This window comes from Sorex araneus, chromosome X (assembly GCF_027595985.1).
Source record: "Sorex araneus isolate mSorAra2 chromosome X, mSorAra2.pri, whole genome shotgun sequence".
Taxonomy (NCBI): Eukaryota; Metazoa; Chordata; class Mammalia; order Eulipotyphla; family Soricidae; genus Sorex; species Sorex araneus.
The window spans coordinates 104,434,992-104,723,349 of NC_073313.1; the positions used below are offsets into that span (position 1 = coordinate 104,434,992).

Here is a 288,358-nt window from a genome sequence, read left to right on the forward strand (position 1 = left end):
TCAGCAGAAAGCAAAGGCGCAGCTTCTTCCAGGAAGATACAATCATACTCTTCAAAGGACGAACCTCAAGTTAGTTCTTTTTATCTTTTTCTAACTCCAGAGAATCATTCTACATTGTGGAAGGCATTAAAAAGGAGAGGCAAAGTTGCACAAAGTTTTGAAGTAGCCTATCACTGCAGTGCAATCCCCAGAAGGTAGAGAATCATAATTTTTTTTTTTTTTTTTTTTTTTTTTTTGCTCTGGGGCCTCTCCCACTGTGCTAAGAGTTACTCGTAACTCAGTGTTCTGGGGTCACTCCTGGAAGTGCTCCATGTATCATGTGGTTCTGGCCTCAAACCTGGGCCTCCTGCATGCACATCAAGCACTCTGCCCAATGATCTGTCTCTGGTCCAAGTCACAGTCCTTATGGAGACAGAAAAAGTGTTACAATGGGGTGGGGAAATGATACAGTGGCTAACGTGCTTGCCTATCACATGGCTGATCCTGGTTCTATCCTCTGCACCCCAGATGGTCCACGGAACCTGCCAGAAGTGGTCCTTAAGCACAGAACCAAGAATAAGCCCTGAATACCACTGGGTATGACCTAAATATACAAACAAAACAAAGTCTTAGAATGTAATAGGCATGGGTTCACAATCTCAATTAACCCCAACCAACTGTGTGAACTACAGGGAGCACTGCTTTTTACTGTATTATTATTATTATTATTATTATTATTATTATTATTATTATTATTGTCGAGCTTATGGCAATTTTTTGCAAAAAAAAGTGGTATTTAGGGGCTGAAAGAAAGCTCAAAGAGCTGAATGTATGCTTTGCATGTAGGAGCTTCAGGTTTGAGTCCTGACACTGCATGTGCGTCGAGCAAAGAGCCAGAGGTTGTCACTAAGCACAACTAAGAATGGTCAAACCACCCCCTCCCAAAATTAAAAACAAAAAGTGGGGCACATCTACTATGTCATGACAACAATTATGTGAAGCTTTATTAAAAATGCAACAGTGAACAGATTGATTGTACAGGGGATAAATCATTTGCTTTGCATGAAGGTGACCCTGTTTGATCACTGATACCACATATGGTGCTGAGAGCACTGCTAGGGGTCACTCCTGAACAGGGAGCCAGGAATAGTCCCTGAGCTCTGTTTGGTGAGGCCCAAAATACCAACAAAAGAGTAAATGATGACAGTTTTACTGAAAATCAGAGTGAAATGATTAGGTGATGAATTACGTCACTTAACTTCTCTGATCCTTGGTTACTTTTATAATCCAAATATCTGACTTAAAATTATGAGACCATGAGTTTGATCTCTAGTGCTGATACACATTTCAAACAAGTACAATTGTCTGAGATCTTTGACTCGACTGAAATTTCTAGTTGCTCCTTTACCAGGTGTGTGAGCACAGAACTAAAGGGTATGATCCCCTAGCAAACATTGCATTTGAAACAAGATGTGTGAGTGCAAGACTTAGTGAGAACTACAACCAGAATATGCCCAAGCACTGTGATCAAAGGATGCAATCCTTTGTTAGCTTGTGTGCAAGCACCAAAACTGAATAAATCCAACCCTGATAAGTACCATGAGCAACTGCATGAGCAACAAAACCAAGCATGTGTATGTGAGCCCTCGGCGTCATCCAAACCACATCAACATGAAGAAGGGAAGGAGAAAGATAATGCAAAAGGTAAGAATGACAAAACAGGAGCTATGGGAAATAATGGGAAATGCTCTGCATTCTAGAGTCCCTGGTATCATCCCTGGCACTACTTGGGCCGAGCTCGAAGCACCACCAGAAGCAACTAGTGAGCACTGAACCTGGAGCAGCCACTGAGAGGCAGAGGGTGTGGCCTCCAAAGCAAACAAAAACAACAGTAGATTGGGGGGAAAATAAAGAAAATGGCCATAGCACCTCCTCTTAAAGTGTTTAGTGTGAAGATTAGATGGGATGCTAGTGCGTGCTCTCTCTCTCTCATTCTCTCTCAAGCATTGGGCCCATAATGCATGCTCTGTAAATGTTAGCAATTATAACTATTATTGATATGAATTGTCACTACATGGTTGGAATCCAGGTTGTACAGCTTATGCTCTACTCATGCTATATGAGTGCTGCCTTCCTCCCCTATAAAATCAGGATAATGATGATTGCTAAGTAAAAGAGTTATAGTGATGAGGAAAGAAGTTCATACATGTAAAGCTCTCAGGACCAGCTGGAGGTCCTATCAGGGGAATGGAATTAATTGCATCCCCTGGGAAGAAGGACTGCCCTTCCTTTCCTGGGAGCTATTCACTGCCCAGCTTGCAATGAGTGATGGGTCGATAAATGGTAGTATTACTATTATTACTGGAGGCTGAGAGCATCTATGTCCACATACCCTTTGCATTCTCGGTTAATGGTGAGTTGGTTGGTTGTTAAGAGCTGATTACAGTCCAAGGTGTCAGTGTGGCTCGGCTGCCTTCCTTCACTCTCAGTGTTCAAGGGAAGGAAGAAGTGGTTTCTTAGCTTCCTCTCAATATATTGATTTCATTAGGAAATAGACTTCTGGCTGGAAGATCTTTACTTTTGTCATGCAATTGTCTTTAGATTTGAAGTAACTTAACTCTTTAGCCTGAGGAGATCCTCTTCACCAAGTTCCCCTGTGATTGGACCTGGTATGCCAGTTTTATAGGCAAGAGGTTATCTGTTTATTTTGCTGCATTGTGTTTGAGGTTAAAGATATTGGGGGTGGGCTGGAGCCATACCACAGAGGGTAGGGCGTTTGTCTTGCACGCGGCCGACCCAGGTTCAATTCCCAGCATCCCATATGGTCCCCCAAGCACCGCTGGGAGTGATTCCTAAGTGCAAAGCCAGGAGTAACCCCTGTGCATCGCCGGGTGTGACCCAAAAAGCCAAAAAAAAGAAAGATATTGGGGGTAAGGGGTGCTGTTTAGTAGTAAAGCACATGCCTTTCATGTATGACATCCTGAGTTTAAATTCTGGCACAAGAAAGGAGAAGGAGAGAAGTTGAGAAAAGGAGGGAGGGAGGGAGGGAGGGATGGAGGGAGGAAGGAAGGAAGGAAGGAAGGAAGGAAGGAAGGAAGGAAGGAAGGAAGGAAGGAAGGAAAAAGGGAAGGAAGGAGAACCTTCTGTCTATCCTGCCTCCTGTTCTTCCTCCCCCTTCTTTCCCATGGAGCTTAGAGGAGTGCTCACTAGCTTGACAAGCAGAAAAAAAATCTTACCTATGTGATTCTCTGAAGGGGAGGGTGCTCCCGTTGGAAATGAAATCAGCCAATGTGCATGCAGGCTTGAGAACTCACTCTGACAAGGAGCAAAAAGCAATGCAAATGCTCCACTGCTTCCGACTGGAATTAAGCAGACTCAGGACAAAGAGGGGAGCCTTTTAGTGGAGAGCCAGGAAGCAGATGGGTACTGAGAAAGAATGAGAACTACCATTTGCTGAGACCTTTTACATCCATTATCTCATGTACTTGTCTCTGAGGAAGGTTCTGCCATCATCTCCATGTCACACGGGTTAGTGACTTACCTATGGCGCACTTGGAATCCAGTCCATTTGGGAATGAAGTAGATGCTAAAAGCTGTGCACTTGGATCACTCAAACAGACAATGCTTTGCCGGTCACACAGGAGCTCTCACAAATGCGTTGGTCCAGTGACTCAGATTCTTCCAGTATCCCCATCACTGCATTCGCACCCCTCCGGCACCCAGACTTTTGTTTACTGCCCAGCATATTGATTAGATCCTCCTGGCCATATGCTTCCAGTAAACCCAGCAAGCAGAAGAGGGCTAATCTGAATCATAAAATGTGCATATTATTAACTGCACATATTGCCATAAGGACGAATGTGAGTCCGAGTGCTGGTATCTGTGTTATTAATAAGGATTAATAAGGAACTAACCTGGAAAGGATCAGGGGACTCTGGGGGGAATCTTCTCCCCTTGAAACACCACCACAAAGAAACCAGCCTAAGGCTATCTGGCCACAAACAGCATTATTCATGCTGGACAGCTGGTTTCCCAGTTTCTCTCCCATCTCTGGATATAGGAGGCCAATTATTCTCTGCCTCTCTTCACCTCTCTCTTTGGGAAGGATTAGAAAATCAAGTCTGAGTCACTTCTCAGGGTAGACTCTTTTCCTTTGGTGCTTTGTCCCCGTTTCATGTGTCTGCGGCCCCAGGTGTGACTTGGTGTGGGTTGCCTGCATGTTGCAACCCTCATGGCTTCTTGTGTTCAGGTCTGCCTGCGTGCTGGCCAGAAAGCCTGTGTGATTTTCTCCCGAGGCATCTCTACTTTCACCATGCATGCATTGTTAATAATTCCATCAGCTTGTTTTCCGGGCTTAAGCTTCACCCATCCAGATGCAAGGAATTTCCATCTTTTTTTAAAAAAAAAAAAAGTAGGATTGAAGAGCCGGGAAGGAAGCAAAAAGTGTTCTGTGTGGATGGATGGCCAAAGCTGCTGGCGAGCACTCCACTGCCGACCCCAGCTGCAGTGAGCCCTAGAGTCCCCCAACACCGGAGGATCTCTGAATCCTGGGCTTTCTCACCCAAGGATTGCCACCCCACCCCCCAGCAGTAACCCTCCGGCCCCTTCTGAGGTTTTAGTTCTTAAGTAGAAGTGGAGATAAGGAACAGATTCTAACAGGAACGGATTGTCTTTTCAGGACCGCGGTCCTCTTTCCACAGCCACCTCCCTTTCAGAGTTGGGTCACAGGGCGGGGAGGGGGGCTGAGGAGGGCTCACTTGGCACCTTCGAACTATGATGCACAAATGTACCTGGTAACTAGCTTGTTCTGGCTACCCTGACGCTGGGAAATTCACTGGGCATCAGCCAAGAGGCTCCAACTTCAGTTCCCTGGCCTCCTCTCTCCCCTCCCAGCTCCACTGTCCAGCTTCCCCGTCCCTTTGGGTTCCCAAGAAAGCTGGCCCTTGGCAGAGAGGGAGCTAGGCCTTCATTCTTGCTCCCTAAACTCCTCTAAAGCCATCTGGAGTCAGCTTGGGAGACCAAGAGCCTTTTTGCTTGAATATCGTCGGCTGCTACATGCTTAGTATTCACAGCGCATCTCTCAAAAATGTCCTGAGATCATTCATCAGGCACTGTGCTATGTGCCTAGCTACTCTCCTTCCGCGGGCTGTGTGTGCATGTGTGTGTGTGTGTGTGTGTGTGTGTGTCCAAAACCCTCCCTCCATCTGCTGGTGAGCACACACACAGGCGCGCGCACACGCACCTCAACTTCCCTCCTCACCAAACCAATCGCATACACTAAGCCCACCTCTGCCAGCTGGCAAATCGCTCCCTTGTTCAGGTGGGCTTCCAAGCTGGGCCTGGGCTCCTAAGAGCTCACACTCCGGGGCTGGGGAGAATCGCTTGAGGGCAGAAGCTGGAGCCTGAGCCGAAACTCAAGGTGCCTGTGGATGGTGGTGGTGGTGGTACCCAGGCGGGAAGCACGGAGGGAAGGCAAGAAAACAGGGGGGCAGAGGGGGGACTCCGGGAGGCAAGGTCAGGGGCCAGGAACGGAGTCCTCGACGCGAGGTGTGATGGTCCCCTACTCTCCGCAATCCACTCCCCCCCACCCCCCCACCCCCCGCGACCATTCCCTTCCATCCCTTTTCGTGTGCACTTTGCCAATTGCCGTGCCCTCTCGGAGCCGCGAGCAGTTCCCGGCAGGGCAGAGCGCCGGCAGCACGGCCGGGTTCAAGAAGTGAGGCAGCGAAGGGCTGGCTGGAAGGGGCGGGGGCTGGCTGGCTCGGCGGCGTCTTCGGAGCGTCTTTGCCCAATTGTCAATCCGGTGCTTATTTTTAGTTGTGACCCGAGAGGGGAGCGGCGCCTTTAAGCGGCGTTCCCACCCGGGGAAACCGACGCCGCCACTCGAGGGTCGGTCGGGAGGCGCCGAAGAGGCCCCTCGCTCCGCGCTCCCCTCCTTCCTCCTCCCCCCCCCACCCCGCGCCGCCCGTCCCCCGCCCCCTCCCCCTCCCCGCCTCGGCCGTCCGGCCGCCCGCCGCCATCCGTCACCTCGCCGCCTGCCGCACTCCCGGCGCGAGCGAGCGGCGAGCGAGCCTCGGCGATGCTGCCGCCCGCGGCGCAGCCATGGAGCCCGCCCGGGGAGCCCGCGCGCGCCGCTGCCCGCCCGCCCGCCGCCCGCCGCCCGCGCGCCACTTGCCCGCGTCCCGGGCCAGCCGCCGCCGCCCCGCCAGCGCCTGCCCGCCCCGCCGCCCGGCGCCACTGAGCCCCCCGGCCGCGCCGGGCTCGCGGCCACGGGCGCCCTAGTCCCGCGTCCGCGCCGCCACCCCGGGGGAGCGAGGAGGAGGAAGGTAAGAGGCGCGCCGCCTCCAGGGGGGCGCGCCCGCAGTCGCTGCCCGGCGGGGACGTGCCGCCTCGGGGGCCGCCGGCGGGTCGCGGAGCGGCGGGGCCGCCAGGAGTTTGGGGGGGCCCCCCGGGGGAGCGGCCGGCTCGGCGGGGTGCAGGCTGAGCAGCCCGGCGCCGGGGAGTTGCGGCGCGAGGGTTCTGGAGCCTTTGTGTAGGCGCCGGGGGCCCTGGGCACCGTGGGGGGGACGGCAGCCCCGGGAGGGAGCTACTTAGCGGGGTGCCGGGAGAAGCCGGAGCCGCGGGGCTGCCAGGAACAGCTGTCTGAAGCATGTGCGTGCTTCCCGGGCCCATGTTCACACACGGACGGGGACACGCACACAGGCTCACACAGCCCGCGCCACCTCCCCAGCCGCACAGCACACTGACCGTCTTGGAAACACGACACACGCAAGTACACTTGCCTCCTTCCCTCCAGGATACTCGCACAGCACATCGGTCCCCCCAACACGGAGCTACTGTGTCCCACTGCTGGAACGCTCCACACACACACAAACACACACACACACACACACACACACACACATGCACGCATGCACACACACGCACGCACACACAGTCCTTAACTCCCAGCCTGGTGCTTCGGAGCTTGGAGAACAGGTATGTGCGTGTCCATATGTCATTTCAGAGTGTCCCTCAGAAACTACATGACAACTGTACAGTACTGCAGATCCGGAGCCTGCTGCCCCCTTCCCTTCAGCGCCCCCACAGGCTTCTGTAGACACCTCCACCAGGGCCCTTAACAACTCCGGTGCTGGTCCAAAGCGTTCCCAACTCCTGTAGTGGTGCATGCCCACCCTAGAGCTTTTGCTCCCCTTCACCCACGACACACACACTGAGATCATCTCAGGGACAGACACTGGGTGTCTTCCCCTAGAAGCAGGTGGAATTCAACCTTTGCAGTTGCCACCCAACAGCCTTTGGTTACAGCGTCTGCCCAGTTCTCTCAGACCTGCCCCTCCCTTTGCCATCTCAGAGCTGCTGCACAGTGCTGGCTTCTGCTGGGGGCCTGGATGGGGCTTGGTTGGCCTCAGCATCCTGCATCTCCTTTGGAGGGCGGGGCAGTCTCTGGACTCCCGCCTCCTGGGGAAACTGCTATCAAAGCCAAGCTCCCTTGGGGGCGCCTTTCTGTGGGGGGTGGGGGGGTGGAGGGTAAGAACTGTGCTGACTCAGAGAGCAGCCCTTGAGTTAGTTCATCCCGTGGAGAGTCAGGGGCTCAAAGGTACACACTTTGGCCTGGGAGACCCCTGGCTGATGTGGCAGCTGCGCCCTGGAGCAGTCTGCCCAGAGCCCTGCCTCCCCCGCACCCCCACCCCCTCCTGGTTCCCTGCCTGTCAATCACATTGCCCCAGCCGCCTGGGGAAGCCGGTCCCTAGCTTCCTCCTTGGGAGCTGAGGTTTCCTGGGAAGCCTTTGCGATTTCCATGGGGTGAAAAGGCTCTCAGCTCTCCCTTGGGAGACCCCAGACGGAGACTTGGCCATGCCCCAGCTGACGGGCCAGCTTCCACCCAGTGTTGTGGTTTTGGTTTTTTTTTTCTTCACTGTGAGAAAAGCAGTTCTGCCTCAGCAGCTTCACTGGAGGCTCTCCTGGAAGTGAAATAAGATGTGATATGCGTATGTGTGTGTGTGTGTGTAGTTGTGGGGGGGGACAAAATGGGGGTGGGCAGGAAAGACTGGTGGCTTGGAGTGGCCAATTGGAGGTGCCCAGTCTGTAGTTCTCCATGGAAAAAATCGTGACCAGGTGGCTTGGGCCTAAGAGCCACTTCCCTGTACTTCCTCCCTGGTGACTGCTCCTGGAGCCTTGGTCCCCTCCCCCACCACCTTAGGCCATTTTCCAGGGCTCTGCCCCCTTTTGAGTCAAAGAATTCCTGCCTGGCCAGTGCATGCTTTGCTGATGAAGGGTTTCTGCCTTAGCATCTCAGGTAGCATTTGCATTTTCCAAGGAGCCCGAGGAGGAATCCCCCCCCCACCTCACATGGGGACTTTCAGGCACCTGTGGCAGGAGGACCCTGAAAGCACCTGCATGTTTCCTGTGTGTCTATGTCTGGTCTCATGATGTGGTGGGGAGTTGGGGTGTGGAAAGGTGAATGGATTTACAGAGGCCTTTGAGGCCTGCACGAAATTTACACTGTCTTGAGAGGCCAGGAGGACCCCCCTAAGCCCTCTCTCTGCTGTGAGATTTCCAGGCTAGAGGGCATGGGATTCAGTCTTCCCCTCTCCAGCCTCAAACAGGCCGCCACAGTTGCCTTGTAGGTGGGCACTAATGGCCACAGGGAAGAGGACATTGGCCAGGAAGGAGCATCAGTACCCCCCCCCACACACCACTGCAGGCTCCTGTCTCCTCCCAAGCTGCCCTAATCCAGCAAGGACTCAAAGATCTCACCAGTTCGAGCTCTGGTAGCTACTGGCTCCTTGGCTTCTGACTCCTTGGTTGAGGCCATCAGGGCCTCCTGGTAGGTGGCAGGCTCCATTGTGCATAAATCAGGGACCTCTTCCTAGGGAGTAAGGGACTTGGATATGAGAGGGCCAGGGGTGCTGCTGGCCCTGATTGATATCCCTGAGGAATAATGGTAGGTAAAAAAAAGTTTCGCAGAGGACCTGGAAGCAGGATAGTACAGCGGGCAGTCTGCTTGCCTTGCATTTGCCCAATTGGCCTTAACCCCCTGCCAGGAGTGCTCCCCAAGTGCAAAACCAGAAGGAAGTCCTAAGCCCCATCAGTTGTGGCTCAAAACCCACAAGAAAGGAAAAGAAAAAGTGCCATGGACAAGCCCTAAGAGCAGCTAAGAGCAACACGTGGGCCAGGGCCAGGGCCAGGGTGGGGAGAGAGCACTGCAGTTCCAGGGTGTGAGGGTTATTATAGGGGAGCACAGGGTGGATCAGGCATTGGAAAGACATTGAAGTACATCCACCCACTGCAGTCTGTCCGCATCAGCCCTTGTGGGAAGCATAGGGGATGAGGGAGGGGGGAGACGGGGGTGCTCTCTCCTTCCCAGCAGCTGCACTCTGCAGAAATGACTGGGGGTCAGTGGAGCAGGCACCACCAACCTCATTCTTTAGGAGCCTTGAAGCTAGTCAAAGCCATAAAAGACTGACACAGGACACAGGTGCCAGCGATGGCTCAACCTGGCAGAGTTGAGTCTTCAGACTTTGAATACCAGCAGCGCATAATCCACCTGAGCACCACCAGCAACTACTCTCCAGAGCACAAAACCTGAAGTAGCCCTGGAGCACCACCCGTTATGGTCCCCAAACCAACATAAGCCAGAAGTACCTTAGCAAATCACGTGTGTGCACATACCACATGAACCCACACATGTGAAGGGAAGCTCATGCAAGCAAGCCAGGTTTCTGGAGGGTTATTTTGTAACAAGAAGCCCTGGTGGGGGCTGCGGAAATAGTGCAATGGGGCAAAGCCCATTTGCCCATTGCCTTTCACCAGCACATCTGGCTCCATCCTTGGCACCCCATAGGATTCCCTGAGTCCTGTAGGAGTGATCCCTGAGCACAGAGTCAGGAACAAGAACTGAGCACTGCCAGATGTGGCCCCCAAACCAAAATAAATTAAAAAACCCAAGAGGCCCAAGCAATAACTTCTGGGGTTTCTGGGCTGGTCTTCAATCCATACAGGTTGAAGCCCCTGAGCTTGTACAGGTCCTTTGAGGAAGCTACCCTTATTTAGTTTCATCTGTGGGCCGGCCTGAAGACCATTAGTATTCGCAGCAGAAAACTCTGTTCTGGCTCTTCTCCCAAGGACTTCTGTTTTCCTTCTTACCATCAATTCCAAACGAAAAAAAATGTTTTCTTGCATTCTCAGCAACCAAACCTGAGGACTCTCAAAATGGGCTGGACTTTAAAGCCTTGCTGAGAAATCTGAAGGTGGGGGCAGGGGGAAAGAATGGGTGAGAGCCCTGCAGGGGAGCTCACCTTCTCCCCCACTTTAAAGTTCCCACTGGCTGGGATGTTGATGTCAGTGGATGTGGTATTGTTTGCCACCTTATGAGAGCCTCATCTTCTTCTCTGAGGCACAATCCAGTGGCAGGCTAGTGTCCACTCCTCTGTGCGGTCAGAAGATGAGCTTGGAAGGCAGAGTGTGTAGGAATTAAGAGGAGAGAGAGGGGGAAGAGAGAGGGGGGAAAAGAGGGAGAGGAAGGGAGAGAGGGAGAGGAAGAAAAAAAGGAGAAGCAAGGATGAAGAGAAAGAAGAGATAGAAAGGGAGAAAGGGAGAGGAAGATAGAGAGGGAGGAATGGGAGGGAGGGAGAGAGGGAGGGAGGAGAAGAAAGGAAGGAGGAAAAGAAGGAAAGGGTGGGAGTGGGAAGGAGGGAGAGAGAGGGGGAGGTGGAGATAGAGGAAGAGGGAGAGAAGAGAAAGAGGAGGAGAGAGGCATAAGGGAAGAGAGGGAGGGAGATGGAGAAGGAGGGGAAGAGGGGAAGAGAGGAAAAGGAGAATGAAAGGGGGAAGGAGAGAGGGAGTGGGTCAGATGGAGAGAGGGAGAGAGTCAGATGGAGGGAGAAGGAGAAAGATAGGCAGAGTGAGGAGGGAGAAAGGAAAAGAAGGAAGGAGGGAGGGAGAGGAGGAAGGGGGAGGGGGAGAAGGTGTGAGGGAGAAGAGGCAGAGAGGGGGGGGTGGGCTGTCTGGAGAAGCCAGTGTGTTTTACATTTGTGGACAGTTACCTGAGTTGAGGTCTCTGCCTGTGCTGGTCACCTTCCCGGAGCCTTAGTCTCATTCCAGCTCGAGCCATCTAATCATCCCTACGGCTTTGAGGGGTTCTCCTCTTGCTTGTAAGATCTGGATAGTCTCCCTTCCCAGTGAGTCTCACTTTTTCTCTCTTGTTCTCTTTTTCTTTTTATCACTGTATTACTGTCATCCCATTGCTCATCGATATGCTCGAGTGGGCACCAGTAACGTCTCCATTGTGAGACTTGTTACTGTTCTTGGCATAACAAATACGCCATGGGGGCCGGAGCGATAGCACAGCGGGTAGGGCGTTTGCCTTGCACGTGGCCAACCCGGGTTCGATCCCTGGCATCCCATATGGTCCCCCAAGCACTGCCAGGAGCAATTCCTGAGTGCAGAGCCAGGAGTAACCCCTGAGCATTGCTGGGTGTGACCCAAAAAGCAAAAAAAAAAAAAATACGCCACGGGTAGCTTACCAGGCTCTGCCACACAGGCGAGATACTCTCAGTAGCTTGCTGGGCTCTTCGAGAGGGGCGAAGGAATCGAACACGGGTCGGCCTCGTGCAAGGTGAACGCCCTACCAGCTGCACTATCGCTCCAGCTGATTAAACTGGTTTCCATTTATTTGTTTAATTAAATCACTGTGAGATAGCCCCCTGCAAAGCTGTTCATGATTAGGTTTCAGTCCATAGTGTTCCAACACCCATCTCTCCACCAGTGTACATTTCCCAGCACCAGTGTCCCCACCACACCCCCCCACCTGCCACCAGCCTGCCTCTACTCTGTGGTAGGTGCTTTTCTTCTCTCTCTCCCACCCTGTCTCTCCCTCCCTCCCTCCCTCCCTCCTGGTCTTGCATTCCCCCTTCCCCCTCCACACATTTGGGTTTTTGATTCACCTTGCTTTCTACCTACCTCTATTGGCAAGGCCATGTCCCACTGTCTTTGCCCTCTCACCTCTTTATTGGCCATTCCCACATTCCCATTGCTCTTGCCCAAACTGTACTTCTTTTCCGAGGCTTCTGCCCTGTCTTTTCAGCTGCTTTGCAGAACACCATCTCTTGCATAGGCTCCCATCGTGGCACGCTCAGCATGGACAAACGCATCACACTAGTTCTCAGTGGTGGCTTGCTCTTCTGTGTTCTCCATTACTACCTGCCTTTCCGTCTCCCAGACTAGAAGCTTCAGGACCATTTCCTGTTCTAACCCCGCTCACTGTGCCCTTGGCCACTGTCTCCTGTGTCCCCTGCACTAGTCTCTCTTTTCCAGTGTATCATTCAAAAGTCTGCCACATTAATATTCCAAATATTCTTCACTCATGACACTACTGATCAATATCTCTGAGGGATAAATTTTGGCTCCCTTATTCTGTCACTGAAGGGTTTTCTCGAGTTGGCCTGATCCTATTTTTAGGTCCTTCTCTGATTCCACGTCATGAACTCTCAGTTTGCTTGGGGGGATTGGGGCCACATCCAGTGGTGTTCAGGAATTGTTACTGGTTCTGTTCTCAGGGGGACCCTCTGTGGTGTACGGGATGGAACCCAAATCCCCATACTATCTGTCTGTCCTGTAATAGGACTCTACTTTGTTGTTGTTTCAGTTTGGAGGTCATGCCTTGTGGTGCTAAGGGGACCAAATGCAGTGCTGGGATTCATACTGGGATTACTTTTATGTAAGGCAAGCACCTAGTCTACTGTACTGTCTCTCTGGTCCAGATTCTCAGTTTTCAATATGTTCTAAAATCACTTGGGGGAGGATGGACTTCTTAAAATGATGATTCCTCGGGCCATACCTGAGCTTGTAATTCGGTTGGCCTAGGAGCAAGAGTCTAGAAATGCATGTTACCAAGCTCCCCCAAACGAAAGGGGAGGCACTGGGTCTATTTGAGAAGCAGTATCCCACATGGATACTCTAACTCTCTTTCCTTAGGCTCTCCTAAGTGTACCTTTTGTACATTTTATTTTTGCTTCTATGCTCTGGTCTGTTTTATTGCACTCACCAAAGATGCCCTCTCTCTGCCTCTTTTTCTATCTCATACCATAAGGCCCATCTTCTGACTCTACATTCATTTTGTTTTCTTTTTAAAATCGAAGTAACATGGGTTTATATCACTGTATATGTTTTTATCAGGGAGTAGCCACATCCAGAAGTGGGTGTTCAGGGTTTACTCCTGGCCCTGTGTCCACATATCACCCCAGGTTTTGCTGGTGGGTGGGAGTGGTGTCATATGTGGTACTGGATATCAAACTGAGGTAAGCAGCATGCAATCACCTTCCCTATTCTACTATCTCGCCAACCTTTTACATGTTTTTGGAGAACAGGTCACACCCCCACAAATACATGTTATTCCACCATATCTGCTAGCACAGTACCAATAATGCCACACCATACTCCACACACTTAATATTGATGTAATCTTTTCATCATTCTCAACGGCAGTGATCTCTCCATGCTTGAAATGGTCCCACAATTAACTGTCTCTAAAATACATTTTGTGTATATGGGAGTCCCAGGTTCTATTCACGGGGCACCACAGGGTCCCCAGCGCACTGCTGGGAGTGATCCCGCTGAGCACTTAAGTAGGAATCGCCCTCTGAGCATTCGTGGATGTGGTTCAGAAACCAAAACAAACCCACCAAAATGTTTAGCAAGTCCATTTCTATTGCTTGAGTCTTGAATTAATGTATTCTTTACATGCTTCATGTCACTTCTTTTATCTATATTTTATCTACACTGTTAAGTTCATGGATTGGAAAGAGCCTTTTGTATTTTACCTCTCTTTGTTTGTGAGTCGGGAGTCTACTCCCAGTGATGCTGCTGGTTTATTCCTGGATCTGAGCTTAGGGATCACTTCTTGTAGACTTGGGGAACTATACAGGGTGCGAGGGATCGAACCCAGGTTGGCTTATGCAAGGTGAGCTCCCTACCTGCTATATCATGTCTCCAGAGCCTTGCCTCCTCACCCCACTATTTTTAGTTTTTGACCCACAACCCGCTGTACTCAGGGCTTCCTCTTGGCTCTGTGTTTAGAGATCACTCCTGGTGGGGTCAGGGGATCATATGGGGTGCAGAGGATTTAATTTGAGTAAGCCACATTCAAGACCAGCACCCTACCAGCCGTGCTATCTTTCTGGCTCCTTCCTTAGTCATCTTTTATGCATTTACATGTGAGTTCTTCGTAGGTATGTATTGAATAAACTTAATGAATGTGAAATTCAGACAGGAATAATCTGAGTAAGGGCATAGGACATTGTGTTATAGAGAAATGGGATAGAGGAAGACAGGAAGTAGGCTGGGCAGAGTGAGTATTGTTTTGATTCCTTGTTATGAATGTTTCTCAAAAATAGGAAAGAGAGTATAATAAATCTAATTACCCGTTATCCACATCAAGTGATTGTTAGGTTTTTGCCATGTTTGTTTTATCTTTCCTGTTTTTTTTTTCTTGCTGAAGACTAAAATAAGTTTAAAACATCAATCCTGTCATTTCACCCTTACTACTTGTCTATGCACTTCTCTAAAAAATGTGGACATTTTCTTAGATAACTATAGTATCATTAACACATCTAATAGAATTAGCAATAGTTCTCTTATATTTTTATCTGGTTCATAATCAAATTTCTTTAATTATGTCAAAACTTATTTTATACTTGGTTTGTTAGAATTGCGATCCCCCAAAGCTCCACTTATTACATTTTGTCTCTGTCTCTTAAGGCTCTTACAAGTGCCTTAAACTGTTTATATAATCAGTCCCCCCCCTTTATCCCCTTTCAGAGGACTCAGGATGTTCTGTGCACTGTACCTCATTCTGTTTTTTCTGTTTCTCATTCTTATCATTTAGCTTTTTCCATTATCACCTGTATCTTCTGTAAGCAGAAGCGATGTATAGACTTGATTAAATTCCTGTTCATCTGCCTCATCCCCCCTCCCCCCCCCCCACATCTCAGCCCTTCCACCCATCGTCTTCGGCAGATTGATGGCAGGGGGCCATCTTGGAGGCATGAAGACCATTTAGGAGACTGTTATAATAACTAGTTGAGGATAAGAAGGAGATCAATGCATAGATTTCGGGAGTGGAAAAAACTCGATTTACCTACCAATTGAATGAGTGGGACGAGAAAACAAAGATGATTCTGAGATTTTTGAGCCTGCCTGATGAGGAAAGGGATGATGTCGCCACAGTGAATTATGGATTTGTAATGAGCACAGCAGGAATCATGGTTAGATTCATGAAGGAACTTTCTTATAGTTATAAACCAGCTATTGTTTTTTTTTCCAGAGAGCACTATCTTTCCCAGAAAATGTTTGATTAATAGTGTAGCTAGAAATGCATGCCCTCCAGATACAAAAAGGAAAAGCTACTCCTTTTTGTTGTTGTTGTTTTCATTGTCAAAGAATTGGATCCTTGAGAGGAGGAGTGCTATGTACAGGCAGGGAGAGGCAAATGCTGAAAGCACCCTTGCAGTACCATTTCATCGTGAATATCAGTCACCAGCATGGGCTGGAGGACTGAAGGACACCAGAGAGTGGGATTTCTCAATGACCCAGTCATCGAGCATAGCTTGAGCTCCAAGCCCTTCACTTTGGGGCCCAAGAAATTTCTATCCCCACACCCATTCCTCTGTCCTATACTGAGCCTCAAGGGACTCTTTGGCCCTCGTCAGACTTTAGCAATTGTGATTCTTCAGCTCAGAGAAAGTCTCATGATTATTTAGTGGCCTCGCTTTAGTTACTGAATCAGATCAGGTGAGAACTATTCTCGGTTTCATCTGATGGTGTTCTCATTCATAAAACCTTTCTCTCCCTCCCTCCCTCCCTCCCTCCCTCCCTCCCTCCCTCCCTCCCTCCCTCTCTGTCTCTCTCTCATTCCCTCTTCCCTCCCTCCCTTCCCCCAGCTCTTCGTTCTTTCAGCTCCCTTCAGTTCCGCCCTCCCTGCTGACTCTTTCAGCATACATTTATTCTCTCGAGTTAATCAAACACTGGCCCCTGCAGCCCATTGTATCTCAGATTGATCACTTAAGCTGCATTATTGATCGCAGGAAAGCCTTAGGAGGTGGGAGGGTACGGAAAGCTAGAGATTTAACAGCTGATTGGCTGGCAAGGCTTCTCTGGGCAGCCTCTGCTCCTCAGATGCCTGGAACATCTTTTGAGAAAGGGGAGGGTAGAGAAAAGGATTCTCAGAGTGTCTTCATTCATCTCATCCTTTCCGCATTTTGGACTTAAGGTGAGGGAAGCAGTCTGTTGAGTGCTCTTGGGAGAGAAAAGACCCCGCTCTTTAAAAATGTATAGTTTAGCCAAAAAAAATACTTATTCATATGATGCTGCTAAGAATAATACAAATTGGGAAACAATTACATACCACATTATGTGCTGTAAATAGGAAGCACCAAAGGGAATCAGGGCACATAGAGAGTGAGCAATGTGGCCAGGAACGGAGAAAAGTTTCCCAGGAAAAGGTTGAACCTGAGTTAAGGTAAGAATAGCAGATGAGATTAAGGTGTTGACCAGGGGCCAGAGCAATAGTACAGGGTTTAAGGCCCTTGCCTTGCACACAGTTGACCCTGGTTCTATCCCCAGCACCACATATGCTTCCCTGAAGAGCTAGGAGTGATCTCTGAGCCTGAACTAGGAGTAAGGCCTGAGCACTGCTGTGCGTGCCATGCAACAGGGAGGCTGGAGCTGTCCCTTTCACACCCACAGGTCACCTAAGAGGTGCTGAGTAGGAGGAGACATCTCCCGATGTCCTGGGTAGGATTAGTTTGGAAACAATTCTCAGCACTTGGGATTGTCTCAGTGAGGTCACACATGGCCCAGGGTATGGCTTTCACTCCCACAGCACTTTCGGGCCAACTGGAGCCCTGTTGTTACAGCTGGTAGGAGAGAAACAAGCAAAGAGGCCACAGGTGGGGTGGGGAGGGCATTGCCTGCTGTTCTCTGGCTGCTCCAACTCCTCTCCCTCCTACTACAAGGTTTCATCCCTGTGCATGTGTCCCACCAAGGCCAAATCCCTCATCCCTGGACTGGTGCTCAAATAGAGATAAAGGACTGTTTGTGAGGGTTGAGCCCTGTTGCATCCTCTTCCAGGTTCTTTCAGTGGGAGGGAATGATGCTTTCTAAAGATGAATGAGTGATGAGTAAGTCTGCCCAGGCAGGGGGCTCTGAACCACCCAGGCAGCTCAGCCCTAGGGGCAGGACCACCCAAACAGACCTCTCTTTGCTTATGATCCAAGCCCACTGGGAAAACAGAGAAACAGATGGCTAGACTGGTGGATGCCCGCACACACGCATGCACGCGCGCACACACACACGAATACACACACACACACACACACACACACACACACACTGCAGAGTCTGTCAGCCACCAGCAGTCTCTGGCGTTTCCCTGCTGCAGATTTCTGTGCTGACTTCTGTTCAGTGTTCTGGTTGCTGGTTGGAAGTAGGGGTGCTGTCGGGGAAGAAGGGGGCCAAGAAGTAGACAGCAATTCCCAGCATAAGATGCTGCTGCATGTGGGGGTCTGGGAAGAGGAACCCAAAGTTGTTCCTGATGAGTGAGGTTTCTCTATTGATTACACGTCAACAAGGGAGAAAAGAGGACACTGCAGGGAGTCTTGGGAGTCAACCAGTGTTGAGAGCTCCCGATTTTGAAATCTGCTGCCACGTTTTTTCCCTAAGTCTTGTCTTTCATCTATGCATTCTTTCCTCCCTTTAGCAGGGCTTGGCCCAGCAGTGCTGAGGGGAGCATGCAGTGCTGGGTGCAGAACTTGGGGTTCCCATATGCAGAGCATGTGCTCCTGCCCTTTGAGCCATCTTCTCGGCCCCCAAGCTTACCTCTTTTAACACAGACCCAACCAAGTTAATTACAGAAGCTTTTTCAATTGAAATCCAGAGAGGAACTGAATTTCACCGATACTTTTCTTTTTCTTTTATTGGTAGGTGAAGGTTGGAGGCTACATCCAGCAGTGCTTTGGGAACAGCTCCCTACTATGTACTTGAGGGAGCAATTGGTGCCAGAGATCAAACCTGGGCTGGTTGCATGTAAGGCCAATGCCTTAACCCCTGTACTATTTCTCTGTAGACTCCCCACGTTGATTTTTAGTGTCAGTTGCCTTCTATCTTGTATCAAGCTGGCCTGCCGTTTGGATCTTGCTTTTGTGGACTGTGACTGAACCCCAGCCCACTATAGAACCAGCAGGTGTATACTGTGTTGCACTGGCACCATTGCCACCACTATTGAAATCATAGCAAATGCAGATATTTTTAATAAAGTTAGCGTTCATCTTGTCTCCTATAGTTCAGCCATAATCTTCCTAATGGGGAGGGAAATCATTCCTCAACAGAGAAAAAGGAGGGACATTTTAATTTTATTTATTTGGGTTTTTTGGTTTGGGCGCCACACCTGGCTATGCTCAAGACTTACTTCTAGCTCTGCTCTCAGGGATCACTCCTGGCGATGCTCGGGGATTGAACCTGTGCCAGCCACATACAAGGCCCCTGCTGTACTATCACTTCAATCCCAAGGAGGGGAATTTTTAAGCAGACCCAACAGTCTGCTGTTGGCACACAGTTTGGAGTCTGTCACCTGTAAAGTCCAAATCAGAATTGGCTGTTATGTTTGTTTTTTTCCCCTTCTTCTGCCACCATCCCCGCACCCCTCCCCATCCCCCAAGAGATTTCCACTCTCAGTCTAAACACAGCTTGTCCTGCTTTAGAATGTTGGGTGATGCTGTAAATGATAAAGCCTGGCCTTTAACCTGAGCTCCAGTTCCATTTTATTCTTACCTTTAAGGACATTTTATATTTGGAGTTTACCATCACTTTAAATTCACCAGAGCTAAAATTAAACTTGGAGCTCCTCTATGGTCTGACCCTCCACACGGATCCCCAGCCCCTGACCCTTTCTTGAATTTATCAGCGACACCATTCCCCTTTCAGTAGCTCAGGGCTGAGACTTGGACTCACTCATCCCCACCACGGTGTCCCGACAGTTCCTCTCTAACAAGCTCCTCATGAATCCATGGCTTCTTTGTTTGGTAATGGGTGCTCTCAGCAGTGCTCTGGGGAACTGGTGGAGTCAGGGATCAAACCCAGGGCTCCCACATACCGAGCATGCACTCCAGTCCTCTGAGTCACTCCCAGCCCAATCCCAGGCCTTCCTGACCATTCCCAATATCTTCATGATGGCCCACAGTCTTGTTAGCTCAGGCCCAGATTTCTGCAGCAGCTTCCTGCTTCCCCCTCCCTGCCAAGTGATCCTTCAGTGCTGCTGCCAAAGGAATCTCCTTAAAACATCTTTCATCATGTCACTTCCCTGCTCAAGAGCCTATAATAGCTCCCTTTTGCTTATGATATCAAATAGAAACTCCTCTCCCTGGTATTCAAGGCCTGTCTTCCACAAAAACTGAGCTTCAGAATAGGTAGATAGATAGATAGATAGATAGATAGATAGATAGATAGATAGATAGATAATAGAATCCATCCAATCTATTTCTCTCTGACCCCCAAGTTCTAATAGTCTCCTTACTGTCTCTGCCCTCAGCACCCCCACTTAGATCTTATTTCTCTGTGAATTCATATTCCTGCTGTTCCCCAGCTTGCAGTGGCCTCCTCTTCTATAGCTCTGCAAATCTTATCTGTCTCATTCCAACCAATGTAGTGAAGCCTTTGCTGATCATACTAGATCTCATTGGTTCTTCCTCATTCCTCTTTCTCAATCTTATGGATTTCTTTGTTCTTCTTCTTTTAAATTTGCTTTGGTGGGAAAAGTTTTGCCAGTGTTCAGGGCTACTCCTAGATCTTTGCTCAGCAGTTAATCCTGATGGTACTTGGGGGACAATCTATGGTGCCAGGGATTCAAAGAGTTGACTGAATGCCAAGACCTGACTATCCCTCCAGCCCTAATTTTATATGTGTTTCTTATTACTACCATTATAATTTAGGTAATGTGGTTATAATAGTGTTAGTGTTGATGGTTAATTTGGGGAAGGAGGCCACACCAGGCTGTGCTCAGGGATCAGTCCTCAGTATATTCTCAGAAATCATACTCGGATCACATTTGGCAGTGCTCAGGAGATCATATGTGGTGACGAGGATCAAACCCAGCTTAACTGCTGCAAGGCAAACACCTTCCCCCTGTACTATCCCTCCAGCCCCAGTGTTGATAGTTTTAATGTACGAAGTTATTGTAATCCTACCACGACCAAAATGCCCAGATCCTCCTACCATGTTATTTCTAGTCCACCTCTTCCTTTTCCTTCTTTTTAATCATAAAATTTCCCTGATTATGAAGGTAATAGCTGCCATAGTTGAAAACATTGATAATAAGAAACCTTTAGGGACAAATTTCATCACTCAGCATTCACCCTCTTCCATTTTGGAATCCAGATTAAATTTCAACTGCAATTAGCACTGGATTGTACCATCTCATACTACTTCAGCTTTTTATGTGTTCACCATTTTTCCTCAGCCAAAGGCTGAGCGAGTCAGGGGGCTCTTTGATCTTTGTATAGCACAATGTCATGGCAGACACTGGCAGAACACACTAACACATCATAGGGGTTCAACAGATACTCATTTGTGGACCAAAGGAAAATAAATTGTACATCATCCAGAGGGGGCTCATGCCTGGGCAGCCATGGTTGTTACTTCCTCTTCTTGGAAGGAATGTACTCAAGATGGGGGGCTAAATACACAGAGATAAGAGTCCAGACTTTGTAGTACCCTAGAACCCCTCTGCTTCTAATAATAACACAACCCCCTTTTGGTGGTACTAGGTTATTATTTTGTTGTTTTGTCGAAGGTTTGGTTTTTTTGAGATTTAAAAAAATTTTACTAGTGAATCACCATGAGATACAGTTACAAACTTATGAACTTTCATGTTTGCATTTGGTTTACATCCTCCACCAGTGCCCATTCTCCTCCACCAATGTTCCCAGTGTCCCTCCTACCACTCCCACCCCAACCCCCACCACCCCACCCTGCCTCTGTGGCAGGGTATTCCCTTTTGTTCTCTCTCCTGTTGGATGTTGTAGTTTGCAATAGAGGTATTGAGTGGCCATCATGTTCGGTCTATAGTCTACTTTTGTTACACAGCTTTCAACCCGAGTGTTGTGTGGAAGGTTTTTTCTAATTGAATCACTGTAAGATACAGAGTTACAAAGCTGTTCACATTCGGATTTCAGCCATACAGTATTCCAATAACCAACCCCCCACCATTGTACATTTCCCACCACTAATGTCCCCAGTTTCCCTCTTGCCACCCTCCCCCAGCCTCTCTCTATGGCAGGCACTTTCCTTCTCTCTCTCCCTCCTCTCTCTCTCCTTTTTGAGTGTTATTTGCAGTATAGATACTGAGTGGTTATCATGTTTGTTCCTTTGCCTACTTCCAGCACGCCATTCTTATCCAGATTGATCATTTCCAGCTATCTTTGTTATAGTGTTCCCTTCTTTATCCCAACTGCCTTCTTCCCCAACACATGAGGTCGAAGGGTTTTAGAGCCAAATCCAGAGGTGATCAGGGGCTGTTCCTGTCTCTGTGCTCAGGAGTGGCCCCTGGCTATGCTCAGGACCATATATGATTCCAGGGATTGAGCCAGGGTCATGAATGAAGTGACCACATGCAAGGCAAGTGCCTTAACTCTGGCTCAGGTGAAACCAGGTTTCCCCCACCTCAGGAAGCATCTAGCTTTGCAGTGAGAGATTTAGTTCAGGTGGCCAAAATGAGTTTTTTCAAAGTGTTCATATTAATAGCAAGAATCCCCAATAGCCCCTGTTTGCCCATCATATCAAATTGAAAATTGCTCTGCCTAGCCTTCAAAGACCTGCCAATTCACTTCACTTTCCTCTCCCATTTGTCTAAGGTTTTTCATGGTTTTCCTAATAGTTTAGCTTGGCCCAGCCAGCCCTTCTGCTATATTTGAACTGACTTCCCTAATGGAAGGATGCCTGAGAAGTAAGCTATTTGCTCCCTACCTTCTATCCTTCCTTGTCAGCCCTAGGCTCAGCGCAGCCTGATGCCTCAGCCTTGAAACCTGCCTGTTTCTCTTCACCACAGAGATCTTGACCCTATCAGCAGGTGATGCTATTGGCTTCAGATTCTGTGTGCAAATTTCTCCATCCTCAGTATAATTGTTTTGCATGAAAATACTTACAGACATCTGCCATGGTATTTGGGGGTAGTATGCACTCTGGAACCGGCCTTATCACTTGCTGTATTGAATAGTTTTGCTCCTACTACCTTAACACTTCTGAAACTGAATTTTTTTTTACAGTCTATGATGCTTTGTGGCTTCATGGGATGCATCTTTCCATTCACAGAGAAACCTAGGCAAGGTTTCCTCCAACCTCTAGAGGGAAGTTAGTTCCTCACTTCATGCTGTTGCTAGGTTCTTGGAAGCTGTGACTTTTAGTGACAGATGTGTAAAGAAAGCAGGTCCTTGAATAACATTTTTCATTGTGGACCAGAATTTTTTTTTTAAATCACGTCGGTTTTATAACGGGAAATAGCATTGAACAAAAGGTTATTTAAGGACCTGTGGTACTGAGTTACTTAACCTCTGTGAGGCCCAGTCCCTTGATCTGTAGAATATTTACATCCCATGATGATGGCTGGGAGGAGCCAAGGATAATATTTATAAAGCACCTAGCACAGGACCTGATGCTGGTGGAGGCTCACTCAGTAAATGTCAGCATTGTAATCCCCCAGCTTTCTAAATGAGAAACCCCCCTCTCAAGGACAGGGACATGTTTTTTTTTCTCTTCCAGCAGATGGTATGATATAAAAGGTGGGAAAAGGTTCCCTTTCCCCAAAAATATCTTCTTTACTAGACTGCCAAATAGCTCGAATTTCACCATGAATCACTCCTTTGAGTCAAGGCATTATCCACTGAAGACCTCCATGAAAATGCAAATATGCCACTTGGGAAGATAACCCATTAATTCATTAGCATTCGCAATCCCATTAGTGCAGATTCACTTATCAGATGAACTGACTGATACCTTGCAAACCCTGAGAGCCCTCGTGAGGAGGCTGGCAAGATCCCGGGACTTCCGGTGAGTGCTGAAGACTGAGGGGATATGTGGCCAGGACCAGCTCAGGATGCCTCCCATCTGTTCTTGGGGTTGCTTTGAAGGGCAGATGGCGACTCTGGTCAGTTTGAAATGAGGAAGGATCTCTGTGATAGGACAGAAACACATGGGTGGGAAGAAATGTGAGGCAGTGTGTATGGGGGGGAGATCCTTTCAGAACTCCTTCAGTCTCCCCCCTCAATATTTAACTCGCATCAGTATGGCATTCAATAGCTTCTAAGGTAGCCCATCCCATTATTGCAAAAATCCCAATTAGAACATTTTTATATTGAGCTGAAAGCAGCCTTTCAGTAATTCCTTCCCTCCCTTCCTCTTGGCAGCCCCTTTCAAATATCTGAATATAGCTATCACACACTTTCCAGTCTGTCTGTTGACTTTCATTTTATTTATTTTGCCTAAATCTACCCAATGTGCTCAGTCCTTCCTTTTGTGATAGGATTCCACAGCTAAGCGTCTTAACCAGGAGACCCACACAGACTCCTAGAGTCACACATCAAAGGATGGCCAGGCCTCTGTGTGCCATTCAGCCACATTAGAAAATGAGGTTGAACAAAACAAGGTTAATTGAGGACCTGCTGTACTAAGTGAATTTACCTGAGGAGTGATCCATTTATATGCAAAACACATACAAGGTGGAGGGTTGTGTAGAAATACTATGTTGGCCACCTGACCCTTTGGTGGAGGCTTCCTGCACACCTTCCTCTGAGGCTCAAAGTTTTCACCAGCAGTCCAACACCTAGGAAAAAGCCTTTGACCTTGTGGCATTGCATCTGCTGTCTTAATTAACACTATAGGATTGGGGAGAATGCTCTGAGGGAGTCCAGTCCAGAAATCAGCAGAGACCCTGGGTGGGACACCCAGGAGCGAACAGAGCGAACAGTTATGCTTTTATAACTAACCGGACATTACCATGAGAACGCTCTGTTCAATGAATGAGCGCAGCTTTTTCTCATGTAGCTGACCCTGAGCAGGACCAAGTCACGGTTCAAAAGAGCAACGTTCCCCCACCACTCCAGCTTGTCACATTGAAGATGATCTCAGCTCTTTCCAAGACTGTTACTGGAGGTCCCTTTTGAGCACCTGTCTGGGCCTGCCACTTAGCAAGCAGCAGAAGTGCAGTGTGGGTGGCTACAGTGCCCCCATTCCCCCAATTCTGTGCCCTGCAATGGAATACTTGCTTCACACATATATAGTAGAGAGCTGGAAGAGAGGGCTGGCACCTTTCTCAGGCAGCAGACCTATGGGGCTTCTGGGAATTAAGTTTGGGGGCCCAGTAGTCACAAATGTCAAATACTTCAGGAAGAGGGTAGCCCGAGAGATACGAGAGCGGAGAAGATAAGTACCTTGCACACAGCTAACATGGGTTCAATTCCCAGCACACCATAGGACCCCTGGGGTCCTGCCAAGAGTAATCCCTGAGCATCGAATCAGGAGGAAGCCTTGAGCACAGCCAGATGTGGATCCCCAAAACTAAAAAAAAAAAATGTTTGATTAGCTAGTAAACATGAGTGTGCCACATGAGAACTTAACATGTCTCGGAAGACAGGCTCCCCTCTCTTCTTACCATACTGCTTGCTCAGATACTGTCCCCCCAAAGGCCACAGTATTAAAGGTTCTTGGGACTGGAGAGGAAAGTCCACTGGGTAAGTGACAGTCACCTACAATGTGTGACATAAGATAAGCCCTGGTCAAAATTATCTGCCCTTCAGGACTGGTACTTGATCCCTGTCTAACCTTCCTGCTTTTGCTTATGGTCAGGAGAACTGATCATCTTGCCAGCACAGTCTCTCTTTTAGGTGTGGCTATGAAAGGCTGGTGTGAAAAATACAGCTGTTGTCTGCAGAACCCAAGTCCTAGAAGTTGCTATACAGAAAGAAGAAAACCATGTCTATGGCCAAATAACTTTGAGGACAGTATCCTACATCAACCCTTACCTTCACAGAAGGTGCCTAGTAGCCTCTGAGAAATTCCACTGTAGTTGTACCTGTTTACTTTGTCCAAGACATCCATGACATATTTGAGGACCGATCACTATCTAGTCTTCTCTCCCCCTACCACCTTTGGATTTCCCAAGTGGAGCTTAGGAACCCCAGGGTCCCAATGGCTATTCTCACCAACCAGGCCACTGGGTTCAGTGCAAAGACTCAAGGATGCATTGTTGCTCGGGCTCTCCCGTGCAAGGGATTATCAGACCACCCTAACGGTGCTAGGAGTTGCAGGTCCTCTAGAGCTACATCTGGCGATGCTGGGCAGGGTGGTGGGAGGAGCTGTGGTACCAGGAATCATATTGGGGGAGGCCATCTGAAAGGCCCATACTTTATCCCATCCTAGCTCTCTAGCCCAATTCTTTTTCCCTCTACAAATGCATTCTCTTCCCACTTATACAGCCACTTTGGAGAACACAACATTCAGCCCCCAAACCACAGTTTCACCTCTGGATGCACAAATGAGTGCCTATGCCCCAGTCTCTGCAGAAATGGGACAGGAACAAGTGAATTTCTATTTTTTTCTTCTTTTTTGGTTAATGTTGGGCATGGAACCAAGGCCCTCCACATGCCAGGCATGTGTGCTCTGCCACTTCTTGGTCCCTGGGACAGGCACAAGTTATGGAGGGAAGGGTCTTTCAAGACACTTGGGGCAATGAAATAGCTCCTGGCAGTAGGTATCTTAAAATGGGAGAGAATTCAAGAGGGAATACCAGAGATCTACTCTCCCAGCTTGCAGTTTCACTCCCTTGCCTGTCTTGCTAGATGCCAGGCTTTCGGCCGTGTGCCAGCAGTGCATGGAGCAGAGATATTTTGGCCAGGCCAGGACCCTGCGGGGCCATTTGTGGTCATTGGGTTCTTAGCTGGGGCCATTCTCCTTCCATCCTCTGCCTGCTGCTTTCCATTCCCTTCCCTGAGACTCTGGCACAAGTTCCGATTTTTCTATTAGTCAGTCCAGTTCATTTGGGTCTTGTTCCGTCTTTCCTTCCAAGGGAATGAGGAGGAGGCGCTTTTGTTTTGTTTTGTTTGGGAGCCAGAGGACTTGGTGCTCAAGGATGGATCCTGGCGGTGCTCAGGGGACCATGTGTGTTGCTAGGAATTTTAACAAGGGTCAGCCACATGCCTTAACCCCTGTCCTATTCCTTTTTTCTTAAAATCGAGGCATTGTGATTTACAGAATTATTCATAGTTGAGATTCAGGTATACAGTTTTCCAACACCAAACCCAGTGTCAATTTTCCTTATTTCCCTCCCCTTCACCACCCCCCCCGTCTGCCTCTTTGGAAGCACCTTTTAGGGGGTTGGGGCCACATGTGGCAATACTCAGGGATTACTCCTGGCTCTGTATTCAGAAATTACCCTTTGCAGTGCTCAAGGGACCATATGGGATGCTGGGACTCGAACCCTGCTCAGCCCTATGCAAGGCGAGTGCCCTATCTGCTGTACTATTGCTCTGGTCCTTGACAGACACATTTTTTTTAAGTTTGGTGGCTGTAGTTTGGATCTCATGCTCTCAGATTTGCAGGTTCCGTGCCTCAGATGTATAGTTATATAATGCTTCTACACCTCAATGTGCCCAAGGCCAATGTGCCCACTGCCTTCCATATTCCTCTCCTATTGCTTTTAAGTTTTTTGCTGCCCAAAGAAGGAAGGAGATTTTGGAGTGAGACAGGAAGAGGCAAGAAGAAGGTGCTTTCTGCAGAGCCCAGGGCACATTGTCTATATATTTCTGCATGCATACACAGAGAGAAGGATTGGGCCTTCCTGTGTCCATCACTGGGCCTTGGGGAGGGAGCAAAGGTACCTCCAGAGGTAGAGAAAATTCTCCCCTTTTGTTAAGTGAATCTAGGAGTTGAGGTAGGGACAGGGGTGCGGGGTGCACTGGAGAAACATAGCACAACAGGCTGATCACATACTTTTGCCCTAATTTGATCCCCAGGGCATTGCATGGTCCCCTGAGTACTGCCAGGTGTGGGCAGGAAACCAAAATTCAAAACAGAACCAACAGAGCCTCCAAACCAGAAAGGCAGGGAGTTTCCTCTGGGAACTGGAAGAACGGAACAGCAGTTGAGTCCCATTGCTACCTGTGGAAAGTGTCTCAGTCAGGACAAAGGCAGGTGGGGGTGATGAAGGAAGACAAAGGGCAGAGATGACGTGAGAGAAGGCAACAGGCAAAGCTGCTACATATTTTCCCGCAGAGGGGGACAAGGCCTCACAAGGCTCTTTGCAGCATTCCCTCAAAATCACAGAAGCGACTGGTCAGTATGGAGAAGGGGCAGAATAACGTTACCACAGTGGCCCTTTAATCATCCGCACATGACAAATGACAGAGGACAGCATTATTTCCTTGCACGCAAGGTATGTGAGTGCTGCATAAGACTTGCTCTGAGGGGTGAGCCTGCAGAAGGCCTTTTAGTGGGGCCATTTGAATGCCCCCACCTCCCCCACTGCAATAGCCAAGAAGGGTTTGCTGATTCTAGTAACCCACTAGCATCGGTTCTGGCCTCCTTTGAATGCTTCTAGTGCCAGTGTCTCAACTCCGCACTAGGCAGTTTATTCTGCTGCTTAACTGCATTAAGGTTAGGAAATGGGCTATTTTCCTCTCACTAGATTCTATTTTTAGATCTGAAGACCCCAGGCGCTCGCCTGCTCCCTCACTCTCCCTTGCTCTCTCTTGCTCTCTCTCTAGCTGTCTCTTGCTCTCTCTTCCTCACTCTTTTGCTCACTCCAGCTCCCTCCCCTCACTCCCTCCCTCATCCCCCTCTCTTCTGTCCCTCTCTCATCTTAGTTGCTCTCTCCTCTCATTCCTCCCCTTCCCTCCATGTTCCCTCTCTTCTCTCTACCTCCTTTCTCCCTCCCATCCCTCCCTCTATTCTCTGTCCCTCCTCTTTCTCTCTCCACTCCCCCTCCTTTCCCTCCCTCTCATTTTTTCTTCTCTCCTCCCCTTCCCCACCTCTCTCTCCTGTCTCTCCCCCACCATCACTCCCTCTTCTCCCCTTTCTACTCTTTCTCTCTCTCCTTCCCTCACCTTCTCTCCTCTCCCTCTCCTTCTCTCCCACCCCTTTCCCAACTTCTCCCTCCCCCTCCCTGTACCCCTCTCCATTTTTCTCTCCTCTTCCCCCTCTTTCCTACCTCTGTTTCTCTCCAGACACCCTTGATAGTTCACTGAAGCCTCAGAATGTCCTGACCACCTTGTGGTTTGGATGTGAAATGTCATCTCCCATGCTAAGGCTCAGCTTTCCTTTTTCAACCCCACACAGTGGTTTTAGCTATTGCCTGTCAAATTAGTCCCATCCATCTTTCCTTTGGACTTTTCTGCAATGGATTCTTGCAAAGACATTCTCAACTCTCCACCCCCGACTGCCCCATACCCACCCAACTCCCTCCTCAGATCTCCCTAGGTCATCCCTTTGGAAAGCTAAAGACTAAAATCTCATTCATGAAAAACTACAAGTCACTTTGCCTTTCCCTGTTCTTGGAAGCCTGGAAAGAGTAGTGTGGGTAAGTGGATTACAAAAATAACTGTGAGACAGGGGAAAGATGACCCAATACTTTTACTTCACAGGTATGATTTCAGGATTGATTTCTGTCCAGTGATAGGCCAGATGCCTTGGAAAATTGCAGAATGTGACAGAAATCTCAGGACACTTATACTATAGCTCAAGAAAGGCATGTAAGAGAACTTCCAGGTGAAACACCTTTTTTATTGCACCAGCAAATTACCAGTGAGCACCACTCCCTTTAGTGGTGCTGGGGCCACAGTGGTGAACCGGATAGAGACAAATCTAAATCTCTGCCTTCCCTTGAGGGGTGCACTTTTCAGCAAGGACACGTGTTTCAAAAGCAGAGACATCATCACAACTTGTATTGACAAGTACTAGGCAGGCAACAAGGGACTGGAACTGGGAGGGTGACAGAGAGCTCTGTCAGGAAAGGCTTCTCTGCAGAGGCGACATTGGAGCTGAGAATTGAATGGCTCAAGGACAGTCTGTACTGTGTGCCTCAGCCAGAGAAATTGCATGGGCATAAGGAGCAGTGAGGGAAGGTTTCAGGAGAAACTAAGGTTTGAGTGGGTTCATGGCACAGAGCTGTGCCCTATCTTAAAGGGCCCTTCCTTTGTAGCATTGCTTTCACTTCAAACTGATGTGCTTTTCCTTTCTCTTGGGTATGTCTTGTCTTTTGGTAAACATACTGATCATTGGATGGAAGGTCTTCATATTTCTCCAGAAGATCTAACTTTATTTGTTTATTTATTTCCTTTTTGAGTTACCCCTGTGATGCTCAGGGGTTACCCCTGGCTCTGCACTTAGGGGTTACTCCTGATGGTGCTCTGCAGACCATACAGGATGCTGGGAATGAGCCCAGGTCTGCTGCGTGCAAAGCGAACTCCCTATCTGCTGTACTATTGCTCTGGCCCCAATTTTTGGTCACAGTTTAATCAACTGGACATTGTAAAGTGCTATGACTATTGCCTGACTTAGGACCCAGTGTTGTAATCTCTTTTACCCTAACAAACTTTTCCATTAGCCATCATCAGCATCTAAAATCTCTCACTGTTTTTGAGTACAGTCTAAGCATTTGGTATGTGTGTGGTAGGGGAAAGATTGGGTCATACCCAGCAGTGCTCAGTAGTCACTCTTAGTGGCGTCTAAGGGACCATAGAGAGTGTCAGGAATTGAACGAGAAAGGGCTTCATGGAAGGTATACAAGTGCTTTACCACCTGTACTACCATTCTGGCCCCTAATCCAAGTATTCTTAACTGAATGTCAGTATTATTTAAACTGACTATTTAAAAAAATAAACATTGGGTCATCGGCCATGGTCAGCTGGAATAAAGTAGACATCTTTGAGGGAATGGGACATGGACTGTTTATTAATTATGTATTGCTGGGTAAAAAATGACCCTAAAACCTAACCATTCAGAAGAGTAAGTAGTTCTCATCTTAAAGTTTCTGCAGGTGTGAAGCATAGCAGGGTGGTTGCAAAACACCACTCATGGACTGGGGTCAAGTACATCAGAGCTGCAGTTATGGAAGACTCAGTGGCAGCTAAAAGATCTGCCTCTAAACTCCTGCATGTGGTTGCTGGCCAGCTCCAAGAGTTTCAGTTCCGCATATGTGAGCCTGTCATTAGCCTGTGCACAACATGGTAGTTAGCCTCCAGTATGATTGATAAAATGAGAAGAGACACCAAGGACAGGCCACCCCCAAACAGAAGGCATAGTCTTTTTTTTAATCACCTTACTTCAGAAGTTATAGGCGCCACTTCTGCTGTACTTCATTCGTAAGAAGTGAGTCACAAGGTCTGCCCATATTCCAGGAGAGGAGATACCCAGGTGCTGTCTACTACAGGTGGTAAAATTAATGGTAGATGGGGGAGGAGATATGGTACAGGGTCTCAGGTGCTCATCTTGCACGTGTCTGGCCCCTATTTGATCCCCATCACTACACGTAGGTCCCCAAGCATGCCAAGAATGATGCCTGAGCATAGCCAGGTGTGGCTTCCTCCTATCAAACCCCCCCAAAAAACCAAAACAATAACCCCAAAGATTGATGGCAGAAGGTAAATGACTGCGTAGTGACTTGAAAACTTGGAATACCCTGGCTAACTGTGGGTTAGCATAACTAATTCCTGGACTTAGTGGTAGGCAAAGATGTTGAGCACCAAAAGGGCAAAGAGAGGAACAAAAGTCTAGGGGAGAAGATACCTGGGATATTTCTGAGCCCCATCTGAAGTTGCCAAATATTCCCAGGATCTAGGACCACACTTGTGCATTGGTTTCAGCCTCCTCTGCCCTTGCCCCTAAGGGCCAGCCCAGTGGGCGTGGCCAGCGGCTGTGGATGGAGCTGACATCAGGACCAGTCCTTCCTGCAGCCCTGGAAACTCAGGAGCAGTCGCAGCCAAAGAGGGGAATGCAGGTTCAGCAACTGCATTTGTTTGCAGTTGAGAAAGTTGTTAATTTTAGCTTCACACAAGGGGCTGAAGCAGGAGGGTTTGTCGTTTCTGCTGAGCTAGACCTTGGCTGCCTCCCACAGGCCACTGCCGCCTTGTCAGCTCCAAGCCGCTCTTTGCAGGGTGGGAAGCTTGGCTAGCAGTAAAGACTGCGTGCTCTTTGGGTTCCATTGGGCCCGGTAAGTCTGAGGCCTTGGGCAAAGCAGCCCAGCCAATCCAGGGCAAACCATGCTGCGGACCAGCAATGGCCTCTTGGCCTTCCTACTCTTTTTTCACCTGTGCTTTCCTGTCCTGGACCACTTGATGATTTTGTGACCTGGGCCAATATGTGCCTCGATCTTCTCTTCTGTAAAATGGGGATAAATGGTCCCTGGCTAACAGAGTTGATGGGAGAAATCCTAATCTCCCATAAGAAAAGCGCTTATAAATGGTAGCAGTTATTGCTCATATCCCCAGCTCTGACTCCAGGCACATAGTCCAAATGAGGTAGGGCTCCATGAAGCTCCAAGCCCTACTCCCTCCAAAAAACACTCTATGGATGTGCCTTCATCTGCTGGGGCTTTCCAGGAAGTTGCACTGGGTTGTCATTCTAAGTATCTCCATCTTATCTAAGAAGAAAATAAGGCTCAGAGAAGTAAAGTGATTCGCTCGGAAGTACACAGACAATATTAAATGTCCAAGTTGGGACCCAGATCTGTCAGAGACCCAAATATGCCCTTTTCTTTCCTTGCCTTGGTTCACTGACCCAGAACCTGAATTCAGGATGTCTTTTTGTAAAATTGAAATTTGGGATTGGAGTGATAGTACAGCCGGTAGAACATTTGCCTTGTAAGTGGCTGATCCTGGTTCAATTCCCAGCATCCCATATGGTCCCTGAGTACTGCCAGGAGTAATTCCTGAGTGCAGAGCCAGAACTAACCTTGAGCATTGCTCCAAAGCATCACTGGGTGTGACCCAAAACCAAAAAAAAATTTAAATTAAAAAATTAAAATAAAATTGAAACTGGAGTGCCCCAAAACAGATGACTGGTTAAAGAAACTTTGGTACATCTACACAATGGAATATTATGCATCTGTTAGAAAATATGAAGTCATGAAATTTGCCTATAAGTGGATCAACATGGAGAGTGTCATGTTGAGTGAAATGAGTCAGAAAGAAAGAGACAGACATAGAAAGATCACACTCATATGTGGAGTATAAAGTATCAGAATGAGACACTAACACCCAAGAGTAGATTAGAACCAGGAGGTCTGCCCCACAGCTTGGAGGCTGGCCTCACGTGCTGGGGGAAAAGGCAGCAGAGACAGACAGAGAAGGGAAAACCTAGTAGAGAATGTTTGGAGGACCCACTCGGGTTGAAAGACACGTACAAAAAGTGGACTATTGACCGAACAGGATGGCCACTCAATACCTCTATTCAAACTACAACATCCAACAGGAGAGAGAACAAAAGGGAATGCCCTGCCACAGAGGGCGGGTGTGGTGGTGGGGGTTGGGGTGGGGGTGGTGGGAGGGATACTGGGAACATTGGTGGAGGAGAATGGAAACTGGTCTAGGGATGTAAACCAAATACAAAGATGAAAGTTCATAAGTTTGTAACTGTACCCCATAGTGATTTACTAATAAAAATTAAAAAAAATAAAATAAAATTGAAATTCTGTGATTTAAAAGGTAGGATGTCTTGCTTGCAGAGAGCAGGGCCAGAAGCTGGTTCCACAGTAGAAGGCTGTGGGTTCAGATCCTCCAAATTTTAGAGCTCTACAAACTTGATCAAAGCAATGGTGCAATTTCTTTTTTTTTTAACTCTTGTTTTTGGGCCACACCTGGCTGTGCTCAGGGCTTACTCCTGGTGGATGTAGGGAACCATATAACATGCCAGGGAACCTGGGTCAGCCTCATTCAAGGTGTTTTCAAGGGCTATATGCAAGGTCTTACCCACTGTACTATTTCCTGTACCGTTTCCCTGGCCTCTTTGGTGCAGTTTCTACTTCCTCTCCAGAGGGCTGACTCAGGCTTAGAGGTTCTTATTTGTATAACAACACTCTCCCATCCTCACCTCCAACATACACACACTTGCCTACCAAACAATCTAATTTCCTTTTGAACACATTTCTGAAATCATGAAACAGGGAAGCAGGCGTATGTGTGAGTTTTTGAAGACCTGTTCAAAATTATTATGCTATGAAGCATTACGAGCTTTGCAGTTACAGCTTCCCTGATTAGCAACGAAAACCTCAGTAGATCCTCGAAGGAGCAGCTGGAGTAGAGTGGGGGTATGAGCTGGCCAGGACTTGCCCTGGACTCACATCCCACCAAATCTCCTTTGTCTACAGATTGCTGTAGATAAGAATAAGCTAGAATTGTATAACTGAGACTTAAACCTGAAAGCTTTGTAACTTTCCACATGGTGAACTAATAAAATAAAAAAAAAAGTAGAGAGAGAGTATGGGGAATATTGTCTGCCATGAAGGCAGGGGGAGGGAGGGAAGTGGGGGTATACTGGGGATATTGGTGGTGGAGAATGTGCACTGGTGGAGGGATGGGTATTTGATCATTGTATGATTGTAACCCAAACATGAAAATTTGTAACAATCTCACCGTGATTCAATAAAATTAAAAATAAAAAAAAGAAGAAGCTAGAAACATTTGGAGCTTGAGACAAGGAATTAGAAATACAAGAGGTTCCACAATTGAAGCTTGCAGAGGTCCAAAACATATTTGGCCTACTATCCCCCTTTTGGGGAAAAACACTCAGAGACATCCACCGCCCTATTGCATGGGAGGCTAGTATTCCCACCCCCTCCCATCTTTTCAGTGCCCTCCAGGAGAAGTATAGAGATGGGCCAGAGAGATAGTAGAGCAGGTAAGGTGCTTATCTTGCACACAGTTGGTCTGGGTTCTATCCCTGGCACCCCATATGGTCCCCCAGAGCCTATCAAGAGTGATTCATGAATGCAGATCCAGGACTAAGCCCAGAGCACAGCCTCTAAACAACAAAGAAATGGGAAGGCTAAGAGAAAGGGAATACTGATCACGGATAAGAAGAGACTGAGGGGTATGCAGAAATGGAGAATAGATCTGGGGAAATACAGAAACTGGCCACCAGAATTGTCCTACAAGGATATGGGGGTCCGAGGAAGGTAGAACACATGCCTAGTTTGATCCCTGGCACCACATGTCCCATTCCTTCCCCATCATTAATGGCCCATATATATGAAAGAAGTCTGTGTAGAGAATTACTCTTATTGGTAGAGGATTAAGGAGCCTTGTGTAAGCTATGTTGCACATATTTTTTACATAGATTGTTTTGAGGGGCGGAGTGGCTTGCAGGGAGCAGGTGCTTGTTAGATTAATGGGGATAGGTGGTCTCCCTCTACCAGCCATCGCACTGCCGCTACTCATGAGCATCACTTATAAAGCACATACTGTGTGCCAGAAGAGGTAAGATTAAAGGGCCAGAGAGATAGTAGAGGGGTTAAAGCACTTTCCTTGCATGCAGACAACCCTGTTTCAATCTCCAAAATTCATAGTTCCCTGATCATAGAGCCAGGAGTAGCCCCTGAGCACGGCTAGATGTGGCTCACATCCGCCCTCAAAAGAAAAAGAATGAAAGGCATCAAAGATGGGCAAAACATGGCTCCAGATTACAAAATCAAAATGCCAAAGAAGAATAGAACTGGAGGGGAACAGGAAGTTGAGGTCTAGAATTAGCATAAGGGGTCAGGGTTCATCTGTGATATAGAGGCTAGGCACCTGTATCTAAATCATTAGACCCAACATTCCTGAAAGCATGGGACCCAAACTACAGTAATTGAACTTTAAAAATGTATCTGAGCCAAAGCAGCAATCCTGGGTTCAATCCCCAGCACCAAATAAGGTCCCTTGAGTTCCACCAGGAGAGACCTCTGAGTGTAGAACAGGAAGTAAGCTCTGAAGCACCAACGGGTATGCCTCCCCCAACAAAAAATAAATAAAAAGTATCTGTCAAGGAGTCTGTCTGTGGGCTGTGAGGAAATCTGGGGTGATTGCTGGAGTCCTGGGATAAGTGACACTAGAGGTGGGAACATTGCATACCTGAAACCCTATTGTAAACTACTTTGCTAATCATGGTAGCATTGTAGCACTGTCATCCCATTGTTCATTCATTTGCTCAAGTGGGCACCAGTAACATCTCCATTGTGAGACTTGTTATTACTGTTTTTTGGTATATCAGATACGCCAAGGGTAGCTTGCCAGGATCTGCCATGCAGGCAAGATACACTCGGTAGCTTGTCAGGCTCTCTGAGAGGGATGGAGGAATCAAACCCGAGTCAGCCGCGTGTAAGACAAACGCCCTACCAGCTGTGCTATTGCTCCAGTCCTGTAAATCATGGTATCTAATAAAAGAAGCAAAATTAAAATAAATTTTATAAAAAGAAAACAATGTCTCTGACTGTTAGTGCAGTGGAAAGGGCATTTACCTTACACACAGCCAACCTGGGTTCGATTCCTAGCACCCTATATGGTTCCCTGAACACTGCAAGGAATGATACCTGAGCACAGAGCCAGAGTAAGAACTGAACAGCACATGGTGTGACTCAAACTCCCCCCTCCAAAAAAAAGGAAAGGAAAAGAGAAGCAGGAAAAGGAAAAGAAAAAGCTGCTATAAACTCAAGAACTCGTAGCAGTATAGCGTGGCAGGGTTAGGGCTGTATGCTTCGGCAGTCCCAGGACAACAAATGGACTAATTAAGGTCTTGATAGGATCCTTGTATATTCCAAAATCTTCTTTTAGAAAATTCTCCTGCACAACCCTCTCTCCACCCTTAGACTCACACACACACACACACACACACACACACACACATGCACACAGACACCCCCCTACACACAAACACCACCACCACCACCACCAGCCCAACAGCAGCAGGACCAATACTGAATTTAGAGGAAGGACACCCAGTCCTTCCAAATGGACATAGGTTTGTCTGTGTATGCATTCCCAGAGAGGGACGATTCTGGCCCATAGCATGGGTGTGCAAGAGGGATTGTGCTGCCTGGACGATTCTGGCCCATAGCATGGGTGTGCAAGAGGGATTGTGCTGCCTGCTCTCTGGGTGGCAGTGGCTGTCCCTTGGGCCCGGAAAAGCCACATTAAGGCCAACATTCCTTCCCTGAGATTCTTATGAGTGGCTGCTCTGTTAAAGAAAAGGGGCCGGGCTGACAATGTGTTTTTTTTTTCTACTGTTCGTTCTCCCTCTGCCCCAACCTTAGCTTGCCATTTCCTCAACAACATCCAAAGGGAGAAGCAATCATTGGTTTGAGAAGAATCTCTGAGCCAATGAAATGTCAGCTCAGTCATTGTTTCCAAATGCCTGTAAGAGAATTGGCCCTAATGGAGCATCACCTCGGTTGACCAGAATATCCGAGAATAGGCTGATAGTAATACAGTTTTCTGGGGAACGGAGAGTTTTTTCTTTTTGATTTATTGTTGAAATCCTCTTAAAAGATCTCCTTTTGCTGTAGTATAGGAGGCCCAGTGAAGCAGATTCTGTGTCTAATGACTCGTGGACTTTGCTTTCTAAATCAATAGCCTGTGTCTAGGGACATACGTAGGGTGGTGGTGGTGTGGGCTAGCAGTCAGAACACTGGATTCTAGAAGTTTGGATTATATGGATTCTACTTCCAATGTAGCCATATGCTAGCATTGTGACTTTGACAAAATGACTTTTCCTTTCTGGGCCTTCATGTTCTCATCTCTTAAATGGTTCTTTATAGAGGATGGAGAATGTATGTGGAAAATATGCACAGATCCAAGACCAGCCTCCAGAAATCACTTGAATTATTTTTTCATGCACTTATTTCTTTATTTTTCATCTTTTTCTCCAACCAGATGAGTGAAATACTAGTATATATATATGCTATATATATCGTATATATATACTATATACTATATACTATATATATGTATATTCAAGTGATAGATCAGAAGGTTGGATTTTCGTTGACTGAAACTTTGCCATGTGTCCCATTTCTTCACCAGATTGGTAATCCTCAGGAACATGCAGTCTCTGCCCCAAGCCCCTCAGCTCCCAATTTAGTGCTTAGTCATGTTTGACTATGGTGCCAGCATGAATGCCTTCTTCACTCTACCTCCATGCCAGGCTTCAAGTTGAGACAAGTCTCATTGGAGACCTCTGCACAATCATTGAGCTTAGCATTTAGTGTGTGCTTCTTACATGATAGTTGCTGGTCCTGATGCCATTTTTCATAGGGAACTCTTCAGATTCCAGGGAAGAGAGCTGAAGAGAACAGAAGGTGTCTGATGCCATTGCAATTACTGGAGTTGTGTGCAGCATTGTAACAAAGGCGATACCAGAACTGGAAGAGACCCGACAGATGATGAAACAAAGGTCAGAGGCCCTAAACACAGAAGGGGAGGGATACCTAATATCTGAGCTGATCAGGAAAAAGGCAAAAGCTGAGGAATTTTTCACTCAGGGCTCAATTCCCTCCCTTGGCCCCTTTCCTACATCTGCTTATTAGCTGGGATGATATCACATGGGTAGACTGAGGGTGTGAGGCAGAGGAGAAACTGGCTCCTGGGCAAGGAGTTCAGGTCTAGGTGACTTGGGAAAAATTGGGGTCTGGATTGTAGTGAGCATGGAAGAGTAGAGTACATACACTAGGGCAGCCAGTCAGTATCTAGCCAGAAACTAGGGCAGGAGTGTTTGTGGGGACGTTTGTTTCTAGCCTTAAGACCAACCAACCTAGGATTATGGATATGGCTCAGAGGTAAACTTCAGGTATTGTACATATGAGGTCCTGGGTTCAATCCCAGGTACTTCCAAAAACAACTACCAGGAACACCCAGCCTATTTACTCAGAGGTAGAGTTCAGGCCTTATACCAGCCCTTGTACATATGAGGCCCAGGTGCTGCCAAAAATAACAAAAGTCACAGCCTACTCCTCAATTTTCTTTCTCTGATTTGGGGCTTGGGGGCCATATCTAGTGATGTTCAGGACTTACTCCAAGATTTGTGCTCAGGGATCAATACTGGATGTGCTCAAGGGAACATATGGAGTGCTGGAGACCAAACGGAGTCAGTCACTTGCAAGGCAAATACCTTAACCTCTCTACAATCTCTTCCTCCTACACTCTGTAAACTGTCTGAGACAAGGGAGTCACAGGGTGCTGGTGTTGCCCCCAGGGACTCCCTTTGGAGTGCCAGTAAAGAAGAAGAGCCAATGGGGTGCCCCAGGCGCCTTGGCATCTTGGCGGATTGCTCAGCCAGAGCTGAATTAGTGGTGGTAGTGGGTGGGTGGGTGGGTGGGAGGCTGTACAACTACAGAGGACCATGGAAAGAAGGGCCAGGCAACTGGCTCTCCCAGGCTGGGACTGTCACGGAGAAATATTCCCATCTGGATAGTTCTAGAGAAGCAAGTCTGGGTAATGATAAACTATGAATTTTATGCATGAGCTGAACATTGAAAAACTTCAGCCCCAAGCTCCCGGCTAGCATCTGAGCCAAATCCCACTCGCACTGCATTTAATCAGCTTCCTGACAGATCCCAGTAAAAGGGAGATGAATTTACGAGATTGATTAGCTAATACCCAAGTGTTATGCTTACTCTATGATCCAGTAGCACCAGGCTTGGGTCTCTACACTTTCTCCTCAGACTCTGCAGCTGCTGTGGAGGCAGGTAGGCCTGGGGGGATGCACCTATGGGAGGGGACTGAGCTGAGCTGTTCTGCTCTCCAGATCCCTCCCCAGATTGGGGCAACTCCCAACCTAGGATGCCCCCAGCACCTTAGGAGTTATTCTTCCCCTATACCCTCCACCCCCTCTACTGCTCTTAGGCAGTTGATTTCTCATCTCCACCTCACATCAAGGATGCCCTCTCCTTGTGACTACTAATCCTAAGCATGCCACTTTTTCAATGCCCATCAGGACTCTCTGCTCTTCTAGGAAGCCTTTCTTTTTTTATATACTTTATTTATTTTTAATTAGTGAGTCACCGTGAGGGTACAGTTACAGATTTATACATTTTTGTGCTCATGTTTCCCCCATACAGATTTCGAGAGCCCATCCCTTCACCAGTGCCCATTCTCTACCACCAGTAAACCCAGCATCCCTCCCACCCTCCCCAGTCCCGTCTCCCCCCACCCCACACTGCCACTATGACAGGGTATTCCCTTTTGTTCTCTCTCTCTGATTAGGTGTTGTGGTTTGCAATAAAGGTGTTGAGTGGCCATTGTGTTCAGTCTCTAGCCTACGTTTGGCACGCATCACCCTTCCCCCACATGACCTCCGACCACATTTTACTTGGTGTTCCATTCCCTGAGTTGCCCAGAATGAGAGACCAACCTCCAAGCCATGGAGTCAACCTCCTGGTACTTATTTCTACATTTCTTGGGTGTTAGTTTCCTAGTCTATTATTCTATATTCCACAGATGAGTGCAATCTTTCTATGCCTGTCTCTCTCTTTCTGACTCATTTCACTTAGCATGATACTTTCCATGCTGATCCACTTATATGCAAACTTCATGACCTCATTTTTTTCCTAACAGCTGCATAGTATTCCATTGTATAGATGTACCAAAGTTTCTTCAACCAGTCATCTGTTCTAGGGCACTTGGGATTTTTCCAGATTCTGGCTATTGTAAACAGTGCTGCGATGAGCATATAAGTACAGATGTCATTTCGACTATACTTTTTTGCTTAGGAAGCCTTTCTTGATGAGAATAAGCCCCCAGTGAGCAGTGAACTTTCCCGTGTCTTGACTCCAGAGGCACGGCAGCATTGCCTGGACCACAGATAATCACAGACTGCAGTTAGAGCAAAACCAGAGTTTCATTCGTTCCATCCATCGCCACTTATAAAATGTTAGCTTTACTTAACAACAGAAAGGAATACATGCTCATTAGAGCAATTCAGAATATACAGAGAAGGGGCCAGAGATAGAGTACAGCAAGTAGTGTTCTTACCTCAGTTGGCTGACTTGAATCTGATCCACAGCCCCTGACAGGGTCCTCCAAGCACCGCCAGGTATGATCCCTGAGTGCAGAGTTAGGAGTAAACCCTGAGCACCACCAGATGGTGGCCCCAAACCATAAACAAAAGATGTAATAAAATAAAATAAATTAAACACAGTATTAGGGCTGGGCATGATGCGTAAGTGATAGAGCAAATACCTTGTTTGTGCAGGGCTCAAGGTTACATCCCTGCCACTGTATGACACATTTCTGGGCGTGACTCCCACAACAATGTGTGTGTTGCTGTATGTAGAGGACAGAGAGATAATTACAGGGCTTAAGATGTTTGTCTTGCTTGTGACTTACCCTGGTTTTGACCCCTGGTGGCACCACATATGGTTCCCTGAACACTGCCAGGAGTGACCCAATCCTTCCCAGTAATAAATAAAATAAAATATGCTATTTTAAAGTTTCAAACACTATGAATATTCACCCATAAATATTTCATCATTCATCTAAAAATTCAAACATTTCTGGGCCAAGGAGCTATCTCAAAGGGCTAGAGCACATGCCTGACGTGGGGAGGCCCCATATTCAATCCCTGACACTGCATAATTTTCCTGAGCACTGCCAGGTGTAGCCCTGGTGGCCCCTGAGCACTGCCAAGTCCAAGCACTGAACCATCTGGCTTGTGCAGTCAGGGCCCAGCATCAGTGGGAGTGGCTGTTGGGCCTGCTGGGCACTGCTGGGAGGTACCCCCCACCCCGAATTACAACATGTCTACAAAACCACAGTGCAGGTCTCACACCAAAGGCAATTAACAACAAGCTATTATCCAGTTGTCAGAATCTTCTTAAATAACAAAAGTAAAGTAAGGGAAATGAGTCACAGCTAATCAGTTCAGAAACTCTGAAGTGTGATATAAGTGTGAGGCATCAATAACCTTATTAGATGATCTTGAAAATGCGTTTTAGCTTTACAATTTAATTAGTGTTCCTGATTTTCTAAAGGGTTCCACCTCCAGATCCCCCAGTCTATCAGAGGCCACTCTCAACTCTAACCCCCAAGGGAGGGAGAGAGTCCTAGGGGTGGGAGTTTTCATCTCAGACTAGTTCTTTCTACCCTCACAGATGATCGGCAATAAGTGAGTGTATCAAATCAATCCACACAAACCCTATTATTGACTTTGCAAAGGAATGAAAGGCTGTAAATAGCCTCTCAAGACTCAAAACACAAAAGAAGTCTTAAGTACTTGGCAACAGCCAAGGGGGCTTCCGTCAGCCCAGGGCAATGTATACATGCCACCTCAGCACAGCCACGAGTCCAAGAGTGACAGGTGCTAAGAAAGTGGAGTGCCCAGGAGTCTTCCTCCTCACATCCAGCATAGTCCTGACTCCCCCCAGCCCCAACTTCAAATGAGGTTCTTGGTTCTGTTCACTTAGCTCTGAGCACCAAACCCTCAAGTATTTGGGCTCCATCCTTCCCCACTTGTGTCTGCCTCCAGATATCTGCCCACAGTCACCAATCACTTGAGCTTTCTGCTGCTTTTTTTTCCCCACCAGCCATCTTAACAATCAATTTTGGTATGATTGCATAGCTCGCCTTTGCAGTCTAGCACAACTAGGCACTGAGTCAAATGCTTTCTTTCTCTTTATTTATACTGTGTCTTGTCTCAGAAAGGATTTAAAACTAGGAGACAAACATTTAGTAAACACCCTGTACCAGATGCTCAAGACTGTGCTGATGTGGGAGACGCAAGGGAGAACACATGGGCTTTTTCTCTTCCCCTTGCTGGGGCTTCCAATTCACAGACGTACACAAGACACTTCGGGGGATAGGGGAAGTTTCCCACATAGTGGCCAGAAGCCCAGGGGCATCCTTCCAGACGATTCTAGGCCAACTAGACAAGGTTCAATGTGAGGCCCCTGCATGTGGTGCTGCATGTGAACCCAAGATGCTGCGGGTTATCCAGGACATGCTGGCAATGCTGCATGTGGGGTGGGGCTCCCGAGCTGCACTCTGCAGTGTTCAGGGAACTTCCAGATTGACACTTGGTGATGCTTGGGGGACTATGTATATCAGGAGTCAAACCAGTGCTGGTCACATGCAATATATGTTTCCCACCCCTAAGGAAAGGGCTATGTATATGCCTGTAGGAGCATGGAGACAGAGCAGACAGACTGATACTACTGGTTTGATCAGTGTAGAGTGGTGGAATCTGAGGGATTTGAGGCAGAAATTCAATTTATAAGGCTCCATGTTGTTGGCGTTGTTGTTTTGGGCCACACCTAGCAGAGCTGTAGTTTATTCCTGGCTCTGTGCTCAGGAATCATTTTTGACAGTGCTTGGGATGAGTGCTGGGGATGGAACATAGGTAGACCACGTGCAAAGCAAGTGCCTGATCCAATGTACTAGTTCTTGAGCCCACTGATACAGTATCTTTTGTTAATTAACTGTGATTTACAAAGTTATTGATAATTGAGTTTTAGGCATATACTAATTTTTTGGCTTTTGGGTTCACACCCAGCAATGCTCAGGGATTACTCCTGGCTGTGCACTTAGGAATCATACCTGGAGTTGCTCAGGGTACCATATGGGATGCCAGAGATTAAACCCGGGTCGGCCATGTGCAAGGCCCTACCCAGTGTACTATCTCTCTGGCCCTGAGGCATATACTATTTCAACACCACTCTCACCACTAGTGTCAACTTCCTCCACCAGTGTTCCCATATTCCCTGCCCTCCCCCAACTCCCGACCCATCTCCACTTGTCAACTTGACAGGCACATTACAAAGTTCCAGTGCTTGCAGCTTAGACCTCATGTTTTCATTTTTGTGAATCTGGGTTTGGAATATATGACTATGCCACTCACCCATTTGATACAGTGTCTTAAGAGCTACAAATAAGAGTTGGAAAGGATGTAAAATTGACATTCAAGGTGTCTAGCTAAAGCTTGTTTGGAATAGTAAAGGAAATTAAAATGGGTCATAATGACTGTTGCACACAAAGGTGAGTGTACCTAACACTACTGAATTAAATACCCAAAGTGGCTAAATGATAACTTTTATGTTATTTTGGATGTATGTATATATAATATGTATATACACATTTGTAAGTATACATAGATAAAGAAAATGGCAAGGGATAAGTGTTGAATCTAAGCAATGAATATTTGAGTGGGTGGGGATTGGGCCACATGCAGTACCGCTCAGTGTTTACTCCAGGCTCTGCTCATGGATCACTCCTGGTGGGCTCCGGGAACCATAGGGGATGCTGGGAATTGAAGCTGGGTCAGCCATGTACAAGGCAAGTGCCCTACCTGCTGCATTATCGCTCCAGTTCCTAGACAATTAATATAAAGGCAATTATTGTAGGTATGCTTAAGGTTAATTTAATGATAGTGTATTTGAAAATATCCTTAATAGAATATAGAAAGTAAAAGAAACTCCTACTGTAATGCCAGAGAGGAAGCTTAGCCAGCTGAAGTGCGAGCCTTGCATTCAGGAGGCCCGAGTTTAACCCCCGACACTGCAATTGCATGTCCCCAAGCACTGAGCTGAGAGTAGCCCTTGAGCACTACATGGTATGGCCCCCAAACCAAAGGTCAACAAAGAAAAGAAACACTTAAGGCAAGCAAGCTTATAGGAAAATGGACACATGGTACTTGAATCAGCCAAATGTATGAAAGATGAGTGATGGGCTCCAAATACATGTGAAGTTTGGGACCCATGAGGAAGAGGAGACAATGCATTGGTTGCTGTGTAGTTGTATGTTCTTGGACAGTTGGCAGGTAAGATGGCAGAACTGAGCCAACGGTCCATTCTTGATGTTTCCCGGAAGGAGGGGATTTGAAGTGTGTCACATGGTGGGTCCTTGAGGTTGTAACATGAGTTGGAACATGAGCTCATATTTAGGGGTATCTCACAGGCTCAGAGCCAGAGTGTCTGTTAAGTGTCTGCCTCACATACTTTTTTAGTATGGTAATACTCAATATCCTCCATGATAGAATTAAACAGGGAAATAGAAGTTGGCAGAAATTGCCATCCATGCATTTTAGTTGATTCTGTGCCCCTCCCTCCTGGCTCTGCTCTTGGAATCTCATGCTATGACATAATCTCGAAGCGGGGATCCAAAGTATTTGCTGTAGGGAATCGATAATGGCTTGGTATTCTGAGATTTGGTGAGAAGAGAAGTGAAAAGGAAAGAGTCATCCACCACTACCAACCTGTGTGAGTTCTCTTGGCCATTTGAACCTTTGTTAGTGAGAGGTAAGGGAGGGCCGGGCACTTCAGATTTTCTTGCCTGACTCTGAAGGTGACATTCATCTCATATCTGCAACATCCTGAGAGTCAGTTCCACACTCAACAAAGACAACCATTTGGACAGGGTCTGCCCCTGCCCTGACCACATGAGGAGCTGTGATTTGCGGAGATCACTTTCCCCCTGCTGTTGCTTTGCTAAACCTGCCCAGCATCAGCCTCATCAGGGCCCCATCCCTCCTCAGTAAACAGAAGGTTTGACCGACCCTCCCGTTACACAAGGGAAAGGGACAGGAACATAATTTACATTTTTCTTTGGCCAGCATTTGCCTGATGTCTACATTAATCACCATAAAGGATAAATGCCACCAAAAGAACTAGGGGAGAGAGAAAAAGAGAGAGAGAGAAAGAGAGGGAGTGAGTAGAGAAGCAGAGAGGAGAAACAAACAGGAGGGAGAGAGGGGAGGGCCAGAAGAGAGGAGAGACAGGGGAATTGGGGAGAGAGAGAATTTGAAGTGAGCAAGGAGTGGGGTCTAAAAGGAGGTGGGATGGGGAAACGCAAGCTGGTCTAGAAAAAAAACCAACCAGAATGAATCCTTGGTGAACTCTCACTTCACCTTATAAATTCCTGGGAATTCAGGCTCTTGAAAATGAGATCTCCTTCCACGTCATGTTTGATAGCCATGTTCCACAGTAATGGCATCTGGGCCTTCAAGAAATCAGGCTGTGAGTGAGACCCAGCACAATCCAGTCAGAACAAATGTGTGCAGGTGGGAGATTGGATAGACTAGAATGGGCTAGAATGTTAGAGGTTATTTGCTACTTCAGTTTTCGTCCTCATTTCACACAGATGAAAACCGAGCCTTGGCAAGAGGTAGGAGACATACCCAAGGCCACCCAGCTAAATCATTACCAATGGACACCCTGACTCCCACTTCAGTCCTTTTTAAATGAGCCAGATCACACATTGTGCTGGCAAGCAGCAAGCTCCATGAGCTGAGAATCCCTTTCCTCTCAAACCTCTTTGCAAGGTGCAATGGCAGAGATCCAGTGTTGGAAAGGGCTTGCTGTGCTCCTTACTCTCTGGTGCACCACACAAGGTGTCCATGCCCTGGGTCAAGCTCCAGCAGGCCCTCATGCTGTCTCCAGGCCCACTCCCCCTCCCTCTCCTTTTATCAGCAGAAACTTATGGGAGAAGCCACTCAGGAATGAAGATAACACCAGGGAAGGACTTGTTAGTAGGTAGCCATGGCTAACAACAGGCTGAGCCATTTTGCTGGGTTTCCCGTCGAGACTCTTGAGAACATGCTGCCCCTGACCCAACTCTCTGAGATCGGGGCTACCAGCTTCTGATCCAAGGCTCATATTTTCCCTCCGCTCTAGTCTTTATGGCCACCGATGTTCTGTTGGATTGCTGGAGGGAAGATAAGGAGCATATCTGGGGACAGACGGCAAGAGACTTCAGAGTTGCAGAACCTTAGAACAGGGAGGGACCTTCATCTGCTCCCCAGGGATGGGCCGGGCACACTGAGACTTGATGTGACAGAAACAGCCTTGTTGACACTGGAAAGCAGGGTGTGAGGGAATGGGCTTCCCAAAGGGCTTGCCTGTCAAGAAGTGCCCACACTATTGAAAAGGGCGATTAAGTGGAGGCTCTTGGAGATAGGTATAGAAGGGAGGGGTTGGGGAATGCCACAGGCATGTGCATTACATGCATGACTGAACACACAGTAAAAAGCAAAAGGCTATCATGTTCAAGATGGTAGAAGGATCTGGAGAAGAGCTCTCTCAAAAAGACTACATCCCGGGAAGCTGGAGAAGTATTACAGAGTTTAAGGCATTTGCTTTGTATGTATCAACTCCAGTTTTATCCCTGACACCATGTTTGATCCCCTGAGCACCACCAGGGGTCACTACTGAGCACAAATACAAACACCCCCTGTTGGCTAATTCCTCCCCTCCAGGGAAAGCCATCTTCATCTTGACCTCCCAGAGTAGCCTCCCACTGTACTGGTTTCCCATTGTCCCTTGCAGAGAGCACATCCTTGCCTTGCTTTGAAACAATTGGTTTGGGATGTGAGCAAAGTTTTCAGCATCTCAGACTCCTTGTGCCCCAACAGGACACCCACAGTAAGAACTTTCGTTGCGCAGCTTGTAAACTGCTTGGAGATGATGGGCCCAGGGGCTCAGTTAGGAGGAAGAAATCCAGCCCATGCTCTGCTTCCCAAACCACATGGCCTTCCTAAACCACAGGGCCAGAAAGATGGTAGAGTGGGTAGTGCACTTACCTTGCATGCGGCTGACACAGATTTGACCCCCAGCATCCCATATGGTCCTGTGAGCACTACTAGGAGTGATTCCTGAGTGCAGAGCTAGTAATAACCCCTGAACATCGCCAGGTGTGACAACCCCATACAAAAAAAAAAAGAAGAAAGAAAAAAAATAAACCAAACCACATGGCCTGGTGCAGAGTTCAAGTTCGCTGGCTGAAAGGCTATATTTTTTATCTCACAGCATTCTTGATTTGCATTCACCTAGTCCAGAGGTTCCCAAACTGATGTGGTCTACTGTTCCCTTTTCTGAGAGAAAAAAAATTACTCAGTACTCCCCTATAAATCTATCTTGTTTAAGTGAAAAAATAGTGAGCACCCCCCAGTTGCACCTGAGGCTATTACCACCCCCTTTCCAGATTGTTCCAGTGCCCCCAGTTCAGAAAACACTGACCAGCAGGGAGTCACTTTTTCTAGAATTTTTACACAGGGCACTGACTAGAGTCCTCAAAGCTCCGGCTGCCTTCAGCCCTAGGCTCTGGTGCTCTATGGAGACCTCTCCTTGGGCTCCTAAGACCTTTGCTGAGTTTCTCCTGCCCTCTGCACCCCAACCCCCATCCTAGATTTTTTTGTTTGGGGGCCATACCCGGTGGTTCTCAGGTGTTACTCCTAATTCTGTGCTCAGGGATCATTTCTGGTGGGGCACAGGAGAACTCTGCAGGGCTGGGGATCAAGCCCCAGTCAGCCATATGCAAGGCAAGCAACTTAGCATGCTGTACTGTCTCTGAGGTTCCCATCCCAAATGCCAGCCACCTTTCGAGCATGAGGGTCAGAAATCCAATGCAGCAGCTCTTTGGGGTATCTGGGGCCCATGTCATGAACACTCCCAGATTTCTGTGTTCTTTGAGTCCTGCTTTGGACTCCGATGTGCTCTCTTCACCTGCTTTGCTCACATAGCTCGTTCACATCTCCTTTTTGAAAGAACAAGACATCTTGCACGCCTGTTCCCTTCCCGGTAGCTTGGTGCCAACTCTTTGTTGGGAATCACGACTCTGACGGCTGTGCCCCCTGTTTTATATGCCCTGTTCTCCCTGCTGACCCTGTTCCTCGTCACATTGTCAGATGGCTCAGTCAGAACACCCACTACCCCGCTTCCTCACGCCAGTGACAGGTTTCAAACCCAGGGTTTCTAGGAGGGGTTCTCACGGGGCAACACCAGTTTCTGGATTCCCTGCCTACCCATCAGGATGGAGGCCTGTTGGCTCTTTGTGCTGCAGAGGAGCAAATCTGCTGGCTGGGCAGGGAAGGTGTCAGTGGTTCTGAGTCTCCATGTGGGAGTTCTGTGATGTTCACCCTCCAGCCTGTGCTAGGTCAAGTGCCCACCAACACCTTCTTCTTCCTCTCAGGGCTGCAGAGGAGGAGGCTCATATAATGCCAGGAACAGCACATAGAAACCTGCTAGGATGTGTATAAGTGGGGGACAGGTTAGTCCTAGGAATAGCTGAGCTCTTCAGGCTATGCTTACAGTGCCTTTCCCCTAAATCCTCAGGTACTGGCAAATTTGACCCGCATTGCTGGGGCAATGGGGGGCCTCAAGTCTAGACCAGTTGCTGGACACTCCACAGAGAGGAAGTGACTGGGGGGGCTGGGGAGGGACCTGTGATCTCTACTTCAACCTCTCCACTTTAAAAGACAGCCCAGCATCTCCTCAGCTGAAACCCTTCAAATGAGGACTAGGAGAAGCCCTTGAATCAAAAAGAATGTGAATGGGAACAGCTAAGCGTTTTCTCTCTCCGCCTCCACCCTCCTCTCCAAATCCCAGAGCTGAAGGAGCCAGACAGTGGAAGAAGGGGTGGGGAGGAAAAGCAGGCCTGCCATCCATCTCAGTGGCCCTGACAGTTTCATCATTGCTGGCTCCAGCTGGCTTCCCTGGGGCAAGGGGGTTGGGGGACTGGGTGTGGGTTTTGGCCTGCCTAGGAAGGGGTGGGGGAGCAGTCCTTAGTCGTAGGTCTTAAGAGATAGAATGACAGCCAGGAAAGAAGACTGGGAGGGGGCTGCGGAGAGCCTTAGAAAGCCTGGCTTCTTTAGAGAAGGAACAGACCATGGCAAGTTTAACTCCAAATTAGACTGGACAGAGAGCCCCACTGCAGACCCCTTGCTGCTTCTCCCTAGAATACAAGGAGCCAATCTAGTTTCTGGTTTCCCACGCGCCTTCCTCACCAGCACCCGCCACCCCTCACTTCTCACAATTCACCCAGGTTCCTGAGAACTGGGTGCAAATCCCCAAAGACACAGTTCACTGTGGGACAGACCAGAGCTCTCGGTGGTCCAAGATTGGGGCTTATAAAGAGGTGGTCAGCCCAGATTTCAGTTGGTTCTCAACAATGTCTGCTTCCCGGTTCTTTAAACTCTCTTAAAAAGAACTACAGCTCAAAGACTGTTCCAGATTAGTCAAAACTACTTGGCTAATCTAGTCAGATAATTTGGAGAGGAGGAAGGAAAGGGAGGCCCCAATGAAAAAGAAGCACTTCTCCGGCTGTGGAACTTGGGTTCCTCTACTGGTGAGACAGTTCTTCAGGAATCTGGTTTCAGTCTGGTGGGTCTTTGCAGGGATTTGGGACTTTATTTAGGGTGAGGGAATAGCTAAAGGAGCAGAGGGATGGGGAAAAGCAGAGGAGTGAGTTCCCACACAAGCCACTCCCCCTTCTTCTGCCCTCAGAGAATGACTTCTGGACCCAAATGCAATGTTTAGTTCTGTTCTGATGTGACTATTTAAATTTGGTTCAATAATGTTAGGAAATATGTAGGTGTCTTCCGGGGTTTAATTGGTTTGCAAGGTCTGAAAAAGCACCCTCACTCTGTGTTCAATAAGAAAGGATTGTTGAGTTCTGTGAAGAAAGGGTACAGCAAATTAACAGGTTCAATTCGGATTTCAAATTTGCAGTCTGCTCATTTCAAGCTCCCGCCCTAGATTAAGCTATCTTGGGAAACAGAAGCTGGTTAGGAGCTAGGAGCACTGCCCACTGGTCGCTTTTAGTGCCCTGAAGATTCAACTATGTCATCCCCTTCAATCAGGCTTTTGCCTCAGTCCTAACCAGTTCATCAACACCAGCACCTGGAGGAAAGGAGGGAGGGAAGCAGGGAAGGAAGGATGAAGAAGAGGGGACAGGGGAAAGACAAGCGCCCCTCATTGGATCCATTCTGCTAAATGGTTTTGCCACTGAGCACTCATGTGTCCCATTTAGCTTCAGAAGGTGTGCCCAGATGACTCACCCCTCAAACATGGTCCTTATAGAGTTAGATTTGGGGAGGAAGAGATGTCTCCCAAGCAATGCTCAGGAATCCAAGTCCTCCCCATGATTCTAGGCCTACTAGACCAACAGTTTACTGTGAGGGTCCTAGAAGGCAGTACTGCACAGATCTTGGAGTGCTAAGGATTACCCATGCCACTCTACCAGGTCTCCTGGCCTCCCGGGCAAAATCCAGCCTGCCCAGAGAACATGTGATGCTGTGGATCAAATAGGAGTTAGTGATACCAGGCATACACCTTAATCCTTGTACTCTCTTTCCAGCCTCCTAGAGATTTTTGGTTTTTGTCTCTTTTTTTGGCAGAGGGATTCTTGGGCCACAACAGACAATGCTCAGGAAATATTCCTGGCTCTACACTCAGTAAATTACTCCTGGTGGTGCTCAGGGGACAATATGGGGCATTTGGGAGTGAATCCAGGTTGGTCTCCTGCAAAGCAGTGCCCTACCTGTGATATTATCTCTCTGGCCCATCCCAGAGGTTTGGTTTTTATTTTTTAATAAAAACCAAGTGATGGATACCTGCAAGCTGTCATTCTCTACCTTTGCCTTCTTTGGCTGCCGCTAAAGTGCTGAGTCCTGACTTGTCCATTATTTTATTTTATTTTATCTTAATTTTATTTTTTGCATTTTTGGGTCACACTCAGCAATGCACAGGGGTTACTCCTGGCTTTGAACTCAGGAATTACGTCTGGCAGTGCTCAGGGGACCATATGGGATTCTGGGAATCAAACCCAGGTCTGCTGTGTGCAAGGTAATCTCCCTACCTGCTGTACTATTGCTCCAGCCCTGTCCATGAGTTTTTAGCAGGAAAGCTTGGCCTTGAAGCTTTTCTGTTTGGAATCTGCATAAGACATTGGCCAGGGAAAGAGGTAGATGGGTGGGTGAAAGAGTGAGGAAGAAGACCCAACAACCTGATGTAAGAAGAGCCTTTCTTGGGCACCATCTCCTGCAGGGTGCCACTCTGAAGAATGGGCGCATTCATACAAAGATTTCTCAAGACAGGGACCTTCCATAATCAGTTTCTGGCATAACCATCTACCCACAGGGCATGTTTTCTGTGTTTTGCCATCTCCCCTGAAAATTATAGCTGTGGGTCAAAGCATTGTCCCCTAAAGACCCTTGTTAAAATGTATGTTTGTTTCGCCTGAGAAAAGTTTTCATAAATCATGTTCTCTGGCTTTTGCCTGTCCACAGCAGATTCACAAATAAGTGGCAGATAGAAAGAAGAGAGGATATTTTTACAACAAGAAAAAGAAGTATAATGGGCAGGCTAAGTTGAAAGTCCTAATTGTTTGGGCAGGGAGGGAGGACAGGCAGGACAGGAGAAGTCAGGGATAAGTGACAATAATTACTATGCAATCCCTGTGTCCCTGGATCTCCTCCGGCCGAAAGATGGAAATAAGATTCCTTCAGCTTTCCTCCCCTCTTAGACCTCTGTGTGTCCAGGAAAGGTTTCATTTCTAATACCTCATCCCAGGCCGCCAGCTCTTGGTTCTCCTAAAAGAACTCCATCTCGACCAGTGGTTCTAAAGTTTGGCTGTGTCAGAATCACTCAGGGAGCTTTAAGAAGCTCTAGTGCCAGCCCCCCCCATCTCAGACTAATTACATTAGTATCTCTAGAGGGAAAGGTCCCGGGGCACCTCAGGGTTTTAAAAGCTACCCACAGTGATTCTAATATTATGTAACCAGCTTCAAGTAGTAGCTGCTTAGACTTGCTGTTTTTTGCCCCTCCCCCTAACCCCCTTGTCAACCAAAGAGTGATGAACCTTGGCTCTCTTCCTTAATCCCACCTCAATGACCATTCACCTCAGGAACTGGGGAGATCCAATGATTTTCTCCACAACAACATAAACAACTGAGTTCTACAGCTACAAAGCCTGTGATCGTTTCCCAGTGCTAGCCTCCCCTCATCTTCCCTAGTTTCCCTTTCTCCATCGACTCCTTTTCCCGTGATTTCCCCCACAACCGTACAGATCTGTTCTTTTTCACCACCCAGCACTCTCTATTCCATTGCCTTGGCTCCTGCCTTCCCAGGCTGCCAAGACAAGCAGCTTAGCAAAATCTTTTCCTAAGGACGGCAGCAGTTCTCTCCTTAAGAGGGATTCTGCTGCCAGTTGGTGAAATGATTGAAATTTCACCCCAGATCCACGTGGGTTTGACAAAGATCCTGAGCGACCACAATGTTATCTCTCCGCTGGCTCCAAGAACCAGCACAGACACAGGCTTCTGCTATTTCCATCCAAGGAAACAGAGCCCAGAAATCTTCCTGCGGAGGTCCGAAGTTGACAGAGCATTTGGAGTGCGACAGCCTGTGTTTGCACCTGAGGGAGTCTGTACCTTTGTGGCTAATACTCAAATTTGGCCCATTTGCAGACTAACATGACTTTATCAAGTGCAAAGAAAAAATGCTGATATATGCCATAAAAATATAGAGATGCTATTGCCCCCAAAGAGTTCTGAGATGAAAATATGTTTTATTGAATGGATATTTATTGGGTACTACTGTATGCCAGCCAGTGGACTATATATACTTTAAATTTGGTTGCTGAACAAACCTGTGTGCCTAGTACTCAGAGTCTAGTAGGTTTTAGTTATCCTTTTTTTTTTTTAAAAAAAAAAAAAGCACCTCCTCTTGATTGAAAAGCACTATTGTGGCAGTAGAAGGGGGTGGGGGGGAAGCCACACACTTTTAAGTTCTAAACATTCCTCTGCACTAGAAAGGAGATTTATCTATAGACCTGGACATCATATTTCCTTTTTGTGCGTGAACTGGTAATACTTGAGAAGGCAAATGATGAGGCTTTGTTTGTTTTTTTCTTTTCCTAGTGCTTGGGAGGTAGGGTTGGGTGGCTACTCCTGACTCTGTGCTCAGCAATGCTCCCTGCAGTGCTCGGGAGATCATATGGTACTGAGGATTGAACCCACGCCTCCTGCTTATAAAGTATGTGCTCAGTCTATTGATTAGTCTTTATGTTACATGTAGGTTTTTTTGGGGGAAGGGGGGTGGAGGGCTTCAAAGCACTGCTCAGAAGGGCCAAAGCCACAGTGCAATGAAGGTCCTGCAGAGCTGGAGTTCCCCAAGGCCACTCCCCAGCAGAGCTCAGAGAACTTTTTGGAGCTGATAAAACCAGCAATGAAACCGAGGACTGCTGTGTGCAAGTCATGCACCTTCACCTCTGTACTATCTCGCTTGCCTGTGGTGTTTTTTAAGCCTTTGTGGACCTGTCTGTAATTCTCTGACTAGACTGCGTGGGTTTGCTGACTCCTGACATGTTGCTTTCCAGAGCTCTCAAGTTCTCAAATACTGGATGACTAGCTAGCTGGCTAACAGCGGTTGAGGCTTTCAGTATGCCAGTAGGCAAAGGACTTGCTACTCCACATGCACTGTCTCGTTTCACTCTCATGGCAGTAGGGGAAGTAGACTTAATTTTTTAATGATATATTTTTATTGAATCACCATAAAATACACAGTTACAAAGTTGTTCATGATTGAGTTTCAGTCATGCAATGTTCCAACACCCATCCCTTCACCAGTTCACATTGGAAGTAGACTTACTGTCCTCATTTCACAACTGGGAAAACTGCTCACATATTGTTCAGTAGCTCAGTCCAGATCAGGACTTTCTGATCCCAGAGCCTTTCATAGCTCTCCACCTCCTGATGTCAACCACTGAAGCAGGGCTAAGGAAAGTGAACTCCCTCCTGGTCAATAACAACATTATCGCTGTCATCATTGCCACAGTCATGGTCACTGTCATTGTGTTGTCATTTCAGTGATCATGTGTCAAGAACTTCCTTTGTACCAAGCACCTGCATGAAAATTCCTTTAAGATAATAACAATAGGGGCCGGAGCGATAGTACAGTGGGTAGGGCGTTTGCTTTGCACGCGGCCGACCCGAGTTCAATCCCCGGCATCCCATATGGTCCCCCAAGCACCGCCAGGAATAATTCCTGAGTGCAAAGCCAGGAGTAACCCCTGAGCATCGCTGGGTGTGACCCAAAAAGCAAAAACAAAACAAAATAAAACAAAAGATAATAACAATAAAGAGCAATTTTCATAGTTTTTAACAGTTACTGAATTCCTATGTGTTCAAACACTGTCCTAACCATCCTCTGAGAATGACCCTAATCATTCCTTACCATGTTGCTATGAGATAGACCCTAGGCTTAACATTATTTTCTTCACCCACCCTTTAATATTATTTTAGAGAGGAGAAAACTGACTTATAGACAGGTTCGTTTACCTTCATGACCTCACTGCTATTAAGGCTAGCTAGTAGCTCTGCAGAGACAAAGACATGCCAAGACTGTGCATTGCTATTGGGTACTATGAGTAGCAGAGCTAGGGTACTGTCTTCTAGCTGTCTAGGACCTGAACCCCTAGGCTAAACAGCTTCTCACATCAGAGCTACCCATATCTCTTCTCCTTTCCCCCGTTTCCAGTATGGGAGTACTGCCTGCCACTGGCTTCTGGACTGTGGGCATGAGCAGATGCATTCCTACATGAACTGACAGCCCAAACTCTTTCCAGCTAAACAATAGGAAATGCTCAGAGAGGGCCTCCAGGCCAAACCATTTGTACAGCAGAACCTTTGGGAAATATGTAGCTGAGTCCTGGATAAGCAGAGACCAGTTAAATAAGATGACTCTTCCCTTTGCCATTTCTTCCTCCTCATTCTATAGGGTAGAAATTTATGGAGCAAATATTCTCTCTCCATGGCACCTCCGTGACACCCTGCCTACAATCTTCTCTTGCCAATGCCTTCAGCTGCCTCCCGGCCCCAGCTTACCCTGAGTCCCTTATCCCCTATCTACTATTAGTGTCATTTGCTCATCATCTCATTTTAGTTCTCTTGCCTGCTCCCCTCTGTCCCAAATCTCTTCACTTTGCCCTGCTTTCACTTCACATTAAGGTTGTAAAGCACTTTGGAAAGTAGTGAGAATGGCAGGATGGTAAATAGAGTTTTATGGCATTTTGCTATCATTGAGCTTTAGAGGAGTCTTTGCAAACCAGTGGCAATGCACAGTCTTGGCATGCCTTTGTCTCTGCAGAGCTACTAGCTAGCCTTATATACAGTATATGGCCGTGTCCAAAATGTATTCTTCACAGATGATGCGAAGTCACTCCGGGTAGAGCAGTATTCACTTGAATAGCAGTTCCCAAATTGGCTTCCACAGTATTCTGAGTAGGAGGGATTAATAGGAACCATGGGGAGAAAAAGATTTCTGGGCACAAATGAATTTGACAAATGCTGGGTTCAGTAAGCTAAACTTTACTTAAGGGTTTCACAGAGTCCTTAACATACTAATTAGAAGCATGAATCTCCAAGAAACTATTTAGAGCTTGGCCTTTCAAAGTATGGTCAGAAGATTGGCATTAAGAAACATCACTTAGCAGTTTACAGGGAATGCAGAACTTCAGGCCTCCACTCCAGATTTTCATGTAGAATCAGTAGCCACATCCTTTGGGAAGTATCCAAGCTAGAATACCCTTCGTGGGAATTTCTCCTTGTTCCAAGACTATATAGAAAGACTACAAGTCAACATTTATTTAGAAGTTGGCAGTGGATTCATCATACATTACCCAAATATTCACTGGGTAGGATGTCCAGACCTCTAAATCTTAAGTCACTCGAAAGTCTTCCCATATCCAAGCTCTCCAATTAGCTCATTTCCTGGGGGAATTTCTAAGAAGTGCTGCCTGTGTGCTGCTTGCTCTGTTCTTTGGCCCAGATCAACCTGTTCATTTCTTAATCCCAGCAGCTTCTCCAGAGTACCAGCTAAAGATCTATGCCTCTAAAGAATGTTGCCTGGTCCCCTGCTGTATAAAATTAGAAAGGCAATTTTCTCGAGGCTGGGCAACTTTTCAGTCCGGTGTGTTCTGTTCAGTTAAGCTGTTGTTGTTTTTCTTTTAGGCCTTTAATCTATTGTGCCAAACATCAAAATAACACTTGCTACTTGGTATTCAGATATTGAGGCTCATTTGGGGACATTGTTAATATTTGATAAGAAAATGCTCATTTTTTCCATTCACATTTGTGATTTTCAAGTGTGTTACTGCATTGCATTCATAAACATGATTTTTATTAAGTATCAAGGCCCCATTTTTTTTCTCCCTGGAGAAATACATCTCCAATTAGATATTTAAACGTTAAATGGAAAATAGGCTTTAATAGGTAAGAAACTTGCCCAGAATGCAATCATTTTGAATCAAAGGTGCTGCCAGGTCTTACCTCTGGTAAGGACATTGGCAGAGCTCTCAGCAAGGCTTCTTTGAGATTTGTTACAAGGCATCTTCACAGTGACCTCTTCCTTGTTTTGGTTTGATTTGAGGGCCACCATGTCTGTGTTAGGAATCACTCCCAGGAGTGCTCAGAGGTTCACATGATGTCAGGGATTGAATCCAGGCATCCTGCATGCAAGTATGTGTTCGGCTCTTTAAGGCATCTCGGTCGGCCCTTGGGGATCCCTTTCTGTGGTTGTCTGGTATTGCCTATTCAGATTGCTAAAAAGGACTGGTGATAGCAGTAGCAGGATGCTACTAAGAGAAATATGAAACTGAAAAAGACAGACCACCATTAGGCCTCTCAGGCTGAGAGGTTGCTCACTCTGGACTTGGGACCAGTTTCTGAGTTCTGTCACCGTCATATCAGAGCTGGAGTCACAGTAAAGAGGAAAGAGCCTATGGGAACATCTCTGCATGCTGAGCCTGAACATCCCAGGCTTCATTAGAAGCATGCTTCATGATGCTATTCTTTGGAGCACCATCAATTTAAAGCTAAAGGCAAACTAGCTTTAGAAAAAGTAACCATTGAACCAGTGAGATAGTACAAATGGGAAGGCACTAGCTTTGCGTGCTGCCAAACCAGGTTATATCCCTGGCACCTCAAGCACCTTCAGGAATGATACCTGAGCACAGAGCTAGGAGTAAGTCCTGAGCACAGTTCAGTGTGTCCCCCACAACAAAACAAAGAGGGGGGAAAAAGGTAACCATTGATAGCAATGGCTCCTAACCTTCTCAGCATCAATATGTATTTGTAATGTTAAAAAAAAATGATACTTCTTATGCAATACCAGGAGGTTGACTCCATAGCTTGGAACTTGGCCTCACATGCTGGGGGAAAGTCATACGAAATGGAGAAGGGAACACCAAGTAAATTGTGGGTGGAGATCCCATGTGGTAAGGGAAAGGCACGCTGAAGGTGGACTAGTGTCCGAACATGATGGCCACTCAATACCCCTATTGCAGACCACAACACCCAAAAGGAGAGAGAGAGAGAACGAATTGGAATGCCCTGCCACAGAGGCAGGGTGGAGGGGGGGCGATGGGATTGGGGGGGTGGGAGGGATACTGGGTTCATTGGTGGTGGGGAATAGACACTGGTGGAGGGATGGGCTCCCGAACACTGCATAAGGGAAAAACAAGCACAAAATGTTTGAATCTGTAACTGTACCCTCACTGTGACTCACTAATTAAAAAGACAATAATAATAAAATAAAATAAAAAATTGATACTTCTCTACTGGAATATATTTTTGATCTACTAATAACCCACCATTTAGCTTTTCAAGAATTTTTCTTGCAAGAGGGGCTGGAGCAATAGCACAGCGGGTAGGGTGTTTGCCTTGCATTCGGCCAACCCGTGTTCAATTCCCAGCATCCCATATGGCCCCCCTATACCGCCAGGAGTAATTCCTGAGTGCAAAAGCCAGGAGTAACCCCTGAGCATCACTGGGTGTGACCAAGAAAAGCAAAAAAAAAGAAAGAATTTTTCTTGCAAGAGATCCATTTTTCTTTCTGGGACCCCAAGGCACAGACATTTTCCCTATAGATTTTACTGCATGGGAATGCATAGTGGCAGCTACCATTTCTTGACCATTTACTAGACACAAATCACTGGATTCAGCAATTCCCATGTATTATTTCATTTATTCCTCCCAGTACCTTGTTATCTTCATCTTAAAGGTTAAAGAAATTGGAACTCAAAGACATAGGTGATTTACCTAAAGAAAGGCACACAGCATGCAATTAAGACACAGAACCAGGAGGCAAGTACAGAACCATGAGGCTCCCAGGCTGAGGGACTGGCTTTCATCCACGAGCACAATAGTAAGACCCTGAATTCTGTGGAGACAAAAGGAAGGATGAGCGGTTAAGAAGTGGCAGGCATGTATGTCTGTCTCATCACTTTGCTTAGCACTAATCATAATTCAGAGGTAAGGTGCCTAAGGCCAGAATGTAGCTGAGTGAGTTTGGTTCCCTACACCACCCAAAACATGTTTAAGCATCATAATATTTGGGGGGGGGGTAGGGAATAGTTACAGTGACCTTCAGAATCCACTTAAAGATTCAGTGCTAGAATCTCCATCTGAGCCGACCTCTCTATACACAACCTTTTGTGTACATTCTAATGGTCATGCTGTTCCAACCATGTCACCCCCTTCAAAGTCCTTGGCCACTCCAGGCCCACCCACTCCGAGGCCTTTTCCCATGCTATTCCTTATACCTGACAGGCCCTTCACCCAAACATTTAGAGTTATAGGGATCCCTCTTTCCCACCAGGTCTTTGCTCATTTGTCGCCTTCCCAATGAGACCTTTCCTGACCACAGCCTGTTTATAATTACAAACCATTGATCCTCAAACCTGCATCTTTTTCGTGGCTTTATTTTCCCTCAAGAATATTTACAGTTCTTGCAAACATCCTACCATATTGTACCTGTTTAGAGGATGCAAACCTCTAAACCTCTGGATCATTAGAGGATGCATACTCCATGAAGGTATGGTTTTTTGTTTGCTTGTTGCAGTGCTGGGAATCAAACCCAGGGGACCGAAAAAGCAATACATGTACTCTACACATTTCCAGTCCTGAGGACAAAGGAGGTTTTGGTTTGTTCACTAAGGAATCACCAGAGTTTAGAATGATGTCTGGCAACATAGTAGGAGCTCAGTAACTATTTAATGAATATGCAGATTTCTTTATATGCACTGTGTATTCCTGTCATATTTATAGATACACAGTTCCTTCAAGATGAATGAGTATATTTATAGATGATAGGACATGAAACAGGAGTGATCCATATATAAAATTCCCCCATTTGTCAATCTGGCTAATATCAAGGACCTGTATTTGGGACTCTTGTTGACAGAATTTTCACATTTTGGTATGCATTACTTGAGAATCACAATGACCATAAGCTAATATGAATAAATGAATTTTGTTCATCATTCTTACGGCAGCTGCCTAACATTTGGAAAATAGTGCTACATACATGTGTGAGATCTTTTAGGACTGCTTAAATGCTATCTCTGGCATCTGTCAGTCATGGTTTGACTTGTGACATTGCCAAGTACTGTCTGTGTGATGTTGAGTAAGTTGTTTAAACCTTTGCCTCAATGTCCTCATCCTTTTTTATTGGGATGGGGGGCATACCCTGTGGTCCACAGGTGCTGTGCCTTGCTTTGTGCTCAGGAGTGATCCCTGGCCATGCTCAGAGGACCATGATACCATAGGTATAAGGGATTGAACAAGGGTTAGCAGCATATAAGGCAGGTGCCTTACCTCTTTTATTATCTCTCAGGACACAGTATTGGTAGTGTTATCCTGATGGTCTCAAGCTCACAATTTTGTTTAAAAGATTCTGTGAGAAATCTCAGATCAAGAATTTGGAAAGCATATGCCATGTAGTTTTTAAAACTCCCTAAATAGGAGCCACTATCATCACCACCATTGTCATCATTATTATGATAGTGGGTTAATGATTGACATCAATAGGTAACATATTGGATGGTATGGATGTGCATCCCTTTTGCAATCTGCTGAAGTCCCCAGGGTTATGAGGTCCTCGGCCAGTGAGGTAAGTACTGTGTATTTGGGACAGTCAGAGAAGAGAGGTTAGTGGCTGGATGAAGATGAATGGACATAGTGAGAAAGAGAAGCTAGACAAGAGCAAGTGGCCTTTTGCTTGACAAGCATCATTTTGAGATAGTAGTTCTAGGTACGCATTGAGAGAGGAAGCAAGAAGCTACAAGGAGGCCTTCCAGTGCTTCTGAAATTCTGACTTCCCTGAAGGTTGCTCGGGAAGACAGATGAAGATAGTTTTTACCGATTGGCCCTGGTTTAAGTGTTTTATCACCTCTGCATGTTAGTTCTTGGAGTATGATGAGGTGGCTGTGATCCTTCTGTCAAGCCTGGCATTTCAGAGAATTCTGAGCTTCAGGTGGTTAGTCCCCTAGTGCCAGTTTAGGTCTGAGTGACCCAGACAGATTCTCTATGGTGTTTCCCTGCTCACCCACACCCACACCCCATCTGTGGATGCCAAAATCTGTGGGTCTGTAGCACAAAAACAGCTAAAGTCCTGGAGAAAGATGAGCTGGGAGCAATAGAGCATAGCCAATAGGCAAGAACACCCTTCTCTGTAGCATGTCATGGCTATGTCCTATAGACCAGGAAGTCACAGAACGGATTGACTGGGGTGGTGGGAGGTGTTCAGTGAGCCTGGCTGGTTCAAGAGATCAAGCAACAAGGTAAATGATGGAGTGGCATGTGGGGGGTGGGGAGGAATAGCCAACCCCTGGAGTTAAACATTATTAGACAGGAACCTGTCCACCCGTAGAGAGAGCGCATGCAAGCTGTGCCCATAGTCTGATTGATTTGATGAGGGAGTTGAGTATATTTTGTGATTTTTTTTTCAAAATAGGCAATAGAGCCAATTAAACTTCACCTTCCCAGAGAAGAAATAGGGTAACCCGCCTTTTGGTTTTATTTTAGGAACTGATCTTTCTGGAAAGATTTTGAAAAAATGAAAAAACAACAACTCAGTGACACTTGGCAACATGCCACAAGGAGGCTTCTTTCTGACCTTCAGTCAGAAAGCACAAAGTCTTGTGCAAGTCAGAAATTTGTGTATTCAAACCAAGAATCTTAAAAACGATAGCTCTGTCAGTCCTGTGCAAATTGGCTTGGGCTCCCTCCTCCATTGCTCCTGGAAGCCTTGACTCCATCCTTAACACCATGCAAGTGGACCATTTGTAACTGTCCAGTCCCTTTCTGTTTCTGATGAGGAGTTCTGCTTTTGAACCTCATTTGCATCAACAAATGCAGACTGGCATCTGTCAGTGCAGCACCTTGAGCCAAAGTGCAGGAGCTGCGATGGGCAACTTGATAGGCAAATACCCTGGATATTGGATTCAAAAATGACAGTGTCAAATTGGGTCTAATTTGCATAGGCTTATCAGGTTAATTACTACAATGTCTCCAGGAACTTGAAAATCCTTGAATTCTTATGCAACCAGAATGCTCAAAGTCTGTTGCTATGAAACTTGGAGTGTAAATTACCATGAATACCATTAATCTGTTCACTAGGAGGTTAATTTGCAATTTGTTGGCAAATCACATGTGGGTCTTATAGCAAGAGTGTGGGTGGTATTTTTGTGCCAACGTGTGGCCCTGCCTGCATGTCTGGATATGTGTGCATGTATTTCTGTGTGCACACGCACACGTGGATGCACACACTTGCACTTCTAGCATGAGGTTGGCACTCTGTTGGAGCTCACATCCTGGTTTTACGCCTGCTCTTCCAATCTCACCTGGCTCTTCTGGCACATCCTGTGTCCTAGGGCATGTGTTTTCAGTGTTGGAGGGTTGCTGTTCTGAGTAGTTTGCAGCTCAGTGCCAGCTTAGGAGATATTAGTTCCTCCTGAGACAGGATCACAAAGGTGTCCATTAGTGTTTTAGAATCGTCTTGTTTTTCGAAAAGATGCTCTTTCCTATTAATGGTTCTCAAGTTGTTTTTGATTTTGTTTTTAATTGGGGGCCACACCTGCTGGTGCTCAGGGTTTGCTTCTGTTTCTGTGCTTAGGGATTACTCCTGACAGGATGCAGAAGACCATAGGTGGTGCCAGGGATCAAAGCCAAGTTGACAGCATGCAAAGAGAGCACCTTACCTGATGCACTAGCTCTCTGGCCCTCAAATTTGTTTTTCTGTAGACAGGTTTCTCCTTGGCACCTGGAACTCAAATTCATCTAGAGGAAACAGGACCTGGCAGCTGCACCAGGGTAGAGGATGATGAGAATACCACCCTAGGTGTGAGGGGATGGAGGAAGACTATAATGTGGGTGGAGAAGGGGTGAGGGGAGCAGGGTGCTTCCAAAACTGCCCTGTGTTATGGCTCATAGAGAGCAGCAGGAACTATAGAAATCTCAGCGCCACTCTATTACTCTGTCCTTCCCCCAATAAAAGACTGGTGCAATAAAGTAAGAAAAATCCCTTCCTGAGTCAAGGGATAGACTCTGGGGTGTAACTGAAGGGGTGGTGTGATCCCACTCAAATAGCTCCTCAGGAGCCTTTTGAGGCTGAGAATCTTTTTAACAGTGGCATTGGAAATTCAAATATATTGCCTGGGAAGGAAGACCTAGTTGATAGCAGGGCCAGAAAGATATGGGGACATGAAATCTCTCCGCTTTGATGTTGAGGGTAGATTTCCCCCACCCCATGTTCAGTATTTTTTGGCGGGGCACCCTGGGCAGTCTGGAAGATGGAAGCACAGGGGATGTATTCCAGCGGAACAGGGACTGTTCAATGCCATCACGGCATGGTGAAAGTTCAGAAAGGTTCTCCAAACAGTTGCAGTCACATACTCTATAAGCAAGCCTTAGAATAGGCCTGGGAGGAGCACACAAACATTATGATGCTTGTTTGAAGAACTGTTGTGGGAGGGGAAATCATACACAGAAGCTGGTTGAACAAGTCTCCTGGGATCCAGAAAGCCCAAGAAAACATAGCTTGGAAGATGTCTTTTTTTAACCTTCCCTTTACATCCCTCACTTCAGGTTCACTCAACCAGCATTTACTCAGTACCTGTTCTTCTGCATGGCATGAGTATATAGTTGACAAGACAAAATGCCCTTTCTTAACCTTAGTGAGCTCACAGTTGATTGGGGAGTTAGAAGGGGTGCACAAACTTTTCAGAAAGCCCTACCTGGGAAGGCAAGAAAGCAGATGAAGGTCAGAGAGGATATCCCTAAGAAGACAATATGAGTTGAGTCCAGAAGTATGTGGGAGGGTTTGCATGGCAGACAGCATTCTGATAATGAAAGTGTTTGATCCATATGAACAAGGAAAGGCTGCCTTCTCTGTAGAGGAGGAAATGACAACTTACCTATGTGGCACTCACGAGGTCCATTATTGGCCCTAAAAGGAAACCATTTCTGTGGAAAGAAGCATGTATGAGTCACTCTTTCCTGTAATATTGACCCATGCCAGGGGTTCTGTAATGCTCAACAATTTTGTTTAGGTCAGGCTGATATTTTCAGATAAAGCCATATGTTAAAAGCTAAGAGATAACAAAAGGAAACTAATGTCAAAGATAATAATAACTAGCATTTGTTGAGTATTTCCTCTGACTCAGGTGCTATTTTACATATATACTCATTCAGTGCTCATAATAAGCCCATGAATTGAGCACCATAGTATTATCATCATCATGCCCATTTGACAGTCGATGACCAGGAAACTAGACTAGATGGTGGCCCTTAGAAGGTAGTACTCAGTAATCTTTACCTTTGGGGGCCCACTAGGACACCATTCCTCCTTTCCCACTCCTAACCGCCTACAGAAAGAAAGACCAAGCCAGGCCATGGTGTCCAGCTGTTCTACCACCCCTGAATAGGGACTCTGCTCCCTGGATCCTGCTGGATTTATAGGGTGGGACACAAAAGCTCAGGGTTTCTATATATGATTTTTGAGAGAAAATAGGAATTAAGGGTCTAGAGTAAATTAATAAATTTTCAGTGTTAGCAATGAATTAAAACTGGAGGAATCTCCCGAGTAGAACTGGGCTGGGACCATTCCAGATAAGAATCACCCACAGTATGGGCCTTACGGCTCAGCATTAGTGCCTGGTGATGCAGTGCTCAGGGGCAACCATAGCTACAATTGGCAGGTCTGGGGAGCAGGCAGTATCAGGGATTAACATGTTGCCCCAAGTTCAATCACTACATGCACAAGCCCTTTGGGCTATCTTCCTTACCCCAAATTAAAATTTTTGTGAGGGAGCCAGAGATAGAGTTTGGAAGTAGAACACTTTGGGACCCAAGAGATAGTTCAGTGGGTAAGACATTTGCCTTGCACATAGTCGACTAAGGTTTGATCCCTGACATGCCACATGGTCCTTTGAGCCCCTCCAAAAGTGATCTTTGTGGGAGGCTGGAGCAATCTCACAGTTTGCCTCACATACGGCCAACCCAGGTTCGATTCCCAGCATCCCATATGGTCCCCCAAGCACTGCCAGGAGTAATTCCTGAGTGTATGAGCCAGAAGTAACCCCTGTGCATCGCCGGCTGTGACCCAAAAAGCAAAACAAAACAAAAGTGAGCTCTGAGAAGAAGCCAGGAGTAAGTCCTGAAGACTGCAAGATGTGTCCCCAAAACCAAACCAAATCAAACAAACAGAAATAGAGCACTTACCTTGCACATGTGAAGTCCTGGGTTCGATCCCCAGCACTGCAAAGAAAAGATTTTTTAAAATGTTGAGGCTGGGGAGATAAGTTCAAATGGTAGAACACATACCTAACATATACAAAGTCCTGAGTGTGATTCCCAACACCACATGACCCCCAGCACTTATATAGGGGATCTCCCTGGTAGCCCTCAAGCACAAACAGGTCCACTCAAGGACTAGCCCTGGACCCCCCTGCCCAGCACCCATATGACTATGAGTGTGGCCCATATGACTACATGCATATATTTTTGCATAACAATTTTAAGAATAAGATTTTTTTTGAAAGCACAGCACACTTACTAGATGGACAACCTTTGCATAATTTAACCTTTTATGTGTCAATTTCCTTAGATGTAAAATGGAGAGAATGCTGTCTTAGAGGGTGCATGTAAGGATGGAAAATGAGGGAAATGCCTGTAACCAAGGAAGTGATTCTTACACAATAGGAATTAGAGTAACGGTTATTCCTCGGAGGAGTTCCAGACTCTTAACCCAAGGAGCAACTGTTTCTAAGATAATTGACAGGAAACTCTCTACCCTTCACTTTCAGACTCCATGCCTTACCCAGAGGAATTCAGCACCACCTTTGCCACTGCAGATACTGCAGCCACCACTTAAGTTACACCTACCATTTATATGGCAATAGGCCAGCATGTACGCGAAGAGGTGGGGCATATCTTCCTGCAGACCCCTTCACTCAGCAAACTCACTACCAGCTGACTTACGAAGCTATTCAGGTCTTGTGAGGAGCTGAGAGTACTTAGGGAAGGAATTATTTCAGGTAAGAGAAACTATAGCAGGGCAGCCAGGCCATAGTTCACCTCCCATTCTACCTTCAGTTATTCCTGGAATCCCTCAGGTTTGGGTTTTGGGTCCGCACCCAGCAGCTTTTGGGAGCTGGGTCTGTCCTTGCGCTCACTCCCATTGGTGCTCAGGAATCTTATAGTACCAGGGATCAAGCCCAGGCCTTTCTCAGTGCATGAGCTCAGCCCATTGAACTATCACTATCTCTCCAGTCCAAGGGGAGCCCCAACGTATTTTGTGTGCTGTGCTCAGAGCTTACTCTTGGCTCTGCACAGGGTTAACTCCTGACAGTGCTCGAGGGACCATGTGTGGTGTCTGGGATCAAACTGGGGTCAGGTTTGTGCAAGGCCAGCACTTACCCTTTGTACTGTCCTTCTGGGCCTAACCCCCAAGGTTTTGTAGCAGGCTCTTGGCACTAAAAAGTTCACACATGGGTTTGCATCTTTGTTTTAAGTTGTGGTTCTTGCCTCTGGCTGAACATTAGAATCACGTGGACAGTTTTTTTTTTAACTCTGCACTCAAGGTCTGACCTTCAGAGGCCTGTGACCCCTTGTCACCACTGTAAACGAGGTTACTTCTGGATATTGTTATTTGCACATTTCTGGGTACGAGTTTGGGGACTCAGACATCCATGCCCTAAGTGAATGACATAAGCTTGTGGAATATGATGGGAAGGACTGTGGTCCTAGGCCCGCTGGGCTGTCACAGTGTCTGACCATGCAGGACAGGCCTTCTCACCTCATGGAGCCAAAGTCTCCTCAGCAGTCCCACAGGGACCTGTAATCGCACCCTCTTTGTTTCCTGTGGGGTTGTGAGGATGCGCAGGCCGATTAAACCTACTGAGAAAGGGTGTGGGAAAAGCCCAACCCCCCTCTCCACAGGGAAGGGCCAATTATTACACAGTTAGGGAGGGGGTGGGAGGGGAGGTAACAGGCAGTGGGAGCAATGCTGCACATCCAGAAAAGGCCAGGCATTGTTAACAAAGCAGCTCGCAAATGAGAGCAAATTAATACAGGACCCGGTGAGAACAGAACATTCGCACCGCAGGGGCAAAGCACCCATTGGAGGAGCCAGGCCCTGACAGGGAGAAAGAAGCACACAGGGAGAGGGAGGGAAGATAAGGGCCAAGCGAGGGGGGTTTCGAGGCTAGGGATGCTTGCAGTGGCTAAGAGCAGAAGGGAAGGAAAGGGGTGACCCTGAAAGGGGGAGAGGAGGTAAGCAGATAGTCTGAAAACCTCTATTTCAGAGGGGTGCCCCACTGAGGAGTACAGAATCAGCACAGAATTCCGATAATAGCTCCCGGTGTCCCTCTGACCGCAATCCAGTTGGCCTCATCTTCTGGTCACTGCATCGAGAGCATAGCAAGCAGGTTGGTCACCAGAGCAGCAACTAGGAAGCAAGCATAGAGCCAGCCTCTCCTGCTCTGCCCCCTGCTGCTTTCCTTTTCTTCTTGAAACACCCCGCAAGCACCCCACTCAGACTGAGGGAGGAAGAGAGACCTCAATTCAGGATGCCCTGGAAGGCTGGGGAGGTAGTGCAAAGACTGAACACGTGATGTTGATCCGACACCGCATCCCTTACCCACACCGAGCACAGCCAGGAGTGACCCCCTAGCTCCTAGCACTCAGCTAGAAGTAGGCCCTGAGTATCAATGGGTGTGGTCCCCAAACAGGCAAACAATTCAGAAAGCCCTTGACAAATCCCCCAAACAGGGCCAAGCAGAGGGCATTCGACAAGATTGAAATTCTAGGCTGACAAAACTAAATATATTGTGTGACCTTTGTGGCTCAGGCTGGGCACTGAGTAGGTACTGAGTGAACAGTTACCCCAGAGTACAGCAATAATCCGGGCCCTGAGTGGGTCCAGGATTAACCCTTTAGTTGCTGCATTGGATACAGAACTGCAAATATAACACGTGGCATGTTGGGATAGCAGCTGTGTCCTTATCTAAGTGTCAGGAATGGAAGGTCTGAATGCCTGTGACAGTGGCATAGGTATTCACTAATGGAAGGTTTGGCCTGACCTTGGAGGTGCTGGAATCAACCCCTAAAAGGCATAGAAATTCACAGAACCTTCAGGAACAGTAAGGGTCCTTCCTGCAAGGCAGGTTTGGGAGCAGTGGACAAAATAACCCTTTCCTCCCTAACAAAATGGGATCAGACACTGGGTGCACTGTTGGCTAGCAGTGCCAGTCCCATGCCTATATATGGTCCCAATTCTTTTTTTTTTTTTGCTTTTTGGGTGACACCCAGCGATGCTCAGGGGTTACTCCTGGCTCATGCACTCAGGAATTACTCCTGGCGGTGCTTGGGGGACCATATGGGATGCTGGGAATCAAACCCGGGTCAGCCACATGCAAGGCAAATGCCCTACCCGCTGTGCTATTGCTCCAGCACCTGGTCCCAATTCTTATCCATTGTGACTCCCAGGTATATTCAGTGCCATGCTCAGTGTTCCCAAATTGAAGACCACTCTGAACGGAACATTTATTTTAGTGCCAGATAGCTTTGAATCTGAGCTTGTTAGAAGAGGAAGGGGCCCTGGAAGCCAGCTTCATCCCACAGTCTCTTTTGATATGGGGGAAATTGAGGCCAAGACAAAGAAAGCAGAGGATCAAACTATGAATGCCTCATTAAAGCCAGAGCTAAGATAAGCAGCACAGTGTCCCTGTTCCTAACGTGGTAGATATTCTGTGCCTTTGCTTTTATTCCAAGTCTTCATTATAGTTGAGGGGAAATGCCAGAATATCCTCCAGGCCAACCTTACACATAGGTAAACATGATGTGATCAAATATGTTTCCTCAATTGCCTGTCATTGTGCCTGAAATTTCACCATCGGTGATTCATTCCTTTGGATCCTGAAGCATTCTGTTCCTTTATGGGGGACGGGAAAAGAAGGGGGATTTATTGACAATCACCAAGAGAAAAGCTTTGCAAATTGGAGTCAGACTCTACTGGTGGGAGTGTGGGGAATGGTGGGGGGTTGTGGGAAGCAGTAGCAGCAGCTGGTTCAAGAAAGAAAATGCAGGCTGAGGGAGGACTGGGGACTCGGAGTCCCGAATCTGAATCCAGAGCTTGGCCCTGAGAGGAAAGGAGAAAGTATAGGGTACCTCCACACCCGAAATTTCCATGGCTTGCTGACTTGGGCACTCAGGAAGCGTTTGCCCAGGAAACTGTGCTGTGATTTGGGAGGCTTGAGTCACTGCCTTGTAGCCCCCCGCCGAGAAGAAGGGCGGGAGAGTGAAGGATAACATCACACTGTCTGGAGTGGCCGCGGGGGCACTTTATTAAGAGAAGCAGCCTGGTGAGATGAATGTGACAAGAGAATCTATGAAGACGCTGAGAGGAGCCTCAACCACAAGAGGGATGGGCGCTGAGCCTGTCAAGGAAGCTGGGTACAGAGTCTGTTGGTTTTTCACCACCTCGGGGGAACCTGCTGGCTGATGCTGCCTCAGCCCAGGCTGGGCTCCCTTTGGTTACTGCCTCTGACTCCAGTTCTCTTTCCACCGCAGAGCTGTGCTATACCAGCTCTGGCATGGCTGGCTGCTCTGCCCAACCTTCTCAGCGCTTCTCATTCCACATGGGTCCAAGCACCTTTATATGGAAGGGAATTCCGAGCAACAGTCCTCGTGGGCAGAGACAGAAGGAGGAAGGGGGCTAGCCAATTGATCTGGGAAAAAAGCCTAGAAAGACAGCCCTCTCCCATTTCATTAGAGTTCTGTGCTTGAGGCGTTGGGTTTGGGTTTGGGGGAACACACCCAGCTGTGCTAGGGGAGCAGGCAGTGTTGGAGATGGAACTCAGGCCTCATGTGCACGTGCTCAGCCCGCTGAACTAGCTCTCCATCCCCAGAGTGTGTGGTTTGCACAGGAGAGCAGGGGTCAGGGAGAGTGCTTCTGGAAAGGCGAGGCTTCGCCTTGAAACTGCATGTGTGGAGCGAGTGAAGTGCCTCATTTAGGTTGGAGGTATATTGGAGGTGGTGTGCAGGGCTGAGCTGAGCAACCTGAAGACCCTTCCAGAACCTCCACTAGTCACTAGTTCTGCTGTAGATCAGCTGTGAAAAAGAAAAAAAAACACTAAAGGGGCCAGAGAGAGAGAATACTGCAGGTAAGGCACTTGCCTTGCCTGCTACCTGCCTGGGTTCAATCTCCAGAACCACATAGGATCTCTTGAGCACTGTGAGGAGCAATTCTTGAGCACAGAGTTCAGAGTAAGTCCCAAACACTTCCACTTTTTATTCAAAAAATAAAACAAAAATCTAAAACAAATCCCCCAGAAAACAATAGAAAAAGCCACCATAAATCCACCTTCTGCTCCCTGACACAACCCAGGCACAGGAAGTACCTGAGGGCTTCAAGTATTTTCCAACCAGAAACATTTAGCATGGATGTTATTGCTCCAGAAATTAGAGCATCAAAGCCAAGAGTAGCTGCTGGTCCACTCAAGCCCCCTGCACAATCTCCCGGTTTAAGGCCAGGCCATCACTAACCGAGGTGTCACAGGCACTGATGAGAGGAAGATATTTCACCAACCAGAGGCCCTTGTCCAGGTGTGGGATCAGTGATTCAGGGAAGATGGAATTCAGTGCAATCAATTTGGGAGAGTCAGCCAGGATTTCTCTGAAGCTTTACTTCCTGGCAGCCCCCTCCCACTTCGGAGACAGACTAATCCCTGACATTTGTCTAGTAGACTTTATACTTTTCAAAGCTCCTTCCCATCCATTACCTTCCATTGAGCTTTGCAAACACCCTCGTCAGGTAGGATGACACGCTGTCCTGATCCCTGTTTGACCAACAAGAAAACCCACGTCCTAAAAGGACAGATGACTCAGCCAGGGTCACACAGCTGTTGAGTCAGGGAATGAGGACGCACAGTGTGTTTCTGAGCTTCCAGCCCTGTGTTCTTTCCACCTCCCAGGTGAGCTCCCCCAGAGAAGCACGCACAGTGCCAAGCACAGAGGAGAGACAATTAAATCTTTGTACAATCAATGACTGAGGGGCTGAGTGAGACAGATGAATGGGTTGAGCACAGATTTTGCACGCAGGAGGCCTGGGAGTGATCCCCAGCATTGCATGACTCCCACAGCATCACTGGGAGCAACTTCTCAACACAGCCCTCAGAGTACCCAAAGCACCTCGGAGTGTAAACCCCTCTCAAAACTGACTGCCCTCTGCAAGTTACTCTCCCCCTATGTGCCAGCCAGTGGCTCTCCAGCTTTTGCCATGGAAATGCTCTCTGAAAATACTGTTCTTGTAGAGTGTCTCCATCCTGTATATTGGAACTTTCTAGAATAACCTCACAGACTCATTGCTGGCCTCTGGGATTGTGCCTGGAGACAGACAGACACCTATTGCTGCTTCTGTTTACTGTGACAGATTTTCTGGGCTCTTCAAGGGGAGAGTGTTTCTAATCTCCCCCTGAAAACGGTGACTGCCCAGAACATGGCACTGCACTGCACTCCCAACTAACTGACCTGGAGTTACCACTGCTCCCCTATTCCAATCAGCAAAAAGGGGACCAGAGGTGGGTCCCCTGCAGGAGCACCAAGTCACTCAGAAGGCAGGCAGCTCTGAATAGAAGAACGCTGGGTTTGGAAGCTTGGCTCCACCACTTATTACTAGCTTAGCCATCCGGAGCTCTTTGCTCTGGTCCTCTGAGCCCCAGTTTTATTTTCTGTGCAATGGGGAGGAAGCTGGAATGAGCAAATAGATGTAAAGCCCAGTGCCTGGCAGGAGGACGCACTCGCCAGGGGTAGCTGGATTAGCCGAAGGTCTCTGTACTTCGAGCCTGCCCTCTGGCTCCCCCACAGGGATCCGTCCAAGGTAGAGGGCTGCAGGGAGGGGGGCCTCCGCCGTGGATTGCAGGCGGGCTGGCGGGCGGACGGGCGGGCGGGTGCCTGCGAGGCAGCGGGCGCTGTGTTTACCAGCTGCCTCGCTAGTCCGCCACCTCGGCCGGCCGCGGCTCTGGGGCTGAGCCAGTCGCCTCCTTCTTTAAGATTCTAATCACAGCCGGCTTTCCACGGCAGGCGTGATCTTTTTCTTCCTCTGGAGCCCGCAGCCGCTGTTGCCGCTGCCGTCGGGTGCTGAGCACCGCCAGGGGCAGCGCAAGCAGGAGGTGAGGGGGTGCCTGGGAGTGTTGTGGTCAGCAGGCGCCCAGTCCTGACCCTGACCGGAGACCACCACCCCACCCTTCGGGACAGTAAGTACTGAGCTCGGAGCAGCTAGCCGCCGGGTGGGAGGCTCGCCTAGGCAAGGGACAGAAAGGCGGACGCCTGGGTCTGTGGGGGGTGGGGGGGGTGGGCTTCGGCAGCCCAGCGCTAAGACACTCGCAGCCCCCTCCCTTATTAGTGACTTCAGGTGGCTCTGGCAGAGGCGCTGTCTCTGTGTCTCTCTGTGCTCCCTGTCGTGCGCTGAGCGCCTGCAGATGGATGGAGTTGGCGCGGTGTTAGGATCTGACATCCTACTCCCCACCCCCCACCCCAAGCCCCCAAAGGGCCGTTCGGGTTATTGGGCATCTCACGGGTCCCTTCGCAGAGACGCCAGGGAGAACATTGGAAGGCAAGACACATGGGGTTTGGGATTCAGGGCACCCGTGGAAAAGTGGCAGCGGGAACCGTGAGCGGGAAGTTTCCCGCTGGAGGTTGTGGGGGAGGAAGAGCAGGAGCATGAGCGAGGAGAGGGAGAATGGGGGGTGCACAGGGTGGGGGGGAGTAGCAGCAGGCGGGAATTTTCTAGGGTGTCTGACCCACTCTCCAATCCCCAATTCTGTCCCAAGTGCAATCCACAGCAGAGCCTCTAGATGCCAAGCTCTTCAGCCCCCCACCTTCCACCTAGAATACCCCAAGAGCTGGGACACGCTGGATGTTCTGTCCTCACTTAGCTCCCGTGGAAGCTTGGGGGGAGGGGTGCCTGGGCAACAAGCCTACCCTAGGAGATCACTTGTAGAAATCTTGACTAGCAGCAATGCGCAAGCACACATCTGTCACTTTCTAAGGCTGTATAAGATTCAGGAGGGGTCTGAGATCACACCTTGGAGTTTAGTTATATAACCAGAGACACTTAGTCCCCTTCCTAGACTTCCCTTCTGCTCCTCTGGCCCTAGTCACTCATCTCTACTGAGCCACCTGGTGATCACAGGAGTTCCCATGATTGTGTGCCTGGGTTTGTGCTCAGTTCTTTAGTAGTAACAATAATTGTTGTCCAGTTGGAACAGTGCCTTTGCGGGAGGAGGAAGGGACCAGGCATGGTTTTTAACTGCCTTTATATCTACTACCTTATTTAATTTTCAAAACAACCCTGTGAGGTGAATGCTAATATCCCCATTTACCAAATTGAGAACTAGTGAGATAGATAAGCCTTAAATCTCACAACGAATCTCACAGAGGACAAGGCTGGGATTTCCACCCAGTCTAACTTCAGCATCTCACACTGTTCATTCACCTCTAGTAACATGGTAAGTTTGCTGTAAGGAAACAGTAAAATAGAGTTTGTTTCCCTGATAGTAGAACTTGGTTGTTCCTTGTTCCATAAATCTGAAGTCTGGATCCAAGGTCCCATAAAATTTAAATCAATTTTCAAATTATGCCCAGCATGTTCTATGAAGAAAGACAAAACATGTAGGCTATGACAGAATCACAGCATCTATTATTAGGTGCCGCAAAATAGCAATCATAGTAATAACAATAATGATAATAATTTCTAGTAGCTATTTTTAAAATTCCCCCCTTAATTCTAAGGGCTACTCCCCAAATGCTCAGAAAAGCTATACAGTATTGGAGAGTGAACTAAGGGCCTGAGAAAACGTGGGACATCTGCTTTACCATTTAAGCAACATCCCTGGCCTCACTTAATAGGTATTGTTTATTTATCTTTTGGTTTGGGGGTCATGCCTTGCAGTGCTTCGAGGCTACTCCCAGCTTGGTTCCAGAGGGACCATGTTGCAACAAGGATCAAACCCAGGACTCCAACATGCAAAGCATGAACTCCAGCCCTTTGCATCATCTCCCCAACCTTCTAGATATTATTGCTTGAGCATGCACTTCATGCCAGCACTTTATGTATATTTCATCTTCATGTAGGAATTATAGGAAATTGCTAATAACATGTTGGACTACCATGAGCCCCATCTCTAGATGAGGAAGCTGAGGCTAAAAAGGTCAAATAACTTACTAGCAGATTGTGATTCCAGATTCACTGGATCCAGGGCCCAGGTTGAAGGATCTGGAGATAGCTCAACAGCCTGAGTGCATGCTTTTCATACAGGAGGCTCCAATTCGATCCGTGCCGCTGCATAGTCCCATGAGCACTGTTCAGTTAGCCCAGACCATCCACATCCCCCAAATAAAAGACAATAACAAACCCAAACACCCTAAAAGCACAGGTTAGAACTAACTTTTAGTGGCTTTGTGCAAATGCAGAGCTCCCCCACATGGCTTTCCCCAGTCCATAGCTCCTTGATCTATTCCCTCCGCATCCCAGTCATTTGCCTAGAGATCTGTCCTGTCCTTCCTGATCCCGGCGCTCCTATCTGCATAAAAGAAGGGATTGTACCAGTTGGCAGTGATATGACTTCCTAGAGAATATGGAGTGTTCTGCATGGATTTGGGTTTTGTTGTTGTGCTAAGTGACGTGCCCGTAACATCAATAAGTTGTTCTGCTTTATAAGTTTTATTAATTAGACAAGCGTCTGGACTGCTGGCTTGCAGTTGTTAATCCGACATTATGGCTCTATCCGAGTATACCTCTGTGAGGAATTATTTTCGAAGAAAGTTTGTAGAGCTTCACTTGCAGTGCTGAACAAAATTATCTTTCCAGCTCCTGGGGAGTGGGGGGGGAGTTCTCTTTCTTGGTCCAAGACTTCAGTAACAGGAACTGCAGACCCTCCCGGATGGTTGGGTAGTAGTATCCCAGTGCCAAATGATTTCCTCCCTCCAACCACAAACAGGCCCTTCACCACAAACAGGCCCTGTGAGCTGAATGGGAGTGTAGACAGGTCCAGACTGGATCAACTCGGACCCTGCAGTGGGAGGAGGGGTGGTTTTTAACTTCTCACCCTTCCAGCCCTGGCTCATTGATAGAGCTCACTTCACAGAGACCCTGGTTTGTCTCTATAGCATCTTCTGAGTACAGAGATCTGATGGATCCTCCCTTATTCCTACAACCAGCAATGGAAGATTCCCCTCCATAGTGCCTGAATTTGCTCAATGATTTCTTCATTTAGTTGCAGTCGCTTAAGTATCTAGAGGTTCCCCCTCTTGACTGAATCATCCTTATTATCCTTTTGCTCTCATGCTTGACATTCCCTTCCTGTGTCTATCTACTGGACTCCTATTTGACTTCACCATCTAGCCAGGAGGTCCAGAGGGAACTGTGGGGAGGAGCGCTCCTCTGCACACCCATTGTATTCTTTGCTGCCCCTCGTGATACCAGGTAAACAAGATTTTATATTTGTTTATATACCTGACCCCAGCTCCCAGCTCAACCTCCCTGAGGGGAGAAACTCAGCCTAATTGATCTCTAGGACCCAGCACGGTGCCAGTAAATGTCGGTTTCCTTACATGAATGAATGCATGAACGAACACTATCTAAATGCTGGTGGAGGGAGCCTCTGAATCCCAGTAAGGGACTCTCCTATTGTTCCCTTATTAAAAGGGAGGCAGGACAGAACTTGTGTTATTTAGCAATGAAATCTAAACTCTGTGGATTTTAATCACTGGTTTAAAACAATAACACAGTAGTGCCCAAAACTGAATGCTTGGGGAAGGACTTATCTGATTAATAGAACACTCTGGGTATGGAGTTAAACAAAAAAAAATAATAATATCTTTACCGTTTATGGTTCTTTCTCCAATGCCAAATTCTGTTTTTTTCACCTTAGTCATGAATGGGGTGTCCAGTGTCAAACCAGTGTTATCCCATTACCTGTGGGTTCCCAAGATTTCCTCAATTCTGGCTCCCTCAAGCCTGTTTACCAAGTAAGGGGCAGTCTGCTTGTCACCCACACCAAAAGACAAGCCCACAGGCCCTTTGAGGTTTTCTGTTTTATTGCCCTTCACCTCCAGAAAATGGAGATTCCAGCTGGCATTCTGGAGGAGACACAGTGTTTGGTGCTAAGTTCTAGCCTGTGAAATAGTAACTGCCTGCTCTTGCCCTGGGCTTTCATCATTATGTGAAAGGTTCGCTAATCTTGCTCCCCCCTTTTCTGGTCTCAGGGGATCTTTGCTTTAGGAAAGACCTTTTCATTCCTTCCTCCTCCCAGCAGGAAGAGACAATTAGACAGAATAAAAGGTGTCTCATTGTCCCGAGGCTCTACTTGGCATCTCTGGACACCTTCCGATGGGGTGATGTGAGTTTACCAGGCCTTGCTCACGTAACCTCTTTTGTGAGTCGCTTCTTGGCCTGATTTCAGCCCTGCCTCCACCTTGCACTCGTGGATGGATAGCTTGGAGATGCTGTACAGGGAGAAGCCGGGCAGTGCTCCGGTTTGCTCTTTCCCTGGAGGTCAGCCTGGTGCCTACTGGGCATGGAGCCTGAGTTCCAAATAACCACCTGCGTCACGTCAGGCAGGCAGGGGCCAGATGAACATCTAGGCAAAGCAGGGGCATAGCTGTGTCTTTCTCTGTCCAGCAAGATGACTAGATGAATCTGCCCAGCTCATCCCAAGCTCCCCAGGGGGCTACTAGGAAGAGAACCTTGGGGCCCAATGGAGCCAGACGTGAGGGAGGGAGGCTTTGTCAGCAGAGAGGGAGGAGGCTTTGTCATGGTACCTGCCTGGGCTCCGGCTGCTGGCTTCTCTCGGCTGTGATCGCCCTTCCTTCTGCCCAGACCCCATGCTGCCTGCTGCCACTGGGCCTCATCTCTGTACAGTCTATGTTCGTCATCCGGCCCCTACAATCATACAGAGTATTGTCTTCTTTTGAAAGCCTTCCTCATGGCCTTAAGAAATCAGAAGAGGAAAAGCCAGGGCAAAGGGCCCTGACAGCATTTAGCTCTCAGGATTTTTGACTAGCGTCAGGCTGGGTGGGTTCCGGGCATTTACGAAAGGGTGCCGTCACTGCCCAACCACCCCACATAGAGGAAGGAGCCTGCAGCCAGGGCAGTTCAGCTTTTCTTTTGTCTTCAGGAAGTCTGACCTGCCCCAGGGCCCTGTGCTGCCTTGGAGGTGGCCAGGGCAGGCACTGTTTAAGCCCCCAGTTTGTTAGGTGCTGTTGGCAGCTTCTCATTGGCACATTCTCCATAGCTTCTGCCCACACCTGCTCCCCCTCTCTGACCCCAAGCTCTGTTTACAGTTGAGAAATTGTTAGAATTGGGAGTTCAGATCCCAGTGCTGAGACCTCTGGGTGACCAGGGACCCTCTTCTAGCTTAGTATTCCAGGCCAGAGTGTGAGCCCGGCAGGGCCTTGAGAGATGTATGTGGCCTACTGGTCCCTTCACTAACAATTCCACTTTCCCCATCATACCCACGCCTTGTGGAATTCTTCCCTCTTTCTGTTTTCTTCCTCTTTGATCTCGTTCTCCTTTACAAGAAAAATACAGCCTCTCGTGGCTGGGGAATTGGCCCAAGGCCGGCCAGTATTCCGGGGCTTGTGTCCATAACCCTCCTTCAGATTGGTGCCCTTGCTTGTCACATTGCATCTGGAAAATGGGGAGGGCGTCCAAATGCTGTCAGTATGGGTGCTAATAGCAGGGCCCCCACCGGAAGAATTGCATTCTCCCCACTAAGTCTGAGACCAGAAGGCTCTCATTAGCATGTGGCCCTTTCACAGCAGCGGGAGCCCTGAAGACAGAGCTGGGGGCAGCTCAAGGACATTTCAAGTGTGGGCAGCCCTGGAGAGGGGCCTTGGAGGAGGACAGCTAACAGTTTGTGTGCTGTTCTCTGGAGGGCCTGCCAGCCTTCTCCAGGCCTGTCCTTTCTCCATCACTGTCTCTGCGGCCCTCCTCATCTCATTTCTTTTCTGTCAGATTTTCTCTGCCTCTCCTCACCCCTCCCTCCTGGCTCGGCCTGGTCCCTTTCCTGCTTCTCTGTCTTCCCATCCGTTGCTCATCTGTCAATCTCTGTGTGTGCTTTTCTTAGAAAGACTTGGGGTAGGACATGGGGGGTGGAGACTGGGGTGTCCAGGGCTTTATTGGAGTGACAGAACAACGCCTTCAAGTTCCCGTGAATATTTCACCCCTCTCTTTTGTCCTCCATGCCTCTGCCAGTGACAGGTGAGTGGAGGGAGGAACGAAACAAGGATCACCCCCACTAATTCTGCCACAACTCCGTGGCAGCAGCTTCAGACCTGGTGACCCACCGTGCCAGATGGCATCAGACTTACATCTGGCACAGCCCTCACATCTGTCACCAGGCTGGCAGCCCCAGCGGAGAGTGTTAGGGAGCGTGTCTGGGCCTATTAGACAACATGTCTGAGTCTATTGGATGTACATCTTTAGGAGGGAGGGGAAGAAATTGGAGCACTGGCACAGGAGGTCCTCTGCGGTGTCTGCTCACAGGCTTTATGGAGTAGGTCATTTCTGAGGCAACTCTCAGCTATTTGGGGAAAATCAAATGGGCTTGGTCTCTTTCATTCTGCTCCCTCATGACCTACTAGAACAGGGAACAGGTGGCTCCCCTACAGCCCACTGTGGGGAAAGCAGCTCTTCAGTGCACCAGAGAAAGAACCCAGGAACCAGCAGATTTTTCCAGAAGCTGCCCAGCTGGGCTTAGCTGAAGAGGAAATGAGAGAGTTGTGAAGATCTGGAGGAAAAGGAGGCAACCCTTGGAATAAGACCAGAGTGTCTTTCTGCCCACAGGCTCTGAGGAGTGGGAAGGACCAGCCAGAATCATCCTGTCCACCTTGCACCCTGACCATCTGAAAGAAGAGTTGTTGGCCTTTTACTGAAATCTTGAGTCCTGAAAAAGGAAGAGTAGTCATTAGACTTCCTGCCCCAGTGCCCCCAAAGGATTAGAGTCATGGTGGCTCCTCCTTTTAGATTATCTAGCCTTCCTTGTACTCTTCCTTTCTCTCCATTCTCTTCCAACCTTTGTCTTTCTCCAGAGCGGTTGAGGGCTTTCTTCTAAATGGGCCTGATTTGCCATCCAGAAACCTATCTTTCATGAGCTAAGATAGAGCCACTAGGCATTTGATAATGAGTTCTGTAGAATGGCCCAAGGATGTGAATTTGTATGCCTCGGACTCATTCCTTTCTAAGTATTCAATTCACCTAGAAATATATTTTTTCTTTTCTTTCTTACTTTTTTGTTTGGGGTCCATACATAAAAGTGCTCAGGGCTTGGGGCTGGATCAATAGCACAGCGGGTAGGGTTTTTGCCTTGCACGTGGCCGACCCGGGTTCGATTCCCAGCATCCCATATGGTCCCCTGAGCACCACCAGGGGTGATTTCTGAGTGCAGAGCCAGGAATAACCCCTGTGCATCGCCAGGTGTGACCCAAAGAAAAAAACTCTTCAAAAGTGCTCAGGGCTTACTCCTGGCTCTGTGCTCAGGTATCACAATCCTGGCAGCCCTGCCAACTGTGCTATCTCTGCAGCCACAGAAGGTAATTATTTTATTTTTTTATTTTTATTTTTTGTTTTATTGGAGGTAAGATGGATTGGACCATGCATGGTGGTGCTTAGGGGTCATTCCTGGGATATTGAGAGGACCCTATGTGGTGTTGGGGATCGAATCTGCATCGGCTTGGTACTAGCTCTACAGTCCAAAAACTATTTACTAAATACCTAATATATGCCAAGTGATGAAGATAGCCTTTGGTTAAAAGAGTCAGACTCCCGAGATTTACGGACAGATAAGCCATAAATAGATATCTAATGACAGGCCACAGTGAATCTTGTGAAGGAACCAAACAGGTGACTGACACCATGTGTTCTGCTTATTCCTGAAGCAAGGGCCTTGTGAAAGCAGTCTTGTAGGAGGATGGGGAGTAGTAGAGAGTAATATATCAACAGACATTGAGAGGGTAGCATAATACCTGAAGATGACTCAAAATCTAGGTGTGGCAGTGGTGTGAGTGGCTGAGGGAATTGGAGGTAGCAGTGGTGGGAGGCCTCCTCTGCCTACTTCGCAAATGTTGCATTCACCAGCCTGAGTTGGAGTGAGCACACTCATTGTGATTGTTATTAGCAAAATAATAGAAAATATTTTCAAACAAAAACAATCTCAAGCTTTACAAGGAAGTGGAAAAATCCAAATCCTGAACAGTGTGATTAAGAATGCGAAATGGGAGGGGCCCTGAGAGGTAGTACAGCTGGGTAGGGTGCTAGCCTTGTGCAGACCGGGTTTGATCCTCAGGACCCTGTCTGGTTTGCTAAGCCTGCCAGGAGTGATCCCTAAGCACAGAACTAGGAGTAAGCCCTGAGTACAGCCAAGCATGACCCATACAACAAAACAGCAACAACAAAAAGAATGTGAAATGGGGGCTGAAGCAATAGTACAGTAGGCAAGGCATTTGCCCTGCCTGTGGCCGACCTGGGTTCGATCCCTAGCACCGCATACAAGTCCCTGAGCCCTGCCAGGTGTGATTCCTGAGCACAGAGCAAGAAGTAAGCCCTGAACACTGCCAGGTGTGCCCCCCTACCCCACCACCAAAAGAATACGAAATGGGAACCAGGAGATAGTACAGTGATTAGGGTGCATGCTTGACCCTGTTCTCCATACCATAAGGTCCTCCAAGCACCTGGGCCAAGTGCTGTGCCCCAGGTATCCCCAGGACTGAAGATAAAACAGTATCACATACTTAGACCTTTGTTCTGAAGTGGCAGCAGAGAATCACTGACTGAAGAGGCCCCCAGACCTAAGAACAGCTTGGGTTCCACATCTCCCAAAACAGAATGTAAAATAATGAAAGCACTATGAAAAATCATAGTATGGTCCCTCATCCACTTAAACTTTAGAATTGTTAGGGAATCCAGCAGTGTACTTCTGGGTATCTACCCCGAGGCAGAGAAAGCAGGGACTCAGACAGATATTTGACATGCATGCTCATAAGATTTGTTACTACAGCCCCAAAGTAGTAACTCCAAAGTGTTCATAGACAGCTGAAGAAAATTTGGTATACAGACAATGAAATGCTATTCAGATTTTAAAATAAAGGAAATTCTGATGCATGCTATAATATGGATGGACCTTGATGACATTTGGCTCAGTGAAGTAAGCCAGCCAGGAAAGGGCAAATATATGATTTTATTTATGAGGTTCCTAGAATAAAAATACATCACCACAGAAAGTAGAATGGTGGTTGCTAGGAACTAGGGGAGGGAGGGGAGGGAGAGGAGGAGTTCATGTTTAATGGGTCCAGAGCTTCAGTGTGGGGAGATTGAAAGGTTACGGAGAGGTACTCTGGGGATGGCTGCAGAACTGTGAGAATACTCTTAATGCCACTTAATTATACACTTCAAAATGGTGGAGATGGTAGCTTTTCTTTTCTGTATCTTTTTGGGGGATGGAGGAGTGGGGAAATACTCGGTAATATTCGGGACTGATTCCTAACTTTGTGCTCAAGATCGAACCCTGGTTGTGCCCAGGGGATCATGAACCAGAAGCTCAGCAGATGCAACGACATGCAAGGCAAGTGCCTTCCCTCCTGGAATAGCTCTCCAGCACTGGCACATGCCTTTCATCATAAGCAGAGCAAGATTGGGAGTGGAGGGGAAGAGAACTAGGACCTAAAGTCCTCATTGACTGGAACATCTCCAAGGGAAGCAACAGCTAGCAGTGAGGAAAGAGAAAGAAGGAAATAGGTGGGCAGAATCAGGTTTCTGGCCATACTCAGTGGCCTCTTCTGACTCTGCTCAGGAGTGGCTCCTAGAAGCACTGGGGGTAGGGGTGACCGTCCAGTGCTTGGGCTGGAACCTGGATCTCCTGCACTAAACCCTTTGAAGCATCTCCTCAGCCCCAAGAAGCAGGATCTCTTGCAGCGGGAAGGAGGAGAAAAGACTGGAGGTGGCATTGGCAAACAAGAACAAAACTTACCTGCAGGTCCTAAAGATAGTAAGGTTTGAAAGTAAAGGGCCAAAACCAGCTTTCAACTGAAAGGGGCTAATGGTCAAGGTCTGTGCTCCAGGAATAATGCAGAACTTTCTTCCCTGGAAAAGAAGGATGAAGAGTGTGTTCAGGGAATACATTGGGAAGGTAGCTCTTGACTGGGACTTCCAGAGGGCACAAGTGGAAGTTGGAAGGGAGGAAAGGGCAGGAGTAGGGTCCAAACAGAGCTCTGTGAGATAAGTCAAAGGGCTCTGTGAGACTAGATGCCAGCGCACTTCCTCCTGGTAGGTACTAAAGTGAACAGGCATGTGGAACCTTGTGGGCTGTGTCACTGATATGGAAGGGTAGGCCTTGAGGGACAAAGAATGCCAGTTTAAGGGCTGGGTTGCCTGCCTTTGTTTTTTCTGGTATGGTGGCTTCTAGAGACACTGCCCTGACAAACAAAACTGGAGCAACTGTCTCCTTCCTCATGGGGAGTCCTTGTACTGACTATTCCCTGAAGGCTGACCTTGCCACCTCCTGGGTAGCAGCTGAGCCCACAGCAACTTGGCAGAAACTGGGTGGTAAAATTGGTTCTGGGTTCTGACAGAGCTGGCTAACCCTTGCCCAGTGTAGACAGGTGTATATCCTATAAGCAAGTGGCTTAATCTCTCCTCCCAATCCTGTTTACTGATCTGTAAAATGGAGATTATGCTGCCTAGCTGAGAATAGCTGTGGGCCCAAGGTTGTGAGAACCTGTGAAAGCTTCTGGAAGTGACTTTTTTGCGTTATTCTCAGAGGTGAAGCGTCCTGGGGTTGGGGCCGTAAAACAGCAGGTAAGGTGCTTGACTTCCACGTGGCCAACCTGGGTTCGATCCCTGGCAACCAGTGTGGTCTCTCAAGCCCCATCAGAAATGATCTCTGAGTGCAAAGTCAGGAGTAATCCCTGAGCACCACCAAGTACGGCACAAACAACAACAACCAAAAGGTCCTTGGGATGTTTTTTGGCTGATGAAGCTCTTTAGTTAGGCTAACCAGTTCCCCTTCTATCCAGACCTTTTTCTCTCTTTCTCCTAACCTTACTGTCTTGTTTCACAGACATTCTGAGCCCTTCTAATCTCTATTGGAGTAAATCTAATTCCTTTGTTTGCAAGAATCTATGTGTCCTTTCTCCAAGAGAGCATTTGTATTTTAGCCGGGTCCTTCAATGCAATAATGCAGCTAAATAAAAGCACCCTACTCCTCCCACCTGCCCTCACTCTCCTATTGTCTGAGAATAGCGTTCTTTTAGACCCTGGCTTTTCAGAATGTGTTCTGTGAGACAGCAGCACGGTACTGCCTCAGGATTGTATTAGAAACTCAGACCTACTCCAGACCCACTGCGTCAGAATGATTTTTTGCAGCCCCCCTGAGTGATGTATGCACATTCAAGTTGACAGCTCACTCAAATGAGGGCACTTTTTCTAGGAAGAAGGATTTATTTCAAAGCCCAGAGGACTGAATAGATAGTACAGGGGACAAGGTACTTGCCTTGCACACAGCTGGCCCAGGTCCTATTTCCAGTACCAAAGAGTGTTCCGCATAAGCACCGCCAGAGTGATCTCTGACCAGAGCTAGAAGTAAGGCCTGAGAGCAATGCCAAGAGAGGACCTCCCGCCCCAAAAGGGGGGGTCGGACATTTGGCAAAACTGCTCCCAAGTCCTGGGGGTGGGACTCCCATTTCTACCACCAGAGGAAGTGGCATTTTTGGGGTCCCCAGCCACCATGCTACATCTCTGGAACTTCCTGGAAAGTCAGGCTCCTGTTATTATTCCATTCAGAGGGTTAATTAGCCCCTCAAGGCTCCAGATTGTGCCAATTGTGAGGGTAGTGACAAGATTCCCCCAAGGAGCCAACCAAATGCAAAGAAAAAGGAGCCATGGGCATGGAAGGATGGAGAAGTAAAAATGAATGCCAGAAGTGAAGCTGTCACCTTTCTGTCTTCCTGCCCCAACGTGCAAGGGCCATAGCAGCAGCTCTGAAGTCATCCATCTCCTGCTCAACTCCTTTTTCCAGGAGGTTGCCTGGAAAGTCAGGGGACAGAGCAAATTCTGGGGTCTGCCTCTCTAAGGGAAGGAGTTGGTGGGGAAGGGCCTGAGTGGGATGAAGTGAATGGAGTTAAGCTCTGATCCTCTGGCCACCTCAAATAATGCTATCCATTATATTGCCACCACTGCACCTGCCTGACACACATCACCTCCTAAAATGTTCCTGAGGCCTTGCTCTTCTTTCGCTCACCTAACAATGCAACAGTGTGGAAGCTCCTAATAAGGCAGGATCAGAGACAGGCTTTTTAGGAAGGGGGTGGGACATCCTGGCTCGGGATCAGGGTCTGGAGTGTTGCTGGCCCAGGGCCCTGAGATGCAAATGGAAAGGCCAAGAGGATCCAGGATCCCAAAGGAGAGAGAGGTGGAAGTGCTGAGATGGGGGTCCAGCCTGAGATGTAGCTCCAGTGGGACCCCTCATGTGCTTAGCTTCTCTGGGGTTCCACTTCTCTCTCGCCACTCTCAGAGGCTGGGATGGAGGAGGAACAATGGCCTTGCTGCTTCGGCAGGACAGGTAGAAGCTGTGAGAAAAGAGTAGATGTGACTCATTTGTGGAGTATAGAATAACATCACATGAGGCTGACATCCAAGGACAGTATATACAAGGGACAGGAGGATTGCCCCATAACTGGAAGACTGCTTCATGAGCGGAGGGGGGAAGGCAGCTGGAATAGAGAAGGGGTCACTAAGAAAATGATGGCTGGAGGAATCAGTCGGGATGGGAGATGTGTGCCGAAAGTAGATAATGGACCAAACATGATGACCTCTCAGTGTCTGTGTTGCAAGCCATAATGCCCACAAGTAGAGAGAGAGTATGGGGAATATTGTCTGCCATGGAGGCAGGGGGAGGGTGGGAAAGGGGGGGGAATACTGGGAATATTGGTGGTGGGGAATGTGCACTGGTGGAGGGATGGGTGTTTGATCATTGTGTGATTGCAACCCAAACATGAAAGCTTGTATCTATCTCACGATGATTCAATAAAAACATTTTTAAAGAGTAGATGTGGGGGGTGGGGGGGCGGGATGGGAGGTGTACTGTGTGGGTTTTTTTTTTTTTGGTGATGGTATATGGGCACTGGTGAAGGGATGGTTGTTTCAGCATTGTATAACTGAGACCTAAGCCCGAAAGCATTGTAATCTTCCACACGGTGATTTAATAAAATAAAATAAAATAAAATAAAATAAAAAAATAAAATGTCGAAATAAAAAAAAAATAAAAAGAGTAGATGTGAAAGCACCTTTGTCTAGGTGAGTAACCAGATACAAAACTGACAAGAAACATGTGGTTCCAAGTGTTGTTCTAATTAGGCGGAGGAGAGACCTTTGCCTGGAGCCCTAACTAGATTAAGGTGCCAGGGTGAGGAGTTCCCTGTGGGAGTCTTGGGTAGGCAGGGGGCAGAATTAAGGTATGATATGTTGTGGGGAGAACAACAGAACACAATCAGCAGGTTCCAGAAGCGCAACTGTGGGAAAGCGGCAAAAGGCACGTAAGCTCTGGCTGCCTCATAAGTTTGTTCATTGTTGCCTTGGTGGAAGGGACCAGAAACCAAACATCTCTCAAAGTCAAATTGCCTATTTCCCCCAGGAGGGCAGTCACGTGGCCCATGGACAGCTGAGCTCCTGCCATCCATCACCACTTGCCTTCAGTGGCAGTTCCAAATCTCTAGACACTTAGCAAATTGCAGAGGGACTGGCTATAGTCACAGAAGAGGCAAACCCCAGGAGGGAAGGGACCACCTCCATTTGCATTGTCAACTGACTTTCTGCTCTGGGAAATGTTAGGAAGGGCATCCTTTGCTCATAGAGGCCTGGAAAGGCCTAGGCGGTGGGAGGGAAGGGCTGCTTACAGAACTCGGAGAGGATCTAGTGAGGGACCATTAATCTGACTCACTTTGGGGACAGCACGGGGAACATTGTGTTCCAGACATACTTGGATATGTGACTTCAGTCAGGAGAGAAAGAAACGGGTCCCCCCTTAAGAAAAGTGGAAAGGAAAGGTCTCTAACATGGATAGGAGTAAAGTGGTTTCTTTTTTTTTCTGATGGCCTCCTTTATATGTTTTAACTTTTTTGGTTGATTGAAATGCTGTGATTCACAATACTGTTAATAATGGTTTCCCATGCACATAATTTGAACATCACCAGCTTACCCACCTCCCTCCTCAAGAACCCCAGTGCTACTCCCTTTCAAACCCTGCTACTACCAACTCACTTTGTGTCTCAGTTCTCCCATTGTGTTGCCTTTGTCCCTTTGTTGCTACCTTGCTGTGTTTCTTTAAGTTCTACATATGAGTGATATCCTGCGTCTATCCTTTTCTTTCTGACTAATTTCACTCAGCACAATATCCTCCAGTTCCAGCAGTCACAACAAATTACCTGATTTTGTTCTTTTCGAGCTGTATAATATTCCATTAGTATTTTTACCATTACAGCAGAGCTTGGCAAGCTACCTGTGGCATATTTGTTATGCCAGAAACAGTAACAACAAGTCTCACAATGGAGATGTTACTGGTGCCCACTTGATCAAAACTGATGAACAATGGGATGACAGTGCTATATACCACTACATTTTGATCCATTTATCCATAGTTGGGCATTTCAGTTGTTTCCGTGTCTTGATTATTGTATAAGTAAATAGGGTCAAAGACGATGGGAAAAATTACAATACATTTCAGAAATACCAGTAAAAACCATAAGAGGTTACTATGAACAACTTTATGCCACCAAGCTCGAGAACCTAAACGAAATGGAAGAATTCTTAGAATCAAACAAACTCCCAAGATTGAACCAAGAGGAAACAGAAAACCTGAATAGACCAATCTCAAGTAAAGAAATTGAAACCATAATTAAAAATCACTCTAAAACAAAAAGCCAGAACTCGGCTTCTTGTCTCACTTCCCATCACCTCCCTGTCTGGGCCAGTCAGTCAGGCACCCACTTCTTCCAGGACCCTCTCCAGCTCCTTCGTGTCTTTCTCTGTTGCCCTGCCCCCTTTAATTTGACCCTTTCACATGGACTTCCTGTACTAGTCTAATTCTCTTGTTTAGTGTCCACCTAGCTTTCCTTCTCCTACTAGACTGGAAAGAGGCAGAATCTGTCACGGCTCTTGGATGCCCCAAATCTAACTGTGTGAGTAGGCAGTCAATAAATACTTGTGGATGGCTTCACATGCATCCAAGCAGGAAAGCAAACCTCTCGTGTCTTGAAAGGCTCTTAGCTCGTTGATATCTCTGGCTCCAGGAGTGTCTCTTTTCATCAGGATTGGTGGTGCCTGAAAGCCCAGTGGAGACTGAAGCATCCCCCAGCTTCGGAAACAGAAAAAGACGAAGAAGCCGAGGCTGCCATGGCCAGGAGGCGCTGAGCGCAGGACAGTGCACGCCTGGACCTGCCTTGCCCATGCCCACAGGCCGCGCAGCCTGCCTGACTCTCCTCCAGCCTGCTCTGGCTGGTACCCATGTCGTAAATCAACCGATGTCATCCCAAGAAGAGGCCCTTTTGGGTGCTGAGCAGGAGGCTGAGGGCTCATTTTGGAAGCAACCCCAGGGGGGAGGTGAGACGGCAGCTGCGGAATCTTCTCTGGTACCCTCCAAAGCTGAGTGCCCGCCTGCCCCCAGCTGCAGAAATGAGAAAGAAAACAAACGAAAATCAAAAAAGGTAAATGAGAGAGGCACCTGCCTGTGGCCAGCCTCACTGCACCCCTGATCTGAGAGGGGCCGTGTTCGGGACATCAGCTTCCAGCTTCTGAGTGACTTTCTCTTGACCAGTTATGTTAGAGGAGGGGAGGGGAGAAATCAGCTTCTGAGTTAGGGGGGGATTTACCTTCAGGAGACTTGAGCTCATCCTGGCAGCCCCTTCCCAAGGGGCCAGCTGGATGCAGCCAGAGCTGACGTGACTTCATTCCTGTTAGCTATGGTCTGTCTGCCTTCCTGAGCTCCATGACAAACAAGCCCAGGACTCTGAATTCTTTCATATAATTACTCTAAATCTCTCCCCACCACACACATAAATAGTCCTACAGCGCCTCTCTAATTACTGAATTTGTGTCCTGATAAACAACCTAATTGCTTGAAACCATTTGCTACTGAGGAATTTGGTATTCGTAGCTAGTCAACAACATTTTCATCGTGTCAGAGCCTCCAACTTCTTGTACAAAGCAAGGACTAGTTCAACAAATTAGCTCCTGGCCCTCTGGCCCTCGTTCAGAAGGACCCTGCCTGGAACGAGGGTTTCTGAGAACATACGTGCTGAGTTTATAGAATAAGCCCCATCTATTAGGCCCTGAATCCCAGGGGTCAAGGCGTGCCAAGGAAGGGCACTGTCACTCCGGTTCTTTTGACTGTGGTTCCCCTCCTCATGCTCTCTCTTACCCACTGGCCACCCATTTCACTATTTACCTCCTACCCTGCCCCTGGAACCTGGTGACCTCACAAGGCTGAGGGTCCCCACGACCTTGCCCTTCAGGGCTCTTAATTCAAATGCTGAGCTCAGGTGTATCCTTGCTGGCAGTCAACCTCTTGCCTGCCTCTCACTGTGACACTTTTATAAAGTCTTTGTGTCATTCCAGAATTTGAGTAACTCAGATTGTGAGCACCAGGAGAACCTGTATCTGCTCTTTCTCTCTCCCAGGTGTTGCTGCAGTGTCTTCTCTCAGCTCATCTGAGGTTCAGGTCTACTGGCAGCCATAGGACCCAACTCCCCTTCTTGCCCACAGGAGCCATTTCCCAGTTGTGCCATTAACCCAGAGGATATGGCAGGCATTGCATACAATTGTATAAGGTAATGGCCCTCAGCATTAGCGCATTTGTTTATATATACCATCTAAATAGTTTGTTTTTATATCTAACCTAAGGGATATTAAAGTCTAAAATTGCACAAACACTTCATGAAGATGCTCCATATTCTGAAACGACTTCACATTCCTTCCCCATTTACTCTCCTGTTTTGTGGTCGGTTTCTTCAATGTTTGGGTTTCCCTTAGGGAGTTAATAGTCAATTCAACGGGCGATGCTAATTAACCATCAGAATAACCCATTTGCATTATTCCTTCTAGAGTTCCCAATATCTTGGAGGAAAGGACTGACTCTATCTAATGTCAGGCTTCCTCTGTAGATGAGTGGCTTCTTTCTAGAACCTTCTTTTTCCAATGTGAAATGCAAGGTGATCTTTGCCTCTGTCTCTTCCAGAGACTATAGGAAGTTAAGCATAGGAGCTCCTGGGTGCCATGGCCAGTGCCCTATTCGGTGTCCCTCCCAACTCATTCTGAGGCTTAGTTGCCTTTGCGTCTTGTTTTGCTCCCATCTTCCCCTCCCCTCAGTCATGTGATGCCAGAAGAAAGTGCAAATGCTATGGATTGTGAACAGCTGCCAGCAAAGACACTTCGACAAGTGACCATTCAACGAGATCCTATATATGGCTTTGGCTTCGTGGCCGGCAGTGAGAGGCCTGTGGTGGTGCGATCTGTGAGGCCAGGTAGGTGCCCCTCAGAGTGTCCCCCCAGCCCTGGCACCTACCCCCTCAAGACCCACACATCTTCCCCGAGAACAGAGCTCCCAAGCACACTGTGCAGCCCAGGAATTTATGAATCTGTGAAGAGTGGGTGAAGACTTGTCAACTGTATGAGGGAATTCGTCCTTAACATGGACCAACAGAAACCACTGCAGCTACTTGGGGCCAAGACACGGGCCGCATTGGATGGTTTAGTATGGTCTGGGGCTTCCCTTTGCATAGAACCTTCATAGATGAGCCCTACGGCCTCGAATGAAAAAAAGTGCCTATCCAGTTCAATTCAACAAGTATTTATAGATTGCCTACTCTGAGCCCAGTAAGGTGATAGAGAAGCGTGAGACACAATTTCTTCCTATCCCCAAGAATCAAACCATCAGGGAGTGGAGACTGCGCATGATCATGAAAAAGGTCAGCCACAGAAGACTGGATTCAGGATACAGACTGGGGGTGGGAGAGAACGGGAGAGGAGAATGAACTCTCTGAAGGCCACAGGGGCAACAACAGTACCATTGATTAAGTACCTACTGTGCACTTTCTATCATCTTGTTTAATCTCTTTTCCCACCCCACCCTTTGCCAACCAACATGCAAGGTGAGTGACAGCGTTCCCATGTGACACATGAGGAAACTGAGGAATTAGAGGGAGGGAAATGACTTGTCCAGGGTCATTCAGGTAGGAATCAGCAGTCAGGATTGGCACCAGTGCTTGTCAGATGCCACACCAGGAAAAACAGCTTGAACAGGACTTTAGCCCAGGCTCAAGCTAGCCCCTGGTCCAGGAAGTACCATCATGAATGAAGCGGGGAAAGGTTTAAGCACTGTTTTGTTCCCTATCTGCTAGGCATTGACAGTAAAAACACAGACAGCAAGGAGCTTTATTCCTCACTTGCTGGGCCTGAGGCTTTAGATGTTTACAACAGTTTCTCGCTCAGTCAAGAGAAGCAGCCGGAGTACAAACTGGTCTTGCAGAAATTTGATGAATTTTGCAATCCTCCAAGGAGAATAAAAAGAGCTTTTGTGAGCTCTCTCTTCAACTAGAGGGCATAGAGAAAACAACAATTCAGTACAGGCATTCGTGGCTGACCTAAGGCTCTGAGTCAGTCATGCAGTTTGGCAAAAGGCTTTTTGAGTCTCTGATCAGAAATCAAATTTGTTTCAGAAAGGAGGGACCAGCTAAAACTTAGTAACATTAAGTTTGTAATTTCAAAGGAAACTGAATTCACAGGGCAAAAGGAAGCCCTCAGTCCTTGTCAAACTGGTCAGCTGCAAGAGGTGTGAGGACGGAGGGGAAGAGGTGGAGAAGAGGAAAGCCAGGAGACCAGCAGGTACATCTCTGCAGAGACAGGCCATATCATAGGACTGCTTCCAGCCCAGGTGACTCCCCAAGGCAGAGGGCCTATTAGATTAGAGAAATAGAGATTAGGGTCTCTATTTAAGACCATAGGAAAAGACAAGAAAAAATCCTATTATAGAGACCAGAGAGATAGTGTAAAAAGTGAGGATACTTTTCCATTAAATGACATGGTGGAAGGAAGGAATTGGTAAAAGACTGACATTTGTGGGGCTATATAGAGAAATCAGGGGCAAAGGTACGTGCCTTGTTATACGGCGGAGCCAGGTTCCATCTCTGGTGCCACATGGTCCTCCTAGCGTTGCTGCGAGCAGTCCCAGTGGCCCTGAACAGCACCGCATCCTGGGCTCTAGCACTGAATTGCCTGCCAGGTTGGCCAAGAAGGGCTGAGCGCTACCTGGGAGTACGGCCATCCCAACTAACATTTTGGGCAGAATGAGATAGAAGGAATTAAATAAAGTGAAGGAACTTGTCCCATTTATCCATTTCCTGCCCACATGAATCAGCTGTTTTAAGAGCGGCCCATGTGCTAACTCTTTTATCCTCCCAACATTTTATGATGGAGAGGTGCCATTATTTCCCCATTTTACAGAGGAGGCAGCAGAGATACTTAGAGAGATGAAATTTCTTGTCCAAAGTCACAGTAGCCAAGCGAATTTGCAGTTTGGATCAGAGTGAATCCAGAACTGTCTGGTGGTGAAGAGTGGCCGCTGAAGTCACTTGGCTCCTGAAGTCACTGAAACTTAAATGTATAGGTTCAGGGCCATTGTTGCACTTACAGTGTCTAATCCTGCTGATTGAGCATAGTCATCCCAGAGCACAGGGCCCTCACTCCAGAGTCAACGAGTTGCATTTGGGCAACACAGTTGCTTTAAGGGTTCATGGTTTGGGGAATTGGGCAGCATGCTTCTTTGAAGAGAGAGTGGGTAGTTGGGATCTGGCCCTTTAAATGAACACAATCAAGATCCAGGGCTGGTCTGAGATGGGGAGCCTTTATGAAACATTTCTTTCTGGTTTGATTTAGGCTGAGTCTGAACTCTTATTCTCCCTGAATCTCTGAGAAGCTTTTCTCAAGAAAATCTTTGCCAAATCCTAAAGGCAGCCCAGCTCCGTAGCACTCTGCTACCCCACCCTAGACCCTAGTCAGGAAAGTAGGGACCTCAGACATGTCTGGTTGCTTAATCTCAACTATAGCTATGGTAAGGAGAGAAAGTGAGTTTCTGACTGCCCATGATTTATTTAGGGTCTGTGCTTGTTCTTCACATGTATTAGAGAGTGGCCTCTCTCGGTGTTGAAAGAAAATGAAACTCTGGATCTTTTAGTCTATCCCCGTCTCCAGGCAGGTGAATGCCTATATCATTCCAGGACAGCGTGTATGAGTAATGTTCAGGTAAGAAGAATCGCTCCTCCCCTTTCATCCCCTGTAACACCTCCTGAAGTCTGGAAGTCATTCCTTGTACCTAAGCTGATCCTACCAAAAAGTCCATATTCCTCTTTAAAATCAAACCAATAAAGTACTTATGAACCTCACTAAGGACAGGCTTGGGCCCTTTTGCTAGCACACCACTTCCAGCCAAAAGGAGTTTTCTCTGTTTGCTTTAAGTTCTTAAGTTCTTAGTCTTCTATTAGCCACAGGTGGCAGCAGCAAAATGTTCCAATATGCTCCTGTCCTGGTACCACTCTGCCTGCGCCATGTCTTATAGGCTCCAGTGCTTCCGCTCCCTCGGGCACTGGTGAATTCTTGCCCAGACCTGGCCTTTGCCAGCAGTGGCCCCGAGCCCTCACACCTCTCTTTCTCCTCTACAGGAGGCCCCTCTGAGAACAAGCTCCTGGCTGGTGACCAGATTGTGGCTATTAATGAGGAAGACGTGAGTGAAGCCCCCAGGGAGAGGTTCATAGAGCTTATCAGGTAATGGGGACCTCTTGAGCCTTAGCAAGAACTGATGAGTGCCCCCTCTTCTGTTCCATCAGTGGCATAATAGGGCCATCACTGTCCTCCCTAGACCGGAGAGAGTAGCCTTCTCGAGCAGAACAGCCCAAGAAAGAACTCCTAGCTACCCAGAACTTTAGGTTCGAGCTCTACAGCATCCCTAGGGACTCTCAACCTCAGTGTTCATGAACATTTTTTATAATGACCTTTTATAATGTCCTTCTGACCTTATTTCCTTCTGGTGGCCTCCAATTACGAAATTTTCACTGATAGTCCATTGGAATATATTGGAGACTCACACAGGGACCTGTGACCTCCAGATGAGAAATGCTGCTCTAGGTGAGCCTTTTACAACATTGTGAGAAATTTACAAAGAACAACCTTCTGTGTGGGCTGGAGTAGGGCGTTTGCCTTGCACACCTTCAACGGGTTCGATTCCTCCGCCCCTCTCGGAGAGCCCAACAAGCTACCAAGAGTATCTCGTCCACACGGCAGATCCTGGCAAGCTACCCGTGGTGTATTCGATATGCCAAAAACAGTAACGACAAGTCTCACAATGGAGACGTTACTGGTGCCTGCTTGAGCAAATCAATGAGCAATGGGATGACAGTGACAGTGTCAGTGAACCTTCTGTGATAGCATCACTTTGCCTCCTTCTCCTCAACTACTCCCCTCACCCTAGCCCATCCTCTTTCTTGATTTGTTTTGCTGGAGGGGGGGTGCGGAGACACACCTGGCAGTGCTCAGAGCTTACTCCTGGCTCTGAGCTCAGAAATAACTCCTGGTGGGTCTAGGGTACCATATGGGTTGCTGTTGATAGAACTGGGACTGGCCACATGCAAGGCAAGAACCCTACCATCTGTACTATCTCTCCAGCTCCACCAAGCTCCTTTTCTTTTGAATTACCATGCAGTGGGACAGACCAAGTGAGCAGTGAGAACCACACAAACCATAAGATGAACACACAGAGGAGCCGGAGATGCAGTATTACAGTGGGCATGGGGCTTGCCTTACATGAGACCAATCCGAGTTTGTTCCACCACCAGTAGTGATCCATGGTCACAGAGCCAGGAGGAAGCCCTGAGCACTCCTGGATGTGGCTCTAAACCAAAGAAAATCAGAACATGTGGAGTTTGGCACTTTGTAAGCAGGTCATATTTCCTGTTTCTCTTCTCCTGCCAACCTCCAAAACCTGAGAAGAAATTCTAAATTCCCTAGCCAGAAGGGTAAAGAAAGGAACCTGCCATTCTATTTTTTATATAATTTATTGATTTTTAATTAGTGAGTCACAGTGAGGGTACAGTTACACATTCACACATTTTTGTGCTTGTTTTACCCTCATGCAATCTTCGAGAGCCCATCCCTCCACCAGTGTCCATTCTCCACCACTTATGAATCCAGTATCCCTCCCAGCCCCCTATCCCATCCCCCCACCCCACTCCGCCTCTGTGGCAGAGCATTCCAATTTGTTCTCTCTCTCTCCTTTTGGGTGTCGTGGTTTGCAATAGGGGTATTGAGTGGCCATCATGTACAGTCTCTAGTCTACTTTCAGTGTGCATCTCCCTCCCCACTCGAGATTTCCAATCACATTTTACTTGGTGGAACCCGCCATTCTTGATTTTGTGCATGTTACATATGAACTCTCAGTGTCCTCCCAGATGGGTACTGCTGAAAAAAGAATATCAGGGAGAACACCATCATCTGTACATGTAAATAATCATATTGACTGCCCCCTCCTTCCCCTACACTCCCCACACTATCGACACCTGTGTGGGACATACACACCATGTATAATACATATGACATGCACAACCCATGGAAACCATTCAACTCCAGGCATACTATATACTAAGCACACACACCATGCATACCACTGACCATTCACAGTACATATTACGCCACACACTCAGCATCACACCATACACTCACATCCCCCGCATGCCTACCCTCACATGTGCAACATACACACATGCTCCTACTCACACTCCTATCACATGCACACACATACACCCCTCCTCACTATCTTACCATATGTCCTTGCACACGTGTGTGCGTGCACACACACACAAACACACTGTCTAATGACACATATCCTTGAGTTGATTTGTTGAAAAGGAATAAGAAAGAAGGTGAAGGCTACTAAGCTTCATAGGTTAACCTCCATTTTGACAGCCTTGATAATTTCACTCTCTTTCTGTCTCCATCTGTCTGACTCCAACTCCACTTTGTTTGTAGTCTTTGCATCCCATTCATCTGTCTTCTTTGCCCCAAAGTCCACCTGCTTCCAGAGCCCCCTATGTGCCTTCCAAGGTAGATTCGACACTTACATGGAATAGTATCTTCTGTTAGCTCAGGTGGGTTTTAGAAATGCTCCCTCCTGAAATCCAGAGAAGGTCTTTCTTCATGTCCTCCCTCCAGCATAGTATCAGGAAAAGTGTCTGATTTATGGTGGCCTTCAGTTTATCTCTTCTCTAAGCTTAATTGTTGACTACATTTCCCCACTCTTCACCTTTTATCTTTCAGCACCACACCAATATGGGGTGAATTTTTAATTCCTCAGAAGACATTTTTTTCAGCCCAATTGCTCAGAAACCTTTTCTGTGTTTTTAGTGGATGTCTTTGTGCCCTGTAATAAGGTCACTGCATCATGTGAGGGAATCCCCATCTCCTTTAGAGTCAAGACAGAAAGAGAGTCTTTTGTTAACTCAGAGGCCAGTGGATCATTCACTTATTTTTCAATTGATTATTATCATAGAGTTTCTCCTACATAGCAGGCACATTTCTAGGCACTGAATATATAGCAGTGACTAAGTCATACAAGAAGCCCTGTCATTGGCATTTATGTCCTAGTAGAAGACACATTATAAGCAATAAATGTGGTGAAATGTGGTGTGGTATATTAGAAGTTGATGACTGTATTCAAATATAGAAAATGAAGTGAAGGACTGGGGAGATAGTACGGTGAGTAGGGCACTTGCCTTGCATGCAACTTACCCACTGACCCATGTTCAATCCCAGACATCCTATATGGTCCGTTGAACTCCTCCATGAGTAATTCCTGAGTAAAGAGACAGGAGTCACCACTGAGCATTGCCAGGTGTGCCCCACCCTAAATAAAACAAACAAAAAAGAAAGTGAAGTAAAGTAAAGAAGCTTAAGAGTACCAAGCAGAGTGGATACAGAGTACAACACTAGTATGCCTAGTGTGGGCTTAACTGACATGGTGACAAAGAACGACTTGAGGGAGGCAAAGATACTGGAAAAAAAGATAAGAGCCAGTGCAAAGGTCCTAAGCGAGTGTGTGGAACAGAGTAGAAAAAGGAGGAGAATTGTAATTATTGTAAGAACCTTGAATTATAAGTCATGTAACTAATTTACTCTCAATTCCTGCCCTATCCAGAAGTCAGGTTTTCCCCTAGTGTTTTCCCTAGAACACAGCTCTTTCTTCTCCAGGGAATTTCTTAGTCCCTGAAGCTGATTCAGCCCTGGACTTTGCTTCACTGAGTGTGGGAAATGTTCCAAGTCCTTGAGCAGGGGGCCTTGCCTTTCTCAAATACTCAGAATCAAGGGCATTTTGACACTTCTTGAGTACCTTTGTTCCCAGAAACATTTGAAAAAGACCTGCAGAAAGGGAAGCTCCTTCAAGGCAAACTCTTTCCAATTCTTTTAATTCTTGTAAAGGATTATGTATTCCTGAGAGAGAAATTTTATACCTCACAGCCTATTTGATCATTGGCAGAATTCTTGTCAGAAGAGTTTCAAATTCTTCATCCTTTTGAATATTTGCTATCTGAAGAGTCTTGGTTTCCATCTGTTGGTCCCCGGCTCTCATTTTTTTGGTCCTTCAATTACAACAAATCTGCTGAGTATGAGTCATGATGACCAAATGACCTCCTTTGGGTTTTTCCTTTGAATTTCTCTTCTTGCTTAAATACCAAATTGCCAATAATCATGGTACATGGTTCCCAAGACTTTGACGGTATGCCCTTTGAGTTCCATAATTCAAGCTGTTGGTTTTCCTTGAGAATTTTCTAGTCTACAGATAAAATTGCTCCTAAGGTTTAGGGATTTCTATGAAGAGAATGTGAGGAAGAGCATTTAATTTTTTTAAAAAGAGCTGAAAAATCATAACCCCAGAGATAATGGTAATTCCATCTTCAACTGCCTGCGTAAACCTTTCTCAATGTTTTATGTCAGCTACCACAAATGATGGGAGGCAAGGCTACCATGCAGATATTCAGAATGCCCTCTGTCCTAATTCATATACCCAAATACCACCCAGGGGAAAATTCTGGTTTTGCTTCTTGTGCTGGATGAATACCTTGTACATGATACACTGCTGTTCTGTTCCCTCTTCTCTCTCTAGGAGTGCTAAGGAATTCGTTGTTCTTACAGTTCTGCACATTCATCCGGTGAGTGAACCTTTTTGCCACCTGCCCTCCCTTCTGACTAAGATGAGCGGATACCATGTTGGACAGTGACAGAGATGGGGGGGGGAAACTAGCACCAACATGTCAAGGAGCCAGGACTGAATTGGAATAACCTCAGGGACTGGAGAAATAGTACATTATGCAAGGCACTTGTTTTGTATTCAGTCAACCTTTGTCCAATTTCCCATACCCCACCTGGTCCCCCAAGTTCCACCAGGAGTAACCTGTGAGCACAGAGTAACCCCTGAGCACAGAGCCCTGGGTATGTCCCCAAAACTAAAATAAATGAACTCAAGCTTTTTGAAAAAGAGTAACTTCTGAATACCTTGCATACTCTCAAGTTCAAGGCTAGAGGATTTTGAGGGTCTGTAGAGTACTATGTTTGGACCTGTACCCTATGCTTTACCCATTCATGTTTCCCATTGTGCCAGTTCCAGAAATACATTCTAACTCTCTCTATCTAACTCTTACCCATCAAAAGTTATCTTCAGTATGCACCTACCATAAAGTTCTTGCAGATTGTGGGTTCTGATCCCATTTATCCCCTCATATAGTTATTTAGTAAATGACATACAGTGGTTCAGAAGCAGTACTATATGTGTGGGATTTAATATAAAGTTGGCAGACAGACAAACAGGTTTATCTTTGTCCTGATGTAGTCATAAACTGGCTGTGTTTCTGTGGGTGAGTCAGTTCCCCTTCTTGAACCTGTTTTCTCGCCTAACCAGTAAATTGGGGGGCTTAAACTAGAACTGTGTTTCCTAAACCTGCTGCTGTAAGAGTCACTTATTAAAACCCTCTCCTCAAGAGTCGGGTTCAAGAGCTCCAGTTGATTGAAATCTCCCCTGGTGGTTACTTAACAGTACTCAACTCATATACAAACCCCAGTGCAAAAATTTCATGTGCAATATCTGGAGCTTTCATTCTGTTTCCAACCTGGCTGCCCCTTCCCAAGATTTCCAACACTGTCCTGCATGCCAGTATAATGTCCTACTCCCATCCTATTGCCACAGGATGTGTCAAATCTTGTTGGAGATCACAAAGATGTAATCAGAGGAGCTTCATTAAGAGGTCTGCACTTGAGTGTACCTTGAGGGAGAGAGCAGGCTTTCTAAGGCTGAGATGGAGAGAAAGATTTTCCAAAGATGCACAGTATTTCTCTACAGAGGCAGGGAGATTCTACAGTGGTTACAATACATGCCTAGCATGCATCCATCCAACCTGAATTTGATTGCCAACACAACATGGTTTCCCCAAGAAGCCCTGGAGGACCCCAGCACTGCCAGGTGTGTCTCTGAAGGCTCCTGAACCGGGGTGGCCCAGGTAATCACTGGTGCTGCAGGAACAGAGCAGCCCCCCAATATCAACCCTTGCACCAAACCACCAGACCAGTTGGCCAAGAGTCACTGGTGAGGTCTCTAGGTATCCTGAGCACCATTTTGGAGGCCCCCCAAATAGAAAAATATATATATAGGTGGTGTATAGGTGTGGAACATAGATCCCCCCATTAGAGAGAGGGGCTTCCAATCAAGCTGTATCCTTAACTGCCTCTTCCCACATCCCAAAGCCAACTTCTGTGTCAGATCTCATGCTCAGAGATACAGATTCTCTTTCACACACACACACACATATACACTACACACACATACATACCGACATCTGTACCATAGTTGCAATTCTCAATAGCTAATGTCTATCTCTGAGCAGGAAAATTCTGCTCCCTTATTGAGTGTTATCAACTTGTTTCTCTCAGCACCTTTACTGCCCCATCCATTAGGCAGTGGGTAGTTAGCCCTGACTCCCTAATAGCTTCTCATGAAAACGGCTTCCAGTTCTCTTGTCAAAACATACTTGTGTGGTTTGAATTCCCCACTCTGCTCAGAGACCCACTATGGTTATTTTTTATCAGTCAGTTCTCTTTGAATCTCACTTTCTTTTGGAGTCTTTCCACTATTACCTGAGAGAGCACTGACATGTCATTATTGCCAGCTACTGCTTCATTATTTCATCAGAGCTTAAATAGGCTTTTATCCTTCTATTTTCAAATAATTGTGCATTCTCTGGAAGTTATAAAGCTGGTACAGACACCACAGGTAATTTTTGGCCCTATTTCTTCCAATGGTTACCTCTTATATCACAAAAAATATCTTACCATATCAAACCGAGACATTGACATAAATTCAAGGTTTCTGTAAGATTCATTTCCAGTCTACCCCACATGTGGGTTCACATATCTACTAACACAGTCAAGACACCAGACAGTTGTATCACTAAAGCATCACATATTGCCCTCTTAACATCATGCATACCGCCCTCTAACCCCAATTTCTGTCAACTGCAATCCATTCTCCATTTTAGTAGATTTGTCATTTCAATATTAGACTAGAAACAAAATACAGAGATTAAACCTCTTGCCTTTCACACAGCTCGCCTCAATATAATCCCCAGCACCACATATTGTCCCTCCAAGAACCACCAGGAGTGATCCCTGAACACAGAGTCAAGAATTAGTCCTGAGGGGCTAGAGCAATAGCACAGCAGGTAGGGTGTTTGCCTTTCATGGCACGCCGACCCGGGTTCAATTCCCAGCATCCCATATGGTTCCCTGGGCACTTCCAGGAGTAATTCCTGAGTGCAGAGCCAGGAATAACCCCTGTGCATCACCGGATGTGACCCAAAAAGCAAAAAAAAAGAAAGAATTTTATTAACATATGGTTTGAATTTTAGGAACAAGTGCAATTGCTGGCTCACCTGTTATTAATTGTGGATTTAGTTGAACTACTATTGTCCAGAGTGACTATACAATCTTACATTCCCATGAAATATTATATTGAGATGGAAATTTTGGTTTGTTTTGGGAACACACCCAGTGATGCTCAGGAGTTATTCCTTGCTCTGCACTCAGTCCTGGTGGTGCTCAAGGACCATATGGGATGCCAGGGATTGAACTTGGGTTGGCTCTGTACAAGACAAATGAAAACAGTACTATCACTCCAGTCTCACTACATACTGAGGATTTTTAATTCTCCATATCTCTGATAGTAATGCAGCACCATGAGTGTAGGGGACTGCTTTTTTCTCATTGCTATATTCCCTACATTTGGGACCTAGTTGGCACTTGATAAATATTTGTTAATGAAATGAGGGGAACCCAACTTCTAGCTGTCAGAGCATCCTAAACTAAACTCAAGTATCCATACTTAGAATGAAGAGCCTAACACTTCCTCCTTCTCTGTCTCAATCCTTCTATCCTAGTGCCACGAACATTCACTTGCCCCATCCCCATTCTGATGGCTCCATATGTCTCATCCATGACCTCTCTGCCACAGCCAAGCTGGTATCCTTTTCCCCATTGTAAACTTTTTAGTTTTTACCACCCTGTGTTCCTGTACTAATCTACATTTCTTCTAGTACATGTCTGTTTCCTTAAGTCCTGACTTGAGACTCATGTCTTCCTAACACCTCAGGCTGACTTACCTCAATAGAGTCTACTTCAGTCATCCACTCATCAACATTTATTGAAAGCCTACTCTTATAGGTGGTCTTATAGGATGAGAAGATAACAGTGTGTGGGGAAGACAGGGTTCCTACCCTCACGGTTTGCATTCTGCTTATTGGCCTTATACTCTCTAAACTCTTGAAGCAGAGAAGCAGGTGAGCACATACACTCAGATGTGATCATGAAAAGAATGAACATCCTATATAGTAGGATCCATCCATTCAAATAGTGAGCCGATCATAGGCACAGGAGCAGAGTCTTAGAAAACACCTTCATGTGCCCAGTGTTAATACTCCAGATGATCATTTATAAAGAGGTTCCAGAGGAACAATCAGGTCATTGGAACCCAGGAATCTTAAGGCAGTGACTCCTCACAGTCACTATGAAGGTATCCCTCATCATTTTTATAACAGGTGTGGCTACAGTTTATCCGAACTGAGTATCAGCCTATTTCCATGTACAGTTGACCTTCATTATTTGCAGATTCCATGTTTGCAAATTTGCCTACTGCCTGAAATTTATTTGTAACACAAAAATCAATACACAGAGCACTTCCCCGCTCATTTGAAGACATGCATTGAGAGTTAAAAATTTGAGTTACTTAGTGCACACATGCCCAACTCAGATGAAATGAGGCCAAACCATCTCTCTGCCTTCTCGTTTAAGCTATCATACAGAGGGGGCAAAGCACCAGGACAGCAGGGGGCAGTACAGCTTTATGCAAGAGGCTCTGAAGCTGGGCCCAGTTGACTGGGTTTTGAATCCCCACTCTGGCCCCGGTTATTGTAATGACCTCAGGCAAGTCACTTAATACTGCAGAACCTCATTTTCTCTCAGTGGAATAAAGAAAATAGAATCCACCCAGATGCATTGTTTTAGAATTTAAGTGATTTATAATATCTATGTGAGAAACACAAGGATTACTCCTGGGGACAACAGTTCAGGATTCATGAGTTTAAAATAACTTTGTAGAATCTGCCTACTCTGAATAACAAGGATCAACTAAAGAACCGTTCTTTCTCAAGCTGAGTGAAAGCTGTTTGGGGAGTCCTTGCATATGTTTAGTGTTATGGTTCCTGAACCACAGAGCAGAGTCCTGTGGCCAGTGTGGGCACCGGGATTGGGTGTATGGAGACTGCTCCCTCCTCTCCAATCTCAGCATGTTAAAGTTTCATTAACCCTTCTACCAGAAGACAATCTCCTATAGGTGCAAACTACAGCCCAGGAATCTGTATTATTAATAAGAGCTACAATTTACTGTGAGAGGATGTACAGATAAAAATGGGAAATGGGAAACCAGATCATCTTGAAGGATCCTTCCAGCTCTTAAATCCTGTAGCAGATATAATATAGAGTGGCTGTATCACGTGATATAATATAGAGTGGTTATATCGTGTGATATAATACAGAGTGGTTATAATACATAATACAGAGTGCTTCTCAACCCTGCTTATATATTAGAACCACTTGAGAAGAGCTCTTCAACGTTAAGGAGCAAAAAGCATTGTAGTTCACTGATAAAGAACATACTTTACATGTTTGAGGCCCTAGGTTCAGTTTCTGGCACAGAAAAAATGTTAGCAGCTCTTGAGGATGGTACCTGTGAATTTGTCTTTTATTTGTTTGGAGACCATATATTGTATGTATATAGGTGGTAACAGTAATCAAACTGGGGTCTGGGTCGCCACCATGTAAAGCATGTACTTCCGCTTGTCCAGCTATCTCTCCAGCCCACGGATTGGTCTTTTAAAAAGGTTCCTTTGATGATTCTATGTCACCAACATAAGTACGAATACATAATCTCTTTCACAGAGCACTTTCCTTCCTGTGGTATGGGCTCAGTGAGCCTGATGGTTCACATCTAGTGGTGCTTTGAAACACTGGGTGATCGAACTCAAGTCTTTGCACACGTTAAGCTTGCACTGCACCACTTGTGCTATACCCTGGCCACAGGTATTCCTGTAGCTTATATATTATCTTTGAGTGACCAACAATTCCCTATGACTAAATGAATACCCTGGAACTTTGGCACACAGTATGTGCTCAATGAATATTTTGAAACAGATGAAGGACCATGTTGTTACATAAATGATGCCGCTAAAGCGAGCAATAATTTCAAGCAAGCAAGTGACTTTAGATGAAACCCTAGATTCTGAAATTCTAGTCTATACCCAAAAAGACCTGAATTTCTTCTGCTCATAGCCATCTACTATATATAATAGTGACTACAGCAGAAGAACAGTTTTCCAATGAGCTTCTTAGGTATAGTGCTTGATAATTGGTAAGTACTCAAACCATATTTGCCAAGTTGGTGAGCCAGTGCATTACTACAGAGTACCATCTCTCCTGGTCTAGCCTGATTAGAGGAATGAGGGACGGCACTGTGGATTAAGAATGAGGCCTGTGGGAACTTACAGGGGTGGAGGGGAGATGGAGAGGATTCAGGACCGAGGTTGATTTTGAGATTTGGCCTTCAGAGATGCCATTTCACTGAGCCAGTGTGTTTCTTGGGTTCCAAAAAGAGGGCTACATGGTGATGACACACCATGAGGTGGGCACAGAAGTGGAGAGGAGACCAGTGTGTCTAAGGAGCTGCTAGCTGGTAGATAAGGAATGAAGGTTGTGTGTGGCTTGGAGTCCAAGGCAGGTGCATAAAGGGGGACTTGGAAATTAGGGAAAGCACATCTTTGCCTCTGGGAAGTCCTGAGTGCAAGAAAGAATATCCTCTAGGGATATTTGTGTTCTCATGATATTACGGCCCTGCAGTGTGTCAGGCTCCCACAGTGGGTTGCTATGGGAATTGCTTATAAGCAGGCGAGGTGTCAAAGACAGCAGGCCAACAGAAAGTAGAACAGGTGGGGAGCTGGAGCGATAGCACAGCGGGTAGGGCGTTTGCCTTGCACGCGGCCAACCCGGGTTCAATTCCCAGCATCCCATGTGGTCCCCTGAGCACCTCTAGGAGTAATCCCTGAGTGCATGAGCCAGGAGTAACCCTTGTGCATCGCTGGGTATGACCCAAAAAGAAAAAAAAAATGAAAGTAGGACAGGTATCCAAGTATCATCTTAATATCCACGTGGGGTTCTACTGTGAACTCAGTATTTGGCCATCTATATGATTCTAGCCTAGCTATGAGTGAACATAGCACTGGAATCTACACTAATAGAGCTATCGAATTAAAAAATGATCTAAGAATCCCCAGCTCTGAATTCAGTCATGAAGGCGAGCCAGGCTCTCTATTGCTTATTCTACCCCACTGTTGGTTCCATATTTGCCTAAAGGGGTTTGAAGGGACCCCAGAGGCACTTAGCAATTCTAGTCCCATGTTTCAAGCCAAAATTCATTTTAGCCAGAAAGAGTGACTTTTGTATAATGAGACTCCCAGCTGCTTGGAGGAAAAATGGGGTCAATGTAGATCTTAGATGTTCCAGCTTTGAGGTACCCAATCTCTGCTTAATGTGTTAGGACATTTTCAATAATATCAGTTCCTAGACCCTACCCTCATAGTATGCTGTGGACCTGAAGATTTTTTGTTTTAACAAGTATTCCCAGGTGGTTCTTACCAGTCAAGTGTTAGAAGAACTCAGTGTAAGTTTATGCTAAAAGGTTAGTGCAGGAGTCAGTCAGCAAACTGTTCTCCTTGAAGGAGTAAGTTCTTTGGGCTTTGTAGGAATATGGGTGATAGCAGAAAAATAACCAGGGGAAGTCCTAAGACAGATAATTGTTGTGTTCCAAAGCCATATTAACAAAAAGAGGAGGTTGATAATATTTGGTCTATGTAGGTCCATGGTTTGCTAGCCCCTGGGTGTGTGTTGGTTATTTTTCCACATTCACATGTTAACCACAGCCTGCCAGTTTTCAGTATCTTTATTCAGTTGGGTCAGCATACTATTTAGAACTTCAGGCATACAACTGTTTCAGGCTTTTTGGGAAATATAGACATTCCTAAACTAGAAATTGAGTTTCCATATGACCCAGAAATACCGCTCTCAGCAATACCCAACTAGGGGCCCAAAAACACAATGCAGAAAAGTCATCTGTACTCCATTGTTCATTGTGGCACTACTCACAATAGCCAGAATATAGAAACAACCAAGTGCTGGAGAACAAATAACAGGATAAAGAAACTGTGGTACATCTACACAATGGAGTATTATGCAGCCATTCATAAAAATGAAGTTATGAATTTTGCTTATACATGGGTATACATGGAGAGTATCATGCCAAGTGAAATGAGTTGGAGGGAGAGAGACAGACATAGAATGATTACGCTCATTTGCGGGATATAAAATAACATATTATGGAAATAAAACCCAAAGACAGTAGAAATGAGGACCAGGAGGACTAGTCCATGGTAGGAAGCTTGAATTTGAGGAAGTGCAGTTAGTACAGAGAATGGACTACTGGGGCTGGAGCGATAGCACAGCAGGTAGGGCATTTGCCTTGCACGTGGCCAACCCGGGTTCGATTTCCAGCATCCCATATGGTCCCCTGAGCACCTCCAGGGGTGGTTCCTGAGTGCAGAGCCAGGAGTGACCCCTGTGCATTGCTGGGTGTGATCCAAAAAGCAAAAACAAAAACAACAACAGAGAATGGACTACTGTGACAGTGATAATTGGAAATGATCATTCTGGACAAGAACTGAGTTCTGAAAGAAGATAAATGGATATACATGATAACCTCTCAGTAACGGTATTACAAACCACAGTGCCTAGAAAAGAGAGAGAGAGAGAGAGAGAGAGAGAGAGAGAGAGAGAAAAGTGTCTGCCATGGAAGCAGAGAGACGGGTGGGCAGGAAGAAAACTGAGAACATTGGTGGCAGAAAGTATACACTGATGAATGGATGGCTGTTAGAACATTGTATGACTGAAATTAAACCATGAATAACTTTGTAACTGTATCTCACAATGATTTGATTAAAAAAGAACTTCATGCATAGCTGAGGATTGAAGATACTTTGGGGCAGGAAGATCTTTGAGAATCCTTGGATCACATTGCCAATCTGGAGTCACCTGTGTCTAAAGCATAAGGCTAGCCCTGACTCGGTGACATGTAGCAGAGACCAGCTGTTAATGAATGAGTCACCATCAGCAATAAAGGCTGAAGACTGAAAACCTGATGGCGTCTTAGAGACCAGCAGGACAAGGGTCAATGAGGAATGAAGTGCAGACAAGCTGAAAATAGCTCTAAATCAGACACCGGAAATTATTTTAATCCCTGGAAATATTGGCAATTCTGGTTTCTCCTTTATGACTTTGCTTCTATAAATATCTGAATCTTTTGTTTACTGTGGTATCTCTAGGACAAGATCAAATTGGGACTTTGAGTAGTGAGAACAAGGCACTATCGCCCTCTGTAGGTAAATGCAGGAAAGGATACCTGTTGGGGGTCCTTCCTGTGTTCAAATCCATTCAATGAAGCTAAGTTAGAACCAGAACCAGTGGATGAATGGCTGGGAATGGATTTCCGATTTTAGCCTGCTGTGTGCTGTGATGGTTAATCTAGGTCACAGAAGATCTGGGTTCTGATTTCAGCTCCAGTACCCAATGTATTGAGGCTTGGAATAAACCCTCTCCTCTTCCTCTGTGTCATGTGTATAAATGAAGCACATACTAAATGGCACTTTCAGGTCTCTAGAGTTGCTTTGTTACACACTGAACATGGGAGCATCATCCCCTGGCAGATAATTACAGAGAAAGGAGGGTCACCTTTAGTAGAAGAAAGATTTCAACCTGCCTCATATTTGTGGCATTTGGTATGGACTGCTATGAAGATGGAGTCAGGTGGGACTGACTGACTATAGCTGCAAATCTTTCTATCTCATTCCTTTCCTCTGCTTCTGCCACAGCCTTCTGTCCCCCACCCCCAGGATTTGAGCACTGGGCTGTGCAATACACGAAGGTATTTCTTGACTTCCATGAACAATCAATACTGTAATCACTCTCTGCAACAATCTCCAGCCCGAATTTCACTGTGCTCTAACACCTGCTGCCAACAAATTGTCCCTGTGGCTCAGGATAAGAAATCTACGATTCCTTTAACTCAACTCTTCCCAACCATGACAGCGATTTCAAATCAAACTGATTGCCAAAACAAAACAAAATCAGCCTTTGGGGGCCAGAGAGATAGCACAGTGGCTAGGGCACTTGCTTTGCACATGGGCGGTCTGGGTTTGATCTCCAGCACCCCATATTGTCTCTTGAGCACAACAAGGTGTGATCTCTGAGCACTTTTGGTTGTGATAATCAGTCTTTGGAGGCTCAAGAGAAGGCTCAACAGGCCGGAACATAGGCTAGAATGCATAGGGGAGATCAAGATCCCATCCCATATACCTCATGGTTCCCTCATCAGTGAGCTGGGAGTAGCCCTTGATTCCACAGGTGTGCCCCCCAAAACAAGCAGACAAAAAATCATGTATTTTTAAAAACTCTGTAACCAAGTCCCACTCCCAGGAATTCAGAAGTAATTGGTCTGGGATGAATCCAGAGTTTCTGGACTTTTACTTAATTTATGCATTTGGTATTTTTTGTCTTTTTCCAAGGAGGGTTGGGGGCCTTACCTAGTGGTGCTAGGGGTCTACTCCTGATTTGATGTTTTCATGGGTCACTGCTACTGGGGCACATGCCCAGTGAGCTATGTCTTGTATTAGCAGACCTTCCCTGCCCAAGGTTATGTATCTATTTACTTTTTTGTTTGTCATCTTTATTTTTTTTTCTTTTTGGGTCACACCCAGCGATGCACAGGGGTCACTGCTGGGTCATGCACTCAGGAATTACTCCTGGCAGTGCTCAGGGGACCACAAGGGATGCTGGGAATCGAACCCGGGTCGGCTGCATGCAAGGCAAACGCCCTACCCGCTGTGCTATCACTCCAGCCCCAGTCATCTTTATTTTTAATATTTTTTAGTTTAAGCATCATGACTTAAAATATCATTAATATCTCAGGAAAGCAACGTCTTGGCTAGCATGAAAAGTGATACAATGAATATAGGCATGTCAATATCTCTTCCAGTCAATGTTTTAGGACTCTTAGGTTAGATAGCAAGAAGTGGAATTGACTGGGTCTTATGAAAGCTCAATTCTTCTTCCTTTGTCCCCCTTATTTTGTGGCCACACTTAGCTATGCTCAGGGCTTACTTCTGTCTCTGCACTCAGGGATCCATCCTAGTGACACCCAAGGGCCCTATGGGGTACTTAGGATCAAACCCGGGTCAGCAATGTGCAAGGCAAGTGCCCTACTTGCTGTACTATTTCTCCAGCCCACAATTCTTTATTTTTGAGAAGCCTCCACATTGTTCTTTGTAAGGGCTGGACCAGACATTTTCACCAACAGTAAATGAAGGCTGTTTTTGTATTTTGTTTTGTTTTAAAGGGTTCTCCAGGGATCGGGGATATAGCTCACAGAATTGGAGTGAATTCCTGGCATGCAACAGGCCTGAGTTCAATTCTTGGCACTGCATGCCCTCTTTGCATCAGCCCTGTCACCCCCAACACCTCCTGTCCTGAGTATCACAGCCCATACCCCTGGGCACAGTGTGATTGGGAGCAACTCCCAGACCTCTGAGCACCACTAGAAAGGCCTCCAAAAGTAGAAGAAAGTTTCTGCCAGGTAATCAGGACCAAGACCTACTGCCTGAAATCCTGTTGCACCACAGTGGAACAGGTGGCCATTGCAGTCTGCCCTCTTCGGGGAAGGCACTAGCTAGCCTAACTGGGCCTATGGGCCAAGGCCTGATGAGGATATTTGTTTCTGGTGTGTCTTTATCTTAGAGCCCTACTCTCCTGTGGCTGATCTGGTAAATGAATCTGACCGCAGTGTTAATGGCAGAAAATAGCTTAATGTATTGCCTTCCCAGCAGGAAGGGACCTTCGGGAGCTTACCACAAAGGCCTTTTTATTGTAGGCCGCACAGACTCTGCCAAAGCTGGTAGGGGACAGTTTGAACAGGTCCCAGAGTCCTGATTCCATTTCCCCCCCCCCCCCGCCTCCTCTAATTCTTTCTTATCTCAGGCACCCCAACTTCTCTTTTTCTCATGCCCCACATTTTAAACAATCCACATAGTCTCTTGGTTCTATCTTCAGAGCTCTTCTGAATTCTGTCACTCAGCATCTATAGCCCAAGCTCTTAATATCATGCTAATGCTGTATATTTCTCACTTGTCTCCCTCCTTTGGGATGGAGCAATAGCACAGCAGCAGGGCATTTGCCTTGCATGTGGCCGACCCGGGTTCGATTCCTCAGCCCCTCTCGGACAGCACGGCAAGCTAGCAAGAGTATCCTGCCCTCATGGCAGAGCCAGGCAAGCTACCCGTAGCGTATTCGATATGCCAAAAAAAGTAACAGCAAGTCTCACAATAGACACGTTACTGGTGCCCGCTCGAGCAAATCGATGAGCAAGGGGATGACAGTGACAGTGATTCCCTCCTTTAGCCTTTACCCTCCTCTAGTCTTTTTCTTGAATCATGAATATCTTTATTTCAACTGACCTTGTTTCAGACTAGTCTTAATATCTGACTGTTTTTATAAGAAAAAATTCACACGTTTACTATCAAATTAACAGTCTGCACAGATTATCCTTTCATTTATAAGATTTAGTCCTCTTGCAGAGGAACAAAATTTTCTAAAAATAATTTTACATTTAAAAAAATTGACTTAGTTTTGGGTCAAGTTTTTGAGCCACTCATGCCTCTGTGCTCAGGATCACTCCTGGTGGTCCTCAGTCATTGGACCATATGTGGTGACTGGGATGGAACTGAGATCAGCCACATGTAAAGCAAGTGTCTTAACTCCTGCACTATCTAGCCCCTAACATAGGACATAAAGCTCTATAAAGGATTCACAGGTTGGAGCGATAGCACAGCGGGTAGGGCATTTGCCTTGCACGTGGCTGACCCGGGTTCGATTCCTCCGTCCCTCTCGGAGAGCCCAGCAAGTATCCAGCCCACACGACAGAGTCTGGCAAACTACCCATGACGTATTCGATATGCCAAAAACAGTAACAACAAGTCTCACAATGGAGATGTTACTGGTGCCCGCTCGAGCAAATCAACGAAGAACGGGACAACAGTGCTACAGTGCAAAGGATTCACAGTGCTTTTGTGAAGTCCATCAACTCAACGGTAATACACAACTATTATATAATATGCAAATATTCTGCAGGATACCTTCCTGTACTTTTTGCCACATGTCAGACCTGGTCTGTTCCAAACTCTCCAGTGGAGTAAAATGCAAAGCTCTTGCAATGGCTTGCAAGGTTTCGTGTGATGCAGCTCCCAGTGATGCAGCTCCCAGCTGCCTCTTCTGAGCTCAAGCTCCCCCTTTGATTGTTCTGCTCCTTTCGCTTTGGATTTCCTGCCTCTTTCTCCCAGGGCCCAGTCCTCCTCCCATTGTTTCTTCCAGAAAGGCTCTTTCTTCCTTCTTTCATGTCTCTGCTTATTTTTTACTTTATTTTATTCATGTTTTGGCTTGGGGTCCACACACAGTGCTGCTCAGTGTCTACTGCTATCTCAGTGCTTAGGGGACCAAGGAGTGCCGGGGATGGAACCCAAGGCTCCTACATGCAAAGCCTGCACTCAGCCTTTAGAGCCATTTCCCTACCCCAAGGTTTCTGCTTAAATGTTGCCAATTGGAGCTGTCTTCCCTGTATATCCTGTCTCTAAAAGAAGCTTCCCCTCACTCCCACCCTCTTTCAAACTTACTCTCCGGGGCATTCTCTTCATCATCATCATCCCGTTGATCATCGAATTTCTCAAGCGGTCTCAGCAACCTCTCCATTCGTCCTATCCTGAGATTTTAGAAGCCTCTCTCTACTCGGCCTTCCCAACGATGCCGCATTGGAGGCTCTTTCAGGGTCAGCGGAATGAGACCCAGCTTGTTACTGGCTTTAGCATATGAATACACTATGGGAAGCTTTCAAGGCTGTCCCATGTGGGCAGGAAACTCAGCAGCTTGCCAGTTTCTCCCAGAGGGAGAAGTAGGTTATAAGATATCGTGACCGTGCGCTTCTGGGAGCTTGCATTTAAGTCTCTGGATGTTGGCCGTTGATGGAATTACACACACCTGGGTTCCTCTGCGGCACCTTCATGCGTGAAGCTCGTCCAAACGTGTGGAGAGGGGCCTTGAGCATGGCTGTGGCTAGGTTCTGGAGGTCTTCGGCCGCCAGGAGCTCTGTTCTGGGTGGGGAGGGAAGCTGGAGCCCATCCCCTCCGAGGGGCCCCTGGGAAGACAGCCAGGTGCACAGGCAAGAGACTCTCTGCCGGGCGTTCTCTTACCTTATTCAAATTGTCCTAATAGTTATAATTTTTTTTTGCTAAAAATAGTTGTTTGCTGTCAATATGCCCCTGTAAAATCAAGCACTACACAGGCCAGTTGTTTGTTTGTTTATTCAGACCTGGGATACTCAAGTCTTATATTCTTTGCTCTGGGCTCAGGGATTACTCATGGCAAGCAAGATTCAGGGACCATGGCCAACGTGCCAGGGATCGAACCCAAGTTGGCTGAGTAAAAGGCAAGTGCTTTAAAACCTGTACTATCTCTCTGACCCCAAGGCTGGGGAATTTTGTCTGACTTGGCTGTATCTCGCATCACCTGGAATGGTACCTGCCTCATAGGTTACCTCTATATATTTCTCAGCCGGGTGAATGAACACCCCTGAAGGCATGAGGGCTCCCCTCCCCGGGACGCCTGCATTTCCTGGCTGCTGAACTTCAATCCAAGGAGTCCCTAAACTGAAGCTTGTTTGCAGTATTTTGCTAACCAGGGGTCCTGTTGAATTTTTGATGGGGGGGGTGTAATAACTAAAGAGCCTAGCTGATTCTTGGAGCATTTCCTGTAGAACTGAAAAAACAAAATGATAGAGAGCCTATAATTAGAAAGTCAAGGCACCTGGATCAAATCCCCAAAGCCAGGGGCCGGGAGATAATTCAATAGTTAGTGCGTATGCCTAGCCAGCAAGTGACCCATCTTTGATTCCTGGTACTACATGGTCCTCTGAGCACTGCCAGGTGTGGCCCTGCAGGCCCCTAGCTCTGTCGATGTGGCCCAGAGAATCCCCAGCACCACAGAGCCCAAGCAGCATCACATCCTCTTGCCTTTCCATTGAACCACTGGCCCAACTGGCTGAGAATCACGAGTCAGATCCCCGAACCTCCTAAGCTCCACTTGGGAGCCTCCCAAATCACTGTAGCACTGTCGTCCTGTTGTTCATCGATTTTCTCGAGAGGGCACCAGTAACATCTCCATTGTGAGACTTGTTGTTACTGTTTTTGGCATATCGAATACGCCACAGGTATTGCCAGGCTCTGCCGTGCAGGCAGGATACTCTCGGTAGCTTGCCGGGCTCTCCGAGAGGGAGGGAGGAATCGAACCCCAGTTGGCCGAATGTAAGACAAATGCCCTACCTCCTATGCTCCCAAATCAAATCAAATCAAATCCCCAATGTCTCTATTCCCCAGCAGTGTAGAAATTGTGACTGAATTTTTTGCAGTGCTAAGTTTCTTTTCTCCCACATCTAAAATACCATTTTATGAGCTTCTCTCCTAGGGGCAGGGCCTATCTCTGACATGAATAAGATCATACCCATAAATCCTTTGAGATACTTATATTTGAATGTAATAAAAACCTCCATTTAGGTTTATCTCACATTTTTTACAAAGCCAAACATATAAAATTTCACTGGATGTTATTACTAAAGAAGTTTTGCCAACTCCCCTAGGCCTAAAGCATTAATAATGGGATTCCGTTTATCCAAATTTGATTCATGCCTGGCTTTTTTCAGAGCTTATCAATCAGCTAAGGATGCACTTAGCATAGCCTTACACCTGCAAGGGCACCAGCACTGATTTAGCAACTCATGGATCAGCCGGGAGCATGTCCCTGTTCTGAGAACTCAGAACTCCGAAGTGGCAATGGCCAGGTTATTCCCAAAACTTGATAATTCACCAGCCTTCTGTTCTTTTTCTAGTCCCCCAAGTCTGCGTTCATCAGTGCTGCAAAGAAGGCCAAGCTGAGATCTCATCCGGCAAAGGTCCGATTTTCTGAGCAGGTAGCAGTTGGAGAAACTGATGCGGTAGGTATACTTTCAGCTCTCTCTCCTTTACCGTTGGCCAGATGGGTCTGGCCATGGAGGCCTCTCTGCGGGCCCATCATTCATCTGCTGCTTCTCATAGTGGACAGCAGTATGAGACCGGGTGGGGAAAGAGAACCTTGAGGCTCTGAGTGAGTAGTGAGAAAGGGGGTGATGGTGCCCAGAGACACCCTGGGCATAGTGTGGAGTAGGAATACAGATCTGTTCCCTCACTACCCTGTGCTATTTTGTGAAATGCAGATCCCTTGTACAGTAGCCTACACTTAGCAGAAATACTCCATAATCATCTGTTGACTTCTTAATAGACACAGAATGGAAGTAGTGGTTTTTCTGACGAGCTGGAGGAAAAGCAGGAGTGGCTGGTGAAATTGAGTTCTGTTCACATTGAAGAAGCCCTGAAACTGGAGACTAGCAAAGGGTGAAGCGTCTGTAGAGGCATCCTTTCTTATTATTCCTGAGCTCTGAGCCATGAGTAAAACTGAGCACTGCTGGGTGTGGCCCAAAATGCCTTGAAAGGGAAAAAAAAGAACATTTAGTTAGCACCTGTTGTGTTCCTCAGACCATAAAGAAGCAAATAAATTCCTGCCCCCTGCCACTGGATGTTTGGGGGAATGTTATCTCAGAGAGAGATAACACAAAACACACAGCTGGGGGGCATAGTTGTGAGAAGTCCTTGCCACTGTAGCACCCTGTAGGCGGAGGGGGGGGGGACAGGGAGTTCAAGTCCCACAGGCTTTCTCACTGCTTTGTGGGGAGTATGTGAGCTAAACTATCTACTCCAGAGGAGCAAATGACAAGAGGTGGGTGGAAAGTCAAAAACTATGTGTTTTACTGTCATGGATTATGGTCAGAGTCCCCCCAAAATCTTGGGAAGTTGGTGCTATCCCTAAAGGAAGGATTGGTGGGGGAGGAGAAGAGGAGGTGGAGCTAACAGGCATCTGTGAGCTTTTTGTGGGCTGTCACTGGAGGCCTGTGGCTTTCGTGTACTGAGGCACAGCTGCAGTCGACAGAAACTAGCAGTCCTCCTCCCTCAGCAGAGGCGCCAGTGGGGTGCTGGGCCCTTTTATATTTCTTTGATGCAGAACCATTCAGAAGAGCTGGAGGACACAGGTGTTCTCTATTTCCTGCCTCTCCATATTAGCCCATGCTCTCTTCCAGCCGGTTCCTTCTAAAAGGCTGCAAAGTCCAGAGGTTGTCTGGGTCCCACTGGTGAAGTGATCTGCATCATTGAGGGTTGCTGTCCTTGTCAGTCCTCCAGAAAATGTTGAAGAGAAGCAGGGAGTTGGGAGGCAATAGAGGAAAGGGAGCACTATGGTGTCCCTGCATAGCAGGTGAAGCAGACCCTGAGGGTCAAGTCACGAAGCATACATTTGTGTCCCCAACTCTTATTTTATTTATTTTTAAAAAATATTTTTGACTCACAGTGAGATACAAAATTACAAAGCTGATCATGCCTGGGTTTCAGTCATCCAGTGTTTCAACACCAGTGTACATTTCCCACCATCAGTGTTCCCAGTTTCCCTCCCACCACCCTCCTCCCAGCCTGTTTCGATGGCAGCATTTTCCTTCTTTCTCTGTCTCTGTGTCTGTGTCCGTCCGTCTGTCCGTCTGTCTGTCTGCTTGTCTGTCTGTCTGTCTCTCTCTCTCTCTCTCTCCCTCCCTCTCTCCCTCTCTGTCTCTCCCTCTCACTCCCCTTTTGGGCATTATGGTTTGCAATACAACTACAAGACCTTATCATTTTTGCTCCTTTACCCATTTTCAACCAAAATCTTATTTTTTTGTCTTTTTTTTGGGGGGGGTGGCTTACCTGGTGGTACTTAGGTCTTACTCCTGCCTCTGAGCTGAGGAATCGCTCCTGTTGGTGCTTAGCAGATCATATGGGGTGCCAGGATCAGCCACATACAAAGCAAGTGCCCTGCCCTCCGTAGTCTCTCTCCAAACCCTGAGTCCAAAACTCTTAAAAAGTCCAAAAGAGGCATTTAAGGAGAGATAGTAAATGGGTATAGTGTTTTCCTTGAGCATGGCTGACCCTAGTTCAATCCTTGCATTGCATACGGACCCCAAATGCTGCCAGGAGTGATTCTTGAGCACAGAATCAGAAATAAGTCCTAAGTACAGCCAGGTGTGACCCAGTCCCCTTCCCAAAATATCGAGACAATGTAACTTAAATTTGGAGAGCCCAGATAAATGAATTCTATGGCAATTCAGCATTAGAGAATCTTCTCACAAGTTCCACCTCTCCCCCAAGGACCCCCTCCTTCCTGTCTTGCCTTTACCTTCCCCTCTCCCTTCCCTACTCTCCCCTTCCTCCTGTATGACTCTCCATGCCTCACAGCTAGCCTTGGGCAGAATCCAGCCTCACAGACCAAACTGACTGATAATGCCAGAGTAGGAGTAGCTAGGACTCCCCCAGGGTTCCTTCTCTGCTCCCAGACAGGCCAGTAGCCACAGAATGAAGCTCTTGGAAAGTGACAACTTCAATCCTCCCACTCTAGTTGTGTTCTGAAAATTGCCGGATGTTGCAGCAGCATCCACCCCCATCCCTCACCACTGTCACCACCACTACCACAGCCACCTTTGTGGACTAGGACAGCCTTCCCCAGGCTTGGAGGCACCTGGGGGAATCCAGGCCCAGGTGACCCTAGGCTATCCTCTCATTCCTTTCTCTTTCTTTGCCAGAGCTTTATTAAGCAGCCAGCACAAAAATAAATCCTGTGGGCGTTCCTTGCCAACTCTATTTTTAAGCAAAATCAATTAAGTAATTATCTGCGTCCAACCCAGTGTGCTAAATAAAACCTGCCACTGCTGAGCGTCATCAGCCCGGGGATCCAGGGCCTCTGGGCTTGGCACAAGTAAGATATCTCAGAATCAGAGAGAGAAACCAAGAAGTCGCACTGTTTCAACTTCATAGCCTATCCATTTCCACAGGAGCTTGACTGCTGGCTCCCCATTACTGCCAACCACACTCCAGCCTAGGAAGACTTGATTATTCGTTTTCATATTTTGTCACAGTCTCAAAATTTTCTCTTCGGGCCTCTCTAACAGTCTGTTCCATCGTTTTTCAACCTTACTATGTTCCTGTGCCCCCCGACCCTGCCCTGCAGGTTGGCCCCTAGTCTTTTGCTGTGGCCCACTATTTACACCTTTTTTACCTAGAGACACAATTTGGAATAATCTGGAGGACCACAGAGAGCCATATGGCCCCAGTTGAGAGACACTGGTCTATGCCCATCATCTCCTTCAAAATCAAAAGCAAATTTGCCTTGTCTAGGACCTAACTTCTTGAACTGTGGCTTGCAGACCCATGTAGAGTCATATAACTGAATGTGAGGAACATTTCAAAAGAAAAGGTTGTATGAATTATTGCAAGTGTTACATTCATGTATCTATTTTTTATGCTTATATAGCCAAGGTCACATTTCTCAAGCCAAAGGGATTTGCAAGAGGGAAAAGTTTATGAAGCCCTAATCTTTAAAACCTTAGGTACCTTGTGTATGCTTTTTTAAAAATGAATCAGCATTGCATTATAACAATATGTAACTTTCAATGCCCAGAGAAATAGTACAGCAGGTAAAGTGCTTCCCTTGCATGCACTGACAGAGGTTCAACACCTGAGCACCACCAAAAGTGGTACCTAAACACATAGTCAGATGTCCTGAGCACAGCCAAGTATGGCTCAAAACACATACATATGAGTGTATGTGTGTGTATGTATGTATGTATATATATGCATTTATATATTTTAGGTGTACATTACTAAAAATCAACATATAGGGCCATAGAGATAGCTCAATGGACTAAGCACATACTTTGCATGCAGGAGGCCTGGATCGATCCCCAACATTATATGGTCACCAAGCACTGCCAGAAGTAATTCTCTCTCCCTCCACAGCACCTATGGATGTCATGCAAAATAAAAAATAAATAAGGGGGCTGGAGCAATAGCACAGCAGATAGGGCATTTGCCTTGCACGCGGCCGACCCGGGTTCGATTCCCAGCATCCCATATGGTCCCCTGAGCACCGCCAGGAGTGATTCCTGAGTGCAGAGCCAGGAGTAACCCCTGTGCATTGCCAGGTGTGACCCAGAAAGCAAAATAAATAAATAAATAAATAATAACAATATATATGTATACATATGCACACATATTCACTAGCAGTTCCATTCTGTCCTTTACCTCCTTTACCTGGAACCTTTACTATCTTATAACTCTTGGCTTATTTTGATTTTTTTGTTCTCTAGTGAATGTGTTTGTGGGTATGCATGAGTCACTGTGACAATAGTATGAGACAATACCCAGCTCTTCCATTTTTGCCTCACCCTCCTGGGGCTTACTTAACACTGGACAAACAGGAAACATATAGTGAATGGCCTTGAATGAATGAAGGAATCTGGCCATTTCTTGCAGCTGCTCAGTTCCTATGGACCCAATCAGAGATATAGTTGGGTTTTCTAATCTTTCAAGTAAGTATGCATTAAACGCCATTTAGCGAGTGACTATTTATTGAGTTACAACTGTGTGCCCAGATTTCCACTCAGTGTCAGGACTATAAAGATTGATTCATACCTGACCTTTGTGCTGAGTTGTCTAAGACATTCTTCAAAATGTGATAGGAGAGTCCAAAATGAGAGTACAGTGGGTGGTGCTCTTGTCTTGGATGTAGCCAACCCAGGTTCAACCCCTGGCACCCCGTATGGATTGCTGAGTGAACAAGAAGTGATACCTGAGCACAGAGCAAGGAATAAGCACTGAGAACTGCTGGGTGTGGCACCCAAACAAAATCAAAATATGATACACACCACTGAGACATATGAGTAAGTGAATAGTCACTGTAGAAACACATGGAACCTGAGGTCCAATTATCTGTCCTTACTAACTTAATGGCTTCATAGAATTCATATTTAAGCTGAATTTTGAAAGATGAGTAGGAGTTTTCCAAGGAGTCAAAGGGATCATTTAATGAATAGTTAATGAATATTATTGAGTACTTAACATGCACCATTCTATAAATAAATAATATTATTGAGTACTTAACATGCACCATTCTATAAATAAAGAAGTGCCAAGTCCAGAAGAACTCTTGCTAAGAAATCATCAGTTATTCAGAAATGGGTTTGAGTGGTTTCTTAATTGGAGTCATTGCCACTCACCCTCAAAGAGCTTTTGGACATATTTGAGAGTATTTAGGGTTAGCCTGCTGATTTACCTGTTACTGGTACTTAGTGACTCAGGATCAGAGATACTAAGTGTCCTGTAAGGAGTTAAAAAGACCCTGAATGATGAATTGTCAAATGTATGGAGGTGGAAGAGAGTGGTAGGGATACCAGAAATGACTAGGCATGACTCTGTAGACATAGGCAGGGGATCAGTTCAGCAAAACTCTGACTCCATGAAGAGAGACTAGTAGAGTAAAGGCACAGCTGTGGAAGGGATCTGGGTCTATAAAGTGCCTGGTGGAAAGGCAGGTGCCTGGAGAGAAGAGCAGGTGAGTGAAGTCTCCTCAGGAGGCCTTCCTTCCATCAGGAAGTCTGGGTGGAAGTCTCTGTGAGTCTAAACCATTCTAAACTAATGCTTTGAACTGCAGCTGGGTATGATTGTGCTATGACATAGAATGAAGGTTGTGCTATGACACGTCCAATGTCCTCTTGAAGAATCTGGTTCTGGTCTCCTTGTAATGTTATCACTGATCTGCCTTTTCCTGTTTCTCTTTGTCCTTCCATCCCTTTGGTTCCCTGCATCTTTCACTTTCTCTTTTCCTTCCTCCACATCCCTTCTTCTGACTTCTCTCTTCTTTATAAATGTGCCCCTCTCCTGTTCTTTTCCTGCCTGTTCACAGAAAATGATGAAGAAGGAAGCTCTTCTCCTTATCCCCAATGTCCTGAAGGTTTTCTTAGAAAATGGGCAGATCAAGTCATTCACATTTGATGGCCGGACCACTGTTAAGGTACATAGTCTCGTCTCCTCTGGTCAGCATTGCCCTCTCTGGATCCATACCCAGCTGCTCGTCCCCAGCCTCCTCTGAGTCTGCACAGAGCTACTTGCTACCCAAATAAGGTGGTCTTTGAAGTGCTGACAGCAAAAGAAACACATGCTCTAAGATGAGGGGGGTAGGGGAACTTTGCATGTGCATGTGTGCATGGCTACATATGTATGTGTGCTGGTGCATGCACATGCATAACATGCCATCTACTTAGGAACTTTGTTGTATCCATGTTAGCCTGGATCCTCCAAAACCCTGCACAGCTAAGGAGTGTTAAAGTCAGTAAAACCATTTATAAAGCCCAAAGTGATTTCTGTTGAAACAATTACACCTACACAAGTTTACACACAGAAATCAAGGGACACAATCTCTGGGGAGATTAGCTTAGCTATGCCTGGCTTTTTTAATCACTATTACATCTTAAGCACTGAACCAAGATTTGAAAAGTCCAACAACAGCCCCTTTGGCTATTCCTTTTACAAGAAAGGTAATTAATGGGCTGAAGATTTTAACAGTTCAACCAGGCACCTACAAGTAACTTGTGGTGAATCCCTTGGTCCTGAGGAGGAGAGAGGCAATTATAAGATTCATCCCGCCCCCAGTTTATTCTGCTCTGGGGCAGAAATCTTCAGTCTCGCTTCTTCTGGACTCTCTCCAGAAACCAAGAAAGAACGTTGTGATGCGATCAATGTTTTGCATAGCTAAAGGCCCTTCTGAGAAAACCTACCTCAGCCCACAGCTGTCTAGAGGTACAGAACTGGGACAAAAGAGCCCTAGTAAAAAATGAGAGCTAGAGAAATGGTACAGTGGGTAAGAAACTTGTTTTTCAAACAGCTGACTCTGGTTCAATCCCTAGCATTACATAGGGCCCCCAAACCCCTCCAGAAGTGATCCCTAAGTGCAAGACCAGGAGAAAGATCTGAGCACAGGTGGCTGTGGGCCCCCCTCCTGCCCTGCATGAAAAGGGAAAATAGAAACCCCTGTGCCAAGAAGTTCCCTAAGAGGAGATATGGAGTGGTCAGAATTGGCTTTGCTCGTGGTTCTCAGCAGGGCCAGAAACTGCCACCTCACAGATGGCTTTTGGGGGTTGTCTGCCTGTATTGTGTGGTCATTCCGGTTATTTAGTTTGTTCTGGCATTTAGTGTCTCTGGGTCAGAAATGACAACTGTCCTAGTGTCCTTCAGGAAGGGGAACAGTTCCTGCATGAAGATTTGCAATGCCCAATGTGCCAATAGTGTCCATAACTCATGTTGACTGAACAGAGAATTTCAGCAGGAGAGTGGGGGTTAGGGTGAGAGGGATTTTTACAACTTGGTGAAGACCTGGAAGCAAAATACACTTTCAGGCACCCAAGCATAGTCTCTGGCTAGTGAAGGTGTCAGTCTGTGGAAGGGCCAATGATACAGAAATCAGCCACCAAGCAGCCCTGACTCCCGATGGGACTATCTGTGTCAGAATCCTCTTTGGCATCTGACCATTAGTAGGCCTGTCTGTTGCAGATCTGTCCCCACATGGGAGTTTTCACTTTCCTACTTTTCCCCTGGAAAACTTCTCTAGCCATCCTCCCACTCACAGCATCACCCCCATTGTCACTTCTAAGTAACCCCACCTTCCAAGATAGCAGAGTCCCCCGGCTTATGATCTCACCCTGACTTCAGGGAGGGGAAAGTAGATATTCATTGGAACATGGACAGGCTGCCAAGCCACTTGTCCCAGAGAGGTACCTGGGTGAATTGACAGTCTGGCACAGAGGCCGTTACACTTGTAACACCAGTTGGCAATTGCTGGCTTGGCTGTCTACAATCCCAGTGCAGCCTAACTGCAAAGAAAACCTCATTTATCCCTGCCAGAGCTTCTACAACACTGGTGTCTCTGTAACTACTTGGGTAATACAAAGAGTCTCAAGTACCCACCAATTTCCAGCCGGCCATTTAAATGGCTAAGTGTCTTTGCATGTTCACTGAGGGGCATGGTTGGCAACCCTGGCTATAAGGGAACTTTTGAGTTCCCAAGCCACCTTCTTTCTAGACTTTTGGGGCCTAACTAATGCAAGCACCATGAATACACCTGCTGGAGCTGATATATGCTGATGTTGCAGCAAATAGATGGCAGGACTCTCCAAAGTGACACCTGGGAAGCCCCCACAGATAGAGTTCCAGACACCCTAATATGAGAGAAGTAGGGCAGCAGAGCAGACGGAGCCCAGAAGTAGTCAGATTTATGACTGTACACAAGACACGTGACAGAGTTCCTCTGCGTGGACACATTTTTCATGTTGCTAAATTGATCGTCTGTGAAAGCTAGCTACAATCAAAAAGGAACATTTTGCCAGTAATTCAAGTCATTCGACTTGGATTCTGAATCCAGAAATAGTCTGCTTTTGAATCATATTGTGGTAGCTTTGGCTTTTGTCAACTCCTAAGAGTTGATGGGTGAACCAGAGTGAACATTAACTTCTGGGAGGAGGAAAGAGCCAGTGCAGAGCCTGGCACTTAAGAAGCACTCGGAAAGTAATTTGTTGAATGGAAAGAGGGAGGGAAGGCAAGAGAGCCGGGCCTTTTTCCCATATAGCCAAATTCAGAAACACTTTCTTCCACTGCTTGCACTGTTGGTATTCCCCAAACCTCTGAGTAACTTTTATGGGTCACTCTCCTCATTCTGGAGGCCAGAGTCTGGGCTACTATAAAAATTAATATCTCTGTCTGGTCCATTTTCTCAACCTCTGCCTTCTATTCAGGATTTTCTTCATGCTCAGTCCCCCTTCTCCCATGTTTGGTACTTAGACTAGCATAGAGCTGAAATGGCTTTCTCTCAAATCTCTTTTCTCTTCCACAGGATGTGATCGTGACATTACAGGACCGTCTTTCTCTAAGATACATTGAGCATTTTGCTCTTGTCCTTGAGTATGCTGGGCCAGAACAAAACCACAAGTTTCTGCTTCTCCAGGACAAGCAGCCTCTAGCTTATGTAAGTAGCTCTTTTGTCTTAGCTTGATAGCTTTCCACATGGCCTCTCCCTGCTAAAGAAGAGTACCCAAGGCTCTCTCTTCTGGAAAATTCATAATAATATGTTTAGCCAGCTCCCAGAACTAACAGTTCTCAACTGATGTCTGTAAACCCCACCTCCAGAGGGCTTTTGGCAATATCCTGGTGAACTAAGGAGAGCATAATGACAATTAGCCTGGCCCTCTAGTAGGAAAGTGTGGGGGAACAGGTTATTGCCTAGCAGCCCGGATGTTGAGTTGACAAGCAGTAGCCGCACTCCTGGCTGCTGAAAGCTCTGCTTGTCAGAGCTTTCTGTCTCTGAAAAGGAATCTGACCTTTGGCAGAAGGCTTCCCTATGAAAAAGTGTCAGCCAATGGAGTCTAATGAGAGCAGTGAGACTCTGAGTCGTGTAGTCAGGGAAGGGGCTGAGTGGGGCCAAGACTGGGTGGCCAGTCGGGATGGGCGATGTGTGCCAAGAGTAGATAATGGACCAAACTGTGTCTCAGTGTCTGTTGGAAGCCATAATGCCCAAAAGTAGAGAGAGAGTATAGGGACTATTGTCTGCCATGGAGGCAGGGGGAGGGTGAAAAAGGCATGGGGGGGTATACCCGGGATATTGGTGGTGGGGTAGAGGGTAGATTGGTGCACTGGTAGGGGGATGGGTGTTTGATCATTGTATAATTGTAACCCAAACATGAAAGCTTATATCTATGTTGCAGTGAGTCAATAAAATTTTTAAATATATTTTTTAAAAAAAAGACTGGGCGGCCTTTGTCATATGGGAAAAAGTCCAACCCTTGAAGTGCAGAGTATTTCCTCACCAGTAAAACAAGAGAAGCCATGGGTGGCAGAGGGCATTACTATTCCCCAAAAGGGAAGGAAGGAGTTAGAGAGGAATGTCTGGGAAAAATGCCGAGGTAGACGCGAAACACCATTAAAATCAATACCCAACAAGTAAATAAATAAGAAGGTATTTTTAAGAAAAGGAACTTCATGTTTAACTCTTGACCCCATGTGCTACACAAACGTATAGGTTCCCACCTATTAAGGGAAGTTTGTGAAGGCTTGGGGGAAAGTGAGCCTTAGTGCCCGCCACCCTGCCCCTTCAGTATTCTTCTGAATCCAATTGGTTGCCTGTTTAAAGGGGCATTTTTAACTTGTTTTATTATGGAAAATCTCAAATATCAGCAAGAGACAAATAAATGAATAGTTGTAAAATGAAACCTCATTACCCATCCCAGCTTCAGTCTTACTGATATCTTGCCAACTTGTTTGAACTGTCTCCCAGTGGGATTTGAACTCTTCGAGCTGGCTTCTAAGCAGCAGCTTCCTCTGCTTGAGGCTGCATCCCTCTGCAAGGTAAAAAGCATATTTGCCATCACCAGAGATGGGTCAGAGAAATCCCAGGATCCCTCTCTTCTACCTCCTGTCTTGAATCTTTTGTTCAATTGTCCTGTAAAGACCAGGTCCTGTACAGGTGATTTGAAAACTCTAGTCTCCTTGGGCCCAAAGAGGAAGAAACAACTGGCTCCTACTCACTTACCTCTAAGAACGATAGGAAGCAAGCCCAGCTGGAGAGTAGGAAAGAACCCCCTAGCATTGCCCCAAGTACTACTTTGAAGAGCCACCAAACTGGCTCCCATCCTCCAGCCATTGATTCCACATCCGTTTTCCTCCCTGTCCCTGGGATTCAGGTGGTACAGCGCACACACTACCATGGAATGAAATGCCTCTTCAGAATAAGCTTCTTTCCCAAAGACCCCGTGGAGTTGCTGCGTCGGGATCCTGCTGCTTTCGAGTACCTTTACATTCAGGTAGAGTCTGGCTTGGGGTTACACAAACAGAACAATGGACAAACACATAAGCAGGCTGTTCTACCATCTCAGTGCAGTTTCTTGTTAGTTTTCTAGCTCTCGGTAGCTCTGAAGGCCCTTTTATTTTCTGCTACTGTTGTCAGCTCTGGCCAGGTATATTAACCTGGTGATCTGTGTTGACCATGCTTCAAAGTTCTGTCTGTCTGTCCAGGCGATTTCATTCATTTTCAGATGCCAGCCACCCCAGTAATTGGCACCTTCAGAGGAGCCCCAGGTCTAATAAGTACATTTGGGTAGCAGGAAGGGGACCAAACCACAATGCCTAGCTCTAGTAGGAAGCTAATTCCCAATTCATTTCATCCCAAAACATTCGCTGGTGTGATTGAGTGATAATACAGAGGGTAGGCTGTTTGCCTTGCACACAGCCAACCCAGGTTTGATCCCTGGCATCCCATATGGTCCTCCAAGCACTGCCAGGAATAATTCCTGAGTGCTTCTGATTGTGGACAAAAAACTAACAAATAAACAAACAAACCAAAACATTTACTGATTTCTCTCCTTTGAACCAGACACTGTGCTCAGGTGCGGGCAACTGGGAGGTGAACAAAAGCTGTGCTGGGTCACTATAGCCCATATCTATTTGCACAAGTAAATAGGACTCACTGAGTATGTGGTATTGTTCCCCATGTTAGAGAATACAAACAAGTAATGGGATGGGTTTTGGGAAATGATATTTGCGTGGGTTATCTTGAGTTTTAGGTCTGCCCATAGGATAGACAGAGCTCTCAGTAAGCAGGGGGAATCCCCTTAAAATCTAACTGTCTCAGCTGGTGACACCTGCAGATATATTGTGAACCATTGTGGTTGTCCTTTCTTTTCTGACAACCCACAAAGATAAAAACATTCCTCAGACACCCACCAGTTCCGTTACCAGTCCTCTACGGGTCAGTAACTTGTTGTTCTCCTATGAATTATATAAGCCTTCTTTTCATTTGGTTTACTCTAAACTTCTTTTAAGCTTCTGAGACTCATATTGTTTAAAATATTTTTAATTTGGTGACAAAACCATATCCACCCTCTCTCTCCCATATGACAATGTGGATTTCAGCTACATTTCTTTTCTTTAATGTTGAAATGCTTTATTGAGGGCAGTTGGACACATAAAAAAACTTTACAATTTCGTAAGTTTTGACATACCTTTATACCCATGAAAACAGGAACATAATTAAGAACTTAAACCTGTACAACACCCCCAAAAGTTTCCTTGGGCCAAAACAAACAACAAGAAAAAGAACAAACATTTCCTTGGGCCCCTTTATAAATCTTCCCCCATGCCTAAGCAACCACTAACCTGTTATTATAGATTATTTTTATATTCTAGTTTAGTCTTTAATATAAGCAAAATGAAACAGGAAGTACACTTAGTTTGGTTTGGCTTGTCTCACTCAGCATATGGGTTTTAAGATCCATCCATGTTGTAGCAATAGTTCTTGCCCTTTTTTTGTAAATTTAATTATAATCAACATAAGACATTATTTTAGTTTTTAGTTGTACAGCATAATTGTTGACATTTGTATACATTTTGTATTGACCTTCACAATAAATATGCTAACCATCTTTTCTTAGGAACTTCCAAATTTTCAGTATCCTATTAGTATCACCACAAAAATGCATTCCTTTTATTGTTTACTAGCATTCCATGGTACAGGTATACCAAAATTGTTTAGCATTTTAGTTCTTTGGGATATCCAAGCCATTTCAAGATGTTGGCTACTACAACATTAAATTCTTCAATTTATTGGAGAAACCCCAATACTTTTTTTTCCAAATTACTGTACTACTACCAGCTATATATGAGAGCTTCAGCTTCTCCACAAACTTATCAGTATTTGGTCTTGTCTGTGTATTTTTATGTATTCACTCTAATAGTGTGCAATGGTATCTCATTGCAGTTTCACTTGCATTTCCTGGTGATTGAGCATCTTTTCAAATACTTACTTGTCAACATACATCTTTCTGTTTTGTTTTTGGGCCTCACTTTGCGATGCTAAGGGATTATTCCTGGCCCAGAAATCACTCCTGGCTGGCTCAAGGGACCATATGGGATGTTGGGGATTGAATCCGGGTTAGCCGCATGGAAGGCAAGACACCCTACCTACTGTATTATCATTCCAGCACCAACATACATCTTTTTTGATGAAGTATACATTCAAATATATATATATTTTTGCTTTTTGGATCACACATGGCGTTGCACAGGGGTTACTCCTGGCTCATGCACTAAGGAATCACTCCTGGTGGCACTCAGGGGACCATATAGGGTGCTGGGAATCAAACATGGGTCGCCTGCCTGCAAGGCAAACGCCCTACTGGCTATGCTATCACTCTAGTCCCTATTTTGCCCACTTTTTAATTAGAATTGTCTGCTAATGAGTTTGGAAAAGTGTCTTTCACAAAGAAAAAGCTTGACTTTTCATGAAGTCCAGTTTGTCAGTTGTTTTGGGTTTCGAATGTTTGGTTTTTGGTTTTCTGGCTACATCTCAAAGTGCTCAGGGCTTACTCCTGGATCTGCCCTCCAGGATTTAGGGGACAGTGTGTGGTTCTAAGGATTGAACCCCAGTCAAGAACATGGAAGTTAAGTGCCCTACCTGCTATGCTGTCTCTCTGATGCATCAGTTAGTTATTTTATAAGCCATGATTTTGCTTCATCTAAGAAACATTTGCCTAACCTGAAGTCTCAAAGAGTTTTTTCCTAAAAATTTTATCCCTAGGTTTTATGTTTAGATCTCGGATCTATTTTTAGTTAACTTTTGTTAATGGTATAAGTTATGGGCAGGTAGGCTGTTCTGGCTATTTAGGGTTTTGTTTGTTTTTGCATATGGCTAGCCAGTTGCTCTGCCACTGTCACTGTATCACTGCCATCCCGTTGCGCACCAATTTGCTCTAACGTCTCCATTATGATACTTGTTACTATTTTTGGCATATCGAATACGCCACGGGTAGCTTGCCAGGCTCTGCCATTGGGGGCGAGATGCTCTTTATAGCTTGCCAGGCTCTCCGAGAGGGGCGAAGGAATCGAACCTGGGTCGGCCACGTGCAAGGCGAACACCCTACCCACTGCTCTATCACTCCAGCCCATCTTTTTAAGTTATTTTTATTATTTTTTGTATTATGTTAAAGGGGTGGGCTGGAGCGATAGCACAGTAGTTGGACTTTAGCCTTTCACTTGGCCGACCCATGTTCAGAATTCCTCCAGCCCTCTCGGAGAGCCCGAAAAGCTACTGACAGTATGGAGCCCGCACGGCAGAGCCTGGCAAGCTACCCGTGCGTATTGGATATGCTAAAAACAGTAACAATAAGTCTCTCAATGAGAGACGTTACTGGTGCCCGCTCGAACAAATTGATGAGCAACGGGATGACAGTGACAGTGACAGTGATGTTAAAGGGGTCATATCCAGCAGTGTTCAAGGACCATATGTTGCCTAGATCAAACTCAGGTCCTCATGTGTGAAAGGCATGTACCCTATTACTTGAGTCACATAACCAGTCTCAACACCATTTTTGAAAAGACTGTCCTTTCTATACCAAACTTCTTTTGCACCTTTGTCAAAAATCAATTGTCTGAAAGGACCAAAAATGTGGACTCAGAGAAGAGCTTATGTCTAACATGTGTGAGGCCCTAGGTTCAATACCCAGTACCTACAAAAACAGTTGTTTACATATGTGTGGGTCCATTTCTTCTCTTTCTCTTTTCTAGTCCATGGAACAACTTATCTTGTTTTTGTACCAACATCATAGTCTTTTGATTATGGCAGCTTTGTAATAAATCTTAAAATCAAGAAGTGTTTGTCTTCAACTTTCTCTTCTTTTTCAGAGCTGTGTCGGTGACTCTGGGTCATTTGCATTGCCTTGTGAATTTTGAATTAGTTTGACAATTTCTCCCACAAATATGCTATCATTATAATTGGAATTGTGTTAAATCTAGACAATTATTTTGGTAGTGTTGACATCTTATAATATTGAGTCTCCCAACCCCCGCACACAGTGTGTGTCTACATTTATTTAGGTCTCTAATTTTTCTCAGCAGCACTTTTTTCAATTTTCAGTAGATTGGTCATTTACAGATTTGAACCAATTTACACAAAGGATTTCAAAACACTTTAGAATGAACTGTTTGGGTTTTGATTTCTGATTATGTCGAGCATGTAGAAATAAAATTGATTTTTGTTTCTTGATTGTATATCCTGCAATCTTGCTAACTCATTAGTTCTAGTAGTTTTGATTTTTTAGACTACACGGATTTTTTTCCTATGTAGATTATCACTGATGAAGTATTCCCTTTCACTATGTCCTATGCTATGGTGATGTGATCAGGCACACTAATCTCTTAGCTCATCCTAATACTACCTCAATAAAATGGACAACTGGTAAAACCGGGGCTTAATCATTGATAACTGAGATGTTTGGAGACAATCATACCTTTAGCCAATAATTCCTTGTTAGGCTACCTATAGGAAGATATCTAAGATTGCATAGGGGAAGACTTCCTCACCACCATTTTTGACCTTCAGACCCCAAGAAACTGTATGTCTGCCTCATCTTTAACCTTGGGCTTCCAAGTCAGTGTCCTATGAAGAGCCCCTCCTTATATCTCTGTTCCTATGTTTTCATCTGAACTAGTAAAGGAGTTCTGTGTAGATAGGATTGAGCATACACCCGTGATAAAAGATGAGAAGGAAAAACAGAACAGGGAACTACATACTATGTCTCACTTTTGTTCACTGTGTCTTGCTATTGTGTGAACCTTTCACTAAGGAACCAGTATTTGCTAAAAGAAGCAGTTGATTTTTTGAGACTCAATATTGCCTTTGATGTCTCTCTTGTCTCTTCTTCTGAGACAGAACCTTTCTCTTCCCTTTGATCTAGGAAGACTTCCAGACATAGAGAGGGTAGAGAGGATGCTTGGAGAGTGGAAAGGAAACATCTCCTTTAACTGATGCATTTGGGCTGACCTCTCTTACAGAGTCGGAATGATGTTATCCGAGAACGCTTTGGAATGGACCCCAAGCCGGAGATGCTTCTGGGCCTTGCTGCCCTCCACATCTATATCACTGTCTCTGCTACTCGACCTAGTCAGAGGATCTCACTCAAGAATGTGGAGTGAGTTGTGACTGGGCCCTTCAGGGTGGGGGAGTAAGTGGGATTGCAAAGAGCTCAATAGGGAAAAGTTTCAATATTTGTTGTATGGGCATCGTTTCAAGATTCTAGGCCTGGGATTGCTGTAAGAACTTCAGTTCCTCACAGAGGTAGTTAGACCACGATGCCGTGCAGTTCTGGCTTCTTCTAGGGAACCTGGCCAATGTTCCTTTCCTGCCTCCCTCCCTCTTGATCCATGTCCCAGGCTTTAATTCACCATCTTTGCCTACCAGATTCAATTTCTGTTTAATCATCTTCTTTTCTCTGTCCCACATTGTCTTGTTTACTAATATTTTTGTTGTTAATTTTTATTAAAGAGCCATGATTTACAAAGTTACTGATAGTTGTGCTTTTGACATACAATAATTTAACACCAATTCCTCTACCAGTGTCAACTTCCCTCCACTACTGTTGACAGATTCCCTCCCTACTCCAATCCCCATTCCACTCCCACCTGTCAACTTGACAGTCACATTACAGAGTTTCATGTTGCTGCTTAGATGTCATGTTTTCAGTTCTGTTGAGTCTGTGTTTCAGGAATATGGCTATACCTCTCACTCATATAATTGGTATAACTGAATCGCTGGTGCCTGTTAACCCATTACTTCTTGTTCTCTTCTTCCACACTTGATTTTACCTTCTCTATCTCTTCTCTAAATGCTGGGGTCGCAGAAAATCTAAGCATCCCCATTTTACTACAATATGTTTTATCATCCAGTAATCCGTATTCCACAGATAAGTGAGATTATCCTATTTGTCTTTCTTTTTCTGGCTTACTCCACTCAACATGGTATCATACAGTTTCAACCAAGTTGCAGCAAATTGCGTGATTTTATATTTCTTTGCAGCTGCATAGTATTCCATTGTGTGTGAATAAATTTACCATATCCTCATAATCCATTCATCTATCATTGGCCACCTATGTTGATTGCATATCTTAGCTATTATTCTAGGTGCTGCAATGAATAATGGTATTCATGTGTCCTTTTGAGAGAGTGTTTTTATGTCCCAGGGGTAGCCAAAAGTGGAATGGCTGGGTAGTATGGAAGTTCAATTCTAAGTTTACTGTGAACTCTCCATACTGTTTTCCACAAGGGTTGTAGCAGACAACACTCCCACCAGCAGTGGATAAGAGTTCCTTTTTCACCACATCCCTGCCAACAGAGATCGTTCCTATTATTTTTGATATGTGCCATTCTCACTGGTGTGAGATAGTATCTCATTTTTGTCTTGATTTGTATTTCTCTGATGATAAGTGATGCTGAGCATTTTTCCATGAGCCTACTGGCCACCCACCTGTCTTTCTCTGAGAAAGAAGTGTCTGTTCCTCTCCCCACTTGTTGATAGGGTTTTAAAATTTTTTTCTTGATCTTTGTAAATATTTTATATATCCTGGTTATCAAACCTTTATCTGATGAACACATGACTGGAAATATTATTTTCCCATTCAGTTAGCTGTTTTTTAGTTTTAGCCCATGCTGGTTTTTTGTTTGTTTTGTTTTGTTTCACCATGCAGAAACTCTTTAATGTGTTTGTAGTCCCATTTGTTAATTTTTAATTTTGTTACCTTTGCCAGTGGTATCAGATCCTTGAAGACACCTTTGAGTTCCAAATCCTGAGAGTTGTGACTACATTTTCCTCAATGTAGTTTAGAGTTTTCTGGTCAGATCTCAAGATCCACTTTGAATTAATTTCTGACTTCTTTTTTTGCTTTTAGGAAGGAGTGGGGCCTAGAACCCTTTCTTCCTCCCTCACTCCTGCAGGGCATCAAAGAAAAGAGCTTCCGGAAATCTCTCTCTCAACAACTGAAAGCCCACCAAACACATCCCTCCAGCGGCACCAAGGTACCCAGAGCAGTTTACTGGGCATTCTGTTCATGACTAGTGGTCATGTGGAGATGGCTCTTGGGTGGTTTCCCAGAATCATCTTCTGGCAATGCCCAATGTTTATTGATCCAAGTATACATTCAGAAAATATATGAGAGGTTATTAGAGGGAAGTGTTTTACCCCTAAGCCTGAGCCTTCCTAAGTCACTGAGTGGTCAGTTATTGAATGAGCCCAGGGTCCTTAAGCAGAAGGGCCAAAATGCAGAAAAAGAAAATTTTCCCTCTATATCACTTTAGCTGATTTAATTAGATAATCTGCTATACAGAAAGCACGAGACCCCAGAGAGGCCAAGGTTTACTGTGGAAATAACTGCTCTGTCAAATTAATCTTGGGTGTTATCAATCCAAGATGGAGAGTACTGGGAGGTAAAAGCCCAACCACTGGGACAAAGTCCGACCTGGAGTATGGATCTCTGGGTAGCATTGCACTGACTCGGGCCCCTGATGTGCTCCTCTGAACCTTCAGGACTCAGTATGCCTTTGCCCTCTGAAGGAGCCCTGCTCCCTGCCCCTTCCCCAACCTTGCACACCCCTCTTTGACTGGAGTGGCTCAGCCTGCTTTTGCTTCCTGTCAGGGAGGCAGGAGGGCGGTGAGAGACACTAGAATGTGCCAGCAGCTGTAGATACAAGACATAGTCGCCCCCATATATTCCACCCCTACCAGATTTCTGGCATCACCAACTTGCTTCTGTTTGAAGTTGCAAATTTCCCCAGAGACTTCAGCCCTTTCTACCTTGCTTGTGCATACATAATCAGATTGTTTTCATCCCAGTGGAGAACATCCCAGATCCCTATCATCTCTTCAGCCAACATGTTTTGAGGCTCCTGCAGGGCTCAGGCTGGGCGATGCAAAGACAAAGGAGGCATGGTTTTCTGCCCTTAGACCCAGCCCCAGACAAGCGGGGAAGCCATAGTCAGTTTCAACACTATGTAAAAAATGTGGACACTGTGGCAGCACCAAGGAGGGATGGCCCACATATCCCCAAGGATGGTGCAAAAGGCCCGAAGTCCACGTAGTGGATTCCAGAGCTGAGTCCTGAAGGAGAGACGGGAGTTTGTTTAGAGAATTGGGACGTAGGAAGACTGCCCGTCCAGGAGAATCATCTGGGCAAAGGCCCAGAATTCTGAGACAACATGCCATGTGGGAAGAAACAAGAGTGACAGAGAATGCAAGGCACATGCCTGAGAAGTGGTGGGGGCAAAAGATGAGGCCAACTCATGGAGAATCTGAGATTTTTTGTCGTGCTGCTTCAAGGCATGGTAATTTATGCTTCATCTTCTGGCAATCAGGCACCACTGAAGGGTTAAAACAGGCAGTGGAAGTGATTCAACTGACATTTTAGGAAACTCCCTCTAATAGCAGTGTGGAGGGGGTGAGGCAAAGTAGTGCCACGGTCAAAGGTCACCTGATTGTCACCTCGGCACAAGTGAGAACATTGAGGCAATGCCATGGGGCTGAAGAGGCAAGGTGGGTAGGTGGGGAAGTGAGTTAGGAAGCAGAATCAAGATGGTTTCCCTGAGGGCAGAGGATGGAGGGAGGAGTCCAGGGTGACTCACAGGGTTCCAACACAAATGCCCCGAGAATGGCGGTATCCCTCACAGAGCCCCATCCACGAGGGGAATCCAGAGGAAGAGCAGACTTGGGAATGTAGGAGCTTGAGATTTAATGTAGGAACCCCTGCTGGGATGACCTGTGTCTTTGTGGCTAACAGAGAGAAGTATGGCTGACCTCGAGTGTCAGAAATGGGGAAAGGTGTTAGGATTCTCCCAAGAACAAAAGAAATAAGTTGGAGACTTAATAAAATCAGAAAGTCAGAGGAAGGTTTACAAGGCCAGAGGGAATACTCCAGGGAAGTGCTGTTCAAGTTAGAACCTTCTTGCAGTTCTTTGCCCCAGCCTGACCAGAACTTCCTCACACCCCTACAGTGTGGTTTGCTGACTGTTCTAAGTAATGTCTGTCTCCCGTGCTGAAATTCCTTCCTGAGCACACAGGTTTGCTTTCCCATGTACCTCCAGTATCTCATTGTTCCGGGTACATTGTTTCCACAGGGCTCCTCGACTCAGGCAAAGCTCCAGTATCTTCGAATTCTGAATGAACTTCCAACCTTCACAGGCGTTTTGTTCAACACTGTGGGCCTGGTCAGTGAGGGCAGTGTGTATGTGTGTTGGGGGGGGGTGTTGCTGGGAAGGGATGCTTTGTGAGCAGTTATCCTTGATAAGGGGTGAGGTCGGGAGGGACCACTTTAGGTTATCATTCTTTTTATAAAAAAAAATTATTAGTGAATCACCATGAGGTACAGTTACAGACTTACAAATTTTCGTGCTTGCATTTCAGTCATACAATGGTCGAGTGCCCATCCCTTCACCAATGCCCATTCTCCACCACCAATGGTCCCAGCATCCTTCCCACCACCATACCACCCTGTCCTCCCCCCACCCTACCCCACCTCTGTGGCAAAGCATTCCCTTTTGCTCTCTCTCTCTCCCCCCTTTTGGGTGTTGTGGTTTACAGTAGAGGTAGGTTATCATTCTTGGCCAACAATCATTCCTACAGTCCTCCCCTCCACTTCCTCCTTTTCTCCCTCTCACCTTCTGTGGTGTTATGGGTCTGCCTCTGGTAGGATTTGCCTTCAAAGTCCCTCCCCTACCATTTGTAACACCCCCCTTTCCACTATTTCAAAGCTATGCAAACTTTTTTCCATCAAGGGCCAGATAATAAATTTTATAAGCCTGGCAGGTGAGCCACATGGGTCTCTGCAGCAACCCTGAAGCACACCTAATGTAGCATAAAAGCTACAAGAAAACAGTGTTTCAACCAACAAGCTTGACTGCATTCTAATATCTTTTTATTCATGAACACTGAAATGTGAAGCTCAGGTTTTCATGTGTCACAGAATATGATTCTTTGGATTTCCTCACACCATTTTAAAAATGGTGACACCCTAGTTAACAAGGCATATAAAGTCATTGGGAGTGGATAGGAATTTGGTCTCTGCTTCCTGTTCTTCCCTGTGCCCTCAGAGCCCCTGCTTTGCACACCCCCTCTCCCTTCCCCCTTCAGCAATACCCCTGGAGAAGGGCCCAACTGGTCCCAAGACCCTGACACAGGCGGTTTACCCGAGTGAGGCCAAAAGGAAATTCAAATCTCCTTGCTGCCTGGATGGCAGTGCTTGTCGTGCTGGTGGAGGGCATGCTGCTATGGTCATGGACTTCACTGATAGACAGCCACTTATCAAAGTGTTTGTCACAGATGGAAGAGGTTCCTCTGGTGATGCTAATGCTTGGGAATGGGCAGCAGGGGGCTCAAGACACAATGTCACTGTGCAGCCTGTCAGGACCACTTAATGGAAACCAGTTAGTCAGACTCATAGGTAAACATGTATATACTAGGATGTGAGGATCCCTGAAAGTTCCCTGACACCTCTCTCAGCACCAGCACACCTCTTGCCTGTCCTGAAATTATTTTTTAAACATTTTTAAGCCTCCTAAGTAGTGCTCAGGAGGCCAGAGGACCTCTCGTGTTGATTCTCAAACAACTGGACTGGCTTTTCAATACAAGGACCCAAGAATGTGGTGTTCCTTGGGTTTTTTAGTTCCCAGTGGTGCTAGGGGGCTCTAGAGCTGCACACGGAGATATTCAGGGGACCATGTCATACAAGAAGTCAAGTCCATTTGATTCGATTATGCCTAGCATGTGCTTCTACTTCTGTACTATCCTTCCATCCACCTCTCTCTTTTTTTGAGGATGTTTTGGTTTAGGGTTGCGAGCCACACCCAGTGATACTCAGTGACTACATCCAGCTCTGTGCTTGGGGGTCACTCCTGGTGGTGCTTGGGTGACCATGCAGTACCAGGGATCCAACCTTTACCTACTACTTGCAAAGCGTGCACTACAGCCCTCACTGCTGAAATTCTTAGAAGCCATTCTTTTGGTACGACTGCTGTAGTGCCTGTTTTGTGGAGGAGGGTTGTTGTTTATTTGGGTGAACATACTCAGTAGTGCTTAGGGATTACTCCTGGCTCTGTGCTCAGGGCACCCTATGAGGTACTATGGATCCAACCCAGGTCAATAATGTGCAAGACAAGCATTTTAACCCCTCTACTGTCTTTCCAGACCTGTTTTTTTAAATAGAGATCCTCTTTGGAGCCAGGGCCATAGGGGTCAGAGCAATACTACAGTGAGTAGCCATGCAAACAGCTGACCCAGTTTCAATTCTCAGAACCCCATATGGTACCCCAAGCCCCACCATGAGTGATCCCTGATCAAAGAGCCAGGAGTAAACCTTCAGCACAGCTAGGTGTGGTCCCAAACAATAAATTAAAATATAGATATCCTCTAATGGTTCTCAGGGCCACTGTGGTTACATCCAGCAGTGCTGGGGCCAGTGACCATGTGGGCCTAGGGATCAAATTTGAGGTCTCAAGCATATGCTGCACTCCTTTGAACTATCTCTCTGACTCTGTAGTACCTATTAAAGCACCAGAATCTTTTTTTTGTTTGTTTTTACTTTTTGGGTCACACCCGGCGATGCACAGGGGTTACTCCTGGCTCGTGCAATCAGGAATCACTCCTGGCAGTACTCGGGAGACCATATGGGGTGCTAGGAATCGAAGCCGGGTTGGCCGCGTGCAAGGCAAACGCCCTACCCGCTGTGCTATTGCTCCAGCCCCAAAAGCACCAGAATCTTCTTAAGGAAGAAGATCTTCCCAATTAAAGACCAAATCAACCCCTTAGCAACTTTAGGTAAGGTGACTTTGCCTATGTAGGTTTTGACACTGGGTGAGAAATGAATGCTTGAGTCACTGCCAGGGTTTGTTGGTCAGAATCACATTCTGGATGCCACCGGTTCAGGCCTACCCCCAGACAAAGGCCTTGAAAGGCCTGTGGCAGCAAACCAAGAGTTCCTGAGGTTTAGTGGGAAGATGGCACTTCACAGGTATTGAAACCAACCTTGTCTGCTTCACGGTCATGTTGGGGCCACATCTTCTGCTTCCCACTTCACACGCACCCCTCCCCACAGCTGTGAAGGCTCAGGTGTTCATGTGTTCATCTATGCTGATGATCCAGGGCCCTCCACCAGGTCTGGTGCTCTTAAAACATTCCCCCCTCATGGTTGTGTTCCTACCCCTGGCACTGAACCTCAGATGTTCCCAGACATCTCAGCCGAACCACACCCATTGCCTGTTTCCTAATGTCCCTTTTCTCTTCCTGCCACTGCTTCCACTTCCTCCACCCTTCTGCCTCTGGATGCGGCCATGTGTGGGCACCAGGATGAGAAAGAGTCGGCCACCACTCTCCTAGTGGGACCCCGTCACGGCATCAGCCATGTTATTGACCTCAAAACGAACCTCACCACTGTGCTGTCTGAGTTCAGCAAGATCAGCAAGATCCAGCTGTTCCGGGAGAACCAGGGTGTGGCCCGGGTAGAAACTAGCATCATGGATGCCAAGGTAAGCCCAGCTTTGAGAGGCTATGTCTCTCCAGGAACAGGTCTGGGAAACAAAGGAAGACATAAACTTGAGAGGGTTTGAACATCTTCTGTGGGTTTCAGTGGTTCTGAAGTAGTTCACATCCTGGGCCCCTTTGCACTAATTTTTTTCTTTCCTTTCTCAACTGTCTAGGACTGCTATGCTGACCACACATTAAGCCCCACCCCTAGCACCCCCTCCCATGCTAAGGAAATCTAGAAAGTATCTGATTAACCCATAAGAACCCTTCAGCAGAGGACAAGGGAACTGGAAATAATAGGGCTACCCAGGCCTTCTTGAGTTACAACACGGAAGAGGAAATTGTATTCTTGGTAGAATACCGAGGGTGGTGGACCAGTCCTAAAGATTCTGGCCACTCTAAGTCCTGCCTAACTTCCACAGAAACTAAAGGAATATATACACATCAACTGGAGCAGGAAGTGTATAGACATGTGGGAACCAAACAGAGCAGTCACACGAAGGGAGAGAAGGCAGAGCCTAGAATTCATTTCACCTCCCAGAACTAAGCTCTTCCAGAACCTTAGTATCTTTGCCACAAATCAACCTCTTCAAACTGGCAAGCATCTTTTGCCTGTGCAGTCTGCACCCATGGTCAGCTACTTCCTCTATGACCCTCCTGTTCGAATATTCAGTGACCAGCGTGGGTAGGCAGGCCTGCCCACCAGCTGGCAGAAGCTGTTAGAGGAGGTACAACTTTCCTTTCTTAAAGGATTTCCCACAGGGAGACATTGTTAGCAGATTAAGAGGTGGAGTGTTTGCTATTTCTAAAAGAGCTAATTATTTACTTTATTTTTGTCTCTGTGAAAGCTGTAAAGCTTTAATATGTTAATCTGTCCACCTGTGAGTTACTGGAATCCCATTGGCTGAGGAACCTGCCTGGAGCTGATGTATAATAGGCTGGTGGACACTTCTTCAACCAATGGCCACTGCCTTCCTCAGATATTGTTGGGTAATAAGCCAAACTGATAGGGAACAGGGAGGAAAGACATGTGGTAGAAATGTGGTTTCCTGAATATGAAAAGTACTGAAAACAAAAACAACTCTCCACCTAAGTCTCTGCCAGTGTTCTACAAAGGATGCACAACACTGACTGCACAATCTAATTTCCTTGAGAGCTTTGAAAAGATACAGATGCTTGGGTCCTTTTTTCAGAGACTGTCACCTTATTATTTGGGAACAGGGGAGTATGAGCTCAGGACTGATTTGTTTTTTATTTCCCCCAAGTGATTTTGTTGTAAACCAGGTTTGACTTACAGCTCTGGGATCAGAGGTTCAAAAGGGGCACAGAGGAAATTGCCTGGGTGAGGACTATTGTGTATAGGAGTCATCAGACCATGGTTGTGAGTATGACTGCTGCTTTAAAGGGTCTAAACATACTGGGGAGACTAGACTCATAGATTCACATTCACATTTAATAACATGACATAAATGGGATCAGGTATATGGCTTAGTGGTCAGGCGCTTGACTTGTATGTAGGAGGCCCTGGATTCAATCTCCTGACCTGCAAAAATATCTGATGAACACAGCATCAGAACCTGTATGGAGCTCTGGAATCAGACCAGGTTCAGATCACAGATCTACCACTGCACTCTCAGGTTTTTGACTTGCAAAAGTGACTTATCCTCTCTGAACCCTGATTTCCTTAACTGCCAAATGGAGTGTATCTCAAAAGGTTGTGTTGCGAGATTAAATAAGGAAATATATGTAAATGTCTTTGCACAGTGCCTGACATAGTATGTACTCAAAAATTAAGCTCTCTTATTTTTTTTAAAAACAAAGCAGCAATGAAGGAGAATTAATAAGAAGTTTTTAAAAATGCAGATAAATACAGTGTGGAACATAGGGAAAATAACAGGAAGGGGTTAACCAAAATTGGCTTCGTACAAACGGACGTGTTATGCTGAATCTTGAAGTGATAGGCATGGATTAGCAGAGAGATGTGGGATGTGTTCACAGGCAGAGAGCATGCACGGAAATAAGCAAGCCATATGTGCAGGTCGATAAGCATAGTTGCTTGACTGGAGAAGAAAATAAGGAGAAAAGAGATTAGAAAGATCGGGGGTGGGCTAAATAAGCAAGCAAAAAGCTTCAGAGACCACTGCGAGGAATTTAGATTCAATATGATAGAATAGTGAGAATCCACTGAAGATTTTTGAGCAGAGGAATAATAGAATGAAAACTGTCTTGGAACAGTGTGTGAGGGGGATGGGAACAAGGCTAGTGTAATGCCAGGGAGGCAAGGAGGGGAGACATGCAGAGGGGAAGTGATAAGGTCAGGGTCTGAGCAGGAAGGACAGTGGTGCTAGTGAAAGAGGAATGAATCTGAGGGTCACAGAGCCTGGACAGGGGTTAAAGGCACTTGCTTTGCATTGGTTCAGTCCCTTGTAGCTGACTCTGGTTTGATTCCAAGCGCTCTATGTGATACCCTGAGTACCATCAAGGGTAATCCTTTAGTTCAGGGTTAGGTTAGTACTACTGGATGTGTCCCCTCCAATAAAGAAGAGTGAATATAAAGAACAGAAAGATAGTACAGGGGTTAAGGTTCATGCCTTGCATGTTTTTGGCCTTGGCACCATATATAGTCCCCGGGAGCACTGCCAGGAGTGACTTTTGAGCACAGAGCCAAGAATAACCCCTGAGCACCCCTAGGGATGGCGCAACCCTGCTAAAAGGTATGAGAAAGAGTGAATCTGAAATTTAAAGTTTCATTGAGTATAAGTACTTATCCCATAAACAACATGTTCCTCTCATGCAAATGCCCAGGTCTTATTATCTCTGACCCTTCTGGCCTACTGCCTTTATCGTGCATGCACAAAAGAATGGTGTTAGGTGCACAGCATGTAGAGAGTACAAATCATGGGTAGAAAGGTGAAAAATGACTTTAGGGGAGCTCATATTGGTGACTAGAGAGGGCTGGAGAAGGCCGCACTTCACTTAGAGGGAACTAGGACCTGCTGATACCACCATAAAGGGTTTAGCAGTTCCAATTATGTAAGGTAGTTCCAGTTGTATGAGATAATTGATAAAATGCGTATGGATTAGGGCCAGATAGTACAGTGGGTAAGGCTCTTGACTTGCATGCAGTTGACTGTTGTTCAATGCCCAGGACCCCATGTGGTACTCTGAGCTTTCCAGGAGTGACCCCTGAGCATAGAATCGGGAGTAATCCCTGAGCACTGCTGGGCGTGGCACCAAAAGTAAAGTAAAAAGAAACCAACTAGGAGGACACTCCATTCTGGAGTTACCTGCATCCCATTTAGGTTGCAGCGTTTGCCTTCCAGTATGGGACTCCTCTCTCCTCTTTCACATTTACTTAATAAAACTACTTAATAGGGCCAGAGAGATAGTACAGTAGATGAGATATGTGCCTGCAATTGACCCGAGTTTGATACCTGGCAGTCTATATGGTACCCAGAGTCTGCCAGGAGTGATCCTGGAGTGTAGAACCAGAAGTAAGCACTAAGCAAAGCCAGGTGTGACCCCCAGAAAAGGACATAAAAATCAGCATTGTTCACTTTATATTAGAGTGTTTTCTACTTTGTAAAAAGATTTCTCAGGGATAGAGAGATAGTACAATGGGTAAATTGGTTCCCTTGCATGCAGCCGACGTTGGTTCTATACCCAGCAATCCATATTGTCCCCTAAGCCCGTCTAGAGTGATTCCTGAGTACAGAGCCAGGAGTAAACCCTGAATACCGCCGGGTGTGGCACAAAAGCGAAAACAAAAAAAATCCTCTTATGGGGTAGGCAGAATAATGACCTCCCAAAGATATCCATGCTATGGATATGCTCTTTTATATGCAGGAAGTTAAGTTTACAATAGAGCTAAGTTTAAAATAGGCCATGTGCCAGAGCAACAGTACAATGAGTAGGGTGCTTGCCTTGCACATGGCTAACCCAGGTTTGATTCCTGGCATCCCATATGGTGCCCTGAGCATGCTATGAGTAACCCCTGAGCACCACCAGCTGAGGCCCAATATCCAAAATAATAATATTAATGATGATAATAATAATAAAATAGTGGAGAAAGGTTAGTATGAGAGAGATAGTACAGGAGGTGAAGTACCATTGCATGTGGCTGTTTTTAGTTCAAATTCCTGGCACCACAAGTGGCCCCCTGAGCAGCACCAAGAATGATACCTAGACATAGAGTCAAGAATAGTCCCAGAGCACTGCCAGGTGTGGCCCAGGAAACTGAAAACTAAAACAATGAAATAAATTAGAGTGACATAGCTTGTATTTTCCAGGTAGGCCTGGGCAAATCACAAGTTCTAAATGAAAACAGAAGTAAAGGTCTTTGAAGATATATAATGAAGGACTCAACTGACCTTGCTGACCATTGAAGGTGAAGGAAGGGGCCATGAGCCAAGATGTAGAAAGGCTCAAGAACTTGGGAAAGGCCATGTAACCCACTCCCCTCTTAAGCTTCCAGAAGAGACAGCCCTGCTGACCTTTTATTGTAGCCCAGTGAAACTTGTGTCAGATTTCTGAGCTCCAGAACTCAGGTGAAAATAGGCATGTATTATTTATGCCATTTAGTTGGTGTTCATTATAGGTGCAACAGGAAGATAAGCCTCTATGAGGCTCCTTCAACAAGGAAACTCTCATTCACATGCATTAAAGACATGATTTAATTGATAAGTCTGTTCCTACCCAATTTGCGTGAAGCGAGAAGCATCTGGAATCAGAGATGCCTGCTCTGTGCATCACTCATTATAATACAGTGCCCTATGAAATAAATTGGGTGGTATTCTTTTATTTCTCTGATAAATCAACCATAACAGTGATACAGTGGTGGGAGGGAAAGAGGAAGGTTGAAGCCAAAAAGAGAGAACCACGTTTCTGGGTTTCGTCTTTGGTTTTGTTTGATTTTGGTTTAGAGACCACCCCAACTGTGCTCAGGGTTTACTCCTGGCTCTGCACTCAGAGATTAGTCCTGGCAGTGTTCCGGGAGCATATGTGGTGCCCAGGATTGAAACTAGGTTGGCTACATGCAAGGTAAGTATGCTATCCACTGTATTGTTCTTCCAGCCCAAAACCACATTTCTGTTTGACAGTCCTTGAGTACAATGTTCCCACTGCCAAGAAGCATGCTAAACCCAGTGGGAAATAAAGAGATCGAAAAAGAAACAGAAATAAGCATGGCTCTTTGCCCTCAAGAGTCATGCTGATTAGAGAAAGAGTACAGAGGATGAGGCACATGTCTTGCACATGGCCAACCTGGGTTCCATGCACAGCACCATATATGGTTCCCTGAGCATCTCCAGGACTGATTGCTGAGCACAGAGCTAGGAGTAAGTCTTCAGCATAGTCAGGTGACCCCATCCCCCCAAAAAAGCATACTGATTTGTAGGAAAGAAAGAAATGAGCTAACAGGAAGCATGCAAAAAGAGGTACCATGGGAACGGTAGATAGCAAGCACATTCGAGAGTACCAGAAAGAATGAGATTAATTCTTGCTAGGGATTCAGGAAGTTCCCTGGAGGCACTTATTGTCAGCACCAGTAATGGCTATGGTTACTAAGCAGTGTCTCTACAAACATGCAGACAGTGGGATCAATTTGGGAGGAGAAGGTCTGAAAAAGTCCTCATTGAGCCCAGGGAAAACAGTCCTACTACTAGTATTACTGGTTTCCCTGGGCTCAGTAGTTTAATGTCTGTTATGCCGGAGGCAGTTGCACAGGCACATAAGTGCCCTTCTCCCAACTGTACTGTCAGCAGTAGACATCACATGGCTGACTGGAGAGCACCTGTTGGGGGGTTCCAGGGAAAGCAGCCAACACCACAGATCAGGATTTCATAAAACGGGTTAATGGGTACAATGAAAAAATACTGCATTTCCTTAAAATGGAACCTGGAAATTAGAAGCCATACTCAGTCCATCCCATTTCTTCAAAGGTTTGGTGAGACTGTTTTTTTAAGTGACGTTTGTACTCAAGCTTTGTTTGCTTTGTTTTAGGGCTGTATCCAGCAGTGTTCAGAGCTTACTTCTGGCTCTTCACATAGGGATCACTTCTGGTGGTGTTCAAGGAACTATATGGGATGCCAGAAATCAAACCTAGGTTAACTGTGCATAAGGGAAGCACCCTACCCACTGTACTATCACCCCAACCCCTGGATAAGCCATTTCTGGCAATGAATAAGAAGGGGACTTCTAGTAGTGTGTGGGACCACCAGGCTACACCCAGCAATGAGAGGAGATGCAGAGGACAGATGGAACCAGGTATCAAACCCAGGGCCTCACACATGCAAGGTATGTGCTCTACCACTTAAGGCACATCTCTAGCTCCAAAATGAAGTTTATTCAGAGCAGTAGCTCTCAGCAGTTACTACACATGAGAATCAGAGTGGGGGATAGAGAGGAGAGAATCACATGTGGAGATTCAAAAACAACTGCCAGAGAGGACTGGAGCAATAGCACAGCAGGTAGGGCATTTGCCTCGCATGCGGCCAACCCGGGTTTGATTCCCAGCATCCGATATGGTCCCCCAAGCATCGCCAGGGGTAATTCCTGAATGCATGAGCCAGGAGTAACACTTGTGCATCACTGGGTGTGACCCCAAAATAAAAAAAACCCTGCCAGACCACTTAAATTATTTTATGTTGGAGTTTATCGCTGGAGTGATAGCACAGTGGGTAGGGTGTTTGCCTTGCATGCGGCCGACCTGGGTTCGATTCCTCCGTCCCTCTCAGAGAGCCCAGCAAGCTACTGAGAGTATCCCGCTTGCACAGCAATGCCTGGAATGCTCACCATGGCGTATTCTATATGCCAAAACAGTAACAAGTCTCACAATGGAAACATTACTGGTGCCCACTCAAGCAAATCGATGAAAAATGGTAGGACAGTGCTACAGGACAGTGCTATGTTGGGTTATACCTAGTAATGTTCAGAGTCTACTGAGTGTCTCACCCTTCAATGCTCAGAGGTCTAAGTGGCAATGATTGAACCTGGGTCTGCAGTTGAGCAATCTCTGCCCCTTTTGCAAACTGATTAAACTGGAGTGTAGTGAGGAAACTTCAGGGAGAGTTGAGTCTATATAGGTGTATTTTGGGGAGGGGTAGTTTGGTTTTTGGCCCACAATCAGACTGTGCTCAGGGCTAAGTCCTGATTCTGCTCAGGGATCACTCCTGGCTGAGCTTGGGGGAACTATGCAATGCCGGCGATGGATTCTGTGTGGGCTGCATGCAAAGAAAGTGCTTTCCCCACCGTGCTAGTTCTCTGGTACCAATATATAGGATTTTAAAGCATCCCAGATGATTCTAATGTGCACTGGACATGAAAGCCAATGTCTTATAGTAGTAATCTGCCTAGTGGATTACAGAATTCTCTAAATATGCCGTTAGCTTTTTCTGGTGATATGAAAGCAAAAACCTAACTGTACTCCTTGCCTAGGACCCCAGAACTATCATCCTGTACTCTTGCTTCTGCATACCAGTAGATTCACATTCATTCCCTGTTGTCTGGGATGCTGGAGTGAACTGTGGCTCCCTAGGTTTGTCCCCTCCCCCACTGGCATCCCAAAGTACTGGATTCCTTTGTCCTTTCAGAGCACCCGAAGAGAAGACAGAGCTGTAGGGTGTCAAATGAATCCCTGTTGAGCCTTCTCCCAATAGGACAGCTGCTTCTGCCTCCAGCTCCATTCTCCTTCTCTCCTTTGCCATAGAGAGAGATCTTAGGTGTATTTATTTATACTTTTCACACAGCTCACTTGCTTTTAGTGAAACCATGTGATAGTTTTCAAGAATCTTTTTTTGGTGGGGGGAATAGATGGGAATTCATACACATGGTGCTCAGGGCTACACTGCTCAAGGGTCCCTTCTGGTAGTGCCAGGCATCAAAGTGGGGTTGTCCACATGCAAAGCAAGTACCTTAAGCCCAGTTCCATCTCTCCAGCCCATATTCATATATCCTTTCTCCAAGAGGCAATAGCTTGAGAATGCCTCAGTGTCATACTATTGCCCTATTGCCCCATACCTTATTGCCCCAGAGGCACATTGGGGGTGGGGGTGGGGGCAGAAGCCATTAAAGGAACACCTCAAAGAATCTCTTGTGATCCAGTGTGCTACCCCTCTTCTCAAAGACTAACTTTATGGTTCTAGAGCTTTATGTTGGAACAAGCATTAGATTAGATGTCAAAGGCATGAAAAGCTTATTTAAAATAAAATGTTGTTATTGTAGGTTTCTTTTTTGAAAAAAAAATCCAAACTCTTTGCTTGCCTGCCACCGATTTAATTTTTCCCCTGCTGGCAAAAAAACACATCTGTGTTCCTTTTCCAACCTGAATTTGCCTCATGCTGGGGCCCAGCTGGCTGGGTGGAAGTGCAGAGGAGAGGCCTCTTCCTGGGGTCTTGTGCTGAGCCAGCTGGGTTGCACTTGTCCCTCTCTGCCCACAATTTTGCCTTTGTGCCAATTTGATAGCATTAGGCTATATTTGTTCTTTTTTTAAAGTAATAGCTAATTACTGACACTAAATTATACTTGAGATGATGAAGTTATAAGACTAGGCATCACCGATCTCCTTTTTAAAAGTCCCTGGTGGATTAGAGAGATGTAGAACAGGTAAGACACTTGCCTTGCCACCATGCAATCTGGGCTCAGTCCACCACATATGGTTCCCTGAGGCCCACTAGGAATCATCCCAGAATGCAGAGTCAGAAGTAGGCCCTGAGCACTGCTCGATGTGTGCCCCCCACCCAATCCTATTGGTTAATATATATATATATATATATATATATATATATATATATATATATGTATGTAGCAATTTCCATCATGTTATCTTTGGGGTTGGACTGGAGCGATAGCATAGCAGATAGGGTGTTTGACTTGCACACGGCCTACACGGGTTCAATTCCTCCATCCCTCTCGGAGAGCCCGGCAAGCTACCAAGAATATCCCGCCTGAACAACAGAGCCTGGCAAGCTCCCCGTGGCGTATTTGATATGCCAAAAACAGTAACAACAAGTCTCACAATGGAGACATTACTGGTGCCCACTCGAGCAAATCGATGAACAACGGGACAACAGTGCTACAGTGCTATCTTTGGGGTTATAAATAAGAGGGGGATACTGAAGTGAAGTCAGACAGTTAAGTCCATCATCTCATTATTCACTCAGATTCCAAGCCACCAGACAGGCAGGCAAGGCAGTTTACCAACCAGTCAGATTGTCAGGCTGTTCCTATTCTGCAGCCAACTTGTCCATCAGTCTATCAGTCAGGCAACCATCAGCCTGTACTTTATTCAAATAATTCTGTATTCCACCTATCAGCCAATGCCACTTCCTTGGAGCTGCTCTCACCGGCTTTGAGATCGAATTAGGCATACAAGCACACATCCCACCCACCCACTCATCCCGGACATGCCAGAGACCTACATTTGTTTTTTTAATTTTATTTTTGTATTAAAACACCATGATTTGCAAAGTTGTTTGTAATTGAGTTTTAGACATACTGTGTTCTAGCACTTGTCCACCACTAGTGTCAGTGTCCTTCCATCAGTGTCCCCAGATTCCCTCTCATCTCCTAGCCTGCCTCCTTCACAGGCACGTTTATAAGTTTCCTTGTGTTTTGGATCTCCGGCCTTCAGTGTTGTTGACTCTGTGGTTTGGATATACAGCTATACCATTTCTCTATGCCACCAGTGTGCCTGCATTTCTTAACCCCTGCCCCCTATTTCTTCCTGTCTGTTCTTCTTGCTTCCCCCCTCAATTTCATGCCCTCTCTGTCCTTTCCCTTCCCGATATTCTGGTGTCAAGGGTGATCATGTTAATCCCCTCTTCATATTTCCCCTTTTAATACCTTGCATTCTCACATTTAGTTATCCTGTATACTATAAATAAGTGAGGTCATCCTATTTTTGTCCTTCTTCTGGCTTACTCCATTTCCATGATATCCTCCATTTCCATCCATGTTGCAGTGAATTGCGTGATTGTATCATTTCTAGGAGCTGCATGGTATTCCACTGTGTATATATTTGCTCAAGCCAGGCACCAGTAATGTCTCCATTGTGATACTTGTTACTTTTTTTTGCGTATCGAATACACCACAGGTTGCTTACCAGGCTCTGCCGTGCGGGCAAAATACTCTTGGTAGCTTGCCAGGCTCTCAGAGATGGGCATGCACTATCTCTCCAGCCCTTGTATATAATAATCTTCATAATCTACTCATTTGTTCTTAGATCCCTAATCTGACTTTATATCTCAGCTGTTGTACTTTGTGCTGCAGTGAATAATGGTGTGCATATGTCCTTTCCAGAGATACATATCTTTCTGCACTGTCCTCTCCTCATGCTTCTCACACCTGTGTCAGGCTTCATCTGTGGGATTATTTCATTTGCATTGCATGTTGGTGGAAGAGATAGTCCAAGGGCTAAAAAGCTTGCCTTGCATGTGACTGACTGCCTTTAAATCCCTGGTATTGCATCTGGTCCATGAGCCCCATCAAGAGTTATCCTTGTACACAGAGCCAGGAGTAAGTCCTGAGCATGGTTGAGTGTGGCCCAACTTTACTCCCTGCAAAAATATAAATTTTCATCATATGCTGGATGATGAGCTCCATGTAGGCATGAATTGTGTTGGCCCTGTTCTGGGATGAATGGATGCATCTCAGTGGGTCACTTTTTTTGTGTTGTTTTTGAATGATTTCTTACACAAGAGCCTAACTGATATGTTAGAGATTTTTATACAACAATCTGGACTCGGCCTACAACTTTAGATGATTTCAGTTACTGGATATCTAGCCTCCAGATAATTAAGCCTCAAGCTTTGTACAGTTTTTGTCATTTTAAGGACTTCACTCTCAAAACCTCCCTGGTGGTCTAGTGGTTAGGATTCGGCGCTCTCAGTGGGTCACTTTTTGCATGAGCATCTAGCCAGTGTGTGTGGTAGCTGGCTAGGTGTCCAGAATGTGGTGCAAACCATTTGAGTCAAATGAAACAGTATAGCCTAAGGCTGGAATGGATAACAGAACATAACAGCTCTGGAAAATTGTAAATAAGGTGTAACTGCTGGAAAAATATGAGAGGCAGTGATGGGAGGGGGTTAACAAGCAGAGTCAGTGGCAAATATGGTTGGAGTTGTAGACTGAGTCCAGGTCCTAAAAGATTATATGGCAGGGATGAGAGATTGTATGGACATGTGATAGGCATGTGCCTGACACACATTTGATTCCTGTCACATGATCCCTCAAGCATCACTGGATGCAGCCCTGGAGGCCTGCCAGATCTGGCCCTGGAGAACCCCGGCACCTCTGAGGTGGCCCCCAGCACGGCAGATCCCAAGCAGCATTGCATCCATGGGTCCTTGCATTGAGCCAGTAGCCTGGTTAACTAAGAATCTCCAGTAGGTACCCCCAGACTTCCTGAGTACCACTTGTGAGGACCCCCACCCCAAGAAAAACCTGTTACATTCAGGATAAGGCAGTTGAATTTTAGGTGGTGAGTTATTGAAAATGTTTTTTGATAAAGTAAGTCACATTTTAGAAAAGGAGAAATTTCCATAATTCATACACACCACTGCACCAATAAAAAAGGGCCAGAGATGACAGGACCCAGAGACTGAGGGGGTTCAGTATGTCAGGACACTTGTCACCCCTTCACATGTACCTCAAGAATTGCTGATCTTGAAGTTGGTGAGGTTCTGAAATAGAGCAATGTCAACAGGTCTGGTGGTGAAGTCTGTAAATGCACCCAAGGCAAGCCTAGCAAATCTTATGCCCTCGTAGGAATACTGATGGCTCTCTACACCTGAAGCTATGTGCAGTCTCCTCCTGACTTTGGTAGCAGGAAGTGACATATAAAGGGGTAGCTCACACTCCCCCATCCATTTCATTTCCATTTTGCCTGTGCTTTGTTGTGCAAAAAGTGCACCATTCTGTTGTGACTGAGAAGTGTCATTAACTAGAGATACAAACCTTCCCCTCCTCTATTCATTAATATGTAGACACCATTACATATCACTGGTGTCTCACACTTGACTGTGCCTTAACTTAAACAAATTGCAACACCAAGATTAATGTGTTAATGACCGCAAAGAGATATCCCTCTACTCCCTGTCTCACCAGTGAATGCTTTTGTTGTTCAGGTGTAGATAGTTCATTTTCTTCCCAATGATGTTGAGCTAACATCATTGGAGTAACATCAATAACCCATTGCCTATGGGGCAGCATTTACATGTCATGTGATGACATGAAGTATAAATGGAACTACAATAACTGTGAGACAATTTAATGATAGGATTTGCCCCAGCACAAGATTGTGTGATATGGACAGAACACTGTGTAAGATCCCACTAGCATTAGTTCCAAAGGTAATTTGAGTGGAGATGGTAAATTTGGAATGCCCAGAGCATAAGAGTAAGTTGAGTACCTAGTGGAAAAGAACTGAAGGCTGAAGAATGAGTCTGAGGCATAGATCAAGGTGGAAGGTTTTACAAGAAAAACTGACTAAAGAGAGAGATGGTCAGAGGTTATATAATAAGAACACAGTGTCACCTCACAGAAACAGAAGCCAAAAGAAATTTCCCAGAAGAGGGGTTTACTGTTGGCCAATGAAAAAAGCTAAGAAGTGTGAAAATGGACAAGAATAGCTATATTTAATTGGAAAGAAACTTTACTTTTGGATAAGATGACAAACTGATCCATAAACTTTCCATAAACCAAACCTGATATACTATGTGTTTCTTTAAATTAAGTATTATTAGGACACTGTCATACCTATTTGTTTAGATCATGGCTTATCTATGGCTGTTTTTATTCTGCAATGGCATAGTTATTACAGTAGAGCCTGTATGACCCACAAGGCCTACAATATTTACCATCTAACCCTTTACAGAAAATATTTGCCAGGACAGGAGAGACAGTACAAAGATTAAGGTGCTTTCCTTGGATGTTATTGACACCAGTTCTATCTTTGACATCACAAAGATATCTTTGACATGACATCTGCAAGCACCACCATAGGTCACTCATGAGCAAGAATAGCCAAGAATATCCCTGGAACCATCTAGGGTGTGGCCCAACCTTTTCCTTCACCTACTCACCTATCCCCCCTAAAGACAACTACCATTAATCTATGAAAGTAGATTTCTTAGTTAAGTAAGTCAGAAATGTTGAAATCCTAAAGATGGAAGTCCTGCCCTATATATCAATGGATTAAAATATCTGATAATTCTATTCTGCTATTCTGTTTTTCTTTTTGTTGAGGGAAAGCACAGTCAGTGGTACTCTGGGGCTGTTCAGGATGCAGTGCTTGGGAGGTGTTGCTCCCCATGGTGCTCAGGGGGTCGTACAGTGCTGGAATTGAAGGTAGAAGGCAGGCCTCCCACATGAAAAACATGTACTCTAGCCCTTTGAGCCATCTCCCTAATCCTGTGAGAATTAATTTTGTGGGGAAAGGACCTCCCTTACTGTGGTCAGAAAGCCCAGGAGCCTCACTGATAATTCTCAGTCAACCAGAACAGCAAGTCAAATTCAAAGGCCCTGTGGTGCCAGGCCCCATTGCATAGGGGCCTCCAGAGCTTCACCCAGTGAGGCTTAGAAGACCCTGTGGTGCTGGGAATAGACCCCAGGTTGAATGCCTGTGAGTCACATACCCTAAGGTGATATTACAAAATCTCCTTGCCTAAAACAGTCTTTTAAGTCCAACTCATGTGGAGCTATGTTGAAGCCAATGTTTCACACACCTATCTCTCCAGTGGATGCTTTTAAGGAATATCGACCGATATCTTGAGGATGCTTGAGTAAGTAGAGGAAAGAGGATCATTCAGGTTTAAAAAAGGCTACAGAGTAGAAAGACTTTAACCCAGATGGCACAGTGAGGACTTGATTTCATGGAGTGTCTATATCCTGGGAGCAGGTCTACATTTCTGTGGTGGGAGATGCAGGTGATAGAGAAGAGCAAGATATGGTTGATGTACTCAGGACACTTTCCATCTAAGATGGTCCCCAGTTTAACTTGGCTCTTTCTACCCTTGAAGTACAAATACAGCCACACAGCAGTCGGGTGTTGGTATATAATTTTCCTCTTTTTCAGGAAAGGTGGTTCATTAAGTGTATAATTAAAAGTTGATTTCGTTTTGATACCTCAGTAAGAGTTTACTATAAATAAATCCTCAAATCAGAAGAAACTGTCAGACCATGTGCCTCAATTTGGAGTTCAGAAAGTATGGTTTCCATTACTATGCAAGACATCTTTTTCTTACTCTCATTCTCCTTGAAATGCACCTGCTTCTCTGTTCCCAGTGTCCTCATATTGCTTTTCATGTCCTCCAGCCCCTGGTCCTATTGATGGAGTGGCCCGAAGCCACCAACTTCGCCTGCCTGATTGCGGGGTACTGCCGTCTCCTGCTGGATTCCAGGAAGATGGTCTTCTCCAGGCCGTCCAGCCAGCCTCTTCCACCTCCAATGATCAAGGCAGGTAGGGCTCAGCCTCGGTTTTTGGTGTGCTGGAGACCCTTAGACCCCAGAGATATATCGGGAAGAACTTTGCTGTTTTAATGTTTGCCACATTCTTCAATGGCTGATTTCTCAGTTTACCCAGTTGATGATGGTGGACCACTGTGCCCTGCCTGGGACACACTGGGACAGACAGCTGTCCTTCAGATGGGCTTGCCCCACCAGGGATGCCTATGACAATACATTATGATTAAATCAGTGAACAAATAGAAGAGAAAAATAGCAAGCAAGTCACAAACAGCCTATGAAAGAATAGCATTAGTTCTCACATAATTATAGCTTTAGAGGGATGCAACCTAGGAGAGCTGCATGGGTTGGTGACTTAGCTGAAGTGCACGGGGGGAGGAGTTGAAAATGAAAATGAAATCCGTTCTTTTGTTCATCAGAAAGGGCACTGACTGAGCTGCCTTAGCTGAAGTGCGGGGTTGAAAATGAAGATGAAATCCATTCTTTTGTTCATCAGAAAAGGCGCTGACTGAGCTGCCTGATTTAGAGACCAGGAGAGACAGGGCTATGAAAGGCTGAAAACCCAGAGTAGAGTTCAGAAAGTCTTGAAGTTAAGAGGTGGTGATAATGAAGAACCAACTTCCCCGTTAGGCAACTCAGCACCACCTCCCCTCAGAGTTGTTCCGTGGGTCCACAAAGAAGTGGATTGGGGGAAATTCTCCCAGTCCAGAAACTTCTGCTCTGAATTAGAGTGGGAGTAGAAGGAGACCAACTCAAAAGAACACTACGTATCAGACTCCGGCACCCAAACATCAAGGATTTTCACAGGGAATTATCATACAGTATTCACCCTCCTGAATGGGTGGTGATGCTGAAGATGCTGAAGACTCTATCTGCACTTCTCTTGCCACTTACCACTTGGCTTTTCTTTTTTAATTTTTTAATTTTATTTTCATAAAGTTTTTCACAATAATTGATTACATTCAATATTTCAACACCAGTCCCACCACCATTACACCTTCCCACCACCATTATTTTGAATTTTCCCACCACCACTCAAACCTGCCCCACAGGCAGATGCTAGATAATTTATTTTGTATTCCTTGTTACAAATAGTATGAGATATCTGTAATGGTCTGTCTCACAGTGATTCAACAAAAAAGTAAAAAATAAAAGGATGAGGTGTTGTGTGGCTGATTTTGTGGCCACGTGCTCCTGGAATTGTAAAATTTTAAATAATTGGGGTCTGGAGACATCTCTGCAGTGAGCTGCTTCATTCTGAGATTCATTTGTGAGTCTCTGGATCATGGACTACTTGGCTTTTCTTGAAGGCTGTCATGATTTGCTGCAAGGTCATACAGGATTTAGAGCCATGTTTTGTAATACTACACCAGAACCATCAGGAGGCCATCAGCAGCCACAGGTGTAGTTGGTTGGGGTGGGGGTACTTTCTCTTCACTTCAGAAAAGTAGATTTATGGACTGGAGAGTTAATACAGTAGGTGACACTTGCTTTGCTTGCAACTGACCTGAGTTTAATACCCAGCACCCCATATCACCCCCCCAGAGCCCTGCCAGGAGTGATTCCTGAGTGCAGAACCAGGAGTAATCCCTGAGCACTGCCAGTTGCCGCCCAAAAACAAACTCAAAAGACAAAGTAAGGGTAGATTTCTGAGTCTGCTGGGGTGGTCTTGGGTAACTTTTTTTCTAAACAGGGGGCAGAGAGATGCCATAAGAGATTAAAACACTTACTTGAATATAGCCAATTCTGGTTCAGTGACTGGAACTCTATAGTCTCCCAAGCATCTTTGGGAAATGACCCCTGAGCACAGAGCCAGGAGTAAACCCTGATCACCACCAGGGATACCCCCTGCCAAAACAAAAAAAAGTGGTGGGGGCAGTAAGCCAAACAGGATTGGCAACCTCTGATCGAGATGGAGGTATTTGATAATGAAAATGGGCTCCTGATAGATAACCTGTCCTCTAGGAGGTTGTGTACTCCCAACACTCTATCTCCTCATTGTCTTTTCTTCATATTCTCACATTACACAACATCATGCATGGAAATGAGAAGGTTGTCCACCAAGCACAAATTTGGGGAAGGATAGATGACCACAAAACATAGGAAGAGTGCCCCATATGGAGAAGCAAAGGAATTTTTTTTTATGTTAGGGTTTTTAAAAAAAATTATTGAATCACCATGAGATGGTTACAAGCTTTCATGTTTGGGTTACAATCTCACAATGATCAAACACCCATCCCTCCACCAGTGCACATTCCCCACCACCAGTATCCCGGGTATACCCCCCCTTTCCCACCCTCCACCTGCCTCTAAGGCAGACAATATTCCCCATACTCTCTCTACTTTTGGGCATTATAACTGAAGCAAAGGAATTGACCCGAGTCGAGCTTCCAAGCGGGCAAACCACTGGATGGCAAAGCAAGTGGCATTAGCATTCCCCTTGACACCTGTACTCCTTCTCACTGTCATCACATCCTGATAAATGCTTTCTCTGACTAAGCAAGCTAGGGAAGGAGAAAAGGACACGGGAAGAAGAGATATGAAGACTGTAGCCCAGTTAAGGACTAGATATGGAAGTAAAGATCATCAGGGGCAGTGATCATTGGGGACAGTAAAGATAACTTACAGAAGGCTGAAGGGAAAGCTCTAGAGTCCCGCCTTACCCGCCTGCTAAAGAGTTTCTATAATCCCATTGGCATCCTAGGCAGGGCTGTCCATAAAGTGTCCCTGCTTTGAGGCTAGTGCACCCACTGAGGAACACAGACTTCCTGTATCATTCTTGTCTCACTGTGTAAATGGCATGTTGCAGTCCTCTTGAATCTGCAAAGGCAAATCCCTTCAAAGACACACCTTTTAGTCAGTCCAAGGCAGCCTAGAAAGAAGCCTTCTAGCACTGCTTCACCTGGATTTAGAGCCCTTTCCTGATTCCTGAGAGGCCCTTCGGACCACAATAGTCATAAGGTCTCAGGATGCCTCTGCACAGGCCTCTCTGTCCACATAGGAAACAGAAGGACAACCCCAGTGTCCCCACAGCTTTACCTCTACGAGTGTGGGAACTCTGGGTCATTCTGGTGCTTTTTGGACTGTTGGTTGTTGAGTTCATGCATACATCATCCCAATACATCATACACCACTAGACTGTCTGCCTCCCTCTACCAATATCCTAAGGATCCCTTTCATACACCATGTTCTCAACCCTGTAAGCTCAGTTCTATAAACCAACTCTCCTGTTTTGACCAACCAATGGTCAAAGCAACCTTTGACCATTGGTTGCTGCTTTGGCCTTTCCTTCCTTCCTTCCTTCCTTCCTTCCTTCCTTCCTTCCTTCTTTCCTTCCTTCCTTCCTTCCTTCCTTCCTTCCTTCCTTCCTTCCTTCCTTCCTTCCTTCCTTCCTTCCTTCCTTCCTTCCTCCTCCCTCCCTTCCTTCCTTCCTTTCCTCCTTCCTTCCTTACTTCCTCCCTCCCTTCCTTCCTCCCTTCCTTCCTCCCTCCCTCCCTTCCTTCCTTCCTTTCTTCCTTCCTTCCTTTCTTCCTTCCTTCCTTCCTTTCCTCCTTCCTTCCTTCCTTCCTCCCTTCCTTTCCTCCTTCCTTCCTCCCTCCCTCCCTCCCTCCCTTCCTTCCTTCCTTCCTTCCTTCCTTTCTTTCTTTCTTTCTTTCTTTCTTTCTTTCTTTCTTTCTTTCTTTCTTTCTTTCTTTCTCTCCTTCCTTCCTTTTTTCTTGATAAAAAAAGGATAAAACTAGGGGCTGACATAATAGTACTTGGATGTGGCCAATTAGGTTCAATTCCCAGCAATGCATATGTCCCCCCAAACCCTGCCAGAGGGATCCCTGAGTGCAGAGCCAGGAATAAGCCCTGAACATGGCCCAAAAGCCCAGGCATGGCCCAAAATCAAAAAAATTAATTAAAAATTAAAAGGACATAAACAACAAGATCATGGACATATTTTTGACTGAGAAAAACTTCTTTAATTTATTGTTATTAAATTTTCAAGTATTTGAATTTTCTCCGTTTCTTAATGTTATTAATTTTCATTTTCAGAACATCATAGTCTGAGAGGATAGTTGATATGATTTCTCTTTTTGATTTTATGGATATATGGTTTGTAACCCATCATGTGGTGTATCTTAGAAAATGTTTCATGTGCGCTAGAGAAGAATAGGCACTCAACTTTTAGAACATGGAATGGCCCTATATATGTGTGCTAGGTCCATCCCTTCATTTCTTCCTTCAAGGCCTGTGTTTCATTGTTCAGTTTTTGCCTAGTTCATCTATCCAACAGTGATAGGAGTATTGAACTTTCCTACTACTACTGTGTTACTATCAATATCTTTATTTGTGTCTATTAGAAGCCATTTTAAGGTTTTTGATGGCCCATCATTGGGTACATATATGTTTGAGTATGAGTTTTTTATGTATTGATCTCTTAATCACTATTAAATGACCGTCTCTGTCTCTTAGAGTAATTTTAATTAGAAATGTATGTTGTCTGATATAAATATGACCACTTCAGTCTTGTTAAGGGGATTATTTGCCTGTAATATTATTTCCCAGTCTTTAACTTAGAGCCTCTGTTTATTCTGACAGTTCAGATGTGTCTCTTATAGGCAACAAAAACTTGAGTTCACTTTTCCAATTCATCCTGCCACTCTGTGGCTCTTGATTGGCGCACACAGGCTACTGATTTTAAGTGATATTATTGAGATGAAGCAGTTTACTTTCATTATCTTTTTAAAGTTATAAGAATTTAGTGAAGTTAGACCTGTCTTTTTAGGAAGCTCTTTAATGCCTCTTGGAAAGTTAGTTTCAAGGCTATGAATTTCCCAAGCTATTGTTTATCCATGAAACTTGGTATTGTTCCTTTAAAGTAGAATGCTAACCTAGCTGGATAGAGTATTCTTTGTGAGGTGTTCATTTTATCGATTTTTTTAAAAAACTCTTTCCCACTATTCTCTTCTGGCCTATAGAGGCTTTCTCTTCTTGCCCCACAGCAGTTGTTGGCTGCAAGCTGGCTGAACTCAGTGCTCATCTGACTAGGCTTTAAAGGATTTTGTTAAGTCAACAGCTGAAAAAGACAAGCAGCTGCTAAAAACCTCTCCTTGGAGACCCAGGAAAAAAAGAGAAAATGGAGACACAGAACAGAAAGGATTACCTATTGGGATTTTCTTTAGTTTCTCCAAAGTTAGTATCAGAACCATCATATCAAACTGTTACCCTACCTTATTCAATTATTCTCTCAATAACTATATCTTTTTTTAAAATAGTGTCACTCCAGGCAGTGTTTTATGCTATATCTGTCAATGCTTTATATCAGTGCTTCACTGAAAGCCATTCTGTGCCAGATTGAGTGTGGGGTTTCACACATACTAGGCATGTGCTCTATCACTTGAGCTACATCTCCAGCCCATGAATTTATAGACTTATTTTTTTCTGGATATTTTACCTGGCAGTATTTGGTGGTCACCGGGCCCACACCAGTGCTGGAAGGGTAAAGGATGTGATACCAGGGATTGAACTCAGAGTCTGAACATGCTAAGAATGCTACTACATAAGCATCCCATGCCCCTTCCTTCAGTATGATTTAAGTACTCATTATGGACTAGGAGGACTGGAGGAAGAGCTGTGAATAACATAAATTTTGCCTTCACCAAGCTTACAATCTCATGGAGGAGTGGGGAGTCAGGTAATTAAATTCAGACGACTGCTTTCAGTACAGTAAATACCGCCTGCCTTATTGGAGGAAATTCAGTGGCCACAACAGAACTAAAACCATACTTGAAGACACCACTTAGAGCAAGACTCAGACAGATGTCAATTTGCTACCTATACTAAGCTAGTAGGAGATGCCAAAATATAAGCCTTGGGGACCCTAATTGGGGCCACAGTTGGAGAAAATCACTTCCCACTTAGCGTCATAGTTTGGTACTAAGATCACTGTTAGAAAATGAGTTTAATCTGATGAGTTGAATATTCTGCTCACTGGCTAATAAATTTATCTCATGCTTGGCTTACCAATTTTTGTGTAGTTAAAAGTTAGCTACATTCACAGAGTGCTAAAGCTAGACTGAACATACTAGTATCTATTTGTTGATGATTCAAAAAGAACAGGATGTTTTCACCATAACTCCAGGTCTCCATTATTATGGCCAGTAATGATCATTGGACTGTAGAATACAAGACCAAGTAATAGGAAGCTGGCTGAGTCTGTGCCATGCTGACTTTGTTTATATATAAATGGTGTGTATTTTGGAACATAGCTCAGTTGGATCACCATGCTGATCTTTGTAAGCCTTTTTTTTCCAATCCGTTTTCTGAGTGACTTAATACCAAGGGACAGACTAGAGCAGCCCCTTGAGGAAAGCTGATGAATAGTTCAAGGCAAATTCACCATCTGCGACATGTGTCACAGTGCCCCAGCCTGCAGCCATCAGCACCTGGATCTACTGGCATTTCTAACCTCCCGACTGGAGACACATTTGGGGCCTCTCTGGGCACATTTTTTTCTTGCATCCTGTCCTGTGCTGTTCCTTTGACCTGGAAATCACAGTACCAATGGTAGGCTGTCCATCACCCAGCCTTGACAATCTGGAGATGCTTTTTGTCAGACACAGAGGGATCCCCAGTAGAGCACTGGTCCAGCACTGACAAAACTTGCCACCTGCTTACTTACTGGACATGCTCCAGGATCTTACGGGAACAGGTGGTGCTGGTTGCATATCTCTTATAGTTATTTGGCACCTGGAACCTGTGGACAATGCCCCGTGAGTGCAGGTATCTTCAACTGGTAGGTTGTGCCCTTGGCTTAGTGCTCACCTAATGCACTTCTTCCCCAAATCTCCAAAGGTTATATACATAATACCCAAGCTGAGCCAGATTTCTCACATCCAGCCAATAAGGCCTGAATCAATTCCACTCATTATGGTTACACTGAGTTTATGTACATTTGCTTGTTTAGTGGAGGGGCACAGTGGCAGTGCTAGGGGCCACTCCTGGCTTTGGAGTCACTCCCTGCTATGTTTGGGGCAGTGGTGCCAGGGATTGAACCTGGGCCTCCCACATCTCCCACATGCAAAGCATGTGCTCTAGCCCTTTGAGCTATCAGATTTCACCAAATGATTGTTGCCACTGCCTAATCCTCCCACCCTAATTTTCAATAATACCAGCAAGGGACCAGAGAGATAGTACAGTGGTTAAGGTGCTGGCCTTGCACATGGCCAACCCAGGTTTGATCCCTAGCATTCATATAGTTCCCCAAGGCTGAAAGAAATGATCCCTGAGTGAGTCCTGATCACCACCAGGTGTGATCCCAAAAGCAAATTAAATAATACCGACAACTTTTGCAGCTTCCCATAGTGGTTACACCCCATTTTGGGACCCCCCAAAGTTTGGCACCAAAATCTGTAACAATTAAGCAGTAAAATGTAGCGTCTTCCTGAGCCCATACTAACTTTGGAGAACCACTCAAATCTCTGGGAAACAGAAAGGGCTGAAGTCAGAGTGACTTGAATTCCACTCCCAGCTCCTGTCTGAGCTGTGTAATGATAAGCAAGCTCCATAAACTGAATTTGTTTCCTCATCTGTAAACTACAGACAATAAGATCTCATGAGGGATTTGACAGGATTATGTAGGATGAACCCACAAAGTCTTTTCACAGTGCAGAGCACATTTCTGCTCCTTTTATAAATATTGAGAGTCCATGATGTGCCCAATGCTGTTTTTTTTCCTTTTTTAATACATTGCTGTGGAATAGTTTGTCCTTTCAATTCAAACAGCTTTGGTTTCATGTGTTTTGGGGCCCTGTTGTTCTGATCTAGCACCGTGCTTTCGGGATGGTTATATAAGCTCCAGTAAAATGCACCATTGACACCTTAACTCTGCTAAAATTGAAATTTGAAAGACATTCTGTGGTTTTGCTTTACATGGCTTAGGGGCCGGGAAGAAAATAAAATGGGTAGGAGGCTGCCTTGCACGCGGCCAACCTGGGTCAGATCCCAGCACCCTATATGGTTCCCCAAGCCTCGCCAGGAATAGTTCCTGAGTGCAGAGCTAGATGTTAAATCTGAGCACTGCCAGATGCAGCCCCAAATCAATAAATAAAAATAAATTTTCAAAAGCATATCTACCATGTCATGTATGACCTAGAGGACCTTGGTGAAGTTCCATAAGCAACTAAATATGTTTCTTTTGTGAATTTGGAATAATAACCCCTCCCACACTGAGCTGTGAGGATTAAATAGGGTCAAGTGTGATGACCTTCACCATAGTCAGCAGGTTTCTGCTGAGAAGATAGTAAATTCACTATGCAGTTTGTTCTCACAAATAACTTGGAGACTCAAAACAGATACACAAACTTCCACTCAGAAGTATATATCTGTTGGCCCGGGTTAGAGTTAAAGCACTTACCTTGCATGCAGCTGATTCTGGCTCCATCCTCAGCATCTCCTGGTTCCCAGAGCACTGCCAGGTGTGGCCAACCCTCCCCCAATTACACAAATACAGAAATAATGTATTTTCTGTGGAGAACACATAGATGCACACACCACTTCTTACCAGAAGCTGTCGATTTATTAGGCTTGCTCTTCAAGCCCACCTGCGTTCCCTCTTGAACATGTATCTTGCTTGCTTATCTTGATGGCACTTTGCTTGCACCCTTTTCTACTCTGGAGAAACCTTTGTATTCTCTCTTAAACACGTTATTTCCTCTCTTTCATTCCCTTTGCATCTTTCTAAGTAAGTTTTGCTCTTTTGCTCAATAAAAACTATTGTGCCTTTTGTTGTTTTTTTTTTAAACTGCCAATTAAGGCATTTTGCCACCTGTCCCATAAAGCAGAAAGGCTGGCCTGGCAGGAACACAGAGAAGTAATATGATTCCAGGGGTTCTATGACTGCTCCCCGTACCCTCCTCCCACATATGCATCTCCCAGTGTGTCTATTCCTCATACATCTGAAACATTCCAAAGCCAGGCATCCTCTTAGAAGCTTTATTCCATAGGGTCCCTCCACTGATCATCCTCTTTCAAGATACACTGTTTATATACCTAGCTCTGGAGTTTCCATCCAATCCCATTGGTAGGAGAGCAACTGTACTCATTCAAAAGCAAAGTCTTGGGTAGTGTGTATAGCCTGTTTCACACCTTCCCACTGAAGCGTGATTAACTTGTCAGATTCATTTTCTTCTGCTAGGTTATGTGAGTCAGAAGGGCTCTGAAAAGAATGAGGGTGGGAACAAGAACCATGTTAAGGTGGGGTGTGAGCAAATCTCACTTCCATAAGTGTGCATACAGCAAACGAGATCTCAAACCAGACATGACAGAGTAAGCATCCAACTGTTCTCAGATACTGAAGATGCTCCCCACCCCACCATGAGCACAGAACCAAGAGAAACCCTGACCATTACCAGGTGTGGCCCAAAAAGAAATAAATTTAAAAGGCAGTTACAGCAATTAGCAGGTCTCGTCATCCGTTTTTCCTTTCTCACCCTTCAGTGTCCGCTGTGATGTTGGGCCAGTTGAGTCCACTTCCTCTAATGTCCAGCCACCAGGTGGCGCTCCTGGTCCCTGCTACCTGGGCCAGAGGTGCCAAGGGGACTCAGCCTGACTCTGAGCACCGGAACTCACCTGTTGCTTCTCTTTCTGGATTTAGATTACATGCACAGTGCCCACCGCCCTGTCACTGGGGGCCACCTGGGGAAAAAGGAGAGTAGTTATGTGGGCAGCATGGGAACCAGCCCCCGGAAGCCGAGCCGTAGCACGTCCCCGCCTGCCGACTCTGAGCTTGTCAGCTTTTGCTACCTCCACATGCGGGAACAAAGGAAGGAGCAGGAAAGCAGAACGGATGTCAACGAGAACTTAATCTTCTTCGAGGAGACCAGGCCCCGGACCAAGTCTGACCCCACATCCAAAAGCTCGGGCCAAGGTTATGATGTGGTCCCCGATGACTTTGATGCCACCAGTCTAGACCACGAGCCTTGTGCCAGCAGGGCCCGATCCTACACCTTGGACAATTCCCTTGGGGCTGAGGCCCTGAATTTCTACTGTGACTCTTGCAAAGCCAAATACCAGGAGCCTCCGGGCCCCAGCAAAGGGGGGCGTGCCGGCTCCTCACGTGACAATATGGTAGACTTGATGTCCCTCCCGCCACCGGGGAGCGAGGAGGAGGAGGAGGAAGAAGACGAGAGTACTGCTCTGTTGCCTGCCATCGCAGCTCCACCCCCTGGTTTCCGAGACAACAGCTCCGATGAAGATGACTCAAAGCGCCGTGCAGTCCAGAGCCAGGAGCAAGGTCGCCACCTGCGGGGCCTCCTATACGACGAGATCCCAGTGACACTGATTGACAGTGTACAGACCCGGACTGTCCGCGATCACGCCCAGGAGCTAGATGATGCCCTGGTGTCCACTCTGCAGGCTCTAGAAGCCCTGGCAGCCTCTGAGGATGGGCCGCATCCACCACCCCCACAGACTGCAGGTAACAGCTGGGTCCCTTTCTGTCGGGTTTTTTTTTTTTTTTGCTTCTTAGGTCACACCCAGTGATGCTCAGGGGATACTCCTGGCTCTACACACAGGAATTACTCCTGACGGTGCTTAGGGGACCATATGAGATGCTGGGGATCGAGCCAGGGTCTGCCTCATGCAGGGCAAACAACTTACCCACAGTACTATGGCTCTGGCCCCTCTGTGTTTTTATTTTTAATGTGTTTTTGTAGTAAAAACAAAAGCATGAGAATGAGATTCCTGTTTCCTTTCTAAATGTTATGGACCTTTATAAGTGTTATGGATTATTAGTATTTTCTGTTTGGGGGCCACCCCTGGCAGTGCTCAGAGCTTATTCCTGATTCTGCACTTAGGGCATCACTCCTAGTGGGGCTTGAGGGACCCTCTGCAGTGCCATGGATCAAACTTGGGTCATCCATGTGCAAGAAAGAAACTACCCCACTGTACTGTATCTCCAGGCCCTACTTTTTCATTCTAGGCACTTTCATTGATAATGCCGTCAGGAATAGGGTTTCATGCACACAATGTTCCAATAGCATATCTCCTACCAGAGTGTCATCTCCCTCAACCTTTTCCCAGTCCCTGTGCCTCACCATGCTTCACTCAGTACTATACATTTCCCCCTCCCTCTTGCCTCTTCTTCCCTCCTCCTGGCCTGACAAGGCCTGCATGCAACAGTGCTTCTTCCCATGCTAAGTGCCAAGACGCCAAGACACAGTGTGCTAGACCTGTGGGTAGTCAGAGGTCATTCAAAGCCAGCCAAGAAGCCATGAGAGTGGGATTGGCTGCCCAGCTTCAGTTGGTGCCCCACCTCTGGCCACTCCATCATTTGGAAATGGCCTGCTGTGGGATCCTAGGAATTGGGGCTCCACGCAGCTATGGGTGCAGGATCAGAGCAGAGTGCTCAAGATACAGAAGACAAAGAGCCTCTGACAGGCACACAGGTGGAGGAAAACAAAATGACCGACGAACCATTTGGTGAACTGGGATGCTGGGAGGAGAAGGCCATCTCTGCTGAGGACTAACATCTTTAATCTGCCTAAAAGCAGGGAGTTGTGAGTCAGGCAGAACCCGATCCTGTTTTTCTCACTCAACTTCAGCTGCCACGTACTCTCATTGAACCTCCCTTTTGTCATCATCCATGGTTTTGATAATAGAAGTCACATCACACAGGCTTATTGTGAGGATTAAATTCATGTGGAGTGCTTAAGCAGTGCCGAGCACTTACTGAGGACTCAGTGAGCAGTAGCTGTTATTATTCATTATGATTTCCTCGGACAACCAGATGATCCAGACGATGCAACAGCTACTCCCTGTTTCCAACCCAGACACACATCTCGTAGCGAATCTTTCTTGGCAGACATGCACAAGTAGTCGCATCTACACCCCTCCCTTCAGATGTATGTTTCAAGAAGAGGTCAGAGGTTGGAGAGAGCTCAACATCTTGGAAACCATGTTTTGCTTATAGGAGGCAAAGCACCACATTGATCCCTGGCACCGCATGGTCCCCCAAGTACTGCCAGGTATACCTCCCCTGCCTCTAAAAAGAAAAGCTTAACAGAAAACAGGAAGAGGATGGGAAGGAATAAGAAATATGAAAAAGCATGTTTGACAGGAGTAAGTGTACACAGAGAGAGTGATGAGGTCGGGGTCAGAGAGAACCTGGCTGTCCAGGGAAAGTACCAATCTCTGACCTTCCTATCTTTGAGGGCAGATTTGGTGGAGGGCCACGTCCATATGTCTGACCCCTGGGGCTGACAATTTCTCTTTGCCCAGGGGCTCCAACACTAGCTGCCTCCAGGCTCAGGGTCCGTAGAGCACTCTGAGAAAGGACAAACTCAGCTAAACGGCCTCAGCTGCGAGAGTCCTAGACAGGCCTGGCCAGACAGAAGGACCACTCTTTGCCAGCCATCTTCAGGACAATTAACAAAAATGTCCTAGCCATTGAAGCTAAAAATAGTGATGATTAGCATGTCGTTTTGCATGTGATTTGCATGTTAATTTGCCATCAAACTATTCCCCCTTTTTTTCTCTTTGCCTCTTTTGTGGTTCTTTGGGAATCAGCCTTTTATCAACCCTGTTCCAGCTGGCCTTACATTGTTCCCTCCACCTGTCTCACCCTCCACCTGCCTTCCACACCAGGCCTCCCTGGGTCTGGTCTCCCCAGCTTGAAATCCTGTGGTTCCACTTTGACACCCCAGATACTTGCTCTGTCTGGCTGCACTTGGATTTGGTGTAAGTAAGCACAGCAAGCCCTGTCCCTGTTTCTGCAGGTCTGATTGTGCTGGCCACAATCACCCCTGAATCATCGCTGGACTCGGGCCATGAGACCAACTCTTCAGAGCTCACTGACATGTCGGAGATGATGTCTGCCATGAAACAGCACCAGAACACCACCTACTTCCTGGCCCAGCATCTCAACAAGGACAGCCTCCTGGCCCGCAAGGACCTACCCTTCCGGATCCAGAGCTGCGCCGCGCAGGCTGTCCTCACGGCCCCCTACTCTCTTGGCCGCCCAGATTCCAACTCCTCCCTCCAGCCCGCTGTCACAGGCCAGAGTCCTGGCCCCCCTGGCGCTCGGAGGAAGGTGCCACCATCAGAGATGCAGTCACAGCGAGAGAGAACATATGCCCTGGCCATGCACCCAGCACTGTCCCCACAGCTGAGCGAGCGAAAGACTCTGAGTCTGCTGCCCCCTGTTCCCGAAGACAAAGGGCCTAGCCACTCTAGGACAGGCCTCGAGATGTCGCTGAGGGCAGCTACTCCGACCCTCAGTGAAGAGCCGGTCTCTGAGCAGAGGGAGAACCTGCCCAAGGAGGTCCGGGCGAGCCCCAAGCTGACCCTGGACTCAAAGGGCAGTGTGACCCCAGCTGTCATTTCAGCCACCCTCCAGCAGGTCGTTCAGACTCAGAGTCTAGCCACCCCTGGCAGTGCTTTGGGGAGCAGTAGCCCCAGCAGTGGGGAGAGGCGGCTGGAAGCCAGTGGGGGAAGGCCAGAAGTGAGCCTGCTGGGCGCCAGTGCCGGTAAGAATTTCAAGTTCAAAATGAGCCCTGGGGCAACAGAGACTTCTCGGAATGCACAGCAACAGCTGGGCACTGAAGCCTCCCCTGGCGCCAGGGCCACCACAGACAGCCGGGCTGACGGCCTGCAGCTGTCCTCCCCAGAGGACAGACTGCCTGCTCCAAATTTCCCACCCAAAAGTTACCTTTCCCGAGTGAGTCGCGAGGCCACCGGCAAGCAAGCTGTCGGGGAGGTGGCGGGCAAGGGCGGGCCGGAGGGTGCGAAGCCTGCCCTGTATAAGCAAGGCACCGTCCCAGGCCAAGGGGAGAAGGGGCAGCTGGAGAGCACACTTCAAAGCAGCAAGCTTGAGGAGACCGGCCTGGTCCCCTGCACCAGCTACCCCTTGGCTCTGCAGAGCCCCAGCTGCCAGCCCCGGGGCCACAGCCCCAGCAGCCAGCCTCGGGGGCCCAGCCCCAGCTGCCAGTCCAGAGGCCCCAGCCCCAGCTGCCAGCCCCGGGGCCCCAGCCCCAGCAGCCAGTCCCGAGGCCCCAGCCCCAGCTGCCAGCCTCGAGGCCCCAGCCCCAGCTGCCAGCGTCGAGGCCCCAGCCCACTACGGCCCTCGGCCCCCAGCCGGCAGGTGAGCACCATGCCCTCCAGGAAACTCGAAACCACCCTGGATGGAGCTCCCTCGGCCTCCAAAGGCTCCACCAAGTCCAAGTCCACACGAGGACCGTTCCGCCTGCGCAATTTATTCTCTGCCACCTTCCCGACCCGTCAGAAGAAGGAGACGGATGAGCGGCAGGTCCAGCTGCAGAAGGTCAAGCAGTACGAGCTGGAGTTCCTCGAGGAACTTCTAAAGCCACCCAGCCAGGGGGACCTAACGGCCCCCGAGTACCTGCAGCCCCCGGCTCCCGGCCGCTGCAGCTGCCAGCTCCGCAGCAGCCCCGTGCAGCAAGGGCCCGGCATGTTGCGCGAGCAGAGACGCAGCTGCGACTGCAAGCGCATCTGCCGAGGGGGTCGACCTCAGGCCCCCCAGACGCCAGTGCCCAGCCTCCGGGGACGGGAGCAGGAGAGACTCCCCCCGACCCAGCGGCAGCCAGAGGCCGGTCCAGGCTTGAGCCTCAGCAGCCCCATCACTGGCCGGCATATCCGCTCCAGCAGCCTGGAGTCGCGAGAGTGCCGATCGGACCCCGAGAGTGGGGTTTCGTGCCTGACCACATGTGCCTCGGGGGGCGAGTGTCTGGGGGCTCCCAACTACCGGAAACTGATGCGCCGCTATAGTATTGGGGAGCTAGACCCGGGAGACAGGGCCTCACTGACCTCGGACATCTACCCACACCCACCCCTGGGCATGCTGCCCCGGGAGGCCAAGGAGGTAGAGGCAGGCCTCCCTCTAGGCGTGGGTCCGAAAAGCAAGTGTTTGGAGTCCCCAACCCTGGGAGACCCCTCCTATGTCCAGGTGAGCCCTGAGACCAAAAGCCCCCGGCCAATGGCTGTGTTCTCACTGCCGAAAGAGGTGTACCGGCGGCCTGCCGAGCTGGACGAGGAGAGCGAGAGCAGCAAGTGCTGCTCCATCCGCTACTGCTTCTACTACCGCAAGTGCGACATGGCCGACGATGCCAGCGACGGCAAGGATGAGCTCTCCTATTCCATCCCCGTGAAGATTCTGCCGGGCATGAAGCTGGATGAGCAGGTGATGCCCGTGATGAGCAGGACCCTGCAGGTGCTGGACGCTACCACTTGCAGCAGCAGCAGCCGAAGCCGGAGCCCCGAGGCGGCCCCGACCCAAGAGATTGACCTGCGGGCATCCACGTTCGAGGGGAGCCTGGCCAAGATCAATGCCCTGCGGGCCCATGCCTACGGCCTGCCCGACGGCTTCCTGGCAGCCCGGCTGGACACCAACGAACTCCTGACCGTCCTGCGGCAGTGCGTGGCCAGTCCCGAGGCCCGCGCCCCCAAGCCCTACGTGTCGCAGCTCTCCGAGTACAAGCTGGAATTGGCTCTGAAGTTCAAGGAGCTCCGCGCCTCCTGCCGCCGAGTGGCGAACGTGGACAAGAGCCCCACGCACATGCTGGCAGCTATCACGGGCAGCTTCCAGGTGCTGAGCAGCCTCATCGAGACCTTCGTGCGACTCGTGTTCATCGTGCGCTCTGAGGCCCAGCGCCAAGAGCTGCTGGCCAAGGTGGAAGAGGTGGTGAGGAACTACACCTTCCTGCTGCGTGCAGCTGAGGAGTCCACTGCCCGCAACCTTAATCAGCAGCAGCAGCAGCAGCAACAGCAGCAGCAGCAGCAGCAGCAGGCGGCGGCAGCAGCTATCGGTGTGACCCCTGGGCACCCTCCAGGCTCCCCAACGTCGGCGACTGTTATGAGCACATTCACCCGCTCCTTAAAAACCTTTATTAAGTAGGGCATCCCCGCCTAACCCCCTTCCCCAACGAGGCCCCGGGTGTGAGCTTCGTGGTCCTTGCATCTTGTGGTGAGTGTGTGTACGTGTGTCTGCTGGACCAGTCTGTGTCCAAGAGCCTTCAGAGTCCAGGGGGGTGGTGACCTCCCTGGGTTGAGGCTGGCCCTGAGGCCCCTGGGCCTCGCCACCCTGGGTGTCTTCACCCATTCCCTGGCCTCTGCGCCTCACTGTGAGGGCAAAAGCCCCTCCCCACTCTGCCTGCTACAGAGTTCCGTGTTCTCTCTCCTCTGGAGCCAGGAAGTGCCGTGGGGATCACTTCCTGCTCCACGGGGGCACAGATGGCAGGGAAGCCGGTGCCTGAGGCAGGCATGCCTGGGGGCCTTGAACTCCTGGCATCTGCTCCCCTCCAGGGACCAGTGACCGAAGCAGCAGGCCACGGCGCCGAGCAGTGGAGAGAGGGCACTCGGCCTCAAGGGGCCCAGCCACCGTAGGCTCCTACTCCCATGGCAGGAGCCAACGCAGAGGGGCGTGACCCCCCTCCAGTGGCAGTGGTAGGTCTGCGAAAAAACAGCCCCACAGGGCCGTGGATCGCCAGTGCAACCAGCTGGCGGCCTCGGGAGCCTCGCCCCCAGGCCCAGTAGCTCCACACCAGCCATCCCCAAAGCGCCCTGCCCCTCGAGGGTGGGCAGGGAGGCTCAGTCCACTAGGGAGCAAGCATCTCGGATCGGCCCCCCCTAGTTTCTGGGTAAGGTACCTGATGAAAACGTCTGTCCTGGGGAGACTCACTGCAGGCCTTGGAGCCTGCCCGGCCGCACAGCCTGGCTTAGTGCCGGGGCTGGCATGCGGTCCTTCTCAACATCTCTCTACCAGACAGACTGTCCTTAGGAGTTCGACTTAGCTACGGCTGGGGGGTGGGGGGAGGGGGGTGGGGGGAGGGGCGGGGGGTGTCGATGACTATATCTTAAACTTCTGGAAGCTAGCGTGATATGTTATTCCTGAGTATATGCTTTTGGCTGTGTTTTGACCCTGTGGATTTGTCTCTCTAAGAAAAGAAGCTGAGCGCCTTATCGGGTGCAATCTTGCACCCTTCTCTCTCTCTCTCTCTCTCTCTCTCTCTCTCTCTCTCTCTCTCTTTCCCTCTCTCCCTCTCTGCCTCTCTCTCCTCTTTCTCTCTCCAATCTCTCTCTTCTCATTCTTTCTCCTCTCCTCTCCCATCTCTTTTTCTCTTTCTTCTCTCCTATCTCTGCCACCTCTCTCCTCTTTCCCCCTCTCCTCTCCTCTCTCCTCTCTCCTCTCTCTTCTCCCTTCTCTTTCTCTCCGCTATCATCACTCTCCTCCCTCTCTCTCCATCTCTCTCCTCTTTCTCCTCTCCTCTTTCTCCTCTCTCTCCTCTCTCTCTCATCACTCTCCTCTTTCTCCTCACTTTCTCCTCTCCTCTTTCCTCTCCTCTCTCCTCTCTTCCATCTATCTTTTATCACTCTCTCTCCTCCCTCTCTCCGGAGATATCTGGAAGGGAATTCACAGTTTTGCACCCTCCTTGACACACATCTACTGCTGCCTCCACCACCCGCCTCCAACCTGCCTGGGAGTGAAGACACGGAGTCCCTAGCGATTTTCCCATCGTAGGGAACAAAGAAAGCCAATGTTTCTTCTCTGTCAATTGCTTCTCATCCGCCGCTCCATACGTCAAGTGTCCTGATGCTCACGCCTTGTGTTTGCCTCTCGTCATGGCTTGAGAGGTCCGTGTGAAGCCTCCCTTTCTCCCGTGAGTTTTATAAGATGTACACTGTGCTTCACCCCTGCCAGCCCTTGGTACCCCTTAGTGTGATACAACGCCTACAGCCCCTCTCCCACACCCACTGGTGACTTCTTCTGGCCAGGATTCAGGAAGCTCCTTCTGCAGAAGCTGCCTCCCCCCATCCCTTGCCTCTTCTCCCACCGGATGGAATTGTCTAATGGGCCAGACAGGCAGCCAGTGGGGGGGAACTGTTTCTTCCGCCAGCAGCTGCAAGCCTTGAGTGATGACGTGGTTTCCTCTTCTCCCCACTTCTTGATCCCACGCCTTGGCCACTCAGGCCCTGCCTATGTCATTCCACCTCATCTTTCACCCCCATCCTTCACCTCTCCTCCCACTTCATGGAGAGGACTCATTTTCTAATGTCTGTACATAGTATATATACAACATAAAATATATAAATTCTATAAATATATATGCTCATTTATGTCTTTTTTTTCAAACAAGAGTGAGTACATCTGTTGCTCTTACTATCTCCCTATCTCCCTCCCCCAAAATGTCTTGGTGGTGCCTCTTTATGGCTTTCCTTGTATCCTGGAATTGGGGGTGGGCTGGTGACTGCAACTAAGTTCTTCCCCCTCCATTCCCTTCTCCCGCCTACACAAGTGAGGGGAGCTGAGGATTGTGCTCCTCCTCACTTCCCTCTCTTTATTTTCTGTTTTTTGGTCCTACCCTGTGGTGATCAGGGCTTACTCTAGCTCTGTGTTCAGAGATCACTCCCAGAGGGGCTCAGAACAACCTATTCAATGCCAAGAATCAAACCCAGGTCAAGTCGCATGCAAGGCAAGAGCCTTAATTCAGTCCGGAGTCTCCAGCAACAGCTCACTTCCTCTGCCCCTAGTTGAAGCCTCCTGCACAGCTGACAGTAATAGCCAGGGGGACAGGATAGAGGGACACCAGTTGCCCTGGGAGCTAGGAGGTGGGGTTTTAGAAGAAATGTCCAGTTGCTAAGGTACTTGCTTTCAGTGGAGCCTGATGAACTGCCTGTTGGTGAGGCCAGCAACTCCCTGGCAATAGCTTCCAATAATTTATTGGGCTGAAGGGGTATTGGGATAGTATAGAAGAAACGGGTCCCATGCAGAGTTATCCTCTCTGACTTTTCAGAATTACCTAGTGGGCGCCTGAGCAATAGTACAGTGGGTAGGGCATTTGCCTTGCATACGGCCAACCAGGGTTCCATTCCTGGCATCCCATATGGTCCTCCAGCACCACTAGGAGTAATTCCTGAGTGCAGAGCCAGAAGTAACCCCTGAGCATCGCCGGGTGTGACTCAAAAAATAAAAACAGAAAAACAGAATTACCTAGAGACTAGTGTGTGTGTGTGTGTGTGTGTGTGTGTGAGAGAGAGAGAGAGAGAGAGAGAGAGAGAGAGAGAGAGAGAGAGAGAGAGAACAGAGGTGGGGTGAAGGCTCTCGCCTGGCACATGGCTGACTTCACATTCATTCCAGCACCACATAGGGTCCCCTAAACACCACCAGGGGTCACTTTTGAGCCCAGAGCTAGGAGTAACCCCTGAGCACCACCAAAACAAACCCTCAAAACAACACATATAATTTATCTAATGGTGAGAAGTAAATTTGTTTCTCCTGTTCTCTTACTTCCTCTGGTAACCACAGCAAAAAAACATGTGATTTGGGGGCTTTGGGAACCATGTCTGGTGGTGGTTACAGTTACTCCTGGTTCTACACTCAAGAATTGCTCCTTTCAGTGTTCAGGGAACAATACGGGGTACCTGGGATCAAATATGGATGGTTTGCGTACAAGGTAAGCACCCTACCCACAGTACTTTCTCTTTATCCCCCCTTTTAAATTTTTTTAAACAACATTTTTTTAAACAACATTTTACATGGTTTTAGACATACATTGCTCCTACAACCCTGTGACCCCATCTTTCTCTCAATGACCCAAGGTTTCTTCCTACCTTTAAATCTAACTTTTTGACAGACATTTTAAAGTTTAATGATTGTGGTTTGTGTCCCATGCTTTCAGGAATGTTGGGTCTAGTGGTGTAGATAGACACAGGTGCCTTCCTTTTCCCTATGTTACTTCCAGAGCTCTTCTGGATAACCCCTCCATTTATCTCCTATTCTGGCAATAGAGGCCAAGTTTTGCCTACCTTTGCTAGTGACCATTCCGTAGACGTTATTCTGTTTGAGGGGTTGGGCACACCTGACGATGTTTAGGGCTTACACCTGGCTCTGCACTCAGGAATCCCTCCTGGAGGTGCTCAGGGGGCAATATGGTATGCTGAGGAATGACCCAGGTTGGCCGCATCCAAGGCAAACACCGTACTCCTTTAGACACGTTATTCTATATAACAGAGTTTAATGAGAACAATGATAGCCCACTATGCAAAGTAGAAAAAGCCTTTCCCTGCTCCCCTGCACCCACAATGAGTTTGAAAAAATAAGCACCCCTTGCATGGTGCCACCACTTGTCTAGCTCGCTAAGTGCCCTTACTACACTCATGCCCAGTGACCATGATTAATCACTTCCTCCCGGACATTGGCCACAGACTCTTGCTCATGTCTGCAAAGACTGTGGCTAATGTGGTTTGGAAGCCAAGCGGGTAGGAGGAGTCAGAATTGCAACCAGCCTGGGTTCTGTTTGTGAGAGAGCTCCACGCAGCAGAATAGGTCTGGCAGTAGAGGTGGAGCTTTTTGACAAGATCCCAGACTGGGACTCAGTGGAAGTCACTGTAACCTGAGGCTGTTCTCAATATGACCTTACTAGACAGTCCATAAACATGGATTTCTCTTGTCCTGCACTACACCAGTAGGTCCGTAGAGTCAAAAAGTACTCTTCCTTTCTCTTCTGTCTGTTAGTAATTGTTGCTAGCAACTGAAAATATCTGTTAATAAATTATATATTTAGGGGACTGGAGAGATAGTAAGACAGTAAGGTGCTTGCTTGACATGTACACAACTGTCTCAGATTCAATCTCTGGCAGTACATATTGTCCCCCAAGCTCGACAAGAAGTTATTCCTGGCTTAACAGCCAGGAATACGCCCAGAGCACTGCCAGGTGTGACACCCCCTCCATACAGAGAGAGAGAGAGAGAGAGAGAGAGAGAGAGAGAGAGAGAGAGAGAGAGAGAGAGAGAGAGAAAATTATGAACAAAAGAAAACATTCTTTTCTCTACGGCCAGAATGAAACCCCTGCACTCAGTACCTAATACACAGTAGGTCTTCAAGAAAAGTAGGTTGCGAAGGGTGCTAGAGAGGTAGTACAGGGGTTATGACACTTGCCTTGCACATGACTAACCCCACTTTTATATGTTGCCCTGAGTACTGCCAGGCGTAACCCCCAGAGCACAAAGCCAGGAATAACCTCAAAGCACACCCAGATATGACCCACCTTGCCCAAAAAAGTTTCAGAACCAGATAGAACAGAGGTTAAAGCACTTGCCTTGCACATGGCCAAGCCAGGTTTGATTGCTAGCACTACACAGATTCCCCAGGTGCCACAAGTGATCTCTGAATGCAGAACCAGGAATATGTCCTGAACATAGCCAGAGGTGGCCAAAAACCAAACAGAAGGATGTATTAAATGAGATAACTGTTGCCAGAGAGGGCTCTCAGTCCTCTGGGACTTGGCAAGCCGGGGAAATGCATTCGGATGAAAGACTGAACAATCTGGTACCCTACCAGCCAAGGAGGAGTTGGGTCCATCGTGTAGCCTTCCACACACTCAAGTGAATGTCCTCAACTCCTTTCCAAAATTTCAACCCTAGCCTGCTGCAGTGAACGGCCCTGGGGCTACAGGAGCCTGGGAGGAGGCCAGAGTCCCGCCAGCATCTCCCATGCCATGAAGCTGGATATTGAAGTGGATGCTTGCCAGCCACCAGGAACAAGTGCTTACCTGGGGCCTGCCTGCTCCCACCTCTCTGACTTCATCCAATTAACAGAAAATGGGTTCATGCTGTTGGCCTGGGCCCAGGCTACCCAGGGAGCTTGTGGCACAGTCACATTTTGCTGGAGTCTCGTTTTCCCCCCAAGCTGTTGTCAGAGCATTGTGGATAATAGGCAATTTCATCAGCAATGAATTGAAAGGACCTGCCTCAGCCAGAATTTTTCCTTTCCGAGGCAGGGGAGTAGCAGCAGCCGACACAGGGACCAGGCATCTATTTACTTACACTTGAATTCCTCCAAGAAGCCATTAAGATGGAAGTAATAACTCATCCCCGTCCCCATTGTCCCGGCAGGAAGCCAGACTGTGGGTGTGTGGCAGTTGAAAAAAGGTCCTCCAGTGGGGTGGAAGGAAATGACCTCTGAGATTTCAGCCCTGGATTCTGGCACATTGTCCTGGAGCCAGGAGGCAGGGCAGTCTCTGGGTTTCAATTGCTGACCAGGAGGCAAAATGATAGCGCTTCAGTTCGTGCACTTGCCTTGCATGTGGCCAATGCAGGTTCAATTCCTAGCACCCCATATGGTCTTCTGAGCCCTGCCAGGAGTGATCCCTGAGCACAGAGCCAGGAGTAAGCTCTCAACACTGCCATGCATAGCCCCCCACACACCCAAACAAAATTACCTTAACAGCTTGATGCCGCCCTTAAACGGAGATTAGAGATTCCCTGGTACAGAATTCTCATGCTTCTAATGGTTCCACCCCACCCAAGTCTCCACACCAGCACACAGTTCCTGGCTGCTGCCCACGCATCCAACATGACCAAGATGTTTTCAGCTGCAGGGTCTAAAGTTATCGCATAGGAATGAGTTTTAGCTTCCCTGTATTTACTGTAATGTCTTCCCTTCACCAAGGGAAAGGGAGAGGAGGTGGTTCCTGATTCTAGTTTCCCAGCTTTGGCAAAAATTTCATACTGTGGGATTTTTCTAGGGCCCAGGAACGTTGATTCCCTCCCCTTAATGCAAAACTTTCCACTGTATATGACCACTTGTCATATGCCCAGAAGTGTGCAAGGTATCTGATACATGTGATTTTATTTCATTTTCCCAGCAATCCTTTCCTAGAGACTCCATGGTTGTGTCTGTTTCTCACAGAGTGACACTAAAGCCTAGAGAGATTAAGTTACTAGCCTGAGTCACAGAGCTGATCAGTGGGAAACCTGTGATTTTTCAAACCTAGCCCATGCCTTCAACGGCTACCCTCTAGTTATCACTCTACTAGTAGTTCATACTGAGACTAGTGACACATTAAAAGTCCCCTAGAAATGGGGGTGGATATGGCCATACACATCAGAAGAGAGCCCACAAGTTTTGCTTTGAGCTCACGCTGCTTGGGAATAACAGGGATGAGGTGTGTGATACTTAAAAGCCCACCTTTCTTTTTCAGGGAGGGCTCCTTGGGGGTTCTTTGTTTTTTTGGGGGGTGGCTGTTTGATTTGCTTTTGGTTTTGTGTCACACCAGCAATGCTCAAGGGACCATGCACTGTTCTGGGGATGCAACCAGGGTTGGCTGCAAGCAAAGCAAATGCCTTAACCTCTGTACTGTCTCTCTGGCCATGGGCTGCCCTAATATCCCACTTAACTCCCAGAACCAGGGAGAGGAGTGATATATGTGTATGGAAAGTTGTCAGTAGAATGGTTATGTCTTTTAAAATTCTCCATTAGGGACCCTTAGAGAGGTAGCTCAAAAGCAGGAGCACAGGCTTTGGATGCAGGAGGCCCACATCTGATTCCCAACACCATATGGTCCACTAAACACCACTAGAAGCATCTCTTGAACATTGTGCCAGGGGTGACCCACAAGCTCCACCAGGTATTTCCCAGAAAACAGATGAAAGGCTCACTGTCTGGGAAATCTGGAGAATAGTTAAGTGACTTAGAATACCTGCCTTGCAGGCATAAGGTCATGAGTTCAATCCCTTTTGTCCCACACTAGTGCAGTTCAATGCTAGGAGCTCTGATGTTTGAAACTAGTAGTACTGCTCTTATCCTCTGTGCCACAAGCATTTCCTAGTAGCACTGCAGTAAGATGTATATGGTCCCCACAACTAAAGAGGTGTAAACCCCGTGAGCATTACTAAAAGATGTGCAAGACCACAAATAGTGGTCCACATCAATGGATGGGGGACTATAGTTCAGCAGTAGAACAATTGTTTTGCTTGTGTGAGGCCCTGGGTTTGATCCCCAGCAACACCATGAGAGTGCTTAATTCTTAGATCCCCTGTGCATTTGAAACTTGAATTTGAAAGCTGAAGATAGTATTGTTATAGGATTGTTATAGGATAGGTGCTTGCCTTGCATGCAGCCAACTCAGATTCAATCCTGGGCACCATGTATGATCTCCTGAAAACCACCAAAAGTGATCCTTGAGCACAAATCTGGGAGTCAGTTCTGAGTTCTGCTGAGGCTTACACACACACACACACACACACACACAAATAACCTATGGTCTGAGACTTGAAAACAGTGCCTTCCAGAAATTGTAGCCATTCAACTGGCCAGTACTCCTGATTGCACTTGCGCTATTCTCAAAGATTTGGAAGGGAAATATCATGCAAATACTACATGAAGTAGTTTTTAGGAAAGATTGGAATGTAAAAGGCACATACCAGGTAAGGAATATGTTCTCTTTCAAAGACACTTGAGGCTCGTGTCTGATACTTCTGTCTATATTCTCATGCCCACCAAACCGCTATTCAAGTTCACTCTCCTCTTCCACTAAACATGTTTTGGTGGAAATGTTTAACACACTCAGCATCTATACAATTAGCTAACTAATGGATGGCATGAGCTCCAAGGGGGAAGCCATCTACGACTGACATGTTTCTATGGATCTGGGCACAGGTAAGGGCCAGGTACTTCTTCAGAGATAAGAGACTGGCAAAATGGGATTCCAGGAAAGACCTTCAGGAAGAGATTTCACAGCGCTCTCAAAGCCTCCTTCCCTTCCCTACTTTGACCAGTAGCTCCTGTGACACCATCACTTAGGTGAGGGTCAGCCCCGGACACAGACTAAAGGGAGCCAGATTCCCTGCAAGCTGGAGATTTCTGCATCTGCAATGAGCAAGCAAAGTAGGGAGGCCATGTGGGCTAAGATGAGCAGTTCCCCCGGAATCAGGGCTCAGTTCTATTTTCAGCCTAGACGCTGACTTGCCATATGATGGGGTACAAGTCATTTCACCTCTTCGGGCCTCTTCGGTAAAATGAAGATGACGGAGCTTTCAGCCTCCCTGTGTGACTCAGGATTAATGAGGTGGTGATGAAAATGCAGCTGTAAAAATCCTGAGTCCTGGCTGTACAAGCTTAACAAGTGCAAATGGAACTACCCCATCTGCAGCTGGTCCACAGAAACTAATTAAGCTGCCACCAAGAGGCTGGAGCAAGAAATAGTGGTGGAGAGAGGGTTTCCTTTGATTATTCATTTTATTCATTGTTCTCTGTCAAAATAAGATCATTTTCCCAGTCAGCTCTGGCCCTCTCCTTTGGAATGGGGAAGGCTACCAACTACCTCAATGGAAAACCCCCAGACTGGGGTGGATCCAATATGGGGGACCTAGTGCTCTTCTTAGACTCTGGCCCAAACCCTAGCTCATTTCTCTGACATCCTCCTAGTTCTTCATTTTCTAATTGAAGGTCGCTCACACTTCTCATTTGTCTTCACCATTGATCTTAGCTAATATATATGGCTTTCAACTCAGAACTCTTAATACCACTTACAGGGACAACTTCAATTTCTATCTCCCGTGTCCAGTGTTTTGTTCCTGTTCCACCCTCACAGTTCGGTAAACTGCAAGTGTGTCAAGGGCAGCGGGAGAAAAGATTTTCCAAGAACCCTGTGGGATAGGGCGAGGAATGAATAATATAGGCCTACTATCCTCATTAAATGAAATAAATCCCATTAAGTGAATTATCATCAGGTACTTCATTTGTCTCACATGCAGTCAATCCTGGTTCCTTCCCCTGCACCATATCAACCCTGGAGCATGAGCCAGAAGTAGCCTAGAAGCTCCACCAGGTGGCCCGAACACAGAACAGTCTTACAGTGGAAGAGGTAGTTAGGTAGTTTGGTTCTCAGGATCTTGGCAAAATGGCCTACACCCTCAGTCTTCTTTCTTCCCCCTTTATTGCCAGAACAGTCTGGTCCTCGTGCTTTTCCCTACTTCGCCAAGTCCTCCAGAGTGACAACCCTGTAGGCCTGCCCTCCTTTCCAAATAACCTCACCTCTCCCTCTTCCTTTCCCCAAGAAAGGACTGGTATTTGGGACATATATTTGATTTTGAGCCATCTGTCTAACAAATAAAGCAATATGTGCTGCGCCTTAAGAGTTTCCTCTAAAGTAAGATCCAGTCAGCTCCAATATAGGAGGCAGTGAGTATCTTGTATGCATGTCATGTGACCTGGGGAATTCACTTGCTGGAAATGTCCCTCAAGTATGGTATTAGAACAGTGGAGAGCGTTGTAGCCGGAGAAGTGACATGTTCTCTACCTTCTGTAGGACCCTCATTATTCAGGTCCTCAGCCCAATCACTTGAAAACTACAGAGCACAATTCCCCCCAGCTCTGACACACAAATTAATTTAGGACAAATCTGAAGTATGGGCAAACTGTTTGCAGTTTCTTGGAAGTAACTATAATTTCTGCTTCCCAGCATAGATTATGGGCCAAACATGGCTCTATGAGAGCAGCAGGAGTAAACTCCTGAGCTCAGAGCTTTGGCAAACAAGGTCGAAGGGAGCTGGTAGGACAGTGAGAGCAAAGGCAAACATTCCTGTGCTTTTCCTCAGCTGGCACAAAGGAACTGCACCATGATTTAAGGGTCCTGAAAAAATCCGAAGAATCAAGTAGAAATTGGACATATTTCCTTCCCACCCAACAATGGAAGAGACCTGGATTTGACCTACAATTTCCGCAGCTTGAATAGACACATTAGCTAGCTCGCAACTATGTAACAGAACTGCAAGGGCTCTCAGCCAGCAGCCACAGACTTTGATTTTCAAAGAAGATTTTCAAAGAACTGGCTGTGTGGGCCTTGGGCATTTAGTTTCCCTCTCTGAGAATCAATTTCCTGCTCTATAAAATGAAGGTTGGGTGTGTGGAGGGAGTACAGAGGTTAAGGCATATGCTTAGTATGTGGCCAGCCCCATTCGAATACCTGACACCTCATGGTCTGGAGAGAGGTTGTACAGCCTTAGAGACCCCTGAGTACCACTAGGTGTAGCCCTGGAGGCCACCGAGCAGGCCAGAGTGACCCAGGTAATTCCCAGCACTGCAAGACCTGGACAGCACCACCTCCTTAGGCCTTCACATTGAACCCCTGACCTGGTTAGCAGAGAATCACCAGAGGGGCCCCCAAACCTCCTGAGCACCTCCTGTATGGCCCAAATTTTTTTTAAAAGTGGTAAAAAACACAAAAGGGGGGGAAACCCCAAAATTTTAATGAGTGGGTTGAACTAATGGATCTATATGCTCTTTTGAAACAAAGCATATTTTTGAGGCTGGAATTAGGAGGGTTAAGGTGTTATGTTAAACGGGTTGGCATTTTCCTGGTAGGCAGATAACCTCAACTCAATCCCTAATACCACATGATCCCCTGAGTACCACAGGGGTAAACTCCTGAGCACAGAGCCAAGAGTAGCCTCAAGCAACAGCAGGTATGACTCCAAGCCCTCTTACACACAAATGCATATTTTATATGTATTCTTTTAAAAATGTTTTTATTGAATCACCGTGAGCTATAGTTACAAAGTTTCCATGTTTGAGTTCCAGTCATTTATCTGTATTACATTTATGATTTTCCGCAAATACTCCCGAGCTCTGTACTTAAAAAGAGAGTGTTCCCCAGTTCACAAAACTTAAATGCCACCCTGGGGATGTAACTTTGCAGTAGAGCATGTGCCTTGTGTGTGTGAGGCCCAGGGTTTGATCCCTGCTGTAGGATCCCTGCTTGATCTGTGCTATAACCACCAGACCAGCAAGAAGTCAAACACTGGGACAAACCAAAAGCACAGTTAGTCTTGCTATTTCCATCTCATCCCCTTAATCCAGTGGGGGTAAAATTTCCCATATCTTCAATCCAAATATGATTCTAACTCCTTGAGATGCTGACTTTGTACAATAAAGCCTAAAATTCACAGAAAACCAATTTTTGGGAAATGGAGGTGAATGAAAGGCAATGAAAGGGTCCAACCAAACCAAATCCTAAAGTGATTTGTTATTTTGTTTGGATTTTTTTTTGCTGAGGGGTTACTGCTGGTTCTGCAGACTCACGGGACCATATAGGACACCAGGGATTGAACCCAGGTCGTTTGTGTACAAGGCAATCACCCCACCCACAGTGCTATCTCTCCAGCTTCGGGTGATTTGATTTTTGAGGAAAATCTACAACAGAATTTAACTTTTTTTTTGCTTTTCCACACCCTGCAGTGCTCAGGAGTTACTCCTGGATCTACACTCAGGTATTTCTCCTGGTGGTCATATGGGGTTTGACCCCAGCAGGGAGTCAAACCTGGGTTGATGTGCACAAGGCAAACGCCCTACCTGCTGTTGAACTCTCCGGCCCCTGTAAGACTTATGACTTTCATTGTGTCAAAATGGTTCAATGGGCTGAATGAATGCCATGCATGAGGGAGCTCAGGTTCGATTCCCTTTACTGCATGTACACCCAAGTACAAAACCAGGAGCTGCACTCTTGAGCACCACTGGGTGTGGCCCCCTAAAACTAAGGCAGACCTTTGCAGAAGGAAGGCCTAGTCACAGTTATTAGACAAGAAAGGGAAGTTAAAGGGATTCGGATATATAAAGACTTCAGGGGTCTGGGGCTGGAGCGATAGTACAGCAGGTAGGATGTTTGCCTAGCACACAGCCGACCCGGGTTCAACCCCCGGCATCCCATATGGTCCCCCAAGCACCGTCAGGAATAATTCCTGAGTGCAGAGCCAGGAGTGACCCCTGAGCATTGCTGGATGTGACCAAAAGAAGCAAAAAAAAAAAAAGAATTCAGGGGCCAGAGAGATAATACTGCAGTGGGGCACTAGCTTTGCACACAAGTGATTCGGGTTCGATCTCTGGCATCACATTTGGTCCTTCAAGCACCACCAGGAGTAATTCCCAAGTGCAGAGCCAGGAGTAACTCCTGAGCACCTCCAGGTTGACCCCAAAACCAAACTAAACAAACAAAAATAATTCGAGGTAATACTCCTAGCAAATGACATATTATTACACATAGAGAACCTTAAAGACGAGAATTTTTTAATTCTATTTACTATTTTGTCTCCAGAAAATCAAATATCTATAACTCAACCTAACAAAGAATTTGACATTTATTTAGTGAGAACTATAAATCACAACTAAAATAAAAATATGCAAGGGGATGAAAACACACTCATTGTTCAAGGATTGGGGTGATAAATACTGTTAAAATGACCATCCTTCCCAAAGCACCATACAAACAATAATCATCAAAATTACCATCACATTCTTTTCAAGGACCTAAAATGAATACTTCTAAAATTGATATCAATCAAAAAATTCCCAAGACAGTCACAGCAGTTCTAAGAGAAAAAGAAAGGAGGCATTGCATTCTCTGCCTTTAAACTATACTATAATGTAATAGCAATCAGAACTGTGTGTTATTAGCATAAAGACAGACTCTCAGACCAATAGAATAGAATTGAGAGCCCAGAGGTTATCATCAGGAATGTATAGTTAATTTGTGACAAAAAAATGGGTCAATTAAGTGGAGCAGGGAAAGCTTCTTCAAAAAACGGTGCAGTGAAAACTGGTTGACCACGTTTGAATAAAAGTGAAACTGGACCCCTTTCTTACATCATACACAAAGTTTAACTCAAAATGGAGTAAAGACTTCTTCAGCATTAGATTCAAACACATAAAATACTTCAAGGAATATATAAACAGAATTCCTCATAATATGAACATAAGAAGAGTATTCAGTGATTTGAAGCCCTTGGAAAAACATTAAAAGCAAAACCATGAGAACAGACTACATCAAACTAGAAAGATTTTGCACTGTGAAATGATTACTAAAATAAAAATATACTTCACTGTCACTGTCACTGTCATTCCGTTGCTCATCAATTTGCTCGAGCGGGCACAAGTAACGTCTCCATTGTGAGACTTGTTACTGTTTTTGGCATATCGAATACGTCATGGGTAGTTTACCAGGCTCTGCCGTGCAGGCGAGATACTCTCGGTAGCTTGCCGGGCTCTCCGAGAGGGACAGAGGAATCGAACCTGGGTCAGCCGCATGCTAGAGAAAATATGTGTGTATCATACATCTGGCCTAGAGTTAATATAGAAACCATATAAAGTACTCACAGTGTTCAACAACTAAACAACAACTGTCTCAAAACAAAGTATATGAACAGACACTCCTCAAAGAAGACATACACACATCTCACAGACACCATTTCCCTTGCAGGTGGCCAACCTGGGTTCAATCTCTAGCATCTTATTTGGTCCCCCAAGCACCAAAAGGAGTGATCCCTGGGTACAGAGCAAGAAGTAAACCCTGAGCATCACCAGGCATGGCCCAAAACCAAACAAACAAAAAATTGTTTCAAAAATTTTATTTTACTGAAGTATTTTTGTATAATTTCATTAGTCATTTAGTTGTAACAAGCAATATAAAATAAATTACTTTGTGCCTGTTAAGGGGGCAGGCGTGGGGGTAGGGTTGGAAACTGGCAACAAAAGTGGACAGAAGATCACACTGGTGAGGTTGTTGGTTTTAGAATATTGCATACCCATAACAACTGTATTATGAACAACTTTGTAAACCACAATGTTTAAATAAAGTAAAAAAGAAAAACAAAAGAAGATATACAGATCACTGAAAGGCTTACGAAAAAATGCTCATCATTACTTATTAGGGAACTGCAAATCCCAGTGACAATGAGATAGCATTTCACACCCGTGAGAAATGGCATATATCCAAAAGTCTGGAAGCAGTCAGTATTGAATATGTGGTGACAAAGGAACCCTCATTGACTGTGGGAATGTCATCTGATTTAGTCTTTATTCAAAACAATATGGAGACTGCTCCAAAAATTTTAAAGTATAACACTCACTTATGACCAGGAACTCTTGACATCTATCCCAAGAACACAAAAAAACAGTAACTTGTCAAAAAGAAAAATAATAAAAAGAAAAGAAATAACATAAGTAATAATAATTTGCAAAGCTTTGTGTGCACTTATGTTCTAAGCTGTACTATTTAAAATAGACGGGATTCTGAGAAATCCAAGTGCCCAAGAACAGATGAGTTTATAAAGAACTTGTGGTAGGAGCCAGAGAGATAGTACAGCAGGTCGAACAGACACTTGCATTGCACATGCCTACCAGGTTCAATCTCCAGCACCCCATATGGGCCCCAAACATCCTCCAGGAGTAATTTTTCAATGAAGAGCCAGGAACATTGCCTCTGGGCATTGCAAGGTATGACCAAAAACAAACATACAAAGAGCTGTGGTATAAGGGAGGTGGCTACCAGGGAAATAGCTCAAAGTGCTTCACTGCATGTTTTGCCTGTGGGAGACCCTAGTTCAATCCCTGGCACTGCAAGGTTATCCTAGTACTGTTAGGTTCCTGAACACAAATGAGTGGGACCCAAAAAGAAACCAAAAAATGTTTAAGGAGTTGTGATCTGTATACACAATGGAATAATACTCAGCTATGAAAAAAGATGAAACCTTGCATTTTGCTACAACATAAATGGAACTGGAGGGTGTTGTGCTAAGCAGAGTCAGGAGAAAGACAAACACCAGATGATTCCATTCATATATGGAGTACAAAGAAACAAAGCAAGGGAAAAGACTGTAAGCAATGGAGAAAACCCCCAAGAAATGCCCAATAGTGCTGAGGCTGCTGGGTGGGGAATTAATTACTCCTGGCGGTATTCGGGTGACCAAACCCTGGTCAACCGTATGCAAGGCAAACAACCTGCCTACTGTACTATTGCTCTGGCCCCTAAAAAGTCTTTTAAAATAACAGTCAGCCCATTGGTCATGCTCGGAAACCAAGGCCACACATAATGGTGTACAGGAGCACCATGCTAGGTACTGGAGTTTGAACTTAGTACCTTGTTAAGTATACACTACTCTGCTACTGGAGCTATTTCCTATGACTTTAAATGCCTTCCTTTCTTGTTTTTTTTAAACTCAGATCTGCCACGTGCAAAGCAAATACCATATCTGTTGTACTACAGCTCCGATTCCTCTTGTTTGTTTTGAGCCACACACAGCCAACCTGGGTTCTATACTGGCTTGGGGCCCATATGGGATGCCGAGAATAGAATTCAGGTCGGCTGCGTGAAAGACACGTGCCCTACCCACTGCACTATCACTCCAGCAGCCTAAATAGATTTTTAAAAATCATCAATAACCACCTCCTAATACATCTTTCATGTCAACCTAAGTTCTCAATTTAAATTCTCAAATATTTAATTTCACTTTATTTTGTGTGTATGGGGGGTAACCTGGGATCAAACCCAGGGTCTGTGCTCTAATGCTGAATTTTAACTACCTGAATTTGTCTGCTGAATGTATCTATTTGTTTTTTAAAACAAAGTTCTCACATATTTGCCATTAATTCATCAAGTATACTTGTGCAGAAGCATACACACAGCTAGAAGAATCATTTTCTAACCAAACATGTCCAAAGAGTACTAAGGTTTCAATGTGATTTGGCAGGGTGCTAGTGAAATTGGTACAGTATAAATGAGGGTGCTATCTGATGTGTGATTTCTTAACCAAGCAGCATGATTTTCTCCAATATCTCCTGCTGGAGTTGTACTTGTTGTACTTAATTGTATTGCAAACTATCATCCAAATCCAATGGAAATGGGACAAGAATGCTTTTATTACTGGCCAGACATCACTGTATCCTGAAAGTCCTTTTTAAGTCTTTGTTTATTATTTTATTTATTCTTTTATTTATTTTGCTTTTTTCTGGTCACACCCAGCATTGCTCAGGGGTTACTACTGGCGCTGCACTCAGAAATTACTCCTGGCGGTGCTTGTTGGACCATATGGGATGGTGCAATAGAATCCAGTTCGGCCACATACAAGGCAAATGCCCTACCCACTGTACTATAGCTCTGAATCTGTCCTAAGTAATTTTATCCTTTCGTTTTTGTGTTTTTGGGCCACACTGCTGGGGACCTATTCCCTCCCTACTAAATTCTCAGAGTTTCATCTTGGAGGTGGTTGGGGGACCATGAAATGCAGATAATCAAACCCAGGCCTCTTGGATGCAAAGCATGTCTTTCCTAATATCCAAGGCCATGGAAGACAAAGGTTAGGAGGACTTGTCAATGGTTGGAAATTACCACAAGAGAGTGGCAGAGGAGGTAGTTAAAATAGAGGAGGGTCCAGTAAGACAATAGTTAGAAATGATCACTCTGGACAAGAGCTGAGTGTTTAAAATAGGTAAAGGTTGGCGCACATATGCTGCCTGAGCCCATATGCTGCTTGTGCCCACGTGGCCGAGCACATGTGTCGCCCGAGCACATGTGTCGCCCGCATCTCCCCTCTTGAGATGTGTACTTTCATGCTTTCGTACTTTTGTGTCTAAAGCTCGGTTATGTGTAGGGGCTTCCACCCTTGGAGAAGCCCACGTTCTCTCTTGAGCGCGTTATTTTCACTATTTCTCTCTCCCACTTATCCCTTCCTGCTTCCCTCAGAAACCTCTAAATAAAATCTGTTTACTTCAAAAAAAATAGGTAAAGGGATCACTTGAATCACTTATCACTTGTTTTCCCCTTGATCTTCGATTTGCTCAAGTGGGTGCCAGTAGCATCTCCATTCGTCCCTGTCACGTACTAGTGTAGCCCAATTATATCTGCTTCCTCCAGGAACAGGAAGAGCCTCAGACCATTCATTCAGGATTTTGACGAAGAAGTCTGGCCATCTCATAGGTGGGTGGCCACGCCATCATTTGACGTCCCATGGAATTCAGTTGGTAAAAGCTCTAGTCCAGTGGTCGTCTCTGAATCGCATTACATGTCTGGTCCATCTGATTTTTGACGCCTTGGCAAAGGAAACAGCGTCCCTGATTCTTGGTCATCAATGGAGGTGAGAGCTCCAGATTCCTTCTCTCACTTGAGTGAAATATGATACTCCAAGCATAGCTCTTACAATTCCTCTTTGGGATACCCGAATAACATTCTCATTCTGTTACCGTAGGGCCCAGGTCTCTGAGGCGTATGTTAGTGCAGGAAGAATGGTGGAGTTGAAAATATGTGCCCAGAGCCGGAGCTTCTTCATCCTCTTAACCAGTTCTTCAATGCTCTTGAAGGCATTCAACGCTGCTCTCTTCCTCCTGTGCCATTCTGGCACCAAATCATTCCTCATATTGAGTTCTCGACCCAGATTCTCCCTTCCGAAATCCGACACGCCATTTTGTCGGTGAAGGCATGGGTGTTTCATCATTGTGTCATTGAAACCCAAATATGGAAGCTTATAACTATCTCACAGTGATTCGATAATTTTTTTTTAAAAAAGAAGCGTACAGCACCTGGTCCAGACAAGGTCAGACCTAAACACCTGAAGAATCTGCCTCCAGTATTCGTCAATACACTGGCTCGGCCCTTCACATGCTACCTGTCTAAATGCAAGGTTCCATCCCAATGGAAAACCAGTAGGACTTTCCTGTTGTACAAGAAGGGAGACATCCACGACACTAGTAACTATCCCCTGATCTGCCAGTTTTCTGGCATCTACAAGTTATTCACATGAGTCATCCCGAATAGGATTGGCAGAACACTAGATGAAGGACAACCATGTGAGCAAGCCAGGTTCTGAAAAGGATTCAGCACGATTGGCCATATCCACATGGTGACCAAGCTCATTGAGGTTTCGTGAGAGTTCAAGATACCACTCTGTCTAATATTCATTGATTTAAAGAAGGCCTTTGATTCTGTTGAGACTGAAGAAATTATCCAAACCTTAGCCAAACAGGGTGTTCAAACTCAATACATCAGGATCCTCCATGAGCTGTATTACAGATTCACCACCAGGATCTCATCATTCTACAAAGAAGTGATCATCGATATAAGGAGAGGGTTTCAGCAGGGCGACACCATTTCACTGAAAGTCTTCAGTGCCACCCTCGAGAACATCATGCGACGACTGAAATGGAAACAAATGGGAGTGAAGATAGACAGTCGGCAACTACACCACATCCGCTTTGCTGATGACATCATTCTCATAACACCAAATTATCAGCCAAGTGGCATGAATGCTGGCGACTTCGACCGTGAGTGTGGAAAGGTCGGACTGCAGCTGAATCTCACGAAGACAATGTTCATGAGAAATGGGCTAGTTCCTGATGTTCTATTTGACCTCAACGGAACGAACATCTCCGAATGTAGCAGTTAAGTGTACCTAGGTCGAGAACTCAATATGACGAATGACTTGGCACCTGATCTATGCAGGAGGAAGAGAGCAGCGTGGGATGCCTCCAAGAGCATCGAAGAAGTGGTTAAAAGGATGAAGAACCTCTGGCTCCAGGCACATCTTTTCGACTCCACCATTCTTCCTGCACTAACATACGCTTCAGAGACCTGGGCCCTACAAAAACAGGATGAAAACGCTATTCGGGTATCCCAAAGAGCGATGCTTGGAGTATCATGTTTCATTCAAGTGAGAGAAGGAATCCGGAGTTCCAACCTTCGCCGATGATCAAGAATCAGGGACGCTGTCTCCTTTGTCAAGGTGTCAAAAATCAGATGAGCCAGACACGTAATCCGATTTAGAGATGACCGCTAGACTAGAGCTGTTACCGAGTGGATTCCACAGGACGTCAAAAGACCACGTGGACATGGTCAGACTTCTTCGTCAAGACCCTGAATGAATGATTTGAGGCTCTTTGTGTTACTGGAGCGAGCAGCCGCCATTGGGCTACACTAGCACACAACAGGGACGAATGGAGACATTACTGGCGTCAGCGCGAACAAATGGAAGAACAACTGGATGACAAGTGATACAAGTTATACAAGTGTTATAATTTGTAAAAGAATGGTCAAAAATGTTTTCTTAGAATGGGGCTTGAGCAATAGCACAGTGAGTAGGGCGTTTTCCTTGTGCACGGCCGGCCCACATTTGATTTCCAGCATCCCATATGGTCCCCCAGCAAGGCCAGGAGTAATTCCTGAGTACATGAGCCAGGAGTAACCCCTGTGCATCGCCAGGTGTGACCCCAAAAGAAAAATAATGTTTTCTTAGAATAAAGTTAGTGAAGATTATGTATCTCAACATGGAGCTATTAATCCCTGCATAAGAGATCACCAAGATGTTGTTACAGGTTAAGCCTTCTGTGTTGATTTTGTTAATTGAGATTGCATGCCTTCTACATCCCATTCAATCCAATCTGGTGTGCTACTCCTGGTTTATCAGTGTTATAGAGGTTGAGGGGTCATGAGTTCCACAAAGCCCAAAATTTTTAACGAGGTGATACAGCTGGAGTTAAATTTTTAACTGGGTGGTGTTTGGGGGCATAAGCATGACTGCCAGGGTTTCTGGAAGTACAAGGAGATGGGAGAAGATAATACATCCCCGACTCTGTGAAAACCTGGAGATTTCAGTCACAAAATCTGCATACCTGAGTTTTTCAGCAGATTAATTTCTGGATGAGGCTCATCTTGAACAGAGGAGTCCGGCCAGAAGCATGGCACGATTGTGGAGTGTGGAGGTTTTCAGATAAGGGGACTCTGGGTGAGCACTGGGCTCCTCCTCTCCTCCCTCCCACCCCTAGCTCCAGAATATCCTGGACAACTCAGCCTTTCATGGGGTCCAGAAGAATCTATAATACTTGTTGATCTCTTTTGATATTTATTTATGAATCTCTGGGTCATGGCCCGTGTAAGAGTGTATATCTTCATATAATTTTTTGGTATGGAACACTTCAACAACTTGAATTCATCCTTGACCATATACCATGCTAATCTCATCGATTGTTCCAATTTTAGTATATGTACTGCCAAAGTGAGCAATATATATAATTTTTGGACCACATCAAGCTCAGTGCTTGGGGGACCATTTGGTGCCAGGGATCAAACTCCGGGTTCCCACATGAAAAGAAAGTAAACTCCCCCTGCTTTGAGCCATCTCTCCAATTCTACATCTATTTCCTTATAAGGATTTGCTAAAGTTTTCTTTTTTATAGCATACTTTATTATATTAATACAGTATACAATACATACAACATTAAAAATATGCTGATGCTGGCCAAAGAGATACTATAGGGGTTATGGCATTTGTCTTTCACAGTTTGATTCCTGGCACTTCATATGTCCCTCAAGCACTGCCCGGAATGATCTCTGACCACAGATCCAGAAGTAAGATCTGAGTACTTCTTGGTGTGACCCTACAACCAAAAGAAAAATTTTTTTGTTTTCTCAATATTTTTATTTTATTCTATTTTTTATTTTAATGAATCACCATGAGATAGTTACAGGTTTACAAACTTTCATGATTACATTTAAATCAAACAATGTTCGAGTACCCATCCTTCTACTAGTTCTCATTCTCCACCACCAATGTTCCCAGTATCCCTCCCGCCCCCCCTTCCCCTTCCCACCCCCTGCCTCTGTGGCAGTTGCATTCCCTCTTTCTCTCTCCTTTTGGGTGTTTTGGTTTGCAACATAGGTACAAAGTGACCATTATGCTTGGTCCATATTCTATTTTCAACACACATCTACCATCCCAAGCAATCTCTCCAACCGTAGCTTACTTACTGATCTCTTCTCCATCCCACCAGCCTTTTTCCCCAGCACAGGAGATCAGATTCCAAGCCATGGAACGATCCTCCTGGCTCATATCTCTACTATGCTTAGGTATTATTCTCCTATTATGTTACTTTATGTTCCACATATGAGTGCAGTCATTCTATGTCTGCCCCTCTTTCTGACTTATTTCACTTAGTATGATACCCTTCATGTTGATACACTTATGTTCAAATTTCATGAATTCATATTTTTAATTCATTATTTTTTATTAATGAATCACCGTGTGGGGACAGTTACAGATTTACACACTTTCGTGCTTGTGTTTCAGTCATACAATGCTCGAGTACCCATCCCTCCACCAGTGCCCATTCCCCTCCACTGATGACCCCAGCATACCTCCCACCCTCCTCCCACCTCCCCCTCCCCCACCCCACCTCTGTGACAGGGCATTCCCTTTTGTTCTCTCTCTCCTTTTGGGCATTGTGGTTTGCAATGGAGGAATTGGGTGGCCATCGTGTTCAATCTATAGTATGCTTTCAGCACACCTTTCCCATCCCGAGCGTGTCCTCCAACCACACTTTATTTGGTGTTCCCTTCTCTATCTGAGCTGCCTTTTCCCCCGGAATGTGAGGCTGGCTTCCAAGCCATGGAGCAAACCTCCTGGTACTTATTTCTACCATTCCTGGGTGTTAGTCTCCCATTCTGTTGTTTTAAATTCTGCAGGTGTGTGCAATTCTTCTATGTCTGTATCTCGCTTTTTTTTTCTCCTTTTTAAATTTTTTTTTTGTTAATGAGTCACCGTGAGGGTACAGTTACAGAGTTTGTGCTTGTGTTACAGTCATGCATTACTCGAGTACCCATCCCTCCACCAGTGCCCATTCTCCTCCACCGATGGCCCCAGGGTCCCTCCTACCCCCCATCCTGTCCCCCCACCCCACCCTGCCCCTGTGACAGGGAATTCATTTTTGTTCTCTCTCTCCTTTTGGGACTTGTGGTTTGCAATGGAGGTACTGAGTGACTATCGTGTTTAATCTATAGTCTGCTTTCAACCTGCCTCACCCATCCCGAGTGGATCCTCCACCACACTTTAGTTGGTGTTCCCTTCTCTATCTGAGCTGCCTTTTCCCCCAACATGTGAGGCCAGCTTCCAAGCCATGGAGCAAATCTTCATTGCTACTACTCTTGGGTATTAGTCCCCCATTCTGTTGTTTTATATTCCGCATATGAGTGCAATTTTTCTATGTCCGTCTCTCTCTTTCTGATTCATTTCACTTAGCATGATACTTTCCATGCTGATCCACTTACATGCAAATTTCTTGACCTTATCTTTTCTGACAGCTTCATAGTATTCCATTGTGTAGATGTACCAAAGTTTCTTTAACCAGTCATCTGTTCTTGGGCACTCTGTTTTTTTTCCAAATTCTGGCTATTGTAAACAGTGCTATGATGAACATACAGGTGCAGATGTCATTTCAACTACACTTTTTTGCCTCTCTGGGGTATATTCCCAAAAGTGGTATTACTGGGTCAAATGGGAGCTCAATTTCTAATTTTTAGAGAAACGACCAAATTGTTTCCAAAAGGGCTGAACCAGTCGGCATTCCCTCCAGCAGTATAGGAGGGTCCCTTTCTCCCCACATCCACGCCAACAGCGGTTGCTTTTGTTCTTTTGCCAGTCTCTGTGGGGTGAGGTGGTATCTCATAGTTGTTTTGATCTGCATCTCCCTGATGATTAGTGACGAAGAGCATTTCTTCATGTGTGCCTAATGGCTCTAGGGCGAATCAAAGTCCTAGGGGATGACCTCAAGAGGAACAATATAAGAATCATTGGAGTACCAGAAGCACAGGGAACTAATCCCAATGAAGATAAACAAAAACATTTTCAAGATAAAGGGGGATTCAAGTTAAAGTCAGATTTTTTTCTTTTTGGGCCACACCCAGCGATGCTCAGGGGTTACTCCTGGCTTTGCACTCAGTAATTGCTCCTGGCAGTGCTTGGGGGACCATATGGGATGCCGGGGATCGAACCCGGGTCGGCCTAGCCGTGTGCAAGGCAAACGCCCTACCCGCTGTGCTATCGCTCCGGCCCTCAAGTTACAGTCAGATTTTTAAAGCAAGATAGTTTTTATTTAAAAAAACAAACCAGGGGCTGGAGTGATAGTACAGCGGGTAGGGCGTTTGCCTTGCACGTGGCCGACCTGAGTACAGAGCCAGGAGTGACCCCGGCTGTGATCCAAAAAGAAAAACAAAACAAAACAAAAACACCAAATGATAGTTTTATTGAACGTGATTTATTTAGAAAGATGTAACGGAAGTGGAAAAGAAGTCCAGCTGAGTTGAACCAGGTTGGTAAAATCTCTGGGCCCAGATCTCTGGAACATTCTTGGGAAAGGAGCAAATTGAGTCACCACCCTGCTGGAAGGCCCAGTGGTCCACCTACACAAAACTTCTGCCTGCATATAAACGGCCAAACTGCTGAATCATCCCAGTTCTAGAGCTCTGAGAGCACACGGCCACATATCTCCAGATTTCACAGTAGTGACAGACAATTAGGAGTACAGAAAATTAGATGGTAAAGTTGCATGTTAAGCCTGCTAAGCTCAATGAGCAAAAACAATAGCACAGAAAGCTCAACTGGTACTTGACAGCTCAGTAAACCTAACACAATGACCTTAGTAACATCATTATGAAACATATGTTGTAAAAAGTAACATAAAAGTAAACGATTTTGTACCTGCTAAGGAGTCATGCTGGGAAAGGGATTGGGTGGATAACTGGGGATGAGGATGTTGGTGGAGGGAAGGTGACATTGTTGGCTGGATTGGAATATTGAATACCTGAAATGACTGTATTAAGAACAACTTTGTAAATAATAGTGTTTAAATAAAATTTCAAACATTTTTAAAAAGAAAGTTGTGAGGGAAGAGAGAGGAAGTACATGTTCAAGAGAAAACATGAACCTCTCCATAGTTGAGAAAGCAAGCAAATACATAAAAACAAGTAAGTGGGGGCAGGAGTGATAGCACAGTGGGTAGGGCATTTGCTTTGCACGCAGCCGACCCGGATTCCTTTCCCAGCATCCCATATGCTCCCCTGAGCACCGCCAGGGGTAATTCCTGAGCGCAGAGCCAGGAGTGACCCCTGTGCATCGCCGGGTATGACCCAAAAAGCAAAAATAAGTAAATAAATAAATAATAAAAACAAGTAAGTGAGATATGTGTTCAAGGGAAAACACAGGTTTAAGGAACCTATACTCAGAATTTTTTTTACTATGTCAGTGCCCACAGGCTAGAAGTAGTTCAGAGATAAACTTCTTCCTCTCGTCCTGCATGGGAAGGGAGGAGAGAAGAGTATTTATTTCTGTTTTTGAAGTTATTTCTTTCAGATCTGTTTGTAAAGTTGTTTGAGAGAAAGGGACACATTGAATTCATTTCTATAACCCAAAAGCTTAGCACTGTACTTTATTTATAGTTGCTAGCCCACAAAAATACCTGCAGAAAAAAATCACTGAACAGAATGATGAATTTAGACTTGCTTCTAATGCCTGGTATATTACAGCAAGGCAAAACCAAATGGGCACAAAACAGCCTTCAGGGTTGGGGGAGAGGAGCCCTTCCAATGAGGAGGGTGTTTACAAAATTCTCCCAGTGGCCTTGTGCTTTGTAGTTATTTGGAAATAGAAAATATGGGCAATAGGGCATTCCTCTGCCTTTTCTAGAAAATTACTTTCATTCACCCTTCCTTTATCTTCTGCTCAGTGGCAGCTAGACAGTCATTAGAATTCTAGCCTTATACTCATAACATATAACTGATATTCAAAGTCTTTCACAATATTTGTTTGGTTCTTGGGTCCACACTTCACAGAGCTCAGGCACTACTCCTGTCTCTGTGCTCAATAGTTATTCCTAGCAGTGTTCTGGAGACTATATGCAGTGTCAAGGAATAAATCGGTATCTACTTCTTGCAAGACAAGTGCCATGCCCCCTGGACTATCTTTCTGATCCCAGTATGGTTTTACATAGGTTGAAGTTAACCAGAGGAACAAACCCAATAGGAGATATATATTAAAGAATTTATTGTAAAGCATTAACATTTATCATATTGAAGGCTGGCTAGGCAAGTCTGAAGTCTGTGTATGAGGCCTTAAGGGAGGGTAATTGGAAACACCCGGAAAGTGCTAGAATTTAGTCCAAAGCTCCCAAGCAGATTTTTTGTTCCCCAGGGAAACTTCAGTTGTTCTTTAGACCTTCCAACGGATTGGATCACCCAAAGGATCTATCTAGAACAGTCATTTTCAACGGACCATCTGTTGCAATTCCCCAAGCTTGAAAACCACTGATCTACCAAAATAGTGTTTTGTCACTCATTCTTTTATTGAGGTAATTTTTACAATAGTTTCTATATAATTGTTTTACACTTACAGTGTTTCTGTACCCCCACCACCAGAGTATTAAAATTTGCTCCACCATTATCCCATGGTCCCTCTCCTCCCTTAGCAACCGCAGATCACAAGTCTATAGACATGTCTCAGAATTTGTTACCATTGGGGATTATTTAATATCTTGCTTGTTTCTTCATATTTCACATGTGAGATAGATTATCTTGTTTTCTTCCTTCTGACTCACTTCACGCCACATGATCCCTTCCAGTTCCATCCAGATTGCCAGGGAACTGCAAGATGTTAACTTTTTCACGGGCTCACATGAGGCTGACCTAGATTCAATCCCCAATACCCCATAGGGTGCCTCAATCCCTGGTAGGAGTGATTTCTAAGTGCCTAGCCAAGAGTCAGATCTGAACACCTCTGGATGTGGCCCCAAAATTTAAAAAAGTGTTATCTTTTCTGATAACTGAGTATTCCATTATATACATTAATTATCCACTCATTTTTGTCAGACACTTGAATTGATTGCAAACCTTGGGTATAGAAAATAATAATGCAATGGATATAAGTATGCATATAACCTTGCATAGTCATATTTTAAAGTGTTCTTCGGGTAGATGCCCAAGAGAGAAATTGCTGAATCATATGGAAGTTCTATTCTCATTTTTTAGAAGTTCCCACACTTTTTCCCATAGAGTTTGAACTAGAAGACAGACCCATCAATAATGAGCCAGGGAAAAGAATCACCACCACCTGCAACACTGCTTTGTTTCCAACCTTTTTGATGTAAGCCATTCTCACTGGGATGAGGTGACACCCCATTGTTACTTTGATCTGTATTTCCCTAATAATCAGCGATGATGAGCACTTTTTCATATGCCTAATGGCCCTCTTTATGTCTTCTATGAGGAAGAATATACACAAAGTGGTTCTAACTGCCAGTCCACAGACCATGTGCAGACAGATGCCATACATTAGGTGCACAAAGGTTGAAAACCAATATCTAGAACACTCTTCTCACTTAAGACAATCAATTTATTAAGAACACCAACTCATATCTACAAAATACTTACATATCCTCTAAATTAGTGTTTGATTCAGTAATAGGGGCTACCATCTATCCATGTTGATGCATAAAATGATTATAAAACAGGCTTCTAGATGCTTTGGTAAACTGGACTCTCAACACAATTTTGGTTACACACCTCACCTGCCCAGGCCTTTATTAAAGCTAAACTAATAAGTCTTTACCTGCAGGTCTTATGAGGCCTCAAGGCATAGAGGATGGGCTGGTCCTTCTCATTTCCTTGTCCCTATGGAACCCTGAAGCTCACGCCCTCCGGCTCCTATTTAAGCTCCTTAACACCCATGATCCAGAGACACACAAAAGAATCTCGAACCGAGCAGCTCACTGCAGAGATTTCTCCAGACCCTAATTATCTAAAATTTTAGAATTCCAGGAGCACGCGTCTGCAAGAAAGCAGCTGTGCAACATCTTATGCTATTCATAACAAGCAATATAAAATAAATTATCTAGCATCCGCCTTTTAGGCAGGATTCGGTGGTGGAGGAAAAGTTCAAATTAATGGTGGTGGGGGAGGCTGGAGTTATAGCACAGCGGGTAGGGCGTTTGCTTTCCAGTCAGCTGACCCGGGTTTGATTCCCAGCATCCCATATTGTCCCTTGAGCACCACTGGAAATAATTCCTGAATGCAGAGCCAGGAGTAATCCCTGTGCATCGCCAGGTATGACCCCCCCAAAAAATCAAAATAATGGTGGTGGGACTGTTGTTGAAATATTGAATGTAATCCATTACTATGATCAACTTTTTTTTTCCAGTTTTCTTTTTTTTTCTTTTTTTTATTAGTTTATTTTTAATTAGAGAGTCATCGTGAAGGTACAGTTACAGATCCATACATCTCTGTGCTCATGCTTCCCCCATACAAAGTTCAATAACCCATCCCTTCACCAGTGCCCATTCTCCACCACCCGTAAACCCAACATCCCTCCCCCCCTCCCCAGTCCCGTCTCCCCCCACCCCACCCTGCCACTATGGCAGGGAATTCCCTTTTGTTCTCTCTCTCTGATTAGGTGTTGTGGTTTGCAATAAAGGTGTTGACTTTATAAAAATATATTTTTTTAAAAAATCAGCAAATAATGTAAAAAAATAAGTAAAACCTTGGTAAAAACCAAAGGCATCTTACAATGTTTAAAGGTATATGTTTATTATTATCTGTGCCTGGAGTTATTAGAAAACTGACCTAGAAAAGTTTGTGGTTAGAATTAATTGTAATAAGTAAAACTAGTTCAAGAGTAATGATTTTGTTTCAAACATTCAGGCCTCTAAAGTCATAAAATTGAATACACAGCTTTTATCCTACCAATGTTTAATTATCAGAAGTATGTTATTTAGCTGGGGGATTGGATCTGGTCTCACAAGATTTTTGACTAGCCAAAAGACAAAATAAGTACTCATAGTAATAATTTTCAAGTTATGTTAACTCGGTTGAGAAGCAAAGAAGTAAACCAAAATGCTAAAACACTGGAGTAGCACTGTAGAACTGTCATAGCACTGTCGTTCCATTGTTCATTGATTTGCTTGACCGGGCACCAGTAACCTCTCCATTGTGACACTTATTGTTACTGTTTTTGGCAGTAACAACAAGTTGAATACACCACGGGTAGCTTGTCAGGCTCTGCCGTGCGGGCAGGATACTCTCGGTAGCTTGCCAGGCTCTCCAAAAGGGATGAAGGAATTGAACCCGGGTTGGCTGCGTGCAAGGCAAATGCCCTATTCTCTGTGCTATCGCTCCTGGGTTCAATTCCTCTGTCCCTCTTGGAGAGCCCAGCAAGCTACCGAGAGTATCCCGCCCAAGGCAGAGTCTGGCAAGCTACCCTGGCGTATTCGATATGCCAAAAACAGTAACAACAAGTTTCACAATGGAGACATTACTGGTGCCCGCTAAAGCAAATCAATGAACAATGGGACAACAGTGCTACAGTGCTACAGTGCTCACTTTCCAATTTGATTGGTACAGTTGAAATGTGAGAGTTCTTAGAACACTGGAGTAGGGGAGTTATTGGGGGTGGGTAGGAGACATGGGAGGGAAACTGGGGACACGAGTGCTAGGAAATAATATTTGTGGAGGGATGGGTATTGGAACATTGTATGACTGAAACCCAAACATGAGCTGCTTTGTAATGCTCTATCTCATGGTGATTCAATAAAAATATAAATTAATATTAAAAATAAATAAGTAAAATGCTAAAATATTTAAGAAAATATTTGATCCTTGGGACTTTTGTTAAACTAAATTATAGAGCTACTCAGTGAAAGTAAATAATGGATTATTTCAAAGGAATTCAATATGCCAACACCAATATCACCACCATTGCACCTTCCCTCCACCATTGTCTCCAATTTTCCCAACCACCTCTAAAGCCTGCCACTATAGCAGGCCCTCAATAATTTATTTCATATTTCTTGTTTTCAATAGTTTGCTAACAGAATGAGCAAAAATATTTCTTTAGAAGAAAGTTAGTGAAAATTGCTGTATCTTACCATGGAGCCATTATGTCCTTGTACAAAAGATTACTAAGATGTTGTTACAGGTCACAAGAAATTTTATTATTGAGCTTGTTTTTAAGACTCTCTCTCAAACCTATAATCGTCAGGAAGATATGTTGAAATTCCAGATACTGCTCCCGGAGCACTTGGATAGCACGTCATATTGTGCCTGGCTCCTGCTCAACAGTGCCCATGCTGTGCAGCTGGCATGAGGGGCAGCTTTCAGTGGCGCCCACTTTATTTCTAGGTAAAGGCAGCTGATTCCACAGGTTTTCATACAGGAGAGCAGCAGCCTGATTCCAGCAAGACTTGAGGCCATGAATTATATGTGAGTTTTTATTGTTGTTCCTGTACATGTATTTAGAGTAACTCAGCAGTCCATGTTCCCTAGCATGACCAGCTGCCTTTGGGAAGAGACTGGTTGCCTTTGGCACTTGGAAGCCAAGCAGGACACTCCACATTTCCAGTGAATCTTTTTCCCCTCCACAGAAAGCAGCCGGCTTCTTTTTGTTGAAAATTCTTTCTATCTGTTGGATACAGCAGTGTGAGTTGGCTGCGTATTTTATAGCAATAGTGACTCAATGGCAGCAGAAGCCCAGCCCCCATTGAGCAGACATCAGGTGTGCTTGCCCAGGGCCCTCAGGCCCTCTGTCCTGCTTCCAAACTCCTTTTGTCATAGGATCTCATGCTTAGCACAAGTATGGTTGTACATTTTTTCCTAGTCAAACCTGTAATTGTTTAAAGAGAGTTTGACCATCTGCTACAGTAATTGTTTGAAGTTTGACTATCTTCTATTCCGAAAAGGGGAGTGGGGAGACTGTATTTTGTAGTTCTACGGAATAAGGGCTTTAGGTTTGTTTTTATAATAAAAGCAGGGATCTTTAAAAACACACAAACTGTAAAAATTCTTCCTTGGCTTTTAGAACCCATTAAAAGTGAAAGAGCGGGCAAAAAGTGAAAGAAAAATGTATGTGAATGAAATTTATGAGGAGAATACAAAGAATAAATTTTGGAGATTTTTTGGATAAAAAGGATGAAAGTTGAAGTAACTGAGGCTGGAGAGATAGTACAGAGAACACAGCATTTGCCTTGCATGCAGTTGACCTGAGTTCAACCCCTGGCATCCAACATGTTCCCCCAAGCACCACCAGTAGTAATTCATGAGTGTAGAGCCCGAAGCAAGCCCTGAGCATCACCAGGTGTAGCACCAAAACAAAAAATATTTGAAGGAACTTGATATGGTTGAGAAGACATGTATATGTAAAAAGGAGGCTTTCTAAAGCCAGGGGAAGGGTGATCCTTGAAAAAATAGGGAATTCTATATACGTAAGATAAATAACTGATGGTTTTCAGAATTTTTAAATAAAAGAAGTCAAGACATTATTTGTGTCAGAATGCCTTTATGAACTTATGTCACCATGGTCTTGATTTTAAAAAAGTTTAATCTACTGGGGAATTTGGTGGTGGAAAATATGCACTGGTGAAGGGATGGGTGTTTGATGACTGTATGATTGAATTTCAAACAAAAAAATTTTGTTACTGTATCTCACGGTGAATTAATAAAAAATTTAAAAAATTATAAAAAATAAGTTTAATCTCACTTGCAATACTGAATTTTGTAATTTTTAGCAACTATATCACTGACTAAATATGCAATTAAATCATAATAACTTGTATGAGAGTTTTATGAGAATTTCCAAAGTTTAAGAAAAACTGGTCCGGGGCCAGAGCGATAGCACAGCAGGTAGGGCGTTTGCCTTGCACACGGCCGACCCAGGTTCGATCCCCGGCATCCCATATGGTCCCCCAAGCACTGCCAGGAGTAATTCCTGAGTGCAAAGCCAGGAGTAACCCCTGAGCATCGCTGGGTGTGACCCAAAAAGAAAAAAAAAGAAAAACTGGTCCTTAAGAATTATTGACAAAAACTAGAGTTTCTGCATAAGAATGAATAAACTATTGGAGATTAGTATAATTTTAAACAACTTGGTTGAAGACCATACCATATGTTTGTTTTATGTTTAAGAGATTCAAGAGACTGTCATTAAGCTAATTAATTACCTGAAACAATGTGGAAGACTGCATCATGATGTAAGTGAAATATTTACTTCTCTCTCTCCTTTGTGCTTTTAGTATTTTTTTGTTTCAGGCAATGTCTTGTTTGCATAGACACAGACAACAATTTGATAATTCATTAACTCCAAAGTACTAATGTGTGGGTGGATCCTGATGGATTCCTGGGCATTTGTCATATTAATTTAACTTAAGTTTTAGTTCACACATACCCACGGGGAGATTGCCAGGCTCTGCCATGCAGGCGGGATACTCTTGGTAGCTTGCTGGGCTCTCCGAGAGGGCCGGAGAAATTGAACCCGGGTCGGCTGTGTGCAAGGCAGATGCCTTACCCGCTGTGGTATGGCAGTAAACAGTGACAGTGATACAGTGAAGTTCCAGTTACCCTAAGATTGGCCTTAATTCCTAACACCCTAAAATGTGGATCCCTTTCTGGGACTGGATGGACCCAGGGCAAACACATGCCACCCTGTCTTCAACACAGGAAGGCCTAAGGGCCCACAGGTAATCAGGGTGCTGCCTTGGGGCAGGTTCTGACCCAGAGGAAGAATGCAACAATTGACAGGGACCCTATGGGTTTAGGAAAAGCTGAAACAAACTGCAGTCTGTAGTCTGAGGAGCACGACAGGATGTCTGCAGGAAAAGCCACTCTGCTCTAATCCTTTATCCCTGAGGCCAAAGAGCCTATTTAAACCCGATCTAAAGTGATTAGACAAAAGGAATTTGTATATTTCCTACTCTATTTATGTAGAATGCCTGGCAATATTTATCAGAGTATACCTGACTTGTTACTGTGCTTATTTAGTAGATAAGGTGGAAAGAAAACTGTTTCAGTAACATGCCTTTCTGTTATAAATTAGCACCAACAGCTATACAAATGATATTAAAAGTGTCCAATCTAATCAGAAGATTTGAGATATTCCAGTGGAGAAATCAAATGACTGATGATAACAACCTAGTTTATGAGATATGTAGTAGTCTCTGACCTGGAAATGGTAGACTTGCCCAGCCGTCTGGATTTCAGCATACAGCTAAAACCAGTCCTGATCCAAGCAACTCCCTCCAACTGACTACCAGGAAAGAGTCTTGTAGCCCCTCTAAATCCATATCACCCTGCAACCTTACTCTGACCATGTACCAGAAGCTGATCAGTCAATACATGGTGAAAGGTTGAGGAGCACGACAGAAACACTAGAAGCCCCGTGGCTCCTCATTGTCATCCTCTCTTCTTGGTAGCAGAAGGAGTAGCACTGTAGCACTGTAGCATTGTCGTCCCATTGTTCATCGATTTGCTCGAGCAGGCACCAGTAACATCTCCATTGTGTGAGACTTGTTGTTACTGTTTTTGGCATATCAAATATGCCACAGGTAGTTTGCCAGGTACTGCCATGTAGGTGGAATACTCTCAATAGCTTTCCAGGCTCTCCAAGAGGGATGGAGGAATCGAACCCACGTTGGCCTTGTGCGAGGCAAACGCCCTACCTGCTGTACCATGGCTCCCGTCCTGTAATCCTTTTTCTTGCGGCAGAGCTATCTGTTATGGTCTCTTTGATTGTTGGCCACCGGGAAGGCCCTACTGATCCTGCTGTATATTTATCTTTGCATCAATTTTTTCCTCCTGCAATATGGGTTTGAAAGTAGTGGGTGAGACAGTGCCTGAAAGGGGAGATAGGGATGGAGAGAAAAGGAAGAGGAGGAGGAGGAGGAGAAAGAAGAGGAAGAACAGGGAGAAGATAGGAAGAAGAAAAAGAAAGGAGGAAGAGGAAGAAGAGGAAGAGGAGGAAGAGGAGAATGAAGGAGAAGAAGAGGAAGAAGAAGATGAAGAGGAAGAGGAGGAAGAGGAGGCAGAAGAAGAGGAAGAAGCAGAAGAGGAAGATGAGGAAAAGGAAGAAGAGGAAGATAAAAAGAAGAAAAAAAGGAAGATAAAAAGAAGAGGAAGATAAAAAGGAGAAAAAGAGGAAGAGGAGGAAGAAGGAAAAGAGGAAGAAGAAGAAGAGGAAGAGGAAGAAGAGGAAGTTGAAAAGGATGAAGAGGAGGAGGAGGAAGAGGAAGTGGAAGAGGAAGAAGGAGAATAGGAAGAGGAGGAAGAGGAAGAAGAAGAGGAAGAAGAAAAAGGAGAAGATGATGATGAAGAAGAAGAAGAAGAAGAAGAAGAAGAAGAAGAAGAAGAAGAAGAAGAAGGAGGAGGAGGAGGAGGAGGAGGAGGAGGAGAAGGAGAAGGAGAGGAGAAGGAGAAGGAGAAGGAGGAGAAGGAGAAGGAGAAGAAGAAGAAGAAGAAGAAGAAGAAGAAGAAGAAGAAGAAGAAGAAGAAGAAGAAGAAGAAGAGGAAGAGGAAGAAGAAGAAGAAGGGAGAAGGAGAAGGAGAAGGAGGAGAAGGAGAAGGAGAAGGAGAAGGAGAAGGAGAAGGAGAAGAAGTAGTAGGTGGAGGAGTTTCAGGAAAGGGAGTTGAGGGGTAAATGGAGGAAACCGAGGACATTGGTGCTGGGAAATGTACAATGGTGGAGGGGTGGGTGTTGGAACACTGTATGACTGAAACCCAATAATGAACAGCTTTATAATAGTCTTTCTCACGGTGATTGAATAATAAAACTTGAAAAATAAGGTGGTGGGTTAGAAATACTATGATGCAGATGAGGCAGGTGGAGCAAAAGCAGGTCTCTATGTTCGCTCATCATCCCCAGGTTTTTCAATATTTTCAAGAGTGAAAATATTTAGTAGTAAATGTGCTGAGACTCAGAGTTAGAAAGTAGAAAAGTTTATTTCAAAGTAGAAGAGAAAAGAAACTCCCCAATTGGGGAGGAGCTTAGTATAGCACTAAGTTAAGGTAAGGAAGTTCTGTGTAGGACACTGTAAGGGCTCCTGGCATCCCTTATCGGTTGACAAGTGTTTACAAAAGGTGCCAGAAAATTACAAGGCTGTCTAGCAGGTCTAAATCTTTCTGGGCATTTCTGCCCCTATCTTAGTCTCCCTGTCGGCCTAGGCTCCAGGACAGAGTTTCATGGTCCTGAACATTTCTATGACCCCTAGAGCAGGACTTTGGGAATGAAACTTGTGAGGCTAATGGGGGAAAGGTGACGAGTGGAAGCTGCCTTGAAGAAGGTGGCTTCCTTCACTGGCAAAGGGAAAGAAATATTCCAGGCCTAATTGCCAATTATCTCAGTTTCCCCTTCAGCCTAGACTCCAGGATTGCTTTTTTATCTTAGTTTCTCTGTCAGCTTAGAGTCCAGGGCAGAGTTTTATGCTTGGGGAAGTCCCGGGAATACTTAGGCAGAGCCTTGTGGGTGGAATGTGTCAGGTTGATGAGGGAGAAATGGAACACCTGGAGAGAAGAAACTGTGGCTTTCTCTCTCACTGGCTAAAAGGAAACCGAGTCTCCCTCTTTCACTATGAGAAATGCACTAGTGTAAAAGGATGGGAACATTCTGTAAGTGGCCTTTAGTGCAGGCCCCTTACCAACTCCGGAAGACTACCAAGTTAGCCTCCAGTGGGAATTTCTTTGCTTGCTATCAAGGAACCTTCTGCTGCCTGAATATGAACTGACCCTGACCCGGTGACCTATTCCAGCTGTTTCCTGACCTCATTGTAGTTCCAGGAAATAAGCCCCCCACTCCTTCTCAGTGACCTCCTTAGATAATATGAGCACCTGTTAGCCACCCTGTGGGCTGCAGGAGTTGGCCAGTCACAAACTCAGTCACTGTCACTGTCACTGTCATCCCATTGCTCATCGATTCGTTCGAGCGGGCACCAGTAACGTGTCTCTTTAAGAGACTTATTGTTACTGTTTTTGGCATATCCAATATGCACAGGTAGCTTGCCAGGCTCTGCCGTGCGGGCTCCATACTCTCGGTAGCTTGCCGGGCTCTCCGAGAGGGGCGGAGGAATCGAACACGGGTTGGCCGAGTGAAAGGTGAAATCCCAACCGCTGTGCTATCGCTCCAGCCCACAAACAAACTCAGTACCAAGAACTTTTTATCCAGGTTGATGAAGAGCTCAGATGCTCAAGACTCGTGAGGGACTTTCAGGGTCAGATAGATTCCTTAGCTTTGGAAAGTAATATGCTTTGAAATTTATTCTTTTGTTCTCTCCTGCCAGCTGCCTGCAGATATCCCAACCCCCATTTGATATTCTATTAAGCAGAAGTCTCACCATTTCTTTCGGAGCACAGCTCTGCTGGATCTTTACCATAATATACAAGTGTTTTCCCACTTATCAGGGAGTGTTGCTTGGTTTTTCACTGACTTTTGGTGAGAATTTCTGCGACACTATTAGGTATTGTGGATGAATTTCTTTGAGTAGTATTGTTGCTGGTGGCTCAGTAAAGTTGGGTGGTAAGGGAGGCATACTTAAGAACAGAGTGCTTCCACCTCTCTGCGTGACACACCTTGGTCACCGGCACTCAGATAATGCTGGACTTGGATTAGGACTGGATAGTCTGCTGTGAGCACCTACATGGCATGGATGCTCATGTCCCACCAGTCTCCATTAAGGCAACTGTCAAGCTGTGACTTGAGCCCTCTTGTTCTGCACAGCATAGGAGATGATCTCTTTCACCTGATTCCTCAGGGAGCCATGTGCTCAGACTGGAATGAGGAATTCCTTTATGCAGGAAAGGCAAGTCAGACCTAACACAGATGTTTTGGATCCGTTGCCTTTCCCTCATAGAAAAGAATTTTCAGAGGAAGCAAAATAGTGAAGCAATATCGTTTTTATGGAATAAAACTTACTTAGAAAGATATGAGGGGAGAGAAAGAAAGTAATTAGGTATGCAAGAGAGAACATGGGCTTCTCCAGAGCAGAAAAACATAAGCAAAGATACAAGCAATCAAGATAAGTGTTCAAGGCATAACAGTGACCTTGAAGAATATTCATAAATGGTCTCCGGGAAGTAGCTTTTATACAATTTTTCCAAATTTTCTTTCCCCTAGAATTTTGCAACATAAAAGTTAATCTGGGTGTTGTTATAAGGAAGCCTTGCACTCTGATAGTCTCTTCATGAATTCATCTCTTGCACTTTGATGATATTTTCAAACTTTCACAAAGTTTTCTGTAGCTTTTTCCTTCCTGAATAATCCACTCCTCTCTGAATGGGCCTTTGGATTTCTGCATCTGTGTGGTGTCTCAGTTTCTCTTCTACAAAGATCTCAGGGTTTGTATGTCAAAGGGATGCGGTCTCCATGCCTTTGGGCCATCTTCAGGGTTAGGAAATCCTTTCTTAAGTATTACTGTTTATTGGGTCAGAGAAATAGTAGAACGGGTAAGGTGTTGCCTTTCACGGAGTCGGCCTGGGTTCAATCCCCAGCATCCTATATGGTCTCCTGAGTGCTTCCAAAGGTGATTAGTGAGTGCAAAGCCAGGAGTAAGTAACCCTCTAAGCATTGTCAGGTGTGGCACAAAACCAAAAGGAAAAAAAAACTTTTAAAGGACCCACCCACAGAATGGGAAAGAATATTTACCCAATATTCATCTGATAAGGGATTAATATCAAGGATATACAAGACACTAGTAGAATTGTATAAAAAAGAAACCTCCAACCCCATCAAAAAATGGAGAGAAGAAATGAACAGAAGTTTCCTCAAAAAAGAAATAAAAATGGCCAAAAGGCACATGAAAAAAATGCTCCGAATTGCTAGTCATCAGGGAGATGTAAATCAAAACAACAATGAGATATTATCTCACACCACAGAGACTGGCACATTCAAAAGAACAAAAGCAACCAGTGCTGGTGTGGATGTAGGGAAAAAGGGACGCTCTTTCACTGATGGTGGGAATGTTGACTAGTCCAGCCTTTCTGGAAAACAATATGGACAGTCCTTCAAAAACTAGAAATTGAGCTTCCATATGACCCCACAATACCACTTCTGGGAATACATCCAGAGGATGAAAAAAGCAGAGTATATAGGTACACAGCTGTGTTCACAATAGCCAAAATCTGGAAACAACCTGAGTGCCCTAAAACAGATGACCGGTTAAAAAACTTTGGTACATCTACACATTGGAATACTATGCAGTTGTTAGGAGAGATGAAGTCATGAAATTTGTTTAGAAATAGATAGACATGGAGAGTATCATGCTAAGTGAAAGAGAGGGACAGACATAGAAGGACTGCACTCATTTGTGGAGTATAGAATAACATCACATGAGGCTGACACCCAAGAACAGTAGATACAAGGGCCAGGAGGATTGCCCCATAGCTGAAAGACTGCTTCATGAGTGGAGAGAAGAAAGCAGATGGAATAGAGAAGGTATCACTATGAAAATGATGGTTGGAGGAACCAGTTGGGATGGGAGATGCAGGCCGAAAGTAGACAATGGGACAAACATGATGACCTCTCAATATCTGTGTTGCAAGCCATAATGCCTAAAAGAGATTATGGATAATATTGTCTGCCATGGAGGCAGGGGGAGGGTGGGAAAGGGAGGTATACCCGGGATATCGGTGGTGGGGAATGGGTACTGGTGGAGGGATGAGTGTTTGATCATTGTGACATTGTAACCCAAACATGAAAGCTTGTAACTATCTCACGGTGATTCAATAAAATAAAAAATAAAAAGAAGGAAAAAAAACTTTTATTATTTCCCCAAAACACATTTCCAGAGCCCTCCTACCTATCTGCCTTCAACTGAATGTATTACTGCATCATATGGTATTTCATTATTTATTTCATTTTGGGATTACCCAAGTGATGCTTCTGGCCCACTCCTATCATTACTTGGCTAGACTGTACAAGCCTGATGGTTCAATATTCCAGCCAGGTGATGTAGTGCTTCTTTAACCTGACAGTACTGAAGGGCATGAGGGCTACCCAACAGAACTCAGAGGTCACCAGGACTCCGTGTATAGTTTGGGGGATGTGGTAGGAACATGTGATACCAGGATCAAACTCAGGGGCCTCTACATGCAAGGCATTCCATCCAGCCTTAGATCTCTCTCCCCAGCCCCTCTATTTTTATTTTTATTTGGGGGTAAGGGATTTGGCCACACCTAGCAGTGTTTTACAGGGTTAGGGATCACAATGGCAGTGACACACAGCTAGGATCCCACGTGGGTATGGAGAGAAACTAATGTCAAGGATAGAACTCTTGGTCTCATGCTTACAAGACAGACACTCTACCACTAAGCTATCCATGGGCTCTATATTTTGTTTTATTAGTATCATATTTATCGTCATCATATTTATCATCATCATCATCCTGTTGGTCGTTGATTTTCTCTAGCGGTCTCAGTAACGTCTCCATTCGTCCTAGCCCTGGGATTTTAGAAGACTCTCTTTACTTGGCCTTATAAATGGTGCTGCATTGGAGGCTCTTTCAGGGTCAGGAGAATGAGACCCATCATTGTTACTGGTTTTGGCATATGAATATGCCACGGGGAGCTTGCCAGGCTCTCCCATGCAGGCAGGAAACTCTCGGTAGCTTGTCAGGTTCTGCGAGAGGGAAGTAATATGATTCCAGGGGTTCTATGACTGCTCCCCATACCCTCCTCCCACATATGCATCTCCCAGTGTGTCTATTCCTCGTACATCTGAAACATTCCGAAGCCAGGCATCCTCTTAGAAGCTTTATTCCATAGGGTCCCTCCACTGACCATCCTCTTTCAAGATACACTGTTTATATACCTAGCTCTGGAGTTTCCATCCAATACCATTGTTAGGAGAGTAAGTGTACTCATTCAAACGCAAAGTCTATGCTCAGGGACCATGTGGTAGCAGGGAGTGAACATAAGTAACATGCACTTTGGGCTGGAGCAATAGCACAACGGGTAGGGTGTTTGCCTTGCATGCGACCAAACCGGGTAAGATTTCTCAATTCTTCCATCCCTCTCGGAGAGCCCAGCAAGCTACCGAGAGTATCTCGCCCACACGGCAGAGCCTGGCAATCTACCCATGGCGTATTTGATATGCCAAAAACAGTAACAAGAAGTCTCACAATGGTCAGGCATAGAAAGATCGCATTCATCTGTGGAATATAAAATAACAGAGTGGGAGACTAAGACCCAAGAGTAGTAGACATCTACTACTGTGTGGTCTGTCCCACAGCTTGGAAACTGGCCTTACATGCTGGGGGAAAAAGCAGCTGAGGTAGAGAAGGGAACACCAAGTAGAGGATGCTGGGAGGACCCATTCGGGTTGGAAGATGTGAACTGAAAGTAGACTATAGACCGAACATGAAAGCCACTCAATACCTCTATTGCAAACTACAACACCCAAAAGGAGAGAGAACAAAAGGGAATGCCCTGCCACAGAGGCAGGGTGGGGTGGTGGGGGATGGGGTGAGGGTGGTGAGAGGGATACTGGGATCATTGGTGGAGGTGAATGGGCACTCGTGGAGGGATGGGTAAACGATCACTGTATGAGTGAAATGCAAACACAAAAGTTCATGAGTTTGTAACTGTACATCACAGTGATTCTCTAATAAAAAATTTTTTTAAAAAAGAAGTCTCACAATGGAGATGTTACTTGTGTACACTCGAGCTATTCGATGAACAATGGGATGACAGTGATACAGTGATGACAGTGATACAGTGAACATGCACTCTAACCCATTAAGCTATCACTCTGATGCTGTTGTTTATTTATTTTGGTAGGGTATATTTGGGTGTCACGCCTGATGGTGCTATTCCTGGAGGTGCTGGAGTTAAACCAAGGTCAACTACAGGCTATGCAAATACCTTAAGCCCTATACAGCCTCTCTCCCAAGTTTTTAAAGAAATATCCATAATATTTCCCAAAGAGACTGCACCAACTAATATTTTTTGTCAGGTATGTACCTTTTTTCTCCACAATCCCGCCAGTCATTTTTTGGTGGGGATATACTTGTTGTTTGGGGGCCACATCTGATAGTGTTCAGGTCTCATGCCTGGTTTTGGGTCACTCCTAGAGGTGCTTGGGAAACCATATGGGGTGCCAGAGATAGAACCCCAGTGGTGGGCATGCAAAGCAGATGCCCTAACCTCTGTTCTATCCATTGCCAGTCTGGGGAGCAAACCTGGTGAACCTAAGGGTTTATTCCTGGCTCTGAACTTGGCATTTTCTCTTGGCAGTTCTAGGGGGACCCTCTGGGGTGCCAGGGATCAAACCATGTGCAAGGCAAGAACCCTACTCACTATACTACCTCTTTAGCCCTCATTAGTCTTTTTTGGTAGAGGCTCTTCTCACAGTTATAAGTTGCCATCATTCTTATTTTTTAGACTTGTATTTTCTCAACAATGAGACATGTTGATCATTTTCTTTTTCTTTTTTTTGAGCATCTTCTAATGTGCATGTGGGCCATCTGTACAACTTCGAAGACGTGTCAATTCAGGTCCTTTGCCCTAAATTTTAAAAATTGGGTTGCTGGGGCAAAGACTGTGGGTAGGAAACTTGTCTTTCATGCAGCTAATCCATGTTCATTTCCCAGAACCCCATATGGTTACCTGAGCCCCACCACTAGTAGGTTACCTTTTTGTTTGGGACATAGTTTCTTTCACTCCATATACATATAGATTTACCTAAAGCATAATAATAATCTCATCCCTTACTCTACAATAGTAATGATTCCCTATTGCCTGCAGGATAAAGTCCCACTCAACACCATACCTGCTACTTCAGCAAGAGGAAAGATTCTTTCCTCAGAACCTTTCTCTGGAGTAAGAAGGAAGGTGCCTGCCATGTAGTCAGGGGAGGGGTGGCAGGAAGGATACTGGGAACATTGGTGGTATATTTGGAAGGATAACATTGGGTTGTCCTTGCTCCTCTTACAGGGAGTTTAGGTTTATTGAGCTACTCCCACAACAGTGCCCCTGAGGCACACCCAATTCCATCAAGCACTGATAATCCTAAATTGCTTTTCTCTTTCCTTTATGTCATTTGCATGGTTTGTTTAGCAATTTCTTTTTATAGACACAAGAAGACAGTTGGTGCTATGCTTTTGTGGTATGGAGTTAATTGACTCCAAATAATATTTACTCCTGGGCCTCCATCATATTTACTTGACTTAGCCTCAGTTGCCCTTACTTCCTAACACCCCCAAAAGGAGGGTCCTGACAAAGGGACTGGATAAACCCAGGGAAAGCAGTAAGCTTCCCCGGCATCGGAAAGGGACAAGCTAAGAGCAATAAAAAGGTATAATAAGTTAAGAGCATGGTCATGAGACAAACTCTGTCATGACCCAAAAGAAGTAACTGAATAAGGACCCTGCTGTGGTTAAGAAAGAGTAATCTGGCCTGACGACTGTAGTCTAGGATATATAGCGAGATGTCCCTAGGACGAGTCAACCATTAAGCTTAATATCTCTTTTTGTGTTCATAAAAATAACTAGAAATATAAGAAGTAAATTTACTATGATTATTTAAGTGGATTACTAGCTGAGGAAATGAGAAAAGTACGCCCTAGATGGAATCCCGCCCCTGAGCAGATCTCCTAGTAATCTAGAGTCCTGAACCGCAAATGAGATCTTGTACTTGAGTTAATCTCCTAGAACTTCCCTCTGAAGGAGTGGCATTACCTCTATTTGTTGTTATAACAATGTTCAACCCCACCTATGTGTACCCCCACCCTTTATGATTTCAAAATAACTATGCTTTAAGGGGTAAGAGAGAAAAGAAGAATACGAAGACTAGACGAAAACTAAGAGGACTATGATGAGGAAGAGGATGAGGGTACTATGATGACTGGGACTAGGACCAAAACTACAACTATGATTGTGCTGTAAGGAGAGAGATCAAACTATGTTGGGGAGGAGAGGGGACAGGCCAGGGGAACGGCTCTTGGCCATCAAACACTCGAGTCCCATGTACCCATGCACTTTTCCTTTGAAACTCACAGTGGTGGAAAATGCACACTGGTGGAGGGATGGGTGTTTGATCATTGTGTGACTGAAACTCAATCATAAAAGCTTTGTAACAGTGATTCAGTTAAATTATTTTTCAAAAAACTTTCTCCATATCTTCACCTTTGCTTTATGCCAAAGGATACCCACCTACTTTCAATATTTTATCTCTCTTTTTGTATTTGGCTCACACCCAGTGATGTTCAAGGGCCACTCCTGATGGTGCTAAAGTGGAGGTGTGGGCCCATATGCAGTGCCATGAATAAAACTTGTTTTTGACCACATGGAAGGCAAATGCCTTAAGCCCTGTCCTATCTCTCCAGCCCTCCAGTAGTTTTTATTTCTAACCCTACTCACTCTTCAAGGTTGAGCTCATGTACTTCCACCACCAAAAGTACATCCAGGATATGTCCTGCGTGGAGAGGTAATAATTTTCACCACTGAGCATGCACATCAATAGTTTGGGGGTTACTTCTAGGTCTACTTCCAAATCATTCTCTTCTTCCTGGGTACAGGGACACCTGATGAAATATGTTCTAGACTTTGTTGCAATGTAGGTAAGATTTGCAATAAAGTTATTGCCCCGTGACTTAGCTCTACCAAAGGAATGTGATGGAAAGTGAGATGGACAAATTCCATCTAAATTTATTCAAAGGAAATTTCTTTTGCTGTTTTTGTGTTATTTGAGCCACACCCTGCAGTGCTCAGGGATTACTCCTCGCTGGGCTCAGGAAATCATATAAGGTGCCAGAGATTGAAGCAGATTGGACTTATTCTCTTTCCTCCTTCCTATGAGCTGGAAGGTGGATGTACTCATGATACAGTATGGCATCATGACCTAGTATGTATCAAAATTGACTCCTGACATAGACAAGCCAGCATGTTATGTAAGGAAGAAATTTGTTTTAGTTGAGCTACTGCACGTGACAGCAGCTTACTTACCCTCTGCCCAAACACAGCGTTCTCTAGGTGTATGTACTAAATCCTGGTGTGTGTTGTAGCTGGAGAGATAATGCAGGGGGTAGGGCACTGACGCTGTATGTGGCCATACTTGGTTCTATCCCCAGCACCCCTTATAGTCCCTTAAGCACATCCAAGAGTGATCCCTGAGCACAGGGTCAGTAATAAGCCCTGACCACCACTGTGTGAGGCTCCAAACAAACAAAAATTGTAGTGTGCCTTATAATTATTTCTATAAATGTCTCATTTTCTTTACTGAAGTCAACTCCTTTAGGGGAGAGGGAAAGCCTCCCAATTAGTGCCCAGAGGGTACGGGGATCGCTCCCAGCAATTGTCAGCCCACTGGGTCAATGGGGTCAATTCTAGGAACTGAGGATGCAGTGTTGCTCAAGCCTCACAGTACTGAGGAACCACCAGGGTCACCTAAGCGATGTTTGGAGAGCCATGAGGTGCCAGGGATAGAACATAGATCCTGTGCATGCTAAGCATTTATCTCTCACCCCTTCTGGTCTTAGGAATCCAATTTGGCATGCCCAGATTCAATTCCTGAGGACTGCTTAGAGTCTCCTCCGAATACTTTTAGTCATAGGCCCCAAACAAAGCAAGCAAACAACAAAAGATTTACTGAAGGGCTGGAGAGATAGTACTGGGAGGGTGTCAAGATGCTTTGCTTTGCAAGCAACTGACCCCAGTTCAATCCTAAACACCACACGATCTCCTGAGCATCATCAGGAGAAACCCTCAAGCACTGAACTGGGTATAACCCTCAGTACCAAGAGATGTGGCCCGAAGCCAAGGGATTTTACTGAATTAATAACTTTCTTGGAGAACAAACACTTGATTGTCCCTTCTATGCCTAGCATACTGCCTTGGTGAATGAACTATGATTGGACTACGAATATCTACCTTGCAGTATCCTTCTCTAGCTTGTTTGTGTTTTAACAAGGTAGGGCTCACTGTTTATTCCTGGCTTTGTGCTGAGAGATCACTCGTAGAAGTGTTGAAGAGATGATTTAAAGGGACCAGAGAGATAGTATAGCAAGTAGGGCACTTGCCTTGCATGCAACTTGACCTGGGTCTGATCCCTGACACCCCTTATGTTCCCTCAGTATCGCCAGGAGTGTTTCTTGAGCTTAGAGCCAGGAGTAAGACCAGTGCATCATTGGGTGTGACTCAAAGCCAACCAAACAAGAGACCATATGAGGTGCTGGGGGAATCAAAACCTTGGTTGGCTGCATGCAAAACAAATGTCTTATCTGTTGTATTATCTCTCCCAGATCCATCAGATGGCAAATTTTGTTAATTGTCTTTTGGTGGGGATGGGGGCACCCATAGTGATACTCAGGGGTTGCTGCTGGCTCTGCATGTAGTCCTGCTGATGCTCGGGGTGCCATATGTAATGCTGGGAATTGAACCCTGGTTAGTTGCATGCGAGGCAAGTGTCTTACCTGCTACCTGCTATACTGTATATCACTCCAGCCCCTATTTGTGGGTTTTTATTTTTGTTGTTTGTTTTGGTTTTGGAACCACACCAGGCCATTTCCAGGGTTTATTTCTTTCTTTGTACTCACGGATCACTCCTGGTGGGGATTGTTGGTGGGACACCATATGGGGTGCTGGGGATTGAACTGAGGTTGGCTTATGGAAGAAAACCCTCTGTACTATCCTTCTGGCTCTCTGTCTTAATTTTTTTGTTTTGTTCAGATTTGGTTGGTGTTTGGGGGAGAGGGTTGTTCCTAGCAGTGCTCAGGAGACCATGTGTTGCTGAGGATTGAACCCAAAGGTTCCTACATGAAATATATGTACTCCAGTCCTTTGAGTTATCCCCCCAACCCTTCTTTAAGTATTTTAAACCTGGGAATACATTAAGTTTCTTGTAAACATATGAAAAGAATTCAGAAAATGTCTTCCATCAGGATAGGGCAATAGCTCAACAGGCTGGAGCATATGCTTAACTTGCAGGAAGAGTCTTGAATTATAGGGAATAGCAGTTAGGAAGAAAGAAAAGAAAAGAAAAGAAAAAAAGAAAAGGAAAGGAAAGAAAAGAAAAGAAAAGAAAAGAAAAGAAGAAAAAGGAAGGAAGGAAAAGAGGAAGAAAGAGAAGGGAAGAAAGAATGAAAGAAGGAAAGAAAGAAAGAAAAATAGAAGGAAGGAAGGAAGAAGAAAGAAAGAAAGAAAGAAAGAAAGAAAGAAAGAAAGAAAGAAAGAAAGAAAGGAAGGAAGGAAGGAAGGAAGGAAGGAAGAAAGAAAGAAAGAAAGAAAGAAAGAAAGAAAGAAAGAAAGAAAGAAAGAAAGAAAGAAAGAAAGAAAGAAAGAAAGAAAGAAGGAAAGAGTAAGGAAGGAAAGAAAAGAGAGAAAGAAAGATGGGAGGAAGGAAGGAAAGAGAGAAAGATAATCAGGAAGGACAAATCCTCATCTCTGGATCTGTTTCACCATGTATGAACTAAAGCTAATGATGAGCTGATTGCTGAAATTCATTCTGTTTTTACATCTTACATTGTGTTGCACTTAACTGAAATTGTTTAACCTAAAATGGCAGGTTTTTTATTAATTCTAAAATTCTAAAATTGGGCAATATCTCAAAGGATTGGCACACTTATCTGGAATGCAGAAGCTTGTTGTTTGATTCTGGCAACCGTTGGTGTTTTATTTGAGCACTACTTTGGGAGCTGCCCTTTCCCCATCAAATTTTAAAATTTTATAAGCTTTATTTTTTCTGAATCCATTGTTGGAATATGTTAATCTAAACGTATTGTAAGAATTAAGGCTTGCTATTCAAGCCAATGTTCTCCCTTGAACACATATCTCACTTTGCTTGCTTATTTTCATACTGGAGAAGCCGGTCTTTCGTGTGTATGTACTTCTCTCTCTCACTTCACATCTTTCCAAACATGTTGTATAGAAATAGGTTGGTTAACAACAACAACAACAAAAGGAATTGAGGTTCTTTGGCTGGAAAGATAGTACAGGGGTTAAAGTGCTTGCCTTGCATTCAAGCCAAACGAGGTTCAATCCCTGGCACTACATCTGTTTCCCTGACCAGGATTGATCCCTGAGCAGTAGTAAGTCTGCCCGGAGCACCGCTGGGTGTGACTCAAAAACAAAACAAAACAAAAAGCATTAATGCTCTATGGTCCAATTAACAATTATCATTATAAAATAACATAACATAGTGGGCAAAAGTCACATTCAGTGTGTAGGTGACGCTGAGGCTTACATGGAACAGAGAGAAAAACCCAGGTTTTATAATTCATTCAGCCTCTTTATACCAAGTCTCATAAATATATTTATCCTCCTTGGCAAGGCTTAGATTAACCACATCTTTACATGATCTTGGATATTTTGGAAAACATATGCTGCCTCACTTGTTTCTATGTGAGTCAGAAATCAAACCCAGAAGTGACCACTAAGTCAATGATGATTGGAGGGATGGGAGACATGTGCGGAAAGTAGACTAAGGACCAAAAATGATGGCCTCTCAGTATCTCTATTGCAAACCATGATGCCCAAAAGTAGAAAGAGAGTAAGAAGGAAGGTGCCTGACACAGAGGCAGGTGGTGGGATGGGTTAGGGGTGGTGGTGGAAGGGATACCAGGGACATTGGTGGTGGAAAAAGAGCTCTGGTGAAAGGATGGATGTTCAAACATTGTATGATTGAAACTCAATCATGACAGCTTTGTAAGTGCATCTCACAGTGATTCAATAAAAAAAAGAAATCAAACCCAGGGTCCTACACAAACAAGGCAGCCTCTCTACCACTGAATTACACCCCAGCTTTCTAAACAAGTTTGATTTTGATGACAGTGTTACAGAAGGCAAAGGCAACTTTCTTTTTTTGGATTTTTTCTTTTTTTAAGGGTCACACCCAGTGATGCTGAGGGGTTACTCCTGGCTCTGCACTCAGGAATTACTCCTGGAAGTGCTGGGGGACCATATGGGATGCTGGAGATCGAACCTGGGTCAGCCTCATGCAAGGCAAACGCCCTACCCGCTGTGCTATCACCCTAGCCCTTTTGGATTATTTTATTTATTTATTTTTGGGGGGGTCACACCTGGCAATGCACAGTGCTTGCTCCTGGATCTGCACTCAAGAAGCACTCCTGGAGGTGCTCAGAGGACCATATGGGATGCTGGGAATTGAACCCGGGTCGACCACGTGCAAGGCAAATGCCTTACCCGCTGTGCTATCACTTCAGCCCCTTAAATAAATCTTTTTAAACTTTTTTAATTATAATTTTTATAAAGTTGTTCACAATAGTTCCTTACAAATAATGTTCAAACACCAATTCCACCACCATGCACCTTTCCACCACCATAAGAGGAGATGTATTAAATTTGTTGTATCTCAACCTGGAGCCATCTAAGCCCTTATAAAAGAGTTTACAAGCATGTATATTAAAACCAAACAAACCTGTGCTACTTTTGGTACATCAGTGGGCTAGAGTATAAGAGCGTGCAAATGCAGCCGCACGTTCAAAGATATTCTGTTTTGCTCTCTCCGGGAGCTTTATTTAATAGTCTCTGAGTCTTGGCTATTGATGAGATTATATGGTGCCAGGGGCAGTTTGTGGGTGTGACTGCCAAGCTACTGGAAAACTGGGGAGCTGGAGGTAGGAGGCCCAGTCCCATTCTGAGCGGGCTTGGAGATCTCAGTCATGGGTCCCTCATACCTGGGTTTTTCTGCAAGTTCCCCTGTTGGTGAGGCTCGTCCAAGCTGGTAGAGAGTAGCCTTGAACATGGCTGTGGTTAGGTTCTGGAGGTTTTTGCCTGCCAGGATGCTGCTTGGGGCGGGGAGGGAACCTCAACCCACCCCCTCCGAGGTGCCCCGGTGAAGACAGCCTGGCACAGGGTCAGGACATTCTGTATTTCTCTTTTCCAGGAGCTTTATTCATTAGTCTCTGGGTCTTGGCTGTTGATGAGATTATATGGAGTGGGGGGCTGGCAATTTGTGAGTGTGACTGCCAAGCTACTGGAAAACTGGGGAACTGGGGAAGGAGGTCTTTTTAAACTTCTAAAAAATTGATTTTTTTATTAAAAACACCGTGGTTTACAAAGTTGTTCATTATACAGTTGTTTCAAGCATCCAGTATTCCAACACCACTAGTGTGACCTTCCCCTGAGCCTTCCCTCCACCAATATCCCCAGTTTCTCCCCAATCCCAACCTGCCCCCTTTAGCACCTCAAAAATTTACTTTAAATTGCTTATTCCAAGAAAACCTTAAGAGCTGACAAATAGAATGAACAGAAAATAAATCAGTAAGGATCAACTAGTGATTACTATACGTATTTTTAAATTTCTTTAAATTTAATAGATAATAAACAGAAGGTCTTTAAGCATTATATTTACCACCACCGCCAAGAACATGCTTGAAACTACTGAAATTGTTCCTAAGAGCCTTCCATCTTCCATTTCTGATGAGGGTTCAAAGTACAAATCTCTGTGCTACCAACTCACAGAGGAAAAATGACTCAATTAATGACTCAATTCTCCTTCTCTCATGAAATTGGTGGGTGGAATAAAGATGCAGACAGCACCGTCACCAGGTCCATGCAAATCTTCATTTAAAACCACTGCTGCAACTGTTGGTGTTGGGGGAAACACTGGCACAATGGTGGCAGGAAATGAACATTTTGGTGGAGGGTATGATGCTGAAACATTGTAGACATGAAACCCTACCATTAACAGTATTATAAATCATGGTGCAAAAGTTTCTTTAAAATTAAAAATTTTGCTGCATTATCAGACAGAGTGGCCTCCAAGATACCTAAGAGTCACTTTATTTTAGTTTAATTTTTTGGGTGGGAGAGTTAGCTCTATGGGCTGAGCACATGCATTGCCTGATTGTATGAAGGAGGCCCAGGTATGACTCCCAGAGCATCACAGGGAGCGAGCCCACCCCTAGTGTACAACTGGGATGAAACCCAAACACCGCCAGGTATGGCCCCCTATCCAAAGAAGGAAAATGTCTGGAATGGAGAGAGGGAGAGAGAGAGAGAGAGAGAGAGAGAGAGAGAGAGTATCTGCCACAGATACAGGCTAGGAGGAGGGTGTGGCAGGAGGGAAACTGGGGATATTGGTACATTGGTGGTCTGAAATATACACTGGTAGAGGGATGGCTGTTGGAACACTGTATGGTTAGGTGTGGGGTGGGGTGGGGGTGATGGGAGGGATACTGGGGACACTGGTGCTGGGAAATGTACGGTGGTGGAGGGATGGGTGTTGGGATACTGTATGACTCAAACGTAATCATGAACAGCTTTCTAAGAGTCTATCTCACAGTGATTCAAGAAAAAATTTAAATGCTTCATGTTTTTCCCTATGTAAATAAAAAATTAAAACCATTTAGTGCAATATAAAAAATGGCTATTCTTATTTGCATAAATAAGTTTCAACTCTGGAATCTTAAGTATGTTACATTAAATTTTAGTTTGTACTTGGATCTCATTATGGTAAAAATTATATCTCATTTGTCATTAATAACACTTTTAAAGCAGTTGTGTGTTACATATTTTGGAGTTTACGTGGACTAGGTAAGGCCTACATATGTCAATTTTTCCTTACACTTTTATAAACACTGTGAAGACAACTTTCTTTTTCAAGGTAACTGGATGATTCTGGAGACATGCCTTTAATCACTTGCCCCTTGAGACTTGTCTTTCTAGCAAAAGCATCAGTATGCAGTTACAAAGGGAAGGTTAGCCCTTTGGATGTGCCTATGATATGGTGTCTGGTGTTTTTTAAAAAAGCACTTTAATTCAGCCCTGGAATAGATAAATCAGCGTCTCAGCGACAGTCCAGCAGGTAGGGTGCTTGGCTTGCAGGCGCCTGAGCCAGGTTCTATATTCAGCGTTCCATAAGTTTCCCTGAGCCCACCAGAAGTGCTCCCTGAGCACAGGACAGAAGTGGTCTCTGAGCACCTGGTCCAATACCGCCCCCCCAAAGATCTAGTAATAAGAGGCGTTATGTTCAGAAGCATGTCCGTTTATATTCAGAAATTTCTCGTTTTACTGATTTAGTTAGCTTTGGGGCTACACTTACCAGTGCTCTGTACTTGTGGACCGTATGGGGTGCCTGCGAACAAACCTGGATTGGCCACACATAAGACAAGTGCCCTGCCCTACTATTGCTCTACTATTGCTCCAGCCCCAGAAACCTCTGTCAGTTTAATACATTGTGACTGGCACCCCAAGAAACTGAGTCTGGATTCATTTTGTTTGGGGAGTTCTCAGGGTCACTCCTGGTGTGCTGGGACCTTTCGGTGCCTGGAACCGGAACCTGACAATCCAGCATGCAAAACATATGTCCCACTGCCTCTCAAGTCCAGAAACATTTGTTTCGTTGGATTGGGGGCCATAGCTGGTGGCGTTTGGGGTCGTCCCAGTTGTACACTAGGGGTGGGTTTGCTCCCTGTGGCGCTCTGGGAGTCATACCTGGGCCTCCTTCAGGCCATGCATGCTTTCAGCCCATACAGCTAACTCTCCCGCTCAAAACTTACTTTCTATTTTTGGCGGGGGCGGGGGGGGGGCAGGGGTGGTTAGGGTTGGGGCCACATCCGGCAGCGTTCAGGCAGGGAGTGCTCCTGGCTCTGTGTTCAGGGGGACCATTTGCGGTGCCGGACCCACCCAGTGTTGATCGCAGGCAAGATAAGCGCCCAAACACTTGTTCTCTCTTTTTGGCCGGGCGGAATGGATTTTCTTCAGAAGAAATTGTCAAACAGAGTCTCACTTTCTGGTGCTAGGGGTGGCGTGGGGGAATAAAAGTGGCTGATTTCCCGCTTTGCCAGCAAGCGCTGGCCCTGTACGTCATCAGCATCCCTCCACCCACAGTCGTACGCGGTTTGTCTCCGCGTTCTTAAGTCAGCGTCCTCGAGCCGCTTAGTTATAAAGGGGCGGGGCCACTTCGTAGTCGCGCCCCCTCGCAGTCCTCTGCCTGATACCTGAAAGTCGGTAAGAGGCGGAGTTAGTGGGCGGGTCCCGCCCCTTCACCAGCGCTCGGCCAACCGTAGCAGGAGGGGGGTGTGGCTTTGCGGGTGCCCCCGCCCCCTATGGGGCCGGTAATTTTAGAGCCGCGCGCCCGGCGGGAATGTAAGATGGCGGTGTGGTAAGCGAGCCGGTTAGTACTGAGTGTCTGGGCCAACTTCAGTTCGGCTTTCGCCAGCAGCGGTCATCGGTGGACGGAGAGAGGTAGGGTACTTGAGCAGGATGCCGAACATCAAGATCTTCAGCGGCAGCTCCCACCAGGATTTATCCCAGAAAATCGCCGACCGCCTGGGCCTGGAGCTAGGCAAGGTGGTGACTAAGAAATTCAGTAACCAGGAGACCTGGTAAGAGCCCAGTGGGGACCCCGCGCCGGCTCACCTGCCGAGGCGGGGCGAGCGGAACTTGGGCGGCCACGGTAGGGGGATGGGAGCGCAGCGTGAGTTGTGATGCACTGTGGTGAGGGACCAGGGGCTGCTCCCCAGTGATCGTGCCCCCCCCAGGGCTCTTGCCGTTATTTACCGCTCGGGAAGGTTACGTTTGCCCCCACGGTGCGGTGGGGTGGAGTCAAGATGGAGCGGTGAGCGGGGCCGCCGGTGTGAGAGGCAGGAGGTGCAGAAGCCAGTGCGCGGCTGGTGGCTGCATTGAGCGACGGAGGGGAGAGACGCTGAGCCGCCGCCGTGGGGACACGTGGCTTTGGAGCTTAACTGGTGAGCCACCCGGCTGGGCTGGGCTCCCTCCAGCTTTGGGACCAGCTTGCATAAGAGCACCTAGTGCAGACGAGGGGTCCTCTTGCTGTTGCCCCTCAAGTCTGAGGGGCCGCTTTTCAATTCGAACCGGTATGGATCGGATTTGGTGCAGAGGGAATCTGACATGTACCGAGGACGCCCAAATCGTTCCCCTTAGATTGACAAGTGTTGGCTCCTCGCGACTCGAACATTTCTTAGGTCGTGCTTAAATTTAGTTGGACAAAATGATTCCTTAAGCTGATTTCCAGCGTTTCAGTTTGAGCCTTTCAGAAAGTCTCAGGGGATCTTAATTCAGGAATACTCGACCTTCCCCAGTCCAGCAGCTGGTGCAGATATACAACAAAAGCACACTTCTGAAGTACTTGACTTCTCCTGGCACTGTGGGTAATTTAGGACTCTTGTGTATCCTTGAATCAACAGAACTAAAGAAAGATAATGGGATAGAAGATCGGGGTCCCACAGTGCATTGCAACTGCTCTTTTTTTTTCTATGCCTTGCTAGTTACGTTTAATCCCTGCCCCTCCCCCCACCCCTCTCAGCCACACTCCTTGGGGCTGTTTTGGGGATAACTTGTTTATTTACCTGTTCCTTTCAATACCTCCTTCCACCTAAGTGTAGAATCTAGTAGTACCTGAATTTTTTGGCGTATTGTTTGATTTGAGCAATTTTTTCCCCTAACCTCTTTTGTTTCCTCTTTCTTTAATTACTAATGTGTCACTCTGCTTGTAGGTTTTAGATGCTACAGATAAAAGCATTCATCTGTACCGGACAGCTTCCTTCTGGATGCGTGGTTCTTGTGCCAGTGGCTGTGATGTAAATGATAGTGCAAACACATGCCATCTGTAACTAAGCAATCCCTAAGTCAAAAGAGCCTCGCTGAGCTGTTGTCTTGATTAGACCACAGCATTATGATTCATGGGCTAGAATGACAAACTGGATCAACTTTAAAATTGACCATATAACTAGGGGAGGAGAATGATTTTCATTGAAAGCGTGTTTGCCCCCACCACCTCCTTAAGAGAACTGTTAAATTCTTAGGCTTCCAGGGTGGAAACATCATTCCCACCCACTTCACATTGACCCTCCCACTTGTGTGTAATGCCACACACTAGAATCTGGCTGTCTTGAAGAAGGTGGGGAGAGGGATATAGTTTTCAAACTGTTGTCCCACCAGAATCTATCTGGTAAAGGTGTGTGTGTGAACTTATCAGAACTGGGAGGTGCTTTGTTTATAACTTCCTGTCACTTCGCAAATTTGAATAATTATTCCCCTTAACATTAAGACTACATGGACTTAAATACCTATCTTGGGGCTGAAGTGATAGCACAGCCGTAGCGACCTGGGTTCGATTCCCAGCATCCCATATGGTCCCCTGAGCACGGCCAGGGATAATTCCTGAGTGCAAAGCCAGGAGTGACCCCTGAGCATCGCTGGGTGTGACCCAAAAAGCAAAAAAAAAATATACCTATCTTGTCTATGCTATTTTAAGATAATAAATCCTTGATGGATAATTCCCTTTTTTTTTGAGCTTGTGCTTTTATTTCTTCTTGTTTGTTTGTTTTTGTTTTGAGGTCACACCCAGCCGTGCTCATTGCTTCTGGATTCTCAGGGCTCACCCATGGAGGGGCTCAGGAGATTAAATGGAATTGAACTTGGGTTTGTTGCTCTGCAGGGGCTCATTTCAAACAGTGCTCAGGGGACTATTTGGTGCCGGGATCAAACCCAGGTCATCCTCAGGCACAACATTTGCACTAGTCCTTTGAGCTATCTCCCCAGCCTGAGCTAGCTCTTTGACCATTCTTTGGGGAGTACATCCTTAAAAGGGGACTTAACTAGATTAAAGGTATACACATTTTTCAGGTCTTTGATACCTATTGCTTAACTGCTGGGACTGCAGAAATAGTACAGCGGGTAGGGCATTTGACTTGCATGTAACCAACTCCAGGTCCTGTTCCTGGTGCTACATGGTCTCCTGAGCACCAGACTGCCAGGAGATCCCGAGTACAGAGCCAGGAGTAAACCTGAGCACCAACTGTCCGCCCCCACCCAAACCAAAATAACAATACATGTAAATGAGCTGCCTCAAAGGAACGTGTTTCAACATTAATTGCACCAATGTGTGTATAAATGAGAGAACTATAGAGGAAGGGAGAGTAAAAATGATAGATACGTAGTAAGAGCGAGTAGGTTGTAGGTACAACCTGTTCTACCATCAGTGAGTGACTGCCTAATTATCGTCCTATAGGGAGAGCCATAAAAATTGCATGAATATTTTTTTTAGTTTATTAACCAAGCTGTGTAATCTGAGAGTGGTTTGTGAGTTTTGTTCTGTTGTTTTAGAGGGGGGTGGGGTTGGCCACATCCGCCAGTGCTCAGGTGCTACTCCTGGCTCTGTGCTTGGGGATTGCTTCCTGGCTATGCTCAGGGGACCATGTCTGATCAAAGCTAAGCTTCTCTTTTTTTAAATTTTTTTAAATGTTATTGAATAACTGTGAGATAGTTACAAGCTTTCATGTTTGGGTTACAATCTCACAATGATCAAACACCCATCCCTCCACCAGTGCACATTCCCCACCACCAATATCCAGGTATACCCGCCCTTTCCCACCCTCCCCCTGCCTCTAAGGTAAAGCTAAGCTTCTCACATGTGAAGTTGCACTCAGCCAGTTGAGCTCTCTCTGCGCCTCTGGTTCATGAGTTGTTAAGGCTTTACGGAAGTCTTTATGATACTACTGCAGGGAAAGATCAGTCTTTATCAGCAAAGTTAGAATCCTACATAGTAAAGCAAGGCAATGTCCTAATTTATATACACCACTTGTCTTGTAACCCAGTTAAGTAAACTAGAAGCATGACTTGTCATAACATCCTTCTGTGCCTGAATCTAAGTTTTAGACCTAAATCTGAACTTGGGAAATGACTGAACTGTTGGTTGATTATCACCAGCAACCAGCAATTGATAAAATAACACAAAATGGTACTAATGATCATATTGGGTGGCAAAATGATGCATTTTTCCCTCCTTACCTTTGTTGGTGTGATGATTGGGGGGGTCATGCACACACAGAGTTCTTACCGTGGGTCGCACATTTTCAACTGTGGTATTTGCACACACTTGTCTGTGGTGGTCCCTAGATTAAATGCTTCCATTGTGGTGGCTGGGTTACCAAACAGCAAAGGCCCTGGAACCACACTTGTACGTGTGGGCCAAACTGGGTATCAAACTTACAGCCTCACACAAACATAGCAGTCCTGTATGCTACTGAACCATCTCCAAGGTGTCTGGTGACTTTTTTCAAACCTTATGTGATATCAGTATATAAAGTTGGTTGGTGTGGGGGGCTTCCAGCAATTTTTAACCAACTCGGTTGATGGTTTAATGCAAGGGCCTAAGTATATCCTGTGGGTGCTGGGGATTAATTACCCAGGATTGGGGGCCTTCAGGGCTGCGATCATCCACATGCAAGTCATGTGCCTTCACCCCTATATTGTCTCTTCAGCTTTAGTGTATGTATGTGTATTTGTAAGCCTCTCTATAAATACATTTTTTGCAGCTGAGTTTGGGCCACACCCAGTGGGGCTGGGGTCTGCTCCCAATTCTGTGCAAATGTACTATCACTCCAGCCCTAGAATATATGTTATAAAGCAGTCATCTCTATTAAAGGTATATTTAGCAAGTGCTCTGATAATTGACAGTGGAAATTTAATTTTATAATTGATACCTCATCTGCTTTCAAGGAAAGATCTGAAGTGTGTTTTTTTTATAATAGTCACACATGCAAAAGGTTCATTAAGTTGATACATAGGAAACCTTACAGAACAAAGGGTTATAGTAATTGTGCCAAGAATTCAGCATTAAGTCATTATGGAGGTTTAGCTTTGCCTTAACTGTTTCCCTTGGCTTCCTGGCCGCCAAAGGGATAAAGGTGTATGCAGTGGATTATGTAGTTTTTATTTTCATTAAACAAACTATTTAAAGACTTCCAGGCATACAATTCTAAGAATTTTATGGGGGAGATCCTTAAATCATAGTCAGTAACATAATGAACAATGGAAGCAGATAATGTTAGTATTTTTGGTGTTGGGGCTGAGAGTGAGGCATTTGTTAAAAAAATCAGCAGCTGTGTGTCTGAATGTGTTATTTTCTGGGTTTATTTGACAGTAAGAAACCTTTAAAGAAGCTAATTAACTGTTTGTTGGTCCCTTTCCCCCTTCCCTTTCCTGCCGCTGTTGCAATAACCAGAGAGCACATACAGGCTTGGTTATGTAACTCCTGTTTTTGCTTGCGGTGCTCGCTGTGGGGCACGCGTTTGGTTGCTGCGCTCAGGCACTCCGGCTCGGTGCTTAGCGGGGGCTGCACCCCGGTGCTGCGTAGTTCTGGTTCTCACGTGTGCGTGTCACATCTCCGTGTCACACTCTTGGCCATGGTACCCGTACTTCGTTTTTTGTTGTTTGTTTGCTTGTTTAAAAGCCACACCGAGCAGTGCTCGGGGATGCTCCTGACTGCTCAGCAGTCACTCTTGGGGGTGCTTGGAGGACCCTAAGAGGTGCCAGGGTAAGTAGGGTAAGCTGCAGGCAAGGCAAGAGCCTGACCTCCTGTACTGTCTCTCCGGCCTGGCTACCTGTAGTCTCTCTTGAATGCTGGTATCTGCTCCAGAGATCACACTGTAGGGCGCCTGGGGATCCCCAGACAGCATTGCTTGCTGGAACCAAGCCCAGCGTGTAGGCAGCACTAGGAATCAAACTTGTGGCATGCTGTTTGCAAGAGGCCACGGAGCCCTTGCCTAGGCCCCACACAAAGAAAGCTTGAGGCTGGGGAAGTAGCCCATCCCTTACACTGCCTTGGATGGATTTGTCAAATTGCTTGCCGGTTCCTAACGCTTAATCAAACAACCTGCCTCTCTGGTGAGCAAATGGCAGGCACCGATGGTGTTATTCTGTGTTCTTGAAACAAAAGGCTCAACTGTTGACTTCTTATTGGAAGTTGATGTGTTTGACTTTCCTTTTAGCTTTATTTTTTATCAGTGTGGGGGAGGGGAGGGTAACAATATACCAAGCAGTACTCAGAAGTTATTCCATGCAGTGCTCTTGGGGACTTGCAGTGCAAAGCCTTTTTGCCTGCATTGCTTGCTCCAGCCTATTGCTCTTTCTCTAACCTTTGACTTTCATTTTCTTCTGGGTTGATGGGGAGGTTGGGGTCAGGCCCAGCAGTTGCTTAGAGGCTACTTCTAGCTTTGTGCTTATGGGTTCACTTCTGGCAGTATTTGGAGGACCAGGGATGTGGTGCCAGGCGTTGAACCGGGGTTGGTTGCGTGGAAAGCGAGTGCCTAACCCTCCTGTACTGTATCTGTATCTCTGGCCTACTTGAAATTTATTTTCCTCCAGGGAAACAGAAGTCTTGGTCAAAAAGGAAGTAAGGCATGGAGGAGAATTGTGGGTGAGAATAAAATTATGACTTTTGGGGGCTGTGGCTACACCATCCAGCTGTGCTTCCGGATGCCTCTATGCCTCCACGCCTGCCTCTATGTTTAGAGATGATTTGTAGTGGTTCTGGAAGCCTAGATTCTAGGCATGCTATGAATGGCAAGCAGTTCAGTTACTTTTTGGTGAGTTTGAGCCTTTTGAGGTACACCGTTGGGCTTTTTTAGCACACTTCTAGAAAAGGCTATACTTTAAAGCTGATACTACTATTACTATACGAATAGTGTGTTGTATATGCTATTATTACTAAGGCCATATTTTTCTGGGATCTCTTAAGAGTGAGTGCCCAGCTGTGAAATTTGGCCTCTCCACCTGCTAGTGAGCTTGGGGAGAACTCTTAGACTCCTACGGTTTATAGCTCCCTGTTTCATGGAGTTTCCGCCCACAGAAGTGCTGCTTAGTTTCAGCAAGACTCAAAACAGACCCTCAAGGTTCCAAAGCCTTTCTGGCCACACTCGCTCCTCTCCTCTCTTCTGCCCACGGTTCCCAGCGTCCCCAGAATATGAACTGACTCAGCACTACTGCAATCCTCTGCCCAAGTCCCCCTCTTGGTGCTACTACTTGGAAAGTAGCCCCCAGCATTATGCCAGAGTGACCAGGGGTCTGACCTCATTTGTTCCCATAGGGCTCCAAATCCCGTGTTGCAGAACAGAGCTGTTTCTTTCATTTTATCCACTTTCCTATTTGTTTACAGGGGAACATTGAGACTCTATTCCTTACTCTTTGGCGGAGGGGGGGGAGAACGGGACCCCCGCACAGGAGTTTCTAACGTGTCCTTCCCAACCCCAGGGACCCCAGACAGTGGCCTATCAGGACTGCCTGAGGACTTGTATCCTGGATTGCGCTCACCAGTCCCGGCACTTTAACCCACTGAGCCCTTTCCTGGGCCCTTTGCTCTCCCGGGAGTCAGAGCCCAGGGCGTTGACCTCAGGCCTACATTTGCCTGGCCAGTGCTTTAAGCCACTGAGTCACTTAAGCCACTGTCATGAAACCTGCCCTTTCGGCCTTATCACATCCCACATTCAGCCCACACACCACCCCGTTATTCCCCTACCCCTTTTGAGGCACTTCTTTGTTTTCATTTCTCCCCCTGATTTGGGCGTTTTCTTCTCGGCAAAAAATGGCTTCACTTTAGTCACTTTACTTTTGAACATCTTTGATTTTCTCTAGAAATTTTCTTCCTCCTTCTGTCTCTGCAGCTTATTATTTATTTATTATTAGTCACTATGAAATTACAAACTTATTCCTGATTGGGTTTCAGGCATTCAGTGTTTCAACACTGGTCCCCTTCCCTGGGGTCCAATTTCCTTTACCAATAAGTTTTGGCACTGTGGTTTGGGGTTTCTAGTACTGTTGCTGAGAGAGTTTCATACATAACATTTTATCACCTTTCAGCACCAGCTCCTTCTCCAGGTTGAACACTTCCTCCACCATAGTCATTGCCCTCTCACTGTCCTGTCCCCCGGCCTCTTGAATGGCATGTTTCCTACTGAACACCAGTTCTTATGTTTATTTCTGTTGTTTTTGGGTATTCCTTATCCCACTATTACATTGTTTCTTTATATCTTGTATATGAGATATAATATACAGCCTCGTGACACCTTATAGCCTACTTCTGTCTCTGGGATAACCTGGCAAGCTACCAAGAGTTTCCTGCCCACACGGGAGAGCCTTGCAAACTCCCCACGGCGTATTCATATGCCAAAACCAGTAACAATGATGGGTCTCATTCCCCTGACCCTGAAAGAGCCTCCAATGTGGCACCATTGGAAAGGACAAGTAAAGAGAGGCTTCTAAAATTACAGGGCTAGGACTAATGGAGACGTTACTGAGACTGCTCGAGAAATTCGACCATCAACAGAATGGTGATGATGATGATGATGATATGAGATAGATCACCCGGTATCTCTCTCCCTCTGACTTAACTTACTCAGCCTGGTATGCTCCAGGTCCCTCCATGTAGCAGCAAATTTCATGACTTTATCTTTTCTTATATAATGCCGAATATTATTCCATTGCGTATATGTACCCTAGTTTTTTTATCCACCCATCTATTCTGGGACATTTGGTTGCTTCCACATTTGGGCTATTGTGGATAGTGCTGCAAGGAACATAGGGGTGCAAATGTCTTTTCTCCATTGGGAGGGGGCTCGAGGTATATTCCAAGAAGTGAGGTTGCTGTGTCAAGTGGAAGATCAATTCCTAGACTTTTTAGGAATGTCCATATTGTTTTCTAGAGAGGATGGACTAGTCGACATTCTCACCAGCAGTGAATGAGAGTCCCTTTCTCCCTGCATTCAATGCAGCACTGGTTGTTCTTGTTTGTTTTGATGTTTGTCAGTCTCTGTGAGATGATTCCTCATTGTTTTTATTTCCATCTCCCTGATGATTAGTGATGCAGCTTTTTGTTCATGTGCCTTTTGGCTGTTTGATTTCTTCCTTGAGGAAGTTTCTGTTTGTCTCTTCTCATTTTTTGTTGTGACGCCCTGGCTTTTTGGGGCACACTCAGTACAACTGAGGGATTGGAGGGTTCAGGAGATGTTGTTCCCAGCTCTGCCGTGGCATCACTTCCCCAGTGTTACTTGGTTGGGAATTATGTAGCACCTGGGATCAAACCCAAGCTTTGCGCATGCAAAACTTGCATGCCTCCACATCTCCCCCTTTGAGCCATCTCTCCAACCTTTTGCGTTTAGTTACTCAGCTATATGTGGTGATGTGGTTAGAAATCCAGAGTTGTGCACTATAAAACATAAAAGGAACTTTGCGTGATACCTCTTACTTGGATCTGCCACCATAGTGACTGGTGGAACATGATTACACAGGCTTAGGAAGGTGTTATTTGTTTTTTATTTTAGTTTTTAAGTTTGGGGGCCACACCCAGTGGTGCTCAAGGCTTATGCCTGGGTCTGCATTCAGAGATCATTCTTGGTGGATTCAGAAGACCATATAGGATGCTGGGGAGTGAACCCAGGTTAGCCATGTGCAGGGCAAGTGCTCTACCCACTGTACTATCTCTTCATTATTATGATATTTTAATTTGATTTTTTTGTTACTGTTTTTTAGGCCATCCCAACTCTACTCAGGGTTAACTCCTAGCTTTGTGTCCTGACAGGGCTTGGGGGACACTATGGTGCTGGGAACCAACCCAGGGTGGCCATGTGTAAGGCAAGGGCCTTAATCGTTGTCCTGGGGAAGTATTATTTAACACATCCTGTCTGTTTGCATTTAACTTTTTTTGGTTTCTGGGCCACATCTGGTGGTACTCAGGGCTTACTCGTGGCTCTGGGCTTAGGGATTATTCCTGGTGGACTTGGGGACCATATGGGATACCGGGGATTAAACTCTGGTAGACCATGGGCAAGGCAAAGGCCCTACCCGCAGTGTTATTGCTCTGGTCCTTGCACTTAATTGTTTAATGTGTTGTTGATTGCAACGTAACCAAGATACTAAAATTTTATTGTCATGAAATTTTAAAATTTTAAATATTTAAAAATTGAGGGTTTTTTTCTCGCCTTTATGGTGCTTTTTTAGTACTGTGTATATCCGGCACATCTCGTTCATTCCTTCATTCACACTGACCACATTTTAAGTGCCCAGTAACCTCACAAGGCCAGTGGCTCCTTTATTGGACAGGGCTGCTCTAGTATATGCACTTTGGAAAAATATGGAAGTTGCTATTCTAGCAAGCCCTTGCTTCCTCCCTGAATGTCTTCTGAAAGGTATGTCACCAGTACCTGAGTTACCATCGCTGACAGAGTCGGTGACTTGGACATTGGTGATTAATAGATGTCAGTTCAGTGGTGTGTTCGGGGACACAAAATGGATGTTTTTTTTGTTCATCTGTTTTTCAGTAATGCTAATTCTGGATTCTGCCATCAAATTCTATGTAGCTTTCTTATTCCTTATGGAAATTCTTATTCTGCCCCCAAAATAAGTTTCTGTCAGCTGAGTGTCCATAAAAGGGAAGGAGCTTATTTGTCCAAAAAGCCTTTTTTGGCCAAAGAAGCGGGTGGGACCCACTTTTCTCTAACACAGAAGTTTGAAAGAGAAAGTCAGTTTGCTCAGTGTTCGCAGCTGAAGGCCTGTAGCATGCTCACATTCTGCCTTAAGTAGGTACAACAGACAGTCTAATCCTGAGGGATATTCATGCATTTACTCACTCATACTGTAAGTAGTCACTCAATTTTTCCATGTCGTATTACTATTTTTGTGGCACTTGCATTCCAGTGGCAGACAGAACATAAACGAATGCATGAAAAGCAAGGTGATGGGCCAGAGCAAAAGTATAACAGGTAAGATGCTTGCCTTGCACGTGACTGGCCTGGATTCGACCCCCAGCCATCCATATGGTCCCTTGAACGCCTCCAGGAGCAGATCCCTGAGCTTAAAACCAGGAGTGAGCCCTGAGCACCACTGGGTATGGCCTAAACGACAACAATAACAATGAAATAATAGGGTGGTAAAAAATTGTGTTCTGAGAGGGGAGAGGGGGTAACCAGGAAGTAGTTGGCAGAGCCGAAGGATGTAGCTCAGTGGTCGAGTACCCACCTCACATGCTTAAGGCCTATAATTCGAACCCTGATGCCATACCACCTGGCCTAGTGCTGTCCCTGGCACTGCCACCGTAATCCCTGACACCACCACCAGCACTGCATCCACCCCCAGCACTGCAACCCTGAGCAAAAGGACAACAGAGGAAAAAGAAGGGAGAAAAGTAATTTAAAAAAATAACTGGGATGAATTACTCTAGTTTCCGCTCCATGCTGAGATCCAGGGTCTCTCCAGGTTACCTGGGCATGTGTGGCCGCAACCCAGAGTCAGCTTAGTCTCACCCACACTTGCCCTAGGTACTTTTATTCCCCCACTTTGCTTGTTGGTGGTGCTCAGGGGCTCCTGGTGCTTTCTGAGGCGTGGTGCATGGCTCTTGGCTCTGCTCAACCTTGCAGTGCTCTTGCCTATTGGCCATCTTCCTGGCCCTACCTTATATGCTTTTGTTTTGATTTTATTTTGTTTCTCGAGGGCCACATCTGGTGCTGCTAAGGGACCCATATGTGGTGCCGTGGATTGAATGAACCTGGGGTCCAGCTGCATGCACGGCAAGAGCTTTTTTCCCTCAAGGCAAGAGCTTTAACCCCTATACTGTCTTTCCAGCCCCTACTTTTTTTTTTTTGCTTTTTGGGTCACACCCAGTGATGCACAGGGGTCACTCCTGGCTTTGCACTCAGGAATTACCCCTGGCGATGCTCAGGGGACCATGTGAGATGCTGGAAATAGAACCCAGATTGGCCTCATGCAAGGCAAACGCCCTACTCTCTTTGCTATCTCTCTAGCCCCCAGCCCCTACTTCTTAAGCCAATGAGCTTTTTTTCTGGGCCACTCAGACCCCTCCTTAATTTTATTATGGAGAAGTAGAGAGACTCATCAAATCAGACAACCCACCTTCTACCCAGCACCCATTCAATAGTCAGCGATAAATGGCTAATTTGTTTCATCTATTGCTTTTCCCCTCTCGACAGTCCCAGAACTGAAGTATTTTTAAAAATTCAAGTAATTATTCAATAGCTAAGCAAAACTAGACATATCATTGCACAAATGTTTTTGCTGCTTATTTCTGTCTTTTTGTTTGTTTTGTTTTTGGTCCATACCTAGTGGTGCTCAGAGCTTACTCCTGGCTCTTCACTCAGGAATCACTCCCGGTGGTGGTCAGGGGACCATCAGCGATGCCAGGGATCAAATCACTATGTCTGAGTCGGCCATGTGCCATGGGTACCTTGCCCACTGCACTCTCTAGCCCCTTGAACGGAATCTATCTGACAGAGAATAGACCTACAATTTTTCACATTTGAAATTAAAAAATTGTTAAATAAATTTTAATATTTGTCTTCAGCTAGATGGCAGATTCTTAGACAAGGTATAAGCTTCACCCACTGTACTTGTACAATGTCTCCAGCCCCAATATTTCAGTCTTTTAATAAAACATCAACCACTCCTGATTTCAAATTTCACTCTCTTAAAAGTGCTTTTAATTTTGATTCAATTTTTAAGATCATTTTTATTAATAGCACTGTGATTTACAAAGTTGTTCATTTTACAGTTGTTTCAAGTATTTAGTGCTCCAATACCGTCATTGTGATCTTCCCTCCACCAGTATCCCCAGTTTCCCTCCTAATCCCACCCTGCCCCCTTAGGCACATAACAAATTTACTTTTTTGCTTATTCCAACAAAAGTTTAAGAAATGGAAATAGAATAATCAGAAAATAAATCAGTAAAAGCCAGGTTGTGATTTCTATATGATTTTGACCTATGTAAATAAGAAAATTGAAACCATTTAATGCAATATAATAAAGTGCCTGTTCTTATTTACATATGTAAGTTTTCAACTCTGGACTCTAAAGTATTACATTAAATGTTTTACTGAGATCTTGTCATGGTAATACTCATGCCTCACCTGTCACTAGTAAAATTTTTAAAGCAATTCTATGTTCATAAATTTTGGAATTTACATGGAATAGATAAAGCCTAGAAATGTAAATTTTCCCTTACACCTTATTATATAAACACTGTCTTAGAAAGTTGCTCATGATTTGTTATAAGCATTCATTTGACAAAACATAGACAGAAGACTTAACCTGTAACAGCATCCTAATGATCTCACATGCAAGGACTTAAAATCTTCATGGTGAGATACAACAATTTACATTAATTTTCTTTTGAGGTCATCAGTTTTTGATCATTCTGTTAGCAAAATTATTTATAACATGCAATATAAAATAAATTATTGAGGGCCTGCTATGGGGGCAGGCTTAAGTAGCAGCTGGGAAAATTGGAGACAATGGTGAAGGAAAGATGCAGTGGTGATGGGATTGGTGTTGGAATTTTAATTTAATTTCCGGGTTTTTTTTGTGTATGATGGGGAGCTTTCTGGTGGAACTTAGGAAATGAGAAACCATATGATACGTGGTCTTGCAATGCAGGCTTGACCCGTTTGTGCTAGGGCCCAGTAATGTACTGCAGCTTGGGCCTGGAGGTGCTGAGGGAAGCAGGGCCACATCTGGTGCTACTCCGGAGGCCAGGCAGTGCTAAGAGTGGAACTCAAGACATGCACTTCCTGCCCTTTGAGCTATCTTTCTGGCCCCTTAAAATGTCTTTCTTTAAACTGTGAACTGAAATCAATATGCAGCTATGGTTGGTTTAGTGCAGTTGATTGATTCTTTTAAATCACCATTAAGAATTATTTTAGAGGGGCCAGAGAAATAATACAGCAGTTAAGGTGCTGCCTTGCAAGTGGCTGACGGGGTTCGATCCCTGCCATCCCATATGGTCCCCTGAACTCTACCAGGAGTGATTTCCTGAGTGCAGACCAGGGTTACTCCTGGTTCTGCACTCAGGAATTACTCCTGGCAGTGCTTGGGGGACCATATGGGATGCCGGGGATTGAACCCGGGTCGGCCGCATGCAAGGCAAACGCCCTACCCACTGTGCTATCGCTCCGGCCCCCCAGGAGTAACTTCTGAGCCTCATTTGGTGTGGCCCAAAAGCCAAAAGTGATCTTAACAGGGCTGGAGCGATAGTGATAGCACAGCGGGTAGGGCATTTGCCTTGAACGCGGCCAACCCGGGTTCAATTCCCAGTATCCCATATGATTCCCTGAGCACCTCCAAAGAGTAATCCCTGACTGCAGAGCCAGGAGTAACCCTTGTGCATCGCCGGGTGTGACTCCAAAAGGAAAAAAAAACCTGATCTTACAGAGGGACCAGAATTTTAGTACATGCGTAGGGTGCTTACCTTGCATGTGACCAACCTGGGTTTGAGCCTCAGTACCACAGATGCTTCCCTGAGCCCTTCCAGAAGTGATCCATAAGCACAGAACCAGGTTTAAGTCCTGAGCACTGCCCGGTGTGCCCCCCCCCCCCGCCCCAAATAAAACCTCCAAGATAATTTTACAGAGAATCCAAGAGGTAAGCTACTACCCATTGTCCCCTGAGCAGAGAGCCAAGACTAGCCCTTGAGCACTGCCAGGTGTGGCTCCCAACCCTCTACCCCCAAATCATTGTAATCTTCTAAATTCCTAGGGAAGTTACGTTTATGTCTCTTTTTTTAAAATTTTCATTGAAGACCCTCCTGGCAACTGTGAATGGAACCGAGGACCATGCATGTACGCTACCATTTGAGTGATGGCCCTGCCCTGGGAAGTCGCTTTAATCATTCTTCATGGGGGAGGGGTTGGGGCTCTTCCTGGCTCTATGCTGAGGGATCACTCCTGTTGGTGGTTGGGGCACCTTCTGTGCTATGAGGGATACAACTGGGCTCGGTCACATTGAAGGCAAATGTGCCTCCCCGTCTGTACTAAGTCTCTGGCCCCAGAAGTCCCTTTGAATACGCTGGTCAGGGAAGAAAGATGTTTAGATTGGCGGACTGAGGCATGAACGAGCAGGTTGTAGGAAGGTCATTCTTCATGGTAGGAGGACACATGCAGGCTGTGAAGTGAGAAAGGGTATGTCATTCAGGAGCGTTAGGAAGGCAGTGTGATGACTCAGGGTTCCCCATTTAATTTGGCCTGATGCCCACTTTCCGGGAAAGAAAAATCACCAGCAGGAAGAAAAAAATGAAAATAAACGCGTACTCTACCCCCTGGAAATCTACATTCCTTAAGTAAGCAGACAGAAAATGCAGTTTCCCAACCCCCTTCCCCATCTCCCCCACCCCCACCCCCACCCCACGAGCCTAGTGGCATCTGAGGCAGCTCCTGTGCCCTGGATGGTCTTGCTCATTTGGGGACTTGCTGGACTATGAGTATTGCAGGCTAAGCTAGGGAGACAGTATTTGGCGATAAGCCGTTTTTCAATTAACTTCAAATGAAAGGTCTTCAAATTCTTTCAGAGTCTTACATACATTTATGAAAAATTATGAAATTTAATCTAACCACCAGACTAGGTTGTTTTTGACTTAATTCCAGCAGTATCTTTGCTTTCGGTAATAGTTTTATGACCTCAGCTTTTATTGAGGGCTGCAGTAATGGTTCATTGAAGTATGCACTTTATGTAGCAATTTACCAGGCTTTTAAACAAATTACATATCTTGGAGAAACTGTTGGACATTTAGTACAGGAGGTACAAAGAGGTCAAGAAAAACATTGAGAATTGCATAGCTATTTAGTAGGAAAGAGTCTATAATATTTCTAACTTTGAAAGCAGTGTCATCGCATTGACACCGTATTTGTTTGCAGTAATGAGAGTGATTTTATTTATAAAGTTTGAAATTTGGTTGACTCCAGTCTCTTTAACTTCGAATTTTATTTTTATAAAGCCTTTCATGATAATTTATTAGACTCAATATTCCAAAACCAATCGCACCACCATTGTACCTTCTCACCACATTATTTCGATTTTTCCTGAGCCACCACCCAAGCCTGCCCCAAGAGAAGGCCCTAAATAAGTTTTTTTCGTATTGCCTGTTGTGAATAATGTTTTTAAAATGATCAGAAAAGGTTTTCTTAGAAGAGAGTGTGTGAAGATTGTTGTCTCTCACCCTGGAGCCATAAACCATTGTTAAAGAGATTACTAATGTGTTCACAGGTTGAGCCTTGTGTACTAATATTTTCTTTTTTTTTTTTTTGCTTTTTGGGTCACACCTGGAGATGCACAGGGGTTACTCCTGGCTCTGCACTCAGGAATTACCCTTGGCCGTGCTCAGGGGACCATATGGGATGCTGGGATTTTAACCCGGGTCGGCCGCGTGCAAGGCAAACGCCCTACCCGCTGTGCTATCTCTCCAGCCCCAGTGTGCCAATACTTTCTAATCGAGATTGGTTGCCTTCTACTTTACATCCCGTCCAATGTGGTATGCTACTCCTGGTACACCAGTTGTGTAGAGTATGAGATGTCACACAGCCGTGCACTCCAGGAATTCTAAAATTTTAAATAGGGTGATGCAGCTGGAGTTAAATTTTTTTTTTTGCTTTTTTTTGGGTCACACCCAGCAATGCACAGTAGTCACTCCTGGCTCATGCACTCAGGAATCACCCCTGGCGGTGCTCAGGGGACCATATGGGATGCTGGGATTTGAACCCGGGTCGGCCGCCTGCAAGGCAAACGCCCTACCCGCTGTGCTATCACTCCAGCCCCTGGAGTTAAATTTTTAACTGGATGATGACTTTGTGGTCTGGAGACATATCTGCAGCTTGTTGATCTCTCTCAGAGTTATTTGTGAGTCTCTGGATTGTGGCCAGTTAGCGAGCTTACATAGAGGTGGAGCAGTTTATGGAGGTGACTGCCAGGCTGCCAGAAGAATGGTGATGGGGCAAGGTTGCCCATCCCCAACTCCCTGAGAGCCTGGAGATTTTGGTCATGAAACCCACATGCCTGAGTTTTAAAACAAATTCATTCGGGGATGAGCTTGTCCCAAGCCTGTGGAGATCAGCCTTGAGCATGGTGGCGACTGGGTTCTGGAGGTTTTCAGCTGCTAGGGCTGGTGGAGGGCTCAGGCACCTCACTCTGTGGTGCCCTGGGTGAGTCTCAGCCTGACTCCAGCCTTTTGCTTTTTATCATATGTCTGTGGGTAATTTGGTTATTTCCAGTTCTTTGCTTTTTTTTTTCTTTTTGGGTCACACCCGGCAATGCACAGGGGTTACTCCTGGTTCTGCACTCAGGAATCACCCCGGGCAGTGCTCAGGGGACTATGGGATGCTGGGAATCAACCCGGGTCGGCCACGTGCAATGCAAATGCCCTACCCACTGTGTTATCACTTCAGCCCCTCCAGTTCTTTGCTTTTGTAAACATGTTTAATTAACATGTAGCCCTTTTTTTGCTGCATGGAGCCAGAGCCATAGTGCAAGTGGGTATGGCACTTGCCTTGGATGCAGCTGACTGGGTTCCACCCCATATGGTTCCCTGCGCCCGCCAGAGCCAGAAATAAACTATGAGCATAGCTGGGTGTTACCTCCCAAAATTCTGTTGTAATGTGACAAATAGGATATCAGCATTGATAAAGCCAAGATATGGGGGGAAATAAAAGTAAAAGAAATCTTTATGTGTCACAAAGATCCTTTCCTACCTTTCTGCTCCCCTTCTTGTTCATTTGTTTTGAATTGCCTTTGTCTGGATTTGGTCTCAAGGTGAGATGTGAGATGTGTGTTATAAAATGAGTTGAGGGGGCTGGAGTGATAGCATAGCGGGTAGGGCGTTTGCCTTGCACGCGGCCGACCAGGGTTCAAATCCCAGCATCCCATATGGTCCCCTGAGCACCGCCGGGGGTGATTCCTGAGTGCAGAGCCAGGAGTAACCCCTGTGCATCTCCAGGTGTGACCCAAAAACAAAAAAAAATGAGTTGAAAATATTCTCTGGGGCCGGAGCGATAGTACAGCGGGTAGAGCATTTGCCTTGCATGTGGCCGACCCGGGTTCAATCCCTGGCATCCCATATGGTCACCAAAGCACCACCAGAAGTAATTGCTAAGTGCAGAGCCAGGAGTAATCCCTGAGCATTGATGGGTGTGACCCCCCCAAAAAAAAGAAAAAATAGTCTCATCTGTTTTCTGGGAAAAGTTGTAGAAAGTTGTGTTCTTTTTTTTAATAGAATTCAGTGAACCAGTTTGGGGCTGGTCTTCCTAGAATTTTATTGGTTCCATTTATTCCCCTCTGCATTTTCTTTACAACAAAAGCATGCCCGGAGTCATAGTACAGCGGGTAGGGCATTTGCCTTGCATGTGGCCGACCCGGGTTCGATCCCTGGCATCCCATATGGTCACCAAAGCACCACCAGAAGTAATTGCTAAGTGCAGAGCCAGGAGTAATCCCTGAGCATTGATGGGTGTGACCTCCCCAAAAAAAGAAAAAATAGTCTCATCTGTTTTCTGGGAAAAGTTGTAGAAAGTTGTGTTCTTTTTTTTTAATAGAATTCAGTGAACCAGTTTGGGGCTGGTCTTCCTAGAATTTTATTGGTTCCATTTATTCCCCTCTGCATTTTCTTTACAACAAAAGCATGCCCTGTTCCTTATTTTTTAAAAGGATCCTTTTAATTGTTCCTTGAATAGAGAAAGAATAAATATTAAATAACTGTCTTCTTTGTCCACTTCTTCTGGTAATGGAATTATATCCTGTTGAGGAAGTTTTCCTCATTCATGATGGGGGGAATCCACCGTTTGATCTACTCTTCATCTGTATACAGCTATGCGTGCACTCTTGCCCACAAACATCCCTAACTCACCTAGAATATTAATTGGGAATATGCTGGTGCTCTCAGGTGTCACCTCCAAGCCCTGACTTGACTTTTATTTGAAGTTTATATCCGCTTATTTGGATTTATTTAGAAATACACCTTATTTTAGACACCGTGCATTATAAACTTGTTCAGGATGATTTGTTACAGACATTCAGTATTAAACACCAATCCCACCACCACTGAAATCTTCCCTCCACCACGGTCTCCATTTGCCCAACCACCCATTATGCCTGCCTTCATCGAGGCTCACAATAATTTATTTTATGTTGCTTGTTACCACTAAATGGCTACTGAAATGATAAAAAAATATTCCCATAGAAGAAAATTCATGAAAATTGTATCTCACCATGGGGACTGGCGATGCACAGGGGTTACTCCTGGCTCTGCACTCAGGAATTACTCCTGGTGGTACTCAGGGGACCTTATGGGATGCTGGGAATCGAACCCGGGTCGGCTGCGTGCAAGGCAAACGCCCTACCCGCTGTGCTATCACTCCAGTCCAAGGGACATTAAGTCTTTGAGGGTTTACTAAGCTGTTGTGTCAGGCCTTCTGTGTTAACGTTTTTGTTAGTCAAGATTGGTTGGCTTCTGCATTACATCCCATCCAATCTGGCATGCTACTACTGGGATGTTAGTGTTGCAGAGTTTGGAGATGTCCAGAAAATCCGGACTATTTAACTGGGCAGTCCAGCCCGAGGCATGGCTGCAGCTTTGGGGTATGGGAGTGGCTGTCCAGGGGTTTTGTTTGGTTGGGAGTTGGCCCACCCCCATCTATGATTGCCCCAGATGTGTCAGCCAGGAATAGGTGTCCAAGAAATTTTTGTGGCTAAATGATCTCTTTCAAAGTTTATCAAGTCTTCTGAAACAAGGCCTCTTAGATGAGCTTACATAGCAGCAGCAGTGGGACCTATGAGTGGACATTTTTCCTTCCCTCCGTCCTCCAATAAGCAAGACAAATGTTTTAGAGCTGAGCTATATATCCCTGGTTCCTGAGGTGGTTTATTTATTTGTTTTGGGTTTTGGAACACACCTGGTGATGCTCAAGGCTTATTTCTGGGCCTGTGTTTAGGGATTACTTCTGGCTGACTCAGGGGGTTCATATTCGTTGCTGAGTATCAAACCTTGCTTGGACACACTTTACACACTGTACTATCTCTCTTCAACCGCAAGTTGCCTTATTTTTAATCATTGTTTTTTAAGGGGGTCATACTCTCTGGGACTCCTCCTGGTCCAGTGCTCAGGAAACTCTCCTAGCTGTGATCAGAGGACCATGCAGTGTTGGAGATTGAATCTGACTTTGCCGCAGGCTCTATATGAACTCTAGCCCTTTGAGCCTTCCACCGCACCCCCATACCTTATTCTTGATAAGAATCAAATTATGGATATTAAAACGTGTTTTATGGTAATATAGAGCCCTGCTATAAATTAGACTATCTTATAGAATTGAGGGGGGATGGTAGGCCACACCTGGTGGTGCTCACAATTGACTCCCTGTACTGTGCTTGAATGGTACCTGACAGTGCTCGCAGGAGTCTTTGTAATTCTGAGAATTGAACTGGTGTCAGCTGCATGCAAGACTCTGAAATTTATCCTTTTGTTTTGGGGCCACATTCGGCAGTATTCGGGGCCTACTCCAGGCCCTGCAGTTGGGGATCGCTCCTGGTGGGGGTGGGGTGAGGAGTCCATATGCTATTTCATTTTTTAAATTCGGTTGGCTGCATATAAAGCAAGCACCCTAATTGCTCTACTGTCTCTTTGGCCCCCTTATTTAATATTTCAGGAGTGCACTATCTTCTGTAGTTGGCCTCATTACCAAACAGTAGTGCTTCATCTCTCATGGGACCTTTTTACTTCTTTTACTAAATATGTGACAAACTTAGGTGCTGAATCAACTCTGCATTCACACATACTATATATGAAGGAAATTAGGCTCAGGTTTCCCATGGGAAAGGATGGTGCAATTGCTTGCAAACTCTTTGGTTAGTCTTTGTCATGTTAAAATATTGAAGCCAGATCTATAGTACAGGGATTAGGGCACTTGCCTTGATTGCAGCCAACGGGTTTGATCCCCGGCACCACATATGGCCCCCTGAGCACCACCAGAAGTGATTCCTGAGTGCAGGGCCAGGAGTAAGCCCTGAGCACTGCTATGTGTGGCCCAAAAACCAAAAGAAAAAGAAGGTAATCTTTTGATCATACATTGGCGGGGAGCAATAGCATAGCGGGTAGGGTGTTTGCCTTGCATGCGGCCAACCGGGGTTCAATTCCTCCGTCCCTCTCGGAGAGCCTGCAAGCTACCGAGAGTATCCCTCCCGAATGGCAGAGCCTGGCAAGCAACCCATGGCATATTCAGTATGTCAAAAAAACACTAACAACAAGTCTCACAATGGAGACGTTACTGGTGCCTGCTCCAGCAAATCAATGAACAATAGAAAGACAGTGCTTCAGTGCTACATTGTGGGGGATGTCCTGAAGGCAAAGTCGGAGCTGTGGTGCATGCATATATAGCCCATTTACAACATACCAGTAGGGCTGCTGCACTTGTTAGACCTTACTGATTGCTGCTGTCAGTAGAAGTGCACGTGGTGCTTAAAAATGTATTGTTTTTGTCTTTACTTTTCCCTTGTAGTGTGGAAATTGGTGAAAGTGTTCGGGGAGAGGATGTCTACATTGTGCAGAGTGGTTGTGGTGAAATCAATGATAACCTCATGGAGCTTTTGATCATGATTAATGCCTGCAAGATCGCGTCAGCCAGCCGAGTCACTGCGGTCATCCCGTGCTTCCCTTACGCAAGACAGGACAAGAAGGATAAGGTAAAAGCAGATTTTCTTTTAAAAAATCTGGTTGTTTTTCACATACTATGTTTTTTTATCCTGCAAATGAGTGCAATCATTCTATATTTGTTATTCTCCCTCTGATTCATTTCACTCAACATGATACTTTCCATGTCTAAGCAGGTTTCATGACTTCATTTTTCCTAAGAGCTATATACCATAATTTCTTTATCTACTCATCTGTTCTTGGGCACTTTTGTTCCCAGATTCTGGCTATTGTGAACAGTGCTGCAGTGAACATAGGAGTGCAGGTGGCATTTCTGTATTGTGTTTGGGGGCTGCTAGGATATATTCCCAGAAGTGGTATTTCTGGGTCACATGGAAGATCAATTTCTGATTTTTTTTTTTGAGGAATGTCCATATTGTTTTCCCAAACGGCTGGGGCAAAAACAGTAGAAACAAGGGCCAGGAGGTCTGGTCGAGCGTAGGAAGCTTGCTACAAAGTTGGAGGCAGAGTAAAGTTAGGACAGAGAAGGGACCCCTACCATAGTGATAGTTAGAAGTGATCTGGACAAAACTGAGTGCTGAAGGGAAGTAAAGTGATATGCATGATACTCTTTCAGTAACAGTATTGCAAACCACAGTTACTAAAAAGAAAGTAAGAGATAAGGAGAGAGAAGAAAAGTGCCTGCCATAGAGGCAGGCTGTGGGGGCGGGGCGGCGCGGGAAGGGGCAACAATGGGAACATTGGTGGTAGGAAATGTGCACTGGTGAAGGGATGCGTATTGAAATGTATGACTGAAACTCAATCATAAACAAGTTTGTAACTGTATATCTCAGACAGTGATTCAATCATTTTTAAAAAAATTGGTTGTTTTCGGGCCCCACTCAGTGGCGCTCAGGACTTACCTCAGGTTTACACTCAGAGATTACTACTGGTGGAGCACATTGGATGCCTAGAGTTATCGGGCCCTATTTTTTTAAAATCAGGAAAGCAGGAGCACTTTCCCAAAGTACAAAAATTCCTTTGTCACCAGAATCATTTCTTAGGTAATGTCTGATCTTCCTATGACCCAACAGATTGGATTTTTAAAAAAATTTATTGAATTTCCGTGAGATAGTTACAAGCTTTCATGTTTGGGTTACACTCTCACAATGATCAAACACCCATCCTTCCACCAGTGCATATTCCCCACCACCAATATCCCGGGTATACCCTCCCTTCCCACCCTCCCTCTGCCTCCATGGCAGACAATATTAACCATAATCTCTTTGGGGCATTATGGCTTGCAACACAGACATTGAGAGATCATCATGTTTGTCCCATTGTCTACTTTCGGCCTGCATCTCCCATCCCAACTGGTTCCTCCAGCCATCATTTTCTTGGTGATCCCTTCTCTATTCCATCTGCCTTCTCCCCTCAGCTCATGAAGCAGGCTTCCAGCTGTGGGGCAATCCCCCTGGCCTTTGTATCTACTGTCCTTGGGTGTCAGCCTCATGTGATGTTATTCTATTCTCCACAAATGAGTGTAGTCCTTCTATGTCTGTCCTTCTCTTTCTGACTCATTTCACTTAGCATGATACTCTCCATGTCTATCCATTTATAAGCAAATTTCATGACTTCATCTCTCCTAACAGCTGCGTAGTATTCCATTCCAACAGATTGGTTTATATATTAAGCTACACATCAGTAACGTATGCGTGCATGTGTTTTTCTATGTATACTCATTGGTGTGGGCAAGGCTGGGGGAACCATGCAGTGCTGGGGATCAAAACTCAGACTCCCAGAATTGGGTCAGGAGCCTGGGGAGCTGACTACAGGGCCGGCCTCCGAGGGGCTCTCCCCCAACCTAGCCCCTGAGGCTCACAAGAGGTGCTCATTTTTGTTAAAACTTGCCCAAGGGGGCTTCCAAATAGAAGATGGCAGTGACACAGCAGCAAGCGCTGAGGGACGGCACCTCTCAGTGCTCTGAACAGCGATGGGGGCACGGAATTTCTGCATGAGTGAATGTGGGTGCCCCTTGGATATTCTGGCTCGGGGAGAGTGCCATTAAATGAAACCAGCTGAGTGCAGTGACGCTGCAGCTGGAGGAGCTGCCACACCTCTGGCACTGTGAGCAGCGGCAGAGTTTTAAGGGGTCTGAGAAGGGCTCTTCAGGTCCGACTTGGCACCACTGTGAACAGCACTTGGCACCACTGTGAGCCCGGAGATTGAAGTCCCAGAGTTGAGGAGGCACCCTGGGTTCCCACCATGGGACCCCCATGATTCATTGTCAGTGGGGTGGCCCCCACCCCCATTTCTTCCCCTGACCAGCCCACACCGCCACAGCATATTATAGAGGAAATCCTCCCTGAGCGCCACCTGTCTGGAGACTGAAGACGGGGGTGTGTACCCCCTAGTCAGGTTCTGGTGGACAGGTGGCTGCAGCCTGCCCAGAGTGCCCAAGCTGCATAGTGTAGCAGCCCTGGACTGGGTCCACGGCTGCTATCAGTACTGGGGCCCAGGCAGGCCAACCTGGACCCACAGGGCGAAGGAATTAGCAGTCTGATGGTGCCCTTACACTTCCTGATACTCCAAGAGGCACGCTACTGTGCCTCTGGCTGGACTCCAACAACTAAGGACCAAGTTTCCCGAGGAATTAAACCTAGGGAGATAGGTGTGGGAGAGAGGCCCACAAACCACCTCTGGCTCAGCCACACAAGCTCACTGTCCGGCTTCAGGGTCCCATAAGTAAATCTTGAAAAAGATCAGAAGCTGCAATTAATTTTGGATCCAGACAAAGCTGTACAAATGGGTTACATTGGAGGGGGGCCATGTTTCCAGTGCCCACCCAAGCTGAGCCCCCAGAATCCGCTTATTCCCACAATCCAAAATCATTGCCATGGTCAGAGCCATACTCCACCGTATCAGGATGGACCAGAATAGGATATTCTGCTGAGAATTCAGGTATAAGGGTTTTGTGACTGAAATCTCCAGGCCCTCACAGGGTCGGGAATAACTACTTCCCCCACCTTCCTGTACCTCCGGAAGCCCTGGCAGTCTCATCCACAACCCAGAGCTGCCACCCAGTTGCAAACCATAATGTGGAGAGAGAGAGAGAGAGAGAGAGAGAGAGAGAGCGAGCGCAAGAAGAAAGGTGCCTGCCACATAGGTGGGTGGGGGCTTGAGGGGTGCGGAGCGGGGTGGGAAACTGGGGTCATTGGTAGTGGAAAATGTATATTGGTGCAGGGGGGTATGAGTGTTGAAACATTGTATGACTGGAATCCAATCATGAATAGCTTTGTGATGATCTATCTCTAGGTAATTTTATTTTAAAAAATCATATTAAATTAAATACATAAATAATTCAGAAATGTCACTGTCATCCCGTTGCTCATCGATTTGTTCGAGCGGGCACCAGTAACGTCTCTCATTGAGAGACTTATTGTTACTGTTTTTGGCATATCCAATACGCACGGGTAGCTTGCCAGGCTCTGCCGCACAGGCTCAGTACTCTCGGTAGCTTGCCGGGCTCTCCGAGAAGGGCGGAGGAATCGAACTGGGTCGGCTGCATGAAAGGCAAACGCCCAACCGCTGTGCTATAAAAAATTATATTAAATTAAATACATAAATAAATAAATAATAAATAAATATCAGGGCTCCTGCATGCAAAACATGTGCTTAGTGCATTGAACTGTCTCAACTCACTAAATTTTAATTTGTATCAGGAAGATTAAGCCCTAAAGCCAGTAGAGTAGAATCTTTTTGTTTGTTTGTTTTTATTTTTTGTGCCACACCCAGTGGTGCTTGTGACTTATTCCTGGCTCTGCACTCAGGGATCTCTTCAGGCAGGCTGTGGGGAACCAAATGGGGTGCCAGGGAGGAAACCCAGGTGGGCTGCATGCAAGGCAAACACCGTACCTACTGTACTGTTGCTCTGACCCTAGAATCTTTTTTTGTTTTTGATTTTTGGGCCAATTCTGCCTGTCTTACTCCTTGGTCTGCGTTCAGGAATCAGTCCTGGTGTGGCTCAGAAGATAATATATAGTACTGGGGCTCGAACTTGGGTTGGCCATGTGCATGGTAAGCACCTTGCCCACTGTACTGTCTCTCCAGCCCTCATAAGAATCCTTTTGAAATTGTGGTAAGTCCTCTGGGAACATGCGGGCTATTAATTGACCTCTTCATAAAACTTAAGGAATGTTACATTGACACGCTAATGCTGGTTTGTACCACTGAAGGCTCACATTTGAATTCAGTTTAATTAACACATCATCATGTTAATATAACATTGGGTTTCATCATACGGACACATAAATATGCATCTTCTATTCTCTATTAAAGAATAAGACACATGTAAAACTTTCTACCTCGTACAAAACTTTCTAATTCATTCATAGTTAGTGTTCAGGTCTTACCATGGGAGGACATTTGTGTGCTTGTTTTTTTTTTTTGTTTATTTGTTCTTGTGTTTGGGCCACATCCAGCAATGCTCAGGGCTTACTCCTGGTTCTGCACTCAGGGATGCACTCCTGGCAGTGCTCAGGAGATCATAAGCGGTATCAGAGATTGAATCCAGGACCATCACATGCAAGGCAAATACCTTACTCACTGTAGCACTCCAGCCCAAGGCTAAGTATTTTTTTAATTAATTTTTTTATTGAATCACCATGAGAAAAGTTACAAAGCTTTCAGGTTTAAGTCTCAGTCATACAATGATCAAAAACCCATCTCTTCACTAGTGCAAATATTCTATCACCAAGAACCCCAGTATACCTCCCATCCCATCTCACACCCCCCTGCCTGTGTGGCTGATTTTCACTTTAGTCTCTCTTTACTTTGATTACATTCAGTATTTCGACAAAAGACTTGGCTCTTATTTGGAATTTTCCCCCAACAATCTGACCTGCCGAAAAGGCATCATTTGATAATATGTTTTCCATTGCTGAGAGTAAAGAGCATATGAGGTTGCACAGCGGCAGCACCAGCCATGCAGTTTTGGATTTCTGGTATCTTAGTAATTAAGTCCAGAGAAATTTTTGCCAGAAGTCACATCACTGCAAGCTCATACCTCTGTTTAGTGGGATCTGAAAGGAAAGGCCAAGAGAGAAAAACCTTTCCCCTCCCCGGGCAGCATGGGACCGTAGCTTAGTTCACAGCCTAGAGGCATTTCTGCAAGAAGCCGCTGGGTGCTGAAAGTAGTTAGTGGGTCTCCTTGATCATGGTCGCTCAGGAAAGGAGGAGCCCTTTGTGTGTGGCTGTGAAAACACACAAAAAAGGGAAGGGGCACCACACCGGGCACAGGGCAGCGGTGCACTGTCTCTCCCGCCGCCCGCGTTCGGTAGTCTCCAGCCACTTCCCCCACCCCGGGGAGGTTGGTGGTGATGACAAGGCAGGAGAAGGAAGGAACGAGGGGCAGGCTGGTTGGTCTGAGTTGCAGGTTATTCCAATCTCCATTCTCGTTCTACTTCTCTCTCTCTCATCCCCGCTCACTCTCACTTCTTTCGCCTTGAGCTCTGCTTTGGTGTCTTCCCCTGCTTCTGTCTGTCTCTCTTTCTCTGTCTCTGTAGTCTCTCCTCTGGTCTCTTCTGACCACTCTGTCTCTGCTTGTGTCTTCTTCTGTCTGTGTTGTCTCCTTCACTTCTGTGTCTTCCCGTGTGTCTTCTGTGTCTTCTCTTGTGTCGTCTTCTTCTGTCTCCCCTGTCTTCTTCCTCTGTCTTCTTCTTCTGTCTCCTCTGTCTTCTGTCTACTCTTCTGTCTCACAGTCTTAGTTTATATAGCAAATTACATAGGGCAGTAGCACAAAGGTGGGTTTAACATTAACAAATCAACAAAGAAGGGTAAGACCATTTCTTTTTTTTTATAAAGCAAAGTCTTAAATTTATTAGTTCATGTGATTAATCTTCATTTTTTTTATTTTATTTTATTGAATCACCATGTGGAAAGTTACAAAGCTTTCAGGTTTAAGTCTCAGTTATACAATGCTCAAACACCCATCCCTTCACCAGTGCACATATTTCACCACCAAGAATCACGGTATACCCTCCGACCTCCCCAGTCCCCCACCCCGCATGTGTAACTGGTAAATTTCACTTTACTTTGATTACATTCAATATTTCAACAAAAATTTTACTATTATTGATTTGGAGTTTCTCCCCCCTAAAGTCGACCTGCTGAAAAGAAAGCATTTGATAATTTGATTTCCATTGATGAGAATGAAGAGATATGAGGTCAGGAGGCCACACTAGCAGCCGCACGGTTTTGGATTTCTGTATTTTAGTATTTTAGTAACAAAGTCCAGAGAAATATCTGCCAGAAATCGCAACATTGTAAGCTTGTACCTCTCAGCTACTTTATATTCCACAGATGAATGCGATCTTTCTATGTCTGTCTCTCTCTTTCTGACTCATTTCACTTAATATGATACTTTCCACGTTGATCAACTTATATGCAAATTTTATGACTTCATCATTTCTAACAGCTGCATAGTAATCCATTGTGTATATGTACCAAAATTTCTTTAGCCAATCATCTGTTTTCGGGCACTCTGTTTTTTTCCATATTGTGGCTATTGTAAACAGAGCGGCAATGAACATGGAAATGCAGATGTCATCTCTACACTACCTTTTTGCCTCTCCGGGATATATTCCCAGGAGTGGTATTGCTGGGTCAAATGGGAGCTGAATTTCTAACTTTTTGAGAATCGTCCATATTGTTTTCCAAAAGGGCTGAACCAGTCGGCATTCCCACCAGCAGTGAAGGAGAGTTCCTTTCTTCCCACATCCATGCCAACAGCGGTTGCTTTTGTTTTTTGGGATGTGGGCCAGTCTCTGTGGTGTGAGATGATATCTCATTGTTGTTTTGGTCTGCAGGTAAGACCATTTCTTGAGGAGATTAAGGAAATCTCATCTAAGGAGATCCGCCCAAGGGTGGGGGTCCAAATAAGGGTGTGTCAGGGTGTGAGCTAGTAATCTGCTTAAATAGCTATAGTAAATCTACTTCTAATATTTCTAGCAATGTCATTCTGTATGAGCACAGTAAGAGATATAACCTTAAAGTTTGGTTCTTCCTGAGGACATTCACTACATAATCCAGACCACAGTCCTCAGGCCAGGTTAATCTTCCTAACCCCAGCAGGATCCTAATCTCATCCTTACTTTTGGATCATGACAGCATTGTTCATGATCATGCCCTGAACTTATTGTGGCACTTTGGCCTGGCCCATTTCAATGCCAGGGTAGCTCACAGCTTGCCCTGGGTGCATTCCGTCCCTCCTCGGGACCCTGCTTTTGGGTTGTTAGGAACTAAGGGCAACTGAGTTGAAGAAGAAGGTGCCCGGGAGTAAATATTGGAGTCAATCAGCTCCCAATTTACAAAGCATATTATTAACTGTCTTCCTGTGTCCATACAGAAAGGCCATTGCTCTAAGTTAAATCAAGTTCCCTGCAGCAAGGCTAAAAGGACAAACCCCATGTTATCCTACATGTGGCTGCTTGGGGTCTTGTCTGGGCGGAAAGCAGCACTGGTACTGCCCCCCATCCCGAGATACCCTGCGCACCTTATCACTGCAAGCTCGTATTTCTGTCTAGTGGGTTCTAAAAGATGGTGGTCACCACACCGCCACCACTGAAAGGACCCAAGGCTAAGTATTTTTATTCTGGTAGAATATAGCAATGTTCTTCAACCACCAGTCGATGGACCAGTGCTAGTCCGCAGATGGAGAAAGGTTGAAAAACACCGATATACCACCTTGCTTATTAGTGCTGGTCTGTGGACCAGTATGCAGGAGTAAGACAACTGGAGTAGTGTTCCTACTGAGCACAGTGTCAAAGGCATGGGTGTGGCCATTTCATAGTGTAGTGTGTGCGTTTGCCTTTTCCTTCAGGAGACTATGATAGCAGGAAGGTTGCCCTGCACATGAATTTACAAAACTATTCTATTTCGTGATCTGTATGTCAGAGTTGATATGGCAGATATGATAGCAGGTTTCCCTGTGTAGGTTAGAGTTATTTACTTACTTGGTTTTGGTGCCACATCTGGTAATTCTTGGAGAACCATATGCCATGCCAGAATTTGAATCAGTGTCACAGCTGCAGCTGGATGTATGGCAAGGGCTTTCACTGCTGTCTGCGGTAAAAGATTTAGTGAGATTCTTTCTTTTTAATTTATTGTTTTGTTTTTGTATATGTGAGCTGGAGTGATAGCACAGCGGGTAGGGCGTTTGCCTTGCACACGCTGACCCAGGTTCGATTCCTCCTTCCCTCTTGGAGAGCCCGGCAAGCTACCTGTGGCGTATTTGATATGCCAAAAAGAGTAACATGTCTCACAATGGAGACGTTACTGGTGCCTGCTTAAGCAAATTGATGAACAACAGGATGACAGTGCCTACAGTTTTGGTTTTTGGGCCAAACCCAGCAGTGTGCAGGGCTTACTCCTGGCTGTTCTCAGCAACCACTCTTTGCAGAGCTGGGTCGGGAGGTGTGGGGAGCAGATGTGGTCCAAGGATCAAATCAGAGTTTGTGGTTAAAGAATCTCAGGCAAAACAAGATACTTCTGTACCTTCTTTCTTTTTTTTTTAATTTAAATTTATTTGCTTTTTAATTAGTGAGTCACAGTGAAGGTACAGTTACAGATTCACACATTTTCGTGCTTGTTTTTCCCTCATGCAATGTTCGAGAGCCCATCCCTCCACCAGTATCCATTCTCCACCACCCAGTATCCCTCCCACCCCCAATCCCATTCCCCCCACCCCACCCCACCTCTGTGGCGGGGCATTCCAATTTGATATCTCTCTTTCCTTTTGGGTGTTGTGGTTTGCAATAGGGGTATTGAGTGGTCATCCTGTTCAGTCTCTACTTTCAGCACGCATCATCTCCTTTCCCGCATGGGATCTCCAATCACATTTTACTTGGTGTTCCCTTCTCTATCTGGGATGACTTCCCCCCAGAGTGTGAAGCCAGCTTCCAAGCTATGGAGCCAACCTCCTGGTATTATATACTACTATTCTTGGGTATTAGTCTCCTACTCTGTTATTTTATATTCCACATATGAGTGGAATCTTTCTATGTCTGTCCCTCTCTTTCTGGCTCATTTCACTTAGCATGATACTTTCCATGTTGATCCACTTATATGCAAAGTTCATGACTTCATCCTTTCTAACAGCTGCATAGTATTCCATTGTATAGATGTTGTACCTTCTTTCTTGCCCAGTAGAACTATAGGACCTTTTTTGTTATTTTGTTTTTGTTGCTGTTTTTTTTGGGGGGGTAGTGTTGTAATGTTTGGAATTGAACTCAAATATTCCCTGCACTCAGCATGTACTCTTCCACAAAGCCACATCTCTAGCCCTTAAAAAGACATTTTAAGTTGACTCAGTTTAAAAAATTGAGTATTGAGTAACACTTGGAAAATTTGGGAATTTGTGTATTAAGAAGATAAAAGTTTCAGGACTGGGGGTGCAGTTTAGCCGTAGAGCTCTCATCTTGCATGTGTGAGGTCTTAACTTTTATTCCTGATACCACAATAAAAAAGAAAGAAAGACAATAAAAGATATGAAAGTACTTTCTTTTCTGAAACATGTCCTGAGTTGGAAAAGCGATACTTGGCAGTTTAGTATTTGTACTAGATTAGAGTCCACATCTATGTTATTTCTGAGTTTCCTTGTAGTTCAATCCATATACATAGCAGTTGTACTATATGTAAATGCTTCTTGAGTGAATGGATTATCTCTGAAATTAACTTGTTTTTTTCTTTCTTCCCCTCTCATTAGAGCCGAGCTCCAATATCCGCCAAGCTTGTTGCAAATATGCTTTCTGTAGCAGGTGCAGACCATATTATCACCATGGACCTTCATGCCTCCCAAATTCAGGTATCGGTGGGAGCTCAATATTGCGGGTATAGAAGGTGAGAGAAGACTGATATTGCTGAAGACTACAGAGAAGCCAAAAAGTGCCCAAATAATGACTCAGATAAACCTCACCCTGACTATATTTTAAATCATAGCTCATGATCTGTCATTTGGGATGGTTGGCTAGGGAGGCAGCCTCAGAAGACTGGATGAGACCTAGTTTGAATGCTTAGTTAGTATTCTGTAATGCATATTACACTGAATCAATGCAATATTAAATAATTACTAGTATTATGCTTGCTGCTTAATGACTATGTAGATATTTAACTTGTCTAGACACTCTGCTGCTTTGAGGTTTATATTTTTAGGGTGAAGTTTATTTTTTAGGGGAGGGCGCACCCAGCTCTGTGCTGCATGTTGAGAGACCATGTCAGTGCTGGGGATCAAACCCAGGTCTCCAGCGTGCAAACCACTGAGCTACCTTTTCAGCCCATTGAGCTACTTTTCTGGCCCTGCTTTGTTCTTCTGAAGTTCAACAAGCTCTGAAATTCATAGTGTAACGCTTAGATCATGACAGGTAATAAATGGGTGTTGTTATTCTCATTCTTGAGTCTTAAATTTAGAAGCACGGGTATTGGAGGTTCTCAAATATGGCTGATTCTTTTCCAGGTCATTTCATTAAGCACCAGTGAGAAAAAAAAATCTTGTACACTCTGAGAAAACAAAACAAAATAAAGTTTTGGGGCTGGTAAATTAGTATAAAGAGTAAGGTAGTTACCTCGCATGCAGCTGCCCTAGGCTCAATCCATAGAACCCCATATGGTCCTCTCGGCACTGCCAGGAGTGATCCCTGAATGCAGAGCCAGGATTAAGCCCTGACCTCAAAAACAAAGTTAGAAAGAAGAAAATGAAATGTATTTTTTGAGGAGAGTGGGCCATACCATGCAGTGCTTAGGAGCTTCGCAGCAGAGCTCAGGGGGCCTGTGCCATGCCAAGGATTGAACCAGTATTGGCCACATGTGAGGCAAGCCCCTTAACTCCTGCACCCTCTCCTGCACAAGTTATCCTGGAACTTGCTTTTGTTATACTACATCATAAAGTAATGCTTAAAGTACCCATTTTCCAGAATTACCAACAGTATTAGGCGAGGACTTACTGTTTCCTAGCATAAACAAGAGTACAGAGAGAGGGCAGCTATCTTTTAATTCATTTTATTTTTTTGTAAAAATAATTTTACAGTTTTATTAAAACACCATGATTTGGACTGGAGCCATGGTACAGGGGTAGGGCATTTGCCTTGCATGCGGCCAAACCAGTTTTAATCCCCGGCATCCCATACAGTCACCCAAGCACTGCCAGGGGTAATTCCTAAGTGCAGAGCCAGGTGTAACATTGAGTGTGACCTAAAAAGCAAAAAACAAACAAACAAAAACCACACAAACAAAATATACCCAACCATGATTTGCAAAGTTATTTATAATATAGCGGTTTCAGTCAGACAATGTTCCAATACCACTCCCATAATCAAAGTGACCTTTTTACACCAGTGCCCCCAGTTTTCTTCCCACCCCATCCAGCCTTCCTCCTTCACAGGCATATAATAGATTTATTTCATATCACTTGCTCCAACAAAACTTAAAGGAATGGCAAAAGTACAGTGGGTAGGGCATTTGCCTTGCACATGGCTGACCTGGGTTCGATCCCTATGTCCTGTATGGTCCTCTGAACACCACCCAGGTGTAATTCCTAAGTGCAGAGCCAGAAAGTAACTCCTGAGTATTGCCAGGAGTATTTTGGCCCAAAAACTTTTCAAAAATATTAAATTTCTTTTAAAAAAGGAAAGAGATAGCAATGAAAGTCCATCTGTGATGATTTGTTGCTATATGATTTTAACCTTTGTAAAAAAATTCAAACAATTTAATGCAAATATAATGCCTACTCTCATTTACATAAATATGTTTTCAACTCTGGCATCTAAAATATGTTGCATATATTTTGTATTTGGGTCTCATTGTGTTAATAATCATGTCTCTTCCCTGCCATTAAAAAAACTAATTCTTAAAATTCTGTGCTAATGTGATTGGAGTTTACATGAATTACGAAAAGCCTACAAGTGTAAAATTCATTAGGAATGAAAAGAATTATGAAAATTTTAAGGGAGTGCTGGAATGATAGTACAACAGGTGGGGCGCCTCTCCTTGCACGTAGCCAACCTGGGTACATTGCAGGCATCCCATATGGTCTCCTGAGCCCTACCAGGAGTGATCCCTGTGCGCAGAGCCAGTAAGCCCCAGCATCACAGGGCGTGGCCCAAAGAAACAATAACAAAACAAATAAAGAATTCAAAGGGGAATGTCTGGACTAGGCCTATTAAAGTGCAAAGTATTTTGTCCTAATAAAGGAAATGTTGGTTTTATATAGAAAATACTGTATTACAGATACTGTTTAAGTGTCTACTAATGCAGACAAAGAAGAAATTGCAAAAAAAAATTTCTGGATGTAAAAAAACTGATAAGATTTACAGTATTCAATACAAATGAGATGTTACTGCTTTGTGAAAATATATAAAATCCATTAGCAATCTAAAGTAAACACCCCTTAATTTAGTAGAGGGTAACCATAAGTACAACAAGTGAGTACTGTACTCAAGAGACATTCAATCATTATCATTTGAGGCTTATGGCATCTGACACAGTTACTCAGCAATGGTTTATTATAATTATCTTGCATTAAGTTTGTATATCATTAGCATCTCAAACTAATTCACTGATTAATTTTTGCACCTTAACACACCAGCTTACTGTTGAGTGACATAGGGCAGTAAGTATGACCTCATGGTTGTAAGTATGAGCACATGGCCAGGTAGTTCTTATCGTGGCTGAACATGGCCCTTCTTCAGAACCTAGTGCTAAAACTCAGTCAATTTTCAGCGAGGGACCAGTTCTGCAGTCGAGGCTGTGCTCTCTCTTGGGCAGTCAGAACGGAGGAGGCCATTGTACAATCTACCACACTGAGCATGCTTTCTGGTTGATTCGAATGTTGCAGTATGGTAGTCTTGTTGCTTTGGGGCAATGCTTCCCAGTGCTCAGTCAGAGATTACTCCTGTCCCAGTGCTCAGGGACCTTGTATGGTGCCAAGGATCGAACCCAGGTTGACCAAACACAAGGCAAACTCCTTAAACCTTGTATAATACCTCCAAGCCCCCCACTATGAGTGGTAGTCTTTGGGCAAGTTACCATATTCTCTTTGTGTCCATCTTCTATAAACAGAAGAGGACCACGAACTAAAACTAACCCAGAGTCTTTCTACAGGGCTTTTTTGATATCCCAGTGGACAATCTCTATGCAGAGCCAGCTGTCCTCAAGTGGATACGAGAGAACATCTCTGAGTGGAGAAACTGTACCATTGTTTCACCAGATGCTGGTGGAGCTAAGAGGTATGGTTGAAATTAATATATTCCTAATATACTAGGAAAAATTTTAAATATTTAAGTCAGAAAGTGATATTTGGGGACTGGGAGAGGGTATAGCTGTTAGCACACCTGACCCAGGCTCAGTTCCCAGCACCGTATGGTTCCAGGACCACTGGTATAGGCCTAGAGCCCCTGAGCATTTCAGGAAAGATCCCCTGAATACCACCAGGGTGACCCCAGCATTACATGGCCCAAGCGGCATCATATCCTCAGGCCCTTGTAGTGAACTGCCAGCTGAATGACTGATGTCCCAGGTCTCCTGAGCAGTACTAACTACCAGCACCATCCCTTAAGGTGATATTTTTCTAAGTGACACTTCAGGGTAGATATAGCAGTAGCGGAACATGGGTTGGGTAGAGTTTTACCCCCTCCTTTTTGACTGGCCCGAGTCACTTGTCTGCAAGACAGGAGAGCAAAAAAGGGACCTGAAATAGTTAATGGTAGTGTGGGCTTGAATATATCCCATTGGTGACTTGGCACTGAAGAGCCAGGGACATTGCTATCACACTGACAGGAAGGAGTGGAAAATGGGTTTTCTAGCAAATAGTATCTTCTATAGAATGCATATTAGTGCACAGTAGTAAGATTTCACACATCTTTTTTTTTTCTTGTTTTCTTTTTGATGGGGATGAGCAGCACACCAGCAATGCTCAGGGCTTCTTTCTGGCTTTGTCCTGAAGGGTCACTCCTGATAGGGCTTGGGTGGACTGTATGTGTTGCTGGGGATTGATCAGGAGTCGACCGCATGCAAGACAAACACCTTATCCCTGTACACACTTCTTACAGTGCTCCTGGTTAGACCGTTTTGGTCATGGTATTGAAACATGAAGCAGGAAAAATTAAAGTGCAGGGTTTTTATTTATAGCCAAGATCTTAATGTTTTAAACAAACTGAATGTCAGGGATTGTCAATTGCTGTGCTTTGCAACTCATATAGCGCCAACTAAGCTTCTGATTTCCTTCATGGATCACTCGTTAGTAATGCATTCAAAAGTATGACACATGTTTTTCTTGTTGTGGAAATAGAAAGAAGAGCTCCAAAACACAGATGGTTTGTAAAAGCTAATTCAGGTCTTTCTAAAAGCCATTCATATCTTCAATGACTGTTTCTCAACAACCTCTTTATGTCAGTAACTTCAGCAGAACTGATAAGCCGAGAATTTGAGTTGTTATCCAGCCAGATGTATGGCTTTGTGAGTCTCATGTAATCATTGGTTACCATCTATAATACCAGAGACAGACCCTTAAAATCTTCTCCCTAATGGTCTGGTTGTCATACTTGTCTCAACTTGTTCGGCATTATTTCCACATGATGCCATGGAGCTGAGGAACGAGTCATGTTTGAAATATTCAGGCAGCATTTTTTTTCCCAAGTTGAGTGTTGAAATTGCCTTTAGGAGATGACGTTACTGCCGTGTGATTTCATTTTGTTTATAATTTTGAGTAGTGATGGAGTCTTTTCAAAGTAAGTGGCTCTCGCTTCCATTTTGGCAGGCTTTGGAGGAGTGTGATTGTGACTTGTACATAATTCCCCTCTCAAGGGCACAGGGTGTAACTCGTCTAGTTCCTTTTCTGCTTTGTCACACATTGAGTTCATTGGCCCTTGAGTTTGGTTGGTGATGCTTGAACTAATTGATCATGTCTTTACCTCAAATTCGTAATCATTCTAATCAAATCGATTCAAGCTGTATGCCCACACAGTTGGAATGGCAAGCATGGGGGGGTGGTTCATTTAGCTCAGGGTCCACCCAGTGGCAGACTGCAGTTCCGTCTTGTATGTTCTCAATTACATGGTCATAGGTTCTCTTCTATCCACCTCGAACTCAGATAATGGCCATAGTCACAAGGGAAATTGAACATAATGCTCTGGTTAGATTAGTGCTGCATTAAAAAGAAAACCATGGGGCCAGAGAGATGGTACAGGGGTTAAGGCACTTACTTGCAGCCACCTGCCACATGCAAATGGTTCTTGGCATTGCAGATAGCCCCTGGAGCCATTTGATTCCTTGCATCGCTTGTGGCCCCTGGACCCATCACCAGGAGTGATCTCTGAGCATAAGTCAGGAGGAAGCACTAAGCATTGCAGGGGGTGGCCCAAAAACTAAAAAACAAAAATAAAGATCCAATAAACTGCTTGGGAGAGAGAAGTAGTACAGGGCTTATAGAATTTGCCTTTTGTGGGACAGATTATAAGAGTGATATCTGAGCATAAAACCAAGAATAAGCCCTGAGCATTGCCAGGTATGGTCCAACCCTTTCGCTTCCTACAAAAAAAAAAAAAACTATGACCCAGATGTGACTTAATGGTAGAGTCCATACCTTGTCAACTATGACACCCTGAATTATATCGCCAGTACCACAGAAAACAAAAACCCAATACTACAAGCCCAGGCCACTGTGTGTTGAGACTGGCTGCATAGATCATGGAATTACATACATGCCACTGGGCAGCACATGGCATTTACATGGCATGAATTTGTTTCAGTAGATTATATGTACCTTGTTCCCAGACATTGTTTTCGTGCCCATTGTCTAGCCAGGCTTGTATTTCCATATAAGGAAGATGCATAATATGGCTTTGACTTTCAGACTTGGGTTTGCGGTGCCCAGTTTGCCTGGTTCTTGGGTATCACTTTTTTTCTGTCACTGTCACTATCATCCCATTGCTCATCGATTTGCTCGAGCAGGCACCAGTAATGTCTCCATTGTGAGACTTGTTACTGTTTTTGGCATAGTGAATATGCCATGGGTAGCTTGACAGGCTCTGCCATGTGGGCGGGATACTTTCGGTAGCTTGCTGCGCTCTCTGAGAGGGGCGAAGGAATCAACCCAGGTCGACTGCATGCAAGGCAAACGCCCTACCTGCTGTGCTATCGCTCCAGCCCACTTTCTTTCTAACCCTTATAAAAGGAAATTTCGAAGCTGGGTGTCCAGGTACAGTTGCTGTTGTCATTGGCTCACTGAGGGGAGTATGAGGTGCTGTGGGCGGCTCCTTTCAGGTTCCAGTTTTCTTCCCACCGCATCTGCAGGGAAACCTGGGGCAGTCTGTACCCCCAGAATTAGCCACGTCTCTCTCACTGTCGCACTCAGTCCATAAGATGAACATGCCTCAGCATGATACACTTCCCTTGGAGTGGCAAAGATACTTGTTGCATACTGTAGCCCTGAATGAACTATATAAAATAAGTTTGACGAATATATCCATAAATCACTCTCAGAATATGGACACATTAGTCTATAAACAGTCACTTTGTGGGGTAGTGGAGGGAGGGGGGCTGGGGAGATAGAATGGGGGTTAAGGCAGCTTGACTTGCTTGCTTGTGTCCAACCTCAGACTGATTCCCCCCAACACCACATATGGTCCCCTGAACTTCACCAGAACTTTGGTGAAAGGAAATTTCACCCAAAATTCCCCACAAACTCCTGAGCATGGAGCCAGGAATTGCTCCCGAGCACCACCATGTGTGGGTTCCCACCCCCTCAAAAATACCCACAAAAATTGTTTCATTCCAACCCTGGGAACTGTTCAGTTGTGCGGAATATTCTTCCCCAGCGAACACATCTATTCTTCTGTTTCTTGACACATGCATGTAGGAGTTAACTGTAAAAACCCTGTTTTATAGAGTGACCTCCATTGCTGACCGGTTGAATGTGGATTTTGCCTTGATTCACAAAGAACGGAAGAAGGCAAATGAAGTGGACCGTATGGTGCTGGTAGGCGATGTGAAGGACCGGGTCGCCATCCTGGTGGATGACATGGCTGACACTTGTGGTACAATCTGTCATGCAGCCGACAAGTGAGTGCTGAGTGGTGGGCATGGTAACTGGAAGTGGAAAGCTCACAGCTGCAGGTTCTTTTGGGAGGGTCGGCCGGGGAGTGGGCACAGCCAGCAGAGTTTGGCAAGGGTGGGGGAGGGCCATGTAGTATCTGAGATTGAACTGTGATTCCCACATGGAAGTGTGCATGCCAGCCCTTTGAGCTATCCTTGGCTTCAAGCCTGCTGATCTGGGCAATCTCATAAGGAGTTGAGAACTAAACTGGGGAGTTTTGCATCACTTGACGATTAAATTGCAGTGATATCGGTTGATGAATGCTGTATATAAATTTTGATTCCCAGGGCCTGGGTGGTTGAGAGGAGTGGGAAGTTAATGTGTTTTCATTTGTTGTTTTTGTTTGTTTTGTGGTGCTAAGACATCAAACCCAGAGCCCCATGCATGCTTCACCACTGAGCTACATCTCTAGCCCTGAATTACTCCATTTCTCCTCAGATTTCTTTGTGAGATTTTTTTGACTGTGTATTTGTAATAAAACATATGTAACATAAAATTTGTCCCTTTTTAAGGGTAGAATACAGTGGTATTAGTTGCATTCGCACTGTTGTACAACTGTCATTACTGCATTCCAAAGTGATATTTTTTGCTTGCTTTTTGTGCTGTTGCGAATCAAACCACGTGCAACGCGAGAGCCTTAACCCTTCAATATTTTTCCAGCATTTTGTCTTTAAATATTCTACTTTGCTAGAAATCAAGTCGGTGCCTCATGCCTGAAAGTGTGTAACTCTATACTGAGTTATAATATCCTGTCCCTCTAAATACTCCAGTCCAGAATTTTTCTTTGTTTTGTTTGTGGGCCACTCCTAGCAGTGCTCAGAGATTACTTCTGACTTTTCTCTGTTGCTCAAGATCACTCCTGGCAGTGTTCAGGGACTGTATGTGACGCTGAGGATGGAATCCAGGTCAGCTGCACCCAAGGCAAATGCCTTAATCCCTGGACTATTGCTTCAGCCTCAAGGCTGGGGAGTTTTGTCTGGCTTCTTGGCTGTATTGCCACATCACTTAGAACAGTACCTGACACATAAGTTTTCTCTCAAAATTTCTCAGCTGGGTGAATGAACACCTTGCAGGTATGAGGGCTCCCCTCCTCAGAATTGCTGCCAAATTGGCATCCAAGGAACCCCCCTTCAAAGGCATATATCCAGCATTTTGCTAACCCTGGTTCCTGCTGAATGTATGGTGTTCAGGTTTGCAAGAACTGGAGAGCCTAGCTCATTCTAGGGGCATTTTCTGTAGAATTGGAAGAACGTGATAGAGAGCCTGGAATTAGAAAGCTGCACAGCTGGATAAAATGCCCACAGGTGGGGGCCAGGAGATTACGGCAGTTAGGCCATATTCCTAGCCAGCACTGCACGGGTGGTCCAGGGAGTTCCCGAGCACTGTGGAGCACAAATAGCAATGCATCCCTGTCTTTGCATCGAATCACTAATCTGTCTGGCCAAGAATTGCTGGTGGGCCCCGTAGACCTCTTGAGATCTACTTGAGAGCTGGTCCCTGCCCCCCCTTATACACACATCAAAATTAAATCCTTTCAAATCCCCAGTGTTTCTGTTTCCCAATAGTAGTGTTCCCCAAATTGTGACAGAATCTTTTGCATTGCTAAGTCTCCTTTCTCTCACAACGAAAATACTGCTTTTATGAACTTCCTTCCTAGTGGCAGGAGGGGATCGTTCTGACATGAATAAGATCATCCTCTGAGCTCACTCCTGGCCAGCGCCAGAACCCTGGCAGGTTCATAAAAAAGTTGTTTCAGGCATCCAATGTTCCAACACCAGTCCTACCACCAATGTCCCTTTCTTGCACCAGTGTTCCCAGGTCCCTCCTGCCCCACAGCCTGCTCCATTGGAAGACATCATCAAATTTATTTCATATTATTTGCTCTAATAAAACGTAAAGGAATGGCAAATAGAATTATCAGAAAATCAATTAGTAAAAGTCAGTTTGTGATTATTGCTTTATGTTTTTAACCTTTCTTTATCTCGTAGAGGATTTTTAGCATCATTAGTGAGTGCCATACTCAAGGCCACATCTTGGGCAGTTTCTCCTGTGAATTTAAGTAGTTCTTGAAAAACTTGTTCCAAGGTTATGAATTCCCTAAGATGTTGCCTGTCCACAAAGCTCTATTATTCATGGTGAGGTATTCATTTCGTTGAATTTTTGTAACATAGCCTTCTGTGCTCATCTGGCTCATAGTCTCATTTGTTAATTCTGCTAACATCTTATGGGTTTTCCTTTAAGTTCCTTTTTTGATCTTGCTGCTTTCAATATTCTGTCTCTATGTTTAGATTTTGTCATTTTGAATGTGATGCCTCTTAGTTTTCCTAACTGGCTCTCTGCACCTGTAATCCTCAACCCTAGTAAATTCTTATCTGATGATTATTGTTTATTCATCACATTGCCTTCCGGTTTTTCAGGGATTCTGATGATTCTAATATTGTTCCTCTTGAACTCATGCCATACTTCTCTGGTATACTGTTCATTACTTTCTACTTTCCATCTTCTGCTATTTCCTAGCAGTTCACTCCTCATCTTCGAGCTCCTTGATCTTCTGCTCAGCCTCTGTTATTTTGCTATTCAGAGCTTCTGTGGAGTTTTTAATATCACCTACCATGTTCTTCATTTCTGTCATGTTTGATAGTAGCTTTCTCACTTCAACTCTCATACTTTCTTGTGCTTTGCTGACTACCTTTGCTGTCATTTCTTTAAGTTCATTGGTCATCCTCATCACATTATCACTAAAGACATTGTCAGGATTGACTGAGCTAGTTTGTGTTGTCTTCGGTGCAACTGTTTTTGCTCATTGGATTTGGTGGGCTTCTATGTGTTTTCCCCATTGGTTTTCTAGTGTTATTGCTGTGCTGGGTGTGAGTGTTTGTAGATAACCTCCCTGGAAGATGCTGAGGGATTAGATTGAAGGTTGCTCTCTTTCTTCTCTGCTTGTCCTCACAGAATGACTGGAAGCATAACTGTGAGTAGTGTGTAATTTGTCGCGAACATCTTCGCACTGCCACATAGTTCACTCCAGGAGTTATAGTGTGGGCCCTTAATATGGCGCAGTTTGGGTGTGGAGGCTGCTGCGGCCCACCTGGTAGGGAGGGACTCTGGCTCCCTTTCCAGGATAGGCCCAGTGATGCACCTTACCTGGCAGGGCAGAGCAGCAAACAGGAAGTCCTGGTGTGGGATGCTAATATGGCGCAGGTCAGGAATGGAGGCTGCTGGGACCCACCTGGCAGGGAGAGATTCTGCCTCCCTTTCCGGAATAGACTCAGTGATGTCATCCAGAGGCAAGCCTCACCTGGGATGGTGGAGCAGCAAGCTGAAGGTGGTAACCCCTTGATTTTTATTGAAAACAAAGTTAGAAATATGTAAGTCCTGAAATAGTATTCTCAAGTTAATATTTCACCTAAACTAGTAACACTGATTTTACCTCTTTGGTTTATTTTGCGTGTGTTTGGGTCCATACCTGGTAGTACTTAGAGGCTGTTTCTGACTCTGCTCATGAGTGAAGCCTGTCTATGCTGGAAGTACCGTATGTGATGCTGGGATCAGGCCAGGATCAGCCACATGCAAGGCAAATGCCTGTCTTGCTGGGACCTTGTGCGGTGCTGGGGATAGAACCTTGGTCGGTTGAATGCAAGACAGTCTTCTTAAATCCTGTACTGTCTCTCTAGCCCCTTAATTTAAAACAAAGTAAAACATATCTGTAAGGCCTGAAATGATATTTTCAAGTTAATGTTTTATCTAAGTAACACTGGTTTTACCTCTTTATTTTGTTTTGGGCCACACCTGACAGTATTCAAGGTCTATTCCTGGCTCTGCTCATGATAGATCCCTATCTGTTCGAGGGACCAAATTTGGTGCCGGAAATCAGCCACATGCAAGGCAAGCATCTATCTTACCTTCTGCACTGTCTCTGGTTGCATCCAGCTGTCTCTTTTAGCACAAGTAATTTCTCTCATTCATCTTTTTCCATCTCTTGCTTTCACTGTACTCACTTGCCTTCCCTCTGTTTTCTCTGCTGCCAGTCACCCATCTCTAATAACCTTTCCAGTTCACCTTTCACACTGCCTTCCTGCTTTCCAATCTTAGCTAAATATAGCTCCTGTCACTCCTTTTAAAATTTCATGGCTTTCCACTGCTTACAATGGGTAGTATTGTTTTTCCTATGTTTTCTGTTCCAGATAAATTGATTTAGGAAGTTTGTGCCACACCCAGTGGTGCTCAGGCTATTCTTGGCTCTGTTCCAGAGTGACCTCTGGCCATGCGTATGCAGTACTAGGGATCAAACTATAGTTGGCTGCATTGCTGAGAAGAGCCTTAGCGCCTGTTCTGTCTGGTCCTGAGTTGACTATTTTTTCATTTCTTAAGTGTCATTCACACTATCAAATTTCCCTCTACCTATCGCTCTTCATCATTTAAAAAAGTTCAGTTAATTGTGAAGTCTTTGCACAAGGCCTAGCATATAATATGAGCTAAAAGAATCTTTTTGTGCCCACTGAATCCTAGTTTGGTTCCTGGAGTTTTCAAATATTTTGCTTCATCAATGATAATGATGCTTAAAAGCTAAATAGCTGGGCTCTGAAATGTCAGTGGCTTGAGATGATCAAATTTCTGTCTGTTTCATGGTGTACTTCAGTACCAGTATTATTCTTTTAGTCTAGTTGTATTGTATTTTAAAACGGTGGCTTCCAAGATTACCTAGGAAGACACTTCTGTTAGCCAGACAAAAAGGGGTTAGGAAAACAAGGATTACATGGGAGAGTTTAGCCCAACCCCAGGAGATGGTGTCCATTATCTTTGCCGCCATTGTGGGAGTCAGAACTAAGTCAGCTTATTCAGCAAAGGACCCTCACCCTATTCTGCAAGGGAGCATGGGAAATGCAGCTTGGCTCTGTGTCCCGACGGACAAGGGGATGGGTTTAAATTAGTTTAAAAGCCTGTGCCACAGTCCTTGTACACAACTCCAGTTCTTTTCAAGTAAGTTTTTAGTCCAGTTTTCTCTCCTTGCTGTGGACTGAATTGTTTCTCTCGCTCATGAGGTAGAGCCACAATTCCCAGTATGGTGGTTATTTGGAGATAGGGCCTTTGGGAAGTAATTAGGGGTATGTGACGTCACGAGGATGGGCCCCCGTGCTGGAATAAGTGCCTTTATAAGAACCACCAGGGCCACAGAGATAATGTGGGGGTTAAGCCATATGCCCAGTTCAGTCACCAGGTGATGTTATCAGCCCTAGAGAGCCCTGAACACCATGAAAGTGTCCCAGGTGACCCTTAGCAGCACTGTGTCCTCTGGACCTCGAATTAAGCTGCCAGCCAGGGTGGCTGAGAATCTCTGGAAGGGCTCCCAGACCCTCTGAGCAATGCTTCAAAGATTAACACTGCCCCCGACCCCTTCTCCCGCTGCTCCCACCCTCACCTATGGAAGAGTTCAGCCCAACCTCAGGAGATAGTGCTACAGGGGACACTATAGAGAGCTCACTGCTGCACTGCTTCCATTTATTTGTGCACATACAGGGGTCTTGTTAGCACACCGTCTGATGGTAGCCGCCAGCACACCAAGGGAAGACACTCCAATGAAATACACCTTAACCGCTGCTTGATGTCATTCTTCTCGGCATCTAGCCCTGTGAAAAATAAATCCTGGCTTTTTGATTTGTGCTTTTTTTAATTTTTTCTTTCTCTTTGTCTTTCTTTCTTTCTTTCTTTCTTTCTTTCTTTCTTTCTTTCTTTCTTTCTTTCTTTCTTTCTTTCTTTCTTTCTTTCTTTCTTTCTTTCTTTCTTTCTTTCTCTTCTTCCTTCCTTCCTTCCTTCCTTCCTTCCTTCCTTCCTTCCTTCCTTCCTTCCTTCCTTCCTTCCTTCCTTCCTTCCTTCCTTCCTTCCTTCTTTCTTGTTTTGGAGACATACCTGGCAGTGCTCAAGAACTAGTCTTACTTAGCTCAGTGTTCAGTCACTTCTGCCACTGCTTCAGGGAGCAGTGAGATGCTGGCACTCAGTCCCAGGATCTTACACATGCCAGGAAAGGCTCTTTTACCCCTAAGCTACACCTGTCTTCCAAAATCTAGATTTTTTTGTTTAGTTTGGTTTTGGGACCACAACAGATGATGCTCAGGGCTTCCCGCGATTCTGCTCTGGGATCACTCCTATCTGTATTTGTGGGACCATATGGGTTGCAGGGAATCAACCAGGGCCACATGCAAGGTAAGCATCTAAGCCCTGTACAGCCCCTAAATCCAGGATTTTTAAGCCAGCCAGTCTGTGGCATTTTTTGTGACGGCAGCCTGTACTGACAGCTCTCCTGCCTAGCTCCAGTTCTTTAAGTAAGGAAGAAGAAGCTAACTTGCGTCTGCTTTTCATTCTAGACTTCTCTCAGCTGGAGCCACCAGAGTTTATGCTATCTTGACTCATGGAATCTTCTCGGGTCCAGCCATTTCTCGCATCAACAATGCATGTTTCGAAGCTGTAGTAGTCACCAACACCATACCTCAGGAGGATAAGATGAAACATTGCTCCAAAATACAGGTGAGTCTCAGGAGATGGTGGTGACAGATGTTGAGTTAGGTGACTGGGTTCTCGAAAGTGCTTGTGTGGCATTGAAGGGTTCAGTCTCATTCAGATCTGTGATCCGAAAGTGAAAGAAGGAAAAAGAATTCAATTCAAATGTCCAAACCTTAAAATCTCTTGTGAGTAGATCCCAGGATTCTGCAAGTGGATCCCAGGATTCGTCCCCCTCATTGTGTGACAGACACTTCACATTTGCAGTCTCATGCTTCACGGTGTGCATGTCTGCTAACCCTGCCCCTGCACCCAGAATGTGAAACCCTTTAGCTGGTGGTGCCTTACCTAGAACTAGAAATACTGGCGCAGTGTTTCTGAGAGTGCTTGGGAAGCTGCCTAATTTCATTTTCCCTGCATTTAGTTTCTTCGGACCAGCACTTTCCTAAAGAATTGGTAGACGTTAACACTTTGTTTGCTTTTGGCTTTGGGGCCTTAGTCCTCAGTGCTTGGGGGTCACTCTCAGCAACACTTCGGGGAACCCAGCATTGCCTGGGATTGAACCCAGCCTGCATGCGAAGAAGCCTGTGCTCCAGCTCATTAAGTTCTCGCTTAGACCCAAAACACTAACATTTGAGTGTTGTTGCATAAAAAGAATGTGACCTTCTGCTTCACTAAAAATGTATGGTAACTTGGGGCCAGAGTGAGTACAGCAGGTAGGGTGTTTCCCTGGCACATGGCTTGGGTTCAATCCCCAGCACCCCATATGGTTTTCCTAGCCCACTCGGTAACTCCTTAGTGAAGATCCAGGAGTAACCCCTGAGCACCACTGGTGTGAACCCAAGCCCCCACCCCCACAAAGAAAAGTACAGTCACTTTTGAGGACCAGGAGAGATGTCTCAACGGGCTGAGTGTCTGCCTGTTTTGCACATCGGAGGCTCAAATCCAACCCCAACAACCCATATGATCCCCTGAGCATAGAGCAGAGAGAATGAAAAACCATGAGAAAAAAATACAGCAATCCATTTGCTTTCTGAGTTTAATATGTCAAATTTGAGGGTAATCCTTCACATTTTTTTTTAAATTTGCACCACACTCTGGTGCTCAGGACTTATTCCTGGCTTTGCACTCAGAGATCATTCCTGGTTAGCAGGCTCAGGGAACCACATACGGTGCCAAGAATCGAACCTGGGTTGACCCCTTGCAAGGCAAGGAAGCACCCTACCCACTGTACTGTCTATCACTGGGCCTCCTTCAGGATTTTTTACTGGATTAGAGTTTTTCTTTCATTCTTAAAAAATGCTTAAATGTCAATCTACTCTCATGGTTTTTTATTCAGTAGCATTTTGATTTTTTTTTTTGCTTTTTGGGTCACACCTGGTGATGCACAGGGGTTACTCCTGGCTTTGCACTCAGGAATTACTCCTGGCAGTGCTCAGGGGACCATATGGGATGCTGGGAATCGAACCCGGGTTGGCCACGTGCAAGATAAACGCCCTACTTGCTGTGCTACTGCTCCAGCCCCAGCATTTTGATTCTTTCTCAAGTGGTTTATAATTAAAATGTTGGGTAGAGGGTTCAGGGAAATAGTATAGTATAGGGAGCAATGCACGTGCCTTACTTGGCATGCTGCCAACCCAGTTGTTTGTTCCCCGGCGTGGTGGTGCCAATTACCATCAGGAGTGATCCCTGAGCACAGAGCTAGGAATAAACTCAGCACCATGGGCCCCCAGCCCCCTAAAGAAAGAGTTGGGGCTCTTTTTAGCTTTGGGGGCCACACCTACCAGTTTTAGGGGTTTGCTCCTGATTCTGCACTTAGAAATCACTGCTAGCGGTTCTTAGGGGACCAGATGGGATATACTGGGGATCCAACCTGGGTCAGCTGCATGCAAGGCAAGTAAGTGCCTTACCTGCTGTACTATCTCTCCAGCCCCAGAAAAGAAGTTTTTACTTAAGTGAAAATATTAGGATAACTAGAAGTTTGTTTATTTGAGGGGAAACAGCACAAACATTTAGATGGAGGCCCTTCCTTGGACAGCTCCTTCATGGGTGGTGCTCCGTGATGCTAACCTGCTGTCTTCCATGACTTTCCAGGTGATCGACATCTCCATGATCCTGGCAGAAGCCATCAGGCGAACTCACAATGGGGAGTCAGTTTCCTACCTGTTCAGTCATGTCCCTTTATAATAGGAAAATGACCGGGGCTATAAAAACAAATCCAGTGAGCCAGCCCCATCCCCATCCTACCCCACCCCTCCCTATCTGTCACCCTTCTTCCCCTTGGTACTCAAAGATTGAGCTGAAGAACCAGCTTGCTCTAGTTTAGTGCACCCACTTTAGTGTTGCTCTTAACTGTAGGCAGAGGCAAATTGAGATGAATAACTCAGATTTCCCGCTGTACTATTTCCTTCCTTCTTGCTGCTTGAGTTCAGTAGGTCTTGCAGTTTTTACTCCTGCTCAGCTTTTGCTAGATTTAGCAGCTGGAGGGTGTCGTGGAGGGCTGTTGGGGATTGGAAAAGCTCATCTGATCTTTTACAAATATTTGCATGACAATATTTCTGGGCTTCCATGATTCAGATCTGCTAATAAGAAAACCAACCCCAGCGTTGCTCCAAACACCACCCTCCCCTCTCTGCACTTCAGTCCTAAGTCTCTTGGGTTTTTAAAGTCTATGTCAAATAATTGCATAAGACCTGGTTGCCAAATCCTTGTATGCAGTGGTTCTCTACCTAGCTTGAGCAGTGCTCAGCTGGCACCCAAGGGGAGCCAGTGCATGGCACAACAAAGGCTTGAGAGGGGAAAAAAGGCCTAATTATCACAATCATGTGATTCAATGACAAGGATTCTTCTTTATACTCATCCTTACCTTTGGCCTCACTGAATTAGCTACATCTTCCTGGCCAGATGTCCTGAGAAACCCAGCTGATCATGTTATCACAGTCTTCCAAAACAACTGAATTCCTCTAGGTATTCTATACCACTTCCGTGAGATTACTGTAGCGTACTCTTCCATACCCTGCTACCTCTGGGGTAGTAGGTTATAGGTGGTGGCGTAGTGCCTTTTAATTTAACTATTTAATTTTTGTCTTCCTTGGACCTATTTGGCCTTTCATAAGCTGTAAAAAAGATTTGACTCTTTAGAAGAAATCAATAAAAACAAATGGTGATCTGTCTGTGTGTGATCATGGGCCTGTTGTCATATCTCTTGGTGCCTCTGCCAAAACTTTGGTCAAGGTGTTTCACTGTCTCATGTTAGTTCTATTTTCATACTATTTGCTCCATCCACCCAGATAAAACATTAAGCAAGATTTAATCAACTGTAAGTATTTGACAGGGAGTGGTGGGTGTGGGTGTGGGTGAGTAGGGTACCAGACTGAAAGTAATATACTTTTCTTTTTGCTTTTTGGGTCACTCCTGGCGGTGCTCAGGGGACCATATGGGATGCTGGGAATAGAACATGGGTCGGCCATGTGCAAGGCAAACGCCCTACCTGCTGTACTATTGCTCCAGCCCCATGACAGTAATATACTTAAGATGCTTTTTGGGGGGTTGGGCCTCACTTGGCAGTACTCAGGGTTTATTTCTGGCTCTGTGCTCAGGGATCACTCCTGGTGGGGCTTGAGGGACCCTATGTGTGCTGGGGATCTACTCCACAGTATGTGCAAGGAAATCATCCTACCCTCTGTACTGTCACTCCAGTCCCTAAAGTGCTTCTCTTACATTGGCCAACCTTTGATTCCCAACATCCCCAAATTGAGAGCCAGGGAAAATTCCTGGGCACAATGGATATGCACCAAAACTCAATGCCAGATTTACTGAGAACTAGAAATATGGTAATCATGTAATCATGCATTTTATCTGAATTATAATGGGAGGAACCGTACCTGTCGCATATCTAGTTCTTATTCCTGGAGGGTAGGAATTACACGAGAGTATCATTCCATTTGAATCAACTTTACCAAATATAATTATTTCCCTTTATCAATAGACATGGTTGACATTTACTCCCAGCCCTTCTAAAATAAAACCTGTTGGGGGAGGGGCAAGGAAATAAATTTAAGAATTTGTTATAATGCATCCTAAAAATTTAAGATTTTGCATAAGTAAAATGGGGGCCCTTTGGGATGCTCCATGCTCTATAGCTTTTAAAACAGTGCTCCCTTTGAAGTATAGTTCTGCCTTTTCTTTGTTCTTGTTTGATGTTGAATATTAGAACAACTACTTTATTTCTTGCATCCATTCTTTTTTAAGAACATTTTTATTGAATCGCTGTGAGATAGATCCATACAAGGCTGTTAATGATTGGATTTCAGTTACACAGTATTCCAACATCCATCCCTCCACCAGTGTACATTTCCCAGCACCAGTGTCCCTATCCTTCCCATCAACCCACACCCTCACCCCCTACCTGCCTCTATGGCAGGTGCTTTTCTTTTTTTTAATTTAATTTTATTTTCCTAAAGTTGTTCACAGTAGTTCATCACAGATAATATTCAAACACCAGACATACCACCAAGTACCTTCCCCTGAGCATGAGAGGAAAGTGTGTGAAGATTGTATTTCGTCCTGGAGCCTTTATATATGAGATTACAAGCATGTATTTTATCATTTGTATCACTTGTCATCCCGTTGCTCATCAATTTGCTCGACCCAGTGCCAGTAACATCTTCATTCGTCCCTGTCGCGTGCTAGTGTAGCCCAATGGTGGCTGCTTGCTCCAGGAACACGAAGAGCATCAAACCATTCGTTCAGGTTCTTGATGAAGAAGTCTGACCATCTCATAGGTGGGCGGCCAGGCATTCTTTTGATGTCCTGTGGAATCCAGTCTGTAATGGCTCTAGTCCAGCGGTCATCTAGTCCAGCAGTCATCTCCAAATCGCATTATGTGTCCAGTCCATCTGATTTTCGACACCTTGGCAAATGAGGCAGCGTCCCTGATCTCGGATCGTTGACAGAGGTTGGAACTCTGGATTCCTTCTCTCACTTGAGTGAAACGTGATACTCCAAGCACAGCTCTTTGGATTCCTCTTTGGGAGACCCAAATAGCGTTCTTATCCTGTTTCGTAGGGCCCAGGTCTCTGAGGCATATGTTATTGCAGGAAGAATGGTGGAGTTGAAAAGATGTGCCCGGAGCTGAAGGTTTTTCATCCTTCTTCGACGCTCTTGAAGGTGTTCCACTAGCTCTCTTCCTCCTGCGCAGTTCTGGTGCCAAGTTGTTCTGATAACACCAAACATTAGCCAAGTGGCACAAATGCTGGCCATCTTCGACCATGAGTATGGAAAGGTCAGACTGCAGCTGAATCTCATGAAGACAATGTTCATGAGAAATGGACTAGTTCCTGATGTTCCATTTACTCTCAACGGAACGAACAGCTCCGAATGCAGCAGTTATGTGTACCTGGGTTGAGAACTCAACATGTATTTCTTTTTTCTTTTTCTTTTCTTTCTTTTTTTTTGCTTTGTGGGTAACACCGGGTAATGCATAGGGGTTGTCCCTTGTTTGCACTCAGGAATTACCCCTGGTGGTGCTCCTGAGGTCCAAAGGGGGATCATATGGGATGCTGGGAATCAAATCCGGGTTGGCCGCATGCAAGGCAAATGCCCTACCCGCTGTTATCACTCCAATCCCAAGCATGTATTTTAATCCCAAACAAATGTGTGCTTCTTTTGGTTTATCAGTGGGCTAGAGTATAAGAGGTCTTGGATCTTGGCCAATGAGAGATTATATGGTGCCAAGGACAGTTTGTGTGTGTGACTGCCAAGCTACTGGAAAACTGGAGAGCTGGGAGGAAGCCCAGTCCCATTTCGAGCAAGCTTGGAGATCGCGGTCACAGGTCCCGCATACCTGGGTTTTTTTGCAGGTTACCTCACAGGCGAGGCTTGTCTGAGCCTGTGGAGAGTTGCCTTGAGCATGGATGTGCGATTGAGTTCTGGAGGTTCTCAGCTGTGGGGGTTCTGCTGGTGTTGGGGGGAACTCAACCGCCCCCCTTTGTATGGCAGATGATTTTCTTCTCTCTGTCTTTCATTTTAGGCCTTGTGATTTGCAATGTTGTTACTGAAAGATTATCGAGAATTATATCTCTACCTACTTTTAACACAGTTCTTCTCCAGCATGATCATTCCCAGCTATTATTGTCATACTGGTCTCTTATCTATCTTACCTGCCCTCTACCCCACACATATTTGTGGTTATATCCAACTATTGACCAGTCCTCCTAATTCCTATTTTCCCTGGCCATGGATATTAGTTATATATAACGTACATATGTATATTTTATATACCAAAAATGAGTGCAGTCATTGTATATCTTTCCCTCTCCTGACTCAGCATGATACTCTCCATGTCCATCCATTTATAGGCAGATTTCATGACTTCATTTTTCCTAACAGCTGCATTGTGTAGATGTGCCATGGTTTCTTTATCCATTCGTTTGTTCTTGGGTGCTCGGGTTGTTTCCAGATTCTGGCTATGGTGAATAGTGCTACAGTGAACATAGGAGTGCAGATGGTGCAGATGGTGTTTGTGCTGTGGTTTTGGTCCCTCGAGTTATATTCCCAGAAGTGGTACTGCTGCATCAACTGGGAGCTCAGTTTCTAGTTTTTTGAGACATGTCCGTATTGTTTTCCATAAAGGCTGGACCAGTCGGCATTCCCACCAACAGTGAAGGAGAGTCCCTTTCTCCCCACATCCATACCCACAGTGATTGCTTTTGTTCTTTGGGATGTGTGCCAACAACTACTTTATTATAGCGAGTCTGTTGAAAAATAATTGGACTGGAAAGATAGGGGCTAAGTACTTATTTGCATCCGGCCAACCCAGGGTCGTCAGTATTAGGTACCTCATACAGTCTCCCAAAGCACTGGCCAGGAGTGCCCTAAGCACAAATAGTGTGGCCCCAACCCTTCCTCTGCCCCCCCCAAATAGATTCAGAAAAGACTGAAGTGATTCTTAAACATGGTCTTTTGCCCTCTTTCTACTCATTTTCTTTTTGGGATCCCAGGCTCCTTGGACCCTTCTGTTCCCATCTGACCCAGGACATAGATTTTCTCCAAGTCTGCCCCATGACACTCAAGCTTGTGCAGGATCTGTTGCATCTGGCCTGTTATTTCTTTTTTGTGTGTGAAGTAACAGATTTTATTTTAGAGGGGTTTAGAAAAGGAGGAAGGGATAAGTGGAAAAGAAAAAAACAGCAGGAGTAACACGCTCAAGAAAGAACGCGGGCTCCTCCGAGGATGGAGAGAGCTCTACACACATCCTAGCACTGGACACGAAAGCATGAAAGTACACATCTCAAGGGGGGAGATGCAGGCGACACATGTGCTCGGGCACCACATGTGCTCGGTCACGTGGGCACAAGCAGCATATGCGTGCCTGGCCTGTTATTTCACCTGAGGAGTTTGCTCACATTTTAGGGTTTTGGATCAGGGATTGACTAGAAAACAGTACAGTGTAGCCACAACCACAGCCACGAGTAGCCAATTACTGCACCAGGACAAAACACTAAAAGAATTTTTTTCCTTGGACCAAAAGGCACATGAAAAAGTGCTCTACATCACTAATCATCAGAGAGATGCAGATCAAAACAACCACGAGATACCACCTCACACCACAGAGACTAGCACACATCCAAAAGAACAAAAGCAACCGCTGCTGGAGAGGATGTGGGGAGAAAGGGACCCTTCTACACTGCTGGTGGGAATGCCGACTGGTTCAGCCCTTCTGGAAAACAATATGGATGATTCTCAAAAAATTAGATATTGAGCTCCCATTTGACCCAGAAATACCACTGCTGGGAATATATCCCAGAGAGGCAAAAAAGTATAGTCGAAACGACATCTGCACTTATATGTTAATTGCAGCACTGTTTACAATAGCCAGAATCTGGAAAAAAACCGAATGCCCTAGAATGGATGACTGGTTGAGGAAACTTTGGTACATCTATACAATGGAATACTATGCAGCTGTTAGAAAAAAGGAAATCATGAATTTTGCATATAAGTGGATCGGCATGGAAAGTTTCATGCTGAGTGAAATGAGTCAGAATGAGAGAGATAGACATAGAAAGATTGCACTCATCTGTGGTATATAGAGTAACAGAGTGGGAGACTAACACCCAAGAATTGTAGAAATAAGTACCAGGAGGTTGACTCCATGGTTTGGAGGCTGGCCTCACGTTCTGGGGAAAGGGCAACTCAGAGAAGGGATCACCAACTATAATGTAGTTGAAGGCCATGCTTTCTACTGGTGTTGCGGGCTGAATGAGGGCTAGAGACTGAGCACAGTGGCCACTCAACACCTTTATTGCAAACCACAACAGCTAATTAGAACAGAAGGGAATGCCCTGCCACAGTGGCAGGGTGGGGTGGGGGGAGATGGGATTGGGGAGGGTGGGAGGGATGCTGGGTTTACTGGTGGTGGAGAATGGGCACTGGTGAAGGGATGGGTTCCCGAACTTTGTATGAGGGAAACATGAGCACAAAAGTGTAAAAATCTGTAACTGTACCCTCACGGTGATTCATTAATTAAAAATAAATAATTTTTTTAAAAAAGAATTGAGTGGAAAAAAATAAAAGAGCTTTACTGTTTTGTTGATCCTGTAAAAATATTAAATGTATTATTTAACCATAAAAAAAAGAATTTTTTCCTTGGTCTTGTTTTTGGGGCCATGCCAGCAAAACTCAGGGGTTACTCCTGACTCCACACAGGAATTATTCCTGATGGTGCTCAGGGGACCATACGAGATGCTAGGGTGTCGAACCTGGGTCAGCTGCATGCAAGGCAAATGCCCTACCCACTGTACTGCCCATCCCAATGTACCAGCTCTCTGGCCTGAGAGATTTGTTGTCTCAGGAGGACTTATGTTTGTTTCTGGAGCACATGTTTGTCTAGGACATTTGTTTCTGGAGCACACGTGGCAGTGCTCGTGGAACCATCTAGTGCTGACGACTGAACCGGTGTGAGCTGTATACAGAGCAAGCACCTTAATCCTTATAGTATATCCAGCTCTAGAAAATCTTATTTAGTAGGGGCCATATGCCACAGTGATTGGGGGTGTGGAGGGATCAGACGACTTCCCATGTGTGTATGTGTCTACCTGATCCCACATAGGTTTGCTCCCCCTGATGTTCATCTGGTGCTCACTTCCTAGAGATTCTTGTGGTAGGGTGTCTAATAGCACAGTGGGTGGGGACTTTGGGGAGTAGGAGGGCCTGTACGCCAGCAGAGGAGGAACACCATGATGAACGGGAGCATTGGACAGGAAACATGATAGTATAGGGGTTAAACAACCAACTCAGGTGTGATCCGTGATACTGCATATGGTCCCCTGAGCAGAGCCAGGTGTGATCATGTACAGAGCCAGGGGTAAGCCCTGAGCACTGCCCCGTGTGGACAAGAAAAGTGGACGCCCTGGGGCTGGATAGTAGAGGGTAAGGAGCTTGCTTTGCATGCAGCCAACCAGGGTTTGATCCCCGGCATCCCATATGGTCCCTTAAGCACCATCAGGAGTAATTCCTGAGCACAGAGCCAGGAGTAAGTTCTGAACATCGCCGGATGTGGCCCCAAAACCAAAACAACAAAAAAGTAGACTTGATCTCGCTTTCCCCAGGTCTGTGGCCGCTGCTCATGTGCCTCCTGCTTGCTGGGTGCCGCCCCCCCCTCCCTCCCCACCAATCTTGTCTGTCACTACCGCTCAGTGGCCACCAGAGGGAGCAAGCAGGCTGGAGGGAAGAAGACCTGGGGAAATGGCCCTAATGGGGCCTAAACGGCAGCCTCCAGGTCTCAATCCTGCACTCTACTCCATCCCCAGCTGCCGGGGTGACCGCATGGCCCCCGATTCCTAGCCACTGGGCAGTCAGAAAGTGCATGGAGTATAAGTGCTGCGATGCCTTTTTCACATAGCTCAGTACTGGAAACAGTCCCACAGGTCCTCAGCCTTGGAAACAGCCTCACGGGCCCCGGGCCCTGATTCTGTCTCAGGGGAAATGACATTGCAACCCGATAGGAGGAAGGCAAGCAGGGCAAGGAGGAGGAGGGAATAGCTAGGTATGTTGCGAGCACTCAGGGTGGTGAGTGGCAGGAGGATGAGCAGTAAAGGCTTCCTGGTAAAAATTAGTTTGATTGTGGGCCAGAGAGGTAGCACAGTGGATAGGGTACTTTCCTTGCACACAGCCAACCAGAGCTCGATCCCCAGCATCCCATATGGTCCCCTGAGCACTGCCAGAATTAACCCCTGAGCATTGCCAGTTGTGCCCCCCGCCAAAAAATAAATCTTTTGACTTTTTGTTTTTGGGAGCCAGGACAGACAGTGCTCGGGTATTACTCCTGGCTCTGTGCTTAGAAATCACTCTTGATAGGGTTCAGAGGACCAGGGTATCAAATTGGGATCAGCTGTGTGCAAGGCAAGTGCCTAAGCCCTGTCCTCTATCTCTGGCCCTGTTTTTATGCCTGGAGCAGTTGATTCAAAGTTAACCAGAGAGAGAGTGAGGAGAAGGATGTGTCACTCAGAATGGCGTGTGTTTACCTGGGCATCCAAAAGAAGACAGCTGGGTGATGCGATACCACTTCTTGGCATCTACTGTCAAAACACAAAAAACGTTCGTTCAGAAGGATATATGCACACCCATGTTCATCACTGCACTTGCTATAGTAGCCAAGACATGAAAACTACCCAAATGCCCAAATACGGATCAAGAAGTTGCAATGGAATATTCTGTGGCTCTGAAAGAACAGAATCATGCAATTTTCCACAACATGGATGGAATTAGACGATCTGCGGAACAAAATCAGAGGAAAGGGAGAGATACACAATGTTCTCACCTGTGGAACTTAGAAATACACAACCAGTAGCAAGAAGGAGCTGAAGGCAACACAGAACTGATCTGCACAACTGAGTTGTGAGGAGTGTTGAGTGGGAGGGTGTTTGGGGTTTTGTGGAGGAATATGGTACACTGGTGATGGGCATGGTGTTGAAATCATGTGCATGAGAAACCATTGTTAGCGGTACAGTAAGTCACAGAACTACAATCAATAAAATAAGTGCATAAAAACAACACAGCTTCAGTGTGTACTTTGGGGTTAGGTAGAAAACAGTGGGGGTTGGTGAGCTGAGCCAATGAAGATTTTTGTATGTAGAGTGACCTTATGCCTGTTGTCCCATCAATCCCATTGATGGCATTCTTTAGCACTCTCGAGGGTCCTGGTTTGGGTGAGATCATAAATCCACTCTGTGGTGACCCTCCTTGTAAGACTTACTAGGAATTTTGGTTTTGTTTGAAAGGGACGTGCCTGGCAGTGCTCAGGAGTCCACATGATGCTGGGGATTACACCTGGACCTCCTACATGCAGAGCCTGTGCTCAGTCAGTTGAGCTTTCTCTGTATCCCCTTGGTAGTGTTTTGATGTAGGGATTGAGAGAGGCGCCCAGGGCAGCTTCCATTTTTTCTGGTCTGAAAAATGGTAAATGGACTGGAGCGATAGCACAGCGGGTAAGGCATTTGCCTTTCACGCAGCTGACCCAGGTTCGATTCCTCTGCCCCTCTCGGAGAGCCCAGCAAGCTACCGAGAGTATCCCGCTCACATGGCACAGCCTGGAAGCTACCCATGGCGTATTCGATATGTCAAAAACAATAACAGCAAGTCACAATGGAGATGTTACTGGTGCCCGCTCGAGTAAATCGAACAACGAGATGACAGTGCTACAGGGTAAATGGTAGTCGTTGCAGGATGGGGGTATGGGGAAATGGTGAGTGGAACTGCAAAGTTTAAGGTGCTTGGCGGACCTGTTCTGGAGGACTCAACTGGCATCTACTGCAGCTAGCTGGAAGGTATGAGCATGGATATATATTTTTTTGTCCAAATGCCCTGTGAAGATACCATGAAGTGGTGAGGCTGTAAATTGGGCCAGTCTTCAAAATCCTAGGGGTGTGGATCCAAAGGGCAAGGCAAAGAGAGAAGGGGTGTTACAGAATAGGAGGGAAGCTAGGGGATAAAGAAGAAAGGTTACAAAAGTTTTAAGTGCACAAGATAAAAATCCAGGTTATAGGTTATCTCACAGAGAAAAATAAATAGAAACTAACGAAGTCTCAGAAAGAAGATAGAGGTCTTTTAAAAATTAAATAGACCATGGAGATATCTCAGAGGCCTGGCATGCCTGCTTTGCATGCAGGAGCTCTGGTTTTGAATCCTAGGCACTGCATGGTGCCCCAGCATCTGCCCGGGAGGAGCCCCCCATCCTGGCCAGGTGGAGCCTCCAAACAGCAACTAGGAACATGAAAAACTGACCCTGCGGACAATTTTGGAAATGTGTACAAGACCTTATCCATAACCAGTGGCAGTGTCGCAGAACTGTACAACTTGGTGTGGAATGCATAAGTGAAGCAAGAGTGGTCACAGTAGGTTAACTAAAGAATCCTACCCTAACAGTTTAACAGAGGCCAAGGCCAGAGTTAGAAGGTACCAGCAGCAGCTGAGATAGGAACTGGTGATTGTTTTGCAAAGGAAGCCTCGGGACTCTGTGTACCTGCTAAAGACAGAGTCTCTCTGCCTTTCTTTTTCATTCAAAATATTTCTTTTGAAATATTTAAGAATTCATATGCAGTTGTGGAAAATAATCCGGAGCGTTTTCTGTGCCCCTTACCCAGTTTCCCGCAATGACCTTGCAGAATAATATGAAACCAGTATCTGTGCTTGCAAGACAGCCAAGGGGCTAGGGTGCTTGCCCTGCACGTGGCTGATCTTTGTTTAATTCCCGGTACCCCATAATGATTCTGTGATCTCACCAGGAGTGATCCCTGAGCACAGAGTCAGGAGTAAGTCCTGAGCACTTATGGATATAGTTCATAAACAAACCAAAACTGATTTTGCCTATTATGCCTATGCTGAGGGGGCGAGGGAGATAAGGCTAATAGGGCTTTGCATGCAGGAAGGCGGGGTGGCTGGGTTCTAGCCTTGGCACTACATGGTCCCCCAGCACTGCCAAGAGCAAATTCTGTGCATCACCCTGTGTGGCCCCCAAATGAAACAACACAAAAGAAAAGAATTGAACTGCTGTGGATATCCATGCACCTGGGGTGTGTGTGTGTGTGTGTGTGTGTGTGTGTGTGTGTGTGTGTGTGTGTGTGTGTACAAAAGTTTTTATTTCTTTGGGATAAATGTTCAGCAATGGGGTTACTGAGTGCAATGGTAGTTGCATCTTTTGGTTTGTTCGTTTTTGTTCTAAACCCAGAGGTGCTCAGGACTTACTCCTCGCTTTGTGTTCAGAAATCACTCTTGGCTGGTTCACGGGACCATGTGTGGTGTGCTGATAATCAAACAGGGGTTAACTGTGTGCAAGACAAGTACCCTATCTGCTAGCCTATCTATCTCTCCAGCCTCGTAATTGGTTCATTAATTTGTTGTTGTTGTTGTTGTTGTTCGTTTTGATTAGGGGACCAAGAGGCGTCAGAGATCAAACCACCACATCTCCCACGTGCAAAGTGTGCACTCTGCCTGTTGAGGTCTCTCCCTGGCCAGCATGTTTATTTCTTTAAGAAGCTGCAAAACTAGTTTCAGAAGCAGGCGTCCCACTTTCCATTCCCAGCAGCAATGCAGACATGGTCCAGTTTCCCTCCATCCCAGGTGAATGTGGGAGGGGGGCTCTTTTATATCTTGGCATTGCCAATTTCCGCCATTCTGATGGGTGTCGAGTGGGGTCTTTTGGGTGCTTTTCATTTGCATTTCTTTGCTTAACTAAGGATGGTGAACAACCTTTATCTTTGTTGAAGTCCCCAGTCAAGTCTGTTTTGTTTTAAATATTTTTATTGATTGAGATTTTGTGGGGCTGGAGCGATAGCACAGCGGTTGGGCGTTCGCCTTTCACGAGGCCGACCCGAGTTCGATTCCTCCGCCCCTCTCGGAGAGCCCGGCAAACTACTGAGAGTATGGAGCCCGCACGGCAGAGCCTGGCAAGCTACCCGTGCATATTGGATATGCAAAAAACAGTAACAATAAGTCTCAATGAGAGACGTTACTGGTGCCCGCTCGAACAAATTGATGAGCAACGGGATGACAGTGACAGTGACAGTGAGATTCTGTGATTTCAAATAATGTTATTGGTTATTTCCTGTGCACATAATCCCAACACCACACCCATCACCAGTGTACCCACTTCCCTCCCCCCAAGGGCTCAACACCCCTTCTCCTCAACCCGCTCCCCCCCAACAACTCAATATGTGGGTCAGTTCTCCCATTGGCCTTCAGCCCTTTGTTGCTGCTACTTTACTGTGTATCTTTAAGTCCCACATAGGAGCGAGATCTTTCTGTGTCTGTCCCTTTCTCTGTGACTGACTTCACTCAGCATGGTATCCTGTAGTTCCATCCGTGCCACGATCAATTGCATGATTTTGTTCTTTCTTAGAGCTGGGTAGTATTCCATTGAGAAGCTACATCACAACTTCTTGATCCGTTCATCTGTGGTTGGTCATTTCAGTTGTTCCCATGTCTTAGCTATTGTAAGACATGGAAATAACTTACAATAACATAGGTGTGCATATAGCCTTTGAAGTGAATGTTTTTCAGAATAGCCACTAAGAAATGTCATCACCAGTCAAGTTTTGTGGTTTTTTTTTTGGATCGCATGGAAGCCTTCTGCTTTAGCTGGGCTCCTTCTGATCCCACCCCAGCATGGGACAAGTAGATGGAGCATTCATACATGACTACCATTTAGGGGCCAAAGTCCGAGTCCCCACCAAAATCTGTTGACAACTTGATAGGGATCTTCCCCATTACTGCAGGGCGGGGATGAGAGTTCCTGCTCCCTAGATACTTCCTGGGAGGCAGGGTACAAGGACCTCATTGTTTTGATTTGGGTGTTTATTTTTTGGAGAGGATGGGGGGTGTTAGTGCTACACCCACTCCTGCTCAGGGCTTCCTCCTGGCTCTGTGCTCAGGGATCACTCCTACCTGTGTTTGTGGGACCCCATTGGGTGTTGGGGATTGAATGCAGGTCAGTTGCATGCAAGGCAGTTGCATGCAACCCACTGCACTCTCTCTCTGGCCCTGTTTTGGTTTGGTTTTGGGCCACATCTGGTGGTGCTGGGAGGTTTCTCTCTGCTCGGTGCTTGAAGGGTGCTCCAGGCCATGCTTAGGGAAACATGTGGTGCTTGCTGGGAAAGGGGGACCTAATTTCCACCAGGTGGGAGTGAAAGCCCTGACTCCCCAGGGGCTCCATTGGCACTGGCTCGGTTGCACTGCCTTGTGATGGTTCAACAGAGACTCCAGCCCTCTTTGACCCCCTCTGGCAGGAAGCCTTGTTTGAAACTGAAATTGCTGCTCCCCACATTGTTTTCCCGGTGGTGTTTAGCTACAGTCAATATCAGGGCCTGCATGAGAGTATAGGGGCTAAGTGCTTGCCTCGTACACAGCCGACCTAGGTTCGATCTCCAGCCCAACATATGGTCTCCCAACTATAGCCAGGAGTAATTCCTGAGTGCAGAGCCAGGAGTAGCCTTGAGCGTTGCCAGGTGTGACCCAGAAACACAAAAAGAAAGATCAATATGTACAGTGCCTGCTATCCTATGATGCCCCTATCCAGGCATGAAGAGATTTTGGCTGGAGTCCTTGGCTCAGTACTTACTGGGGTCTCCAGATCATCAGTCTCTTCAGTTCCAAGTATGGGGTGTAGATAAGAGGCAAGAAGGAAACTCAGGCTACTCACCACCAAGCTGTTTCTTGAGTCCCCTGTCACCCAACTTGACCTGTCTTCTCATTACCTTTCATAGTCTTCTGTGGTTATTTTCCAAATGATGTCCTGCGTTTTCAATTGAACGTAGCGGAAGAAATAGGCAAACGTTCATCTGCCCCATTTTCCCAGAACTCCAAATGTCTGTGAAAGAAAAACCTTTCTGTTGAAGTCTAACTAGGGAAGTGTACACTTCGTTAGTTCAATGAATTTTGGGGGTTTTGAGGGGGAGCACACCCAGTGCTGGTCCTGGACTATTTCCAGCTAAGTGCTTGGGAGTCAGTCCTAGTGGTGTTTGAAGTGATGTGTGGTGCTGAGGATTGAACCAGGGCCTCCCACACACTTAGCCTGTTTAGCCATCTCTCTAGTCCTAGTTAAGTGAATTATGATGTTGGGATTGAGAAGATGGGGAAGTCTAGGATAATGCCTGGTAGATGCATTCCACAGCACAATGATTTTTCACAACCTGAACATACCTAACACCTAGATGAAAAACAAAAAAATACCGGGCCAGGAGACAACTTAAAGGACTCAGTGTATGATTTACATGTGGGAAGCCTGAGTTCAAGTCCAATACTGCGTGATCCACCAAGCACCACCAGAAGCAGGCTCTGAGCATCTTCCTGGGAATAGCCACTGAGCATTGACAGAGGTGGTCCCCAAACAAAAGCAAAATCCCCAAATCAATAACTACTGGCATCCCACAAGTTCTCCCACACTCCCTATAACCCACTATTCTCCACACTATTCACACTAGAGTAGCTGATACCTTTGAAGTTTTTACCTGGCTGGCCAATCTCAGGGCCTGGGCAACTTGAGGCTAATATGACTGGCCCAAAACACTCTCTCTCTCTCCCTCTCTCTCTCTCATTTGCTCACTCTCTCTCGTCTGTGTACATGATGCACCCATGCAGTTGCGTGCAACTAAACTTACCAGTGTCCCTCATATACAAGTCTGCAGATGCTGTCAAACACATCATCTTACTTACTCAAACCTAGGAACCTGAGGTTTAAAAGTTCTTCACAAACTCCATCTTAAGTTTGAGTTTCATTATTTATCACAAGCGCCACATACTGATGAACATGAACTTTGGAGTCAAACCTTGGTGATGAGTAAAAGAAAGAGTCTCTTTTAGTTAAAGCTAGGACTCCTGCAATTGTGGGACCCAGACACTATAATAATATGATGTAGTTTATAAAGTTCACCTATTTCTACTACAGAGTCCAACCCCTAGACTGATGAGTTGGTAGAAATAAGGGCCACCTTCTCAAGCACCACATGGTCCCCTGAGCATGGCCTGGAGCACCATCTAAGCACTGAGAAGATAAAAGCCTCATAGCACCATCAGAACTGGCCTCCAAACCAAACCAAAACAGGGCCAGAAAGAGTGCAGTGGGTCAGGCACTTGCCTTGCATTTAGTTCCTAACACCTTATAGGTTCCACAAACACAACCAGGAGTGATCCCTGAGCATCAGTGGGTTTAGCACTAACACCCCACCCCCATAGCCACCATCCCACAAAAAAACCCAATGAGGTCATTGTGCCCTGCCTGCCAGGAAGTATCTGGGGAGCAGGAACTCCCATCCACTCCCAGGAATAACGGGAAGATCCTTATGATGTTGCCATTCTCTCTGCAGACAGCAGAGGGCGTCCTCAACCACAAACTCGGCGTCACTGGCACCTCCTTGGGAAAGTAAGTCTGCCAAGTTCTTGAAGAGCAGGAAAACTTTGATGAATAGAAATGTTCACAAAACTTGGCTGTTTGGTCTCAAAAATAAAATAAAATGTTCTGAGTAAATAGGTGTTGAGCTAGGCCTCCTTGTTATTGCCAACCCATCCCCAATTTGTAAGTCTTTGCTATCTTAGCTAGAAATTGGGATGAAAATGGGTAGGAGTTCGAAAATAAAAATAGGGAATATTGAGGCTAGATAGTACGGGAGCTAAGACGTTGGGGTGGACCCTCATTCGATCCTTCACAATGCATGTATTCCCCCACTCCCAGCACCACCAGGGGTCACCCCTGAGCACCACCAGGTAAAGAATGTTCAATAACATCTCCGGATGTTACTATACTTGAAAATCAATGACTGAAAGATGAAGAGAGGAGCAGTGTGGGCCTCATGATCCAAGGAAGAATATGTTGATGAGCGCCTTGTATATCCTGGACTGGGAGAGGGATAGGCAGCACCTCAGAAACACCAAGGAGCACAGACCGTCTAAAGAAACATCAACAAAATCTCCCCTGCCCATGGAAAAGCAGCAGCCTAGCAAGACATATAGAAAACTTACATAACTGCTCTGGGCAACCGAATGCCACGGAGAAGGGTCATTGATCTACCTGTCGCCCACCAGCACAGACCTAGCAAGAAGATGTGACTTCTCCCATTGCCAAATGGTAAGTAGGCATCTCACACGCCTCCGTGGGATCATTCCAAAAAGGACTTTAGATGGGGCCAAGGCTTAAATAAGACCCACAGCTTCATAGACCTCAAATGTCTAAGCTTCCAGAAAAAGTTACTCCCTGATAATTGGCTGTAAGGGGAAAATATGAATTCATGAGCCAGAGAGCGTCTTGCTGAATAGTGAGAAGAAGAGAGATAAACATAGAATAATCACTCTCCTATGCATGATGTGAAGAAACAGAAGAGGGAAATAATAGATCCCTAAAGGCAACACAACTGAGAACTGATCTTCAGTAGGAAGCTTACGGTGGGGATGGGGAGGATGTGTGGGACCGTGGGATAGTGGTGGAGGAAAGCAGACACCTGAGTGGAGGGTGTGATGCTGAAATAGTTCATGTTTGAAGTCCTACAAATAATGGTTTGTAAACCACGATTCCCAACATTTTTTTAATGGAATAAAAAGGTACTTCCTCACGCAGTGGAATACCATGCAGCTGTTAGGAACAATTAAGTCATGAAATTTGCTTACAAATGGATGGACATGGAAAGTATCATGTTGAGTGAAATGAGTCAGAAATTTATATCCCACAAATGCATTCATTTGTGGGTTATAAAAACATAGTATGAGGGGCTGGAGCGATAGCATAGCGGGTAGGGCGTTTGTCTTGCACGCGGCCGACCCGGGTTCGAATCCCAGCATCCCATATGGTCCCCTGAGCACCGCCAGGGGTAATTCCTGAGTGCATGAGCCAGGAATGAACCCTGTGCATTGCCGGGTGTGACCCAAAAAGCAAATATATATATATATATGTATATATATATATATATATATATATAGTATGAGACTAATATCCAAGGCCAGAGAAAACTGGGGCCAGGAAGACTGGTCAATGGTTTGAAGCTTGCCACGTGTGTGGGGAGCGAAGGGCAATTAGGAATGAGAAGAGGCCAATATGACAATAACATAAATGATAACTCTGGACAAGAACTACATGCTGAAAATAAGTAAATGGATATATCTATGTTGTAAATCAGAATGCCCAAAAGGGGAGGGAGAAAGAAAGAGTGTGAGAAAGAGAGAGAAGAAGAAAAGTAGAAGAAAAGCACCCACCATAGAGGCAGGTGAGAAGGAAATTTGGGACATTGGTGGTAGGAAATGTACACTGGTAAAGGACAGGTGTAGTAAATTTTTTTTTAAAAATTACTTCCTTGGGGGATCACTTAACAGGGCAGAGTGCATGCTTTGTAGGTTGGAGGCTCAGATTGGGAGCGACCCCGAAGCATAGATCATGAGAAGCCCCTGAGCACCACTGACTTGGTCCCAAACTCCAACTCAAGGAAAGTGACTTTCTAAGAGCTAGGGAAATCTCTAATTGCAAAGAGCTCAATAGGTGAATAGCCAACACCAGGAGGACTGAAGAGCTAGAATTATCCGGCCAACACTAATCCTTTCCCGGACTGGAGGTGGTGCACAATTGGCCAGGGTGCTCACATACTTAGCTGTGGAGCTGACACCTTATGTGCCAGTTTCGCACATTTGGTCGTGACGCATAAGGCCTAGATATGCTCACCAAGTCCTACACTCTCTGACAGCACATTCTAATGATCCTGAGCACCGGGGCTTGCTGTGGCGCTCACTCAAGCTCTTACTCCTAAAAACTAAGACAGTTGTCATGTTGTTCTTGTTGTTCAATTGTTTTGGCTTTGTCTTATTTTGGGGTGGGTGGGAGCAGTGCTCGGGAGATATTCCTGGCTCTACCTCCATGCTTGGAGGATGCTCTCCTGTGGTGTTCAGGGGACCATGGGGTGTTGGAAATTGAACACAGGTGAGTTATTTCTGGTCCTCCTTTGTGTATGATTTTGTATGTTTGGGGGCCAGAGCCTGTGGTTCTCAGGGCTTACTCCTGACTCTGTGCTCAAGGATCACTCCTAGCAAGGCTCGGGGAACTGTATGCAGTGCTGGGGATTAAACCTGACTAGGTCTCTCCTTTTTTTTCCTTTTGGGTCACACCCAGAATGCAGAGGGTTTACTCCTGGCTCATGCACTCAGGAATTACTCCTGGCGCTATTCTACATTATGGGATGCTGGAAATTGAACCCGGGTCGGACACATGCAAGGCAAACGCCCTACCCGATGTGCTTTCACTCCAGCCCCCTTCCTTTGTTCTTAATAGGGGGCAATACCCAGCGGTGCTCAGGGTGACAGACAACAAGGCCAAACCTGAAAAAGCTCAGCCTTGCACTGATCAAGGTGCTTGGGGCCAGCAGGCCATGGTGCTTGGGGCCAGCAGGACCACGTATATGGTGGCATGTTATGCCAAGAACTGAACTCAGGGAGTCTGGTGTATGCTAGGTATGTGTTTCATCATTTGAACTATCTCCAGAGCTTCTCAAATATATTTGCTATATTTTGTGTTGTAGGTCCCACCCAGTGGTGTTCAGGGCTTACTCCTGACTCTGTGGTCATGGATCACTCCTGGCAGTGCTCAAAAGACCCTGTGCAATGCAAAACCCAGGCCAATCACTTTCAAGTCAAGCATCTTGCCCACTCTACTATCTCTCCAGCTGTTCTCAAATACTTTTTTTCCCTTTTTGTTTGTTTGGGGGTCATACCCAACAGTGCTGAGGGCTTACTCCTGACTCTGTGCTCAGTGATCACTTCTGATGGACTCGAGGAACCATATGTTTTTTCAGTGATCGAATTCGGATCAGCTGCCTGAAAGGCAAGCACCTTACAATCTTTGTGTACCTTAAATTTAAATTGTGGATACTGAATACAATGGCCACTCAATACCTTTATTACAAATCACAACACCTAATTAGAGAGAGAGAACAAAAGGGAAGACCCTGCCACAGTGGCGGGGGAGGGGGAGATGGGATTGGGGGCGTGGGAGGGATGCTGGGTTTATTGGTGGTGGAGAATGGGCACTGGTGAAGGGATGGGTTCTCGAACTTTGTATGAGGGAAACATGAGCACAAAAATGTATAAAATCTGTAACTGTACCCTCACTGTGACTCACTAATAAATAAATTTAAAAAAATTTAAATTGTGGACATCACTATGACTTGTTATTTAGTTGTGGTACTTGCACACAAGCTCGCCAGGGGTCGCTGTGGTGCTCACACTTTTTTTTTTTTTTTTTTTTTGCTTGCACAGCTCTCGGGTGGGTCTCAGACTAGTAGACACCGGTATTGTACCAGAGGTCATGCACTTTGTTACATTGCTGGAGATCCCAAGCAGCAGGACTGTAGCATGCTGTTCAGCACATGTGTGTGTAGTGTGTGTAGTGTGTGGGGGGTGCGTGTGGAACTGGGAACTGCCTCATGCTGGCTAGGGAGATGCTTTTTTACAGAATCATCCCAGGGCCTTGACGAAGATTTTGTTTTATATTGAATCGCCGTGCGACACACAGTTATAAAGTTGTTCAGTCATACAATGTTCCAGCACCTGTCCCTTCACCAGTGTACATTTCCCACCACCAATGTTCTCAATTACCATCAACCCTCCCCTTCTATGGCAGGCACTTTTCTTCTCTCCCCATGCTCTCTCTCCTTTTGGGCATTGTGGTTTGCAATACAGGTACTGAAAGGCTTTCATCCCTGAGCCCAACTAAGAGTGAGCACTGCCAGGTGTGGCCCCAAACAAAAACAAATAAAAGCAGCTATCATGAAAATGCTCCAATGAACAAGCAAAAACATATGGAAGCATGTATTTTTTAACAAGAAAATTCATGATTATATTTTCATGTGGCCGACCTGGGTTCGATCCAGGTCGAATGAAAATAAAAGATTAAGCTATAGGGCCAGAATTATCTACAGCAGGTAAGTGCTTGCCTTTATTTATTTATTTGTTTATTTGTTTGTTGTTTGCCTTTTGGGTCACAACTGGCGATTCACAGGGGTTACTCCTGGTGGTGCTCAGTAGACCATATGGGATGCTGGGAATCAAAACCAGGTCAGCTGTATGCAAGGCAAATGCCCTACTCACGGTGTTATCGCTCCAGCCCCTATAAGGTTCTTATCTTGCACACAGGTTTGATCCCCAGCACCCCACATGATCCCTTAAGCTCCACTAGAATCGATCCTTGAGTAGAGAGCCAAGAGTAAGCCCTGGCCACTGCTCGTTGTGTCCCCTAAACCAAAAGATAACAAGAAATATAAAGCAAAAGATATATTAACAGACAATTGGAAGTTTGAGAACTGCAAAACTTAAACGAAGAGGTTCCATAGGATAGTGGAGGGGCTAAAGGATTGAGTCAGGTAACTCAGTGAGAGAACAATGGACATTACTATCTTAATCAGAGAGAACCTAGATAGGAGAAGAAACCAGAGTAAAGCAGAACAGAACACTAGTCATTTGTACACTTATAACACCAAATCTAATTTCATGACATTGGAGTTTTAGAAGAGAAGGAGAGAGAGAACAGGGATAAAATGGCACTAGAAGAAGTAACAGCCAAAAATTCTTACTTTTTTTTTTAGCTTTTTGGGTCACACCCAAGCGATGATCAGGGGTTATTCCTGGCTCCGTATTCAGGAATTATTCCTGGCAGTGCTTGGGGGACCATATGGGATGCTAGGGATCGAACCCAGGTCGGCCACATGCAAGGCAAACACCCTACCTGCTGTACTATCGCTCCGCCCCACCCCCAAAAAAAGTCTTACATTTGACAAAAAATAAATAAAACGCCAGATTCAAGAAGCTGAGTGTGTGCTGGGGAGATTGCTCAATGGGCTGAGCAGATGCTTTTGCTTGCAGGATGCCTGAATTCCATCTCCAGCACCACATGGTCACTGAGTACTGAGGCAGGAATAGTGCCTTTATACTGCTGGTGTGGCCCAAGCACCAAAAATAAATAAATAAGTCAAGCAAACAAACAAAAAAAGAAGCCAAGTGAATCTCGGCCAGGATAAACCCAAATATAATCCACACTGGAAGTCTATCATAGTCACACTTCCTAAAATGAAAGATGAAAACAAATCTTAAAAGCAGGGGGATGGAAAGGACGTCTTACCTAGATAGGTAAAAACAATTTCAGTGCCTGCAGGTTTCTCATCAGAAACCACGGGTGCCAAGAGGAGGTGCCGAAAGAAAACAAGTGTCTACCCCAAATCTAACGAACATATCTTTGAGGAATGTAGGAGTATGGAGACATTCATAGAAGGAACTCGGAGGGTGGTTTAGCACCAGCAGAAGTGTTCTGAAAGAATCACACAAAGCCAATTCTCTACACAGAAAGAAATTGATCAAAGAAGTCAAATCAGGAACGAGAATAGAACACGGGTTGCAAGCACAAATCTGTGGGAACAGAACAGGGTTTCTTTTCTCAAGTTTTCTAAATTGCTTTTGATGATTGAAGCTAAAACTTAAGGCCTTGTCCAATGCGATTTTCAGTGAGATGGAAGTTATATCTAAGAGATTGTGTTTGGGGGTTTTTATTTTTCAGGTTTGGGGTTTTGAGCTTTGGAGTCAGACCCGCAGGGCTCAAGAACTGCTCCTGGACATGGGGAGTCTCTCACAGTGGTGCTCTTGAGACCATGCAGTGCCAGGGATCGAACTTAGGCCTCCTGCAGGCAAAGCGTGCTGCGCCGGCTCATTGTGCTAGCTTACTAGCCAGTAAGCAATTATATACTTGTCAGTTGTACTTCAGTACCACGAAGGGGAAAAAATTCAGAAAATAAGAGAAAGGGCAATGATAAGTGAGGGAGGGAGAAGGGACATAGCATTTCTTTGCTTCTTCAAACGAGTAGCTGTGCCAAGATACAGATTATGCAATGCTGAGGGCAAGCACAAGAAGTTATGCAAAAAGCTATGCCTCAGAGTACAATAACGAGTAACATAGAATTCTAAAAAACGATACGAATAACTGACAGGAAATTAGGAAAAATAATAAAAACAACGTACAGGAAACCAGCAGTGAAATGGTGTTCTTTGTTTCTAACATGTGGTGTAAATAATTACATGTGATGTACATGTTTAAACACGTCAATTAAAAGTTTTGGATTGACATAGGGGATTAAAAACATGAAAGAAAACCATAGCTGGAGGTTAACTAGACCTATTATTCCACAATATCTATAGCTATGAAATCATTATACTGTATAGCTGACCCCAATACAATGTTATATGCCAGTAATCTCAACAAAATTGTTGAGATTGGCTGCCCAGCTAAATTCTAATTTCAGATAAACAATGAATAACTTTCAGCACAGTTAATATCTCAGCTGTGCTCTTAAATTCCCCAGAGCGCCTGGGTTTCTTCCCAGTCACTCATTTCTCCGAAAAATCAATTTCAGGAAGAAAACTCGGCGGTTTAACACATGTGTCTTCTCCAAGGAAGTCAAGTAGATTATCTTGAAAGACGATTTCTCTCACAGGATTCAGTGTGGATTAAATAGGTTCATGGAAACAAAAGCCTTCAGCACCCAGGAGTTGCCCTCTGAATGTTTCACTCCATCTTTCTTTAAACAGCCTGGCAGTGGTACTGAAACAAAACCCAGCGGACCCTCTGAACCGTATGTGCAATACTTATTTTGGTGGGTGTTTTATTTTTTGTTTTGTTGGTTTTGAGCCATACCTGGCAATGTTCAGAGGTTTTTCCTGGATCTGCACTCAGAAATTACTCCTGACAGTGCTCAGGGGACCATATGAAATGCTTGGGGCTGAACCCCGGTCAGCCATGTGCAAGGCAAATGCCCTACCCACCTTACTCTCTGGCCCCTGTGATCTTTATTTTGTGGTAAACATTTTGCGATGAGAAGAGGGTTGAAGCCATACCCAGTGGTGCTCAGGTCTTACTTCTGGCTCTGTGCTCAGGGATCACTCCTGAGGGAGTGATATGAGGTGCCGGGGATCTGATCTAGGTCAGTTGCATGCCAGGCGAATACCTTCACTGTTGTAGAATCTCAGGCCAAGAATGTTTTTATTGACAAGATAAGATATGGGTCACGAAACTCCAAGGTGCACAAACGAACTGTCAGAAAAGGGAGGCCTTCCTCTCGTCCACTGCCAGAGCCCACACTCCCTCTGCTGGAGGTAACCAATTGATGTTACCAACAAAGCCCTCCAGAGTAACGTCATCCATGGATATCCACACCCAGCTCGCATGCACCCTTTCTCCATCCGTGTGAATATGCTCTCTGCACTGCCCCACACTTTTGGCGGCTCCTAGTGACCTGACTGCAATGGGCTACGGAAGGTAAATCCTGAGGGTCCCTAGAAAAAGCAGGACTTTGAAACTTGTTGCTACCGCTGTGGCAAAAATGTCGTCAAGGATGTCGTTCATTGTATCCCACAGCATCCTCTCTGAGGACCCCTGGGAGGAATTCCTGTCTGATCTTTACACTGAGAACTGTTGCCCTTCGGAGCGATCCGTTTGTTTTTATCTCCTGGGCATTGTGAACTGTGCTGCGGCAAGCTGTCCCCTTTCCTGTTGGCTGTTAGAAAGCCAACTTGGGGGCCCACCCTTGGCGAGCTCAGTGTTTTTCACGGCATGCGATCTTCCTTATTCTTGGCTCTGATTTGGGCTTGCTCTGGGTTGTTTTGTTTTATTTTGTTTTTGCCTTTTCTCTCTTTTTATTGTATCACCGTGAGATGCACCGGGAGATAATTGCATTGCCTTTTTCTTTTATGCTGCCTTCACTGATCTTGTGGCGTCTAGTAAGCTACCTGAAATCTTTTCTGAGAAAAGGTGACTCTGGAGGGGACCAGTGAGATTGTACAGGGGGTAAGGTACTTGCACACAGCTAACCTGAGTTTGATCCCTGCCACCCCATCAGGATCCCCAAGTACCACCAAGAGTGATCTCTAAGCACAGAGCCAGGAGTAAGCCCTGAGTACTGCCATGCGTGCTCTCACAATAAAAAATTAGGGGAGACAAAAAAACAAAAAATAAGGTGGAACTGAAATTGTTGAAGTACTGACAGTTTTGTTTACTCTCTATTCACCAAGTCCTTCACTCCCACCATTTGATGGGGGGCACACCCAGTGGTGCTCAGAGTTAACTCTTGGCTCAGGAATCATTCCTGGTCATGCTCAGGTGCTCAGAATACCATGTGTGGTGCCAGGGATAGAACCTAGCATGAACCCTGTGCAAAGTATGCATCATACCTGCTATACTATCTCTCAAGCCCATTCAAAACATTTTTAGTTTTATCTGACCCTCCCCTCTGATTTTCTTGCCTCTGACCTTTTATCTCCTCAGGTCTTCATTACTCTTGGACTTTGCAGGGTGTCTCTTGCTTGTCCTTATCCCTGTCCCCAGCCCTCTCCACTATTTTTACCTCCCTATGCGTTAGATGTACCACATGCTCCTTCTAGGACAAAAGACTCTGGGATCTGACCACATATCGGGACAATTATCATCCACCCAAAGTTCCAGCTTGTGTTCCTGGCCACCAGGCTTGTGTTGAATTATGTGAGTAATGTCTATGACATAACAGAACCCCTCCATCCCATCCTTGGGTTACCACTCAGGACCAAATTGGACAGAGCTTCAAAGGAAGGTTCCATAGTGAAGATGATTTTTTTCTTTGCT

General features: G+C 45.8%; 2 protein-coding genes across 7 annotated transcripts; both read left to right on the forward strand.

The window, feature by feature from the left end:
- The first annotated feature begins 6,173 nt into the window (after positions 1-6,173).
- Positions 6,174-166,544, forward strand: FRMPD3 (FERM and PDZ domain containing 3). Of its 6 annotated transcripts, XM_055122214.1 has the most exons (17): positions 6,189-6,305; positions 86,447-86,841; positions 87,814-87,963; positions 88,502-88,656; positions 91,849-91,951; positions 96,339-96,384; positions 111,861-111,965; positions 117,821-117,928; positions 120,800-120,931; positions 122,643-122,762; positions 127,786-127,922; positions 129,676-129,802; positions 131,894-131,983; positions 135,116-135,295; positions 149,604-149,748; positions 159,394-160,215; positions 162,515-166,544. In XM_055122214.1, exons 3-17 carry the CDS (start codon positions 87,935-87,937, stop codon positions 165,646-165,648), a joined length of 5,433 nt encoding a protein of 1,810 aa, XP_054978189.1. In that variant the 5' UTR covers positions 6,189-6,305; positions 86,447-86,841; positions 87,814-87,934; the 3' UTR covers positions 165,649-166,544. The 6 variants fall into 6 exon arrangements, with proteins under 6 accessions (XP_054978192.1, XP_054978189.1, XP_054978194.1 ...); XM_055122219.1 differs by lacking the exons at positions 86,447-86,841; positions 87,814-87,963; positions 88,502-88,656 and having other exon boundaries at positions 6,287-6,305; XM_055122218.1 differs by lacking the exons at positions 6,189-6,305; positions 86,447-86,841; positions 87,814-87,963; positions 88,502-88,656 and adding an exon at positions 71,322-71,342.
- Positions 166,545-216,926: 50,382 nt separating this feature from the next.
- PRPS1 (phosphoribosyl pyrophosphate synthetase 1) lies at positions 216,927-264,872 on the forward strand. The gene is made up of 7 exons (XM_055121793.1): positions 216,927-217,200; positions 237,931-238,114; positions 247,825-247,923; positions 251,214-251,338; positions 254,997-255,170; positions 261,567-261,726; positions 263,794-264,872. Exons 1-7 carry the CDS (start codon positions 217,079-217,081, stop codon positions 263,884-263,886), a joined length of 957 nt encoding a protein of 318 aa, XP_054977768.1. The 5' UTR covers positions 216,927-217,078; the 3' UTR covers positions 263,887-264,872.
- The last annotated feature ends 23,486 nt before the right edge of the window (positions 264,873-288,358 follow it).

Bases quoted from the DNA above. Each gene is read 5' to 3' on its own strand.
- FRMPD3 (XM_055122214.1), top strand. From the start codon at position 87,935: ATGGCAGGCATTGCATACAATTGTATAAG. The intron at 87,964-88,501 runs GTAATGGCCCTC...CCCTCCCCTCAG, and splicing joins ATTGCATACAATTGTATAAG to TCATGTGATGCCAGAAGAAA. The intron at 96,385-111,860 runs GTGAGTGAACCT...TTCTTTTTCTAG, and splicing joins CAGTTCTGCACATTCATCCG to TCCCCCAAGTCTGCGTTCAT.
- PRPS1 (XM_055121793.1), top strand. From the start codon at position 217,079: ATGCCGAACATCAAGATCTTCAGCGGCAGCTCCCACCAGGATTTATCC. The intron at 247,924-251,213 runs GTATCGGTGGGA...GTCTTTCTACAG, and splicing joins TTCATGCCTCCCAAATTCAG to GGCTTTTTTGATATCCCAGT. The intron at 261,727-263,793 runs GTGAGTCTCAGG...ATGACTTTCCAG, and splicing joins AACATTGCTCCAAAATACAG to GTGATCGACATCTCCATGAT.